At 38.5% G+C, this 280776-nt stretch overlaps 10 protein-coding genes across 16 annotated transcripts; 3 read left to right on the top strand and 7 right to left on the bottom strand.

Moving 5' to 3' along the window:
- The first annotated feature begins 2196 nt into the window (after positions 1-2196).
- rap1ab (RAP1A, member of RAS oncogene family b) lies at positions 2197-39743 on the top strand. Of its 3 annotated transcripts, XM_051675416.1 has the most exons (9): positions 3991-4014; positions 4142-4244; positions 21288-21376; positions 26876-26944; positions 27055-27111; positions 28916-29056; positions 36103-36246; positions 36356-36475; positions 38633-39743. In XM_051675416.1, exons 3-8 carry the CDS (start codon positions 21320-21322, stop codon positions 36443-36445), a joined length of 558 nt encoding a protein of 185 aa, XP_051531376.1. In that variant the 5' UTR covers positions 3991-4014; positions 4142-4244; positions 21288-21319; the 3' UTR covers positions 36446-36475; positions 38633-39743. The 3 variants fall into 3 exon arrangements, with proteins under 3 accessions (XP_051531375.1, XP_051531377.1, XP_051531376.1); XM_051675415.1 differs by lacking the exons at positions 3991-4014; positions 4142-4244 and adding an exon at positions 2197-2403; XM_051675417.1 differs by lacking the exon at positions 4142-4244 and having other exon boundaries at positions 3942-4014.
- Positions 39744-52812: 13069 nt separating this feature from the next.
- LOC127427681 (GTP-binding protein Di-Ras1-like) lies at positions 52813-60365 on the bottom strand. Its single transcript, XM_051675414.1, has 2 exons — positions 60018-60365; positions 52813-54580 (listed from the first exon to the last, which is right to left on the bottom strand). Exon 2 carries the CDS (start codon positions 54523-54525, stop codon positions 53938-53940), a length of 588 nt encoding a protein of 195 aa, XP_051531374.1. The 5' UTR covers positions 54526-54580; positions 60018-60365; the 3' UTR covers positions 52813-53937.
- A 6998-nt stretch (positions 60366-67363) lies between these two features.
- Positions 67364-121063, top strand: LOC127427630 (adenomatous polyposis coli protein 2-like). Of its 2 annotated transcripts, none has more exons than XM_051675304.1 (15): positions 67364-67456; positions 88806-88964; positions 96329-96419; positions 97253-97517; positions 103577-103685; positions 104647-104760; positions 105348-105443; positions 108519-108608; positions 109628-110009; positions 112640-112738; positions 112859-112998; positions 113110-113187; positions 113344-113460; positions 113589-113803; positions 113888-121063. In XM_051675304.1, exons 2-15 carry the CDS (start codon positions 88821-88823, stop codon positions 119427-119429), a joined length of 7482 nt encoding a protein of 2493 aa, XP_051531264.1. In that variant the 5' UTR covers positions 67364-67456; positions 88806-88820; the 3' UTR covers positions 119430-121063. The 2 variants fall into 2 exon arrangements, with proteins under 2 accessions (XP_051531264.1, XP_051531265.1); XM_051675305.1 differs by lacking the exon at positions 67364-67456 and adding an exon at positions 86102-86227.
- A 13955-nt stretch (positions 121064-135018) lies between these two features.
- On the bottom strand, positions 135019-141484 carry reep6 (receptor accessory protein 6). Of its 4 annotated transcripts, none has more exons than XM_051675395.1 (7): positions 141242-141484; positions 139820-139913; positions 139533-139671; positions 139109-139277; positions 135963-136039; positions 135741-135764; positions 135508-135644 (listed from the first exon to the last, which is right to left on the bottom strand). In XM_051675395.1, exons 1-6 carry the CDS (start codon positions 141366-141368, stop codon positions 135744-135746), a joined length of 627 nt encoding a protein of 208 aa, XP_051531355.1. In that variant the 5' UTR covers positions 141369-141484; the 3' UTR covers positions 135508-135644; positions 135741-135743. The 4 variants fall into 4 exon arrangements, with proteins under 4 accessions (XP_051531354.1, XP_051531355.1, XP_051531356.1 ...); XM_051675397.1 differs by having other exon boundaries at positions 135553-135644; positions 135959-136039; XM_051675394.1 differs by lacking the exon at positions 135741-135764 and having other exon boundaries at positions 135019-135644.
- Positions 141485-141759: 275 nt separating this feature from the next.
- Positions 141760-150873, top strand: zgc:113223 (uncharacterized protein LOC541424 homolog). Its single transcript, XM_051675392.1, has 8 exons — positions 141760-142019; positions 142729-142786; positions 143488-143612; positions 144091-144165; positions 144292-144387; positions 145974-146096; positions 146619-146777; positions 149956-150873. Exons 1-8 carry the CDS (start codon positions 141948-141950, stop codon positions 150064-150066), a joined length of 819 nt encoding a protein of 272 aa, XP_051531352.1. The 5' UTR covers positions 141760-141947; the 3' UTR covers positions 150067-150873.
- nwd1 (NACHT and WD repeat domain containing 1) lies at positions 150637-168485 on the bottom strand. Its single transcript, XM_051675306.1, has 20 exons — positions 168368-168485; positions 166358-166443; positions 166057-166173; positions 165572-165926; positions 163179-164451; positions 161930-162133; positions 160976-161135; positions 160365-160482; positions 160096-160260; positions 158668-158865; positions 158427-158549; positions 158114-158316; positions 157428-157682; positions 157246-157336; positions 156056-156204; positions 155681-155961; positions 155042-155043; positions 154451-155004; positions 151498-151603; positions 150637-151302 (listed from the first exon to the last, which is right to left on the bottom strand). The coding sequence occupies exons 1-20, from the start codon at positions 168483-168485 to the stop codon at positions 150998-151000; spliced, it is 4863 nt and encodes a 1620-aa protein (XP_051531266.1). The 3' UTR covers positions 150637-150997.
- Positions 168486-169523: 1038 nt separating this feature from the next.
- thop1 (thimet oligopeptidase 1) lies at positions 169524-190803 on the bottom strand. The gene is made up of 13 exons (XM_051675328.1): positions 190713-190803; positions 186830-187036; positions 184730-184878; positions 183684-183791; positions 183484-183586; positions 182490-182650; positions 182219-182354; positions 180255-180621; positions 179271-179472; positions 178969-179155; positions 178649-178777; positions 170058-170194; positions 169524-169869 (listed from the first exon to the last, which is right to left on the bottom strand). Exons 1-13 carry the CDS (start codon positions 190723-190725, stop codon positions 169708-169710), a joined length of 2061 nt encoding a protein of 686 aa, XP_051531288.1. The 5' UTR covers positions 190726-190803; the 3' UTR covers positions 169524-169707.
- A 2881-nt stretch (positions 190804-193684) lies between these two features.
- Positions 193685-200799, bottom strand: LOC127427652 (zinc finger protein 888-like). The gene is made up of 3 exons (XM_051675356.1): positions 200546-200799; positions 198052-198606; positions 193685-194813 (listed from the first exon to the last, which is right to left on the bottom strand). The coding sequence occupies exons 1-3, from the start codon at positions 200736-200738 to the stop codon at positions 194131-194133; spliced, it is 1431 nt and encodes a 476-aa protein (XP_051531316.1). The 5' UTR covers positions 200739-200799; the 3' UTR covers positions 193685-194130.
- Positions 200800-218680: 17881 nt separating this feature from the next.
- Positions 218681-236596, bottom strand: cdh27 (cadherin 27). The gene is made up of 17 exons (XM_051675569.1): positions 236573-236596; positions 234758-234889; positions 233569-233718; positions 233344-233488; positions 231825-231988; positions 231133-231264; positions 230224-230406; positions 228053-228348; positions 227254-227396; positions 226897-227121; positions 225925-226146; positions 224046-224167; positions 223775-223870; positions 221524-221601; positions 221348-221404; positions 221132-221218; positions 218681-218890 (listed from the first exon to the last, which is right to left on the bottom strand). The coding sequence occupies exons 1-17, from the start codon at positions 236594-236596 to the stop codon at positions 218681-218683; spliced, it is 2466 nt and encodes an 821-aa protein (XP_051531529.1).
- A 4229-nt stretch (positions 236597-240825) lies between these two features.
- Positions 240826-271064, bottom strand: LOC127427674 (dysbindin-like). Its single transcript, XM_051675398.1, has 4 exons — positions 270767-271064; positions 244469-244624; positions 244239-244382; positions 240826-241850 (listed from the first exon to the last, which is right to left on the bottom strand). The coding sequence occupies exons 1-4, from the start codon at positions 270984-270986 to the stop codon at positions 241615-241617; spliced, it is 756 nt and encodes a 251-aa protein (XP_051531358.1). The 5' UTR covers positions 270987-271064; the 3' UTR covers positions 240826-241614.
- Between the last annotated feature and the right edge of the window lie 9712 nt (positions 271065-280776).

Genomic DNA, 280776 nt, shown 5'->3' with positions numbered 1-280776 from the left:
ACTTTACACAGAAAAGGTTTGTAAATTATTTTATCACACCAAAATCATGTTTACACGCATATCCTTTATGTCTTGTGGCTATACTTTTGAAAAAGTGAGTATATAAACGTTCAGAAATTGGCCCCCATTCACTTCCATTGTAAGTGCCTCACTGTAACCTCGATTTTTGCTTTTTTTTTAAAGAAAAGGAATGAGTCGAAATAAATATTTGTGGTAAACAACATTATGCAACAAATGCTTTCAACTGAGCTTAACTTGTACTGAACCCGGAACATTCCTTTAAGCCATGTATTCAGGATTTTGCTTAATGAAGCCTATTCAAGGCTTCATATAGAGAAATTACATAATAAACTGTGCCATTTCTAATCATTCAGTTTGCACAGTTACACACCAGTTTCATACACTAACATGCAAACTCATCAATGACACTATGTTCTAAAAACTTTGTAATGTTTGTGTGTACCACATCGACGCATTTAATGTGTGATACCTTTGACTTGTCATACCAGCGACGCAGTGTGGCACTTTTCATCTGGTGTGCTTAAGAAGTTATTGGAGTAACAAGGATGTGTGTGAGTGTGAGACAGCAAAAGAGGTACCGGCAGTAATACCGCTACAAATGGCAAAGCTATATTTTTCAGATGTAGGATCGTACCCTTTCTGAGCTAACTGCTTTCGGAGTGAGAGACAATGTCAATGTTCTGGCTTTTATGTAACCAGCTCACTGACAGACATTTAATGCTGACAATGCAGATGTTCTCCCAAACAAAAAGTCACCCATAACACATATAAGACACTCATTTGTGTCCACCTACTGCCGTAAATATGTAATGTCACTGGGATGAATCAAAATCCCCAACTCCAGCTCTCTGCACTGCTCTAATATGTAATGCAATTTAATAGAAAGGAATAGAATAAAATATGCAAGAATGAAGACTCCTGTGTTTTCTTCTTCATCACCATTTTCTTTAACCTAAAATGTTTCACCTGAATTTTCTTTAAAACATTCCCACAAGCAATTTAGCATGATTGATGCCAGTCTCCAGAAATAAACTTCAATTGCTTATAGAGGTTACTTGCTGAAAGAACAAGCCACATACTTGAAATGAGAAGTTTTTTCTGTGACCATAAGATGGCAGCATTATACAGAATAAGGGCCTGAGTTGAATAAATGCACCTGAACCAAAGTGGTCTTTGCCAAGACCTACCTGGACATTATTACATACATAACTTGCTTTTATTATACATATACTTTGATAATATGATAGTTTCACTTATTTATTTACAATACCATAGTGGTTATGGTTTGTTGTGATGAAAAACAAACAAACAAAAAAAAACAGACTAAACATTCGTCACTGGCTATTTTAGCTATGCCATAAAGTTGAGATGTTAAAAGGAGACTTTTCACATGGAAAATACACCCCACATTTTTACTATTCATATTTATTAAAAGTGAATCCATTACACAGTGAATGAGGTGAATTATTGTTGTTTTAGTGTTTTATGTATTGCTTTCATTTATGTGTTGGGGTTAAAGGTCGCGGTGGGCAAAATGTGCCATTCGTTGTTCCTGCCAGGAACAAACCGTGGCCCCTATGTACAATGGGCATTAAAGGTGCACTCAGTAACTTTTTGTTCGTGTCTTCTTGGACATACAGTGACACATAATGGTGTGGATGCAGCATCATTCAAAATCAATAGCTGCCATTGAAGAAATTTACTATTCACAATCAGACATGATTAATTTAATTTAATTAATAAGTGAAAGTGTCCAATAACAAGACGGTTACTGGGATTAAGCGAGTAGTGTTCGACTGGTCATTCTAAAATGGCTGCCCCCATGAGAGCGCCCCTGCCCCATGTAGAATCAAACAGCTTTTTATGTTACTGATATAACTGGAGGCCTCATCTCATGAGAGTAATCATGATTTTATACATGTTTCAAAAATTACAGTTCATTTCTTCAGGAGTAAAACTTTTTTAAATGAGGAAAAAATTACAGAGTGCACCTTTAAGACAGATTTAAAATTAATTCCCGGCGTAGTTATTTAAGTGGGCTGTATTTAAAAGTTAAGGTCAAACATTTCTGGTTCAGATTAAGATTAGTGATAAAAATTAAGATCTTTGTCTTGGCGGGTGGCGCCCCATAATTCCGCCCGACACCGGAAGATGTCATGAGTAGCGGCGTTAGTCTCGCTGGAGTGCTGAGTGACAGGCGCGTGCGTGACGTCGCATTGAGGGCAGTACGGCCGTGTTTTTACGCTCCCAACGCCTCGTTTCGTGTCAGCCGTAGGTGCTGTTTTGTGGAATGACCCAGCCCGCTAAGAAGAAAAGGGATTGAGGTTGACTGCAGCTGAAGACGCTGAAGTTTATCGGTTTTATTCGGGCGGGTGTGTGAAGGTAGGCGGCTAAACGAGCGCGCGCTAACAGATGCTGATGTACACCTTTAATTCACCTTACAAATGTATAAGAATCGATTTATCTACATTTACAGTGTGATATGAAGGACTTTTATTTACTTAGAACCCCTTAAGAATGTCAGTAATTAATTTTGTCTCATACACAGCGGTATTAAGTCGTTTTGTTAGGCTCCCGCGGTCTTAGCATGTTAGCACTGATCTGACTGACCGAGTTTCAGCATCTCAAAATCGGGACCACAACAAACAAGCTTTAATTTTTCGTTATAACACACTCTACAAAACTCGGATACATAATCCTTTTTTTTTTTTTTTTTTAAATTATGCTTCTGTGGTAAGAGTTGTTCAACTTTAAATGTATGTGTCTGGTTGAAGTAAATAAATACTCTCTCAGTTAGTGTGGATTAACTAAATATGTAACACGTGTTATAACACATCGATTTCAATACAATTTATGTGATAAATTGAAGTATCCCCTGATTTGAAAAGATATTATCCAGACACCAAAGATTTTACAGATCCAGCATGTGTTAATCACGTTATTCAACATGTTAATGTTAAGATCATCTAAATCTAATTCAAGCTGATCTTTTATTTTCCACAACGATTAATGGCCTTTCTTTGCCTAAACTTGGATCTGGTCTCTAGATGACTAGGACAGTTCAAGTGGGTTTTGCTGATTAGACACAGTAGGCATTGGTGTTTTGTTCTTCCTGACACAGATGTTTAGCAAAGCAGTTTTCAGTTCCCATTGCTGATCATACTCTGAAATTATGTCTGATTAGAACTTCCTTTTTCTTTCAGAGACGTTGGTTTCCATACTTTAGGTATTGGCTGTACTTATGAAATTTGCACCGGTTTAGTTGTGTTTATAAGCTAAACCTTTTAAGAGTTGTTGGACCAATATCACTTGTTATTTTAATATGTTCTTCTTATTTTACTTGTGGCTATAACCAGGAAAAGTTGTTTATGAAAGCAAAATAAAAGTCAAGTGTGTTTTTCATCAATGTGGTTTGTGGCAGATAACACCTTGTCTGACTTTCTTGTCTTCTCCGAACCATTTCAAATTGCCAGCCACTGATCTGATATTCATTTCTTTTTTTTCTCTTGCATATTCTCAGTAAAGATTTGCTCACTGCTTTCCCAAGGACATTGTCATCTGGTTAGTCAGCAGATTCTTCCACTAATCTCTAATCATGAGCTCTTCTGCCTTCCTCCTGATCTTTCGACGGTTTCACTTCCCTTCAGTCTCTTGAATTCCCATATAATTTAATAAATGAGCTTATTGTTGTTTTCTTAAATCAGTATATAATAATCATAATCAATATCATAGGCAAACTGTTGAAGTAAAGTTTGGGATCTGGTAGTTTGTCACATCCACGTGGGGCCCAGCAGGTGGGTGATGCTATAGAAACGGAAGTCTGACCACATTTCCAGATATGATGCTTCTAGTTATGTTATGAGAAGAATAGGATGGGGAAATACAAGTTTAGCAGTTTCTCATAATGACTCATCAAGTCTCTGCTGGACCTACAGAGTTACTTGAAATGGCATTGTCAAAAGGAGTCACGCGTTGGTGGACTGTCTTATAAAAGTGAGTTCATAATCAGACGTGTTGTTGTACTTAATACAGAGGATGTGGTCTTACATTGACTGTTTCTGGTGATCTTTAATTACTAAACATTTTGGTGATATGTTGGTTGGAATTTGTATTACACCAGGGTGCTCTTGTGGTTTTCTTTTGATATTTTGTCATTTGGGTGGCCTCACTGAATCGTGAGAGGACTGAATCATTGCACCCCTAGTGGCAACACTTCTTAAAAGGTAAGCTTATTTAAATTGTGCAGGGTAGATTTTACAATAATAGCTACCTCTCTTAGTGGAAAGTATTTTACTTTGATTTCGTCTTTGGCAAAGGCAGTAAAAATATAACATATGTACCAGAACTGAGCTGAACAAAATGAATGTTTCCAAATGTCCATGGCGAAGTGATGGGTACAAGCCAAGCTAAACAGCTACTAGTTAATCCTGTTCAGCTATGTATTAACATAGTTGCGCAGCCTTTTTCTCCACCGTGTGTTAATAGGGGTCAGGCACTTTGGGCTCGTGGATGGGCGCACAACCGCACTGCTGCTGAAAAAAAATCCTAGGGGAAACATTGCATCGTAGGCAACGTTCGTAACAGTATTGGAATTGTAAACGTTCACCGTTTTAACAAGGCACGGTGGCCCCTCAGCACACTAGAACAGAAGAAAAAAAAAACATTTGCTTACCCTTATCAAGTGTCGAAACTTTGCTTGGTGCAGAACAATGTGAAACAATGTTACAGTCACCTTAATTTGTTAATGACATAGAATCTTTGTCATATCAGGGCTCAACATTAAAGACCCTGTGAAATCAAAATGAAAGTTTTGCTGCTTTTTGTCCATATCTTATCAGCTTTAAGGTCATCTGTATGCTGGTGTGCTTTTAAACGTTGACAATTTTTTTCTGAACAAATAAGCATTTAAAATCTGCAGTCGGAACTCAGGAATATCCATGATATTACATAGAGGTTGAGAAATCTTGTCCAATCAAATGCTTTCTAGAACAAGAATGCACTGCCCCCCTATGTACTGTATGTTCAGCGCACATGGCTGTGTTCTCATCTGCTCTGATGATACCTTCGTAAGGCACTTGGAAGAGAGCATAATCCAAGCTGGTCATTGCAAACGGAATTTCCAATAATAATCACTTAAAGTGAGTTGTGAATGACCGTTATCACCTTTCGGCCCTCTGAAGCTCTCAGAGTGGAGTGTAATTGTCTTTGAAGGGAATAGAGCAAAAAGACGATCACTTCTAATTTGAAACTTGCTCGCGGGAGTTTAGACGCAATGAAAGTGTCTTGTTATTTTTAATGCAGCCATTTTTCAGAGGTTTCTTGGGATTTACAGCACAAGAAACACAAGTGTTCTTTGTTCTTCATATTTTTAGTGTATTGTGTTTCAAAACATTGATATATTGTGATGTTTTACTTGTTTCTCATTAATCTGCATTGACTTGCACAACGGCTCCAGCCTTGTCGTAGGCAAAGATGTGCTGTTTTGTTTGTTGGCCGGTAATGCAGTTTCGTGGTCAGTATGATCATCGTTCGGCTGTCAAGTCAGTGGAAACTTAGTATTGAGATCGATTCTCAGTTTCTGTACCAGTTTCACATTCTAGCAGCAGCACTGGTGAGAATTGGTAAACCAATCTATTCAGATGAACAAATCTAATTAATAATCTTGTCTTTGTTTCAAATTGTAATTCCAGAATCTGTGCAAATGTAAGCAAGCAATGCGAGAAAACCATCACTCTTGTTTATAATCAATGAAGCTGTCTACATCTCAAAGTGATGTTGGAGCTATTTAGTTTTTCTGCGCATCGTTGTGGCACTCATAATACATCACATTTGACAAGAAAGGCATAAATGGCAAAAACGCTTTGAGTAAAAAGCTACCAGAACTACTCCGCTGCAGAGTGAAGAGATACTCTTAAAACAGACTTATTCATCATCCAGCTAAAAACCCGTCACATCTCTCATCTCCATCTTTCTAGAGCTCCATCTGATGTATCTAGGTATTTTCTCTGCCATGTGAATCAGTCAGTTTTAATTAGTATGTAATAATTAGGGATGGGACGATATATCGAATTGATAATATTTCTATATAATTCCTACTGCGCTTTTTCTACACTGTTTAAAAGGCTCACACATGGTCCCTGCTTGAATTTAGAAATGCAAGTACTGGAATATCTGGAAAATCGCATTGTTTTGATAAAGTGTTTGAGAAGTGGTCGACTGATATGGGTTTTTTAATGGCCAATGCCGATATCCAGACATCATGGTGGCCGATAGGCCAATACAATGCCGATATATCACACAATTTAATATAGTAAATAACAAACGTAAAATTGCTAAAAATAATCAATAAACTCTTATTTAGCACTATATTTACTAAATTTCACACTGTTGCGAGGTTCTTCATATGGACAAGGAGGTGACGGGAACCGGCTGAGAAGTCAATGTAAACTTTTAATAAATAAATGAACAAAACACAACATAAAACTGCTTTCCAGAAGAACACAAAACACACACAGCTTCGTGCATCTCTCTCTCTCTCTCCAACTGGCATCTCCGGCTCGTCCTTATCCCCCTCAGCACCGGGCGTGCGTCCGCACGGCTTGGCCACGCCCTCCTCCTCATCACACGGCTCCACCACCCGATTCAGGCCGGGGAAACCTCCGGCTTGATGTACTCCCCTCACTTCCTGGAGGGGAGGTGTTGCCCTTCCAGCTGTCCTTCTGCCCGCAGGTCTTCCCCGCCACTTTGTACCCTGGGAGAGACGAGGGGAGTGAGAGGGAAAGAGGGATAAGGGAGAGAAAAAGTGGCTCGCCAGTCCCCAGACATGCTGTCGCCTGGTCCTCAGCAACTCCTCTGTCCTCTGGTGGACACACATCCCTCCTCCTCCCCAGATTTCGGCACCAGTCTAATGAGGTTCTTCAGATGGGCAATAGGTGGCAGGAACCGGCAGAGCAGTCAACATAAACTTTTAATAAACAAATGAACAAAACACAACATAAAACTGCTTTCCAGCAGAACACAGCAGACACAGCTTCGTGCGTGTCTCTCTCTCCAACTGGTGTCTCTGGCTCGTCCTTATCCCCCACCCGGCTTATAAGGACGATTCAGCGCCGGGCGTGTGTCTTCATGGCCCGGCCACGCCCACTTCCTCATCACACACACAAAACTTCAACTTTGTAAAAAATTCTTAAATTATATTGTATTTTAAATGGTAAATAGAAGTTTCTTCTGATTTCTGTTTAGTCATCAAATTTTAGTAACTTATTTGCACATGAAGAAATTAATATATTAGGAAGAAGGAAATAACAGTGCACACAGTAGTCCAGCAACCACGGATGGCATGTCCACGTTAGCAATCGCATTTGCTCAGAAAATACCGAATCAAACCAATTGTACATACAGTGCATAGTGAATAAGACATTTACCTATAGCACTTGTGAAGCACTTTTACTTTGAAGTTGCACTCATGCGCTCATGCGAATCCAGCGCGAGCAGAAATCACGTGACAGTTTAAACGGCCTGGATCACTTGCTTTGATTGTCACGGAGTGACCGTCATGATTTGTGAATCAGTGGAAATTTTGATCCTGATCCTGAAGTTTTGATTCTGGCTGATAGAATACGCTCTTCAGAGAAAGATATTAGATGAGTGCTCGACAGGAAGAAAACGCTGGATTTTTAGTGAGGATCATGAATTACATCTGTTTAAACAAGATATTTGCAAATGGTATATAATAGAAGTTTTATTGATATTTGCCTTTTATCATTAGAAAAGAAGGTTAAAAATTGCAGGGAACTGCTGAGGAGAGGCTGATCGAGTACGTGCTTTAGAGGTAAATAAATGAGCGCTCCACAGGATCCTGGATCTGCTCAAGTTTTGTGAGGTTTGTTTATTACATATATTTAAACGAGACATGCGCATATTTGCAGACGGTATTTGATATTAGTTTTATTGATATTTGCCTTTTTATCATTAGACAACAGTTAAAAGTGACATGGAACTGTTGAGAGAGCAGGTGAATGAAACCGAGCACTTTAACATTATGAGCTCAAACGCTTCTGCGGTTTCCTGTAACTCTGATATGCGGACTGTTTAAATGAGACCGTGTTGCACACCGGTCTATTATTGTAGTAACACAATGGTACGTAACAACAAAATGAACTGTGACTGGCCATTTACATGTCTCAGTCGCTTCACATGCAAGCAGGCGATTCTCAGAGCCCTCAAGAAACAAATTGGCCAAACAGGAACATTTATCTGCCGATAATTAAAAAAGTCAGATTATCTGCCAGTTTAGCGGCCTCTGTGATAAGGTCCACCACTACTTGAGATTAAAGCGGATTGTTTCCTCTGTGTAATGTATGTCCATCAAAGATGAGGCACACCTCACTCTCATTGAATAATGTGTCTTAATATCCTTTCTGTTCTTTACAGTCAGATAAATAAGTAAAATATACATTTTAATCTCATGCAGCATGGATGCGCTAAAGAAACCAAGAGATTCTCGTTGATGTCGGCTGAACCGGAACAGTGTGAGGCGCTCAGTGCACCCTTAAAGTAACCTTTTTAGTGTTTCTTATACAAATGAATGTAAAACACACTTTTACATACATTTCTTTTCAGTTCTGTTGCTTGTTCTGCACCTGATCAGCCTGAATGAAGCCCACTATTTTTGAAAGCTTATTTGTTTGTGATTTATTTATTTTTTTCTTATAGAGAAAGGTGTATGAGCAACTCTTATTATTTAAACTTTGAGCATTTATATTGTGTATTAAAGAACTTTATTTTAATGAGAAATTATAATGAGCATTTTGCTCAAACATTTATTTTTTTCAGAAAATAAAAAATGTTATGTAATTTTTTGTCATTTAATTGTTGTTATATCGAATTGTGAACCTCATATCATACAGGTGCATCTCAATAAATTAGAATGTCATGGAAAAGTTCATTTATTTCAGTAATTCAACTCAAATTGTGAAACTCGTGTAATAAATAAATTCAGTGCACACAGACTGAAGTAGTTTAAGTCTTTGGTTCTTTTAATTGTGGTGATTTTGGCTCACATTTAACAAAAACCCACCAATTCACTATCTCAAAAAATTAGAATACATCATAAGACCAATAAAAAAAACATTTTTAGTGAATTGTTGGCCTTCTGGAAAGTATGTTAATTTACTGTATATGTACTCAATACTTGGTAGGGGCTCCTTTTGCTTTAATTACTGCCTCAATTCGGCGTGGCATGGAGGTGATCAGTTTGTGGCACTGCTGAGGTGGTATGGAAGCCCAGGTTTCTTTGACAGTGGCCTTCAGCTCATCTGCATTTTTTGGTCTCTTGTTTCTCATTTTCCTCTTGACAATACCCCATAGATTCTCTATGGGGTTCAGGTCTGGTGAGTTTGCTGGCCAGTCAAGCACACCAACACCATGGTCATTTAACCAACTTTTGGTGCTTTTGGCAGTGTGGGCAGGTGCCAAATCCTGCTGGAAAATGAAATCAGCATCTTTAAAAAGCTGGTCAGCAGAAGGAAGCATAAAGTGCTCCAAAATTTCTTGGTAAACAGGTGCAGTGACTTTGGTTTTCAAAAAACACAATGGACCAACACCAGCAGATGACATTGCACCCCAAATCATCACAGACTGTGGAAACTTAACACTGGACTTCAAGCAACTTGGGCTATGAGCTTCTCCACCCTTCCTCCAGACTCTAGGACCTTGGTTTCCAAATGAAATACAAAACTTGCTCTCACCTGAAAAAGAGGACTTTGGACCACTGGGCAACAGCCCAGTTCTTCTCCTTAGCCCAGGTAAGACGCCTCTGACGTTGTCTGTGGTTCAGGAGTGGCTTAACAAGAGGAATACGACAACTGTAGCCAAATTCCTTGACACGTCTGTGTGTGGTGGCTCTTGATACCTTGACCCCAGCCTCAGTCCATTCCTTGTGAAGTTCACCCAAATTCTTGAATCGATTTTGCTTGACAATCCTCATAAGGCTGTGGTTCTCTCGGTTGGTTGTGCATCTTTTTCTTCCACACTTTTTCCTTCCACTCAACTTTCTGTTAACATGCTTGGATACAGCACTCTGTGAACAGCCAGCTTCTTTGGCAACGAATGTTTGTGGCTTACCCTCCTTGTGAAGGGTGTCAATGATTGTCTTCTGGACAACTGTCAGATCAGCAGTCTTCCCCATGATTGTGTAGCCTAGTGAACCAAACTGAGAGACCATTTTGAAGGCTCAGGAAACCTTTGCAGGTGTTTTGAGTTGATTAGCTGATTGGCATGTCACCATATTCTAATTTTTTGAGATAGTGAATTGGTGGGTTTTTGTTAAATGTGAGCCAAAATCATCACAATTAAAAGAACCAAAGACTTAAACTACTTCAGTCTGTGTGCATTGAATTTATTTATTACACGAGTTTCACAATTTGAGTTGAATTACTGAAATAAATGAACTTTTCCATGACATTCTAATTTATTGAGATGCACCTGTATATATCGAACCGAATCGTAAGGACCCATATCGTCCCATCCCTAGTAATAATATACGTAATAATAAATTGTACCATTAATACTATAATATTGATAAAATACGTATGAAAATATATGATCTGTACAAGTGCGGGAAAAATTTATTGACATATCGCCATGGAAAGCGATACTTAAAGTTCAGCACTGTTGTACATCGAGTGAAAAGTTTTATTTATATTATAGATTTTAAAAACTATTGTCCGATTAATTGGCTATCGGCCTGTTTCCCTATCTTAGTTATTGTATCGGCAAAACCCACTATCAGTCGACCTCTAGTAAGTAATAAGAGAAATAAAATTTTTGGGTGAACTGACCATTAATTACCAGTTTAAGTATTTGTTAAATGATCTGCCTAGAACAACAATATAAATGTAAGTCAGCACATGTTTCATCACGTCTTGCTAGCTAGCTACATTGCCCGGTTACATGTTGCCTAGCTTGTGGCACAGTGGGCCTATATTCGTGGGTCTTCATTCATATTGTATTTGATGTGCTGAATTGAACTGTGATATACATTTCAATCCATATTTATAGAACAAGGAGAGAAGGTTGTCATGGCTGAACTCTCAAACATTTGGTATCTCTGAAAAGCCCAGGGAGTCCTCTGATAATACCCCTAGATTTACCACTGTAGCATGTATTGGCTAAGAAAAACTTGAATAACAATTGTCGTATACAAAAATGAATTGCTGGGACTCAATAGGAGGATAATGACATTTAAAGTGTAATGTATCAAATATGATATATAAAAAAAAGTTTACAATTTCTTTTAGGGCTGCGCAATTAATAAAAAAACTTATCGCAGTTACGATTACGGCTGTCACGGTTATGCAATCGTGAAAATGACAATTATTCAGTTTAAGTCTACTCCTGTTGCGTTAATTGTTTCTATTTAGAATGTGTTTTTGCAGCGGTTGAGTTTCTAACCAATCCCAGACGTGTGCATTGAGCAATGAAACGCCAATGGCCAATCAGGGACTCAGTGAGACTACAGTCAATCAGTCATGACAGCCAATCCTTTTGCACACGTTGCTTGCTTACAGTATGTTTCATCTCTGTTTGCGATGGCACATGGACATTAGTCATCTGTCACTCGAAAAGAAGCTTTAGAACAAAGTTGAGCAATTTTTTATTATTTTCAATTTGTTGCATGTCATGCCGTTTTATTTAACATAGGTAAACAAACTGCAAACGAGCAATGCAACAACATAAACAATCCCAACCATTATAATCAAGGTACAGACAGGGTCTAAATAACTGATTTATTGTGTTGTTTAAACGGCTATATTTATTGTTTGAGCATTTGCAGGGCTCAACGCTAAGGATTTTTTCTACTGGCCCGGTCGGGCCAGTGCCTCAGATTTTTACTGGCCCTACCAAAATTTTCACTGGCCCCAACACAAAAATGATAAATAGCTGTTTACCGTGATGGCTTTAAAAATGTGTCTGAAGATAAATATTTGTTACATAGATTATGTTTTTAAGGCAATGTCCCACAAAATTTTATCACATTTATAATTTGCAAGATATGATTTGTGCCTTATGTAATCCCATATAAGCACTTTACAGATATAAATTCATAAATACATCATATTAACCTCAGCCATACTGCCATTTACACATGAGTTTTTAAGTGAAGAGTTCTGTGGAGGAGATGATGTGTTTTCGGTCACCCGTTAAGTCATGCTGTCATGCAACTTTTGGCCATGTGTAGTGTATTCACACACAGGATCAAAGATTTAATCACTGAGTTAAAGATGTGATTATTGTGTGAATGTAATAAACATATGAATCCCTGAGAAGAGACTTGCTACCAAATCGGTTGTGATGTGTAATATACATTAGGGAGATATTAGGCCTAATGTGTGAATTAACAATGTGTACTGTATATAACATGAAATCAGACAACCTAAAGACCAACACAGACTGATGCACAAAGCACAAAAACAAAAATACCTGTATGGTCCAGAAATGAGACGTGTACACTACCGGTCAAAAGTTTTGAAACACTTGCCTGAAATGTTTCTCATGATCTTAAAAATCTTTTGATCTGAAGGCGTATGCTTAAATGTTTGAAATTAGTTTTGTAGACAAAAATGTAATTGTGCCAACATATTAATTTATTTCATTATAAAACTAAAATTTAATAAGAAAAAAGTTTTTGAGAATTTGATAACTTGGACCAATTAATAAAGAAAATCAGCCAATAAGTGCCCAACATAGATGGGAACTCCTTCCATGCTGTTTAAAAAGCATCCCAGGGTGATACCTCAAGCAGTTGGTTAAGAAAATGTCAAGAGTACATGTCTGCAAATTCTAGGCAAAGGGTCACTACTTTGAAGATGCTAAAATATAACACAGTTTTGATTTATTTTGGATTTTGTTTACAACATAATTCCCATAGTTCCATTTATGTTATTCCATAGTTTTGATGACTTAACTATTATTCTAAAATGTGGAAAAAAAAAATTATAATAAAGAATAAGTGTTTCAAAACTTTTGACCGGTAGTGTAACTGGTGTTTCATGAGGATGATATGAAGTAGACTGTTTTGAATATTCATCTTCACCCTGCAGCTGAACAGCTCTGATAATAATAGCCTAATAGCCATAGTGATTTTGCTTCTTTTCATATCAAACGCAATTATTACGTTGAATTAATTTTTACGTTTTGAAACAAACCTAATTAAATCTATACTACATTTTGGATATTGAGCAGCTTGTGATTTGCAGACACGTGTATAACTGGGGTTTAACAAAGTTTATTACGTCTCATTTGGCGCTTCATCTCTAAAGGTGAATTAATGATAGAATGTTTGTTTTTTACAATGGGAATAAAACTAGCGCTCTGTCCCTTTACGAGAGCACATGCAGTCTACGCTGCACGGAGAGAGATGATGATGATGAGACGTGCACGGAGAGACGTGGATTTTCAGTCCTATAGAAAAAAACTGTTGATTTTTTGTGTTGCAATGTGTGGACTACTATTTTTCACCAACATGTAAAAACGAAAAATGTGGGGATTTCATGCACTGTGAACACGGAATGTGCGGGTATACTTAAAAAGTTGCGCAAGACGTGCAATCCCGCTACGAAATTCATTAAGTGGGGTTTTTTTTACCTTCTATTTTCTACACATTGGTAATAGCTGCTGCTAAGACACTTGGAAAAGAGCGAGGACAGCGCTAGGAGAGTGCACTCGCTGTCTGCACACGACTGTGCTTTGGCGCGTCCAGTATATTATGCGCTTGTGCATTTTTGCAATTCAAATATAATCGCGCTCGCTCGTCGGTTAGAATACTTCGTTCGCTCAGTGTAATTTTTGTGCACTCTCACTTTTTATGTGCTTGCACTAATGTTATAAATGCAGCACTGGCCCAATCGGGCAAGTGACAGTTCTAGCAACTGGCCCGAATCTCTCTCTCACTGGCCCCGGGCCATCGGGCAGTCCTTATTGTTGAGCCCTGATTTGTGAGTGCAGAACTGTGTCATTGAGCTCATGCTGAACTGCAGGGCTCAAACAGTGAGTGACAGCTTCGGTCATTATAATGGGAGAGTTTGAATATTGTTGCTTTGCTTGATTTTTGTGTACAATTTATTAAAAAAAGAATAACAGTTGTATTTATGTATTAAACAGCTATAAAGTGGCTTGTTTTGAAGTCAGCTTGTTTTGGACATAGAAAAAGTCTTGAATGTCATATTTCACGGACCATATTCTTTGTTATCGCGTCTGCTCAAATAAATAACTATTGACCTCAACTGCTGTTGGTAGATTTAAATTTTAATGAATCACACAAACTGGCTGATCTTACCTTCCAAAGTGCAACCACTGTGACAGATTTGAGGCCAAAAATGATCTAACGATGATCTTATGTGAACAAGATCACAATACGGGATTTTAAATGCAGTGAGTAAATTCAATCTAAATCGGCTGTTCAGTTTGACTATTGAACATGTCAAATATTATTATTTACTGTATGTGGGCAAATAATTTAAGCAGTAAAGACACATATTGCATGTCTGATGGTAGTTTTTGATTTTTATGCCATGTGTTTCAGGCTTTGGAAGTGTTAAATGTGTGAGGATGTGAATACATCAGCATGATACATGAGACAGGCATATTGACTGAAATTAAAACGTGTTTAGTCAGTAGAGAACCTACATAACTCTCTTCACTTTAAACCATAGATATACCTTTATAATAACCTTTAGTAACATTAACAAACATTATTACAGTATGTAATGCTTAAAAGAAACTGCAGCTCAGCCCATAACCTGCTGTTCTGAAGAACCTGGAAGCACGATTGCCTGCTTGGTGATGTCACAGTAATTTCATCAAATAATCGTCATTAATAATCGCGATTACAATATCAAGGGCAATAATCGACAATTATGATTTTTGTCATAATCGTGCAGCCCTAATTTCTTTTTATATTTTGTCTAATGGTACTAAAAACAGTTTAATAAAAAATTTGAATTTTCTGACATTTCTTTCATATGTCAGGATTTACAGGGTTAAGTTATTTTTAACGAGACATGGTGCAACAGTCCAAGATATCAGTCCAGTATGTGTTTACATGGGGAAAACAATAGAAAAACAAAGCAGACACCCACAAAAACATGTTTGGTGTAAACCGCCCCTAGCTTGTCCATTTCCGCGTGTCTGTGAGTGAATGAGCGTGTGCGAAACGAGAAGGCCTGTTTATTTTATTATATTTTTTCTTTAATTACAAACCCAAAGTCATACTTGGACAAACTGTGGATGCCGTCGGGCCCAGGTCGGGTTACACACCTTTAATAGATTACCTTAAAAACAGTAGATATGGACTAAAAGCAGCAAAACTTTTATTTTGATTTCACATGGGTCTTTAAGGCTGCGGAACAGTTTGTTCTAATAATAACATGGTGATTTAGAAAAAGCCATTGTCACATTCCCTCTGGAGACTTGGACTTGTTGGTTCCATACTCTGAATTTAGTTTGGAGTGGTGTCTCTCAGGAGTCACCGTAAAAATTGTTCTGCTTCGATAATCAGATCATGGAAAATGCAGGTTTAGACAGTCCATTATATGACTGTAATGTCTTAAAGTTTTGGAACAACCAATGTTTTCAAAGGCTTGAAGCTTGACAATCTTGTTTTATGATATGCAGTCAACCTGTTCCTTTTATGGTTACAACAAACTTTAAATATCTCATTACAATTTGTGATGAGCCAACAATATTTAAAGCCACTATGTTAGTCAAGAACACATTTTGATGGTTCTTTAACTGTGAATAAACTGGCTGTGAACACCATTGTTTAGTTAAGGTCGGTCAGATGGCTGTGACACTTTCTTTGTGTTCCAGCTTCGGTGCTTTTTTTTAAAAAAAAAAATATTTTTGACCTGATGGTACAATTAGTTGAAAGCAACATGTTGAATAGACCATATTATAAAAGGGATATATGTCCCATCGGTAGGCCTGTCATGATAACTACTTTTGTTGGACGATATATTGTCCCAGAAATAATTGCGATAAATGATATTGTCATTTTAAGACCATTTTATACCACTGATATAATGATAATATAATAGCATAATAATGCAAGTACACCCTTTCAAAGAGCAATGAACTTTTAATACTTAAGAATATTCAGACATTGGAATCGGAATGTCAAAAAAAAATTAAGTCGGGAAGGCCCCTCTCCATCTCCAACTGCGGTTTTTGTTCCCAGCTCGGAAAACAGTGCAGAAAGACGGTAAATCGTTACTCACCCTCAAGCCTGTATGAATTTCTCTCGTCTGAGGAATACAAATTAGATTTTGGCAGAATGTTAGTCACAGTCACTATTCACTGACACTGCATCTTTTTTTCTTTTTTCTTTTTCTCCATAAAATAAAAGTGGATTGAGACTGAAACTAATATTCTCCCTAAAATCTCCTTTTGATTTCCACGGAAGATAGAAAGTCAGACCAGTTTGGAACAACATGAAGGTGAGTAATGATGACAGAATTTTTGGTAACACTTTACAATAAGGTTCAATAAGTCAGTTCTCACCAGTTGCATTAAAAACGGCTGTTTACTATTGACAAAACGCATGGAAAATGTTAACAGATAAAATCCTGAGAACCTTGCTGCTAAATCAGTTGTGTTGTATATTCAAAACAATTAAGCATATTAAAGATAGATAATGTTTTCGTTGTGTGTAATTTATTAATGTTATAGTATTAATATTATTATAATGAATACTGTTATGTACTTATTAAAACTGACTGATTCACATGGCAGATAAAATACTTCGGATACATGCATTAGATGTAATGTAGCTCTAGAAGGATGAGAGATGTAATGGGTGCATAAGTCTGTTTTAAGTGTTTCTCTTCACTCTACAGATGTTGTTATTACTCAAAGCATTTTTGCTATTTCTGCCTTTCTTGCTGTATTATGAGGGAGTGTCACAATGTGACGAGACAAAATTAGATCTCTCCAATGTTGCAGGCTTGCGGTGAAGATAGCTTTGTTGATTATAAACAGGAGCAATAGTTTTATCGCTTCGCTCACTTATAGAGACGTGGCACAACACCATTCGCGTGTCCAATTAGCAGGTTTATACCCGTTTATGTGTAAAATCTAAAGTTCAGTAGATACGCGCTTCCCTACTGCTCGCACTCACAAGCTGCTGAACGCTGCACCATGAGTGAAGGCGAGAGGGAGAGAGGGTGACGCAAAAGAGGGAATTCCCTGCATTTTAAAAAGTGAAACTTGCAGGAATGATTAAAATTATGGTCAATACCCACAATCCCGCACTATTTAGTTAGCATTCGTGATTGAGATTTTAATCATGCTGCTTGTCCGGTCGGGCAAGTTAAATTCTCCACTTGTCGCAGACAAGCGTTAATGTCGAGCCCTTGCACGTAATCTCCACCTGATGCTGTCCGCTGTGTGTGTGTGTGTGTGGAGGAGCTGCCTGAGTCCTGCCTCCGACAAAAAAGAGCAGACGAGAGGACAGAAGCAGTGTGACTGGCTATAATGTTGGTGACATTCATTCTTATATAACCAAACACGCATGTAAACACAATGGGCAATATTGAGGTCAGCAAAATTGATCGAGGTTATGTCCATATGTCATACGATAAGACGATAACGTAATTATCGTGACAGGCCTACCCATCATGTTTTTCTTTTTGAAAACATTATATATACACTGGCTGCCAAAATTTTGGAATAGTGTACAGATTTTGATCTTATGGAAAGAAATTGGTACTTTTATTCACCAAAGTGGCATTCAACTGATCACAATGTATATTCAGGACATTACTGATGTGAAAAATTACTATTACAATTTGAAAAATGTTTTCAGAACTTCTTAAACTACTTCAAAGAGTTCTCATCAAAAAATCCTCCACGTGCAGCAATGACAGCTTTGCAGATCCTTGGCATTCTAGCTGTCAGTTTGTCCAGATACTCAGGTGACATTTCACCCCACACTTCCTGTAGCACTTCCCATAGATGTGTCTTGTCAGGCACTTCACACACACCTTACAGTCTAGCTGATCCCACAAAAGCTCAATGGGATTAAGATCCATAACACTCTTTTCCAATTATCTGTTGTCCAATGTCTGTGTTTCTTTGTCCACTCTAACCTTTTCTTTTTGTTTTTCTGTTGCAAAAGTGACTTTCTTTGCAATTCTTCCCATAAGGCCTGCACCCCTGAGTCTTCTCTTTACTGTTGTACATGAAACTGGTGTTGAGCGGGTAGAATTCAATGAAGCTGTCAGCTGAGGACATGTGAGGCGTCTATTTCTCAAACTAGAGACTCTGATGTAATTATCCTCTTGTTTAGTTGTGCATCTGGCCTTCCACATCTCTTTCTGTCCTTGTTAGAGCCAGTTGTCCTTTGTCTCTGAAGACTGGAGTACACCTTTGTATGAAATCTTCAGTTTTTTTTTTTTTTTTTGGCAATTTCAAGCATTGAATAGCCTTCATTCCTCAAAACAATGACTGACTGATGAGTTTCTAGAGAAAGCTGTTTCTTTTTTGCCATTTTTGACCTAATATTGACCTTAAGACATGCCAGTCTATTGCATACTGTGACAACTCAAAAACAAACACAGACAATGTTAAGCTTCATTTAATGAACCAAATAGCTTTCAACTGTGTTTGATATAATGGCAAGTGATTTTTTTTTTTTTTTTTACTCAAGGATAAGTTGTTGGGGTGATGGCTGCTGGAAATGGGGCCTGTCTAGATTTGATCAAAAATCTTTCAATTTTTCAAATTGTGATGGTGCTGTTTTTTACATCAGTAATGTCCTGATTATACTTTGTGTTAGTTGAGTGCCACTTTGGTGAATTAAAGTACCAATTACCTTACGAAACAGCAAAATCTGTTCATTATTCCAAACTTTTGGCCACCAGTGTATGTGTGTATACATACATGCTATTCTTCTCACCACAATTGTACAGAGTGATTATATGAGTTACCGTGGACTTTGTCAGTTCAAACCAGCCATTCTTTGACCTCTCTCATCAACAAGGCGTTTCCGTCCGCAGAACTGCCCCTCAACGGATGTTTTTTTTTTTGGCACCATTCTGAGAGTAAATTCTAGAGACTGTTGTGTGTGAATCCCAGGAGATCAGCAGTTACAGAAATACGCAAACCAGCCCATCTGACACTAACAATCATCCATGCGATTATCTAATCAGCCATTTGTGTGGCTGCAGTGCATAAAATCGTGCAGATACGGGTCAGAAGCTTTAATGTTCACATCAACCATCAGAATGGGGAAAAAATGTGATCTGGAGTGTGGCATGATTGTTGGTGCCAGATGGGCTGGTTTGAGTATTTCTGTAACAGCTGATCTCCTGGGATTTTTACATACAACAGTCTCTAGAATTTACTCAAAATGTTGTTTTTTTCAGTGGCCAATGTTGATATCCTGAGTTCTGGGTGGCCGATTTAAAGCTGAAATATTGTTTCAGAATGGCCAAATATCAGCTTGTTTCAAGTAAGTGCTGTAGACCTATATTCTCCCAGACCCAGAGACACTTAACATTTATAGTTTGTGTTTGGTGTACATTGGAGATCATGATGGTATCTGTTAGTTCTTATAAAATGGAACCAATTTCACTTGTTTCTCTTGACTTGGTACAGATGTTAGATACTGAAAGTCAAGGCTATTTTAAGATGACAGTTAAACTGTCTTTCTATAAAATGTTTGATCTGGCCAAAGTTTTGCAGCATTAGGCCATCACACCCACCCACCATGGTCCTCTGCCTCTCTCTGGACCTTTACACTTGCATGTATTTGCAGCCAAATTATTAGTCTACCACTTCAAAAGACTTTAATCAGAGCAGCTGTTTTGCACCGCAGACTATTCTGCCTGCCTTTGATAAAGTTCAGGGAAGTTTCAACTGTGCTCATGCGGTGCAAAGGAAACTGCCTTTCCTCTCTATCCTTACACGGAAATATGATTCCTCAGAGTGAATTGGTAATGATGTCATGGTTTTAGAGGACAGGATAGGTATGTTTATTTTTTGTGCAGAAGTGTGTCCCAGAGAAATAAAGGATGGAAATGAGCTGAAGTGTTTCACTGGCTCTAGATGACTTCATATGCATGAATTTGCTTGTTTCCAAATTCATTTGAATTGATTATTTGGAGTTGCAGCTGTTGTCTTGTAAGAGCCAAGAGGTGCGGTGAAACAGTCAATCTCTCCATGTGTTTGTTTGTGTTAAGTGTGTTTCAGACGTTGTGAGGGACTTGTGGCTGGAAGTTGTTAGCTCCTGAAAATGCTCATCACATCTGAGTTACTGCGTTACCTCTGGTCATTTTTTATTTTTTTCCTCTCTGTGGCCTCGGCTTGGCATTCCATCAGCTTTTCTATGTTTCCATTAAAGGAAGAAAATTCTCCTCTGCACGCCGACCCCTCCTGCAAAACCAGAAACGGAGCAAAGCATTCGAACGACGACACCAACAAACCTCTCCAAACAACACCGGATGAGATTAGTGTTCCTTGATCGCAAACAAGGAATGTTATTTGGATCTGGCACTTCGTCTCCCAGACGTAACATCAAAAGACGTGTGTGTGTGTGTGTGTGTGTGTTTAGTATGTAAAGCCAGTGGGTTGGTTTCCCTGTGACAGCTTTTTACTCTAAAGAGATTAGCCAACATGTATTATTTATTCATAACAGATCCCACACAGCAGCAGCAATCGGAGAAGAGTTGAAGTTGTTCATGTGAAGAATGGCCTAAAAGTTTTCAGCTAAGTGTGGGTGAAGTAAATGGAGAACTCGGCCCATTTTTGCTGATCAGCGTGGGTTGCTTTCTGAACATAAAGCTCCTGTTTGTTTGCCTTGAAAGTCAGTGATGCTTAACTATTAACTCCGAGAACTGTTTCCATTTACTTATGTGAATGCCCGTACGACCATTCAGTGTAACAGCACCCCATGTTACATAATGAAAGTTGTTCTCTTTCCTCTCATAGCTATCGTGTCGCCTCACGCTGTGTCCAGATCAGTGTGGGGCTGCTGATATAGGTTAAGTCCATATAGGCCCGGAGGCTCAGCAGGCCTCAGTTCTGGCTTCAGATCGCACACTTCCATCCAGAACCCGCAGCTGCTTTGTGTTTAGGAGGTCACGCTCATGATCTCCCCCACCCCTGGGCCATGATCCAGGATGCTCCCTACCACACACAAAAAAAAATCACATATACATGTGTATCCACTCACTCTTATCTTTTTCTTTTTCTTTTTTTTTTTTAAGAGCACTGAGGAGTCTGGTGAAGAGACCCTGCCATGCGTGAATACAAGCTTGTGGTGCTCGGCTCTGGTGGTGTGGGCAAATCAGCCCTGGTAAGTACAGTTAACCATCTCTTCCTTGCCAAACCTCAGAGCAACCAGATTCCAGTGCTTGGCCAAATAATGATGTGATCCATAATAGAGGTCGACCGATAGTGGATTTTACCGATAACTAAGTTGGGAGTACCTGCCGATAACCGATTAATCAACCGATCATTTTAAAATTGATACTGAATGAAAAAATAACACTCAAAGTAGTGAATTGCTGAATTTTATTACAAAAATAAACAGTACTGACTGAACCATGAAAATGTACTTTTTTTAAATGAAATAAATATATAAATCTGAATATATATGAACTAATATTAGAATTTTAAAGTCATCTGATTTTTAAATTGACGTTATTTCCTTGGTCCACAAGAGGAATACCACATTGTTTTTTTTATTCAGTACAGTTATATGTAGAGTAGCAGTATTCACAGATAGCGTGGTATTCGGCTGAACTTGGTGGTGAAGCGACTCAGACTATGAGTCCTGGCCAGGGGCTGTTCAAACAGACGGAACACAACAGACTGGAACCAAACGTGAGGATCTTGAGACACATTTCCTGAAACATCTTTCCTGACAAAGCATTTAAACAACTCCTTGCTTAATCTGAGAAACACTTATAAGAGAGCAAGACGCAACGGCCAAAGACCTCCACTATCTGTAAGGGGCTGTTCACGTTGAATGCTTTTGCAACAAATCCATTTGTATTTCTATGTAAATGCGCTAGATGAACTTCCTTGTTTCCATTTGTTTTTGTTTATTCAGCGTCTCATGCAGGAGCGCTGTTTTTTTAGATGATGTGTCAAATTAAAAAGAACTTTCAAAGCATATTGAAACACCTTCTGTTAAACTGTATTTGTTGCGCTGTGTCTAGCCTTTTTTAGCACAAGAATGTGATCGATCAGAAGTCATCGTATTACAATGAGGATAATTTTTTAAAAATTGAAATCAGATGCGTTTCTGATTTTATATGTTTCTCTCGGCTGCATGAAGATATTAATTTGCTTTCTCACATCACTAGCTTTAAATATGCAACTTAGCTGGATAACAAATGCATAAACGTGACCAACTGGATATAAACGAATGCACATAGATGGTAACAGATGGTAACAATCGTGACATTTAAACATTTGGGTAGGACTTGCGTGTATTATTGTCACATTTTTCTAACCACTTGTGGTTAGCTCAAATGTTAGCGTCCTCTCAGCCTTGTCGGCAAACATACTGCTGTTCTCTACTAATGCAACATTTAGTCAACAAATTAATTACTTTATAATGAAATGACAACGTGTACTGTATACATACCTTTTTGTTGTTGATGTTTTAAATCCGCTTCTGAAGTGTTCTGCTCCATGCAGTGTGTAGTCTCATGTGTTAAAATAAACACCACAAGGCATCAGTGAAGTCATACTCTATAATGACAGCAGACCCTTCCCAGCCGCTCCAGCACCGGACACAATGGGGATAAACTATTGGTATGGATTTTTGATGACCTTTTAATCCATAAGAATTATTACTAGATGACTGCATCCCAAAACCCCCACTTTGGTGTTCTCTGTCAGTTTTTATTTTATTTTAAAATGTATTTTATTCTGTAATAGTTATAAAGGCCAATTTACAAATTCACACAAAATCTGAACTTTTAGTTTAAAAAACGTGAAGTAATATATTTTATCGATCAGTGCTTTCCCGCTACCTCAGCATGCTTTGTGTCAAGGTGTCTGCGGAGTTTAGCAGGTCGCATGCTGTCATTAGTTTAAATCTTCTGACAAACGACACGTGCCGACACATCGTGGTGCATCAACTGATCCTGTCCATGTAAATCCTAAACTTGAGTACTGCTCATCGTATCGTCGTCTTTTGGGTTTGACCCTTGAAACTGAAGGATTCTAATTTGGTGGTCTCAAAAACTGCTCCATTGTAATTACAGACTAATACGTCACGTCTGCTTTATTGGTGGGTTTGTCAAATATCAGAGAATCTTCACAAAATCTTTTGCCTATCATTTTCAGAACTGTTTAAATAATGTTTTAAATATAAACTTATATATATATATATATATATATATATATATATATATATATATATATATATATATATATACATACATACATTATTTTTTACCACTCTCCGCGCCTCCCTTGACATGCTCTAGTGAATTGTGAGATGAGTGAATTGTTACACCCCTAGTGAGTAACTATTTAAATTATAGTCTGCTCCTCACACAAAGCAATGACATGGCTTCAGAAGACTTTGAATATAGAGCATTATTATTAGTGTTATTTGATCTACTTTTACAGTGCTTTAGGTTGTAATTTTTTGTGTTTGAAAGCTCCTGTTCCCATCTTGTTTTCAAAAAGAAGGTAATCTTGTTTTACTTGGGGTGGAGCGCGGAGAGTGGTAAAAAAAAAAAATGAATATGTATATGTATACAGGTGCTGGTCATATAATTAGAATATCATCAAAAAGTTGATTTATTTCACTAATTCCATTCAAAAAGTGAAACTTGTATATTATATTCATTCATTACACACAGACTGATATATTTCAAATGTTTATTTCTTTTAATTTTGATGATTATAACTGACAACTAAGGAAAATCCCAAATTCAGTATCTCAGAAAATTAGAATATTGTGAAAAGGTTCAATATTGAAGACACCTGGTGCCACACTCTAATCAGCTAATTAACTCAAAACACCTGCAAAGGCCTTTAAATGGTCTCTCAGTCTAGTTCTGTACGCTACACAATCATGGGGAAGACTGCTGACTTGACAGTTGTCCAAAAGACGACCATTGACACGTTGCACAAGGAGGGCAAGACACAAAAGGTCATTGCAATAGAGGCTGGCTGTTCACAGAGCTCTGTGTCCAAGCACATTAATAGAGAGGCGAAGGGAAGGAAAAAATGTGGTAGAAAAAAGTGTACAAGCAATAGGGATAACCGCACCCTGGAGAGGATTGTGAAACAAAACCCATTCAAAAATGTGGGAGAGAACCACTACGCACAGACGTATGCAAGACATGGGTTTCAGCTGTCGTATTCCTTGTGTCAAGCCACTCTTGAACAACAGACAGCGTCAGAAGCGTCTCGCCTGGGCTAAAGACAAAAAGGACTGGACTGCTGCTGAGTGGTCTAAAGTTATGTTCTCTGATGAAAGTAAATTTTGCATTTCCTTTGGAAATCAGGGTCCCAGAGTCTGGAGGAAGAGAGGAGAGGCACACAATCCACGTTGCGTGAGGTCCAGTGTAAAGTTTCCACAGTCAGTGATGGTTTGGGGTGCCATGTCATCTGTTGGTGTTGATCCACTGTGTTTTCTGAGGTCCAAGGTCAACGCAGCCGTATACCAGGAAGTTTTAGAGCACTTCATGCTTCCTGCTGCTGACCAACTTTATGGAGATGCAGATTTCATTTTCCAACAGGACTTGGCACCTGCACACAGTGCCAAAGCAACCAGTATCTGGTTTAAGGACTATGGTATCCCTGTTCTTAATTGGCCAGCAAACTCGCCTGACCTTAACCCCATAGAAAATCTATGGGGTATTGTGAAGAGGAAGATGCGATATGCCAGACCCAACAATGCAGAAGAGCTGAAGGCCACTATCAGAGCAACCTGGGCTCTCATAACACCTGAGCAGTGCCACAGACTGATCGACTCCATGCCACGCCGCATTGCTGCAGTAATTCAGGCAAAAGGAGCCCCAACTAAGTATTGAGTGCTGTACATGCTCATACTTTTCATGTTCATACTTTTCAGTTGGCCAAGATTTCTAAAAATCCTTTCTTTGTATTGGTCTTAAGTAATATTCTAATTTTCTGAGATACTGAATTTGGGATTTTCCTTAGTTGTCAGTTATAATCATCAAAATTAGAAGAAATAAACATTTGAAATATATCAGTCTGTGTGTAATGAATGAATATAATATACAAGTTTCACTTTTTGAATGGAATTAGTGAAATAAATCAACTTTTTGATGATATTCTAATTATATGACCAGCACCTGTATGTATATGTATATGTGTGTGTGTGTGTGTGTGTGTGTGTGTGTGTGTGTGTATGTATGTATATATACATATGTATGTATGTATGTATTAGGGATGTGCTGAACGACTAATTTCACTGACGTTTAAATGGAAATTTAAGCCGACTAGTCTAAAAAGAAACCAACCTTCAGAAAACAATAAAAAAAAAAAAATTTATGCGATCCATTTAAAATACTTAATCTATTCCAAATCCGAAGCTAAATTCCACTGAAAAGGGGCATTTATCTGCGACATGCTCGCCTTGAATTATGATCATTGTACATTAAATATAGAACATGACACACATTCACTGAATCAACGTTAGCGAATATTTAATAGACATATTTATTGAAAACAATTGAATGAATAGTGCAGGATTAATGGAACAACCCTAAAAGCCTGCTCTAAACGGAATTCACCATGTAAAAGTTACTTAACATATTAAAACAGTCAGGACATTGTTGATAATAATTGACAGGTAAACTAAGCCAAATCTACAAGAGAGAAATAAATGCACTGAAAAGTTGCACGTATTTCACGACGTGCAGTCTTGCGTTAGCCCTTGATCTAATATGACAGCTGTTTGGTAAAGAACGTTAACCAATAACAGTTACAATGTAAAAAAAAAAAAAAAATAGCTATAGGATTGAAAAAATAGGCCTGTGATGTAGCCTGCAATAAACCTAATGTATTCTAAACATGATGTGCACACAGAATAAAAGATAGTTTAACCCATTCAGCAGTCGGCACCTTGTTGATAATAGCCTTCTTAATCAGCAGATTAAAAAAATGGCATACATAGTCTAAAACAGTAATTTTCTCGGCTACATACTCAAAAGCATAATTGTTTTGATGAGCAAAATTAACACATCGACATGGTCCGGTAAAAGACAGGACTTGACTCACCTGAGGATGCTATCCTGCACTTGAAAAAGTCTGCACAGTAGAAAAATAACGTAAAAGCATGCACAGATTTAAAGAAGACTCAAATGTGAAAACATCCATAGGGACTTTCATACGTTTGGAAAGCCAGTTGCCGCACCACCGAAGTGATTTCATTACTACTTTGCTGAGTTTGCTTGTCTAGCAAGAGGACATTTTCCTGTGCGTGCCGCGAGAGAGGGAAGAAGCTTGCGCAGCCTGAGGTGAAATTAAACTCTGTATCTCCTCCAGAAAGCCAAACGTAAATGTGTAAAAATGATGATCGGTTTAACGAGGGGAAATATTAACCGACTAGTAATTCCAGTGTCGACTAGCAGCATCAGAACCCTTTAGTCGACTAGTTTCGCGCATCCCTATTATGTATATATATTGAGTTTATTATATTTAAAAAAAAAAAAAAAAATGTGTGGACCTTTCAGGTTTACTCCATAGCATATAGCAGGTAAGATGCCAGTTGTTTTGTTTCATCTTGTGGATCTTCTTTTAAAATGTTTGTGAAACCTGCTCTCTAGCATTAATTCAATATTGAACTCTCTCACAGACGGTCCAGTTTGTCCAGGGAATTTTCGTTGAAAAATATGACCCCACAATAGAAGACTCATACAGAAAGGTAGCTGCTCTCTTCTCAGTAGCTTCTACTGTTTTTCATTTAATACCCAAGCATGTGGTGGAAGCTTGTTATTTCTGTGTCCTTTAATTTCCTTCCCTCTTCCCATGCAGCAAGTGGAGGTGGATGGCCAGCAGTGCATGTTAGAGATCCTGGACACAGCAGGAACAGTAAGTGCTGTCAGCCTCCCTGTCGTTTCCACACCTCCATGTCTCTGAGGGATCAGCCAACAACAGCTGGCAGCATACTGCAGGAAGATTAGAGGACAAATAACAAATGCACACCCTTCTTTTGATGTTTTCTGAGTCTAGAGTTAAATTAATGAACAAGACACACATTCTTAAACCCAAAGCAAAACAAGATTACTTGTTTTTTGAAAACAAGATGGGAACAGGAGCTTTCAAACTCAAAAAATTACAACTTAAAGCACTGTAAAAGTAGATCAAATAAATAATGCTCTATATTCAAAGTCTTCCGAAGCCATGTCACTGCTTTGTGTGAGGAGCAGGCTATAATTTAAATAGTTAAACAATTCACTCATCTCACAATTCGTTTCGGTTCACAATTCTTAAAACTAAGCCTGAATCAATAAAAGATTGATTTTTATTATTATTTTAAAGACATATGCAAAACAGTTCCTTTCTTTTAAAATTTAGCAAAATGTACTGTTTTTAAAAGTGCTAAATGATCCATCAGAGATGTACTGAGACTAAAAATCAGCCAGAAGTGGTCAAAGGTGACACCAAATGGAAGTTATAATTCTGCTTTGCTGAAAATACGGAATAATATTAGATACTGTACATATGCTGCTTACACACTGTCACTGATTACATACATTTAAAATATTTTAAATTAAAATTGTATTTTTCTGAAATAGTATTGTCTCTGATTGCATCTAAATATTCGTTTCAAAAATACATATTTAATGGAAGTGTATGCTTATCCATTTGAAGTCAAATTAGACATTACATTTGACATTAGAATTGTACTGTATTCCTTCATTGCATTTTTACACATATTATTTGCCTTACAGTAGATTAATATGCACTTTCATTAAACCTCTGTAAACATTCATTTTCTCTCACGGAGTCGGAGCAGATCACTCGAGTTCCAAACGGACATTCGATCCCTCACGCTGAAAAGACGCATCTCTCTCATGCTCCTGGTTTCAGTTTCCGATGAACTTACCATACAATGGCTGTGCAATCATATTTTAGAGCTCCTTGTGTGCAATGAATGAAGCGATTTCCATTTGTATGCCCGCGTCACGTAGGCTTTGGACGTTGCAGGTATTGAACAGAAAAGATGCTTAAAGTCCCATCTCCACAATGCACATCATTGCATTTGTGAACAGCAATGTATTGATCCACATTAAACTGTTACACCTCAATTATTCACAAAAAATATATATACCTTTGCTCCCTGACATAAGGCATCTGCTGCTTTGTTAGAGTTTTGTCACCACACTTTAAATCGCAAGTCATTTATTACATTTTACAAAAGAGCCACAGTGGCTTCAACTTCCATTTTTATTTCTGTTTTGCATCAATTTCTCCAGAAATTACAACTTTGTGGTTTAAAACACATGGGATAGAAACACTGCTTAAATTGCAAACCTGGCTATTGGTTCTCACATGTCTTCGTTCAAACTTGTATTTTTGAATTCATGTTTTCATTCACGAATGAAATATGAGAGCTACAGTGGAGGGGAACATTTTAAGCGAATAATGAAATAACGAAAATCATGTGGGTTTGGTAGGGCATGAGAGTGGGTAGATGACAGAATTTTCATTTCATTGGTGAACTATTACTTTAAGTGGTTTTTAGACAACACCCCTCTTAAAAATGGCACTTTCATGGTAAAAGCACTGCCATGCAAGGCCTCCAGTGTCTTATTGCTTTATCTCAGATATTTGGTGTTGGTGACAAAGACACTCATCATCGGCTTGTTTTTGTGTTTTTCTTCCCCTTCAGGAGCAGTTCACTGCCATGAGGGACCTGTACATGAAAAACGGTCAGGGCTTTGCTCTTGTGTACTCAATCACAGCACAGTCCACGTTTAATGACCTGCAGGATTTGCGAGAGCAGATCCTACGAGTAAAGGACACAGAGGATGTAAGTGTGGGGGAAAAGACATAGATGTATGGATGCATGTACAGATAGCACTTAATGTACTTGGTTCAACAAATCGCCATCTTACTGAAGCCATTATGTGTCTTTCATCACAAGCCAAATACACCTAATAGCTGCCTACACAGGGTTTTAAGTGCCATTATCAGTCTCTTCGCTCTCTCTGCCAATAACATTTAGAACATCAAATGTGTACACAACCTTTCTGTAATAGCTTGTTGGATCAGTGTTTTTTTTTTTCTTCAATCAGTGTTTTGAATCAAATCATTGAAATGGATAGATTGAGCTGATTTACGGAAATGAATCATAACTTACCAACTCTAATGGTATTTTTGATTTTGACATTTAAATCAAAGACACTGTATAAAACAAACAAACATAACATGCTTATACACAAGTTGACACACAATGAGTGATTGAAACACTTTAGGAAGCTTCATTAACCAAATAAAACACTTATTGGAATATTTTCTTTTCTAATGTAACCATTTTATATCGCCAGTAAAATAATTGCAAATATTCAATCTATCACCCAGCCCCAAACTATAGCAAAAGTCGTGTGCTGATAAAACAAGCCTGTCATCCCATGCGTCTAAACCCTTTTCATGCAGCGGCCCATCCTCAGCCCTCACCCAAAGTCCCTGCTTTGTGTCAGTGAAGGAATGCCCTTTTTTTGACGTGTGGAGAGAACACAATGTGTGTGTTAGAATGGAGTGTGAAGTGCAGGCCCAGAGGATCGCAGCCTTGAGCAGTTAACAACTGAAATTTGTTTTGATTGGCCTTACACCGCCTGCCTCTCTTCCTCTCCTATTATGCTGCATCTGCGATGTGGACGGGCGATAAATCCTGATCCCCAGCAAAGGTTCAAACCCATTGACACTGGCAAGCGTGAATGGAATGTGTGTGGAGGTTGTGTAGGTAGTTTGAGTTGATTTGAGGCCAACTGTTCACACAGGGAAAGTATGAGAGAACTCTTGAGTCTTTTTCCACCCTTGTTTTTAACAAACCTTATTTACTCTGATGTGGGTTATACGAGTAACTCTTCACCATTAAGTGTGCCTGTGTCGGTTTGATATTGCTGTATGTCGTCATTGTCCATTATTTCTGCATCCTTGGCCCTGGTCTTTGGTGCTTTTAGTTTTATGCTGACTTTAGACATTCCTAGTTCTGTTTCTTTACAGAGGCCTGTACTAAAATACCTGCCCCCACCACCACCTCTTCCTGGTTTGTTTAGATTTAAAACATTTTCCATGTGGCCAGTCCAAACATTGCAGGCTCATGGTGCTAGAAGAGTGGCCAGTGAGAGAGGGGCTCTGTGTGCTCTCCACTGCTGTGAGGCCACAGAAGGAAAAGGAAAACCTACAGCATCCTGCATCTTTCCATAAATTTTTACAGCACTCTTCTCTATTTAACAGACATGAAGCAGATGTCACTAGCTTTAGAGGAACACCTTGAAAATGCCACTCTGTTGGGTTAAAAGTGACCCTGAACTGACACCAAATTACTTATGTTTACATGCAGCCTCTGATTGAAAAGATATCTTGTCAACACCTCAAATGAATGTGCAGAAATTTACTTTCAAATACATGTGATGCAGATGTAAACAGATATTTTCGTCCGATTGCATAGTTTGAAGGACTGTCAAAATATTGATTTTCCGATGCATAGTGATCTTTATTTAAACTATCTCAATATCAATTCTTAAATCCTAAAATCGATCTTTTATTTTATGCGGCAACCCTCTACAGTGTGTATTTGACCTAATTGAACACCATGCTTCTTAAAATGTCTGATTAGCCACTGGCTGGTAAATGTTCAGATTTCACTCACCAGTGATTGAGTAGTATGGTGGCAAAAAAAAGTGCAGAGATCCTTTCACCACGCATGGAGAGTAAAAGTTTAGTTTGAGTCAATTTGGGTAATGTGTGTCCAATGATAAGCTCCACGCAACTCATTTGTCATTGAGTAATGTCTCACTTAACATCCTTTCTATTCTTTACAGTAGGGTTTTGATCAAAAACAACAAAAAAATAAACATTTAACTCTAATCACACATAGAATGGTTGAAGTAAAGACATTCGACGACTCTTTCGTTACTGTGCAATTAACCAAAACACCGAGACCCTCACTGAACTGCCAGTTCATAAAGGGAGAGTACCAGTTTTTAGCATGTATTCTAAAAATCACTGTAAATACAATAAACGTAGCAAGAATTATATATGCAATATAGTACATATTTATTGATGGAATACATTTTTTTTTATTATTATTATTTTTTTTAACCTTTTTAAAAGCTAAACACAATGATGAAAATGATAAAATATTATTCGTAAAATTAATGTTTTAATAATGTACCTAGTTAGAAGGTCATCTGCATAATTAACAGCATTAGCTGAGAGAATGTCTTTTATATGTAAGCAAAATGGACATATTAACTGAAATACAGTATACCAATATGAATGAAAAACGGAATTGAATCAAATCGAGAGCTTGTGTATCGTAATCATATCAAATAAGGAAATCTGTATGAATGCTCAGTCCAAATAGTTAAGGGTATGTATGCAGTTCATTCAGAATCTGCAGTTGGATTGCTTTAAATTCGGATTGACCTATCTAGTGCGTTAGTGTTGCTCATATGCTAGTGTGTTGTTCATTAACCCATTTAGAGTGCCCTATCTGACACCTTAGTTTCTATAAATGATTTATCCCACTTTTATTTATCCATACATGCCGTCAGGCCACTCCGCAGTGCAACCAGGGAATGAAAATCATTACAAACACTCAAATAGGAAGTTGATGTTATCCTCCATGGGTTGGGCTGGAGTATTTCCTTTTATTCTTCCTCTCTAGGTGCTGTTCACAAGTGTGCATATCAAATCAAGAACTAATCCATAAAACAGATCTTCATACTGAAGCTGTTGAACCTTTCCAGGCCCTGTCAGTATAGCCTCAATACCTGCAAATCAATGTCATTAGCTACATGTCAGTCATAGTTTTTTTTATATGGATAGGGAAAGACTTGCATGCATGGCTGCCTCCAAATATGCTGCCTCCAGGACTTTGTTTCCACAGGACCCTTGAGAGAACTGAATTGCATCCACTTGCCTGTTCCACTGTGATTCAGTTTGGCAAATGGCTGTTAATCCATCTTTTATGTTAAACATGCATTTGACGTTTAACGTGAAAGATATATCCATAAGCACTCCGTGTTCAGGCCATTGTCTACAATTCACATGCTAGTGGACAGATCTGTGGACTGCATTGTGTGAAGACCGTGTATACGATCAATTGTGTTTTCACTGGCCGGTGATTAGGAGAGCTTTAGCAATCAATACTTGGTTGACTATAGCCACTGGACTATTGACAATCCATGTCTGTGAAATCTCATTTCAAATTAATCTCTGTGATGCCACTTTCCAAGTCCGATAATCAAATCCAAATGTATTTAAATCCTTTCTGACATGCAGTTCCGGTACTCCCCAAGAAGAACTTTCTGGAAGGAGAACTTTATAGAGGAACTAAATCCCTGAAGAGACATTTCCCTCTTGCATTCACACCTACAACAGGAACTCCTGTGGTGACATAATCTAGTGTTGACTGTTTTTCTTCTCGGGGTTGCACAACTACAAATTTTTAGTAGCTACTGATTAATTACTATTGATTTTGAGCCCATTAGTCAAGTCGAATTCAACTAGTCATGATGTCATTCCACCCCTAAAATCCCATTCCTCCTACCGATACAATCACACAGTACACAAAAGGCAAATCTGTTTGCCACAATTTAATGAGTTTTTAGCTAGTTATATGAAATGAAAAATCAACGTAGTTTGATTTTAGACATTAGTATGTTGTCAGGCATTAGATGCGCATACTAGTTTGACTATTGAAAATGATTACCGACGGCCTGAGTTTTGTTTTGTATGTAAACAGAACATAATGGTTGTTTATTCAATGCCATATCTCATAGTAAGAATTTTTATTTCAGGGTTCCTGCGGATCCTTAAAGTCTTAAATTCAGTTTTCCTAAATTTAAGGTCATAAAAAGTCTTCAATGTCTTAAATGATACAACAAAAGTCTTAATTTGTATTTAAAGAGGTCTTAAATTTGGGGGTGGAAAGAGGAATCGTGATATGACCTAATGTGATTATCACTGTTGTATTTTCTCCAAGCACGCGTGGGCTTGAGTGTTTTCAGCTGTTACAGAGCAGTTCACAATCATTAAGCCATATCGGAAATTTATGAGCTATCACTAAACAGCAACTGTTGATGATGATGTAGTGTTGATGAAATATGACAATGTTTACTTTTAATTGTTTATATTGTAATAGGTTGTAGATTATTGTAGGAGTGCACATTTTATATCCCTTATTTGTTTGAATGAGCAGCTGGAAGCAATGAAGCGCAAACAATTCAAAATAAGAGTCCCAGTGTATATCAAAGTTAAAGTGCCTTTAAAGTTAAAAGTTGCACACTATGAATCAATGGTTTGTTTTGGTATGGGGATACGGTATTAATTTTATTTGTTCAGGTTTTGAAAAAGGCCTTAAAAAGTCTTACATTTTTCAAAACTCTGCAGCAACACTGTATTAGAAATGTTGGCATCACTTTACAATAAGGTTCCATTTGTTAGCTTTAGTTAACTACATTAGTTAGTTAACATAAACTAATAATTAACGTTACATTTACAGCATATTTATTAATCTTGTTTAATGTTAATTTCAACAAATACATTTTTAAAATCGAAAGTTGTATATGTTAGCTTTAGTTAATGCACTATGAACTAACAATGAACAATTGTATTTTTATAAGCTAACATTTAACAAAGATTAATAAATGCTGAAAAAAAAATATTGTTCATTGTTAGTTCATGAAAGCTAATACACTGCCTGTCCAAAAAAATAATTGCCGTTTGGATTTAAGGCAGTGTTATGATCTGGGGTTGCTTCAGTTGGTCAGGTCTAGGCTCAGCAACATTATGTGGCAATTAGGGACGCACCGATACCACATTTTCCTCTCCTGATTCCGATATCTGAAATCTCAGTATTGGACGATCCCGATCCGATACCAGTTATGTGTTTTTTGTATTACCGGTTTTGAATATCTTTACATTATTGTGTTGAACTAATTGGGAGTACCCTGTAATATGTGAAGAAACACAAACCTCTAACTACACTTTATTTTAATATAAATGTATAACTTATTAAGGGAAACTTTAACTCATCTACTGGATAGTGTAGCAGCAAAATTAACAGTAATTCTGAACTAAGTTTTCAGTAGAAATGAAGGCAGTTTTTTTTTGTGTGTGTGTGGGTGTGCTAAATTTTTATCTGGATTTTAAAGGATTCAGAAATTTTGTTCAATTTAGTTACAAGATACGAGTTCATATTTTTTGGAACCCATTCAACTTAAATATTGATATAATTTGTAAATTATTAATATTACTTTTAGAATTTTAAATACAACAGTAATATTTCTCCATTTAGTACCTTTAACTTTAAAACCCTCTGGCTTTTATTTTGACATTCTAAACTCTCCAGGAAGTCCAGTATGTGTCTGTTTGTAGGCAAGTTCACAGTAGTTTAATTCGCTTCTTATTCAAATTCTGGTAGAATGCACATCCGGTGCCGTTCTAAATGCATATTATAAGTGAACTGAACTATTGAGCATCTACATCTGAGATGTTGTTCATGAGTAGCGCTCAAATATTGCGCACTGCGTGAATGCTAAAAATATCCGTGAGTGTGTGTGTCAACAGAGCAGTGCCATTCACTGGCGCTGCACGTGCATTTTATATATTTACGTATTAAACACAGCCTTTTGTGATTCACAGAGCTATTGCACGTCTTCAAGTGGCTTTGATTAAAATGCTCGAGTCAAATGAACTTCTTTAATGGTGTTTTTATGGTTCTTTTATGTCATTTTTGGAGCTTGACAGTAACGAAAATGACTAACACACAGTATCGGATTTGGATCTAGCTCGTCGGACCGATATCCAATCTGTCTAAAAACGTCAGTATCACAGCTGATACCGATCCAGGTATCTGATCGGTGCCATCCCTAGCGGCAGTAAAATTAAGTCTGCTGACTACCTGAATGTACTGAATGACCAGGTTATCCCATCATTGGATTTTTTTTTTTCTTCCCTGACGGCACGGGCATATTCCAGGATGACGATGCCACGATTCATCGGGCTCAAATTGTGAAAGAGTCGTTCAGGGAGCATGAGGAATCATTTTTACACATGAATTAGCCACCACAGATTCCTGACCTTAAACACATTGAAAGACTTTGGGATGTGCTGGAGAAGACTTTACGGAGTGGTTCGACTCTCCTGTCGTCAGTACAAGATCTCTGCCAAAAATTAATGCAACTCTGGATGGAAATAAATGCTGTGACATTGCATAAGGTTGTCGAAACAATGCCACGACAAACACGCACCGTAATCGAAGCTAATCAGAGTATGCAACTTTTTTTTGGGCCTGGCAGTGTACATTAATTTTAACAAATGGAACCTTATTGTAAAGTGTTAATGATGTGTGTAACAACAGGTAGGCATACGTTGAGCTGTAGCATTGCTAAAAGTTACAGTAATTAAGTATCTTAAATATTTAGCTTAGCCTGGACTACCTGTAGTTGCAGGCGGTTTCCCCTCCTCTTGCAGCCGCTTGTTCAGATGAAAACGGGCGACCATGGGTACTAGCGAGCAGGCGACAATCGGGATGCTTTCCGGCATGTATTGATCTTGCTGGATAAAGTATATAACTGTGATATTCTAAGTATACTGTATACCGTTGGAAATGGGGACCTTTTTCTTTTTTACTGAATGAAGCAACTGCTGCGTGTCTCAATGTGCATTGTTTATTGTCCAATGTCATGCGCAGATCATTTATAATGGCCATATGTTGTACTATGTTTCATAACCCTTCATTTGACCTTTTTGTCCTTCATTGAACCTATGATCCACTTAATTGATAAATCACCTTATGGCCAGTGTATATTTAATTTTCTCTCTGTCCATTTCTGGCTTTAGGTACCAATGATTCTGGTGGGTAATAAGTGTGATCTGGAGGACGAGAGGGTGGTGGGGAAGGAACAGGGTCAGAATCTGGCCCGACAGTGGAACAACTGTGCCTTTCTAGAGTCCTCTGCAAAATCAAAGATCAATGTCCTCGATGTGAGCATGTTTGCTTTCTTTACTTAAACAAGTGAACTTATTCAACATTTCAGTACTTTACTGTTCATGTGAGTCTGTGTGATTGGTTTCATGTGGTTTCACATTGCAGATCTTCTATGACTTGGTCAGACAGATTAACAGGAAAACACCAGTGGAAAAGAAGAAAGCAAAAAAGAAATCCAACTGTGTCCTACTGTAGAGACCCATCCCAGAAGCAGCTCTGAGCCAGGTCTGACCTGCACAATCATTTGTTATTCATTTACAAGTGTGCATCTATTTTATGGTTCTTTGTTTTGTCAGTAAGACTTTCCAATTTGAAGTGAGTTTATATCAAGTTATTGTATCAGCGACCTTTTACACCTGGTATTAACATTCATCTGGGAGATCTGATCAGAAGTAAACAATGCTAAATACCAGTTGTAAATAAGGTCCAATTTTGATTCAGTCACTGAAACCACATTCTGAGGTAGTCAGAAACGCTAATGATGTGACACCCAGATTTGATGCGTGCTGACCTGTCTCCTGTCAACCATTGCGCCAAAACCAGTTATGTGGGTTAAAGTGGTAGTTCCCCCAATAATGTTCTCAAATCAGCAATCACAGATGTTCATCTAGCCTGTTTACATAGAAAGACTGGATGGTTGCAAAAGCGTTCGGTGTGAACAGCCCATTAGGTGGAGGTCTCTGGCCGTGACCTCTTGCTCTCTTATCAGCATTTCTCGGATTAAGCAGTGGGTTTTTAAAACATTTAATTCGAGTTCAATTTGGAAATGTGTGTCTCGAGATCGCTTTCTGTTCCATTCTGTTGTGTTCCATCTTTTTGTACAGCCCCTGGGCTCATAGTCTGAGCCGCTTCACCACAGAGTTCTGCCGAATACCACTACTATCTTGGAATACTACTATACATACAACTGTAATGAATGAAAAACACAGCGGTATTGCTGCTATTATAAATCCTGAGTCTTGGGTAGCATACTATATGGCACCAAAGCATCACCAATTTGAAAAAATTCAAATTTAGTTTCTCAGCCCAGTTGACATCCCTAGCGTTTAGCAGTCGCCGGTTTTTATGAACCACCGAAAAGAACGCAAAAGCGCCTTCGTTTTGGCCATATTTTGTTCAAAATGACAACACCAGTTCGTTCTTTGATTTTGTATCATTGTACGGAAAAAAAGATGCAATGAAATTGAATGGTGACTGAGGCTAACATTCTCTCCAAAATCTTGTTTTGTGTTCTACTGAAGAAAGTGACACGAATTTTGAACAATATGAGGGTGAGTAAATGAAGACAAGCATTTCATCTTTGGGTGAGCTACCCCTCTAAATAGGTTCATGTGTTGTCATGTAGCTGATGGATAAAGGATGCCCTCTACTGTTCAGCCTGAAGTATTGGTGTCTGCAGAACAATAATGGCCGTTTCTCAATCTGTGGGTGTTTTCAAATCGGGATGGGCATTTCTGAACTATCCAATGAATGTAGGCAATCTCAGTGTATTAGGCAAATCGTGTAAAGTCATTGAAAAACGGCCATCCCAGATTGAAAATGCCCACTGATTAGAAAACTCCTATTTTTGTTCTGCAGAGGCAAAAGTCTTGTCAGCCTGGTCAATTCACCTGTTTTCACTTGTTTTTGAACATCATCTTTTTCTTGTGGTCTCAAGACAAAACTTCTTAAAGGCGTTCCAGAATTTTAGCAGTGGCGAATTCTCAGAGCCAGCAAAGCCTTCTCTGCTGGCCTAACATGCCTAATAAATAAATATTTTTTCATCCTGCCATTCTCATTCACCTTTTGCATTTTTGTTTTTAATCGCTTTCCACAATTAATCTTCAAATGCATAGGGAAAAACGAAAAGTTTATCCAAACAGAATTTATTCCTCGACGCTTATAAGCGAAGCTTGACATCTGTTTCAAATCGCATACCAAAGCCGAGCTCGTTAGCCGAAGCAGTGCGTGAGTCTGAGCTCCACCCCGTTAGGCCTTCAGAATTTCAATTGAATCCCTCAACAGTGCAAATGAATGGGCATCTAATGTCATATTGTCAGATTCATCACTCAGTCAGATTGATTTATTTGTTATTGGTGGGTGTAGTCTTTTAGATAATCCCAGTCAAGGCCAAGTAATGTACGTAATTTGAAAGCGAAGAGCATGAGAAGTGAGATCAAGACGGAGACGGCTGTCATCACTCACTGCCGTTATCACCCTTTCCATTTTAGTGTCTGGTGATGTAAATAGATGCCGTATTTGCCTGCACATTTACTGTAAAAATCTCCAGTAAAGGGCATCAGTCTGTTGCAGTCAAGATTGTGTTGTACCATGTAGATATTACTCTGCAATATGAGGTTTTAGATCAGTGTGTGTGTATTTATGAATGTGTTTCCTCTGCAGAATGCTGTAATGAAGAACTGTTAGATTGTTTGGATCATGCCAGCATTCCCATCCTCAGTGAGTGAATCAGTGGAACAGCTGACTAACTCAAAGCAGCACTGGACATACCAAGCAAGAAGAGCAGTCAAAAATTTCTTTATTTGCCCTTCATGTTGGCAGAAAAATCTGAGGAAAAAAACTTCAGTAGAACTGAGGACAACTCAACATTTCCCCGACCCTCTATATGGCTAAGAAATTGAACCTCATTATTAACATAGTAGTGAAAATTAGCCTCCAAAAACAAACAAAAAACATTTTCAGTAGCTTAACCAAATGAAGCTTAGGACATAATAAATACCTTGGGATTCATCATCTGTCTTTCACTTCCTTTCAACACCAAAACTAACACATATGCTGAAAATCTCATGGCAATATTTGAAATCCTTCAACTTCTTCTAAAAACCATGGATACATCTGTTCAAAACCGTCATGAACGAGACGAAGACATGCTCCATCAAGGAGAAAATCACTGAAGTTGCACCACAAATGTCTGTTTTTAAATGATTAAAAAACTTTTTCCTATAAACTCTTGAACTCAATGATTTTTAATGGCCTCATCATCTAATGAGAAGGCAGAAAGAGAAATCAGAGTTGACCGTTCATTTTCGCAACACGTTCAAGGACATGGAGGACGACAACAAACAATATCCAGTTATTGCGAACAGAATGACCATCTTTACGTGTAGATGTTGTAAATGAAGTTCATTTGTTGCCTATCATAACTTGTACTTCCATTCTTGATACAATGTTTAAATGTCTATAAACAACATAAACTGTATATAAATATTGTTTTGCTGACAATTATGGACATGTTCAACAAAAAATACTGCCCCCTTCCCCAATGTGATGTTATTTTGGATGCAGTCACTTGGTTTTCCTAGCACATGTATCATATTCTAATGCCATTCTGTTTCATAAAGCAGGTCTTTTATAGTGTAAAAAGTGTGGGGAGAGCGACCGATTTCTGTCTCTTGACGCTGAAATATATTGTACTAAACCAACTATTTCCTCGAGTTTTTTCTGTCAAAAGATGTTCTGGCTTTTAAGATTATTAAATTTTAGTACATTTTCATTATTTCTGCCAGTTTGTTTTATTGATCTGTCATCTTTGAGATTTAGTTGTCTCTGAAGTTTATTTCTCAGAATAATGTAACCATGATCTTAAACCATAGTCAGTCTGAAAAAACTGCAATCATCCATTGAATGAATTTGACTGTTGGCATATTCTGATGTCTATACAACTAAACCCAAAGGAAAACTTTGAAAAACCCTTGACATGTTTCCAAGTAGATGCAACCCAAAAACCACATGACAGACAGTCAACAACTCACTGCAACAGGCAAGGGTGACTATGGAGTCTTATGTTAATGAATCAGCTGCAATAGACGAACATCAGAATCTTCAAATCCCTGGTTCAAGTTTTCTTTAGGTTTGCAGTCAAAATGATTTAGGGGAGAGTCCTGGTCAAAGGTCCATTGATTCAGCTCTTTCTTTGCAAAAAAATTGAGAAGCACAAATGTCCTTCTATATCATGACAAGCTGGGCAGCTGAACCACAGAACTCTCACTTCAGCTAACAAAAATACTGGCAACATGAAATAAAGACCACATGTATTGTTACAGTTTTCATGTATAACATCTGAGTAATGTAACAGCAATATCAGAACCCTATATATAGCCCCTTCATTCTCAGCAGCACTCTTGGGACAGCTGAAAAGCAGAGCAAAGAAACTGGAGCTATAGTCTTGCTATGAGAAGACCGTTGCATCCTAACGGTTGTAACAGATAAAATGACGTTGGACAGATTTGTTACTACTTGGGGGGAAAGCCTTCATTAATAAACACTCGATAATGTCTTCCTGAGACTTCACAGTGAAGAACGCCTTGTGAGAATTCAACAAATTTTAATTGCTGAGCTCCGTGGCTGACCTGCCCATTCAATTCAATCTCTCAACTTAAAGGAATAATTCACCCAAAAATGAAAATTCTCTCATCATTTACTCACCCTCATTGTGCCATCCAAAATGGGTGGGTGACTTCTGCAGAACTCAAATGAAGATTTTTAAAAGAACATCTTCGCTCTGATGGTCCATACAATGTAAGTGAATGGGTGTCAAATTTTTGAACCTCCAAAATCCACATAAGGGTAACATAAAAGTACTCCAGACAACTCTGGTGGTTAAATATAAAGTGGTTAATATCTGCTAAGCAATATGATAGGTGTGGGTGAGAAACAGATCAATATTTAAGTCCTTTTCCCTTCACTTTAACTTTTTTCTGTTTTTGGAGATTCACATTTTCATACATATCGCCCCCTACTGGGCAGGGAGGTGAATTTATGATTTAAAAAAAAATGACTTGGTTATTGATTTGTTTCTCACCCACACCTATCATATTGTTTTAGAAGTTATGGATTTAACCACTGGAGTCATATGGATTATTTTTATGCTCCCTTTATGTAGATTTTGGAGCTTAAAATGTTTGGCACCCATTCACTTGTATTGTGAGGACCTACAGAGAAGAAATATTCTTCTAAAAATCTTTGTGTTTGCAGAAGAAAGAAAGTCATACACATTTGGGATGCCAGGAGGTTGAGTGAATCATGAGAGATTTTAATCGTTTGGTGAACTCACTTTAAAATGTAAATTGAAACTCTTTTTCATGGCTGATGTTCAAGGTTGTAATAACATGACTTGTTAGCCATATTAAAAACCAGCAGAGGGCAGTGTCACAGGACTTCCCTCTGGAAAAAGATCATAAAATAATGCCTTCAAAATGCTTTGCTGAGCTCTTGCTTGGAAGGCATATTTTCAGTGTTGAGTCAATCTCGGTAACAGCACATTCGTGCATTTTTGTTTAAACATTTTGTGTGCTTTTTGTTTGCATTTGTGAATCAGGTTTTTCACAGCAACCTTTCCAGCACGGAAGGACATTGCCATGTACAGTGGAACAGATTTCTATATGAACACATGGTGGAAACTGCTTAATTTGTGCATAAGAGTTATTAAAAAAGGTTTAACAGATTTGCAGCTTGTTTGAAAAAGGAATGGTGTTTAAGGTTTTGAAAAATATTTTTAATTGGTTTAATGGTTTAATATTTTTGGCTGCTAGAATATATGTGAAAAACTGTAAGATCTAACACCCAGTAGCTTTCATGTTGGATTGTTTGAGACTCTACTTAACCTAAATATTATAAGTTTTTTTTATTATTTTTTTTTTTTTAAAGATAACACCATCAAAAATTCAGTTTGAAAGGAATTTATTAAATTGAAATGTGTAAATCTTAAAAATAATTTTTTTTAAAAAAAACTCAAGTCCTCATTGAGTTATGTTGAACAACATGCTAACAAAGTCTCTTTTGAAACTTCAGGCTTTTACAGATACGAGATATGAGTGGATGTTCTACCCCAAAAGAATACATTGATTGAGATGTGCAAGAAATAAATACACTGACACACAAGCCATAACATAACATCAAAATGTATTAAACTACACAATCAAACTATTCTATAAGTACTTACAAAAAATGGAAGAACTACAGTATATACAAAATGTTTACAATGACACTGTTGGAGTTTTAAGTAAAACTATTTATATCCTATTAGTTGTTGCAGCTGTTTGGAAGGCCTTTCTCTGAAATTCTCAATGTAAAATTAACAGCATAAACATTTTATCATGGCTACTCTCTGTTGAAATTATTTGTATGAGCCAGTGAGTTTAATATTGTAACACACAAAGACAACTCACATGGATGAGACTTGATTTAGTGCATAGTGAGTGTAGCAAAAATAGTGCATATTCACTTCCCTCTGATTGAAGAAATGATCGGCTAGTGTGGATGTATTATGTACTGAGCACTGTTGTCATTTGAAAGGCCGCTTGTTGCAGCTTAATGCTTGAATCTTATTTGCAAAAAAAAAAAAAAAAAAAGGTATTGTTGCCCTCTTATTAACTGTTAAATCCTTTGCTCAGCAAACAGGTGCTTTTTACATCAATGGAGTTTTGAAACAAAGGGCATACATTTTTTACTATGACATCACAAATTCGGAGTACCGACAGAGTTTGCTTCAGTTCTCCTAACCTCAGATAGCAGTTCTGAAGTTTTGAAGACTGACTTCGTATTTGGTACTGCCGTATTTCATAATTGGTAAGTCTGATTTTGTATTGGTACACAAAAAATGTATATCACAGGCTATTTAGCTGTTTTCCTATTGATCTAAGAAACACCACCTGCTCATTTGAATGGAATATTAAAGAAAGTTGTGATTGAAAATCATGTATAGTGTAAATATAAAGGAGATTTAGCACCTGTTTGTGGTGTAGATTAAAGGGCAGCTGTGATAGCTGATAGGATCAAATTTGTTGCCATGTGCAAATGCTTTTATCAGCAAGATATTGGGTGAATTCCAATAGAAAGTGATCATCCATCCCTAAAAAAAAATTACTTTGCAAACTTAATAATACTGGCCTGTATTTTTAATGGACATGTTAATAAATACTGACTATTGATAAATACTTGACCATAGAAGAATGACCATTGTCTCTATTTCTCTTGCCATTTTCTTTTAGTTTTAGCAATGGGACAAGTAAGCAGCCATTTCGGACGCCGTGGAGGTGCATTCCTCTGCAGGGCAGATCAGACTGCCCGTGCCCGGATAGAGGAAAGGGAGAAGGAGGAGGAAAAAAGACAGGCGCTTCATCCTCAAGAAGACTGCTCTACACAAGAACAATGTGGAGAAAATGACGGAGAGACAGAAGTGATAGATTTGAAGATCCTCGCGGACACTGAGATAATATTTGATGCGTGCCCATCACCTACATCTTTGATGGTCCAGGAATTATTGCTGATTGGCCAGGTAGTTCCTGAGGAAACAACTCCACCATCTGTTGACGTGCAGTCCATCACAATATATCTCTCAGCATCCCAGACAGCTGAGGAAGAAAAAAGAGACAACCAGGAGACCAGTACTAAGAGTGTACTGGAGAGGGTACTGTAAAGATTTCAAATGTACCGTGAGGAGAGAAGGGTCAGACAGAAAGAAAAAATGAAAAGAAAATATGAAAGGAGATGGGAGAAACACCAGAAAAGGATGGAAGAATTGAATGCCAAAGCAGACAGGAAAATGGAACTGTTTAATGCAAGGAGAGCAGCGTGCGTGCAATAAGGCCTGCTCATTCCCATCGCTCATCTCATGCACTTTTCTCATGATCATCACTTGTCTCTCCCCTCCCTCCCAACTAAACATCTTGCAATGGCATCTCAGAACAGTGCACAAACAAAACCACCTCAGATGTGCTCACACACAAAAAAATTCAGAACAGTGCACAAAAATCCGAGGACAGTGCACATCCAACCCCCTACCGCCCCAATGCTTACAAAATAAAATAAAGACACCATGAAATAAAAAAATACCCTGTTTATTTTCTTAATGCATGTTACTGGTCTTATTGTGAACAATTCATCTATATTTGCTTTTTTATATATAAAAAACGGTCCTCGTAATCTTTAATCAAAATTTAATAATTTGCTCTTCTGCTGATATTACGTCTCTTATTTGCTGACAAAAGGGAGATTGCACTGCAGTTAATCCAATAGTCAAATGTTTTTAGTTAATTTTAACCCCTTCCCTTCAACAGCCTGTCATGTACACAAACCTGCCACAGAGATGGTATTGACATAGATGTATATTTAGGGAGGGATGATAGGGACATGTCCATATCCGTGACAAATGATTCTGCTATCGCTGTTGCTAACTTTAAAACCAGTGGGTTGATGTCCTGTGTTGCAAATCCAGTGACGCTGGTAGTGACGATTCTCTCTGACCAATCAGTTATGTGCAGGGTTTTGATGTCACATTTAGTATCGGCTTGGCTCGCTTGGAACCTCGACCGAGGTGTTACTAAAAAAAGTACCAGGTACTATCCACAGTGGAAAACCCCCAAAAAGCAAGCAGAGTCGAGTCGAACCGTACCGTGCAGTGGAAAAGCCCCATAACATTATCAGGTGTCTGTTTCTTGTATCTGCAATGCACTGCCATCCAGGAGTGGACTGGCCATCTGGAGCACCAGGAGTTTTCCCAGTGGGCTACTGGCCTGCTGTCACTCAAGTATGTTAAGGATAATCAATGGCTAGGTGTGCGTTAAATTATTTTAATGCACAACGTGGAGGTGTAGAACCACCCGACGAAGAAGAAGTGCATTCAAATCGTTTAACGTACACCTAGGCATGGATTATCCAATTTATACCATGGTCACTTGCCAGCATTGATTAATTACAGCTGTCACTGATTTTTATAGTGAAAATTTTGACTGGAGGCAGCGCCGCTGGAGCAATGGGGGCGGGCTGGCATTTGACCCAGTACTTTTCAAACTACTGGGGCAATGCCCCACCACTTTTAGGCAATGAAAGATATGTCTGAATCACTGGCAAAACCAATCGAAACCTCTGGCAGGCAGGACATTTTCGCATAAGGGGATTCTCAAGATACCTGCAACATCTCATTAAGCTTTGTTTACAGGGGCATCACTACATCAAAACGAATGAATTTGGTCCAGCCCAGAATGTTTTTGTCCGGAATTGCAGGTGTTTGAGTGGAACTGAAGAGGGAGTTAAGTATGTTGGTTGTTGCAGCGTTTTTCTTTGTGTAAAATTTTATGATATTCATCTGGCATTCAGAGCATTTATATGCACTAAATATGCTTCCTCATCTCAACATGTGCAATTCAAGCCTGGTTTTCGCGCAAGTGTTTTGCGATTCATCACAAAACCAATCGCATGATGCTCTCTGTTCTTTCCTACTGTATCTCTGGAGCACACGTGTCGTCTGGGCTTCCTTTGTCTCTGTGGTGGATCTTACCACAAAACTATTGCGACCCATTTGAATTGTACTCAGAATGATCTAGTTTAAAACACTATGGAGGAAATGAAACATCTCAAATGTTCAGACAGCCCCTAACCACAGTAATAAGAAGCCACCCATGGTCTTACCTGTGCTTATGGCTTTGAACTGTAAATACAAGGGCAAATAAATAAAGGGCTTTAACGTCTGGACATCCAAGATGTATGGAAAATTAAGGATAAAGTTTTCTTTCTGTGTAATATATCTTCTGTATGAACGATGTTTAATAAAGTAACTGGCCTTGTTTGACTTAATATATATTCTATATACAGTATACACTAAAGATTATTTAAATCATTAAGAGCCCAATGAAAAAAAAAAAAGAAAAATCTGTTATGGAGTAGGGAAAACACCACACTAGAACAGTCCCAACTTAACTAGTTCACCCAAAAATGAAAATTCTCCCATCATTTACTCACCCTCATGCCATTCTAGATGATTTTTTAGAAGAATATCTCAGCTCTGTAGGTCCATACAATGCAAGTGAATGGTGATCAGATCTTTGTAGTGCCAAAAATCACATAAAGGAAACATTTAAGTAATCCAAATGACTCCAATAGTTAAATCTATATCTTCAAAAGCGATATAATAGGTGTGGGTGAGAAAAAGTTAAAAATGTAAGTCCTTTTTTTTACTCTAAATATCCACTTAATTTAAACATGGCTTAATTTTTGAAATTTCTTTGAAGGAGTTATAACTTGCTCTTTCGATTTATGCTTTACCACACCATCTCTCCGACTGCTATTATTAAAGGTGCCCTGTAATTTTATCCTCATCAAAGTTTCTTCTCTACAGAAATGAATAGTACTTAAAAAATATGTTAGGGATTGACAGCCTCAGTCATCATTCTTTAAAATCATTCTCTTAAAATGGTTGAACTGATGCTTTAAACTTCTAGACTGATTTAGGGCTGAACTGAGCTAGGAATTGGGGGCAGCTGTGGCTCAGGTGGTAAAGCAGGTTGTCTGCTAATCACAGGGTTAGCAGTTTGATTCCCAGCCCACATGACTCCACATGCCAAAGTGTCCTTGGGCAAGACACTGAACCCCAAGTTGCTCCCAATGGCAGGCTAGCACCTTGCCTGACAGCTCTGTCATTGGTGTGTGAGTGAATGGGTGTAGAACTGCTAAGGTTAAAAAAGGCACTATATAAATGTAGACCACTTACCATTTCATGGTGCACAAATATAATTTTTTCCCCTTATTAAAATGATTTAATAGGCGGTCCCAGTTTTACCAATCATACAACAATAAACTGTTCAGCAAACAGGGACAGTGTCAAGGTTGCAAAAAAAAAAAAAAAAAAAAAAAAACAAGAAGAAAAAGGATATTAATTAAAATAATACAGTAACTAGAACAATCTGATTATTGTATCTCATATGAAAATATATCACAATCACAAACCATCAGATTTCACTGTTGTATAACCTTAACATGATTTGCCTCATAAGGTTTTGTCATTTTACTTACCATAGTGTTTCATGCAACTGCTGTCCAAATGTGGTATGACACATCCCCTGAAATGATGTCAGAACCACAAAAACACTTTTGTGTCAGACCATTCTTTAGGATGAACTTAATGCTGATGTTCAGTAATGGAAGTATATGCACAATAATAAAGCTGATTAAGCTCATGAGTCCCAATTTATCAGATGCTCCAATTTACCTGTATTAACCCTAATACAAAATACGGTCATACTAAACTCTACAGCTAAACCTCAGTTCTGAACTTTCCATTTTTTATTACCTTTTTTTTCTCCATCTGGATTTCTTTATTTCTGTATTAGCCTTCTTTTATTCTGCCTATCCCCCCTGTTGTCTTTCAGGCATTCACTGAAAAATCAAGATGATGGTTCAAGAAGCACCATTCCTTCAGGTAGGTAAGGGTCATTCTTTTTGTAATATGTTCAATGCTTCTTACCTCTCTTTACCAACAGGGGGCAGTCCCACAGTAAAATGCTTACAATTTTCTTTTTATTGCTCTAATTTAAATAATGCAATTATTAGACATCGGTTTAGTTTTCTGTGTATGTAGGTTATTGAAAAATCAGTAATTCAAGTAAGAATGAAAGGCCTGCATTTACATTTTGTTTTTTATCGATTGTTTACACACTGAAACTGATTCTATTAGCCCAAAATCACAAATCATTACTTGAGATGTGTGCTAGAAAACAGAGAGTTGTTTAGCCTATAGAATTTCCAAAAGAGTCAAGAGTCAAAAGAGTTTGGCCAAGACTTTTAAGACTTTTAACAGAAATTCTCTTGATCTCTGTGAACTGGTTAAAGCATTCAGTAAATAATAATAATATAAAATGTAATAGAATATATAGTATTCTGTATTGAGTTGAGGTTTGCGGTGGCTCACCCCATTTTACCGTACTCTGTTATGACGACAGCTAGCTGTAGGGGCACTGGCTTGCAGTTCGGGACAGATGAATATGACAGGGAGGATAAAATGGATGACGATGCTTTCTCTATTGCTTCTATTAATTCCCCAACTTTTTTTTTACTCCAAAAAGTAAGTAGAGCCCGTCTCCCTCGCTCGATGATGCAGAGGTCACTGCAAGCTTGGACGAAGCGAGCGACACACAAACAAGTGTCTATTGTCCATTATTACATGGCTCTCTGAAATACTCGAATCTGATTGGTCAATAGTGCCATCCAGCGGTCAGATATTGCTCTGTAACAACCGCACATCCCTGGATTTAGACGTATCAGACCGTTCATCCTGGTTCTGCGAGCAGTCTCTCCTGCTTCTCTGATCACTGTGCAACCTCTACAATTAAGATAGTAAAATAATTTAAACTCAAATCAATGTTTCATGTGCATTTAATTATTTATTTGGCAAGTAGTCTTGTAATAGGCTAAATATTGAGGAGTCAGATGGTAATTTTCCCAGAATAAACACTAACAGAACTCTGACGCAAACCAGAGGTTGATTTCAGCTGTTCAGCGATTTCTTTCTTCTTAAATGACATAATTTCAATGCAAATCAATATTTTATGTCCATGTATTTATTTATTTGGTTATTAGCCATGTAATAAGCGGGATAATGTACAGCCAGCCGGCTGTTAGCACAAAATAAACCCCTTCAGGATGATAAAAGATCACCTTGTCAGGGTTTATTGTGTGATAACTATTGTTCCCTTATGTAACAGCCGTTTTTGGTTCAGCCCTGCCACAGTTAGGTTTGGACCCAGTGCACCCGAAGGCCAAGAACCGTGTTAATTGGCACAGAGTGATAGTTGGACTGTACTCGAAACTGGCAGCATGGGTGATGACCACCCAGCATCTCTACACTGACAGAGGGATATCGACTGCAGTTCAGACATGGCATACTGATTACTCTTACTATTTCTACCATAGATAGTAGTAGTATGTTGACTTAAATCTTTCGGTTCAGAATACCCTGAATAACGCTAGAGTGCCATCAAATACAGCCTTGTACAAGAATAGGTGGAAGCCATTTTCGACTTGGTGTGCCGAGCAAAGGATTGCTGCAATGCAATGTTCAGTGGTGCTGGTACTAGTTTCTGCAGCAACTATTCAACAGAGGAAGATCTCCTACGTTAAAGGTTTTTGTAGCCGCGATTTCTGCCCGACACGAACTGGCGCTCAGGTTGCACAGACTTGTGTCTTCTTTTCTTAAAGGCACACATCATCTCCGTCCATACAGAGCGCCATGCTGCCTGCTACTGGATTTATAGACAGTTTTAAATTATCTATGTGTAGCACTCTTTGAACCATTAACGCTTGCGTTACTAAAGTAGGTGTTGCTGAAAATGGCCTATCCCCAGATAGCACACTTAAATCTCTGAGATGTCTGCTTCAGAAAGTTTCATCTGGAAAGAATCATTTTCTAATTAACATCTGATAAACATCTTAAAAAGAGCAGATTTACATTCATTCCAAAACATAAACATCTCAAAGACATCTGCTGAATGTTCTTTTGACATATGAGAAGTAGCAACGTATTGCAGATGAGCAAACAATCTAAAAAATACACACATCTAATTGACATCTGGGTGATGTACATGTGCTATCAGGGTCTGTTAGTGGTAGTTTCAGCAAAACTAGTTTGAGCGTTCTGTGGCATTCAGTCAGAAGCATCATAGCTTTTTGGGCCGCCCTTAAAGGAGTCTTTTTAAATGTGAGGCTGTGTCGCATCTCTTTGTTAGTATTATGTCTTGATCCACACTACATGCAGCAGGAATATCTACAGACAGAACCGCCCTCTGGTAGTTATTTGGCAATCATAGATCCATAGTTTAATCTGTAATTTACATTTTTGTTAACAAAAGAGAATAAGCTTTTAAACTAATTATTTGGTTTTGTCATGGATATTTAAGGTTACAAAAACCACTTACAGCAATCAGGAATAATGATGCATGTCAACATGTAAATGTTTTGAACTAGCAGTAAATTATACTACAAAGAATATGCAAGGCAACTTTCAAAAGTGTATTTCCAGAGATTACAATACAGTACTGTAAAGTGATGCAGGGTGAAATGCACTGTTGAAAACAGTATTTTTCAATTGGAGACACACTATGACTGAGTACATCAATTGCTCATACTAATGTGCTGGAAAAACATACTGTTTCTCTAAAACAAGGTTTTTCAGCCAATATTTTTTCCCTGAGTGTGTTTGATTTGGAGAATGTGGTATCTGATAACGAGATTTGTGTGTATTATTTAGGGAAACTGGTGTAGTATTCTGTGAAATCTGTGAATCTAAAAATACATTTAAATGCAGTTCAGTAGCAAATAATTCCAAAGTACAGAGAACTATATAAAACAAGACTAGCAATACAATATGCTATAAAACTAAACTAAGATTTGGAACCAAAAAAATCCTACCCTGTATTGTCAGCTGCCTCTCAGTTATGCAAAAATACAGGACATGTACTGTAAGAGTAATTACATGTATCATTGGGTTATTCAAGGTAGGCATCCATTTAAATAACATGCACAAGTGTCAAGAATATGTGATAGTTAGTGTACACACTACCGTACATGTCCTCTTAACCACAGCTAACAAATATAGAAGCCATGTTGGTTACCTTATATTTCTACAGTTACACTGTTTCCTTGTCTGAAGGTTTCACTTTAATGATAGATGTAACTGACTTGAATTGAAGTACTTGATTTTTGAATTCTTATGAAGTAAACCAGATTACATGTAATCCATTACCACCAAATACTGCATTAAAGCAATCACTTATCTGTGATGTATGTTTACAGTTGTTTACATTTATTAATTAGTTCTGTGTAATGCAATTTTTTGTAGGGTTGATTAATTAATCTTTTTTGACAAGAAACTCTTTTAAATGTCACTAGATGTACACCCATTGTGTGGGTAAAGTTGCAAGTGTTTCCGATTGCAATAATCGGTAATTACAAAATTTTAGTAGTTTGACTAAATTGCTAGTGTAATGTTAGCCTTTGATTTATTCTGCATTCCATTTGAAGTTGGATGTGGGATAATCCTACCCACTTATCTTGATTTCCGATGCTCAGAAGATGGTGTATAAAAAACAAAATGCCAATGCTAGCATTTGCTTTGCAGGTGTTATCAACAGATAATGTCATTTACTGTGTTTTCAAACCTGTCTCGGCTAAACAGGTTTTATTGTCATGTAATGTAATATAATTTTGGCTCACTGAGGTATTTTATTCTCTTAAAAGTGAATGTTTATCATTATCCCCCTAGGTGCAGCCATATTCATGTGACATTATAAACCCACACCTCTGCAAAAATCTGTGTTCTAGACTTCTGTTGAACGCCTGACACCAAGTGGCGTTCTTTCATATGTAGAAACTAGGAAAATTCGACTTGCTGTGTTGAACGGAATGGAACATTGGTCTTAAATAATTTTTGCACTCTCTCTCACACACAACATGCTTTTATGTCATCTGTTAATTAATGCTTCTCTTCCCCTTGAATCTTCAGATACGTCGTGACTGACTGAGCAGATGTTCCACCAGATGTTCTGTTTGCATCTTCAGGTACTCTGCACCTATTCCACTCAATGACCATCATTATTGTCTTCTGTAATCCCCTAAAAGCGGCGGCCCAGAATATGTTTCACATCACTGATATAGAGTTTTTTCTATTATCAGGTGTCATTAAACATGTTCAACACATAAACCGGAGAGATGAAGAGACATTTCTACAGATGGAAAAGCAGTTATTTGTGGGTTGTCCAATCAGTATTATAAATCTTGTTAAGAAATGTACAGAGATCTCGAAACCTGACTATGGCAAATTCATTATTTACCGAAGATAAAGTATGAACAGTGTGAAACATGATAACAAAATAACCCTGGATTAAAAGGATAGTTCACCCAAAAATGTAAATTCTCACATCTTTTACTCACCCACATGCCATCCCAGATGTGTATGACTTTCTTTCTTCAGCAGAACACAAACAAATATTTTTTGAAGACTATCTCAGCTCTGTTGGTCCTCACAATGCAAGTAAATGGTTGTCAGACCATTGTAGCTCCAGAAATCACATAAAGGAAACATAAAAGCAATCCATATGACTCCAGTGGTTCAATCCATATCTTCAGAAGCAATATAATAGGTGTGAGTGACAAACAGAACAATATTTAAGTCCTTTATTTTTCTACTGTAAATCTCCATTTTAACTTTCACTTTCAGAGGTGAAAGTGAAACCAAACAGGCACCACATGTGACTTTCAGATGTAAAAGTGAAAGTGGAGATTTAAAGTGAAAAAAGGACTTACATTTTTAACTTTTTCTCACCCACACCTATCATATCGCTTCTGAAGATATGGATTTAACCAGTTACCACAGATTACTTCTATGTTTCCTTTATGTGATTTTTGGAGTTACAAAGGTCTGAACACAATTCACTTGGATTGTGAGAACCAAGCTGAAACCTTCTTCTAAAATCTTCATTTGTGCTCTGCTGAAGAAAGAAAGTCATACACATCTGGGATGGCATGATGAGGGTGAGTAAATTAAGAGAGAATTTTCATTTTTGGGTGAACTATTCCTTTAAAAGTGATGGTTAACAAATCTAAGTGCAAAAATCCCAGTAGTCTTAAACAGAAGTTTGTTGTCATAAGACAAGTTTTCTTTGTCATTGCAATGCCATTTTTAAAAAGAACCTCTTTCGTCAAGAATTATGGTATGTACAACCTCATTTAGATCTAATCATACCTTTGAATACTGATACCTTTGTTCAAAACAGCAAAAAGAAAACAAGCAGTCATTATTTCACTTATGTTTGTGCTTCTTTATTTTTCTGGTCCCTCACATTATATTTATTGAATGAACACTGTATCTGCAGTAGAGTTGTAAACGCAGAGTGTTTGACAAGAACATTTTCGTAAAGGTTCACACTCTGTGCTTTTAATGTGCTCAAGATTCTAAAAGTGCTTTTATATCATGTATTGCTAAAGCAAATGGCATTAAATTATCAGAGGAAATATAGACACTGACAGAAAAACAAGGGCTGTACAGAGGCTTTCATTAGTGCTGATAATATACATAGATTTCACATACAGGATATATGTTTTCAGTTAGATGATGAAATGCATATATTCAGGTTTTCATGTGCCATGAACACTTGAAAAACAAAAGAGAGTAAAACACCAATTGACAACGCCCAAACCTTACCCCATCACAAAAAAAAAAAAAAGAAAAAAAAAAGGCTCTTAGAAATGATCACATTTAGGACTTACTCACTGATGCTTCAATTAGGTATAGCTCTGTTCTTGATGAAAATATGTCAGTCACATTTAATATGAAGGTAGTTTTAAATAATCAGACATGCATTATGCACTTTACTCTGTTATACCTGGTTACATTACTGGCAAGCCGGTAACTAAGAATGTCCTTCGTCCCAAATTATTTTCTGATTTGTAATAGACTTTTGTGCTGCTATAGTATGTAATTTGGAAGAGCAGATAGTGTTGCCTCTTTAGCTGTGCTCAGGCCTTTTCCTTCTTGGGATGAGAATCCCATACGATGCAAAACCAGTTCAAGACATTTTTGTCTGCATTTTAACACAGTACCATTACAGACAGAGCCTTACATAAAAATTGCCACATTTATGATCCGGTCTTTCTTGAATTCAATAAAAATGTCGACAGAAAGCACTAGAGAGAGGGTGTACGATAATCGTTGGACATTCTCCCTGCTTCATGTGTCAGCTCTTATAGTCTTGTACACCGAGTCACTACAGGAGCCAGAACAGACCAGGGTAAAGGGAAAGGTTTGACGGTTCAAATGTGCACTAAAGATTACCTGATTAAGACGAGTTAAGGTAAGGGACTTATGTACATTTCCGAGGAGTCAATTAAATGTTGAGCGATGTGATCTTGGATCCTGCCTTCTACATCACACTGCACTTGGCCTTCAGCTTGTCTGCACGTCTCTGCTTGCTGGAGCGCATGTTGAGGCTCATGTCACGCTTCTTATCCAGATTGAGGAGCTCCTGAAAAAGCTCCTTAACATTGGTGTTGGTCTTGGCCGATGTTTCCATGAACGCGCATTTCCAGATGTTTGCCTGAGCTTCGCCCTCCTTGATCTCCACCTCTCGCTGGGTCTCGTCGCTCTTGTTACCGACGAGCATTATGGGAATGTTCTCCACGTTGCCTTTGATGGCCAGCACCTGCTGATAGATGGGCTTTAGCTCCTCAAGGGACTGCCTGCTGGTGATGGAGTAGACCAGGATGAAGGCGTGACCCTTGGAGATGGACAAACGCTGCATAGCAGGGAACTGGTGGCTGCCGGTGGTGTCGGTGATCTCCAGAGTGCATACGCTCTTATCGCAGCTGATCACCTGCCGGTAGGTGTCCTCCACCGTCGGGATGTAGGTGTCCCTGAAGGTGCCCTTAACAAAGCGCAGAACCAGTGAGCTCTTGCCCACGCCCCCTGCTCCAAACACCACCACCCGGTAATCGTTACTCTGCTCTGGCATGCTGCTCAGTTGGATTGGGGTATGTGGCAGTTAACACTCAATTATTCCCTGAGATCTGAAAAACAAAACAGTACACGGTGCTTTTGGTACATGCACACATAGAATAAGAATGTCTTATTTTTATATTTTTTTCTGATGTGGACATTCTAACACAGATGATGAGAAAAACTGCAAAAACATTCAGACTCAGAATTTTTGGTTTTTTGTCAGTGACCTTTTTTTATTTAAATAATATATAATTGTTCTGTTGCTCAACTGGTAACGTATGGCGATAGCAACACCAACATTATGTATTTTATTTCCAGGGAACACACAAAATATACACCTTGAATGTGCCGAAAGCTGCTTTGGATAAAAGCATTTTCCAAGTGAATAAATGTTATTTCTTTGCATTGCAGTAATGACAGTTTGGTTGGAAAAACTGTGCATAATGGTTTAGTTCACCCCAAAAATGAAAATTCTCTCATCATTTACTCACCCTCATGCCATCTCAGATGTGTATGACTTTCTTTTTTCTACAGAACACAAATGAAGATTTTTAGAAGAATAATTCAGCTCTGTAGACCCATACAATTCAAGCAGATGGTGGCCAGACCTTTAAAGCTCAAAAAGGCAGATAAAGGCAGCATTAAAGTAATCCATAAGACTCCAGAGGCTTATGTAATGTCATCTGAAGTAATCCAATTGGTTTTGGGTGAGAAAAGACCATAATGTAACTCCTTTTTAACTTTAAATCTTGACAGCAATCTCCTTAGCGATCATGATTTCAAGCTAGATCACACTTCCTATAGCGCCATCTAGTGCTCTGCGCATGCATCAAGCACTAGGTAGTGTACACAAGCTTGAAATCATGATCGTGCCTAGAGACTGCAATGGCAAGAAAAAAGGAGTTGTATTTTGGTCTGTTCTCACCCAAAACTGACTGCATCACTTCAGAAGACATAAATTAAACTACTGGAGTCTAATGGATTACTTAAATGTTGCCTTTATCTGTTTTTGAGTTTCAAAGTTTTGGACCCTGTTGACTTGTATTATATGGGCCTACAGAGCTGAGATATTCTTCAAAAAATCTTCATTTGTGTTCTACAGAAGAAAGAAAGTCATACACATCTGGGATGGCATGAGGGTGAGTAAATGATGAGAGAATTTTCATTTTTGAGTGAACTATCCCTTTAAAGGTCCTAAAAACTGGTCTCATTTTCTGTAAACAAAATGTAACTTCTTATTCCTTTCTGTTGATTTTGGGAATAAACTTTAGCCGCACACTTGTTCTTGACAGGTTTTGTGGGATTCACTCAGTCATCTTCACATTACACCACTGGTAACATGATGGATCTCCATGAGGGTCGTCAGCATTTTCTTTATGTCAATGTGTGTGTGTGTGTGTGTGTGTGTGTGTGTGTGTGTTTTGTATATAAAAGTGTATGAGACTGTAAGTCTATGCCGGTGTGTCTTTGTGAATTCAGTTGGACAGTCTCTGCTGACATCAGCATCAAGGTCAACTATTAATTACTCATTTATCTTGCTTTGAAGCAGCCGTTGGACTTGGTCCCCTGTGGAAAGCAAGATCACACTGGATATTTCTGGCACCTTTCTGAATTTGGAAACAGGGGACACTTCCTAAATACCTCAATAGAGATTCATATGGATGATAGATAGATAGATCATGCTACACATACCAATGCCCCAGTGGAGTGACACTTTTGAATTACCAGTAATGATTACTATCACACAATCAGCTAAACATGGAGCAGATGAGCCTCTTACTAAAGATTTTCTGTTTGATTTGTTGGCAGCATAAAATACAATCAGATTGGAGTTAAATTTTTGAAATTTAAAAGGATAGTTTATCTAATTATGAAAATTCTGTCATCATATATTCACCCTTATGTTGTTCCAAAAACATTACAATATTTCATTCATGGAACTCAAAAGGCATAGTGGTAGGAAGTACTGATTCAGCCTCAGTCACACTTTTTGAAACAACATGAGGATGAATAAATAATGATGGAATTTTCAATTGTGGGTGAATTATCCCTTTAAAGACAATTTTTGTTTTTCTATCTATTTAACTGATTGTGTAAAAGAGCAAGTACATGTTCTAAGCATATTCTCATATTCTACCATTTTTCTCTCATGGCAAAACTCAGATCACATACACAGGTCAGACATTTTATAAGGAGGATTAGCAAATCCTGTCCACTGCTTATTTAAGTCTTAAGGACTTAAATATTGATCTGTTTCTCACCCACATCTATCATATCACTTATGAAGATAAGGATTTAACCACTGGAGTCATATGGATTACTTTTACGCTCCCTTTATGTGCTTACTGGGGCTTAAAAATGTTGGTACCCATTCACTTGCATTGTGTGGACCTACAGAGCTGAAATATTCTTCAAAAAATCTTTGTTTGTGTTCTGCAGAAGAAAGTAAGTCTACATATCTGGGATGGCATGAGGGTGAGCAAATGATGAGAGAATTTTCATTTTTGGGTGAACTATCCCTTTAAATCATTGTAACACAAAGCCCATTTAGGTTTATTGTTTATAAATTAGCTGTATAACATTTAGGTCACCTGAAAAGCTGGCAATCTTTTTCAATTGGTAATGAAATCTTTTCTGTTGGTTTGTAACAGTTTGCATGTCAGAAGACACAGCAGGCCTTTGAACACATAATCGTGTATCAGAGATTCTTCCTGTGTCTCCCTGTGCATCTCAGGGATGCCTCTGTTGTGCATCTTTTTTGGAACTCTGGGAGTTCTATGGTTACTGTGGAAACAAACCTTGAGGGCATGTACATGGTGATGGAGAGAGAATGAACAAAACAGGAGAGAAAGTCATCAGTGATAGGGTAAGATTGGGGAAGACGCTCCCTGGGGTAAGATGACCCCACCCCCTTAACTTTTTTTCTTGACCACAGATGGTACTAAATCTCATCTCAACACCTTTATTGAATGTCTGTGCTCCTCTTAATATTGATATTTCATCTGAATATCAACATTTGTGAGATTTATTCCATCCAAACAGTTTTGAGGTTAAATGATCAAATTTTTTGTCATTGGAAAATAGTGATCTGTTACATTCTGTTATGTTGGATATCAAAAGTTTTTATGTCTATTTGTTAATGGGGGATCAGTGGACACAGTAAAGTATTTAGATTTTTGGGGGGGCCTGGGTAGCTCAGCAAGTAAAGACTGACTACCACCCCTGGAGTCACGAGTTCGAATCCAGGGCGTGCTGAGTGACTCCAGCCAGGTCTCCTAAGCAACCAAATTGGCCCAGTTGCTAGGGAGGGTAGAGTCACATGGGGTAACATCTTCGTCACATGGGGTAACCTCATCGTGGTCGCTATAATGTGGTTCTCGCTCTCGGTGGGGCGCGAGGTGAGTTGTGCATGGATCTTATCACGTGGCTTGTTGAGCGCATTACCGCGGAGATGTAGCGCATGTGGAGGCTTCATGCTATTCTCCGCGGTAACGCGCTCAACAAGCCACGTGATAAAATGTGCGGATTGACTGACGCAGATTCGTCCTCCGCCACCCGGATTGAGGCGAGTCACTACGCCACCACGAGGAGGGGAGAAAAGGTGAGAAATTAAAAAATATTGTTGACAATAATCTTTGGGGTAAGATGCCCCCCCCCCACACTACACTCAAGATTGGGGCAGAAGGTTGTTTTTGATGTCATTATTATTCAATTTAATCATTCTTTTTTCTCCCCTTTTTCTCCCCAATTTGGAAAGCCCAATTCCCAATGTGCTCTAAGTCCTCACGTTGGTGTAATGACTCCGCGTCTGACACCGTCAATCCGAGCATCTTATCATGTGGCTTGTTCAGCGTGTTACCGCAGAGATATAGCGCGTGTGAAGGCTTCACGCTATTCTCCACGGCATCCACGCACAACTCACCACGCGCCCCACCGAAAGCAAACCACATTACAGCAACCACCAGGAGGTTACCCCATGTGACTCTACCCTCCCTAGCAACCGGGCCATTTTGGTTGCTTAGGAGACCAGGCTGGAGTCACTCAGCACGCCCTGGATTCGAACTCGCGACTCCAGGGGTGGTAGTCAGCGTCTTTACTCGCTGAGCTACCCCAGTTTAATAATTCTTAACTTATGGGGTTATTGTTAAATACTTCCATGGATTAGATGTACATACCCTAATAGTGGGGTAAGATGGCCCCTTTTCATAATTTTTTATGTTGTGCTATGACAACAAATTTAGCACATTTTTCTATGTATTTCCCTTGATAATATGTTGGATGATCATCCTGTACATGCGAAAAGTTTATCTATATGTTACGATTTAAAAGTATATGAGCATTGTTCTTGGGGGGGGGGGGGGTCTTCTTGCCCCATCTTAACCTACTGATGAAAGAGAAGACAGACTGAGCCAAAAATCAGTGACTTCTAATGTTGGATGAGAAGAGAGAGGGATAGACATCATATTTCTATCAGTTCAGTTACCCTAGTAACCAACTGCCAAACAGTGGGTTTAATTTACGTCACTGCAGCCTATTCATACACTGAGGTGAAAGAAGCAAGACACTATTTATAGAGATAAATGATTACTACAGGATAATATAGCATCTCTTCGTGCAAATCTGCGGATCAGTTCAGATGTTGTCTTTTATTGCCCACACAACACAGTTTAATGAATTTTTTTCATTTTTTATTTTTTAAGATAAATATTTCCAATGGAAGCTTGGGAAATCCTAAAAGAACCTAGAATAGGAGACATGCAAACGTCTGTCTTATGTGATGTCTAAAAATACCACAGCGCACCAACTCGATTCTTATACAGTTTGATTAACGCTCTGATGGAATGCAGATCTAAGATTGCCTAACCCGCAGTCACTCAATCAACGGGGTTTGCCGTTACATTTGCACTCAAAGTTGCCCGTAAAGCTGCAAATAGGCAACGCTCAAAATAGACATTCTGTTATTTTCTTAATAAAGCACAGCAAAGGCCATGCAACTTGAATGAACAAACACTTGGCAGCCCGTCTTAAATTGCGTTAATTCAACGTAATTTCATATCACATACAAACAGTAGCCTATGTTTAAAATACATCATCCTTGGTTAATTCGCTTTCACGTGATCGCACTGAACAAAAAATATTCTCAGAAGCAATTAAGAGGACGTTTTATTTATTATAATAATATTTATTATTATTATTTACGTGTGAGGTCGATAATCGTCGGTCCGTTGTCCAAAGAGCATCGTTCACGCGCACAGACGACGAATAACCAAACGCAAAGTCTCCAAAGTCATTACGGTTGCTCTGGCTCTGCATGCCACTGCCTCGATTCCACCATTCTCTGTGCGCCTAAAGATGCTATTGCGGTCCATCACACAAAATTGTGCAAGGACGCGCGTCATAGACATTCTAGGGCGACTGTGAGCATCGATACACGACAAACACATTTGGCTAAACGGCGAATTGTATAAAGAACATAAATAGCCAGTGAAAACGATGGATTCTTACCTGGTGACTGTGTTGCAAAGTCCCAAATCTGGTTAATCATAAATGATAGGAAGCATTAGGAGATCAGATCCACGACAAATGTCTTACATTCTATGCCGTGCAAGTCTCGTTTCATTTTCCCGTGTTGTTTGCATGGCGCAAATCGAGCGATGTCGCTGAAAAAGCTGTTATTGCTCTTCTGGAGGGCTGGCGCGCGCGCTCTATCTATCCCACCACGTCTTCTCTGACGCACACAAGCACACGATATGCTGCTCACCCCCGCGTCCTGTGTCCCGTTACACGACATCGACAACGTGCATCGACGAGAACAAAAACCCCACCTGCTTTATACCGTTGAACAACTCTCTATCTACGCCATGTTTATCATGTAACATTGTTCCGTCACCGAACCGAAGGGGGCATTTAAAAAAAAAAAAAAAAAAAAAAAAATATTTTGTGCGCAACATTGCTTCTGTAGGCAAACACTGTAGAATGATCTCTTCCGATTTCAAATGCACTGTATTATAAAAATTGAATGGTATTTAGGTATAGGGACATAGCAATTTATCTAATAGTTTACGCAGCTCTACATGTATGCTTATGTAAAATGAACACTGAATTTCAGGTAGCCTTGCCATACGCGTTGTTAAAGGTTAATACTGAAGAACGTTGCAACTTTAAAGGCTGCTCTGAACGGTCTTTACTTTAAATCAAATCAGCGACAGAGTTAGGATGCCATGCAAAAGTGGCAGGTTGCCTGAGCTGCATAGAGAATTTACATTTAACTTCAAAATTAGATTCACTTTGTAATAATAATAATAATAATAATAATATATATATATATATGTATATATATATATATATATATATATATATATATATATATATATATATATATATATATATATATAGGTTAAGACATTGACCATTTAGATCTTGCAACAACACAGTCCCAAGATACACCTTAACCACAAGGTGTGAACTTGGCGTCAGCATGACCTCATTTGTTTTGTGATGAACTAGTCTTTGTCTCCCTCCAACGGTTTTCACGCGAATCGATAAAACACTCACTTCACAGTTACTGAGGTCTTCGCATTTACCACTACAGCTATAGGCCTAGCTCACCAGTCACAATAGTCACCAAGTTTGGGCACACCTACTTGTTCTTTATTATTACACTCTACAAAATTCTGGGTTAAAAACAACACCAGCCACTGTTTAAATATGGGACAGAACACACGTTGGTTTAAACTAACCCAGCAAGTTGGGTTGTTAATTTTAACCCAGCAAATTGGTTATTTATTCAACCCAAATAATGGTTCGTTTTTACAGGAATGCTGGGTTAATTTGATCTCATAAGTGGGTTCATATTTTCAGATTGTTTTATAAAATATCTTAAAAAATATTGTAAAATAAACCACACCAAAAACAAATGTGTAAACATAGTAGCACTTTTATTTTGGACAATTATAAATACATGTAATGAGTACATCTAAACTAATTATACAAACGGTTTAATAAACAGCATGTAGGACAATTAAGTAACATTTATAATTAATGTTAAAAACGCTAGGCATTGTAATGTTTAATGTGTGTGTTTGGTAACGTTGTCATGTTAGGTCAAGTCATTGTTTATATTCAAGTCAAGTCAAGTCAAGTTTATGTTTCACGTTTATAGTTATGGTTTTTGGATTTCACTTTTGTTAATAAAATTGCACTTGTGTTCTTCACTTCATCGTCATCGTCTACAGAATACCTGACCGCAATATGAACCCAGCAATCCAGCTCCTCCGCCTACATCAGGGGAATCGTCCCCTGGAGCATTATGTGGAGGACTTCTGCGATCTGGCCTGCCGGATGGACTTTAATGAGGTCGTCCTCAAAGACTGTTTCCGTTTTGGATTGAGTGAGCCAATCTCCTCGTTTATGCCTGGCGGTTGCAGTTCCCTCAAGCTGGTTCAGTATATCAACCTTGCCCTGCAGATTACAGAAGCCAGGGTTCCACGTCATGGCCGCCAAGCCAGTGATCCTCGTCATGGCTGCCAAGCCAGGTATCCTTGTCATGGCCGCCAAGCCAGGGTTCCACGTCATGGCCGCCAAGCCAGAGTTCCTCGTCATGGTCGCTGAGCTAGTGCCATCGTTTGCCCTGGATCCTGAGCCTGCTCCATGCCATGTCACAGCAACGCCTCAGCCTGCTCCATGCCATGTCACAGCAATGCCTTAGCCTGCTCCATGCCATGTCACAGCCACACCTGAGCCTGCTACATGCCATGTCACAGCCACGCCTGAGTCTGCTTCATGCCATGTCACAGCAACACCTCAGCCTGCTCCATGCCATGTCACAGCAACGCATCAGCCTGTTCCATGCCACGTCACAGCCACGCCTGAGTCTGCTCCACGCCATGTCATGGCCACATCTGTGCTGTTAGACCTGGAGATGGTTCCCGCCCTTGTACCGACCCTCTGGACGCTTCTTCATGATCATGCAAGGGGAACTTTTGACCCTCCGACCCCGCCTAGACCCTCCAAGTCCTAAACTCCTCTGCCCTTCAAGTCTCCCACAGCCCCACCTTTCACGACTCCGCCCCTTGAGCCTCTCAGGGCTCCACCTTCCATTGACTCTGCCCTGGTCCCATGCCCCACGCCCTGTCTCGCCAGGCCACGCCCCACGCCATGCCATTCCAAGCCACGCCTCATGATCTGTTTCTCACAGTCATTTAACCACTGGAATCATATGGATTACTTTTATGCTGCATTTATGTGTTGTTTGGAGCTTCAAAGTTTTTGTCACATTCACTTGCATTGAATGGACCAACAGAGCTGATATATACTTCTAAAAATCTTAATTTGTGTTCTGCAGAAGAAAGAAAGTTGAACACATCTGGAATGGCATGAGGGTGAGTAAATGATGAGAGTATTTGAATTTTGGGGTAAACCATCACTTTAAATATTACTAGTAATTATAGTGTCTATTACTAGAGCACTAGTTATGTAAGAAATGAATAAAATCCATAAAATGTATTACATTAAAATAAAATTCAAATATATCCATGTGCAGGCCTGTTATGCTGAGTGTAGGATGTAGGGGAATAAGGCCTTGACATCTCAGTCTGCTGGAGGTACTCCACCATATTTGTTCCAACCTAGAAAAAGACAAGAAGAAATAAAAACAAAAAGGTTAAAGAAAGATATCAACCCATAATGGTAGCAATCTAACAGTCATCAGAATACTGGAAGCATAGTTAATCAATGTAAATATTTCTGTGCAATAACAGGTCGAAGTTTGCACCAGTTTGTGATTCTTCACACAAGTGTTTGCCTCACTGGTGATTTTAAAGTACAAAGAAAAACTCGATATTCGATGGCTCATAATTTATTCATTAATAGTTACTTTATTTTTTCCCTGACTTTTTTCTACCCATGAGGAGCATAAATTCATAGCCACTATACAACTCTATAGTTAATTTAAATATTGTATATTAAAAGACAAATATACTATATATTAGCACAGAAGCTAAGTAGGGTTGAGCCTGGTCAGTATCTGGATGGGAGACCTACAGGGAAAACCTAAGGACATACACTATATTGCCAAAAGTATTCGCTCATCTGCCTTTAGACGCATATGAACTTAAGTGACATCCCATTCTTAATCCATAGGGTTTAATATGACGTCGGCCCACCCTTTGCAGCTATAACAGCTTCAACTCTTCTGGGAAGGCTTTCCACAAGGTTTAGGAGTGTGTTTATGGGAATTTTTGACCATTCTTCTAGAAGCGCATTTGTGAGGTCAGACACTGATGTTGGACGAGAAGGCCTGGCTCGCAGTCTTCGCTCTAATTCATCCCAAAGGTGCTCTATCGGGTTGAGGTCAGGACTCTGTGCAGGCCAGTCAAGTTCTTCCACACCAAACTCGCTCATCCATGTCTTTATGGACCTTGCTTTGTGCACTGGTGCGCAGTCATGTTGGAACAGGAAGGGGCCATGCCCAAACTGTTCCCACAAAGTTGGGAGCATGGAATTGTCCAAAATCTCTTGGTATGCTGAAGCATTCAGAGTTCCTTTCACTGGAACTAAGGGGCCAAGCCCAGCTCCTGAAAAACAACCCCACACCATAATCCCCCCTCCACCAAACTTCACAGTTGGCACAATGCAGTCAGACAAGTACTGTTCTCCTGGCAACCGCCTAACCCAGACTCGTCCATCAGATTGCCAGATGGAGAAGCGTGATTCGTCACTCCAGAGAACACGTCTCCACTGCTCTAGAGTCCAGTGGCGGTGTGCTTTACACCACTGCATCTGACGCTTTGCATTGCACTTGGTGATGTATGGCTTTGATGCAGCTGCTCGGCCATGGAAACCCATTCCATGAAGCTCTCTACGCACTGTTCTTGAGCTAATCTGAAGGCCACATGAACTTTGGAGGTCTGTAGCGATTGACTCTGCAGAAAGTTGGCGACCTCTGCGCACTATGCGCCTCAGCATCCGCTGACCCCGCTCTGTCATTTTACGTGGCCTACCACTTCGTGGCTGAGTTGCTGTCATTCCCAATTGCTTCCACTTTGTTATAATACCACTGACAGTTGACTGTGGAATATTTAGTAGCGAGGAAATTTCACAACTGGACTTGTTGCACAGGTGGCATCCTATCACAGTACCACGCTGGAATTCACTGAGCTCCTGAGAGCGGCCCATTCTTTCACAAATGTTTGTAGAAGCAGTCTGCATGCCTAGGTGCTTCATTTTATACACCTGTGGCCATGGAAGTGATTGGAACACCTGAATTCAATTATTTGGATGGGTGAGCGAATACTTTTGGCAATATAGTGTATGAGCAAGGGGTGCTCACCCTGTCCTATCGCCCCAGTACAGTGACGGGAACACTATACTGTAAAAAGGCACCATCTTTCGGATGAGATGTTAAACCGAGGTCCTAACTCTCTGTGGTCATTAAAAATCCCAGGGCACTTCTTGTAAAGAATAGGGGTGTAATCCTGGTGTCCTGGCCAGATTCCCCCCATTGGCCCTTCTCAATCATGGCCTCCTAATAATTCCCATCCATTAATTGGCTGTATCACTCTACTCTCTCCTCTCCACCAACAGTCGGTGTGTGGTGAGCAGTGTTGGGGGTAACGCGATTAAAGTAACGTGTTACATAATCAGATTACTTTTTTCGAGTAACGAGTAAAGTAACACAACATTTTTTTGTTTTAGACCATAATATCTGAGTTACTTTTCAAATAAAGTAATGCGTTGCTTTTGTACACATCTACTGTCCCTGTATTGTGAGAAATCAGGTGTAAAAAGTGAGGCCAGAGACTATTTAGCAGATACCAGTCACTTCTATTTAAATGACTGGGAGAAATTGGAACACCCAACCAAGAAGCTCTAGCACCCAACAGTCAAAGGATGTAGAAAGGAAGTCCCGCCTTGTAGGTAAAAGGGCCAATCACCTTTTAGATACAGACATCGCCTGTCAATCAACTCGCTAAAGCATATGCGCATTTCGTGTTTTAGAGTAATATGAGGTCAACATTCAGTTGAGTGAAATGCGGTTGATTCATGTGTTAATACACACTGCATTAAAAAATCAGCAAACGCGTTTAGGCAGAGGGATTATAAGACTAGTCTTCCACTGGCTATGACATGATACACAGGGTAAAATACTCACTAAGTTCACTGACTTATGCAGCTGAACTGCTCCGTGTTACAGCTCCCTGTATCTGGGAGAATGGGATGAGAAAAGCTGACTCTGGATCTGTGGCTCCGAGCAACCTTCTACATCGATTGTGTATGCAGAGAAAATGTCTTAGTTTGTATGGCGCCTTGGGCGAAACCTGCTTCAACACGCCCCCAAAGTTGCTGCCACCCCCCGCAAGATGCCGCCCTGGGCTACTGCCCATGTCGCCCATGCCTAAATCCACCACTGGGTAAGACAGTGGTTATTCTTCATTATTCATATTGGCTGCCATGTTGATGGAAAAACAAATCATGCATATTCATTTTATTGATTGTTTGTTTACTATGTTGTTTTGACATGAGTGTTGTGCAGTAACTAGTATGACCTGTAATGTCTCTTGTATGGAATGCATAGCATAGCAGAAGAGAAAGTGGCTATGAGACAAAAGTAATGCAAAAGTAAAGTAATGCTTTACTTTCCATAAAAAAATAACTTTTTAATTAATTAAGTTACTTTTTTAAGGAGTAACACAATAGTCTAACGAGTTACTTTTAAAAGTAACGTTACCCAACACTGGTGGTGAGCGTACTAGCGCACTATGGCTGCCGTCGCATCATCCAGGTGGACAGGGTTGGGGAGTAACGGAATACATGTAATGGGATTACGTATTTAAAATACAAAATATTAGTAACTGTATTCCACTACAGTTACAATTTAAATAATTGGTAATTAAAATACAGTTATATTCAAAAAGTATTTTGATTACTGAAGAGATTACTTTACATTTTTACATTTATACATATAATGATGCAATCCAAAGTGCATTTGAACGGTGGTGAAACAATTTCTTATGATGTGTTACATTCATACAAGCAGACAGAGAAGTAAGTTTGAAGTAAGTTTGGAGCAGAAGAAATAGAAATTAACCTTGTGTAAATTGTCAGCTTTACGCTAAGCTAAAATGCTATTTCTGCCATTTTACATGCACATGTTACCAGGCACAATCATATATTTTTTTATCAAGAAAATTCACACTGGATCAAAATTTCTTTTTTTCTAGTAAGACCTTTGATATTAGGGCAAAAATCGTATTCTTGATAATACTTTTTGTATTGTTTTCCTGTAAAAATATCTAAAAATCCTTAAAACAAGATCAGTTTGATTGATCTTGTTTTAGAAACAACACTGCATAATATATTTAGGGTTTTCAGAGAATGTATTTTTAACATGTGTATTTTGTCTTACTGTACTGACAGATTTTTTATAGTCAAAACAAGTGAAAAAATCTACCAGTGCTGAAGAAGTAATCCAAAGTATTTAGAGTACGTTACTGACCTTGAGTAATTTAATGAAATACATTACAAATTACATTTTACAGCATGTATTCTGTAATCTGTAGTGGAATACATTTCAAAAGTAACCCTCCCAACCCTGCAGGTGGATGCTGCACACTGGTGGTGGTTGAGGAGATAGATAGATAGATAGATAGATAGATAGATAGAAAACAGTCTTTAGGGTCAGGAATTTAATTGCCATCAGACCAGTTTTTCAGAAGCCTTTTTTTTTTTTTGAAAGAGAGAGAAAGAGAGAGAGAGCGAGAGAGAGAGAGAGAGAGAGAGAGAGAGAGAGAGAGAGAGAGAGAGAGAGAGAGAGAGAGAGAGAGAGAGAGCGTTGCATGACATCAGAGCGCACAGCATCACTGAATGCAGGGCATCGTCTTCACAGAGAAAGACAGCACGGACTCCACGCCCAGTGAATACCACCAACGCTGCTTGAAAATGAGGTAAGATTCAATCAAATTAAAGCTATTAGCCTTTATGTTCGAACATGCACGACCGATTAATCACAAAACATGCATATGTACTGATCTTTTTGCGGTGAATCTCTACAGCAGTGAGTCCGTGAGACGCGGTCCTGATATGAATATTCATGAGGGCAACAGAGATGGCTACTCACGCTCGCGCTTTCCCACGAATCTTATGCGTTAACGCGCTCAAATAAGATTAATTTAGCCTGCCTCTGAAAAATTACGTATTGCTTTAGGGTAGGAAAAAAGACCGATTTTCTGGTGGCGTAAAAGCCTAAATATAACGGCCAAGGTCACAAATAATACAGCAAAGGTAACTTATCATCTACCTGAAGATGGTGAACGTCGTGCTCTTTAATGTTTAGAAGCCAGAGATTCAGGGTCATTTCCTATTTGATGAAAGGTTCATAAGATTTTAATGAAATAACGTTTGGACATATACAGCCTTTGACGCCCAGAGAAGCAGGAGGGGAACAGAAGCTTTTCTGCGAGTGTTTCGGCCTCACAGCTGCATTTTTACATGAGCACAAAGAAAATGCGACGATTCCTAGAGTTGCATGTGAGATGTTATAGAATTGGTCTGTAAAAATTATTTGTTTTAGACTAAACTAGTCCCAACCTAAACCAGGCTCAGAATTACTCTAAAGTAGACTATAATAATAATACTAAAATTATCCCCTTAATTTCCCCTTTTGGTACATATATATTCATGGAGCAAGAATAGGCCTGGGTCATTGACAAATAAGGTTGTCCAAGATGATAAAAATGACAGATATTTTACAAATCTGGTTTATTACACGTTAAGTTCATAGACATGTAATCTTTGAGTGCATGTTGTTTTTATAAATTGTTGGAAAAACATTTATAGCATTTTGTACCAAAAAATGTATTTAATGACTTTAAATATGTCATGTGGTGCAACCATTAAGTAAAAGGTATTAAAATATTTTCCTTGCACCTTGAATACATGAGAGTGTACACGACTTCATCATTCATTTCAAAAAAGTTTTCAAACATATGTTTCAAGGTGAAAAATATATATATTTTTATATACAAATATCATGCATTTTTAAGTCAAGAATATCAAGAAGTTTTCTCACGGTTGAACCTAATGACCTGAACCAAATGTGCCTTTTCATTAAAATGTCAAAATATTGATAATTAATGGTGTGACAAATCATTTTGTGGGTCTAAAAAGATCTTCTCTGTTTTATGATTTTTGTCACGACAACAAAATTGTTCCCTTCATGTTGGTTGCACCACATGACCTTGATTTGGTGGACAAAAGGTTTTAAAATATTAATCATATTTTCAAATAAAATGTTTTCACTGCATTTTTTTTTATGAAATATTAATAATAATAAAAGATTATTCAACACAACTCATGCCAACATTTATTTTTTCAAGAATTTCAGCTTTTAATGAGACTTTGAATGTTTTTTACTGTCTCCGGACAGTTGTACCACATGATATTTTTTACTTTTAACCTTTTAAGCCCCAGAAAAAATATCAAAATGACTTTGAACTCAATAAATGAAAACATGTTCATAATACATACTGCCTAAAAATCCCCAGTTTACTCATATGCATATGCATAGTGAGGTAAATGGTAAATATAAATTTTATTAAACCCTACAAAGTCTGACATATGACATTTTTTTAAATGAGACTTGAACCAATAGACAAAATCTGTTTGTTTATTAATCATATTTGATACATCAGGCTTTAATGATCATTGTATGATAGTAAGGGGATGTCATGCTAGCTTGTAATGTAAATCAATTAGATTTTCATAATGATCAGGCTGTATATATAAAAATGCATATACTATACTGTAAATATCAGTTCCTGGTCTAAATATATCTTACTCAAATTGTATTTCAGTATTGTCTAAGTGCTGTTTTTTTTATTATTATTATTATGGTTGGCATAATATATAATGTAATGCAATGTAATGATGATTGAGACAAACAAATAAATATACATTAAAGGTCTGCTGTATCATATTTGATTCAACACAATTTTTCATAATGTATGAAATATTAAGAAAGCACAATTGCTTAAATCCCAAAAATATGCATTTTGAAATATTGGTAACAATATAAACGTTATTGTTACTGTTACTTTATCAATATCAGCAAAGTTTTCACAGCAAAAACATAAGATCATCACATTATGAAGATGACCATTTTGGAAATTTTACAAGGCTTTCTGAAGAACATGGATAATTCACCAGGAGGCAGGAAACATGTATATGTTACCGGTCCTGCTCGACCTGCTTCGAATGGGATTTGAACTGGCATCTCCAGCATGGGAAGCAGGCGCGCTAACGAGGAGGCTAAAACCTCTAGTGTCAGTTGCTAGTGCGCCTCTTAAGTCCAGGGGAGCGAGATTTACACACTGCACAGCTATCACGTACCAGCTGGCTCCCGTTACACTCACCCCCCTAAACCTCACTCCCATCCGGGTCACGGCACCAATGTTACCAATCCTGCTTGACCCGCTCTGAACGGGATTCAAACAGGTGTCTCCAGCATGGGAGATGGGCGCGCTAACGAGGAGGCTAAAGGCTACAGCCTCTAGCGTCAGTTGCTAGTGTGCCTCTTAAGGCCAGGGGAGGGAGGTTTACACACTGCACAGCTATCACGTACCAGCTGGCTCCCGTTACACTCACCCCCCTAAACCTCACTCCCATCCGGGTCACGGCACCACTGTTACCAATCCTGCTTGACCCGCTCTGAACGGGATTCAAACAGGTGTCTCCAGCATGGGAGATGGGCGCGCTAACGAGGAGGCTAAAGGCTACAGCCTCTAGCGTCAGTTGCTAGTGTGCCTCTTAAGGCCTGAGGAGCGAGGTTTACACACTGCACAGCTATCACGTACCAGCTGGCTCCCGTTACACTCACCCCCCTAAACCTCACTCCCATCTGGGTCACGGCACCACTGTTACCAATCTTGCTTGACCCGCTCTGAACGGGATTCAAACTGGTGTCTCCAGCATGGGAGGTGGGCGCGCTAACGAGGAGGCTAAAGGCTACAGCCTCTAGCGTCAGTTGCTAGTGTGCCTCTTAAGGCCTGAGGAGCGAGGTTTACACACTGCACAGCTATCACGTACCAGCTGGCTCCCGTTACACTCACCCCCCTAAACCTCACTCCCATCTGGGTCACGGCACCACTGTTACCAATCCTGCTTGACCCGCTCTGAACGGGATTCAAACTGGTGTCTCCAGCATGGGAGGTGGGCGCGCTAATGAGGAGGCTAAAGGCTACAGCCTCTAGCATCAGTCACTAGTGCGCCACTTAAGGCCAGGGGAGTAAGGTTTACACACTGCACATATATCATGTACCAGCTGGCTCCCATTGCATATACATGTATACACTGCATACATATTGCATATAACAGGTTTTTCTGCAAAGCATTAATCATTATGTAGATGCTTTAAAAAATCATGTATCAAAGATGATATGCTAGGCTTCATAAGAATTTGACAATTATTGTATACTTCATCTAAAATGAGCTTGGCTATTGCTTGCACATAAGCGATGGCTGCATGGAAACCCAAAGCATAAAGTTCAGATTACACCTTGTACCTGTAGTTAATAAGCACAAAAGCCTCTTTTGGGTGAGATATGAGTTACTCCAGCTTTCAAGCAGCATTCATTCTGGATGTTACTGTAAGCTATGTGAGTCATTGTCCACAAGACCCATGTCTGGACCTTGGTGACTCAGACTAGTCCTCCAGACACAGATGTGACGTTAACCCCCCCAAAAGTCTGAATGTTTTATTACAAAAAGTCTAAATGTTATGTAATGAATACTTTAGGAAGTGACAGCTGTTATGTTTGTGATCATCTTATTCCTGTGTTGTGAAACCTTACTGTCTATTCAGAAACAAGATGGTGGTGTTCTTATCAATTAATCAATTATAAGAGCTTCATCTTGCTGAGAATTGTTTTGGACAGGTTAGTCTGCATGAGGTATTTACTTCAAGAGACACTTTTCTAATCTTTAGATTTTCTATTAATTACATACAGGCCAATCAAATCTATTGATTTGTTGACATTTTAGTGTTACAGTGTTACAAATATAGGTCTAAATAATGAATAAATAGTTGGTTTGTTGATTGATTAATTGAAGATAAAACTGATGCTTGGTACACTTTTCCCTCCAAACACTTTTAAAACTCCAAAACTGGAGGTTTGTAGACTACTGGCTTCAATAAAGGTGCAGTCATGTTGTGGTCAGCCTAGGTTGATATGTCCCATGAGAGCTGATATATTTCTATTGGAAGACATTTGAGAACTGTTTGACACTTTGAAGCTGAAGCTTGTCTACTTTTGTGTCACTCAAGCCTGATCATAAACAAGATTGATCTATTTACTTGCACATTCTCTGCAGGTCTTTTAATGTAAATGGTCTTATCTTCCAATCTTCAGGGATATTGGAACTGTGAAGGTGATATGAGCTATCAAACAAGGATTGTTGTTGGCAAGCATATGCTGAAGGTTACTGCAGTGGTGTTTCTGTACATTTAGCAAATGTCCGAGGAATGCATGGTTGCATATTTCTTGTAGCAACTCTCCTGTACTGCAGAATTATGCTGACCATTAGATGAAATTTTGATGAGTCATTATTATGAGGCCCTTGGTCATCTGAATATTCTAGTGCCATTACCTTAGAAACACATGCTGGCTAGTTTCTTGATTGGTGGGTCCCTGGCATGGAGACTAGTGTTCACGTAGAGGGCACTAACATAGGGTCAGTTAAAATGCCTTCATATTGCACAATTTTAAATGGAGATTTCTTAGATTATTTTTTTTGTATCTCCCTAAAATGACCAGCACTGCATTGGGTTCATCAGTTGATCTACATCTCAATTAAATGTTCACAATTTCACATCTGGGTGAATTTCACAAAACCTGTCTGAGAACATTTTCTATTTCACCTCAAAATCAAAAGATAGAAATAAGGAATTAGGCTTTATTAAAAAAAAAATAATAATAATAAAAAAAAAAAAAAAAAAAAATATATATATATATATATATATATATATATATATATATATATATGTATATATAATTATTATTATTATTATTATTATTATTATACGATTTTTTTTTACACTGTTACATTATTTTCATTTATTCTCAGTACTGAAATGTAATATACTCTACAGTATATCTTATCAGTTCTCATTACTAATGTAAAAGCAAATGTGAAAAAGAAATGAGGTATAATGTTTAAATTTAATGTTTAAATTTAAGTTTTTAAATATCATGGTATAGTATATATATACTATCAATTGTTAAATCGATATCTGTATATACTGTATAAAAAACATTATAGTAATGTTTACAGTTAGCAAATTCTGTATTACAATGATGAAAATCTAATGAAAATCATCATCGTAAATAATGGGAATTACAAAAACCCAAAGTAAAATGTCTGGTTGCATTAAGGTCATGAGAATTTTTTGGGGAAATGTGCTTAATTGTCATGATAATAATGTCACAATGGCTCCTAAAATAGGCTTTTTCTTGTCAAATATAACATTGGGGTGAAATGTGGCCTGGACATGTTTTCATGAGATTCTTGACTATCCACTGCTTGGCTGATGATGGGTGAATTGCCTGAATTTGTGGCCACCATTTTATACAAACTGTCCACAGTACATTAGCTATTAATGTAGTCTCTTAACAAAAACATGACCTGCTGGCTCGGATTCAGAATTCTCAGGCATGGTGCCTTCCTTTGCAGGTACTGTTTCCTTGGTAACCAGACGGTCTGGGAGTGAATGGTTGTTGGGAGATAGATGTGGCCGGGGGGTGTGGGGAGGGTAAGCATCCTCCATCTTCTTTGTTCTCATTCCCGCTGCTTCTGGCCTACTTTACTGCACTGTATCAAAACTCCTCTTCTCAATGCATGTGTGGTTGAAATATTTATTTATTTCTAAAATGAAATAAATGAATCAGACCTCTACATCATGATGGGTTTTTGTAAATCATTTGTTAAATCACCATCTGTCTCATTTCCTTTTCTCTGGTCTATCTTACAATGCCAGGATGGTGTGAGTCTCTTGCATCTTTCCGTTTGCTTCTTATTTGCACAGGTGTTGGATCCACATAAATGCAATTTTAATTAATAATTTTTTTGTTTTTTGGTCTCTCTGAATAATGAATATAAGCATCTGAATCTCTAGTTTATGCACCAAGGTCACTTCAGAGGAGAGTATTTTAATAATTTTATATATATATATATTATTTTTATTTATTTTTTTTCTCCCCTTTGCTCCCTAATTTGGCATGGTCCTTGTGGTGGCGTAGTGACTCGCCTCAATCTGGGTGGTGGAGGACAAATCTCAGTTGCCTCTGTGTCTGAGACCATCAATCTGCGCATCTTATCATGTGGCTTGTTGAGCATGTTACTGCGGAGACCTAGTGCATGTGGTGGCTTCACGCTACTCTCTGCGGCATCCACGCACAACTCACCACGTGCCCCACTGAGAGCGAGAGCCACATTATAGCAACCACGAGGAGGTTAACCCAATGTGACTCTACCCTCCCTAGCAACTGGACCAATTGGTTGCTTAGGAAGCCTGACTGGAGTCACTCAGCATGCCCTGGATTTGAACTTGCGACTCCAGGTGTGGTAGTCAGTGTCTTTACTTGCTGAGCTACCCAGGCCCCCTATATTATATTGTATTACATTATATTATATTACTATCACAAAATAATAATTTTTGTCTTTTTTCTTTTTTTTCTTGATAGTGACTGGTCATACATTATCCTGTTTATTAATTGGCTACTTACTAATAAATAAATAAATAAATAGACATGAAATATTTAATGTTATTTAGTATTTAGTATTTGTATTTAAGTTATATTAAGTATATTATATTATATTATATTATATTACATTATTGATCAAAACTATTATATCCTATTATTTTATATGTTATAAATTGATTTCTAACCTTCTCAATGCTCGTTTTGTATTGTTACTGTGTGGTGATGTGCGTTTTATCTGCTGTTGTGTGTGCATGACTGAAGAGCCTCATGCTATGGTTATATCATTATTCAGGAGGACATTAGGACATTGCAGAGTCACAGGCATCTCACACAGCATCACTGATGCACTGTTTAATGCTCGGGTGCAGGGCAGGGCATCCAGTGAAACTTATATTGACCATAACCTTCAAATGTTCTGCCTGTACAGACTTTTTTATTAAAAATATTATTGTCAAAAAAGTAAATCATGTGACTGAACCACTTATCTGTTACACTAAAAGGTCTAGGCTGTGTGATTTAAGTAAATTTATGATTTCATTATTTAACTGCCGAAAATGAATCTTCATTAAATTTCCAGTACATTGTAAAATGAGTGCAAAAGCTCCCTTCTTCGTTACTAATGTCCACCATTTTTTCCAGTTGTTTTCAGATTTGACATCATTATGTTGAGATTGTGTACAATAATTGCATTATGAGACATATACTCTCAGTATATACTCAGGGGTCAAAGGTTATGTGAACTATTTGCATGTAATGTGGTAATGTTATTTAAACCTAGAGAGCTGCCATTCTGACTTCTGCCTACATAGACAACTACCTTCTAAGGTAGCATCCTTACTAAAATGGTACCTAATAAGTACCTGATTACAATGAATACAGTAGAAAGCAACTGTGTGCATCATACAAATAGTGCTTCTCATGTGAAGAGCACAGGGGACTCGACGACCATTGATTTCAAAAGAGTGTGACACTAAGATAATGACACAATACTCTTAATAAGCATAAAAATACATAGCACACAAATATTGTTAAATAGTAAAATTCTTATTAGACTGAGCTATCTCCATCAGTATTTGGTATTTCTATGATTTCAGTTTTGTTGATATGATCAGTAGATTTTACCGGAGTATGAGTCATTCAAGTAAGCCACAGACTGTATGTATCTGTTTTCTCTCTTTAATTAAATGACATCCATTTTCAGTCTAGCCCAGGGGAGGTGTGCTGATACAAACTGTACATTTGGGTAGCACTTTTCCCCCGTCACAATGCAAATTCAGATGCTGTGATTTTTAGCACTTTCCCTCCTGAAAGAAAGCAGGGATAGGGCAGTAGTTTATTAGTGTCTGAAGAGGTGGACATACTGTGAATTTATGAATGATCCACTGCAACTCATAAAATGCAGAAAAAAAAAAGCACAAAAGTCGAAAAAGAAAGGATCACTACTTCCTCTCCTGGCATCATTAATATAGTGGTTATTGAGACACCTCAGGAGCCAATTAAAATGCAAAAACATTTAAAGTCTGTGCATGGTTACCAACTGGTCATGCATTCAGCCTATTTGATCTGCAGTGAGACTTGCCAGATGAAAATGAAGAACCAGCTGTGTTTAAATCCCTGTGGACACATGCTTCATCATCAAACATACCTCTATCCTTCAGCCCTTATTATACCTTACACATACATTCTTTCCCACACCAGCTTTAATTTTAGTGCCTCCTGCGCTTTCTAGATTAATTAATGTTCTCCAAATCCTGCAATGATATTACAGACAGATATTACATGACATTTTGTTTAGCTCTGTTAGGGTGTGTTAAGCTTTTGTTTGTGATTCCATCAGCCACTGCTCTGGCCTTTGTGTTCCTGGCAAAGTGGTTTTCTGCATTGATCTGTGAGTGTGAATTTTAATGAATTGATTTTGGGGTCGTGCACATAATCCAGCATGTCCTCAGATGGACCTCAGCTGATCATAAAAGGCGTTTGGTCCTCCAGAGAAGTCTGCTTGTGTGTGCCCGGGTTTCTAGATTAATTAATGTTCTCCAAATCCTGCAATGATATTACAGACAGATATTACATGACATTTTGTTTAGCTCTGTTAGGGTGTGTTAAGCTTTTGTTTGTGATTCCATCAGCCACTGCTCTGGCCTTTGTGTTCCTGGCGAAGTGGTTTTCTGCATTGATCTGTGAGTGTGAATTTTAATGAATTGATTTTGGGGTCGTGCACATAATCCAGCATGTCCTCAGATGGACCTCAGCTGATCATAAAAGGCGTTTGGTCCTCCAGAGAAGTCTGCTTGTGTGTGCCCGGGTCTGGCTGGATGTGCTAATTTAGTTTAACACTGGCTGACAGGGATCTGTGCCGTCTGGAGAGCACAGCAGCTTGTTTGTGAGTAAATCTTTATTTGGCTAATGGGGGGCTATTAGAGCAGAATTACAGAGACTTCATTTAGAAAATTAGAACATATTCTATGTGATTGTAGTAAATGCCTTGGTAGTTTGTGTCTGTATTGGCATGTCCACTGAGAAAATGATAAAACAGAAATCCAGACTTCTTTTTTATAGATAGGCCTACATTGTTTTTTTAAATGGTCACTTAGAGAGACTTAGTCTCTCTAAGCACTGTCACTTAGTGTTCTAGTGTTGGACTACACAAAGGTGTCTTAGGCTGTGTTTACAATGCAAGTCTTAATGCACAGATCCAATCTTTTTACCGTATCTGATTTTTTGCCCCACCTGTACATTCACTGAAGACTCGACTCAGCCATGGTTCACCCTCAGGTTTTGAATGGCCTTGTGATATTTAATATTTTCAAAAGTAGGCAAAATTGCAAGCAATTAATTAGGCAAAAAAAAAAAAGGCAAAAGCAACTTTTCACTGCTGCCATGGTAAGCATGGCTTTAATGATTTTAACATCGGTTTGACGAGTGTGGCTAAAGACCTATTCGGACAGGATTAGTTTTCCTGACATACTGTATGTCCGTAAAGTAATTATTACTGCAGACATCTGTAATATTTACCATCAATATGCATGCACGGGATCACAGAAATCACATAGATGGGTGTGTCATTTACACACTGCTGTCACGCTTAACTTGACCTATTAGAAAATGTATAATTTGCTTATTTATTATGCAGGCACATAAACTGTATCTGTGATTATAAGAAGAAATTGATTGGACTATATGGCTAAATACAACAGAACTGGTGACATTAACAAGCCTGTAATCTTGTATTAAACTCTTGAATTAAAAAATGGACAATCCCTTCACATTATGTAATTTTATATGTATTTCATTACTGTACGTGAAGCGCATGTTCCGGACATTGTAAACACCGTAGCAGATTTACTGTACGGAGAATGGAGATTTCACCCGCAAGTGGTGATCCAGGTGTAGGAGAGATACAGGCAAGCTGCCAGGTACTTGTAACGGCAGCCGGAGAATATAAAAGTTTTGAGATTTTAAACTTGTTCCGAAACGCGGGGCTCAACACAATTTCCCGCACTCTGCTCAAATTATAATCAAAAACTGCTCATTTCTCTTTTACATGGGTAAATATTTAATATTTAAAGGGCTTAAGGGCTGGAAAGTGCAGATTTACCGGCTTTTTATTAATTCGCAATGGATTAATATTACCAGGGGTTCCCCTTCTGTCACTCACACGATGTTGTGTCGATGTAGTGACACTAGGGGTCGCTCTTGGGAGCCCCAAACACCTCTAATCTTTGAGAAAGGCCAATGAGATTTGGCGAGTGGAATTTGCATGCCACTCCCCCGGACATACGGGTATAAAAGGAGCTGCGGCTTTCCCCGGTCCCCTTCTTCCCGGAAGTACATGACGAGCTGACAAGGTCATGGAGGGCACCTTTTTCTACCCGAACCCGACTTCCCAGCTCATCCGCTCTCACTACCCTCAACGGTGGGGCGGCCCAAGGGTACGCAGAGATCCCTCAGGTGGATAAGGCGGTTGCAGTGCATCTCTGCCAGCAAAACGCAGCCACCTGGCAGGATCATCCGGCGCTCCCCTCCAGGGCCTGTAGGACTTCGTCGCCTCTGGTGACTAAAGCTTACAGTGCCGCTGGACAGGCCGCCTATGCCCTGCATGCCATGGCCCTCCTGCAAGTACACCAGGCCAAGGCACTGAAAGAGCTGCACGTGGGTAGTCCTGATCCCGATGTGATGCAGGAGCTGCGCTTGGCGACCAACCTCACCCTCCGGGCGACGAAGGTCACAGCTCGAGCATTTGGGCAGGCAATGTCCACCTTGGTGGTCCAGGAGCGCCACCTGTGGCTGAATCTGGTCGAGATGAGGGACGCCGACTTGGCTCGCTTTCTCAACGCTCCCAGATTAGCCTATTCGGTGACACCAAGGACTTTGCCAAGCAGTTCTCGGCGGTGAAGAAGCAGACTGAGGCGATACAGCACATTTTGCCATGGCACGGCTCAAGATCACATACCCCGTCTGCTCGCCGAGGGTGTCCCCCTGCGGCAGCAAAAGCCCAGGTGGCTCTGCCACAGCCTGAGCCCAGTTCTTGGCCCCAGTGTAGAGCCCCCCGCAGGAAGCTGATGCCCCCCACCTCATGACCAGGCGCAAGGACCCGTAAGGCTCCTAAGCGCCCCTGAGATGGACGACCCAGGGAGGGGGATGTCTGCTTCTACCATGGAGCTGGTATCCAGACCACTCCATCCCCCGGTGGAGGGCTGGGAGGTAAAGCATATGTTCCCTTTTGTTTTGTGTTCGCCGCACCCCGAACGTGCTACGGTACCCACATTTTCAAAAAAAGAGCGGTTTCCTCACTCCTTGGGTCACACAGTCGGTGTTTACGATTGCCGTTATCACAGCGACCGGACACTGAGCACCTGCGTCTTGGACATCGCGAACATCGGCCCCCCGCCTTCGTGTGCCCGACCGCACCACACTCACACTCACACCCACGGCCAGGCAGTTGTGACGAGCTATGAGGACAGTCAAAAAGTCCCTCCTCCCCCGTCGCCGACCCCCCCGATGCCAGGTACATGGAGCAAGGTAAGTGTTTCGAGGGCCCCCTCAGCGCAGCCACGAGTTCGAGAAGAAGCAAGGCTCCTCGATGTGGCATCCCCTGCTCCTCCCCGCCGCGAGGCCCCATCCACAGGTACGTTAGACACGATTGTTCCTTTAGTACCCCTCGCCCAGAGCTTGAATGCGTGGTTAGCGCTTTCCAACCCGTCGCGATGGCTGGCCAGGACCATCCGACTCGGCTACACGATTCAGTTCACCAGGCGCCCGCCCCGGTTCAGCGGCGTCCGCTTCACCTCGGTTAAGAGCGAGAACGCTGCCACCCTGCGTGTGGAGATCGCGACCCTTCTGTGCAAGGGCGCGATAGAGCCTGTCCCTCCAGCTGAGATGAGGAAAGGGTTCTACAGCCCTTACTTCATCGTGCCAAAGAAAGGCAGTGGGCTCTGCTCTGCACTCTGCCGCCACTTATTCAGCCCTTGGACAGACCTTGCGTTTCTGCGGGCAGGAGCCCCCCAACAGCAAGTGTCCAGACGTGTTGTGGTCACCACAGATGCCTCCAAGTTGGGCTGGGGCGCCGTGTGCAACGGGCACGCAGCTGCTGGCTCCTGGACAGGACCATGGCTGTGTTGGCACATCAACTACCTCGAGTTGCTGGCTGTACTGCTTGCTCTGCGGAGGCTATTGCCATTGATCCGGGGCAAGCATGTGTTGGTCCATTTGGACAACACAGCGACAGTAGCATTTATAAATTGCCAAGGTGGCCTACGTTCTTGTTGCATATCTCAACTCACTCACCACCTCCTCCTCTGGAGTCAGCAGCGGCTGAGGTCACTGCGGGCCACTGATATCCCAGGCAGCCTCAACGCCACAGTGGACACGCTGTCGCAGCAGGTGACGCTCAGCGGAGACTCCACCCCCAAGTGGTCCAGCTGATTTGGAGTAAATTCGGCAAAGCACAGGTAGACCTGTTTGCTTCCTGGGAATCCTCCCACTGCCCGCTCTGATATTCCCTGACGGGAGCCCCCCTCGCAACAGATGCGCTGGCACACAGCTGGCCCCAGGGGCTGTGCAAATACGCATTCCCCCCAGTGAGCCTACTTGCACAGACCCTGTGCAAGGTCAGGGAGGATGAGGAACAGGTCACCCTCGTGGCGCCATACTGGCCCACTCAGACTTGGTTCTCGGATCTCACGCTCCTCATGACAGCCCCTCCCTGGCGGATTCCCCTGAGGAAGGACCTCCTCTCTCAGGGACGGGGCACCATCTGGCACCCATGCCCAGACCTCTGGAACCTCCACGTCTGGCCCTTGGACGGGACGTGGAAGACCTGCCAGCAGCAGAGGTAGACACGATCACTCAGGCTAGGGCTCCCTCTACGAGGCAGCTTTATGCCCTGAAGTGGCGTTTGTTCATGATTTGGTGTTCTTCCCGAGCTGAAGACCCCCAGAGATGCGCAGTCAGGTCAGTGCTTTCCTTCCTGCAGGAGAGGCTGGAGGGGCAGCTGTCACCCTCCACCCTGAAGGTGTATGTGGCTTCCATAGCGTCACACCACGACGCAGTGGATGGTAAGTCCTTAGGGAAGCATGACCTGATCATCAGGTTCCTGAGAGGCGCCTGGAGGCTGAATCCTCCTAGGCCATGCCTCTTTCCCTCATGGGATCTCTCCGTGGTCCTCCTGGGCCTTCGGAGAGCCCCGTTTGAGCCGCTAGAGTCAGTCGAGCTGAAAGCCCTCTCTTTGAAGACGGCCCTCCTGATTGCGCTCACCTCCATCAAGAGGGTTAGGGACCTGCAGGCGTTCTCTGGCAGTGATACCTGCCTGGAGTTCAGTCCGGTAGACTCTCACATGGTCCTGAGACCCCGGCCGGGCTATGTGCCCAAGGTTCCCACAACCCCCTTCAGGGATCAGGTGGTGAGCCTGCAAGTGCTGTCCTGGGAGGAGGCAGACCCAGCCCTGTCATTGCTGTGTCCGGTGCGTGCTTTGCGCATCTACTTGGATCGCACGCAGAGCTTTAGACGCTCTGAGCAGCTCTTTGTCTGCTTCGGCGGACAGTGGAAAGGGAACGCTGTCTCCAAACAGAGGCTTGCCCACTGGATCATGGATGCCATCGCCTGCCCCTTTGGGAATACGAGCACATTCTACAAGGAGTCTGGCATCCTCGTGGGCACTGGCCAATGGCACCTTTCTAGCAGACATCTGCAGAGCAGCGGGCTGGGCAACACCCAATACCTTTGCGAGATTTTACAATCTCCGAGTTGAGCCGATTTCATCCCGTGTTTTGTCAGGTACGAACAGGTAAGTTTGGTAATACGGGACAGCTGGCCGGGTGTATCACTTTCGTATAGCGCATTTCCCCTCTGTGAGGCGAAGACGTGTGTTTCTTCTCCCAAACAAGTTCACAAACCGTGAACCCTGGATGTCCTTCCTCCCTAGCCCTGTGGCTCGCGATTTCGGTGGAGGAATTCGCAGCCGGACCCACTATGGGTACTAATATGCCCTGTACTGGGATAGGTGCTCCACAGGTGCCAGTTACTCCGGTAACCCCCTGTGATGTATTTTCCATGGTACGGTCTCCCTGTCAGCAGACCCGTGTCTCCCTTGGGCAGAGCCCTCTCTGCCCCCGGTCGCTGTGTTTGTAGAGCTCCTCCCCTTCCAGGCAGGACCTACCACTGCGCTTCTTCCATGTGCGGCTGGTGATCCCATGTGACGTATTGCCACATGTTACCTCCCCTTCGGGCAGGATGTGGTCTCCGTGGGGTCTTTTCCCCCTGAAAGAATAGGAAAGGAAAAGAACACCTTCCCCGGCGCGTGTAATAGCGTTAGATGGCCCCAGCCAAATCTAATACTCTGTGGAGAGAAAACATAGAGAGAAAAGGCTGGCGCAGCCTGCTCCTATGCTAGTTACGTCGCTTCTCCCCCTCTGGGATGTAGGGAACTACATGACGTCTAGTGGGGCGTTGGGGGAGGTTACGTGCAGACTGATGCACCTGCTATTACGCACGCAGCAGCTTGCTTGCACCTGCATTGGCAGTTCACGTAACACGGTCCAGCTGTTGTGGTGTTTTTCTATAGGTACCCCTAGTGTCACTACATCGACACAATGTCGAGTGAGTGACAGAAGCGGAACGTCTCGGTTACTGTTGTAACCTTTGTTCCCTGATGGAGCGAACGAGACGTTGTTTCCCTCTTGCCACAACGCTGTACTATCCGCTGAAATGGCCAGGACCTTGTCTCGGCTCCTCAGCACAAAACCTGAATGAGTGGTTGCGAGCCAGCTCCTTTTATACCCGTATGTCCGGGGGAGTGGCATGCAAATTCCATTGGCCTTTTCTCAAAGATTAGAGGTGTTTGGGGCTCCCAAGAGCGACCCCTAGTGTCACTACATCGATACAATGTCTCGTTCCCTCCATCAGGGAACGGAGGTTACAACAGTATCCGAGACGTTATTTTTACAGACCGTTTTATAGTAGGCAATCACGCTGTAATTTTTACCGGCGTGGGAACGCGCAATCTGGAAAAGTCTGGGAAAATTACTGACATGACCGATTCGCACGGGATTAAAATTATTGGGAAACTCTGGTAATTACAACATTACACCACGTCCCCATATAAAACTAATTCCATCCAAATAGGGCTAGAAGTCAGCAGTGGTGGGACCAAGTCCACACGTTTGATGACAGGGAGTGGGTACAAAACATACGCCTCAACAAGAGAAGCTGAGTTTTTGTGCGAATGCCTACAGGCACGTCCGCTTCTTAAGGACATGCATTTAAGAAAAGCCAAGGGGAATCGGATATTCGTGTTTAGGCATAGGTCAGATGTCCAGATATCGGATATGTATCTGATTTAAAAGCACATTTGGAAGTGGCTCAGATCGGATGTGAAAAAATCCGATCTTGTGCGGATTTTTGTGTTTACACGTGATTTTTTGTGACAGTGTAAACACAGCCTTAGGCTGTGTTAGGTTTTGTTAGAGTTTGTGTTGTGTTGTACTGTGATGGACTATATTAGGATATTTTAAGCTGTGCTGGGCTGTATTAGGTTGTGTTAAGCCATGTTGGACTGTGTTATGGCACCAATATACTTCTATCAAAATCAAAGAACAGGTGTGACGTCATTTCAAATGAAATAAAAAGAAGGTGTTTTCAAGTTCATAGTGGTGGCTCGAAACAGCTTGCCAGCACAAACTTTCAGGAAAACTTCGTAGGAGCTATTAGACTCCTTACTGCCATTGGCCAAGTCATCGGTGGTTGTGACCCAGTGCTCCACCTACTTTGACGGCAACATTTTTTTCCAGTTGATTTCTTCACACAGTTTAGGTCAGTCAACATGATCAAACTGGAATGCAGAGTTGTCGAGTTGGTGTGGACTTTTTTACAAATTTATGTCGAAATTTTTTTTGTATATTAAGTCTACAAAGTCTATGCAATACAATACCAGATGGTAACCAGTGCATATTATTGCCATGTATAGCATGTTAGCATTAGCATTAGCACCATGCAGAATGTAAACATGACAAATTACACATTATCTACTGAATATATTAGTATATTATATTATATTAAATATTATCATTAATATTTAGGGCTGGGGAATTTAATGCGTGGAGCAGTGCACACTTCATAACTGTACGCGAAACGCATGTTCCGGACATTGTAAACACCGGAGCAGATTTACCATATGGAGAATGGAGTCTTCACTCGCAAGTGGTGATCTAGGTGTAGGGGAGATAGAGGCAAGCTGCCGTATCTCTTCACATCGGCTGAAAACGCACACTGTCATCTGAACCTATGTCAAAAACTAAACCGCACAAGAGACCCCGCATGTGCACGATAGATAGAGACTGAGAAGAACCTGGCTGTTCAGCAAGCTACTGCCAGGCAGCTGGAGAAAATAATAGTTTTTAGATTTTAAACTTCATTAAATTAAACTTAAGCATTCAATTTGATTTATATCTGTATGTATAGAGTCTAATGATGCTTTGGCAATGTTGATAGGAATTAAATGTGCCCATTTGATCTTGAATAAACTCCAGAAGATTTTGACCAACTTTTAAAAAAAATTTTGGTAAGGGTTAATAACACACATTAAACATATCTCTTTTACATGACAGTGCAGAAATAATTATTTCAGCATTTAAATTGTGATAAATTATGTTTAATAGGAATTTTGAATTTTACATTTTAAAGGTGAATTGAGTAATTTCCATCCCACCAGTCTAGTATCAACAAGCAGCATTGGAATTACAGCATGTCCACTGATTTTATGGCATGTATATACTTGTATCAAATATTTATACCTATAAAAATGTGTCTAATAAACTCTGAACATTATAACATGTATATGTTAAAATAATTAAAATAAATGATGACTTACCAATATCTTGCAAGTTCTTTGAAAGTATAAAGTAAATATATTTATGATTATATGTTTTTAATGTTTGTTGTAATGTACCATGTACCATGATTAATCGTGATTAATTCACATCCCTATTAATATTATTATTATATTCAAACAGCTTCCATTCCTGATCTCATGTATTCTATTCATTGAATGAGGCACTGAAACACATTTTATTGTCACATTTATAAATGTTTTACATGTAGTCTGTTGATAGGACAGTATGCGTCACATATTTAAACGCTCCTCCAAATGCGGCATGGGCGGTGTCCGAATATTTGCAAACAGTATACCGTTGCTCAACTATTTCGACCTTTTTTCTAACGAAGAAGAACTTCGATGTGAGTGTATAAAGCCTTTAGGTTGTGTAATGCTGTGTTGAGCTGAGTTAGGGTGTGTTTCGTTGTGTTGGGCTATTTTAGGGTGTGTTAAAGGAAAAGTTCACCCAAAAATGAAAATTCTCTCATCATTTACTCACCCTTATGCCATCCCAAATGTGTGTATCTTTCTTTTGTCTGCTGAACTCAAATTAAGATTTTTAGAAGAATTTCTTAGCTCTTTTGGTCCATACAGTTTATGTTTCCATTGATCATGGTATAAATATTGGGGGGGGGGGGGGGGTTACCTCCCCCCATCTCCCCTGGAATCTACGTCCTTGGCTGCAGGCATGTGCAAACATCATATAATATAGCATTACCCAGGGGATGTGCATGCATGTTATTATTTGATAAAAAGTGGGACAAAAACAAGAAATTGCCAGAAGAGAAGGGTGGAAAATGAGTGAGCAAGTGAGAGAGAGAGAGAGAGAGAGAGAGAGAGAGGGTGGGGGGGATAAAACTGTTTGATTTGTTCTTGATTCAGACTAGTGTGGGGGATGGTCAGAAAGAGAGGAGCTGCTGGCAGCAGTCACACAGAGAATTAACACACCCGTGAATAATGTAAACCTCTCGCATCTTTCTGCAAGGAGGCTCTGCTCAAACAGACAGATGGCTTGATCCTGATTTTGGGACTGTCATCCATAAACTCGCATAACTCATCCAAAAATAAAATTAAAATTCTGCCATCTTTCAGTCACCTTCATATTCTTCCAATGTTCCCATATTCTTCATATACTTCTTTCTTTCTTTGAGAATAAAAAAAGGAATGGTGTGTGTTTCGCTGGGTCCAACATTACAAATGCTCACTTGCCCTGTCAGGCTTTATGTGAGTTTTCTCTTGTACAGTAACCAATCTGAATGGCCCCATAGGAAGTGCATTCAGGCTTGACCAAGTGTAATCATTCATGAAAAATGAAATAAACTAAATTTGACAGATGATTAATTTACCTTTGTACTATCTGCTGCCAACAGAATGAAATGTTCCTGAGAGGACATGAGTCTTAACAGCACTCACACCAGCTATCAGAGAGGAGTTTTGACTAGAAGAGGATGCATTTATGAAACATGGATCATGGATATATTGATGTCATTGTTGATCAGCTGGTCTGGAGATGTTGGAACTGTATTTGACCTGGTAGATCAACTTGGTTAAGCTGATAGACTAACGAATAAACGCCCCTTGCACACCTGGTAGGTTATGGGCAAGTGTGGATACAGTCAATATAATGGGAAAAAGCCCTGGACACTAGCTTGTAGCTTGCAAATCTTTATTTCATTGCAACCTTTCCTTCAAATATCTTTTTCAGACATCTTCAAAACAGCATATGATCAACCAGCATATTTGAAGTATGAAAAATGGGCAGTCAGATCATTTTTAGGTGTGTTGTACAGCCAATAGCATCAAAGGTTACAGCTAAACATGTTAAACCAGATGTGGAAACAGATAAAGTGCCTCCTGTTGGAATTGCAAGAAAAATAACAATTTGAAAAACCCAGATGCGAATACCCAGAAAAGAAAATGATTATTAGAATTTTTTTTTTACACAATAAAGGAAAATATGCCGATGTGATTTTCAAAGTGGACAGTAAATACTGTAGAAACAAAACAAAAAAAAAATACAGAAAAAAGATCAAATCGTAAAATGTCACAATGACAAAATTGCCTACATTCCATCCTACCACAACAGAAATGTAACCACTGTACTTCTTACAACATTAAAGGAAAAGTTGACCCAAAAATGAAAATTCTCTCATCATTTACCCACCTTCATTGCATGTCATATGTGTATGTCTTCTGGTCTTCTGCAGAACACAACACTTTAAAAATAAATAAATAAATAAATAAAATAAAAAGATGCAATGAAAGTGAATGATGACTGAGGCTTCTGCCTAACATCTCCTTTAGTGTTCCATGGTAGAAAGAAAGTAAAATGTATTTTGGAACAAAATGAGTGTAAATAATGACAGGATTGTCATTTTTGGGTGAACTAATCCTGTTAAAGTGAAAACGATCATGCCATCCCAGATGTGTATGACTTTCTTTCTTCCCCTGAACACAAAGATTTTTAGAATAGTATCTCAGCTCTGTAGGTCCATACAATGCAAGTGAATGGTGACCAGAACTTTGAATATTCAGAAAGCACATAAAGGCAGCATAAAAGTAATCCTTAAGACTCCAGTGGTTTAATCTATGTTTTATGAAGCTATCCAATCAGTTTCGGATGAAAACAGTCCAATCTCCTTTTTGACTGTACATCTTGCTAGAGGTCTGCACGGGACTTTTTTTCCATACCGCTCCCGCCTGCTCGTGCAAGTTTCTATCCCGCACCTGAATGCTCCCGCTGAATTTTACTCCACATTCACCCACTCCCTGCGCGCTGTGATTTTCTTCCCAACCGCTCCTGCATTTGTTTTCCACATCTGACTGGCCTGCAGTTGGTTTCTTAACACTTAAGTTGACCATTTTCCAGTCCCGGTTTCACATCCTTTGAGTGTGTCCACGCTTTGCTTTGCCATTCTTGTTAAGCGTCATTGACCATAGCCTGCTCTACATATTGGATCATTTGATGCAGGTGTTGTGTGCACATTTTACATTGGATTTTCTGTTTATTGTTGTCAAAAATAAATTAATTGTAAAATAAAATAATAATCATGAATTAATAATATAAAAATAGATTTCCACATGTGACTTTTTAGGCTCTTCTCTGACTGCCCGCTCCCGCACACAACTCATGGACGTACCGTCTGCTCCCGCCTTCAACTCGGAAATGTAATCCCGTGGCTCAAGAAATGTGATCGGGTCCCACAGTTCCTGTGGGAGTGCCATGGGAATGCAGACCTCTACATCTTGCCATTGCAGTCTCTAAGCACCATCATGATTTCAAGCTCGAGTACACTTCCTAGTGCTTGACGCATGCGCAGAGCGCTGGATGGCGCTAGGAAGTGTAATCATGCCTAAAATCATGATCACCAAGGAGACTGCAATAAACCACTGGAGTTTTGTGTGGATTATGGATTACTTTTATGCTGCCTTTATGTGCTTTTATGAGCTTCAAAGTGTTTGTCACCATTCACTTGCATTGTATGGACCTACAGAGCTGATATATTCTACAAAAAATCTTCATTTGTGTTCTGCAGAAGAAAGAAAGTCATTCACATCTGGGATGGCATGAGGGTCAGTAAATGATGAGAGAATTTTCATTTTCGGTGAACTATTCCTTTAACTTGAACATCCTTTGGAAATCACATTTGTATTTTAATTGCTCTTTTGTTGTATAAAAAATGTATTTAATTTTCTTTGCATTTCCACCAGAAGGCACTTGACCTGTTTCCACAAATAGTTTGATTGTCTTTTATATGCCATTGACTGCTCAAAACACTGATGACCAGTTTATTTTTTAAATATGCCAACTGATCATACATTGTCTTTAAAATGCTTGAAGAAGATCTTTGAATGAAAAGTTGCTATTTAATAAAGATTTGCAAGCTACAGAAGTGAACAGGACTTTTTCTATTCTTTCCATTATAGAGCTGTAGGACCAGCAAAAACATTAGTTACCATGTACTAAAATTCAGCTTGACCACCTTAAGCTGGTATTGCTTGGTTTTTCCAGTAGAATTCTCTTGTGTGCTCTAAAGGGCACTGCAGTGTACAGAGATCTGTGGACTCCAGTGTTTTGTGTACACACCACCCATCTCAATTTCATTCTTACAGATGTTGTGATTGTGATCGCACCGAACTCTGACCTTTATCCTCTGACCTTCTCAGGGAACCCATCGTGTGATGATGTCGTACTCAACAGCCTCCTATGACCAGCTGGTGCGTCAGGTGGAGGATCTCCGGAAGGAGAACTCTCATCTGCGACGTGAGCTTCAGGACAACTCACACCACCTGTCCAAACTGGAGAATGAGACCTCTGACATGAAGGTGAGTGAAGCTCAGATCATCACATCAAACACGAGATATTTGATTCTGCTGGTTATGCTGGATGCTCCCCTTGTCTTCCATTGTTCACACAAACTAGTGAACACGCTGAAATGTGCCACGCAAACAGTTAAGGTCAGACTGAAATGATCAGGGACCTTGCTAAAAATGACCTTAGCCACTCTTTCCTTACTTTTCGATCCTTTAAAAGGATGTGCAGGATGGCAGGTGCTACACACTGCCAGGAACTGCACAAGGTTTGATGTTAGACTTTCCCAAATATTATTGTTCTTCTGGTGTTTAGGAATAATACCATCTTTACTGCCTTCTCCCTTTTACTTCACGTGACTGGGTGGACCAAGTGTCTGAACACTAAATAGGCATCACTGACATGTACTGTAAATCTGTGCGATCTTATGTTAATGTCTCAGGTTGTCTGAATCCATGGATTTCAGTCCTAGCCGTTTCTGCAGCCTTGTTTTAATAAATGGTCTTTTTGGACTGGGGAGGAAGTTTTGAGTTCTAAAAGTTACAGTATGTTTTCATTGTATATAAAACACATTTATTTCAAAAGATCAAGGAACATTTTATTTCTTATGATATGATCCTTTTAAGACATTTGATGTATCTCTATAAAAGCATATTGAACAGAACAAAACAGAATTTAGACTCAGTTTCACTCATTTGGAATTTTATTGGTTCAGTGTTTTTATGAAGTATATAAATGTGATGTGTTATAATATTGCCAGACAGGTTGAACAATGAACTGTGTAGTCACTATTGCATAATTTTGCCTCAGTCATGACCCACTTTTTAAAAAATGTCTGGAGACTCTGATGGTAAATGTCCAGCATCCGTGCACTGAATGATGCCTGAGCACATTTTAAATCACTGCCAGGCTCCAGATTGTGGCCTATTGCATTGGTTGTCTACTGCATTTGTCTGCTCTTCGTTGAGTTAGAAAGGAAATCATTAGACCACAGAAGTAATTTATTATTATTGACCCTGAGTCTTGAATTGCAGAATGTTTTATGTGTCATATGAGCTTGATGTTAGTTCAGTTTCTGAGTTCCAGTAAAGAGGGTGTCTTCTTTCAGTCACTTTCTGCATTGTTTTAAAAACTGAATTATTCTGCTTTGAAGAAAACTTAAATAAAATTCAGATGAAGATTAGGTAGAAACCCATCAGATGAAGAAAAAGTACTCAAAGAGGTCTTGTTATCGGGTGAATACTTTGGATTCAAGACTGTTTTGTCAATTTATCTGTGCTTAGAGACATTAATCCTGTAGGGAGTTAAACCTCTGAAGAGCTCATTAGGAATCCACTGCTTCGTTCTATCAGTTTTAGTTTAGTCTAGAGGTGACTCCTCATCTCAAATGGCACAATATGTCAATAATGAAGTTTAAAACCATAATTGTTTACCATTTTAACATTATACAAAATATGTGTATGTGTGTGTGTGTGTGTATATATATATATATATATATATATATATATATATACACTCAAAATTGAGCTCAGGTTCATCCTGTTTCCACTGATCATCCTTGAGATGTTTCTACAACTTGATTGGAGTCCACCTGTGGTAAATTCAGTTGATTGGACATGATTTGGAAAGGCACACACCTGTCTATATAAGGTCCCACAGTTAACAGTGCATGTCAGAGCACAAACCAAGCCATGAAGTCCAAGGAATTGTCTGTAGACCTCCGAGACAGGATTGTATCGAGGCACAGATCTGGGAAAGGGTACAGAAAAATTTCTGCAACATTGAAGGTCCCAATGAGCACAGTGGCCTCCATCATCCGTAAATGGAAGAAGTTTGGAACCACCAGGACTCTTCCTAGAGCTGGCCGCCTGGCCAAACCGAGCGATCAGGGGAGAAGGGCCTTAGTCAGGGAGGTGACCAAGAACCCGATGGTCACTCTGACAGAGCTCCAGCATTTCTCTGTGGAGAGAGGAGAATCTTCCAGAAGAACAACCATCTCTGCAGCACTCCACCAATCAGGCCTGTATGGTAGAGTGGCCAGACGGAAGCCACTCCTCAGTAAAAGGCACATGACAGCCTGCCTGGAGTTTGCCAAAAGGCACCTGAAGGACTCTCAGACCATGAGAAACAAAGATTGAACTCTTTGGCCTGAATGGCAAGCGTCATGTCTGGAGGAAACCAGGCACTGCTCATCACCTGGCCAATACCAACCCTACAGTGAAGCATGGTGGTGGCAGCATCATGCTGTGGGGATGTTTTTCAGCAGCAGGAACTGGGAGACTAGTCAGGATCGAGGGAAAGATGAATGCAGCAATGTACAGAGACATCCTTGATGAAAACCTGCTCCAGAGCGCTCTGGACCTCAGACTGGGGTGAAGGTTCATCTTCCAACAGGACAACGACCCTAAGCACACAGCCAAGATAACAAAGGAGTGGCTCTGGGACAACTCTGTGAATGTCCTTGAGTGGCCCAGCCAGAGCCCAGACTTGAACCCAATTGAACATCTCTGGAGAGATCTGAAAATGGCTGTTCACCGATGCTCCCCATCCAACCTGATGGAGCTTGAGAGGTCCTGCAAAGGAAAATGGGAGAAACTGCCCAGAAATAGGTGTGCCAAGCTTGTAGCATCATACTCAAAAAGACTTAAGGCTGTAATTGGTGCCAAAGGTGCTTCAACAAAGTATTGAGCAAAGGCTGTGAATACTAATGTACATGTGATTTTTTTTTTTTTTTTTTTTTTTTTATACATTTGCAAAGATTTCAAACAATCTTCTTTCACGTTGTCATTATGGGGTGTTGTTTGTAGAATTCTGAGGAAAATAATGAATTTAATCCATTTTGGAATAAGGCTGTAACTTAACAAAATGTGGAAAAAGTGAAGCGCTGTGAATACTTTCCGGATGCACTGTGTATATATATATATATATATATATATATATATATGTATATACACACACGCCGATCAGCCACAACATTAAAACCACCTGCCTAATATTGTGTAGGTCCTCCTCGTGCCGCCAAAACAGTGTCAGCTCACATCTCAGAATAGCATTCTGATGATATTCTTCTCACCATAATTGTTCAGAGCGGTTATCTGAGTTACCATAGACTTTGTCAGTTCGAACCAGTCTGGTCATTCTCTGTTGACCTCTCTCATCAACAAGGCATTTCTGTCCACAGAACTGCCCCTCACTGAATGTTTTTTGTTTTTGGCACCACTCAGAGTAAATTCTAGAGACTGTTGTGTGTAAAAAATTTTGATCTCGGTGATTTCGACCATGGCATGATTGTTGGTGCCAGACAGGCAGGTTTGAGTATTTCTGTAACTGCTGATCTCCTAGTATTTTCACCCACAACAGTCTCTAGAATTTACTCAGAATGGTGCCAAAAATGAAAAACATCCAGTGAGGGGCAGTTCTGTGGACGGAAATGCCTTGTTGATGAGAGAGGTCAACAGAGAATGACCAGACTGGTTCAAACTGACAAAGTCTACGGTAACTCAGATAACTGCTCTGTACAATTGTGTGAGAAGAACAGCATTTCAGAATGCTATAAATCACCATAATGTGCATTGTATTTAAAAACAGTTTTAGTCGATCCATGTTGTTGACATATCCACTTCTCCGGCTGCTCAATCTCTATAGGAATAAGTTCACTCAAAAATGAAAATTATTTAATTATTTACTCACCCTCATGTCATTGCAAAGCCTTTTTACTGTTTTTCTTCCATGGAAACAAAAGGAGACATTTAGATGCTACTGGCCTTTTTTCCCCCATTTGTCAAATTTCTGGTTTTGTGAAGATCAACCAGATCAACTGATTCATTGAAAAGTCGGACCTCAAAAGAATGATTTGTTCCCAATTTGGACATCACAAACTTTTTTCATGAACGAAGGAGAGCTAGGGCAGATGTCAAGATTTTCAGTGAATAACAACTTTCATTTCAGTCTGTTCATCACACAAAGTCATTGTATGGCTCATTGGTGTACGTCTTTGGTCCACTTTGCACAGAAATCTAAAATCAACATTTGAGAGTGTGATATATTGTTTCCCGTGATTGTGATGCTGTGTAAATACATTTAAGCCACCTCTTTGTGTCACTAAAAAGTCTGTGTAATCACACGCTTTGATGCAGCTTCTATGCAGAGTAAAATCACTCTACACAGACTAATTTGACCATAATATAATTGGCTCATAATGCTGAGACCAGGTGAGAGTGCTGAGAGTGGTGTGGCTTCTGAAAACTTGTGATATAGTTCTTGAGTCATATGGACTACTTTATTATACTTTTAAGGTGCTTTTGCATCCTTTTTTATTTTTTTTATTTTGAAAGCTTCAGTCTCTATACTAATTGGAACTGCAAGGGGAAAAAATGGCAGGTACATTCTAAAAAAATTGTCCTTGTGTTCCACGGAAGAAAATATATATATACAGTTGTGCTCAAAAGTTTGCATACCCTTGGAGAATTGGTAATATATGTACCATTTTTAAAGAAAACATGAGTGAGCAGGCAAAACACATTTCTTTTATTTCTTATGGGATTCATATTCAACTGTAGGTTATAACAGAATGGCACAATCATAAAACAAAACATGGCAACAAAGAAAAAAATTAAATGACCCCTGTTCAAAAGTCTGCATACCCTTAGTTTTTAGTACTGTGTATTGCCCCCTTAAGCATAAATGACAGCGTGCAGTCTTTTGTAATAGTTGTCAGTGAGGCCCCAAATTCTTGCAGGTGGTATAGCTGCCCATTCGTCTTGGCAAAATGCCTCCAGGTCATGCAAAGTCTTTGGTCGTCTTGCTTGAACCGCACGTTTGAGATCTCCCCAGTGTGGCTCGATGATATTAAGGTCAGGAGACTGTGATGGCCACTCCAGAACCTACACCTTTTTCTGCTGTAACCCACTGGAGGGACAACTTGGCCTTGTGCTTAGGGTCATTGTCGTGCTGGAAAGTCCAAGAGCGTCCCATGCACAGCTTTCGTGCAGAAGAATGCAAATTGTCTGCCAGTATTTTCTGATAACATGCTGCATTCATATTGCCATCAATTTTCACAAGATTTACCGTGCCTTTAGAGCTCACACCCCCCAAAACATCAGTGAGCCACCACCATGCTTCACAGTGGGGATGGTATTCTTTTCACTATAGGCCTTGTTGACCCCTCTCCAAACATAGTGCTTATGGTTGTGACCATAAAGCTCTATTTTGGTCTCGTCACTCCAAATTACAGTGTGCCAGAAGCTTTGAGGCATGTCAAGGTGTTGTTGGGCATATTTTAACCGGCCTTTTTTGTGGCATTGATGCAGTAAAGGCTTCTTTCTGGCAACTCGACCATGCAGCTCATTTTTGTTCAAGTATCGTCGTATTGTGCTCCTTGAAACAACCACACCATCTTTTTCCAGAGCAGCCTGTATTTCTCCTGAGGTTACCTGTGGGTTTTTCTTTGTATCCCGAACAATTCTTCTGGCAGTTGTGGCTGAAATCTTTCTTGGCATACCTGACCTTGGCTTGGTATCAAGAGATCCCCGATCCAAGAGATTTCCACTTCTTAATAAGTGATTGAACAGTTCTGACTGGCATTTTCAAGGCTTTGGATATATTGTTATATCCTTTTCCATCTTTATAAAGTTCCATTACCTTGTTACGCAGGTCTTTTGACAGTTCTTTTCTGCTCCCCATGGCTCAGTATCTAGCACTAATTGCAATTTAAAAAGCCACAGGTGTGGGAAATTAACCTTTAATTGCCATTTAAACCTGTGTGTGTCACCTTGTGTGTCTGTAACAAGGCCAAACATTCAAGGGTATGTAAACTTTTGATCAGGGCCATTTGGGTGATTTCTGTTATCATTATGATTTAAAAAGGAGCCAAACAACTATGTGATAATAAATGGCTTCATATGATCACTATCCTTAAATAAAAGACAGTTTTTTTTGCATGATCAGTCATATTTTCAAAATCAATGCCAAAATCTTACAATTTCTGCCAGGGTATGCAAACTTTTGAGCACAACTGTGTATATATATTATATATATATATATATATATATATATATATACAGGGTTGGGAGGGTTACTTTTGTAATGTATTCCACTACAGATTACAGAATATATGCTATAAAATGTAATTTGTAACGTATTTTGTTAGATTACTCAAGGTCAGTAACGTACTCTAAATACTTTGGATTACTTCTTCAGCACTGGTAGATTTTTTCACTTGTTTTGACTATAAAAACTCTGCCAGTACAGTAAGACAAAATACACATTAAAAATACATTTTCTGAAAAACCTAAATATCTTATGTAGTGTTGTTTCTAAAACAAGATAATAAAATTGATCTTGTTTTAAGGATTTTTAGATATTTTACAGGAAAACAATACAAAAATTATTATCAAGAATACGATTTTTGCCCTAATATCAAAGGTCTTACTAGAAATTATAATCCAGTGTAAATTATCTTGATAAAAATATGTTCATGCCTGGTAACATGTGCATGTAAAATGGCTAGAAATAGCATTTTATCTTAGCGTAAAGCTGACAATTTAGGTTTATTTCTATTTCTGCTGCTCCAAACTTACTTCAAACTTAATCCTCTGTCTGCTCGTATGAATGTAACACATCATAAGAAAGTGTTTCACCGCTGTTCAGAAGCACTTTGGATCGAATCATTTATATGTATAAATGTTTTCCATCTGAAAGGACTAAATATTAAATTAAACAAATGACAATAAAATGCAAAGTAATCTCTTCAGTAATCAAAATACTTTTTGAATGTAACTGTATTCTAATTACCAATGATTTAAATTGTAACTATAGTGGAATACAGTTACTTATATTTTGTATTTTAAATATGTAAATCCAGTTACATGTATTCCGTTACTCCCCAACCCTGTATATATATATATATATAGAGAGAGAGAGAGAGAGAGAGAGAGAGAGAGAGTAAGAAATATAAATATGGGTTTGGAATTACATAAGAGTAAGTAAATGATAATAGAATTTTAATTTTTTGGTAAATGATGCCTTTAAACAAAATCAACAATTGAAACCAGACCAGCAATGAGTGATTTCATGAGCTTATTAGGTGATACATGGGGTCATGATTGCTATCCCATGATGCCACATGCCCAGATGCTGAGCATAATCCCTGCTAAAGCTTTCACTCTGACAGTAAATTCTCTCCTCAAACAGACTGGCAAAGAGCCGATGCAAGCATATGAAAGATGAGGTCATCCTGTTTCCTCGACATGAGAGGAATATCTATGAGAAAAGATGCTTTGAAATGTATGAGTTTGTTTTCACCAAACTGGACTCCACTGCAAACACTGACTGTTGCCCATTTTTGTTTTTTTTTTTTTGGTTTATTTTGCTGTTATAGGAGGTTCTGAGGCAGCTGCAAAGCAAACTGGAGCAGGAGGCTGGAACTCTTGCCTCTTCAGGCAGAACGGATGTGTTGGACCAGCTAAAAGGTACTTCAGGAATTCTATGGAATTCTCTACACAGTCATCACTGTTCTTTTAGCATTTATCAGTATCTTTTAACTGCACTTATTATTTAATTGTGCATTTGTTAAATGAACAATATATTTTACTTTTTTTTTTTTTTTTTTTAACTGCCATACAAATATCATGTATATCACAAATATCACAAAATGAAGGCCAAAAATGAAAATTCTCATAATCGACTCACCCTTATGTTGTTTTAAACCTGTATGCCTTCTTTCTTCTGTGGAACACAAATGATTTTAGGCAGAATGGGAGTTTAGGGATTTCTAGCCTCAGTCATCATTCACTTTAATTGTAAAAAAAAAAAAAAAAAAGAAAAAAAAAGTGAATGATGACTTAGGCTAACATTCTGCATAACTTCTCCTTTAGTGTTCCATGGAAGAAAGAAAATCAAATGGATTTGGAACAAAATGAGAGTAAGTAAATAATGACAGGATTTGTCATTTTGGGGTGAACTAACCCTGCTATATTCCTTCTGATTAACATATGCTAAAATAGTTGAAAATGTTGGAGATTTGGCTTGGCAGGTAGTACAAGTGCTCCCATGTTTTAGTGGCATCAGGGCCATAATTACCTTATACATTGGAGAGCGTTTCCCCAATCACTCAGTTTAATGGTCTATTAGTATTTTTCTATCATAATTTTTTCCATTTGTTTTCAAGTTATTCAATGAACAATGTTTTAAAATTTTACCTTTGATCCCCCCAATAACTTCTACACTATTCATTTGCTGCCCTGAAAGAACTGGTTTTCAAATCTAGTAAAAATCTTCAATCTGGATCAATTTGTTTCTCCAGAGCTGCATATGGACTTGACCAACTACTATGAGCTCAAGTACCAGCCTCACAACCTGCGTGCATTTCCAGAGACTATGGCAAGCCAGGAAGTGGAAGGCGATGAGAGACTCGGCATCGGAAGATCCAGGAGTCCTGTCTGCCCGCCGTCCCTTCAGACCTCGTCTGCATCTGGAGAGGGCACAGCTTTACACCCGGGGCACCCTCATCAGGGTATTGGAGAATTCCGCGTGACTGCCCAACACTTGGAAGATCTCTGTAAAGAAAGGTGACATCATCACAACACCTAAACACTCATTAGCTGTGTTTCATTGTGGTCTAGCAATACAGATTTTTCAACAACCGATACCAACGCCGATATCAAAAGAGCAGGGTGGCTGATGGCCAATTTAAAGGAATAGTTCACCCAAAAATGAAAATTCACTCATCATTTACTCACCGTCATGCCATCCCAGATGTGTGACTTTCTTTCATCTACATGCGCATGTTTTCATTTTTAGAATAATATCTCAGCTCTGTAGGTCCATTCAATGCAGGTGAATGGGTGCCAAAATTTTGAAGCTCCAAAATCCACATAAGGGTAAAATAAAAGTACTGCAGACTACTTCAGTGGTGAAATCAATGTCTTCTGAAGTGATATGATTGGTGTGGGTGAGAAACAGATCAATATTTAAGTTCTTTTTCTCCTCCCTGCCCAGTCAATCTCCAGTCAAACTTCAGTTTCACGTTCACATTCTTCTTCTTCTGTTTTAGGTGATTCACAATGCTTAATGCATATTGCCCCTACTGGGCAGAGAGGAGAATTTATGATAAAAATGACTTAAATATTGATCTGTTTCTCACCCACACCTATCATATTGTGTCCGAACACATGGATTTAACCACTGGAGTCATATGGGTTACTTTTATGCTCCCTTTATGTGGATTTTGGAGCTTCAAAATTGCAAACACTGAAGGAAAATTGTTGACTCTTGACTCTTGTCATGACCCCTTCAAAGTAGTGCCACAAATGCTAAGGGAAGTATGACATTATATTATTTGTTGCGTATTTATGTGAAAAATCTGAATATCGCAAAAAACAGTTCACAAATAAAGTAGTGTTTCATGTGTTCAAGAAAACAAAGCTGTCACTTCATAGGAAATCTTCAAAAATCCTAACCATAACCCTAACCCTTGTGGCTCTTTTATTAAAAGTAATAAGTTACTTCATAATTTAGTAATTTAGTACTTCATATTTGCTAGCGATCTGTGGCGACTGAAATGTCGGGGAGCGAGAGCATGTAAGCCAGTTCTGGTAGGTAATAGTAGCCAATTATTTTGAAGATAAACTTTGTCTACGATATTTCAGAATGACCCGAGCAACATTTGAGACACTATGCGATGATATTGGTCCACTGGTTATGCCAGTTATGAGCAAATTATGCAGTTATATGATTTTTTTGATGCACATCTAGAAATTTGTTCGGTAGATTTACGCTTGTCTTCTTACCAAATGAAAAAAGTATCCACCTCTAGTGAGTGTTTAAGTTTTAATGCGCATTTAAACATTTTATTTGCATCTTTGTTTTTCCATCCAGCATTTTTATGTGATAACCCAAAGTTATATACACTATATTGGCAATATAGTGTATTCGCTCATCTGCCTTTAGACACATATGAATTTAAGTGACATCCCATTCTTAATCCATAGGGTTTAATATGACGTCAGCCCACCCTTTGCAGCTATAACAGCTTCAACTCTTCTGGGAAGGCTTTCCACAAGGTTTAGGAGTGTGTTTATGGGAATTTTTGACCATTCTTCCAGAAGCGCATTTGTGAGGTCAGACACTGATGTTGGACGAGAAGGCCTGGCTCGCAGTCTTCGCTCTAATTCATCCCAAAGGTGCTCTATCGGGTTGAGGTCAGGACTCTGTGCGGGCCAGTCAAGTTCTTCCACACCAAACTCGCTCATCCATGTCTTTATGGACCTTGCTTTGTGCACTGGTGCACAGTCATGTTGGAACAGGAAGGGGCCATCCCCAAACTGTTCCCACAAAGTTGGGAGCATGGAATTGTCCAAAATCTCTTGGTATGCTGAAGCATTCAGAGTTCCTTTCACTGGAACTAAGGGGCCAAGCCCAGCTCCTGAAAAACAACCCCACACCATAATCCCCCCTCCACCAAACTTCACAGTTGGCACAATGCAGTCAGAAAAGTACCGTTCTCCTGGCAACCGCCAAACCCAGACTCGTCCATCAGATTGCCAGATGGAGAAGCGTGATTCATCACTCCAGAGAACGCGTCTCCACTGCTCTAGAGTCCAGTGGCGGCGTGCTTTACACCACTGCATCCGACGCTTTGCATTGCACTTGGTGATGTATGGCTTGGATGCAGCTGCTCGGCCATGGAAACCCATTCCATGAAGTTCTCTATGCACTGTTCTTGAGCTAATCTGAAGGCCACATGAACTTTGGAGGTCTGTAGTGATTGACTCTGCAGAAAGTTGGCGACCTCTGCGCACTATGCGCCTCAGCATCCGCTGACCCCACTCTGTCATTTTACGTGGCCTACCGCTTCGTGGCTGAGTTGCTGTCATTCCCAATCGCTTCCACTTTGTTATAATACCACTGAATCCATATATATACACTATATTGCCAAAAGTATTCGCTCATCTGCCTTTAGACGCATATGAACTTAAGTGACATCCCATTCTTAATCCATAGGGTTTAATATGACGTCAGCCCACCCTTTGCAGCTATAACAGCTTCAACTCTTTGGGAAGGCTTTCCACAAGGTTTAGGAGTGTGTTTATGGGAATTTTTGACCATTCTTCCAGAAGCGCATTTGTGAGGTCAGACACTGATGTTGGACGAGAAGGCCTGGCTTGCAGTCTTCGCTCTAATTCATCCCAAAGGTGCTCTATCGGGTTGAGGTCAGGACTCTGTGCGGGCCAGTCAAGTTCTTCCACACCAAACTCGCTCATCCATGTCTTTATGGACCTTGCTTTGTGCACTGGTGCACAGTCATGTTGGAACAGGAAGGGGCCATCCCCAAACTGTTCCCACAAAGTTGGGAGCATGAAATTGTCCAAAATCTCTTGGTATGCTGAAGCATTCAGAGTTCCTTTCACTGGAACTAAGGGGCCAAGCCCAGCTCCTGAAAAACAACCCCACACCATAATCCCCCCTCCACCAAACTTCACAGTTGGCACAATGCAGTCAGAAAAGTACCGTTCTCCTGGCAACCGCCAAACCCAGACTCGTCCATCAGATTGCCAGATGGAGAAGCGTGATTCATCACTCCAGAGAACGCGTCTCCACTGCTCTAGAGTCCAGTGGCGGCGTGCTTTACACCACTGCATCCGACGCTTTGCATTGCACTTGGTGATGTATGGCTTGGATGCAGCTGCTCGGCTATGCAAACCCATTCCATGAAGCTCTCTACGCACTGTTCTTGAGCTAATCTGAAGGCCACATGAACTTTGGAGGTCTGTAGCGATTGACTCTGCAGAAAGTTGCCGACCTCTGCGCACTATGCGCCTCAGCATCCGCTGACCCCGCTCTGTCATTTTACGTGGCCTACAACTTCGTGGCTGAGTTGCTGTCATTCCCAATCGCTTCCACTTTGTTATAATACCACTGACAGTTGACTGTGGAATATTTAGTAGCGAGGAAATTTCACGACTGGACTTGTTGCACAGGTGGCATCCTATCACAGTACCACGCTGGAATTCACTGAGCTCCTGAGAGCGGCCCATTCTTTCACAAATGTTTGTAGAAGCAGTCTGCATGCCTAGGTGCTTCATTTTATACACCTGTGGCCATGGAAGTGATTGGAACACCTGAATTCAATTATTTGGATGGGTGAGCGAATACTTTTGGCAATATAGTGTATATACAGGTGCATCTCGATAAATTAGAATGTCGTGGAAAAGTTCATTTATTTCAGTAATTCAACTCAAATTGTGAAACTCGTGTATTAAATAAATTCAATGCACACAGACTGAAGTAGTTTAAGTCTTTGGTTCTTTTAATTGTGATGATTTTGGCTCACATTTAACAAAAACCCACCAATTCACTATCTCAAAAAATTAGAATATGGTGACATGCCAATCAGCTAATCAACTCAAAACACCTGCAAAGGTTTCCTGAGCCTTCAAAATGGTCTCTCAGTTTGGTTCACTAGGCTACACAATCATGGGGAAGACTGCTGATCTGACAGTTGTCCAGAAGACAATCACTGACACCCTTCACAAGGAGGGTAAGCCACAAACATTCATTGCCAAAGAAGCTGGCTGTTCACAGAGTGCTGTATCCAAGCATGTTAACAGAAAGTTGAGTGGAAGGAAAAAGTGTGGAAGAAAAAGATGCACAACCAACCGAGAGAACCGCAGCCTTATGATTGTCAAGCAAAATCGATTCAAGAATTTGGGTGAACTTCACAAGGAATGGACTGAGGCTGGGGTCAAGGCATCAAGAGCCACCACACACAGACGTGTCAAGGAATTTGGCTACAGTTGTCATATTCCTCTTGTTAAGCCACTCCTGAACCACAGACAACGTCAGAGGCGTCTTACCTGGGCTAAGGAGAAGAAGAACTGGACTGTTGCCCAGTGGTCCAAAGTCCTCTTTTCAGATGAGAGCAAGTTTTGTATTTCATTTGGAAACCAAGGTCCAAGAGTCTGGAGGAAGGGTGGAGAAGCTCATAGCCCAAGTTGCTTGAAGTCCAGTGTTAAGTTTCCACAGTCTGTGATGATTTGGGGTGCAATGTCATCTGCTGGTGTTGGTCCATTGTGTTTTTTGAAAACCAAAGTCACTGCACCCGTTTACCAAGAAATTTTGGAGCACTTCATGCTTCCTTCTGCTGACCAGCTTTTTAAAGATGCTGATTTCATTTTCCAGCAGGATTTGGCACCTGCCCACACTGCCAAAAGCACCAAAAGTTGGTTAAATGACCATGGTGTTGGTGTGCTTGACTGGCCAGCAAACTCACCAGACCTGAACCCCATAGAGAATCTATGGGGTATTGTCAAGAGGACAATGAGAAACAAGAGACCAAAAAATGCAGATGAGCTGAAGGCCACTGTCAAAGAAACCTGGGCTTCCATACCACCTCAGCAGTGCCACAAACTGATCACCTCCATGCCACGCCAAATTGAGGCAGTAATTAAAGCAAAAGGAGCCCCTACCAAGTATTGAGTACATATACAGTAAATGAACATACTTTCCAGAAGGCCAACAATTCACTAAAAATGTTTTTTTTTTATTGGTCTTATGATGTATTCTAATTTTTTGAGATAGTGAATTGGTGGGTTTTTGTTAAATGTGAGCCAAAATCATCACAATTAAAAGAACCAGAGACTTAAACTACTTCAGTCTGTGTGCATTGAATTTATTTAATACACGAGTTTCACAATTTGAGTTGAATTACTGAAATAAATGAACTTTTCCATGACATTCTAATTTATTGAGATGCACCTGTATATATAAAAAACATGGATGGTGTCATGGAAATTCTACATACTGACCCAAGTAAATTACCTGACTAACCTGCTGGTCTCCTAGTTTCCCAGCCCGCTGGTACCTTTTTTTCAGCCCATTACAACTGAGAGTCTGCTGAGAGGTTTTCAGCATCCTGCCCACAGACAATACTCACTCAATCTGAGAATCTTGTATTCTGTCACTGCATGCTAGCGATTTTACCATAATACCTATCTCATATCTAGACTTATGCTGCAGCTTAATAACTCAACTGAACTCCAGTTTCTCTTTGTCTCGTTTATTAGTATACGGCCAGGGGTTCCGTCAGACGCAGCTGTGGAACTCACCTAAGAAACGTTAAACACAAGCTTTTATAGATGTTTATGATCTCTCCTGATACTTGTTTACTTTATTTTGATTGGATATAGATTAGTTAGAATTAGCTAATCATCTTGGCAAGAGATCAACATTATGAAATACAGTTATTAAAAGAGAGTATAATGAAAATTCCAGTCATCGTTAGCTGCATATTCCAGTACATAGAGTTCAACAATGTCAGGTTTGCATTTTCATTTCCCCTTAAAATATTCCACTTGCACTGACTGTTCTTTTGCTCCCCTTCTCAGCTACCTTTCATATTTAGCCCAAAATTTGCTATCACAATGGAAACCTAGAAAGTGAGAGTTGCTGACTTTTGAATGGGACAAGAAAGACAAGCTTTTAATACTATTTAGAGACCATCCGTTTATGTTTAGGTTTCAATACTTGTGTGCACAGCAATTTAAGGGTCCTGAGTGCATATAGATAGAGTACCGTAATTTCAGGTTTCAGGAGTGTGACTATGTGTTCTGTACTATGTGTGTTTCAGGACCATGTTGCTGAGAGAAATAGAGAAAGAAGAGAGTGAGCAGCGATGGTATTACTCACAACTACAGGGTTTGTCTCAGAGACTGGCAGAACTGCCGCGGCTTGATATGGTAAGAAGCCTCAACATCCTCCACTGACTGGACTGTGTGCATCTGTAGCCAACAATTAGGTCACCTGGTTTGTATCTAATGACCACAGATTCTTTTAAAACTAGATCAGATTTTTTTTCCATCGGGTGAAATATCAGCTATTAAGCAGAAATAAATAGTTCATCCCCAAAAAAAATTATGTATCCTTTACTCAACCTCATATCATTTCAAACCCTATGACTTTCTTTCTTCCATGGAACACAAAATGAGTTGTTTTGAAGAATGTTCATGCTGCTTTTGTCCTTATAGTGACAGTATATAGTGACCAGGGGCTGACAAGCTCCAAAAAGGACAAAAAAGCACCATATAAGTATCATAAATGTAGTCCATATGACTTGTATGCTACAGTATATTCCAAGTCTTCTGAAGTAATGTGCTTTGTGCGAGGAAAATAAATTTAAGGTGTTAATCACTGAGCTCTCAATTCTTTCTCAAGTACGTTCTCAAAAACAAACTCCTCCTTTTGTGTTCCACAGATAAAAAGAAAGCCACTTGGGCTTGGAATGGCATGAGGATGAGTGTCAATTAGCCATTGTACAAAGGTGCCTGGATTTATTCCTGACAGGCAGCAGATGCCCTAACCCCACCCCCATCCCTAATCCTAACAACGTGGAGCCTGTAAGGTGGAGAAACCTGCCAGGAACAACCTCAGGCACCTTTTTTTTTTTTTTTTGGATAAACTTTACCTACCAGACTAACAATATGTTGTTTTGGGTTTTTGATTGACACTTAAATACAATGAATCTGTGTCAGCAAATAATAAAAATAATAATTTAAAACAATTATTTTGTTGGTAAAAAATGTCTCTCACATTTTTCACATCTCTCTCATATGGGTTTGACTTTACATAGCTTTGAATGGTTAAAAAAAATGGTATGCACGCAGTAAAAATTATATTTTGACATTTTTCTGTGCATCACAGTTCTCTATGCAGGTGGATTTTATTCGTCAGCAGCTAGAGTTTGAAGGCCAACAACTACGTTCCGTGATGGAGGAACGTTTCGGCACAAGCGATGAGATGGTTCAGAGAACGCAAGTAAGAGCAGATTAGAGATGTAATGCAACGTGTTTCATCAACAAATATTCAGCTGTAAATCCAGCTTAAGTGTCACGTCAGTCACAAACAAGTCTGTGCTCAAAGATCCAGCACAGGTGATTCCCTTTTGAAAAGACTATATTTTGGATGCTGATGTCCCCAACTAGACATCTTGCTGGTTAAGCTAGTTAAGACTTCCTTGGCTAACCAACTTCATCAGAATGACCATGCTGGTCAACCAGCTTCAACAGCTGATAAACTTCAAGACTTTGCTGGTCCTCCAGCTAGACCGACTCCAAACCGGAAATTCATGCTGGTCTTTTCAGCATTAACATTTATGCATTTGTCATAAAGTGCATTTAAGCCTTTTTATTTTTTTTTATCTGTATGTGTGTGTTGCCTGGGAATTGAACCCATGATCTTACCATTGTTAGCACCAAGCTCTACCAGTGGAGCTAAAGGAATTGAAAGGATTTATAGTGGCATATACAGTAAACTTGTAACTTGCTCTCAAAGTGTCAATATCAAAGCATGAGACAGTTGTTTTCAATCTGATCAATAACCAGCATATCTGTTTCTGTGTGCAGATCCGTGTTGCTCGGTTGGAGCAGCTGGAGAAAGAGTTACAGGAGGCCCAGAGCTCTCGTGGTCCTCAGGACAAAAACGCTCTACCAGAGACTCAGGTGATACACACACCCCTGCCCTCTATTTGAGTTGGCATAATTTTTATTAAATGAGATGTTACTGCAAGAAAACGAACTCTCAAAAACAGATGGCAGATGCTGTTTGCGCCCTGGTGCAAATAATGGTATATGCTGTTTACACCCCAGTGCAAATAGTGGCAGATATTACTTGCAACCCGACCCTGGTACAAATAATGGTAGATACTAATTGCACCCATATTTAAATAATAACATACAGTATGGCCATCACTGCAGAGTGTTTATTGTTTTTATTTAGAGTCCCACAGACACACTACATTAACCTCTACCACTAAACCTAACCTTAACCTTACCTTAGAAAAAAATAACCTTGGTTTTACTACAGTAACCATGGTTTCATGCAGGAACTATCAAACCCTTCTTTGCACTCCCCGACATTCACCGTGACCAAATCACTGCGATTAAATCAACATTTATATTCATTTTTATCTATTATTTTAAGTAGTATTAAAGGAAAAATTAAGAGTGGAAACAGGAAATCGGATGGGAAAAAGAGTGGGACAAAAACACAGATACGAATCACGGTAGCTAGGACAACACTACACATTCACACACCGCCTTTACACCCCATGCCACTGCAGTGACATCTACTGTTTAGTTTGTTGTACTGTATATTTCTGTGGTTCCACCAGACTATTGGGTGCAAATAGCTGCACTGTGTGGCAGATGCTATTTACACCGGGGTGCAAATAGTCACTCCGAAAACCCGGAAAATATCAAAAACTTTTGGCTCTGATATGGCTTAAACCCGTTTGATGTTTAAAAGTAAAGCAGTTATCCAAACAAACATCAACGCATCAATTCCTCAAATTTTTATGTCACTTTCTGTGAAATACTTGGCCACAAAATGCAACAAATAAGATTTTGTAGCAAGTTACTCTGCAGTTATTTGCCCATAAATAGTGGCACATAATGCAGAACAATTTATAGAAGCTGTAAACTACTGAGGGTTTGGTATTGCCAGGGGCAACACGACAGCTCAGAAAACATTGTTGATGGAACCAATGTGACATTTATGACTCTTATTGATAGTGGTTGACAAATTGATGTATAACACAACTATACATACCAATTTGTGTTTTTATCAGAGCTTAAAGCTTAATCAGCTTTAGAATTTTTTTAATGGAACTGGTGTCTATAATTCTATAAATTATAATATAATTTAAATATCTATATATAAATATAGATTTTGTATAAATAATACATCTATAATTACCATTAAATATACAGTATCTAAATAATGTTTAGGAAGTATATGTGGGGCTAACACCACAATATTGCATGATCTATTTACATAAAATATTATAAAATATTTATGCTAACTCAATAAAATTGTGCAACCATTTCCTGTATTTCACTATGTTACTGCTGGAATATAATGCAGTGAATGGGGGTATTTGTATGACCACTCAGCTAATGAAAATTGGAGACGTTAGTGTTCTAGGCTTTTCCTCTTCACTGTACAGCTGCCAGTCCACCCAGTCTCACCTGGCACTGTCTCATAGCACAGGCTGGCATTGAATGTTGCTATGCAGAAAACAGGGCAAGCAGTATTCTGTTGGCTGCAAAGTAGCTGGGATGCTTGGCAAGTGTGAGGCTCTCTGAGACTAAGGGATTCCCACCACAGCACAGTCATCTGTCTTCACCAACACTCACTGTTTAAAAAAGCTGAGAACTTGTAAATGATCAAGTCAAGATAAAATTAAAGCTGTAGCACAAGTTTGGCATTTAATTTATGAGCAATTAGTAGATCTCATTTTGTTATAATTTTGACACCTACATTTCGGCTTGCATTTAGTGGAACCACTTTTTTAGTGCAAATAAACCAAGTTTTAGGATTTTGACAAATTTAAAACAAAGAAAAGTTGAAATGACAAGATGATCTTTAGAACATTCTCAAATCATGCTTGAATAACATGGATCATCAGGTTTTGCACAGATTTTTGGAGCCCCTGCCAGCTCTGTGTGAGTGCCTCGTGCCACCCCCCGCAAGATGCCGCCCTGGGTAACTGCCCATGTCGCCCATGCCTAAATCCGCCACTGGCCATATCAGTAGTTTACCTTATAATCTAGTCCTCTAGAGATAGCATGTGCACCACTAGCATGAAAGAATGAAGTGCTTTGGCACCAGTGGTAATTCAGATGGTGTGCACATGCTCAGTCAAGATTCTGAACAGAAAAAAATATGGCAATTGTCTACAAATTATCTATATTCACACTCACAATAGAAATGGATCATTCTTTTTTGTGATTAACATTTTTTTATTGATTCATACAGTAAACAAAGAAAAGCAAAACATATACACAGAATCAATATTTAACCCCCACTATTACCCCTCCCAATCCCCAACCCCACCCCAACCCTCAACAAACATCCCTGTGGTCACTCATGAGCATATACACACACACAAAAAAAACACATTTATAACTACACCTCTCTCTCCACTGCCCCTCCCCGAGAGCCCACCAAGAACGCCAAATAGTTGCCCCATTTCCCAACAAATGAATCCAAGTTCTCCAGTCTTCTAGATGATACTTCCTCGAAAGCCGCCACCCTCCCCATCTCCGTGCACCACTACTGAAATGGGGGCACTCCAGCCTACTTCCATCCCCTTAAAACAATTTATCTGGCGATCATAACACTGGTCAGGACCCAACTTTCCATGTGTTTATTCCCTATATTGATGACCGCCCCATCACCCAAAATACAGAGTCTGGGGCAAAATGAAATTTGAGTGCCCGATACGTCACACACAAAACTCTGAACCTTCAACCAAAATTCTTGGATCTTAACACACCACCAATAAACATGGGTTGTCTCCATCTTCTGATTGGCATCGCCAACAGGTGGGTGTGTCTTTAAGACCAACCCTATACAATCTAGAGGTGGTCCAATAGAATCGATGTAAAATCTTGAACTGCATAAGACATACCCTTGCAGAAATGGATCATTCTTAAATATGTTAAAACATACAAACCAAGTTGCATGAGTACCAGGAAGGAACAAATATGAAATAATTCCCTCTCTGTCCACAGAGTGCTGAGTGCCTCTCAAAAGCATCTGTTCCTGACATGGAATCAGGAAATGCTGGTAGTTTGGAGGCCCCTGGAGAGGCAGGGAGCAAAGTAAGACCATCATCCTGTTTTTTTCCCAATATATATTAGCTTGTTGTTATTCCTCAGTGCATGTCACCAATACATAAAAATGAAGAAAACACAGCAGATTCATCAGCAACTAAAAAGTTGTGTCAGAAATTAACTTTTTTTTTTTTTATTAAGAGTCATAATAATTCTACTATACCCTTATACTTCTTAATCTAAACTATTATGGCTGGTAACTATAAAATAAAATCAACATCAAATAATAAAAATAAAAAAAAATACAAATACAACAAGAATACATTTGAAATAATTGGCCTAGGCACTATGTTTTTAATATTATTATTATTTTTTTGCCCCACATTTTAAATATCTGGAGCAGTGGTTCCCAAGCCTGTTCTTGGAGGCCCCCCAGCACTGCACATTTTGTGTATCTCCCTTTTCTGACACACCCAATTCAGGTCTTGGAGTCTCCACTAATGAGCTGATGAGTTCAATAAGGTGTGTTTGATTAGGTAGATATCCAAAATGTGTAGTTTTGGGGAGCCTCCAGGAACAGCGTTGGGGGGCCTCCAGGAACAGCGTTGGGAACCGCTGATCTGGAGCATTTTTGCACCAAGTCTTGGTTAATTTCTGGCCCTGTGATGCAGTATTCAAATAGTTTTAGACTGAACTTTTTGTAACAGGGCTCCCATAGTAAAGAAAACCTGGAAATTGTTAATTTAAATTTTGATTTTCAAGCTTGGAAAAGTCATTTAAAGACTTTTTAAGATGTCATGGACATTTATATAGTGAAACTGCTCTGTAGTGAATTTACATAGTCAATATGCTCTCTGCTCTTAAATATTTCATTGGCTAGAAACTGCTCTTTTTGAGTGGATTCTCAATTTTAAAAAATCCTTATCACAATTCATTGTTCAAAAGATGTAATCAAAAACAAAAATGGCTTAAAGAAAATGCACCCCCTGCTTTGTAATAGTGAGCTGTAAATAATGCATTAATTTGTGCACATACTGTACTATAGTTCTTCTGTCTTTATGATGTAGGTAGAGATGGTGTTTTGGCTGCTCTCTATGCTAGCCTCTAGAGATCGGGAGGAAATGTCTAGGACACTGCTGGCGATGTCAAGCTCACAGGAGAGCTCTATCGCTATGCGCAAGTCTGGTTGCGTCCCGTTGCTTGTACAAATACTGCATGAGGGTGGAAGAGGGGAGGCAGCTGGGACAGGAGGCTACAGTCGAGAAGCCCGTTCCAGAGCCAGTGCTGCCCTGCACAACATTGTGTACTCGCAGCCAGATGAGGGCCAGGCCCGACGTGAGATGAGGATTCTGCACGTGCTGGAGCAGATCCGCTCCCACTGCGAGAATGGCTGGGACTGGATCGAGAACCATTTAGGAACCCCCTCACCTGATGGGGCCAAGACCACAGGTGAGACCTGACTAAGTTCATAATATCTCTGGAATCTCACCAATTAAATTTCTGTGCAATTTATTATTGCCAGGGTTTCTCCTAAACACTAACCTACAGTAGAAGAAATGTGGTCTTGCATTAACATAATCAAATGAGAGGTACCTTTCATGTGTTTAGTAGGGTACAACAGGGCTAAAAGCACACCTTAAGAAAAGTTAGCTTTTTTTCTGGTCCCAAAGTGTTTCAAGATTACAAGATACATTTATTTCTATAGAATATTGATGGAGCAACATCATTTGTGTGAAAATAAATAAATAAATAAATAACAATAGAAAGTTGTTTTGAATAAAATTAATAATAATAAAAAAAAAGGTTGCAAGGTTCCACACCTGGGGTAAAAGGCTTCCTCACTTCGAGTAAAAGGCCCCCAAGGAGGTTACAGTATGCCGATATAGTGTAAATACCAGGGCAATAGTTATAGGGCACAATTTTTCAACTTGAATATACTTGCAAATACTGCAAATACTTTTAAGACAGCAATATGCTTTTTTTTTTAACTAACAAATTAAGATAATGCTTATTCAATATAACCACTTCAGAAAAGGCGCAAGTTTTCTATAAAAAAATAAATAATCTCCGTTGTGTTTGGATCAGTCATTCTTCATAACAAATCTATTCCCCTTCTTTTAAAAAAATCATTGTGTTTAATAGGGGCCTTTAGCCCCTGCACATGGGGGGCTTTTTACCCCAAATACTATCCTACCACTTACTGGATGGTTATTTAATTTTTTTAATATATATAATCACCTTGAACAAAATTGAAAATGACAAATAAGTATTTTGTCTCATAAAATGTGATCATTTCCAGGATATTAATTAGCTATATACATTTACATTTAAAAAAATATTAAATATTGGACCAAATTGCCTCAAAATCAACCTTTAGATATTCCACACAACAGTGTCATGGAACAGGAAAATGTTGCAGTGAGTGGGGACAAACAGGTGTTAAGGACAGTCCTGTGATATTTGTTGATACTATTTAGTGTTTTGGGAGAAAATAAATCAATGGAGCCTTTAGCCCCATTGTACCCTATTTAATTAATTGGATTAGCAAATTATAGTCATTACCACATGGTTATTTAATACATTTAATAATACAAATGGTAAGTGTCTGCACACTGATTTATTGCTCCAAAAATACTTTATTGGCTTACAACAGCCATGTTTTGACCATTAGGTCTTTGTCATGCAATTAGGTCTTTGCTTAGGTCTAAATCAGTGTGTGGACACTTACCATTTTTTTCTTTGTTGATTGCATTGTGTCTTGCATTTGTGCCCAACTCAGGTTGGATGTGCATTTTATTTTATATAAACCTTTTTTTTTTCAATGATTTTCTAGCAAACATCATACAGTATATGGTGATATACTGTGTATACTGTATACCAGGGGTCCCCAAACTGCGGCCCGCCCCCACATTTGGATCGGCCCTCTGAACAATGCCAGAGACATATTTTGTCATTTTAAAATGCAATTTTAAATATATGTTTTACTTATATCATGTCTGTATTTGATAATAAAGGTTGGCTTTCAAACTAAAATTTCCCTTAGTTATTAACATAGCCTAATTATTTGTAAAATTCACCTGCCAACAGAATGGTACGTTCAACATAACGTGCCATCGCGATTGAACAGGTGACGCGCGAGCCAGCGAGAAAATTCAAAGAGACGAAAAATGGTGAAACGGTTGGGAAAGAGAAAGGTTGATTCAGAATGCAGGGTATTTAACCAAAAGTGGACAAGTGATTCTTTTTTTGTTCAGTGCAAAGAAGTGGCTGTTTGTCTTATCTGTCAAGAAACAGTGTCTGTTCAAAGAATACAATCAAAAAGAAGACATGCGGTTCCGTGACATTGACGAAGCTTTGCCTTCTTATCAGTTTGAGTTGGCTGAGTTACAGAACTGTGATGTTCTGAAAGACGCATTTAAGCCCAACGGTCTCATTGAATTCTATGCTGCCCTCCCAAACAAGACATACCCAAACATCAAAAGGCATGCAATGAAGATGTCCACACTTTTTGGCAGCACGTATATCTGTGAGCAAACCTTTTCATGCATGAAACTGATGAAAACTCCGATGAGATAAAGACTCACTGATGAACATTTGCATCAGTCTTTGAGACTGGCTGTGACAGGAATGTAACCTGACATTGGACTTCTCACCAGCCAGAAGCAAGCCCACAGTTCACACTAATTAATATGTATAAGTAAGTAAATGTTTTGATTTTGAATCAGCCTCTGTGCCTCTGATAAGCACGTCATTTTAAGATGGTGCACCGCTAGTGTAACTTTGTTTTCATTTTGCGCAAGCTGCAGCAGTTCCGTTCTGTGTAACAGAAACACTCGGTTTAGCAGAACCTTTACGATTAATTAACCGTGACCTTTTAAAGCGCGGTTAATCGCGAAACCGGTTAATCGCTGCATCCCTAGCCCCCCATTAAAGAAAGGAAAAATGATGTGGCCCTCGCAGAAAAAAGTTTGGGGACCCCTGCTGTATACCATTACTGCGATATAAAATTACTCATACAGTGATATTAGATTTCGGACATACCGTCCACCCCTCCTTAACATTTACTTTGATATCCACAGAAATCCCAGAGCCAGTGGATCCCCAGATTTGCCAGGCCTTGTGTGCAATAATGAAGTTATCTTTCGAGGAAGAGTACCGTAGGGCAATGAATGAACTCGGTACGTGAATGAAGTGCAGTTTCTCTAAATATGCTGGAGAGTAATACAATGTATGCTGTAGTTGTAAATAAACACATTTACAGTGATGTGTAACTCAAAGTTTATATGTGCATCTTTCAGGGGGTCTGCAAGCCATTGCAGAGCTAATTCTGCTGGACCAAGAACTGTATGGTATGCAGAATGAGCCAATCAATATGGCCCTGAGGCGGTATGCTGGAATGGCGCTCACTAATCTTACATATGGGGATGTTGTAAATAAGGTAAAATTATAAATACAGCATATAAGTATATTTTTAGGTTACGGTAAATATTAATGACAAATTTTGACCAGCGGGTATTAATGTGTTAATTCTCTTTATTTACTTTTTCAGGCGACTTTTTGCTCAAAGAAAAGCTGCCTTCATGCCATTGTTGCACAGCTTGCATCTGATAGTGAGGAGTTACAGCAGGTATATAAGCTACTTTTTCAAAGATTAAAGCATCACATCATTGCTTTAAGAAGTTTTAAAGACAAATAAATATCATGTAGCAAATAATTGTAATTTATTGCTTCGCTCAATTGTAATAATTTGTCCAAAATATCTCTGATTTGTCTTTGCCTTTAGGTGATGTCAAGTATACTGAGAAATTTGTCATGGCGTGCTGATATCAACAGCAAGAGGGCTTTAAGAGATGTTGGTAGTGTGTCAGCACTTATGAGCTGTGGTCTGCAGGCTACAAAGGTACAATCAAGATTTCTATATTATGCAGTGTTTACATATAAGTTATTTACCCAATAAATTGGTAACATTTATGCTCTAATACCATTCAGTAAGTCATTGGAATTAATTTGCCATGGTCTTCCCTACAGGAATCCACCTTAAAAAGTGTGTTAAGTGCACTATGGAATTTGTCAGCACACAGCACTGAGAATAAGGTGGCAATTTGCTCTGTCGATGGTGCTCTTGGCTTTTTGGTTAGCACTTTGACTTACCGATGTCAAACCAACTCACTGGCCATTATTGAGAGTGGTGGAGGCATCCTGCGTAATGTGTCCAGCCTCATTGCTACCCGAGATGATTACAGGTATCAAGAGTATTCAGATTCACAAATCAAATGCCTTTTTTTATAGTACTGAGGACATCACTCATATTCTTCTTGTTTCCTTAGGAAAATCCTCAGGGATCATAACTGCCTACAGACTCTGCTGCAGCACTTGCGATCTCACAGTCTGACCATTGTGAGTAATGCATGTGGAACCCTCTGGAACCTGTCTGCTCGAAATCCAAAAGACCAGGAATTACTGTGGGATCTGGGAGCTGTGAGCATGCTGCGCAATCTGATCCACTCAAAGCACAAAATGATAGCCATGGGAAGTGCTGCAGCTCTGCGAAACCTCCTCACAAATCGTCCCCTCAAATATAAGGATACTGCTGTTATATCCCCAGGATCCTGTATGCCATCACTTTACATGAGGAAGCAGAAAGCGTTAGAGGCTGAGTTAGATGCAAAGCACCTGGCCGAAACATTTGATTCAATCGAGAAGCAAAGTTTCAAACATCAGAGTATAAATAAACCACTGAGGCACATTGAGAGCCTAGCAAAGGACTATGCTTCAGATTCTGGTTGTTTTGATGATGATGAGGCCCCTAATGTGTCAAGCAGCTTGGACACAGGGACCTTCTCCATGCTTTCTATATTCTTGAACAATTCTAACTTCCTTAATACTCAGCCTCGAAAACGAGAGGTGGAGCCTGAACAAGACATTGAACCCCTGCAAACCAACAATAAAAGGACACAACCCCCTGATGATGAAGTGACTGTAGCAGCTGAGAAATTAGCCAAGAAGATCACCAACACAGTGGCTAAAATTGACAAACTGGTGGAAGACATTACCATGAATACATCCTCCGAGGACAGTTTCAGCCTCAGCTCAGATCATTTTGTAGATTGGAATTATGGACCAGATGAGCTTCATGAGGCAAGAGCCATTTCATGCTCCCCTTGCCATCTTTTTGATAACAGCTCTTTTTCACCTAAAGAGCATCTCAGCAGAGCACATGCTTTCTTGCATCTTAAAACAACCAAATCAAGTTTATCCAATGATAGCCTTAACAGTGGCAGCACAAGTGATGGCTATTGTGGCAGTCAGGAGCAGATTCATACTTCTGCAAGGCCAACAGGACAAATACGTCCAAATAAACTTGACCTTAAGGTAGCTCATAAGGAACCGTTGAACAGTGTTGTGCATATTTCAAGAGTCATGTGTGAAAATGAGATCCCTGAGAGAGATTTTGAGACAAACAAAGATGCTACTTTGCCTGATTCAGGTTCCACAGATACAGAGAAGAGCCAAGAACCTCTTATAGCAACACCAGCAACTGTATCAACCAATGCTAGTATACCAACTATCAAGCTCTCTCCCTCGTATCAGCATGTCCCACTGATCCAGAGTGTTGCCAAATTTGGTGTTGCAAAGACTACAGTTAATATTCAGGCAGCACAAGCAATGCACAGACAGGCTTGGGTTCCAACTGTGATGACTGGTGGAAGTATTAGCAAATTTTCCCCAGTATTCTCTACAAGAAGCCCCACAATAGGACAGCTGGAGACACCACAGAAGTATTCTGTAGAGAACACTCCAATCTGCTTTTCTCGCTGCAGTTCTCTCTCCTCTTTGTCCTCTGGGGATGGAGTCCTTGATGGGCAGAGTCAAACTGAAAATGAGCTAGAGAGTGACTCCTCAGAGATCATAGAGGTGGAAGATGTGAATGTTGAGAGAAAAGAGGAAGAGGATGAGACACTTGATGACTTGAGTGACAGCCAGTTATTAGTAACTGATAAGAAAATCTGTCCAACCAATAGCAGCAACTCTGATCCAACTGAGATCCCTGGTACACTTAAAAATGAGAAGAGGTTATTTAGAGGAGTATCTCCAGTAATTCTTGAGGATAGGACACCATCCAGCTCTTCGGAAAATTACATTCATGAAACGCCACTTGTAATGAGCCGGTGTAGTTCGGTGAGCTCACTCGGAAGCTTTGAATCCCCTTCAATTGCCAGTTCTATTCAGAGTGATCCATGCAGTGAAATGATAAGTGGAACTGTTAGCCCCAGTGACCTACCAGACAGCCCAGGACAAACCATGCCTCCAAGTCGCAGCAAAACTCCATGCTGTGCAGAATCAAGCGGGCCTGAAACACAGACTCTAAGCGGAAGCCAGTGGGAAAACAGCTTGCGCAAGTTTATGGAAATTGCAGACTTCAAAGAAAGGTTTAACCTACCTCCAGATTTGGACACAATGATCTATTTCACTGTGGAAAAACCAACTGAGAATTTCTCATGTGCCTCTAGTCTGAGTGCTCTTCCTCTGCATGAGCACTATGTCCAGAAAGATGTGGAGCTCAAACTTACTTCTTTGCTAAACAAACAAGACAATGATCCAGAGGATTCTGGAAAGGAAGAAGATATGGATGACCAAGACCAATACAGTGAAGGCAACTCTGACGATGACATTGAAATTCTCAAAGAGTGCATTAATTCTGCCATGCCTTCCAGGTTTAAAAAGGTAAGGCCCACTGTGTTGCCCGCCCTATCAAACCAAGTTCTCAACATGCAGGCTCAAAAATCTGTGCAATTACCAGTGTATATGGTGCTTCAGAATAAAAACAATCCAAGACAAAAACTTGGAATGCCTGCTAAAGAGATCTATCATGATGATTCCTCCTTCACTGACTCTGCTGAAGGTACCCCTATTAATTTCTCAAGCACCACTTCCTTAAGTGATGAAACTCTACAATATCCAGTGAGGGCTAAAGGAGTAAAAGATTGGAGGTTAAGAAACAAAGAAACACAGGAGCTTGTTAATATCGAGGCAAAGAGAATTGAAGACCTACGCATGTTCTCTCGCTTCCACAAACCAACTAAATTGACGTGTCAGTCTCACATAGTCACAAACCAATTGAACAAAACAATCAGAAATATGGTGCCCACTCAAAGATTACTCATACAGAATAAGGAGATGGCAGCAAAAATGACCCAGCAAAGGATTCAAAGCCAGTCTCCAGTTCGACAAATTCAAAAGCAAGGACAGAATCTGTCAAAAAGCATGCCACAGTTAGATATTCCCATAATAAAACAAAGCACAGATGTGTACCAAAATCAGAAATCATCCTCTCTGAGTTATGCACAGGAAAACCCTGTAACCTTTCAGTCTAGGCATCACCTAACACCTACAGAATTGTCCATTTTCCATAATAAAACGGACAGACAAAATGGACTGATGAATAGGACTGGACAGAAACAAATACGTAATGCTAATATACAAGATCAACTCAATAATTACCAGTCCCACCAAAAAGGCTTTCACAGAATTAAGCAAAATCTCATTCTAGAAGAAGCACCTCCATGTTACTCTTTGAGTTCGTCCCTTAGCTCTTTGAGTGATGAAGATTTTGAGGAGCATTATGAAAAAACTCAGCATACGTGGATGAGGAACAGACATAATTTAACATCCAACCATGGTCAGGGCCCTCCAAAATCACAGCAAGACCAAAACCAGTTTGAAGTGAACAGTTCGCCAAGCTCAGTCAGCATGGATTCAGAAGATGATCTTTTGCTAAAATGCATAACATCTGCTATGCCCCAACATAAGAAAAAGCAGGCTGCCAGAAAAAAGAAGGCTGAGAAAAAGCACAAACAGAAAGCTTCTCTTCAGAAAGCAACTGAGGAATGGAGTCCTAAGAATGACCTAGACAGTGATGAATTGGTATCAGACAAAGACTCTGACCTCAATAGTGTTGAATGGAGAGCAATACAAGAAGGAGCAAATACAATCATTACAAAGTTACAAGCTTCAAAGTCCCAGGATCCATCATCAGAGTCCGAGTCGGTTCTGTCTTTTATGTCTGGATCAAGCTTTACTCCAAAAGAGAAGAAGGTATTCAAAGATGACAAAAAGGCTAATAAGCCACTTGATTTTGCACCTCGTAAGCCAGTTCCAAACTTGCCTGTGGTCTTCAGGGGTAGAACAGTTATATACACGCCCAAGAAGGAGACAACTCTCTCTCAAAGACCACCACCCCAAAAAGTTATACCGAAAGCAGATGCCCCCAAAAATCCAAATCTAGCTCAACACAGGTCAAGAAGCCTTCACAGACTGAGCCATCCCATTGCTCAGTTGTCATTGCCCAAAAGAAGCTCAACTCCTCCTGCCCGGATCCCAAAGTGTTCATCATCAGGATCATCTCAAAGCTCAACTCCTTCCAGGCATCCTCAGAAAAAAGTAACATCCCCAACACAAACTATTAAACAAGGTCAGGAGAAAGTGGCATCAGCACCAAGCTGTCCACCATACAAAAGGGGAAGCACTCCAAACCCCAATCAAAACACAAAATCTCCGATAGACAAGAAAACTCAGAAATCCCCTGTCAGAATACCTTTCATACAGAATCCATCGAGGCAAACAAGAGTCATGTCACCTTTGGTAACCAGCCAGCCCTCTAGCATCAGCAGACATAATACCCAGATGTCAGGGAGAAGAATCCTACCTGCAAACCGATTTGATTTGGTTCGCATGTCATCTACTCATTCAAGTAGTGGTGAATCAGACCAGAATGGCTTTCTTAGACAACTTACATTCATCAAAGAATCGTCAAAAGTCCCAAGACGTAATGCTCCTTGTTCACGTTCTGTTACATCACAGCACGCCTCACCCCGAAGAACAGGCCCAGGGGCCCAAGCAGTTTTCTTATGTTCCTCTCGATGCCAAGAGCTGAAGGAAGCAGTTCAAGGTCCAAGAAGAATGCCTGTCACTCAAGAACAAAGACAAGTGCAAGAACAGGGGGTTCTCAGACAGGGCATGGCTCTATCAAGAGCTACCTCCATTGACAGGGATGTCACAGGGATGAAGCGTCCGGCTAGACGAACAAGCTCAGAAAGTCCTTGCAGGGCATCACAGAGGAATACACCTGGGCCAAAGCAAAAAGAAAAGAAGGATGATACCTTCAAAAGATACTCTTCCTCACCAAGTATAAATATCTTAAGTCGAGTCACCAGCCACTCCTCTCTACGTTCTTCATCCTCTGACTCAAGTGGACGAGCGAAAAGTGAAAGGAACACAAATCAGAGGCAGCAGAGAGCTGAACTGCGAAACGCTGATAAAGTGACCTGGAAAAGAATTCGCGATGAGGACGTTCCCCAGATATTAAAGAGCACTCTACCACCCACTGCACTGCCTCTGCTGCCTTCACCCGAGGGCGCCAAACAGATGCCACCACCACTACCAGGAAAACTGCCAACTATTACTCTTGCATCACGGAAAACAAGTGATGCAACTGTTCAAACTGAGGACTTCTCAGTCAACAAAACAAACTCAAGCACCTCCCCCACAACTGAAAATGGTCTTGGCATTACAGAGGAGGTCCCAAAGATGGCCCTTCCTAGAAAAATAAACATGGCCTTTGGGAATAACCTACAAGATGGGTATTCAGATGGATCCCTCAAAAACTATAGCACAGCATCGACCTCCACCATTCATTCAGTGGAAAGTACCCATAGCGGAGGTATTGGCCATTTCCGCCAGAGCTCTCCTAGTAAAGCTGTCAGAGTTACTCCCTTCAACTACATCCCCAGCCCCATGGTCTGCTGTTCTCTACAGACCCAGGGTCAAGCACCAACAATGTCTAAGTCAGTTGAAAAACACGAAGCATAAAAACCTGTGTTCTGTCCACATGTCCAGGCTTGATTATGTACTATGCTTCTGATGCTGTAAAAACTCAGGTGGTAATGGACATGATTCTCTTTACCTCAATATTTAATCAGTTTTGTGCTTGCCTATTCATCAGAAGTTTAACTTAACTGGAAGAAGAAAAAAATAATAATTTGGATGTAGAAAATTACCCATGTACATGTTGTGAAACTGGAGTCACAACATGGACCTACCCACACCACACATTTTTTAAATGTTTTGTACAGTTGTATACACAGGAGAAAGAATGTCTCGGAGTGTATCATCCATTGTTAAGAATAATCCCCCACATTTAACACAATATGCAAACCATTTTCTGAAAAACAATTGTGATTCATTCTTTAAAAGACCATGTGCCACCTTCAAACCGGAAAAGACTGTTGTACTCTCACAAGAGAACCATGTATGCACATGCCTTTATGCCACCCTGACAGGTTAGAACAGCCTATTGCCTTCACTTATTGTATTACTGCAGGTATATAATTACAGTTGGTAAAATCTGCACAAAATGTCTATGTAATCATCATGGATATTTAGTGATACTGTTGAAAATACTTATTGATTTAAAACTGTTGTCTAATGCTTCCCAGAAGGCAAAATGTAATCCTGCTATTGCTACAAAAAGCATGCTACACACTCACTTACCCACTGTAAACACGTGATGTTGACTTTGCTGTTTTTTCCATTGAAAATGACAGACTATGAGGACAACCATGCATCTCTACCCAACATATTTGCAGTTATGAATATAAGATTGTTGTAATTGTCGAGTATTCAGCAAATGTATGTAATACAATAACAATAAGTGGCTGTGTATATTTCTGCTTTCTAAATGCTTTCATAATGTAATTTTGTGTAGAGTCGCATTATGCTTTAAGTATTTAAAAGCGAGCTATTCAGTAGCAACTCAATGGATTGAGACAAATGCAACTACTTGTCATTTAAGCTGGGCTGAACAGACTGCTGTAGAAAGTTAAAATGGCTTCCATTCCAACCAAAGCACATTGGCAAAACTGCAGCTACACAAATATTGTAGACATGTTATGATGATCAATGTAGTTTCAATTATGGCTTAACAATTAGCCTGCACAAAAAGTGTTTTTGTTATTTGGTGTATTTGAGTTTAGTTTTAACTGTAATATAGCTGCTTAACTGAATTTGTCTCTTTTAATCAGAAAACATGCATTCTCTAATATTTGTCCTTGGAAATTCTGATACAGTGAACTACATTTCAGATGTGTTTTCTAATACCAACTGTTGTTCAAAAATAAAAAAACTTAATGTCTGATAAGAAATATTGAAAATGACCAGTAACAGTGGTAAGTGTATTGCTGTTCCTAAACAGTGTTGGTGTGGAAAAAGCAATATGATGCTAGGACTTGCTTTAAACAATTATATTACAATTCTTATAAACCTCTACAAAACATTTTGATTTAATTGCTGAGCCCAATTTGATCTTTTAGGGGAAAAATCAAATCTGCTTTTGTGCAAATTTGAAACGTCTTGTCAAAGCATGAATTGGATTCAAAATGCGGTGTAGACTAACAGTTAAACAGCTGTGGCCATGGGTTAGAGGTCCTCAAATAAACATTCTCAAAACCTGTTTCCAGATTTCATTTTATTGAGTGGAATGATTTAAAGGATGTGAGATCTTCAGATTAAATTACACTTCCTTATAAAATAAATTTTTGCATAAACCATAGAACTTTTTTTAGGGTACAAGCCATATGGAGAAACAAATATATATGTGAGAGATAGTATAGTTTGTTCAGTGGGTTGTACTCAAACATATATATATATACACACACACACACACACACACACACTTGAAGTCAGAAGTTTACATACACTTTAGCCAAATACATTTAAACTCAGTTTTTCACAATTCCTGACATTTAATCGTATAAAACATTCCCTGTCTTAGGCCAGTTAGGATCACTACTTATTTTAAGAATGTGAAATACTATAATAATAGTAGAGAGAATGATTTCAGCTTTTATTTCTTTCATCACATTCCCAGTGGCTCAGATGTTTACATACACTTTGTTAGTATTTGGTAGCATTAAATGTTTTAAATAGCCTTCCACAAGCTTCTCCCAATAATTTGCTGGAATTTTGGCCCATTCCTCCAGACAGAACTGGTGTAACTGTGTCAGGTTTGTAGACCTCCTTGCTCGCACATGCTTTTTCAGTTCTGCCCACAAATTTCCTATTGGATTGATGTCGGGGCTTTGTGATGGCCTCTCCAATACCTGGACTTTGTTGTCCTTAAGCAATTTTGCCACATCTTTGGAGGTATGCTTGGCGTCATTGAGCTTTAACTTCCTGGCTGATGTCTTGAGATGCTGCTTCAATATATCCACATAATTTTCCTTCCTCATGATGCCATCTATTTTGTGAAGTGCACCAGTCCCTCCTGCAGCAAAGCACCCCCACAACATGATGCCGCAACCCCCATGCTTCACAGTTGGGATGGTGTTCATTGGCTTGCAAGCCTCACCGTTTTTCCTCCAAATATAACGATGGTCATTATGGCCAAACAGTTCAAATTTTGTTTCAACAGACCAGAGGACATTTCTCCAAAAAGTAAGATCTTTGTCCCCATGTGCACTTGCAAACTGTAGTCTGGCTTTTTTATGGCAGTTTTGGAGCAGTGGCTTCTTCCTTGATGAGCAGCCTTTCAGGTTATGTTGATATAGGACTCGTTTTACTGTGGATATAGATACTTGTCTACCTGTTTCCTCTAGCATCTTCACAAGGTCCTTTGCTGTTGTTCTGAGATTGATTTGAAATTCATCTCTAGGAGACTTCCTGAGCGATATGATGGCTGCATGGTCCCATGGTGTTTATACTTGCGTACTATTGTTTGTACAGATGAACATAGCATCTTCAGGTGTTTGGAAATAGTTCCCAAGGATGAACCAGACTTGTGGAGGTCCACAATTTTTTTCTGAGGTCTTGGCTGAATTCTTTTGATTTTCCCATGATGTCAAGCAAAGCGGCACTGAGTTTGAAGGTAGGCCTTAAAATACATCCACAGGTACACCTCCAATTGACTCCAATTCAGAAGCTAATTTGCTAATTGCCTAAAGACTTGATATCACTTTCTGGAATTTTCCAAGCTGCTTAAAGGCACAGTTAACTTGACCTACTGGAATTGTGATATAGTCAATTAAAAGTTAAATAATCTGTCTTTAAACAATTGTTGAAAAAATTACTAGTGTCATGCACAAAGTTCCTAAACGATTTGCCAAAACTATAGTTTGCTAATATGAAATCTGTGGAGTGGTTAATAAATTTGTTTTAATCAACTGTATGTATATATACAGGTGCATCTCAATAAATTAGAATGTCGTGGAAAAGTTCATTTATTTCAGTAATTCAACTCAAATTGTGAAACTCGTGTATTAAATAAATTCAATGCACACAGACTGGAGTAGTCTAAGTCTTTGGTTCTTTTAATTGTGATGATTTTGGCTCACATTTAACAAAAACCCACCAATTCACTATCTCAAAAAATTAGAATACATCATAAGACCAATAAAAAAAACATTTTTAGTGAATTGTTGGCCTTCTGGATAGTATGTTCATTTACTGTATATGTACTCAATACTTGGTAGGGGCTCCTTTTTGCTTTAATTACTGCCTCAATTCGGCGTGGCATGGAGGTGATCAATTTGTGGCACTGCTGAGGTGGTATGGAAGCCCAGGTTTCTTTGACAGTGGCCTTCAGCTCATCTGCATTTTTTGGTCTCTTGTTTCTCATTTTCCTCTTGACAATACCCCATAGATTCTCTATGGGGTTCAGGTCTGGTGAGTTTGCTGGCCAGTCAAGCACACCAACACCATGGTCATTTAACCAACTTTTGGTGCTTTTGGCAGTGTGGGCAGGTGCCAAATCCTGCTGGAAAATGAAATCAGCATCTTTAAAAAGCTGGTCAGCAGAAGGAAGCATGAAGTGCTCCAAATTGTCTTGGTAAACGGGTGCAGTGACTTTGGTTTTCAAAAAACACAATGGACCAACACCAGCAGAAGACATTGCACCCCAAATCATCACAGACTGTGGAAACTTAACACTGGACTTCAAGCAACTTGGGCTATGAGCTTCTCCACCCTTCCTCCAGACTCTAGGACCTTGGTTTCCAAATGAAATACAAAACTTGCTCTTATCTGAAAAGAGGACTTTGGACCACTGGGCAGCAGTCCAGTTCTTCTTCTCCTTAGCCCAGGTAAGATGCCTCTGACGTTGTCTGTGGTTCAGGAGTGGCTTAACAAGAGGAATACGACAACTGTAGCCAAATTTCTTGACACGTCTGTGTGTGGTGGCTCTTGATGCCTTGACCCCAGCCTCAGTCCATTCCTTGTGAAGTTCACCCAAATTCTTGAATCGATTTTGCTTGACAATCCTCATAACGCTGCGGTTCTCTCGGTTGGTTGTGCATCTTTTTCTTCCACACTTTTTCCTTCCACTCAACTTTCTGTTAACATGCTTGGATACAGCACTATTTGAACAGCCAGCTTCTTTGGCAATGAATGTTTGAGGCTTACCCTCCTTGTGAAGGGTGTCAGTGTTTGTCTTCTGGACAACTGTCAGATCAGCAGTCTTCCCCATGATTGTGTAGCCTAGTGAACCAAACTGAGAGACCATTTTGAAGGCTCAGGAAATCTTTGCAGGTGTTTTGAGCTGATTAGCTGATTGGCATGTCACCATATTCTAATTTTTTGAGATAGTGAATTGGTGGGTTTTTCATCATCACAATTAAAAGAACCAAAGACTTAAACTACTTCAGTCTGTGTGCACCGAATTTATTTAATACACGAGTTTCACAATTTAAGTTGAATTACTGAAATAAATTAACTTTTCCACGACATTCTAATTTATTGAGATGCACCTGTATATATATATATATATATATATATATATATATATATATATACACACATATACATACATACACACACACAGGTGCTGGTCATATAATTAGAATATCATCAAAAAGTTGATTTATTTCACTAATTCCATTCAAAAAGTGAAACTTGTATATTATATTCATTCATTACACACAGACTGATATATTTCAAATGTTTATTTCTTCTAATTTTGATGATTATAACTGACAACTAAGGAAAATCCCAAATTCAGTATCTCAGAAAATTAGAATATTACTTAAGACCAATACAAAGAAAGGATTTTTAGAAATCTTGGCCAACTGAAAAGTATGAACATGAAAAGTATGAGCATGTACAGCACTCAATACTTAGTTGGGGCTCCTTTTGCCTGAATTACTGCAGCAATGCGGCGTGGCATGGAGTCGATCAGTCTGTGGCACTGCTCAGGTGTTATGAGAGCCCAGGTTGCTCTGATAGTGGCCTTCAGCTCTTCTGCATTGTTGGGTCTGGCATATCGCATCTTCCTCTTCACAATACCCCATAGATTTTCTATGGGGTTAAGGTCAGGCGAGTTTGCTGGCCAATTAAGAACAGGGATACCACAGTCCTTAAACCAGATACTGGTTGCTTTGGCACTGTGTGCAGGTGCCAAGTACTGTTGGTAAATGAAATCTGCATCTCCATAAAGTTGGTCAGCAGCAGGAAGCATGAAGTGCTCTAAAACTTCCTGGTATATGGCTGCGTTGACCTTGGACCTCAGAAAACACAGTGGACCAACAACAGCAGATGACATGGCACCCCAAACCATCACTGACTGTGGAAACTTTACACTGGACCTCACGCAACGTGGATTGTGTGCCTCTCCTCTCTTCCTCCAGACTCTGGGACCCTGATTTCCAAAGGAAATGCAAAATTTACTTAACATAACTTTAGACCACTCAGCAGCAGTCCAGTCCTTTTTGTCTTTAGCCCAGGCGAGACGCTTCAGACACTGTCTGTTGTTCAAGAGTGGCTTGACACAAGGAATGCGACAGCTGAAACCCATGTCTTGCATACGTCTGTGCGTAGTGGTTCTCCCCCACATTTTTGAATGGGTTTTGTTTCACAATCCTCTCCAGGGTGCGGTTATACCTATTGCTTGTACACTTTTTTCTACCACATTTTTTCCTTCCCTTCGCCTCTCTATTAATGTGCTTGGACACAGAGCTCTGTGAACAGCCAGCCTCTTTTGCAATGACCTTTTGTGTCTTGCCCTCCTTGTGCAACGTGTCAATGGTCGTCTTTTGGACAACTGTCAAGTCAGCAGTCTTCCCCCATGATTGTGTAGCGTACAGAACTAGACTGAGAGACCATTTAAAGGCCTTTGCAGGTGTTTTGAGTTAATTAGCTGATTAGAGTGTGGCACCAGGTGTCTTCAATATTGAACCTTTTCACAATATTCTAATTTTCTGAGATACTGAATTTGGGATTTTCCTTAGTTGTCAGTTATAATCATCAAAATTAAAAGAAATAAACATTTGAAATACATCAGTCTGTGTGTAATGAATGAATATAATATACAAGTTTCACTTTTTGAATGGAATTAGTGAAATCAACTTTTTGATGATATTCTAATTATATGACCAGCACCTGTATACACACACACACACACACACACTACCGTTCAAAAGTTCAGGGTCACTTTTTTCACATTTTAGAATAATAGTAAAGTCATCACAACTATGGAATAATAGAAATGGAAATATGGGAATTATGATATATTTTCTGAAACTATGTTATATTTTAGCATCTTCAAAGTGGCCACACTTTACCTAGATTTTGCAGAAATGTACTCTTGGCATTTTCTCAACCAACTTCTTGAGGTATCACCTTGGGATGCTTTTTAAACCGTATTGAAGGAGTTCCCATCTATATGCTGGGCACTTAGTGGCTGCTTTTCTTAATTATTCGGTCCAAGTCATCCATTTCAAAAACTTTTTTTTTTAAATAAAATTTTAGTTTTGTAATTAAATAAATTTATATGTTGGCACAATTATATTTTTGTCTACAAAACTAATTTCAAACATTTAAGCATACGCCTTCCGATCAAAAGGTTTTTAAGATCATGAAAAACATTTCAGGCAAATGACCCCAAACTTTTGAACGGTAGTGTATATATAAACTCCAGAAAACATGGGTTGTGAAAATTAGATGTGAACTAAGACTGCACAACCTATTAAATGGATTGTTGTTCTATCCCTCACAGGGATAAATATGGCATCTAACCTGACTAAGATCCATTATTTTTTTCACTTATACTGAACATACAACACACGATCATTAACCATGCAGATTTATCACAAACCATTCAACCAAACATATTACAAACAAAAAGAAGGATTTCAGGACAGAAATGTGTCAAAAGCATCTAAGTGACACATTCGAAGATCAATTATAATGTTGAACTGCAGATTATGGATGATAATAGTAGTTAAGATCTGGGAAGTGGAAAGGCTCTTCACTGGAGATCATGTTAACATACAGTGCATCCGGAAAGTATTCACAGCGCTTCACTTTTTCCACATTTTGTTATGTTACAGCCTTATTCCAAAATGGATTAAATTCATTATTTTCCTCAAAATTCTACAAACAATACCCCATAATGACAACGTGAAAGAAGTTTGTTTGAAATCTTTGCAAATTTATTAAAAATGAAAAACGAAACAAATCACATGTACATAAGTATTCACAGCCTTTGACATGACACTGAAAATTGAGCTCAGGTGCATCCTGTTTCCACTGATCATCCTTGAGATGTTTCTACAACTTGGTTGGAGTCCACCCGTGGTAAATTCAGTTGAATGGACATGATTTGGAAAGGCACACACCTGTCTATATAAGGTCCCACAGTGAACAGTGCATGTCAGAGCACAAACCAAGCCATGAAGTCCAAGGAATTGTCTGTAGACCTCCGAGACAGGATTGTATCGAGGCACAGATCTGGGGAAGGGTACAGAAAAATTTCTGCAATATTGAAGGTCCCAATGAGCACAGTGGCCTCCATCATCCGTAAATGGAAGAAGTTTGGAACCACCAGGACTCTTCCTAGAGCTGGCTGCCTGGCCAAACTGAGCGATCGGGGGAGAAGGGCCTTAGTCAGGGAGGTGACCAAGAACCCGATGGTCACTCTGACAGAGCTCCAGCATTCCTCTGTGGAGAGAGAAGAACCTTCCAGAAGAACAACCATCTCTACAGCACTCCACCGATCAGACCTGTATGGTAGAGTGGCCAGACAGAAGCCACTCCTCAGTAAAAGGCACATGACAGCCCACCTGGAGTTTGCCAAAAGGCACCTGAAGGACTCTCGGACCATGAGAAACAAATATTGAACTCTTTGGCCTGAATGGCAAGCATCATGTCTGGAGGAAACCAGGCACCGCTCATCACCTGGCCAATACCATCCCTACAGTGAAGCATGGTGGTGGCAGCATCATGCTGTGGGGATGTTTTTCAGCGGCAGGAACTGGGAGACTAGTCAGGATCGTGGGAAAAATGAATGCAGCAATGTACAAAGACATCCTTGATGAAAACCTGCTCCAGAGCGCTCTGGACCTCAGACTGGGGCGAAGGTTCATCTTCCAACAGGACAACGACCCTAAGTACACAGCCAAGATAACAAAGGAGTAGCTACGGGACAACTCTGTGAATGTCCTTGAGTGGCCCAGCCAGATCCCAGACCTGAACCCGATTGAACATCTCTGGAGAGATCTGAAAACAGCTGTGCACCGACGCTCCCCATCCAACCTGATGGAGCTTGAGAGGTCCTGCAAAGAAGAATGGGAGAAACTGCCCAAAAATAGGTGTGCCAAGCTTTGAGCATCATACTCAAAAAGACTTGAGGCTGTAATTGGTACCAAAGGTGCTTCAACAAAGTATTGAGCAAAGGCTGTGAATACTTATGTACATGTGATATTTTTTTCGTTTTTTATTTTTAATAAATTTGCAAAGATTTCGAACGAACTTCTTTCACGTTGTGATTATGGGGTATTGTTTGTAGAATTTTGAGGAAAATAATGAATTTAATCCATTTTGGAACAAGGCTGTAACATAACAAAATGTGGAAAAAGTGAAGCGCTGTGAATACTTTCCGGATGCACTGTACGAAATAGCACTGAACCTTCTGCATTTCATTTCTATTTAATGCACTGAAACCAGTTCGTCATGGATCATTGTGTTTATCACTGATGATAACCTCCATAAATTAACATGTCTATGCACCACACATCCAATATGAAGAACAAATACGATTCTTCTGTTGATATTAATCTCCGTTTTGTTTTCACTAGTGCCATGGCCAGTCATCAACCAGTGAATAAACAAATCTCAGGTTCACAAGTTCAGACTTGAGCTTGCTCTGGGCCCCTGTGTGATGTCAGAGTGCGCTCCTCTTCACCTCTGTCACATTTCTTTCCAAAGACTCCCCGGTTGCACGCAGCTCATCCGTCCACCGTGCGAGATCACTGCGTGCCTCCTGCAATCGCTTGTGAAGCTCTATGTATCTCTGCAGGTATCTCACCTCCACTTCTCTGCTGCTGGAACTGCCCTTCAAATCTGAGAGATGACACCTCAGTGGTCAAAGACAAGGCCCATCATTTCCATTATGTAAAAGTGCCTGAAACTTGACCAGCAAACCACCTTAGGCTGGGTTAAACAGTTAAAGTAATACATAATGTAATACATCTGGGTGTATTATTTTATGAAATTGTGCTGTTATATCCAAAGTCTATCCAAAAGGACAAACAAACAAACAAAAAGGTGTACTATATCTTCAAGTATTACAGAATATGCATTTATCACAAATAGTTTAGATGTACAGTACTGTGCAAAAGTTTTAGGCACTTGTGAAAAATGTTGCATAGTGAGGATGTCTTCAAAAATAATGACATAAATATTTTTCATTTATCACTTAATGTCATACAAAGTCCAGTAAACATAAAAAAGCTAAATGGATATTCAGTGTGACCAACTTTGCCTTTAAAACAGCACCAATTCTCCTAGGTACAACTTCTTGGTTGTTGGCAGATAGGATGTTCTAAGCTTATTGGAGAATTTGCCACAGTTCTTCTATTTAGGCTGTCTCAATTGCTTCTGTCTCTTTATGTAATCTCAGACTGACTCAATATTCAATGGGGGGCTCTGTGGGGGCTATGACACCTGTTGCAGGGCTCCCTGTTCTTCTATTCTAATCTTTTCTATTTGCAAAAGTAATGTTTGGGAGTCTAACATTTATATTTCCTATTGACACACTAAAGCTGAAGATATAAATAACCATCTTAAGACAAATGCTTTTGTGAAACATCTTATGTGCCTTTTGCACAGTACTGTAATGTTGGTGTCTAGGAGTGGAAGAGAGGAGATGCAGGAGTGGAATCTTTAAATCCTTTAATTATAAAATCACAAACAATAAAGCTCAACGTGCTAACATCACAACGTAACACTTCATAACGTAACACTTCACAAAACACTTCAAGGACTGACATATGAATTAACAAAACTAGAGGGTATATACAGTTGTGCTCAAACGTTTGCATACCCTAGCAGAAATTGTGAAATTTTGGCATTGATTTTGAAAATATGACTGATCATGCAAAAAAACTGTCTTTTATTTAAGGATAGTGATTATACGAAGCCATTTATTACCTCATAGTTGTCTGGCTCCTTTTTAAATCATAAATGATAACAGAAATCACCCAAATGGCCCTGATCAAAAGTTTACATACCCTTGAATGTTGGGCCTTGTTACAGACACACAAGGTGACACATGCAGATTTAAATGGCAATTAAAGGTTAATTTCCCACACCTGTGGCTTTTTAAATTGCAATTAGTGTGTGTATAAATAGTCAATGAGTTTGTTAGCTCTCACGTGGATGCACTGAGCAGGCTAGATACTGAGCCATGGGGAGCAGAAAAGAACTGTCAAAAGACCTGCGTAACAAGGTAATGGAACTTTATAAAGATGGAAAAGGATATAAAAAGATATCCAAAGCCTTGAAAATGCCAGTCAGTACTGTTCAATCACTTATTAAGAAGTGGGACATTTGGGGATCTCTTGATACCAAGCCAAGGTCAGGTAGACCAAGAAAGATTTCAGCCACAACTGTCAGAAGAATTACTTGGGATACAAAGAAAAACCCACAGGTAACCTCAGGAGAAATACAGGCTGCTCTGGAAAAAGACGGTGTGATTGTTTCAAGGAGCACAATACGACGATACTTGAACAAAAATGAGCTGCATGTTCGAGTTGCCAAAAAGAAGCCTTTACTGTGCCAATGCCACAAAAAAGCCCTGTTACAATATGCCCGACAACACCCTGACACACCTCACAGCTTCTGGCATACTGTAATTTGGAGTGACGAAACCAAAATAGAGCTTTATGGTCACAACCATAAGCGCTATGTTTGGAGAGGGGTCAACAAGACCTATAATGAAAAGAATACCATCCCCACTGTGAAGCATGGTGGTGGCACACTGATGTTTTGAGGGTGTGTGAGATGGCAAGATGAATGCAGCATGTTATCAGAAAATACTGGCAGACAATTTACATTCTTCTGCACGAAAGCTGCGCATGGGACGCTCTTGGACTATCCAGCACGACAATGACCCTAAGCACAAGGCCAAGTTGACCCTCCAGTGGTTACAGCAGAAAAAGGTGAAGGTTCTGGAGTGGCCATCACAGTCTCCTGACCTTAATATCATTGACCCACTCTGGGGAGATCTCAAACGTGCAGTTCATGCAAGACGACTGAAGACTTTGCATGACCTGGAGGCATTTTGCCAAGACGAATGGGCAGCTATACCACCTGCAAGAATTTGGGGCCTTACTGACAACTATTACAAAAGACTGCACGCTGTCATTGGTGCTAAAGGGGGCAATACACAGTATTAAGAACTAAACTGCAGACTTTTGAACAGGGGTCATTTAATTTTTTTCTTTGTTGCCATGTTTTGTTTTATGATTGTGCCATTCTTTTCATATTATTGAAAAGGTCATATTATTTTTATTATTATTGCAAGACATAAATAGTATTCCATTTAAAATGTGTTTAAATTATGTATCTTTAATGGTGTAATGCTTAGTGAAAAACTGAGGTGACAAAATAATGCATGATATAATTTCTTTTTTTTTTTTTTTTTTAAACAAAGATAAGAAAGTGTCTCTCTAAAACAATACATACAAGATGTGCCACAAAGCAGCTTACATTTTCACTTTAAAATGATGAATAAATGGTTTAACAAAGCTAATGTTTGGCATTAGTTTAACAAACAGGTTTATTTGATTAAAACAATAATATATTTCATTTTAGCTATAGCTCTAACAAAAAATGTCTTACATTTTTACTTTTAACAAAGCGGTGAAACCATGTTTCTAAAACAATGGATATTGGCTTTGAAGCAAACTCATTCAGATTTTCACTTTTAAAGATAATGAATAAATGGTTTAACCTAGATAAAGTTTAGCAATAGTTTAATAAACATGGTTATGTTAATAAAACACAGTAATGTCTTCTTTTAATTTTAGTTTTACCTTTAACACAAAAGTGTCTTACATTTTTACATTTATCAAAAGATAAGAATGTATCTTTCTAAACGATGAGTAAAGGAAGTGCTGCAAACTAATCCACATATTCACATAGCATTACAGTATTTTACCAAACTGGTTTGTGTTACTGCAACACAATATTCCATTTTTATATATTTCTAGCTGTATCTTTAATACAAATGCTTTTTTATTTTTTTATTTTATTTATTTTTTTACTTTTAACAGTGAGATAATACGTGTTTCTAAAACAAAGACTACTGTTTACAGCAAAACTCACATCCGCTTTAAATATGAATAGTTTAACAAAAATACAGTTTTGTGTTTTCGTTATGTCACTTAAACACAAAGCATTTTGTTTCATTTTAGATGTAGCTTTAACACAAATTGTCTTGCATTTTTACTTTTAAAAGAGGAGAACATTTTATTTTTTAAACAAAATGTATTAAGCTGTCAAGCACATCACTAACAATCACTTTAAAGATGAGAAACAAAAAGGTTTAACATAAAATGTGTTTAACATTTTTGTTTCATCAAACACTATTTTAAATTAAATATCATGCATTAAATTTAAAAGGTATCTTTAACACAAAGAATCTTACATTTTTCTGATCCAAGTCCTTTCACAAGAGCTTCCAAGTGATAATGAGTACTTACGGGCACTCAGAGGCCTGGGGTGGGAGGGGTTTCAAGTTAGGCACATACTCCTGTTCACACCTTGATCAGACCAGACGGGGGTCTTGTGTGATCCTGTTCAGGAAAACAAGATGGTGCGATGAGTTTCCTGGACTTTAATGATTCCCTTTCACTAAAAAAACATTGTGACAAACAAATGTGTAAAAAAATAAAAAAATAAGTTTTTAGAAAAGTTTTTATTGTCTTTATCCCCCCTCTTTTTTCTTCAAATAAAAATTGTATTAAACTGTTTTAAAACATTATTCATTGGTTTTCTCTGGTATATGTTTCTGTTAACATGTATTTTATCACTCATCATGGCTCTGTATTTGATACATGCATGTCTTTAATAAGCTGGTGTGTAAAATTTACATCAGCAAGAGAAGTACAATAACAGATTTGCAACATTAACAAATAAACTAAAATAGGTCTCTAAAGTAGAAAGTCTTTTCACGTTTAATTTGTAAAAACTGAGAGTTGAATAATCAAGTATCTCCAAAGAAAACTTTATGTGAAATGGCCGCTGCATCTAGAGGACCCCATTTATTTGCAGAATAAAATCTCTTAAGTCTGCTATGGCTCACATGGTGGTACAATTAAACTTGTGAATAAAAGGAAGCTAACAGTGTTTTGAAAAGTTGTTATTTTTATTTCAAAGGGGTACTGTGTTACGCACACCTAAGGCATCCTAACTCTAATTATTACCCTGAAACTATACATTCATGAGACTGAGTCAAGTCAGAGGGGTGTCACACCCAAATGCACAGGCTGAGTTTATTAACTTACTCATTCCTGGATCAAACCCCACACTCAGAAACTTGTACAAGTAAAACTAAATGTGTACTGTTGTGATGCCAACTTATCTTAACTACAGGATCTTAGCTTTACTGGTTTTTATTTCAAGAAATCAACTAAACTTCCACCAGTAAATGATTAAATAACATGTCAAACACAATGGTGGTCTTTAGATCAGTAATGTAATTAAATCAGTACACATTTAGTTTTACTTGTACAAGTTTCTGAGTGTGGGGTTTGATCCAAAGTTAATGTTAATACCAAAAACATGAGTGTCAAAGTAAACTCAGCCTGTGCATTTGTGTGACACCCCTCTGACTTAACAGTCTCATGAATGTATAGTTGTGTTTTAGTAAATTAAACCTGTTTGTTAAACTAATGTTAAACGTTGTCTTTCTTAACCCCTCTGTTCATCTTCTGTATAGTGGCTATGAAAGTAAATGTAGTTGCACATCATCACATTTTGTTTTAGCATTGACATTGTATGATTGAGACAGTAAATAATGTATACTTTCCTTGCAGAACTGTTGACAGCACCGCTCTGATCCGTTTATGTCCATTATTAATTAACGGACCAGACACTACAATTAAAATAAAATAAGTCACATCTACACACTTCTAATAACAAATATATAAATACAAGAAAATGATCTTTACGTAAACTTACACAGTTGATCAATGCAGTCCATGTTTTCGCGGTCATCGACATGTCCTGAATTGCGTACACACAATTTTTTTTTTTTTTTTTTTTTTTGCAGATAACCCCTTAAAGCTGGGTCGTAAACACCTTATCCTGACCACACCAAAAGCAATAAACAGGTTTTAAAAACATTTCCTAAAAGAGATGTCACTTTAAAAGTTGTGAATTATTAACCTGTAGGTGTGAACAGGGGGTATGTGCTTAAATTGAAACCCCTCCCACCCGAGGGCTCTGAGAAACTCATTATCGCCTGGATGCGTTTGTTAAAAAAAAAAAAAAGATTCTTTGTTCTAAAGATACATCTGAAATTTAATGCATAATATTTTATTTAAAATGTTGTTTGTTGAAATAAAAATGTTAAACATTTTATGTTAAAGTGATGTGCTTGACAGCTTAATACATTTAGTTTAAAAACACATTTTCTCCTCTGTTAAAATGCAAGACAATTTGTGTTCAAGCTACATCTAAAATTAAACAAGATACTTCATTGTGTTTGTAACATTACGAAACACACAAACTTTATTTTTGTTAAACTGTTCATACTTAAAGCGGATGTGAGATTTGCTGCATAACAGTAGTCTTTGTTTTAGAAAATAACAACATTTTCTTATCTTTGTTGAAAAAAAAATATTTAAGCCTACTCACATATTACCGATTCTCCAAGCGTATGCAAACTTTTGAGCACAACTGTATACACAAAGCACTAAATGAAGGAATGGAATACAGGTGAGGATAATAAGGAACAGGTGGAAGTGATGAGGGCAGTGGATTCTGGGAAACGTAGTGCAGTGGAAAATTTCAAAATAAGAGTCCTTGAAGAACAGGATGGAGACAGACTGTGACAAGTACTGTATCTATTTGAAAACAGTCAATGAGATTGATGGTCCATGAGAAAATAAACAATTCTACAAGGAAGCATTTTTCAAATATTGAATACAATATACATTTATTTAAAGTTCGAAAACATTACATTTTAATTTAAATAATATTCAGATTACAAAACAAATAGGCCTAGACCTGACATGTGGAATAAATGATTACTACACATAATATAATAAATAAAACATGAATTTCCTATTGCAATTTGATAAAAAAAAAAAAAAGTGTAAATGCATTTTAGCTATGTTTAAATGTCAGACATTTAAGCATTCTGGACAAATACATATAATATTGAGAGCTGTAAATAAATGTACTCTGAAAATTTATTTAGCACATTTTAGCAGGAGGAACACATATTCTAGATTATTGGGCAATGAAGTCCAAAACTCCTGACACTGACTGTCTGATAACTATGATCATGAAGACTATAAGATAAATTATAATTCGCACTCATTGAGGTCCTTACAGTAAGATGATACTGCTGTCATGTCAGATTTCAACTCTTCAATGTCTAGTACATTTATGCCTTGAAATTGCTTTGTGCTTAAAACACATTGTATCGTGTCCCATCTGAAGTCTTTCTTGAGGAGCTCCTTTTACTTCTTGTGTCATGTGATTCTTCTCCTCACATAACTGAGACTTTGCATGAGTGCAGTCAGCAACCTGTATGTAATTATGTTAAAAATAAAAATTAAAGACCAAATTAAAAAACAGTCACTAAGAGGACCCCCCGCCCCATCTACTTGTGCGAAAATGTACCGTTTAGTCAACAGTAGGTTCAGTCTATAGTCACAGACATGCAAAAAGAGACAGCACAGAGAGATTGATTAATGAGGAAAACATAAACAAATGGAAAAATGTATGACTTTATTAGATATTAATAGATATTAAGAGATGGATGAAATTTTAGTTACAAAAGATATTTCCTGTGTGTGTGTGTGTGCTTCAGATGTGGGTGTAATTAGTAATATACTGACATACAGGAGTTGAACTGGTCAGTTGTTTGGCTTCAGGCTCGGCTGGGCCAATAGTTCTGTTTCTCACCAGAGTCTGAAGAACTGCAATAGAGACAGATGGTGGACAGAACAAGTGTAAAATAGGAATAAATCAAGAAAACCAGGCAAACTCGACATATGACAATAGATAAATGACAAAAAATTAGGCACTGGCATTTATATGAAGTTCCAAACGTAAGTTCGGGAGGAGCTTTTTCATGTAGGCCTGTCAATCACATGCCAATGAGTGGTTGATTTCCTTGCACAGCTTTGTCCAGTCCTGTGCTCCAGCTGCTCCGTAATGGACAGCACACCAAATTCGTTTACCTCAATGCGCCCTAGGACTGTATGAACCAGTGCACGTGTGAAAGAGACAAATATGAAGGCTGACATCATCAGGCCTGTCATGAAAAGTGACTGGCACATTTCTCCATTTTCACAATAATAAGCCTTAACAGTTTGCCAAAAAAAAAAAAAAAAAAAAATCATAATAAATACAACCCCAATTCCGAAAAAGTTGGGACAGTATGGAAAATGCTAATAAAAACAAAAAGTAGTAATTTATAAATTCCGTTCACCCTGTGCTATATTGAAAGCATCACAACAACACTTTATTTTATGTTTAATCTTGTGAATTTTTTTTTTTTTTTCTTGTTTTTGAAAATATACACTCATTTTTAAATCAGATAAATGCAAAAAGCTACAAAAACATTGGGACAGTTGAGTGATTACCACTTTGTAACATCACTATTTCTTTTAATAACACTTATTAAGCATTTGGGCACTGAAGACAAAATTTGGTTTAGTCTAGCAAGCAGAATTTCCCCTCATTCATCCATTATACAGGTCTTCAGCTGCGCAATTGTACAGGGCCTTTGTTGTGCGCTTCATAATGCGCCACACATTCTCAACTGGAGACAGGTCAGGACTGCAGGCAGGCCAATCTAGCACCCGCACTCTCTGCTTACGCAGCCTTGCACTTGTTTTCTGGGCAGTATGTCGTTTGGCGTTGACCTGCTGGAAAATGCAAGGACATCCCTGGAAAAGACAGCATCTGGATGGCAGAATATGTTGCTCAAATCTGTACATATCAATGTGTAAGTTACCCAATACCCATGCCATCGGCACTGACACACCTCCATACCATGACAGAACACTGGCGTCTGGACCTGACACTGATAACTATTTGAAATGTGGACTCGTCTGACCCCAAAACACAATTCCACTGTTCTACTTTCCATATCAGATTAGCCAGAGCCCAGAGAACTCGGAGGCGGTTCTTGACAGTGTTGATGTATGGCTTCTAATTTGCATAGTAAAGCCTTAACTTGCATGTGTGGATGCAGTAGTGAATTGTGTTGACTGACAAAGTTTTACCGAAGTATTCACGAGCCCATATCATTTCAGAAGAATGAAGGTTTTTAAGACAGTGACGTCTGACGGATCGGAGATCACGTGCACTCAGAAGTGGTTTTCCAGCAGGACAACCCCAAACCACATACTGCCCTGATTACATGTGCATGGCTGTGTAAGCAGAGAGTGTGGTTGCTGGACTGGCCTGCCTACAGTCCTGACCTGTCTTCAATTTAGAATGTGTGGCACATTATAAAGCGCAAAATACTGCAACAAAGGTATTTTCTTTTTGCGAACTGTGCAGCTGAAGACCTGCGTAACGTATGAATGGGGGAAAATTCTGCTTTCTAAACTTAACAAACTTGTGCTTCAGTGCCCAAAAGCTTAATAAGTGTTATTAGAAGAAATGGTGGTTACACGGTGGTAGACACTTGACTGTCACAACTTTTTGGAGTGTGTTGCTATCATCTAATTTTGAAATGAATGTATATTAAAATAATAATAATAATAATTCACAAGGTAAAACATAAAAAAATGTGTTGTTTTAGTTGCTTGGTGAATTTACAAATCACTCTTTTTGTTTTTATAAGCATTTTCCATACTGTCTCAACTTTTTCGGAATTGGAGTTGTAATACAGTAGCATTGTATGGATCTGGGTAATGGTTTAACCTGTTAAAATTTGCAACTCAGTCCCTATATTTAGGGCTGTTACTTCCTACTTGCTACTTGTCTACTTGCTGTAAGCTCCATGACCTCAGTATACCGACTTAATCCATGTGTTCGCTTATTAAATACAACACTGGTCGAGTTTAAATTAATTGAACAAATAAACTGCTGTTTAATCAAGACTGTGAAGTTTTCTTTGGGTGTGATCTAAAAAAATGGCAATTATTGCACTTTTAATTAATGATGGACCAATACATCTGCCAGGCCAATTTATCAGATGATAGTTTGCCATTTTTACATGATCAGCGTTGCCGGATAAACCTGTTCGCTTGGCAAGTTAACAGAATTGTTAACTCCCCCTTATGTCTGTTCCAATATATATTGATGGCTTTGTCAAGTGATAATTTTGTGGTGAATTTTGAGTAAATATTGTGTAAAAAAAAAGGTGTTAATTTCATTTTAGCACTTTGCTGAAAGATGGACACAATTTATTTACATTATATGCAGAGGGGAAGGGGGAACTAGAGAAAATCTTGGGGGCGATGTTGATTGACTCCCCTTAGACCAAGCCATGGGCATCGGCCTTTGAAAAACCCATATCGGTTAACCACTACTTTTAATTTCTCTAATAAGTTTTTCTCAATATTTTCATGTATTGTAGGCTAACTAGATAAAACATGCAGGAAACACTTTACAGTAAGGTTCCATTTGTTAACATTACTTAACAACATTAGTTAATAGGAAATAACAATGAACAATACCTTAACAGCATTTATGAATCTTAGTTCATGTTAATTTCAACATATACTACTGCATTTTTAAAATCAAAAGTTGTATTTGTTAACATTAGTTAATGCACTATGAATAACATGAACTAACAATGAACAATTTAATTGTTAATTGTTTGTGCATGATACCTAATGCATTAACTAATGTTAAAGAATGGAACCTTATTGTAAAGTGTTACCAGCATGCATTTAAACATCCTCAGAAAATAGTGTTTTGCCATGTCAGGTGGACTACCATGAGGCATCATTACATTTTTATTTTTTGCTTGGTGAAAATTCTGGAAATTAATGGTGTTTCATGTTTGTTGCTCTTGTGCTGCGTACCTTCTCTAGTGACATTCTCAGCTGCTGACATGGCCTTCCCGCTCAGATCATTGACCACCCCGTCTACTGCAGCTTCATGCTTCAGGAACAACGGGCGCACCACACGCCTGTACAGAATCTGAGAACCATTCCAGGAGACTGGAGCCATGCACCACAGAAGAAACAGGCACTAAACACCAGCAAAGAAACAAAGAAGAGAGGAGAGGGAGAAAGGTTATCAGGTGCCAGCATTCATCACTATTATGGACAAACTGACAGATGTCCAAACAGAACTTGTAAACAACTAGTTAACCTGTCCTCTTAGATAGTATATGATAAAGGGAGGCAGAAGTCTTTGTGTCAATCAGCAGAAAGGATCTGGTAATAACTGATCCTCTTTAACTGGATATTAGCAGGAGAAACGATATGGCATTGTTCTACCCACCTTACATACGTAGTAGAATGGAAACCAGTGGAGAAAGATGTCAGAGAAGAATTCACCAACGCTGAAGAAGCCGTAGATTACCCAATACGTCAACCATTGTGTGTCATCCTCTTTACCTGGACTTTCTATAGCTTTGATTCTAAAATATTAAAATAACCCATTTTAGAAGAATAAGAAAGATACACACAAAAAGTGACTAACAAACTCTAACATTGCACACAATAAACAATCAGAGTAAACAGACAAATAGTGATTTGTGAAACTTTTTAAAAGCAATTAAGACTCACGAGAAATATGCTGGATAAACAAAACCAATCAGATTACAGAGCAGAGAGGCACCGTAGCCAAATAATAAATATGCTCCCGTTACAGAGACAGCACCTGTAGGGGGGAGAAATCATAAATACTGGCTCTCTTACACAACCCAACAGTGTCTTCAAAATGTTGCTTCATCAGGACAATGGCAATGGTAATTCAGTTAATGAATTTAAACTGTCTTTGAATGAGGCTTAAAATGTAATCTGTACAAATGAGTATGATACTTTCATTACCTCTCATTTTCAACCGTTATAACCTGTTCAACTGCTCAAAAAAAGCTTAATAAGTTTACGCATTTCAATTTCATAACAAAATTGTGTAATGTTTAACTAAATTAAATTGATTAAAAAAAAAATATTACGTTTTTTTATTTTATTAAACATTACTCAATTTAATTTGATGGAACGTTGTTATGAAATTAAAATGCGTAAATCTTAAAATTATTCTAAGATTTATCGCATCCTAGAACTGGCCTTGTGCAAAACTCATACTCATTACCCTTCATAATAACAATTCAATCCAATCCAATAAAGGAGAGCCTTTTTCTCCTAAACTGTGTTGACACCTGCACTAAAAGAAATTCCTTGCATATCAGTGTTGTTTATAAAAACTTATGCTTTTAATTGTTCTAATTGTTTCTCTCTAGTGATATATTTTCAGATGCCACTGACCAAGGGCGTAGCCAGGAAATTACTTTTGGCTGGGCCTCAACAAAAATGGATGGGCCAAGTTTTTGCCCAACTTTTTTTTTTTTTTTTTACCAAATTTTCCTTTAGAACAGAGAAGCGGCGCATTCAAACAGTTCTTTCACACTTTCAGAAATCAGAATTTATGCTTATTTTAAAGTATTTTATAAACATATATTTGAAGTCAAAGAATGATCACTGATTTTCTGTGTGGGCCGGGGTGGACCTGGACCCACTCAAATTAGACTCAGGCCCACCCAGAATATCAGTGATTATTCTTTGATTCCTGGGTCTAATTTGAGTGGGTCCAGGTCCACCCCAGCCCACCCATGGCTATGCCACTGCCACTGACATAAGACAGCAATACCAACACAGCAAACAGTAGTCTAAGCTATAACCTGATTACTTCAACTGATAAATAAATTAATGTTAACCTAAAAATTTACTCCCTGCGGTAACATCAAAATTGAAGTCCATAATATTATTTAACATCACTGAATCAACCTGAATACATCAGGTTTAGATCAGGTAGAAATAGCTCCCCGGGTAGCACTTTTTTTTAGTGCACTTGTTCTCCAGGATCGTGGGTAACTGTTTTTCTGTTGCATCCTATAACTCTGTATTTTACACAAAACTCTTCATTTGCACAAAAAAAATAAAATAAATAAATAAAAAATAAAAAAAATCCCACTTCAACAGACTTACCGGCCGCCAGGTAGCGTTTCTTAATACCAGTTTTTTCTTCGATCTTACTGAGACAGTCAGTGACAAAATTCTTCTCGTTCAAAAAAGCCTCGACGCGTTCCTTTATCTTTGTAAATATTGGAAACATGATGGCTTAAATGCGGAGGGAATGTGCTACGTAATGCCAGCCGCATCGATGCAAACATTAATGATAAGGTGTCCTCAGGTGCGTCTGATAGTTTGGCTGACTGTACGCACACAATCCGCTTACAGTCAGACTGACGCGTCTGTGGGGGGAAGGATCAAGACTCCTAACTGACAGAAGAGAGACCGATTACCTGTTATACTGCACTTAATTACAAGACATCATCAAACCAGTTCAAAAGACTGATGAAAGGACATTTGACGTTTCGTTACTCTGCATTTGTAAAATGCTAATTAAAACGCAAGGCTGTTGTGTTATGCAAATTTCAATGCACTTCTATTTTACAGTAGGCTATTGAACAGTTAATCACCACAGGGCACTGCTCACTTGGGCACATAAATCTGGGAACAGCAGCGCAGTGGAACTGTGGTTTGAATGCAAAGTCAGACAGGTATGTGTGTACCTTGAGCAGGCAAGCAGTAACACGTCTTTGAGGTAAAACCAGGGGGAGTACATGGGAAACTGCTTCCATGCCTTGGAAGAATAAAGACTGCATTCGTTTTTTCATGACACGGAGATAAAATGAAAACCAGTGGAAAGAGATCATACAGAGCCGTAAAGTACACGTTATTTGTCTGTTGCTACATCTTCTGGGTAAGAGCATGTCTCGTGTTTAATATATTGACTGGAATGGAGCACAGATTTGTTCGTTAACATGTTGACAGTATGCCTGTAGTGTTTTAGTAATTAATGAAATTTTCCTATCCATTAAATAGGCCTACATGTACACTCAAAATATAATTTTTTTAGATTTTAAATTCATAACAACATTTTTTAATGGTAATCTTTAATAAAATAAAAATATATTAAAAAACTAAATATTTTAAGCTTTTTTTATTTTTTTATTTTATTTTTTATTACACTATTCAATTTGATGGAATGTTGATTGTAATTTTATTTATTTATTTTTTGTATTTATTTATTTATTTTTTATTTTTTATTTTTTTTGAGTGTACTATTAAAAACAGATTTTAAAATAATTTTTGATTTAATGTGCTTATATTCAGGATAGTTAATGGGGTGAAAGGTGAAAATGATTCTAGGGGCCCACAGGTCAAGGGAGGCCCACAACAAATTTTAAACTGTATAAACTTTTTAATATGAAAGGGGCCCAGACCAATATGCAGTCAGGGGGCCCAGAATTCCTTGATACAGCCCTGCTTATATTATTGGGTTGTTTTTTCCTAATCCTGGATTTTTAAAAAAAAAAATGTTTTACTTTTTTTTTTTTTTTTTTTACTTAGTTATTTATGGCATAAAGTCATTCCAAATATTTTAGACAAATGACTGTGGTTTTGTTTAGGTATTTAGTGCTGTCCTGATTGCTGTTGGGATCTACGCGAAAGTTGCCAAAGAATCAGGTATTAAACAACATTAAATATAGCCTACGTATTATTCTTTTCATATTCAATTAAAGCTATTAACATTTTTGAAAACAACCTTAATATTAATTATTATTAATATTTACAAGCATTATTGTTACATTCTATAATAACTGCCAGATCATTATAGCTATAATGTCAGGGAAACCAAGATTAATTGGCATAGTGGAGGGTTAGATCCCCTCTTACATTTGTCTTATTTTTTAGCCATAAATTAGGAAAATGTAGGGAATATTTAATAAGTAATTGACTTATTATTAATGAATAATTGACAGTGACTCATCCTCATCCTTTATCTTCTGTGGAAATAAAAAAAAAAAAGTCAGTTGATCGGCAGAATAGCTGCTTCAGCCACCATTCACTTTTATTGCATAATAAAATGAAAGTAAATGGTAACTGAGGCAGTCATTCTACTGATGATTCTTTTGTTTTCAGCAGAAGAAAAAAGTGAGTAAATGATAGCAGAATTGTAATTTTTGTGTGAACTATTTCTTTAAGATTTCACTGACTATCCCTAGTTGGATTATCTTACATTAGTTCCACGAGATATTCAGCTAAGATTTTCACATGCCAACCCACCCCCCTTCATTTAAATAGAAATGTCAAGAAGCTTTGATTCAGATTTATTTACATTTTGTTACATTCTTTTGTGTTATATTTTATTTACTAATGTTTCACAGATGTAGTGGACACGCTGATCACAGATCCAGCGCTGTTGTTGATCATCGTGGGTTCTCTCATGTTCACCATCACATTCTTCGGGTGTTTTGGAGCACTGCGCAACATCTCTGTGCTGTTGAACACGGTCAGATGGAGTTGTCACACCTAATTCAAAACTGTCTTTGTGAATTCTGTCCTCTAGAATTCTAATAATATTTCTTTCTTAATAACCATTGGGTAAGCAAGTAAACACACACATAAAAAAAAAATAATAAAAACTGCCACATTCATTAATTATAATTTCTGTAGGCTAGTTTGATTATTTCTGTACCATTACAATCTGTGCTGTTTGTAGGGTATTCTTGGTGGTTGTTAAGCAAACAAAGAAATATTTTTTTATATATTATTATTATTATTTTATTATTATTATTTTATTATTAACAGCAGGCTGTGACACCTTAAGTTATAGTATATATATATATATATATATATATATATATATATATATATATATATATATATATATATATAAACCTGTTGTGTACTGCAGAGTTGAGTTTTAGTGAAATTCCAGCATTTTGTTTTTCATCAGTTTACAAAGAAATACTGAAGTATCTGTTCAGTTTGTAGGAATATTGTTGGCCATTCTGCTGCTGCAAGTAACTGCTGCTGTGCTGGGCCTTCTTTTCTCTGAAAAGGTGCATACACAGACACTCACAAACAAACTTTATGTCTGCACCTAAACAGAGGGTTATCCCATTTTGGAGATTTAATATTTTGGGCATACATTTTTTTTAATTATTACTCTCAATATTTGTTGATAGGTTCAAGAGAGGACAGAGCTGCTGATGTTGAATGCAATTGTGCGCTATCGGGACGATCAGGACTTGGAAAATGTTATTGATTTTGTACAGAAAAAGGTAAAGGAACCTTATCTGCCATTTTAATATAATTTCATATCTGTGAAACAGACCATTATTTCGGTCAGACGGATATAATATTTGGCCATATTAAGATTGTCATAACTGTAACTGTGCCTGATTTGACAATTAACAAAGTTTGTTCCAAACCCGTATTACTTTCTTTCTTATGCAGAACACAAATGTTTTAAAGAATATCTCGGTCTGTCTTTTCAATACAATGATAGTTGGTAGTGTCTCACTTTAAAGGGATAGTTCACCCAAAAATGAAAATTCTCTCATCATTTACTCACCCTTATGCCATCTCAGATGTGTGTGACTTTCTTTCATCTGCTGAACACAAATGAAGATTTCTCAGCTGTTTTGCTTCATACAATGCAAGTGAATGGGTGCCAAAATTTTTAAGCTCCAAAAATCACATAAATCAGCATAAAAAATAATCCAAACAACTCCAGTGGTTTAATCGGTGTCTTCTGAATCTATATGATAGGTGCGGATGAGAAACATATCAACATTTAAGTCCTTTTTTTTTTACTATAAATTGTTCAGTCGGTCTCCACTTTAACTTTCACTTTCACATTCTTCTTCTTGTGTTTTTGGTGATTCACATTCTTCATGCATATCACCCCCTACAGGGCAGGGAGAAGAATTTCTAGGAAAAAAGGACTTAAATATTGATCTGTTTCTCACCCACACCTATCATATCACTTCTGAAGATATGAATTAAAACACTGGAGTCGTATGGATTACTTTTTTGATACCTGTATGTGCATTCTGGAGTGTCAAAATGTTGGCACCCATTCACTTGCATTGCATGGACCAAAAGAGCTGAGAAATTCTTCTAAAAACCTTTATTTGAGTTCAGCAGATGAAAGAAAGTCATACATATCTGGGATGGCATGAGGGTGAGTAAATGATGAGAGAATTTTCATTTTTGGGTGAAATATCACTTTAAAGCTTAAAAAAAGGACCCAAGCATATGACAAAATCTTGATCAGTACTGCCGCTCCCTATACACATATTACGCAGTCTACGTAGGGCTCCAACTCCCCAAGGGGCGCCTTCTTACCCTAGGGGGGCACCAGAAACTCCACCGGCTGCCCTTACTTGCATGTTATACATTATTCAAGGACCTGGTAGCAGTTGCGGCACACAGTCAATTGCCTCGCACTTTCTCACCGTGCCCCGCGCTCGCACTTTCAATTATTTTTTCCCCGTCTGACAATCTCTGAGCTCTGCATAGGGCATCAATTTGGCCAGCGGTGGCCCTGATCTTGATGTCCATTGTGCATAGATGAGTACATGTGAGAAGCTCGTTTACAGTGGCTCGCGAGTTCATGTGAGAATCTGCGTTCTTTTTAGCGCTGAAAAACACAAATTGAACTTCTGTGAATGAGCTTTTCTCATGGCACTCATGGATGCGCAACAGACGTCAAGACTCCTTTTGTGTTTTGCATGTGAAAGGAAGTCTTATTGGTTTGTAACGACAAGAGTGTGACTGAGAAAATTATGACAGCATAAAAAAATTTGGGTTTACTATTCCTTTAAGTGCCAGAGATTAATCAATCTGTCTCTGTGTCTTGCAGTTTCAGTGTTGTGGGGTGGATTCCTATAAAGACTGGTCTAAAAATATGTATTTCAACTGTTCTGCCCCCAGCCTGGAGGCCTGTGGAGTGCCCTTCTCCTGCTGTATACAGCACAAGAATGAGGTCAAATATTAGGAATGAGCTACTCTTGTCATACTCATATAATTAATAGTTCTGTTTATAACAAGTCTGCATATCAAGTATGATACTATCAATTAGTGAGATTCAGCAACTGAATCTGTGTTGCTATGCAGTTGTTTGGGTTTTCTGGGTGGTTGCATACTGGCCCAAGTCAAAAGAACCCACACCCATGTCTCTATGTTTTTCTGGTTTCCACAAAATTAATAGCACACCTCTCAGCAAGCTGCATGATTTGAGGTATTATTCATGTCCATAACTCAAACTGTGCAGGGCAAGTTACACCACTAAGTTTAATACCTAGGATTAGGGGTTTGCAAAATACTTTAAAAGTTCAAGCAATAATTTATAATGATGCTTGCTTTAGGAAGCAAAGCTTATAATTTTCCTAAGTGTATTCATGATTTAATTTTCATTCATCTTTAGAAATGTCTGCAATTAATTATTATGAAGAGCTGTCCACCTTCTACTACACCATATTTGACCATTGCTGTGTTTTATTTGTAGACTGTGTTTAACTCCATGTGTGGCTATGAGACACAAAAGACAAAAAATGTGGCCAGTCATTTCATCTACACCATCGGCTGTCTGGATAAAATCGTCTGGTGGGGAAAACAGAACCTTCTGCTGGTGGGAGGGATGACCCTTGTCCTACTTTGTCTTGAGGTCAGGTTCACCTAAATTCATTTCTTTCTAAAAAAATTATGTACATGTAGACTGAGTAATTATTTCTATGCTTCAACATATATCTGAAGGTACATTATATTGTGTCTGAAGGTATTGTGAAATTAGGTCTTGCTGTGTCTTGTTTACCTTCATGTTTTCGATAGCAATGTATGTACTGACTTTGGACTGACTGAAGACACTGTAGACAAGAACACATACAAGGAGGATTAATAGGGATTTATTAAATCTCTTTCTTTTTAACTTAATGATACTAGTATGAAATTTCAAAACTACAAAGGGTAAAGTGGGATCCAAAGGTCTGACACTGTATTGAAAATTCATGTTAACGCTGTAATTGTATTAAACTTTTCACTCACATTGTTATGCTGCGTGAAAATAATAATTTATAACATACAGTACTGTGCAAAATTTTTAGGCACTTAAGATATTTCACAAAAACATTTGTCTTAAGATGGTTATTTATATCTTCAGCTTTAGTGTGTCAATAGGAAAAATACATTTTAGACTCCCAAACATTACTTTTGAAAATAGAAAAGATTAGAATAGAAGAACAGGGAGCCCTGCAACAGATGTCATGGCCCAAACAGACCCCCCTACTGAATATCAAGTCAGTCTGAGATTACATAAAGAGACAGAAGCAATTGAGACAGCCTAAATAGATAGAAGAACTGTGGTGAATTCTCCAAGAAGCTTGGAACATCCTATCTGCCAACAACTAAGAAAAACTGTGTCCAGGTGTACCTAGGAGAATTGGGGCTGTTTTAAGGCAAAGGTGGTCACACCGAATATTGATTTAGCTTTTTTATGTTTACTGGACTTTGTATGATGTTAACTGATAAATGAAAACTATTTATGACATTATTTTTGAAGACATCCTCACTATGCAACATTTTTCACAAGTGCCTAAAACTTTTGCACAGTACTATACTTTGTAATAAACAATTCTGATTATATTAAGAAGCATTTTCACTAGTGTTTTCCTGAGAAATAGATCATTGCATTCAGCTGTTTGCTAACCGCCTCTATTATCCACGCAAGATCTGAACTCAGTTCCTGCATTTGCAGTTTGAGGATTCCACCAGCAGATGTTATCAAAGACCTATCAATCACTTTTATTACTAGCCATGGTGTGTGTGTCAGTATACCAATATGATTATTAATAATAATAATAATAATAATAATAATAATAATAACAACAATAAAGTTTATTTTGTATAGTGTCTTTCCAAAGCTCAAGGAAGCGTACAGAAATTAAACATAAAACATTAAACAGAGAAAATATGACAAATATACATTACTATAGGATAGAAGCAAATACAGTATTTCAAGCAAATGAGACACAGGCGAGTAGGACGAGAACCAACAGTTCCAGAAAGGCTGATAGAGAACATACAACACATACATCGTGGTCCAGAGCAGCGCAGGCGACAATACAGTCACAGAGCAGGGGAAGCATTGCATAAAACATATTTGCATGACTTAATTCTTATGAATGGGCTGTCTTCATTTACGCTGATGAGCCAAAACATAATGACCACCTGCCTAATGTGCTGTTGGTCCTCCGCGTGTCTGCAAAACAATGCCGACCCGCCGAGGCATGGACTCTGCAAGACCCCTGAAGGTGTTCTGTGGTATCTAGCACCAAGCCATTAGCAGCAGATCCTTCAAGTCCTGTAAGTTACGAGGTGGGGCCTCCATGGATTGGACTTGTTGGTCCAGCACATCCCATAGATGCTCAATCGGACTGAAATCTGGGGAATTTGGAGGCCAGGGCAACACCTTGAAGTTTTCATCATTTTCCTCAAACCATTCCCGAACAATTTATGCAGTGTGGCAGGGCGCATTATGGTGAAAGAGGCCACTGCCATGAGGGAATACCGGTGCCATGAAGGGGTCTACCTGGTCTGCAACGATGTTTAGGTAGGTGGCACGTGTCAAATTGACATCCACATGAATGGCCGGACCCAGGGTTTCCCAGCAGGACATTGCCCAGAGCATCACACTCCCTCCACTGGCTTGTCGTCTTCCCACAGTGCATCCTGGTGCCATCTCTTCCTCAGGTAAACAGCACACACATACACGACCGTCCACATGATGTAAAAGAAAATGGGACTCATCGGACCAGGCGACCTTCTTCCACTGCTCCAAGGTCCAGCTCCGGAGCTCGCGTGCCCATTGTAGGCGATTTCGATGGTGGACAGGGGTCATCATAGGAACTCATACGCCCCATAAGCAGCAGGGTGCGATGCACTGTGTATTGTGACAAATTCCTCCCGTAACCATGATTAAAATTTTCTGTGATTTGTGCCACAGTAGACCTTCTGTCGGTTCGGACCAGACGGAATAGTCTTAATTGCCCTCTCGCATCGATGAGCCTTGGGCGCCCAACACCCTGTTGCCGGTTTGTGGTTTGTCCTTCCTCAGACCACTGTTGGTAGGTACTCACCACTGCTGATTGGGAGCATCCCACAAGCCTTGCTGTTTCATAGATGCTCTGACCCAGTCATTTGGCCATAACAATGTGCCCCTTGTCAAAGTCGCTCAGGTCTTTACTCTTGCCCATTTCTCCTGCATCCAACATTGACTATGAGAACTGATTGTTCACTTACCATCAAATCTACCCAGACCTTGACATGTGACCTTGTTAGGAGATGATCACCGTTATTCGCACCGTTATAACTTGTGAGTGGTCATAATGCTTTGGCTCATCAGTGTATATCGATGTTGTTTGACAGGAAATGGAATTTACAGTATGATAAGACACAGACGGTCCAATAAGCAGAAAAGAACCTTAGAATCAAATTGCACTTGACCCAGCCCATTAGCGCTTTGCATAACCTATATTCGCCTAGACTTAGCACATGCTTGCACGAAAATATGAAAACTTCATTGCCATGCCCACTGACTTTGCGTGTATGACGTTTCGCATCTTAAAATACGGCCCTAAATTATTAATGAATCTCATTTGCTTTTACATTAAAAATAAATCTATTTATATAGAACTCATTCTGTTACATTTATTCCACATTATATTTAATTAGACATCACAACAAAACCCAAACTGAGCTGCCACAGCACAACCACAGAAACATTATCCCTGATATACAGTGTCTTTTATGTACAATGCATCGAACTGATTAATTCCTCTGTTCTTTAGATATGTATGATGTCACTGGCTGCAGTACAGCTCTGTCAAGTCAGAAACGTTCAAAGGAAGAAGGGGAAAGCTAACACGGGCCGAAACATCTGTTGCAACAGAAAGTCTTGACAGTTTTTAGACACCCATTTTTCACCATGTGTTTGCATTGCGATTCAGTTATGCGCTGCATTAGATATAACCAGTATATAACATGTTTCAAATTAGATGCTAAAATGTGAATGGGTCATTCCTGCTATGTAGTATATTTTCACATCCCCATTATGTATAAATATATTAGATAAAAAGAATATATAAATATATTTTTTAAAGATGATCAAAACTTTTCCTTGGGGATATTGTTTTAATTGGTAATCAATTTACAGGGTTTTTCCTATCTCCTCAATATCATTTTCAATAAACACATCATTCTCCATGAGGATGAGAAAATCACAAATTAGCAATGGATTTTAAGAATTGTTTTGTTTTGTGGGGTTGGTTTGTCACACTCTGAAATACTCATTCAGTTTGATAAAGTGACAGAAATCCCTATGACAATATCAACATTTAAAAAAAATGGTTAAAAAATTTGTTGACACCCTCATGTATGTAAACTCTCAATCCTTCACTGAGTAATGGCTAACTTTAGCTCTTTATTTTCATCTTTTTAGGCTTCCAGTTAATTTTTTAACCATTTTGTAAAAAAAAAAAAAAAAAAAAGAAGTTATAATTAAATAATTAATTAGGTTCTTTGTGCTGTAGCTTGACCAGAAAATATTTCTGAAATCTGGTATTAACTTTTTATAGAAATACTTTCTTAAATTACAACACAAGTATATTTATTTTCTAAAATTACAGAGTTCAAAAGGTACTGCTTCTACATAACAGGAATGGCCCAAATATACTCTTTTATCTTACTGTGAGTTACTAAGTTGAAAGCTGTGATTAAACTCAGTATAATATCATGTTAATAAAATATATTTTACAACATGTGGCCCTTCTTTACACACTGTATTTTATTTTATTGACAGAATTACTATAATATAAAGACTATTTTTTCAACTCAGAGGAGAACACACGTGTTGGATGGTTTGGTTTTCATCATGCCGATGAAACTGAACTGAGCAGGATTGTATTCTGGAAGCTCATTGACTACTGTGTGTGGAGCATTCAGACTTTTCTCTCTGGAGGTGACACGGTAATGTGCTCTGAAGTTCTGGAGGGGGTTGTATCCAGGCTTGAGGCTGTCTGGACAGCGGAAGCCTTCTTTGATGAAAGAGCCATGTTGGGATACAGCTACAAATCCATCCTTGTGTGGCATCATTTTTATGACTGGAGAGTACACATATTGGATGTACAGCAAACACCCTGTAATGCAATAATAGAAAAGTTAGAAAATTCCTTTTTTCCTAATGCAACTGACTTGGACATCTGACCAAGGGATTATTGGCATGCATGCTAAAAGTGAATGTTCCAAGAACTTTTTAACTAATAATTTAATTTAACTTTTTAACTATAAATATTTTTTATTAAGGTTTTATGCAAACAGTGAACAGTGCTCACCATTAGAGACATCCCAGACTTTGATGGTTTTGTCCAGAGATCCAGTGAAGACATATTTATCATTTTTTGAGAAGACAGCACATAAAACTCCTTCAAAATAAAAACCCTGTGGGATGAAATAACACATGACATTTTATTGTCACACAATAGCTCTGTTGCAAAACGTAGTGAGCATTTTAAGGCATCATAGGCATGCTTCCAACATGAAGGCTGTTCCAAACAGTGGATAACATGAGGCCTCTAAGATATCTTCTTTTGGCCAGTTTCTAAAGCCACGTCCACACTAATGCGTTTTTGTTAGAAAATGCATTGATTTTGCAAATGCTTACACATCTCATCCACACTGGAACTGCATTTTTGTCCACCACATTACCACATACTTAAGGTCTCCATGGTTTGGCCTTCTGTCCACACTGAGATGGCATTTTTGTCAGCAAAATCTGAGCTTTTTGAAAATGCTCTCCAAAGTGGATACATTTGAAAATGCCGTCTTCACATTGTAGTGTGGACTGAGAAAACGGATATATCTGAAAATGATGATGTATTTGTTGTCATGCGATGGAGTCATGTGATCCATTCAAACAAAACAATGAAGATGGCGGCCCATGTTATAGTGGCACTGTTGTGCCTGATATTCACTTGATAGCATTGTTAAAGATAAATGTTACTTTGTACAGCATTCACATTGCATTCCTTCAAAGGCTATGGGAAGTTTATTTAGAACAGGTGTCTAGCGACGGAACACGAGGACAATTGCGTTTAAGACTGTACATGCAACGGCAAATTTTTGCATGCACAGTAATGGGATTTACGCGTTTTCATACATTTCAGTGTGGACGAGCAACAACTGGAAAAAGCCTGAAAATGGTAGTGTGGATGGAGAGCATTTCGAAAACGTTTTCAAATATATCCAGATTTATGTAGACGTAGCCTAAGATAATGATGACGTTAGGAAACTGAAAGCAGAGTAAAACAGATAAGCATGGCATTTATCCTTCATTGCATGTATCCTTCACAGAGGGCTATCCCATAATGCACAAGCACAGTGAAAAAAATTATTACAAGATGCTATTCAATGTGAGAGAAATGTTAATTATAATTCATTCAATACTGAAAAGTATTTATAAAAATAGTTCAATCTAATAAAAAATAAAAAGATTATTTAAAAAAAATGTTCCTGCCCCTGCCTTGGTAGCCTTGGGGTGCCTTCATCAAACTGATCTCACTGTGAATTCAGCAACAGTAGGATAACAGTTCCTTAGCTAAAATAAAGGCACCGATATACTTCATACGAATGAGTTCCTTCTGGGTTCGCAACAGCTCACTTGGGCGAACCTTGAGGAACATTTTGTACTGGCTGCTAAACACCTTCTCACTACCATTGGTCCAAGATGATGATGTGATATGTGGGTGTGACCGGGGACTCCACCTACTTTGACGCAAACATCTTTTCCGGTTCATTTCATTGCTCCAGTCCATCGAGGTCAGACACGGGTAACAGGCAATAGATAACAACATCAACATGAACACATTGGAGTGCTGAGTTGATGAGCTGATGCAAACATACCCATATCTTTACAATGGTATGGTATTGCATAATACCATACTACTGATCCTATTTCTACCACAGACACAAATGGCAGAAGTAGTAAGAGTAGTATGGGTTGTATGCCATTACGAATGCCATAGAGATTTAAAAGATTCAAGAGATGGCCTGGAACTCCTGGAAGAAAAATTACAATGAAACTTGGTGTCGATGACCCAGAATTATGCAAAGCAAAATGGAGAAACATCCCAAACAAATTTGGATAAACAATTGGAGAGAGGAGATGAGGTGCCGAGCACCAAAGTACCCAGGCTGTTCTTGTTCTTCTCAAACTTTTTGTTTGGCATGCCATGCGACAAACTGTGTCCAACATGCCATTTTTTGAAAAGGTAAGCTAACATTATCCAATCTGTAACTAGTCAGCTGTAGGAAGTTAGAGTTAGCTTCCATCATGTTTTCAACATACAGTGTTTGTGTAAACAGAAAGCTATCTAATTGTTTACAAAGTAATGTAGATCTTGCTTATTGTTGTGTGTTGTTGTTGTCAAGCGCATATCACATATTTAAATTCCCCTCCAAAATACCGCTCCCAGAAGCGGGTGAAATGTCCACAGAGGGGCACGAAAAGTGAGTTGTAATGCGAGTTGTTTTTTGTTGAACATGATGAAATACAGTGAAGAGGAATGCATATTTTATTAACTCTACCCCCAAACCCCAACCCTAAACCTAACCATCAGTTGAGTAAAAATGCAATCTTATAATGAAATTTTAACCTCCAAATCATGCTCGTCATTATAATATGAATAAGTTTACTTCCTGGTTTCAACTCAGGATGCAAACCAGGGTCTTTGACACTCTTGGGCATGCTGACGCAGTGCACAACCAATCGGTAATACTTGCAACAACATGATGCAACAATGCCCCAGTCTGCAGAATGGGGCTGATGTCAACATTTTGACTTTCCTTGTGATCATGTTGCCTTCATACTAGAGAAAGCAGTACTACAGTAAATTAAATTTCCAAAAGCACAAATGGACCTGCCTGTCTGAAATTCTCATTGGTCAATGAATGCCTACACCAGAGTGTTTCAATAAAATTTAAAACATTTCTCAACTTTTGGTCGCAATTATGGAACATCACATTTGCAAACAGGATTTTTTTTTCGATGTCCTTTGGGATGCACCATCCCCATTGAAATCAACTGATTTGCAGCATTCTCTGATGTAGGGAAAACGTCAGTGTTTAGTTGCCCTAAGAAGGCAGCTGCCAATGTCCATAGCAAAGCAGCTCACTAGTTTTCAGAATAGAGCCAATATGGACCCCTCAACAGGCAAAAGAAATACCTTGGTTTATAAAATAAAAAAATAAAAAAGCACAATAATGATAGCAACTTCTATTACCCCTCACCTTGTACTCCATGGTGTGATCAAGCAAGACAGGCCTCAAATTCCACAACTTCTGCACACAGTCCTGAGAGCCAATCAGAGCATGTGAATCCCAGTTGCTCATGGTGATGCAGGTGATGGCAGCACCATGGTGATCCATCTCGGTTGTTGTGGCAGTCTTAAAGTCATAGATCACTACTTCGCCACCAAAGGTCCCGTAGAGCAGCCTGCAGTCTGATAGCAGAGCCATGGCAGAGATTGGAGAGTGCAGCAAGCACAGTGAGTACCTCTCAAACGGGCCGTCCACACAGGGGAAACTATCCCTTGACGTGATCTCAAACAGACAAACCACATCTTCGTATACCACTGCCATTCTGTCCTCCTGAGGGCTGACAGCCATGCTGCGTACTGTCGGCAGGCTTTCTGGAGGGGGCAGGCATAAGGTTTCTGGGGCAAAATCCAGGGGGTAGATGAGGATAGTGCCAGTCCGCAGTCCACAGAAGAGTAAACGTTTCTGCTGGGCTAATTCCAAACAGCACACTTCTGAAGACGCGTCCATACTGTCTGACAGAAGACCTATGAAAGACATAAACAGCTTAGGTTCGATAACCACAGCTAGATATTGGCTCTGTTCTAAAACCTAGAGAGCTGCCTTGCTGCCTACATAGGCAGACATGTTCTGAGGCATCCTAACCATCATGGAATCTCCTAAGACACTGATTTAGAAAGGTTCTACATAGGCAGCAACTCTGCACACCACACAAATAGCGCTCCACACAGAAGACTCCACTTACAATTAATTCCAATAAAGTTTCACATTAGCATGTTGCTAAGCTAATGGCACAATCCTCTAAAATACATATAAATACATAGTACACACAAATATTGGGTAAAATCATTAATTTGTAATTACACAGAATACTTTTAAATGAAAAATATTTAGAACCAACATTCTCTCGCCTTGTTCGCCATATTGGATTTCATTGCAATGTATTCTGGGAATGCCTTCCCTGAAAAGGATACATGCTACTGTTCCTTAGAATTTGGCCAACACAAGGTATCTTTGGAGGCAGCATAATTAATCTGCCTTCCTTAAGGAACAGACTTCAAGTGGAAGCATGCCACTAATACTTTAAAATACAGCCTCCATAGGCAGCTCACTAGGTTTTGGAACAGAGCAAATTTGTGTATTGTTATGTTCAAAAAATCTGTTTTTTATATACAACAATGAAAAGCAGTATCCTCTTATTACGTTTCACCTTCCGAACAGCTCCATGTGAAAACTTCGGTTTTATTTCCTTCTTTGACATAGAATACACTATCACCCTCTTTAGACAGAACCACTAGGGAGCAGTGTGCTGGGATGCAGGTCTTGCTTTTGTGACAGGTGTTGTAGTCCAGGTGCCATAGCTTGAGCGAGTTGGAAATCACAGAGGCGGAGATAATAGTATGCTGATGTACAGCCAAAGAGGACACAACAGAATCCATTCCACTGATCCAGTCCAGTAGGGCTCCTGTGGTTACACTCCATACCTTTAAAAGTAGATCAAGATCAACTTCTAAAGATCATCCAAGAAAGTGGCAGTGAGGTAAAAATTGCTGGTTGGAAAAAAGCGATTAGACAAACCCGTATAATTCGATCCTGGGCGCTTGTGATGATTTCACTTCCTTCACTCTTTGAAACAGCACATAAGACAGAGGCATCATGCCGAAGATCCAGAACCTTGTGCATTGAAGTCAGCGACACGAGGAACACACACAATGTTCTGTCACATCCTTCAAAAGAAAAATAAGACAAATGAGTGAAGTGAATTAAACCAGAGACGGGTCACTGTCACTTAAAATGAATGGGAGAAATTGGAACGCCCAACGTATATAGAAAGGAAAGTGCCAATCACCTTTTAGATACAGACATAACCTGTCAATCAACTCGAGAACGTGCATGCATATTAACTAAACAAGCCGGTAAAACTGCGTTTTTTTGGCGTAATCTGAGGTAAAGAAGCACAATTTATGATACCAGTGTTGATTCACAGTGTTGTTACCTTTCTCGTAATCTTGACCAACCGTTTTGGAGATTTTAGTCTTTCCCCCTTCGAACATATAGGAGCTGCACTTGTATGCTGCTTGTTTACATAGAAAAATAGCTGTCCGGGAGTGTTCCAAAGATGGCTGCCGAGTGACACACTTATGCGCACACTGGATAAGCAGGTAAGCACACCAGCCATTTATGTCCTTACACCGTTAAAAGGGAACACTTTTTAATGCGTTTACATGAACACACGCGATGTCTGCTTATTAAGCATAATCGGTGTGAGAATGCGCATGTAAACACACTCAGAAAACTATTGCATTTGAATGATGCTGCATCCACACAGCTAGATGTCAGTGTAAGTCTAAGACGACAAAAACACAAAATTTACTGAGTGCACCTTTAAGAGTTTCAAGCCCTATTTTGTACCCTTTTCATTGAAAGTGCCTTCTATATTACAGTTATTAAAGGTGATTTTTGTAATTTTGTTAAAATACTTTGTCCTATCCTACTACAAGTAGGGCTTTCATAGGATGATTTCACCAAAAAGTGTAAACACTGCGACCCTGTGGAGCTATCAAAACATTGTTTGTTTTGTCTGGCAATATCTGGCTCAACCAATAGCGTACGTTTAGGCCGTGACTACCTGTTTGTCCGACCAATGGAGAAGTGTTTGGGAAACCTGTGTGAGAACCATCATAATTTTTGCAAATCCATCTCCGCTAGTGGCATAGAAATTACACTTCACCTTTAATCAACCAGATAATGACTTAATGTAAAGACACCTGCAAACAGTAGTTTTTCATCGTCAGATGAACTGAGGAACAAAGCTGGAGAGGGAAGATCAACCGTAGACTGAATGCCACTGCTCCATACCTGCATGCACACCCAAAAACCTTTCAATAAATCTGAAATATTGCAATTAAAATATTATTTTGCTCAGTCTCAACAAACAATACATGCATACCACATGCAGATGGCCTTCCTCGGCAATGAGGATCTTGGAGTGTTTAGTGAGTGTCAGAGAGCAGATACTGTGGTCCTCAGCCGCGCAGGGTAGGGGGGTCTGGGTATTTTGTGTGCCAGTGGATACGTCATAAAAACAGAGCATCCCCTCGCTGCACATGCATGCTATTGCATCCCCCATAACACCAAGAACAGAACACACCGACGCTGTCACCTCGTACAGGGGCTCTGCAGTGTCCAAGTGCCAAGCTTTTACCTAAAAGAGAGAAACTATATGCTAACAACAGCATCCATCTCTGGACGAATAGTTCACCCAAAAATGAAGATTCTGTCATTATTTACTCACCCTCATGTCATTCCAAACCAAAATTCTGTTGTTAGTTTTTTCTGTGGAACACAAAAGGAAAAATTCTGAAGGATTTTCATGAAGCTCTTTTCCATACAAGGACAGTTCATAGTGACCACATCTGTAAAGCTCTAAGAAATTATCTTTTCGTGTTCCAAGGAAAATAAACATCATACAAGTTTGGAAGAGCATGACTGTGAGTAAATAATAGGAGAATTTACATTTTTGAGTGAACTATTCCTTTAAGAAGAAAAATGAATGAATGAATGAATGAATGAATGAATAAATAAATAAATGTAATCTAAAAAATATGGAAAAAATATTAAAGTTATCTCTCATACTAGGCCCCTTGGGTTGCTTATGATAATCTTCCTTTCCTCATTCATATGGACATGTGCAGGGGTGTGTGTTTGGACAGACACTGCATCAGGGATGCAGAAAAGCTGTTGTCCACTTATCAGACACCATTTTCTCAGTGTGCCATCGAGTCCAGTTGACAAACAGTTTGTGGTTTTGTCCATCAGCTTCAGGGACAGCACCCCCACTACACAGAGAAAGAGAGAGATTAATCACCAAGTCAAGCCAAGCAGTGCCAGAAAAAGTGCTGGGAAACTTAATCACCTACCCTTGTCTTTTACATTGCTATAAACCTACCCATGTGTCCTGAAAGTGTGTGTAGGGTCTGTAGATGTTTTAGGCTCCAAGCTATTATCAGGCCGTCCTCTGAACCTGCAACCAGCAGCTCTCTCTTTGAGCACAGAACAACAGTCCTCACACCTTCAAATAAAGTACAATGATATTAAGACATTTAGCCAGATTGGCAGCAACAGCTGCAGAGGGCTTTATCTTAAAATCTTGAACAAATCCAAGACTGAGCTTTTATATATGGCCTCACCTTTAGTGAATCCAGTAAGGGTGCTCTTCAGTGGGCCCCCAGGGGCCTGAAAGAAGCTGCATTTGGGCACAAGCACTGGGTCAGTGCAGGAACCAAACCAGTCTACGCACTGAGAACACAGCCGACCAATCATGGAAGGGTAGAGATCAGCGAGACCATGTAGCCTGGTGAAGATCTCTGTGACTAAAAGTGAGGGATCTTATAGAAGAGTGAGATAACAAGAATGAGTAAAGTCACAAAAACAAGAGAAAGATGAGCAACATCATGATTTAGATTTCAAACGTTGTGTTAGATTTTTTTGAACTGCCAAAACAGTTTCATGTCCTTTCATATTAATAAATAAAAATGTCTCTCAAAGTCATCTGTAAATTTTCATACTAAATTAGTTCAACAGACTGGAAGTAGAAATCCCATTAATTTTTCTCCAAAGGGAAATTGAATTTAAATGATAACTTATGAACCTTTTGTTAAATGTCGTTAATCAATAGTATACTCTATGCTTCTACTGAAGCCATCAGTCCGCATAATTGTTTAAAAAAAAAAAAAAAAAAAAAATTTAAAGTAAAATTTCTGAAAGATCCATCAATCAGAAAATTGCGGCAAACAAAGTGTGCCAAATGAGTTCTGCAGCAACTGGCCACTTCAATGACGCACTGCAAAGGACGCAATTGAGAAGTTTGAACACATAAACTATTTACATATTTCTGAAAATACTGTAATCAATTGTTTTTTTTAAAATTGTATACTTGTAATGAACAACTTAATTAAGTACACAGTCTTGTGTTTTTGCCTTTTGTCCTATTTTCAAATACATTTTTGCTTCAAATCAAAGTTTGTAATGTTGTGATTCACCTCGGAGCTGGTTGGTTTGGTTCACGATTCTCTTTTATGAAATCCCCATGGAAAAAAATCAATACGGCAGAAAAAGTGGACCGGCACTGTTGTGCTCTATAATAACCTTTATATAATAATAATGACTTAAATATGGAGTAAATCATTTTCAAATGCATTCACTAACTTCTTTTCTTTATCCAATTATCCTTTATTAAGCCATTTGCCAACCAGAAAATGCAATTGGACAGTTGATTGTGTTGAAGCAAGCAATGGAATTTCGATTGAATTTTAAGACACATCATGCTGAAACACAAAACCCAGGAATGTGGTTTTCTGTGGTACGTTTTCTAGCTCAGTAAAATGCACAGTTAAGTAAACATGTACATAGGCTAACATGGACACAACAACTCAGTCATACTTGAGATCTATGGTGGACTTTAATGTTTTTTTGTAAAAAAAAATGTATATTCCCCTGCTCTCCTCATACAGTTTAAGAGACGTGATTCTTATTTCCATTTTTTCTACTTAATAAATCTGATTGGTACAATACATACATTAGAACCCATGCAATTAATGCAAATTGCCAATACCTACCAGCATGGCCATCTCTAAAATCCAATGCGGGCTTAAGCAGCAGAAAAGTCTCTTTCAGCATCTGTATCTCAGGACAGTCTGTGAGGCTGGTGCAGATGGACAAATCCTGTATTACACAGCTCACCCCACAGCACAGAGTTTTACAACACAGCCAATCCAGACTGCCTGTAAGACGAAAGGGACATTTGTGTGTTTGGTTTTATTATAAACAAAGACAAATAAATAAATAAATAAAAACTGAACACTGAACATTGCTATCAAAATCTTACCAAGCACTGATTGGTTTAGCTCCTCCCATTTGCCAGCATGAGCGAGGTGATAGGGCAATTCATGGAGCTTACGCATATTGGCAGCTTCTCCAGTGAACCACAAAGGCTGTGGTGACACCTTGAAACCAAACATATTGTAAATTTGTTGCATAACATGTACATATGTAAACCCTGACATCTTGAATATACCAAAAGAACTTTTAAGAAATTAATTGCCTCAAATTAAGTAATTTCTCAAGTTCACCTAACGTGGTCTTTACAATGAGTAGACTGAACCACTTAAAACGTTGACTAGCTGCAAATAAATGTAACTCAGATTTGTAATTTAAATAGAGTTGTTTTTACTAAATAATTTTAAAATGATTAAATGAGTCAGTAAGAAGTGTGGGAAACAGAACTCTTCTAAAACTTACCTAGGTGAGTTTGTTTGACACACAAAAATAAGTGCATTTGTATTTTCAAACCATCTAGTGTAAACTGCTTGTCTGGAATAAGTGTTGAGAACTAATTGTGAAAGAATTGCAAACACAATACAAATATAGCACATCAGGGTTTACAGTGCACAGCATATTTATTTAAGACAAAACACATTTTGTGAACTATAACAATACCTTTCTGTCAGCATTTAGCAGTGTGGTCAGTGAGGGCAGTAGGATCGGTCTGAGCTGACTCTTACTCCACTGGCCTGAGAAATACTCTGCAAGGATGGTGTGCATGTCAGTTTTCATATCACTCGACAGGTATCTCTCCCTCACCAGCTCTGTAAACTGCCTGAGAAAAGTAATGACAGAGACAGAGCTTTTATGAAGGGACTGCAGGTCAAAGATATTGAATGTGGATCCTGAGGTCAAATGTGAAGTCCATGCTGGACTTTCAATGTGTGCAAGAAAATGTTATATTTAGCTGACAAAGAAAAATGTTTAATCTAGTGCTTCTCCAACTGTAACACGTACATGGAAATGTACAATAGCCTACTAAAAAATAAAGCGTATGGTAGAGTCAAAAGGTTTGTCTGTGAGCAGACAAAGTGAGATGTTCGATTTCGTGTGTTTCTGGAGAGATGGAAGAGATTTACAGATCAAATTCTAAAATATATGTAATATTAATGTGTTTGAATTGGATTGCAAAACTTCTAAATGTTACTGTTCATTATGTTATGTTTTGTACATGCCGCTCTGATAGAAGGGTTCAAAAGGGTGAGTCAAAAGGCTGATGAGGGTCTTGCAGCAGCATGAATTACAGGAACATTGATTGTAATCAAAATGTGACATTATTTCACTCACACAATTATTCTAAAAGACACAAAGAATCAGTTTGCTCAATACTGAAAATATAGAGGGAACATTATAGGGACTAGGTGGTACTTTGATGTTGCTATTTGTTTAAAGGTAGAACTTGGCCTGAAAAATTGCACAAACCTGAAAGGTGTCGGAAGTTGTTCCTGGCGGACTGCTCATTAGGGATAGAGAGGGTTAGGGCCTCTGCAGCCTCTCAGGAACAATTCCAGGCACCTTTCTACAAAGGGGCAAAAAGTTTGAGAACTATTGGTCTAAGCAAACCTTTACCTGTGGGAGAAGCCCAGGAGAATAATGCCGCCCTCCCATCTCTCTGTTAGGTGATCTCTCAGGTCATGCCGGAGACGTGACCAATGAATGCGTGGGAAGCGCAGTAGTGTGTGATTTGGAGGAAGCCAGAACTTATAGATCTCAGCAAGAACATCATTATCTAAAGACAAGACATCTTGTAACTCTGCCTCTGATAGTCCATGTCTGTTAATATGCAAAAGATTCAGATACAGAAAGACTTAAGTAAGTGTGATAATACGGCAATTAAAAAAAAGACTTATTTGAATGGCAACTAGCATATAGACCACGAAAAGCTGCATTTACACATACTTTTTAAAGTGGCACTTAAAGGTGCACTCAGTTATGTTTTGTTCACATAGTGCTGGCAGTCATCTTGGACTTATACTGACACTTAGTGATTTGGATGCAGCACCATGCAAAAGCAAGTTTTTGTTTGCCGATGCCATTGAAGAAATGCATTATTAGCAGTGAGCCATAATCAGTTTATTTCGTGAGTGAAAATGTCCGACAAAGTGGGGTTACTGAGATAAACTGAGTAGTTTACAGCTGTTAATGTGATTGATTGTTGACATTGATTGTTGATTATCATGCACAGCCACAGAAAACAAAATGCATTGTCAGACAATTGTCATGACCATAGTAAAGTTTAAGGAAGCTGAGATAACGCATCAGGCCTGGCTTACAAGACAGCAGATACTCAAAATGGACCCTACAGTATATCCTACACAATATTGGTCTTATTGGCTCCATTCTGATAGCACCCACTTTTTACAGTCCAATTAATTCCCATTGGGTAAGTCCCAAGTTACATTTTTCCTTGTTGAATATCCTGCTTTACTCAGTTTTACATTAGATTATCAAAGTAAAATGGGTTGCAAACAGCTTTTAATGTTGAATTTAAGGCGGCTCTGATGTTGCTTTATGTAAACAAAATGCCGCATCAGAGCATTAAACTTTAACATCGTCATGACAGTCAGTATGTGTCTTGTTGTCAGTGGCTGTGGTCGAACAATCAACTTTTCAGTGCAATGTGTTCAGTATGTCATTTATGAAGTATTGCATCTTTTCACAGAATTTGGAGGTGGGTGAGATATCACTGAGCACTTTAACTCTGCAGTGTAAAGATGCCACTACTACAGTAAATTGGCAAAGCACCCTCATAATATCAATCATTCAAAAGTCAAATTGTTCTGTCTTGCAAGAGCCAAGATGACCAAATAAGACTAACCTTGATAACAAGATGAAACTTAGAGCATGACTAACAAGCTTCTTCCCATGATTCTCCTCAAGGGACTGCACAAACTGTGCCAACACTTCCTGCACAGAGATGCCCAGGTGAACATTAGACATGGAGGTGTGTGAGGGCCACTGTTTTGCAGTGTTCAGCATGAGTTTCAGATGCAAAGGGTTTCCACTCTGCTGAAAGCTAAGTAAGATGCTGTCTAACTGTTCTGAGGTCAGCTTGCGTCCAGCTGCATTCATGTAGGCATCAATGACACCATTCCCCTGATCAGCTGTGAGAAGTTCCACTTCAAAAATATTTTTTTCTTCTGAAACCAAAGACTTATGTATCTCAATGCAGTCATCTGAAGTAGAGAGCACAATATGTACATTTGGTGGGATCTCTTTAGGTATCCAGTGTAGAATATGGGGCTTGTTTGCCTCTAACAGCTTCTCCATTGAGTCTAGAATAAGTAGAAGAGTGTCTCCTTGTTCTGACACATCATTGAGCATGGAATGAAAGAACCTGATCAGCTCTTCATGCGTGTTGGCAATATGCGGGCATGGGAGTTGCAACCCTAAAGCTCCACACACCTGAAGACAAACACCTCTGAGAACTGAGTCAACATTTGAGCTGAGTGGAGATGTTCCCAGCAACCTCAGCACCACAACCGCACGCTGGTCCAGGACAGCTCGCATTTCCTGTGCCAGTTTACAAAGTAGAGCTGTTTTACCAACCCCTGAAGGTCCATGAACCAACAATGGTGCATGGCATGTGTGAGTGGACTCCCACATGGTGATGCTGATCTTTCCCAGAATACTATCCCTCCCTCTGAACACAGAACACTTCTCCTTGCTCAACACAGCATGATGGAAGATCTCCTGTTTCAGCCAGGTCCATCCTGGATCTACTGAACTGAAACATCCAGTGGCTGGAAGAGCATGTCTACTGATCAGTTCCTTCATTTGAGATATGACCTTCTCACACATATTTGCAAGGTATTCCTTGTGTTCTTTACGGCTCGGGTCCATGGCTCCTTTACTCAGCTCCATGCAGAGAGGTTGGAGATGACCTGTTTTGCTAATACGTTGCTTCAGGTTGGCCAGGAGCTCTCGGGCTTCTGTGTCCAGCAAGCCATCTGCTGTGATGTCTAATAGAAACTTTGCAAAGTTTTTCTTGCAGTCTTTTTTACTAAGTCGAGGCATTTCACGGAAAAACACCACAGCTGATGCATTCCTCTGAGTCTTGAGAAAGCCATGCTCCATCTCGTACTCCATGACTATGAAACAAATTAAAAATATATATACTAATCATATAAGATCAAAGGAAAATAAGGACAGAACTGTTTAAAATTTCATTTTAATTCAGTGGTTCTCAACTGGTGTAAAATGGCCCAAACATTTGTTGCAGATCTTTTAAAAAAAAAAAAAACATTGCTAAAAGCAAATAATAAAATGCAATGAACCATATCATTGTGCATAGTTAGAATAGCTAAATGAATAGGCTTATCAACTTGTAGAAGGGAGGAGAAAATGCTTCCCATACAGTATATTGTTGATGCCAAAACTACTCAAGGTTAAATTAGATTCCTTTATTGTCATTGTAGCATGTACAACAAAAATTTGTGTGGCTCGGTAGAAATATAACTTAGACTACAATAGATACGAGCTCATGGAATATTCCAGGTTCATTACAAGATAAGCTCAAACTCTTACTCCTTTTCTTAAAAAAAAAAAAAGCAAAACTCGTGACACTATGGAAGTGAATGGGGCCAATGTTTAGAAGGTTTAAAAGGCAAAAATGTGAAGCTTTTGATTTGATAAAAGCACTTTAATTATTTTGTTAAAACTTGTGAATTATTTGAGCTGTAAAGTTGTTTAAATTGTCATTTTTGCAGTCATTTTAGGGTTTTACGGTTTACAGCTTTATGTCGCCATGGCAACGAAGTTGTAAAATCGGATACACAGAAAAGGTTAGCAAGCAATTTTAATGCTTAATACATGATAAAATCATGTTAACACACATATTTTTGACGTCTCATGGCTATACTTTTGAAACTGCCAGTATTTTAATGTTTACGGATTGGTGCCATTCACTTTGATTGTACTCTAAATGCCTCACAAATGCTGTCGACTGTATTAATTTGTATTGAACTTGTAATATTTCTTTCAGAATTTTTCAGAATGTGTTTTGTGCAAAACTGTCGGTTTTCCATTGTCATGTTAATAATTTTTTATATTGTTGGTCCTGTGCATTTCATGGTAATATTAATACATTGCAATGTTTGATCATTTCATCTTTGTACCATAAACAATTCTGGTAACAATATGTCTGAAGTAAAATCTGTGTTCTGAAGCAAAACCAGTTGAGAACCACTATTTTAATTCATAATCTCTGACCAGACTTGAAAAACTTGTGCTTATGCTCTACACTCATGTCCCCATCTCTCTCAGCCTGTAGGGCAGCTGTGCGGAGAGCCTGCAGAATCCGTGACTCTGTCACATTCCAGGATATGACATCATCATCACGCAACTGTCCATTATCAGAACCCCTGTCATTGTAATGAGTATAGTGAGTTGTGATTGGCTGGAGGATATATGTGGGTGGGACCGAGTTGCTGTCTTTGGAGAACCATTGGTTAAGGAGCTTTAAACTCTCTTGATCTTTGGAAAGCTTTGACAGCAGCAACTCAAACTCGGTTTCTGGTATGAGGCGAGGGATTGGCCGATGGCCATACTGATTACCAAGCAGAGCCTGAGAAGAACAAAGAGTTAGTTAGAGATACAGCATTACAATAATGTTGGGGGAAACAAAGCAAGCCTGCTGACCAACAGGTGTGAAATGGCAATAGACTATATTAAATTAGATTGCTGGTGACACTTACAATAAAGGTCGGTCCATCTGATATGCTCTGACAGGACTCGATTTCGTTAACGCAGAGCTCAGTTATCATGTGATCAGCTGAGATGATTTCATGCACTCCCCATCTGAAATCCACTACCTGTGAGAAAAACCATATAAAATCTGCAGCTTTTCAAAATCAAAATGAACAAATAAATAGAAATGTAATATAAAGAAATATAATAATCTATGAACAGGTGGTATGTTCAAAAGATGTAATAAAATGATTGTGGATCAATACTCTTCTCCCACACACTGACTAAAAATAAATTTTCAGCACAAACCTCAAAGACAAGAGCCAGACTTTGACAGTGGGCCTGTAACTGAGAATAAGCCCTCTCCCAGAATGCATTTCTCTCGCTTTTCATGTCTGTCAAATGAATTTAAAGTTCATCATGTCAGTTTTAAAAGCCCTCTGCACACAAGAGAAATTCACTACAGGTATGTATGAATTGAATACAGTATGTGAATGTATAATCAGCCAGTCTTGTTTCACTATGTGCCATGTAGGGGTTTATCGTGCAATAATGATTCCCACTTATTAATGGCTACTTCCACAATAAATAACCAAATGGATATTAAATATTGATTTGAGTTGAAATTATTTAAAGGAATATTCTGGGTTCAGAATAAGTTAAGCTCAATCGACAGCATTTAAAAAAAATTCCCACTACTTAGTAGGTCCTCGTGCCTCCGCTTCTGAGACCGTCAGTCCACGCATCTTATCACGTGGCTCGCTGTGCATGACACCTCAGAGACACCGCATGTGGAGGCTCATGCTACTCTCCGCGATGCATGCACAACTTACCACGCGCCCCAGTGAGAGCGAGAACCACTAATCACGACCATGAGGAGGTTACCCCATGTGACTCTACCCTCCCTAGCAACCAGGCCAATTTGGTTGCTTAGGAGATCTAGCTGGAGTCACTCAGCACAAATCGACAGCATTTGTGGCATAATGTTGATTATTACAAAAATTTATTTTGACTTGCCCCTGCTTTTCTTTAAAAAAAAAAAAAAAAAAAAAAAGGCACTTACAATGGAAGTGAATGGGGGCCAATTTTTTAACGTTTAAAAAATACTAACTTTTCCAAAAGTATAGCCCAATCAAGGATGTAGATTTGGCTTGACCATTGGGGGGGGGGGTTGCAGCATGAAGCAATTATATGTTTCCATTGATAATGGTATAAATATTGGAGGGGTTGTAATGGCTTGTTTTGATTAAATCTATGCCCATGTAAACATAATTTTAGTGTGAAAATCCCTTACTAACCTTTTCTGTGTAAAGTTATGGCCAATTTTACAACTTCGTTGCCATGACGATGTAATGTCAACAAACCCTAAAACCCTAAAATGACTGTAAAAATTACAATTTAAACATCTTTACATCTAAAATAATTCATGAGTTTTAACAGAATTAATGTAAGTGCTTTTATAATATTATAAGCTACAAATTTTTGCCTTTAAACCCTCCAAAAAATTGGCCCCATTCACTTCCATTGTAAGTGCATCACTGTAACCACTATGTTTGCTTTTTTCTAAGAAAAGGAGGGACAAGTCGAAATAAATTGTTGTGATAATCAACATTATGCCACAAATGCTGTCGATTAAGCTTAACTTTATTGAACACAGAATATTCCTTTAATTATGTGAGAAGAAAGAAAACATACAAAAACAATTACAAGAGCTAAGAAAATATCACAGCAGAGAAACTGATTACCTGGGACAACGGTCAATTAAAAATACAGTTTGGCGGTCATTATACAAAACTATTTGACAGCAGAATGCCACGATTGACCAATGAGAATCAAGGATTCCAGAAAGCCAATTAATAAATTATGTTATTGATATGCAATAACAATAAGATTTTAGGTCTGTATCTGTTTTAAAAGAGCCTTCCTCAGAAATATATGTCTTGACCCTTAAAATAGTACAAGCATTGATGTAAATAATTACCATAAGGATTTTATGTATAAAAAAAAAAAAAAAAAAAATTTTTTATTGGAATTGTTTTCCAATAAGACGCAAGATTTATTCATAATTACATCTCATTGCATTAGTTATAAACAGAGTTCCCACATAATAATCACCAGTAAATTCTCAAGGTTTTTCATGTTCATGACTTTTTAGTATCTTATTTTTTTACTTCTTGACTCTTCTGGAAGTCGGTTTTAAAATTCCCTGATATTTTTCGGTTCCCAAGACCTTGGAAACCTTGTACTTACAGCAAAAGATGTTTCAGAAAAATAAATAAAATAAACTAAAAGGGAATAAACAAACAGTACAAGTCTTACCCGAGTGTGTAGAGCTGATATATACTCGCACCATTCCGGAAACAGGCTGCAGGGCATCAGCACACTGTCCTCGTAAAGCCTCCAGTCCAAGAGCGTCCCTCATCTCAACCACAGCCATCCTGATCAACACACCTCAACGCTTCCAGAGTAAGATTCCCTGTGCTCCTGTCCTCTTAACCCACCCGGCCACCAGTGATCCGAAGCAGCCCTATAGCACAGGACTAAGCTCTCAAATCAAACTATTGAGCATCGCTGCTTAGTTTGTGAAAAGTGAAAGAATAAATCTGGACATCAAATATTCTGTGACCGCCCCCCACAGACAAAAATCCAGTTTCCACTATAAGGAAAGACAAGCAACTTTCTTATGCGGTGTGCCTTAACTCATTTGTTTGTTCTCTTCTGCAGCCGTCATTTTATCCACTGAGATCAGTAACCCGAGAGAGACCCGTGTTTACGACCCGCTACCTCCCTCAGAGATCAGACCCTGGAGACCTTTAGCAGCTGCTCCATGTTTAATTAACCTGAAGTGTATATGTGCAAAAAACTGTTGCTTTTCATATCTGATTTTATGTGCCAAAGATCACAGAAATCATTTGTCGCAATGAATTTGCTAAATTATTATAAATGACAAGTAGGTGTTTAAACATGTTGGCTTTGCTGCCGATCTCACTCCCAGTGGTGCAGGTGATTTTATTGCACTCTTAACTAAACCTCTGCATCAATTAATTGTTACACTGTGTTGTTTGTTTCAGTCATGCCCCCCTAACATGCACAGATCCCAAAAGTCCTGAGAGAGATTAACCAAAGTATATGCTCACTAAGGTATCGGGTGTCAGGTTTATGCTTTGAGTTGTGATTTAAACTGAATTTGCCGCAGGCAAGATTGTTTCAGGACTCTTGCAACATTCTAATTAAACTGACGGATTTCTAATAGAAAGAATCACCAAAGTGATTCATCAAATAAAACCTGATGAATAAAATATGAATGGTTTCCTAGTGACCTTTTGAGAACCAAATAAGTGGTATCACATATGTGACATAAGCCTAATGATGTTATGAGTGTATTGAAGCAGTTGCTCCCTTTTTCCTGTAGGGAATTCATTATTTTCTACAAAAAACACTTTGGAAAAACAAAGGAGTCAACATAGCCTTTTGTTGTCTTTTTTTTTTTTTTATATACAATTTTCAATTTTAAAACAATGCTTCAAACATCCAAAACGAAAGCTCTGTGCACAGGTGCAGGGTCGAGAGAGGGTATAATGTGCATGAGCTTTCAGGATTTTTATAAGGAGGTATCAATCTGTCTGAGGCTTTAACGGCTCGTCTTAATGTTCAGGCAATCAGCAGGCACAGGGTGTGCCAGACTCCAGCTCCACTGTCAGTCCTTTGCTCAGGAGGAACGCTTCCTGCTTAGGTTCTCTTCCCAGGAACTTCTTCAGCATGTCATCAGCATCCTCAGAGCCACCAGGCTTCAGAACACACTTCCTGTAGTCCAAACCCACCTGTTCAAAAACAGAAATGTGAGTATATATACAAAAGGTGTATTTACAAAGTATTAACAACAACATTCAGTATCTAGTAGAAATGTATCTAAAATATCAGCACCAAATTAATTCAGGTCACAAGAGCCAATATCAGCACCTTATTTTAAAAAAATGTACCATAGTGAAACACTGTATGTTAAGCCAACCTTGGGGTTCATGATGCCTTCCTGTTTGAAACGGCCAAAGAACATGTCCATGGAAAAGACTTCGCTCCACAGGTAACCGTAGTACTGAGCATCGTATCCTCCTGCAAGGTGACCGAAGGTGGCCGGCATGTTTGTCCCTATAAGCAATCAAAAGAATTGAGATTGAGCAGCTGTCAGTGAGGGATAATTTCCAGTTAGTAGGGCTGGGCAAAATAAAAAATTAAGCAACACTGTGAACAATTTATTGAGCTTTTTTTTTCATTTTGCCAATAGGACAGATGTTTTAACAGCATCTCTGATATAGCAAAAATTACATAAGAGTTGGTAAATTCAATTAATTTCCATGAATCGGCTCAGATTCTGTGAATCAAAACTGTCCATTACAAAAAACTGGGGCCTGCCTTTGCTCTGAAAAATTCCTTTGAGATTCTGGTCCATGTTGACATGATTACATCACACAATTTCTGCAAATTTATCAGCTGCAAATTCATGGTGCGAATCTCCCGTTCTACCACATCCCAAAGCTATTCTAATGGATTGAGATCTGGTGACTGGGAAGGTCACCGAAGATTAGTGAACTCATTGTCATGTCAACTTTTGGTTTGTGAAATCGAGCAATATCATGCTTGAAGATGGGTAAATTGTTGCCTTGAAGGGATGCACATGGTCAGCAAAAATACTCAAATAGGCATTCAAGCTAAGTTTGATTGGTACTGACAGGCCCAAAGCGTGCCAAGAAAACATTCCCCACACCATTTCACCACCCACACCACTGTTGGACTGTTGACACAAGGCAGGTTAGGTCCATAGATTCATGATGTTGCCACCAAATTCTGACCCTACCATCTATGTGCCTCAGCAGAAATCAAGATTCATCAGACCAGGCTACGTTTTTCCATTCTTCAACTGTCCAATTTTGGTGAGCCTGTGCCCATTGTAGCCTCAGATTTCTGTTCTTGGTTGACAGAAGGGAAACCTGACATGGTATTCTGCTGTTGTAGCCCATCCGCCTCAAAGTGTGACATGTTGAGCATTCTGAGATTCTGATCAATACAACTGTACAGAGAGGTTATCCGAGTTACCGTAGCCTTTCTGTCAGGTTGAACCAGACTGGTCATTCACTGTTGACCTATCTCATCAACAAGGCATTTCCGTCTGCAGAACTGCCTCTCACTGGATGGTTTTGGACCATTCTGAGTGAACTCTAAAGACTGTTGTGTATGAAAATCCCAGGAGATCAGCGGTTACAGAAATAATCAAACCAGCCCATCTGGTACCAACAAAATCAAAAGTAACAGTCAGTATCTGGTGTGGTCACCAGCTGCATTAAGTACTGCAGTGCATCTCCTCCTCATGGACTGCACCAGATTTGCCAGTTCTTGCTGTGAGATGTTACCCCACTCTTCCACCAAGGCACTTGAAAGTTCCCAGATATTTCTGGGGGGAATGGCCCTCCGATCCAACAGGTCCCAGACGCGCTCAATGGGATTGAGATCCGGGCTCTTCGCTGGCCATGGCAGAACACAGACATTCCTGTCTTGCAGGAAATCACGTGCAGAACGAGCAGTATGGCTGGTGGCATTGTCATGCTGGAGGGCCATGTCAGGATGAGCCTGCAGGAAGGGTACCACATGAGGGAGGAGGATGTCTTCCCTGAAATGCACAGTGTTGAGATTGCCTGCAATGACAATAAGCTCAGTCCGATGATGCTGTGACAGACCGCCCCAGACCATGACGGACCTCCACCTCCAAATCAATCCTGCTCCAGAGTACAGGCCTCGGTGTAACGTTCATTCCTTCGACGATAAACGCGAGTCCGACCATCACCCCTGGTGAGACAAAACTGGGACTCGTCAGTAGCCTAGTTTCCATCCACTTTTCGTGCTATTTTGTTAATGACAAAATGAAAATGCATAAAAAAACGTCATGCCTAAACACTTTGTCTTCTGCCTGTTTCCATTCAAATGGCCTTTTATCTATAAAAATGGTGTGCGTGATGACGTCATGCCTAAAAAAACACTGTCGCATAAGTTTTAGTTTATCGCAAAAGAAATCTGCCCTTAAGCCTTTTCCATTCAGAAATGTGTGTTTATCGCTAATTCGCCTCCCAGATGTCCCTAATTTTTTTCCTCTGAAGTTTAGGGTAAAATGGGGAGAGTATAGAGAAAATTCATTGAAACTAGCCAGCTTACTGTCATTTTGATTTCACAAATAAAAGCAATCAGAAGAGGAGGAATTGCAATCAAAAGGGAGCAGTTGCCCTTCTGATAGGACTGCAATATTGGTCCTGATGTTGCGCCTATTGCAGGTTGCCACAAGTTTCGACCCGAAAGCGAATCGTCATGGCCCTGTTCAAGCTGGCAACCTCACCAAGTAGTGGGGGAAACTTTCAGTCTTAGTATAAGGACCATCCATTGATGTGTATATTCTGTGTGCACAGCTATTAAAGAAAAATTGATGCGGTGTAATACCAGGGTTTACATATGATACATTCCTGATATTCAATAGGATATTTTGAACAATCATCTAAAGGATTGCCATCACAACTGCATTATGTCCCGCATATTTGTCCAGCAACTTTTAATGATCAACTGAACTTGATTGTCATCTAAAATTAATTTTAGTATCATAATGCAATTTACATTTTCTGAAGAAGCTCAGCAAATGCGATCCGGGATAAAGTTTTCAAAAGCTAATTTTCTGAAAGTGAGCTCCGCATTGGACAAATAGTTCTGATAGTTTATAGTCTTGAAAAAAGTGCAGAATATTCTGAGCATGTCATTCAGCCGACTTTTTTCGTCTGCAGAACAGGGTAAGGCTAATTTAAGTTTGGCATATATAGGTCTAAAAATATATATTTTTTTCATTTGGTAATTTATTTAATTTAATACAGGGAATTTTGCCAGCATTTTTTCAAAAGTAAGCTAAACAATAATTTGATAGAATTGGGCTATATGTTAGTGTTCAAAAAAGCACACTGATGTTTTTCTCCTAGTATTGTGTATTTATTTTTAATTTAAAACATCTTTGTGCACAGAAATTATATGTTTTTTGTATTGTGGGCTAATTTTGTGACTGCTGTCTATTATTTTGAATGGTGTGTAAAAGCAAATTTAATAAATAAACCATGATTAAATTAATCGCAAACAGTGGCCATTCATTTGTTCTCCGTGCACTTGTCGATGTGCATGATACAAGATATTTGCGTTGGCACTCCTGGAAGTGTCATGTTTGCAGATCGGATCTATATGCCGTTAAGATCAATTCATAATAACGAACAATAAATTGGCTTTCAAAGATGTTTACCTTGTTGTCATGATTAACACAAGCTAACGATTGGGGTAAACTCTGTCATGTGACAATACATTTTTTTTGTTAATGCCAATTTTCTCGACAAAAAGTGTTTTCAAAGTTTTTTGCGACATTTAAAGTATCGACACTTGTGAAATTTTAGCGATAATTTGCATTTCCATCAGCTTTATGTCACCTAACAATAATTGATTTTGAGATCCAGTGTTTTAAAATAAAATATCAAACAGAATAAAATTTCATTGCACCATTAGTAATTCGGTAATATGAGAGAATTGGTCAGGGGTCCGAATACTTTTGCAAGGCACTGTGTGTGTGTGTGATATATATATATATATATATATATATATATATATATATATATATATATATACACACACATATACATACACACACACACATATGCACACATATATATACAAACACACACATATCACACACACACACACACACATCTAAAAAAAAAAAATATATATATATATATATATATATATATATATATATATATATATACACACACACACTCTATGGCCAAAAGTTTGTGGACACCTTCTAATTAACAAATTTGGTTACTCCAATAAATCCAGTAAAGAAAAAATCTTAATGTTTCGTTATGTAATGGCTTGGGCTTTGTGTGCTTCCAAATTTTTGGCAACTGTTTGGGGATAGCCCTTTTCTGTTCCAGCACGACAATGCCCCTGTGAACAAAGTGAGGTCCATAAAGAAATGGTTTACTGTATCTGGCATGGAAGAAACTGACTGGCCTGCACAAAGCCCAGACCTGAATCCCACCGATCACTTTTGGGGTGAACTGGAACAGCAACTGTAAGTCAGGCCCCATTGACCAACATCAGTTCCTGACCTCACTGATAGCTTTGTGTCTGAATGAGAGCAAATCCCTGCAGCCATGTTACTACATACAGTATAGTGGAAAGCCTTCCCAAAAGAGTGGAAGCTGTTATTACAGCAAAGGGGGAAATTGATGCCAACTGTTTTGAAATTAAATGTTCATCAAGCACATATGGTGTCCACAAACTTTTGGCCATATAGTGTGTATATATTTCATTTAGTGAAAACTGTGTTAAAAAAAAACAAGCTTTGATTACTTTTAACTACATTTTACTTCTTGCATTAAACATTTTGAATCAACTAGCTACAATGGCTGGTTGGTTTTCAGAGCAAACACAAAAATATAGAGATACAGTGCATCTGGAAAGTATTCACAGCGCTTCACTTTTTCCACATTTTGTTATGTTACAGCCTTATTCCAAAATGGATTAAATTCATTATTTTCCTCAAAATTCTACAAACAATACCCCATAATGACAACGTGAAAGAAGTTTGTTTGAAATCTTTGCAAATGTATTAAAAATAAAAAACGACAAAAATCACATGTACATAAGTATTCACAGCCTTTGCCATGACACTCAAAATTGAGCTCAGGTGCATCCTGTTTCCACTGATCATCCTTGAGATGTTTCTACAACTTGATTGGAGTCCACCTGTGATAAATTCAGTTGATTGAACATGATTTGGAAAGGCACACACCTGTCTATATAAGGTCCCACAGTTAACAGTGCATGTCAGAGCACAAACCAAGCCATGAAGTCCAAGGAATTGTCTGTAGACTTCCGAGACAGGATTGTATCGAGGCACAGATCTGGGGAAGGGTACAGAAAAATTTCTGCAGCATTGAAGGTCCCAATGAGCACAGTGGCCTCCATCATCCGTAAATGGAAGAAGTTTGGAACCACCAGGACTCTTCCTAGAGCTGGCCACCCGGCCAAACTGAGCGATCGGGGGAGAAGGGCCTTAGTCAGGGAGGTGACCAAGAACCCGATGGTCACTCTGACAGAGCTCCAGTTTTTCTCTGCGGAGAGAGGAGAACCTTCCAGAAGAACAACCATCTCACACCAATCAGGCCTGTATGGTAGATTGGCCAGACGGAAGCCACTCCTCAGTAAAAGGCACACGACAGCCCGCCTGGAGGACTCTCATACCATGAGAAACAAAATTCTCTGGTCTGATGAAACAAAGATTGAACTCTTTGGCCTGAATGGCAAGCGTCATGTCTGGAGGAAACCAGGCACCGCTCATCACCTGGCCAATACCATCCCTACAGTGAAGCATGGTGGTGGCAGCATCATGCTGTGGGGATGTTTTTCAGCAGCAGGAACTGGGAGACTAGTCAGGATCAAGGGAAAGATGAATGCAGCAATGTACAGAGACATCCTTAATGAAAACCTGCTTCAGTGCACTCTGGACCTCAGACTGGGGTGAAGGTTCATCTTCCAACAGGACAACGACCCTAAGCACACAGCCAAGATAACAAAGGAGTGGCTTAGGGACAACTCTGTGAATGTCCTTGAGTGGCCCAGCCAGAGCCCAGACCTGAACCCAATTGAACATCTCTGGAGAGATCTGAAAATGGCTGTGCACCGACGCTCCCCATCCAACCTGATGGAGCTTGAGAGGTCCTGCAAAGAAGAATGGGAGAAACTGCCCAAAAAGAGGTGTGCCAAGCTTGTAGCATCATACTCAAAAAGACTTGAGGCTGTAATTGGTGCCAAAGGTGCTTCAACAAAGTATTGAGCAAAGGCTGTGAATACTTACACTATATTGCCAAAAGTATTCGCTCATCTGCCTTTAGACGCATATGAACTTAAGTGACATCCCATTCTTAATCCATAGGGTTTAATATGATGTTGGCCCACCCTTTGCAGGGAAGGCTTTCCACAAGGTTTAGGAGTGTGTTTATGGGAATTTTTGACCATTCTTCCAGAAGCGCATTTGTGAGGTCAGACACTGATGTTGGACGAGAAGGCCTGGCTCGCAGTCTTCGCTCTAATTCATCCCAAATGTGCTCTATCGGGTTGAGGTCAGGACTCTGTGCAGGCCAGTCAAGTTCTTCCACACCAAACTGGCTCATCCATGTCTTTATGGACCTTGCTTTGTGCACTGGTGCACAGTCATGTTGGAACAGGAAGGGGCCATCCCCAAACTACTCCCACAAAGTTGGGAGCATGGAATTGTCCAAAATCTCTTGGTATGCTGAAGCATTCAGAGTTCCTTTCACTGGAACTCAGGGGCCAAGCCCAGCTCCTGAAAAACAACCCCACACCATAATCCCCCCTCCACCAAACTTCACAGCTGGCACAATGCAGTCAGACAAGTACCGTTCTCCTGGCAACTGCCAAACCCAGACTCGTCCATCAGATTGCCAGATGGAGAAGCGTGATTCGTCACTCCAGAGAACGCGTCTCCACTGCTCTAGAGTCCAGTGGCGGCGTGCTTTACACCACTGCATCCAACGTTTTGCATAGCACTTGGTGATGTATGGCTTGGATGCAGCTGCTCAGCCATGATAACCCATTCCATGAAGCTCTCTACGCACTGTTCTTGAGCTAATCTGAAGGCCACATGAACTTTGGAGGTCTGTAGCGATTGACTCTGCAGAAAGTTGGCGACCTCTGCGCACTATGCGCCTCGGCATCCGCTGACCCCGCTCTGTCATTTTACGTGACCTACCACTTCATGGCTGAGTTACTGTCATTCCCAGTCACTTCCACTTTGTTATGATACCACTGACAGTTGACTGCGGAATATTTAGTAGCGAGAAAATTTCACGACTGGCCTTGTTGCACAGGTGGCATCCTATCACAGTACCACGCTGGAATTCACTGAGCTCCTGAGAGCGGCCCATTCTTTCACAAATGTTTGTAGAAGCAGTCTGCATGCCTAGGTGCTTCATTTTATACACCTGTGGCCATGGAAGTGATTGGAACACCTGATTTCAATTATTTGGATGGGTGAGCGAATACTTTTGGCAATATAGTGCATGTACATGTGATATTTTTCGTTTTTTATTTTTAATAAACTTGCAAAGATTTCAAACAAACTTCTTTCACATTGTCATTATGGGGTATTGTTTGTAGAATTTTGAGGAAAATAATGAATTTAATCCATTTTGGAATAAGGCTGTAACATAACAAAATGTGGAAAAAGTGAAGCGCTGTGAATACTTTCCGGATGCACTGTACATATCGTTGCTGTCTGATGAAAAACTTGTATCTCCACTTTTGGCAATTCTGACCTCTTCTTACTGTTTGAATTGTGCATCGAAATGACCAATGAAAAGATGTTTAATCAGGCTATCTATTTAACAAGTATATTCATTGGCCTTGAGAAGTGTCCATCAAAACCGTGAAGGTCCCGCCCTTATGTTTTGAAGAGCATCAACTAATTTACTTCAGCTGTCCAACTGAAGTGTAGTGAAGAGATTGCCTACATTGCACTGGCTCTGTGATTTCCCTGACAACCAAAGCCATTCAAGCATGCACAATGTCAGATGGCTTTAAAAACCAGACAATAGACCTTATTCACGCTAGCGCCATCTTTGATTTTTAATGGGAATGGCAACAAGGCTTTGAGGGATAGACTTACAGTCTCTTCAATGGCACGAACGGTATAAAGCTGTATTAAGCTCCTAGATCACATCTGATTTTCTACAACTCATGTTGTCTTTAGTTCTTTGTATACAGAATGTTCTTGGACAGATATTTTATCAATGTTTTGTCCGTGGAATGATCCAAAAACACTTTAAACTGCATTACAGCCCATTGTAGAGACTGTAAGTCTATCCCTCACAGCCTCATTGCAATTCCCATTAAAAATAAAATATGGCGCTAGCGTGATTAAGGCCTATACCAGCCATGTACGGTTGTCAGATTTCCATCTTTGCGAAACTGCGAGTGAAAGCCAATTCTGATTCGTTAGAATTCGTTAGACCCAGAAAACACGAAACAGAACTGTCCACTCAACAACCGGACTAGAAACCCCAGTCATAAAACTGATTTTGATCTAAAATAGTAAGTGAAAGCTCAGATTATATCTAACAATAAATTCTCTAGCAATCAATAACCTACCAACTGAGTTCTGGGAACACGAACAGTAAGACTCGTGTCTGTAACTGAACATGTGCCATTGGAACCCATAAGAAAACCGTACTTCGTATTTCGACGATCACTAACAAAAATCCATGCAAGTCCAATTAAAATATTGAACAGTTCACTAACAGATGTGTAGTGTCATAGAATTCTATTTATTGTGCTAAAGGTGACTAATTATGTTATATTCTATTAATTTTGTAAGACTGTTTATGAGAAAGAGTTTTTCCATGCTCTTGAAAAAAACATTTTTCCATCAGACAGCGACGATATGTAATATCTAAAAAATAAAACATTGAGATCGCACATCCAATCTCGATCAAAATCTAATTTTACCTGATGAAGCAGGGATTCCCAGGATGTCCAGGCAGAGTTTAGCATACTCCTCAGCTGGGTCAACCCCATCCTTAGTGTGCAAAGCCTGGTCCACCTTAGCCAGAACAATCTGCCTCAAGTTAAACAACCCTGATGAACAGGAAGGAAATAAATATATCCATAAGTAAGATTTTAAATGTATCTAGAGTTTTACTTGAAATCTATGAAAACTGGAGCAAATGTCTAATTCAATTCAAGTGTAATTCAAGTTCTTCTAACTAGAATGCAATCAGTACAAGGTGTGTCAAAATGACCACTGTCTGTTCTGTTTTTCTGGTTACCCGTGTTAGCGAGTCTGGACTTGATGAGCTTGTCCAGAAGCTCCTCTGGAATGGCGTTTCCCGTTTTGTAGTGTTTGGACATGCGCTGCAGTGGCTCCCTCTCCCAGACCCAGTTCTCCAACATCTGAGACGGAGCCTCCACGAAATCCCGCTCCACATGAGTACCGCTGAACATAGCAAAGTCAGTCTGAACAAACAAAAGTACATCCATATTTTTGTACAAACTGTAAATTGTTGCAATACAGTGTAAATAATACCCAATATATGTTTGGATAATTAACTTTGAAGGACTTCATTCAGACCTGGGCACAGAGCTGGTGCATCACATGTCCAAACTCATGGAAGTATGTTTCCACCTCATCGTGCTGCAGCAGAGAAGGAGCATCAGCAGTGGGCTTGCTGAAATTAGCCACCATGGCAGCCACAGCCATTTGCCTGGTTCCATCCGGAAGCAAACAGCCAGGTTGCAGGCCAAAGCATGCGGCATGGCCGTACTTTCCCTCCCTAAAGGAATAATGGAGAATTAACCTTTAATTTAGCTCAGTGGTCCACAGCTGCTGGGTTGCAGGTCTCTTCGAGAAGGTTGCGGAGAGCAGGGGACAAACAATGCTAAATGCAAATAATAAAATGCAACTAACCATATAATAATGCACTGCTAATGAAATAGAGTTAGGAGAAAACACTTCCCATATCTTTTATTGTTTTCATCAAAGGCCATGCATCCAATCAAACTCCATGGTATTTTGGAATAATTCATCAGTCACTTGGTAGAAGCAAGCCAAATTAGGCAGATGCCAACACAGACAAGTTGTTTGACAGCCCCTCATCCTCAAAAATCAAGAACAAAACTACAGAAGGAGAAATAAAAAAGACCCAGAACCCAGACTACATGAAATGTGGATTCACTTGTGAGTACCAAGGCAATAATTCACAACCTTATGGGTGCCACAAACTATGACTATCCATGGTTTGTGCAAACCACAATGCTGTGAATTATTGGCTTTCGAGATTTCAAGAAACATTCAGAAACCAAAATATCAGTATGTGTCACGTAAAAATTTAATTTAGCATATTGCTGGGCTTATGCAGTTCATGGTTATATTAATATATTTGTACAATGAACAATTATGAATGGTGTTGGGTTGCCACTTATATCCAATGTAAAATCTGGAACCTGAAGCAAAACCAGTTGAGAACCACTGATTTAGCTGAAGTGCCACTAAAGCCCTTCACTTAGGAAATAATTGGGTTCTAAGCCTCAGAAATCACAGACACTGATTGCTCACCTGGGGAAAAGATCCAGATAAAACTGGCCCACCACATGGCCTGAGGTGCGGTCTTTAACGCTGTACAGCGTCACATCATCGTGCCAGACAGGAGCACCTTCTACCAGCTCAAAGGTGAGATTGAGCAACTCCTGATAGATGTCCAGCAGGCCCTGGGTCACAACCTCCATGGGAAAATACTCCTTCAGCTGGTTCTGATCCACCGAATACTGGGTCTCTTCCACCTGGGTCATGTAGTAGCGCGTGTCCCAGGCATGCAGATCTCCACTGAATGGCAGGTTCCTCTTTTGGCACTCCTGTTCTTTTAGCTTCAGGATCACGGCTCTCTCCTCCTCCCCTAGGGGCTTCAGCTTATGGGCCAGATCCTCTACGAGGTGCAGGGGTGAAATGGAAACAAAGGGTTAAAGATTTTAGGACAGAGATTGAGACTGCAAATAGGACTGGGTGATATAACTAAAATGACTACAAAAATCTCAATATTTATGTATTAGCTTTTAACTGGCATACTTTTTTCTTTTTTTTATCAAAAGAAACATTTGGACCAAACAGCCACTGTAATTAGATTTAAAATGCTTAATGCAAACAGTAAAATGGAGTAAAAATCTAGTAAACAATAACCAGGCCATGTTTTCCCAACTGTGTTTTATTAAATGAACACAAGGAAGAATAACATTTAATAATTGTTATTTATATGCACCAATATAACAGTGCATTATAACAGCAATATTAACCTGTATACATTTTTATGAAACAAATATAAATCTCCACCTTTGACCAGCCCGGACCAGTAGGTGGCGATATAAATGAAGAATGCAAATCGACATAAACAAAGGAAGAAAAACAATGAGTGAAAGTGGAGATTTGTAGTAAAAAAGGACTTAAATATTGATCTGTAAATAATGACCCACACCTATTATATCGCTTCTGAAGATATGGATTTAACCACTGGAGTCCTATGGATTACTTGTATGCTGCTTTTTTATGTTTTTTTTGAGCTTCTTAAATGGTCACCATTCACCTGCATTGTGTGGACCTGCAGAGCTGAGATATTATTCTAAAAATCTTCACTTGTGTTCAGCAGAATAAAGAAAGTCGCATCTGGGACGGCATGAGGGTGAGTAAATGATGAGAATTTTCCTTTGAGTGAACAATTTCTTTAATATATACAAAAATGCCACACGATTCACTGAAACAGACAGCTTCAACTAATTTGGATGTAAATTAACTGAACTCAACTTACCAAATCTAATGTTTTCTTTGCTACTTAATTTTTTAATCAAAAGACACTATTAAAACATCTGTTTTAAAGGTGCAGTCAGTCATTTTTTGTTAGTCCTAAAGAAATAAATACTAAATTTGAAACCATGACCACTCAAGTAAGATGAAGACTCCAGTTTTATCAGTAACCTTATAAAAGATGTTTTATTCTACATGCAGAGGGTTTTCTCATGGGGACTGTCATGTTAGGGTCACATGACCATCTGAATACTGCTTGTTTAATCTCAGCCACCGCCATTTTATTGGATACTTTCACTCATGGATTAGACTGTGATGAGCACATTTCTACATTGACAATGGTAACTGAAAACTGTTGTGTTTGCATGATGCTGCATCTCCTCCACTAGATGTCAGTGTAAGTCCAAGATGACATAAAAACTAAAATTACTGAGTGAACCTTTAACACTCTCAGAGGCGAGACAAGGAAGGATTGCAAAACAAATCTAACAAAGAAGTCTTTACAAAAAGTAATGGCCAAATATAAAATGCATTAAAGTTAGTGCAATACAATGTTGCTTAACTTCATTTTAATAATCATTGAGCATATTCAATATATTTTCCAGCCCTAGTTGCAACAAGTAAATGAACACTCATTAATTTGTAGGAAGGCCCACACTGAATTTTCAACTATCTCTTTAAGTCTCCATTCTTGTGCATTTTCACGTGAAGATCAAAGAAGTCATTACCAAGGAAAGTTGAGACCTTCTTGGAGGTCTTGGCCATGTTCATCTCCAGCACAAAGTCAGCATGCGTGCTGAAGCCCAGTAGACTGCTCTTCTGAGAGCGCAGCTCTACCAGCTCCTTCAGGATAGCGGAGTTCTCCTGCCACACGATAACATCAAGATAAAGGATTCATTTTTGATATTCTATGCAAAGGCAACTAAAGCATCCACACAGTGTTATGGTATAATGTCCTTGTGCTGTTTACAGACAGAGGTGATTTCTGGGATGTCTGACCTCTTTACAGCGCGAGTTGAAAGCCTCCTCTAATTTCTTTCGTGTCTCGGGGATGAAACATTTCTTCATGGTTGGGAAATAATGGGGGTACTTGAGAGTGAGCTTCAGTTTTCCAGACTCGTCCTTCTCAAGAGAGTTAAGAAAATCCTCAGGCAGTCCTCCTAAAAACAAAATGTACACCTGTCACATCTAATCAAAACTACAGGTACTTGATAAAAATGTCAACAAAATCATTGTGGCATTTTACAGTTTTTTTGGTAGCGAAATATTTAGCTTTCAACTCAGTTATATAAAACTAATTGAATTTAAAAAGTTTAAACTAATGGGGAAAAATGCCAATAAATACAACAATGGGGGGCCTGGGTAGCTCAGGGTCAATGAGTAAAGACGCTGATTACCACCCCTGGAGTCACAAGTTCGAATCCAGGGCGTTCTGAGGGCGTCTCCTAAGCAACCAAATTGGCCCGGTTGCTAGGGAGGGTAGTCACATGGGGTAACCTCCTCATGGTCCCTATAATGTGGTTCTCGCTCTTGGTGGATGCCGTGGAGAATAGCCTGAAGCCTCCACACGCGCTATGTCTCCGCAGTACCGCACCCAACAAGCCACGTGATAAGATGTACGGATTGACGGTCTCAGACGCGGAGGCAACTGAGATTTGTCCTCCGCCGCCTGGATTGAGGTGAGTCACTACTCCACCACGAGGACTTAAGAGCGCATTGGGAATTCCAAATTGGGGAGAAAAAAAAAGATTTATTTTTTATTTATTTTTTTATAAATACAACAATAAACAGCTACAGTTAACTATATTTCTTTGTGGAATAAATGTTTATTCCGATTATTATTAACAGATTTTATTATTTAACAAACAGTGGTGTATTTTTTCATGTTGCTGCAGTTTAACTACTTATTTATAATGACCATAACTGTTCTAAAGGAGGCAGTGAATAAAATCATCTGTCTCTCTGAAAGGAAAGCAAAACTCATCCAACCTACCGAGCTCCTCTCGAGAGAAAGACAGGCAGGTTGTATCTTCATTCAGGTGCTTGTTGAAATCGATACAAAGAGTGCTCAGTTTTTTCTTGATCTTTTTAATCTCCTGTTACAGGGGAAGATAAAACTCTGTTACAGGCTAAGAGAGAGAGAGTATGTGCTACTGTTACACAGCCACAGCAAATAAGATCTTAGCATCTGACCTCCTGCGTGTCTTTAGGAAGATGGAGGCCGTTTCTCTTGCCGAGTTTTATAAGTCTCTCCAAGTAACGCTTGGCCTCAGGGGTCAAACTTTCATCTGACAGTTTCTCCTGTAAAAAATAAAACAACAAATAACAAGATACAAAAATAAAGTACAAATCAAATGATCTGAATGCCTGATCTAACAGCTGGTTCGATAAATAAGATGTTTAGGAGAGATGCTTTCCTAACTTATATTGACTTTAACTGATTTTGCATCATTTGTTGCAAAAAATTAAGGTTAACATTTGTTTAAAATTGAATTAACTGATGCATAGATTCATCAAATTAATCGCAAATAATCACATATCAATATTTGCTGAGAAAAGCCAATGTACACAATTCAAAGATGTGAAAGCACTGAATTAGCATTTATTACAAAAAGTGCTTTCAAAGTCAATATGTAATTATGTAAATAATAATGTTTCCTTATTATTTAACATAAACCTATTCATTAACAGCCTAGAGTCCACAGCAATACATTTTGCAGTTGAGTTTGTCAGTCTGTCTTAGGGGCATCTGCGCCATTTTTTAATTGTTGGTTCATGTGTTAGACATACATCTTTGACCATTGCATCACTGTTTTCTCAGCAGCTCGCGTCATGAGAGCAAACCTTTTTTGCATACTGTGTTAAGTAACAGTAAAATTAGTTTAAACTGAGATTCCTGTGTGCCATTCTATTTTGTTGTGCTCCATCTAGCTGGTTTTAATGCAAAAATGTGTCCTGTGTGAATAGCTTAGGAAAGAAAATTCCTTATTACGGAATTTATGTACAGGTCAGGGGGTGTGATTAAATGCACTTCATTTTGTATCACTTTTTTTTATAATTATTATACTAAATTAACATGTTAAATTGAAAGCTATACTAAAAATGATCCACACGCTGTTATTTAGTTAACTCAGTTCACAGGTTTGCTCAGCTGTCACAGTGCTCAGTTCAGTCCCTAAGTAAGATTTTTGTATTTAGTTCATCTGAGAGAGATACTTTAGCGCTGTGTCCCTGCTCACCTCCAGAGCCACAATTCTCTGATAAACATCCTCTCTCATGCTCATCTCCACATCAAACTCTGATAGCTTCTTATCAGCTTCAGTGCTGGCAGTGCGGACATCCTTACAAGAGGACACATGCTGGGGGAAGTCCAGCATGTTCCTCTGGACTGCAAAAGAAAAGACCCAGAAACTGTAAGTTGCTGTTATTGAACATCGCTGATTCTGAAGACAGGGGACTAAAAATGTCCCACAATTTTATCTGCCATTTCATTTTCTTTTTAACAAAACTGACATTTCATTTTCACTCACTAACCCTAAACCACCAGCCCTCAGACCATAACTCAATACTTCATATATAGATACAGCATTAGCCTTAAAGAAAGCAGAAGTTTAAATACGTATCTCTAAAAGACACATTACAACAACGTTCTGTCATTGTGGAAGAGGTCATTTAAAAAAAAAAAAAAACCTCTTTATAAAGTTTAGTTGCATCTTTTTTTTTTTTCTTCAACTGACTGATATTTATGAAAACATTAAAAAGGGATAGTTCATCCAAAAATAAAATTAATCAAATCATTTACTCACCCTCATGCCATCCCAGATGTGTTTGACTAACTTTCTTCAGCAGAACACAAAATAATATTTCAGCTCTGTAGGTCCATACAATGCAAGTGATGGCCAGAACTTTGAATCTCCAGAAATCACATAAACTCAACATAAAAGTAATCCATATGACTCCAGTGGTTAAATCCATGTCTTCAGAATTGATTTGATAGGAGTGGGTGAGAAACAGATCAATATTAAGTCCTTTTTACTGTAAATCTCCACTTTCACATGATTCTTTGTTTTGTTTTGGTAATTTGCACTCTTTGTGCTTATCACCACCTATGGTTGGGGCTGGTCAAAGGTGGCGATTTATAGTAAATTGATCTGTTTCTCACCCACACTTATCATATCGCCTCAGAAAACATGGATTTGGAAGATCTGGAACCAGAAAAGTCTTTTGGATTGCTTTTATGCTTGCTCAATGTGATTTCAGGAGAGTCAAAGTACTGGCCACAATTTGCACCACTTGCATTGTGGACCTAAAGGGTGTTCTACAATTCTTCGTTTGTGTTCAGCAGAAGAAAGTAAGTCATGCACATCTGGGATGGCGTGAGGGTGAGTAAATGAGAGAATTTTCATTTTTGGGTGAACTAACCCTTTAATAAGATCATCAGGCAATGACAAAGTCAGCCTTCTCCCACAAATTAACTTTTTTACTTATATTTTCTGAGCCACAATAATGGTATGCCAATTTTTAGAGGATTTCCCTAATTTTAAGTAGGTCTTTTTATTAGCTAGCAACACTAGAAAAACGAAACACTGGGATTCTGCATTTACCACTTTATTTTTTATGTAATATGCTAAATATAATTATTTTGTCAATACTGCCATTATTAATATTACATATTTAAAAAAGACAGTACATATTGTTTTTGTATCTGATGGTAATAGGCAAGGGGGGAAAAACTAAATTTGTGAGAAAAAAGAAACAGGATCATTTAACAATTAAAAAACAAAATCCCATCTCAAGAATCATTTGAACAATCAATTTGGCACGACTGGTCAGTTTCGATAGTTATCAGTTCAAACAGTAGGCCCCCAAACATTGTTAATTTAACATAATATCTGAACAAGTACCATAATGATATTTTTTTGTTTAGCTGGAATGATACCAGAAAAAGAGTCAGCTAATTCAACACCTGAACAAAGGCAAACCGCAGTAGAGCGCGCAGGCTGCTCAGCGTATCATTATGTGAAAGTGCTGAGTGGTGTATAGCATTACGTACAGCTTTACTGCACACTCAGACTTTTTTATTGTAGTGCTTACAAAAGTGATCATGAAGCATGGTATGTTAACCCCTGGATTGAACTGTTTAGGTAAAACTGTTAGGGAGTGAATTATGGCAAAAATCTTTCTTGAAGTTTAGACATACAATATCCATTACTCTCTATATCAGACACTGAACTTGCTGGTTCTGGGTACTGTCCACAACAATGCTGCAGACAGCACAGATATTGTTTGCATACACTTTTCAAATACTGCATCGTTGATGTGACAGCACTAATATGTACCCGTGTACTCCACTTCCACATCAGCGAGGGTCTTGAGGGTGTTCTCATAGCTGACACTGGCCAAGTCTAGAGCGCCCACTGAGTCGTACACCTTTTTGGTCTTGGCAATGAGTTCATCAGTAAGCTGGTGGATCCGTTCTGGAGTGAGGTCCCAGCGCAGACGGTTGTCAGCACAGAACCGCTCCCCAGAGCCAAACACAACCTCACCTGAACATTCAAAAGAAAACATCATTGACTTAAGACTGAATAATTCACCCTTATAAGATAAATATTCCCTTAGGGCTTAATATGATTTAACAGTACATGTTCCTAGACCAACATGACAACATTCCTTTCATTAAACTGCTGCCATCTGATTTTACGGTAAGGGATATGGTTGGTTGACTGGTTGATAGAAAATTCATTTAAAGTCTTTAACTTCTCACATTCACAATGTTTTTTTTTTTCTCTCTCTCTCTCTATAGGTCAACTTCAGCTTAACTGTGCATTTTAAAAATGTAGCCTACAAACACAGAGGCAAAATAAGTTGGCAATAAGAATCTAATTTAAAAATAATAAGAATATATATGGACCATTAAAAAAAAAAAATGATTTCCAGGCCATGAATTTTTAAAGTTTGGAAATGACAATTAAAAAACTGCCGGATATTTCCAGGTTTTCCATGTCCGTGCATTATTCAGACAGCGGAAGAGTTTTTAATGATTCTGAAACACATAGCAAAAGATTTTCCTCTTTTTTTTTTTTTTATTTTGATTTATGAATGGAAGATGCAGGAAATTATTGAAATGTATGCTGCCGTTTAATATATTGCCTAAATGAAGTCTTTTGCAAAACTGCTCCAGGAAGTTTCAGTGTGTGTATTAAGTGTTTGCTAATAATACCTCAAAAAAAATCTCAGCACTTGAAGGCTAACTAACCCTGCTCTACTTTAACGCAAACTTTCTAATTTTGCTGATCCAATATACCCTTTTCTCACTTCAGGTTTTGGAATGCGGAAGTAAATGTTTGCAAGGTAAACTTCAACAGTGGTGAATGGGAGACCACAGCAAATATTATTTTCACTTACCCATTTGCTCCAAGAGCAAAATTCCACTATTACATTTGAATGACTTTCCAGAAGAGGAAATAAATAGAGAGCTGTGGATTAAGACAATAAAGTGGGAGGAGATGCCAAATTTACTGTCACTCTCTCAGTAGCTGTAATGAAACCCTCTGGCAGCTGTGGTAATTAGTTTTTTAAACTAATTCCAGGGTAATAAAACAAAGCATAGGAGGCTGAATCCAGCTTCTTGTACGCCAATATAACTGTTCCATCTTAAAAAAATGGTGGGTGGCATATAGGGCCTCCCACTTATTTTCATTGGCTGTATTTTTTTAAAGGTACAGTTGCACTGAAAATCTGAGGCTGCGGTCGGCATTTAAATAGACTGTTGACACACAAATCTTCTAACGTGGCATGCGTGATAACAGTATGTAATTCTGAACTTCCGTGCTATTCAATTAAAGAACATTTTATTCTTTTAAAATTAAAGACTATAGTAAATATGACGCCATGCTGTGACATAGGGAAGTAGATAAATGTAGATAATAGTAACATTAAACTTGCTTGTAGTTTTCATTAGTTATGAACCCAAGAACATCATAGACATATTGGTGTAGTATGTCTAATGTACCTCTATGTGAAGCGCATATAGTTAATGTATCTTGTATTGTATAACTCTCTTGAATCGTAAAATATCAGCTGCCTGCAGAGCAATACAATATAAAAATTACAGTATATGCCTAGTGCTAAAGTGCACACATTAAGAATAATAATATTCTTGACAATCTGAAAGTGTGGTGGGATTGAAAAATAATAGACTAACATAATTGAAGATTAAATAATCTTTTGCTGCATCATTTTAAATATTAATCAAGACATAATATAACAAAGGTAAAGTAGCGCACCTATCCAAAGCCCATAACAGTAAAATATATTCTCAAAAATAAAGAGTGTGGCGGGATAGAGAAAATAATAGACTAACGAAATTCTAAATATTTCAAATATTTTCCAAAATCTGAGATTGTGGTGGTATAGAGGGACTCATACACTAACTAAATTAGCAATTTCATCATATTCTGATGTGTTATGAAATATGATCCTCGAACCACAAGTACAATATATGCCACCTATCTGCATAGCCCATAACTACATTATTCCAAATATTCTAAAAAATCTGAGATCGTGGTGGCATAGAACGACTCCAACACTAACGAAATTATGATAAGAGAACGCCTACAATATTAGTTTTACATATAGCTTCTGGGAACGTGACGTCAGCAATGCAATGCATGTTGGGACTTTAGGACACGGAAGCTGTGGTGGATACTGTGTTGTATTGGAAATAGACGGTATAGTTTGTATTATACAGATAAAAATACGTAACAATGGTGAATGCTTGTTGTGTAATTAACTGCCATAATCGCACTCACGACCGGCGTGGAAACCGTATTTCAAATGGAGTGCGATTGGTCTTCGTTCGGTCCATTATTGTTTTTTTTCTGTTTATTATCACTGTGTACTAATATCTGATAACTGATGAGCGTGTCCTAAAACATAGCGGCAACTACCCAGAATGCAATGCGTAGGGGCGTAGTTTCCCAAGCTCTATAGGCGCTGTAGACATATACTGCACCAATATGTCAATGATGCTCTTGGGTTCATAACAAAAGACATCTACAACAAAGTGTAATGTTACTATTATCTACTTTTATCAACTTTTCTACGTCACAGCAAGCCTTTAAAAATAGCGTGGAAAAGTCTGAGTTAGTTACTGTATGTGAGTACTGTTACACATGACATATTAGACGATTGATAATAAAAATGATAAAGAAAATCAAATCTCAATAGCAAACTTTGTCTAATGTCATCTTTACACAAACTTTCACATAAACATGGATATGGGATGGATGGGTCTTATATAAGGTGCAGGCTTCCTTAGCTTAAACACAATTAAAAATGATGCTGTGAAAATAATTTTACACATGTATCTCAACAGTCTATTTAAATACCTGCCCCGCAGCCTCAGATTTTCAGTGCAACTGTACCTTTAAAAAAATACAGCCATTGAAAATAAGTGGGAGGTCCTATATGACACCCACCATTTTTTTTTTTTTTTTTTTTTTAAGGTGGAACGGTTATTTCGGCATATAAGGAGCTGGTTTCAGCCTCGTACAAAGCATAATGTTCTAAATTTACACTCAATATTTAAAACATGTATAATATAAAAACACTGGCAAGATTTACGCTGATAAATAAGGCGGAAACGCGTCATCACAGTGAAAAAGAGGGTCTAAACCTACATTATAAATAAAAAACTTACAAATACAGTTCTACATCCTCCAAAATATACTGCGCAACCTCTTATGCTAAACACAGAAACTAATGATGAATTAATCACCAGCTGTGCCGGTGTTGTGTTTCCCCCCAGCAGATCTGTATAGGGGGAACAGTGTCTAACGGTAACATTCTCCGCTGTCAAAATGCGTTCCCCCATGCACAAACCTAAACCTAAACCTAAACCTAACCCTTCCCTACCCACCCTAATCCCTAACCTACACTACCCTACCACTAATTATAACCCCATACCCTATCGGGGCTAGGGGGAAACAGATTCCGACGGGGAACTCAACTCAAACACCTGTACCGGAGGGCGTATGCGGAGCTGTGCGGCACCCGAAACAACAGCTGACCCACCGAATAATAGCCCATTGCGCTAACCAGCTACAAACACAACACCGGCATTATTTATGCTTCATTGAAATGGCAAACAGTTGTGTTTGGACTGTTGTTCTCTAGCCTTATAAAGGATCATTGTGTAGGTTCTGGTAGCGCGTCTCTTACCTGTAGGTGCCATTAATTCATTCAGCACAAACACCGCGTGTATCAGAGCAAAGAACCGCGTACTTCACTTACTCTTCCTGCTCCGGTCACATGACCTTCAGAGCGGATTCAGCGATTGGTTGCTTGCTTCTGCAGTCATCTAATCCGTTTTAATCCACTCTTAAAAGCGTTCTTAGCTTTTACTTCTTGTGTTCTTTTTCTTTGCTTTTTAATTGTTATGTTCTTAAATGTTCTTGCTGATGTTTAACACACTGGAAAAACCTCACACGTAGTATTCCCTATATGCGTGGACAGCAGCATTACAGAAATGAGAATATTTTGCTTTATTTGCAAAACACAAAGACTTGCTAAAAGTCTCACTGTAAACGATTATGTGACCTGATTGAACATTTTATTACAGTAGGCAGCATGCTTGTCTATTCTTTATGGCGTAATGAAAACAATTACAAAAATGGCCTTAGTTTTCATTTTAACTTTCGTAATATCCCTTATACCATTAATGTTAAATCTGTAAAGGACTGGATATATGAGAGCTAACTAATTATCACAGTCTGGGACATGTCAATGATTAGCAACAACATTGATTTTGATGCATTATAATTTTTTGTGCAGTGTCAGATAAAAAAAAAAAAAAAAAACACTCAGTGCCTTAGAGAACAAAAATGTCTGCTTCAGAAAACAAAAATATTATATATTAATATTATTTTCCACTTTCACTGATTTCCAAATCATAACTACCAAATATTCATTCATTTTCAGGATTTTAACCCTTTAAATGCCAGTTTGTTTACATAATGCCACTGTTGTTTTTTTTTACACACACACACACACACACACACACACAAATTTCTCAATACACATACCAACACACCCACACAATTTTAGCTGCATCATTTATTCAATTGGCCTGCAGTGCTCTATACTACAGCAAACAGAAAATAGGAAAAAAGCATGTATTTGCTCCATAGGCTAAACATGAGAAAAATGGCGCCATCTGGTGGGAAATATTAAAAATGTACATTTTAAAGCCAGGGCTCTGGAATGAAAACATATTATCATAGAATTCATGATTTTATGCTTTAATGGCACTTGGATCAAATATTGCAGTTTTAATGGGTTTCAATGGGGAGATTTTCGTCCTGAAGGTCCTGAGTGAAACTATTTGTGTACACAGTGTATTATAGGAACTGAGGTTGAAATATTAAAATTCCCCCAAAAATACACACCTTTGGAAAAATGTATGCCATTGGTATTAACACAGCCAAAATGATCGAAAAAAACTGAAAAAGAAAGAAATGTCCCCAAGGTCGCACAAGGGTTTAAAAAAAGCTAGCCAATACTACTGCGATGGGGTTTCAAATAAAGCTGCTAAGGGAGTGAAAGTTAATTTGGCATCTCTCTTTTTTTTTTTTTTTCATGTTTGGAAAGTCATGGAAACTATTTTTCTGTGGAGAAAATGGGAAAGCAAAGCAAATAGTTGTACTGGTCTCCCATGCAGCTACAGGTGCATCTCAATAAATTAGAATGTCGTGGAAAAGTTCATTTATTTCAGTAATTCAACTCAAATTGTGAAACTCGTGTATTAAATAAATTCAGTGCACACAGACTGAAGTAGTTTAAGTCTTTGGTTCTTTTAATTGTGATGATTTTGGCTCACATTTAACAAAAACCCACCAATTCACTATCTCAAAAAATTAGAATACATCATAAGACCAATAAAAAACATTTTTAGTGAATTGTTGGCCTTCTGGAAAGTATGTTAATTTACTGTATATGTACTCAATACTTGGTAGGGGCTCCTTTTGCTTTAATTACTGCCTCAATTCGGCGTGGCATGGAGGTGATCAGTTTGTGGCACTGCTGAGGTGGTATGGAAGCCCATGTTTCTTTGACAGTGGCCTTCAGCTCATCTGCATTTTTTGGTCTCTTGTTTCTCATTTTCCTCTTGACAATACCCCATAGATTCTCTATGGGGTTCAGGTCTGGTGAGTTTGCTGGCCAGTCAAGCACACCAACACCATGGTCATTTAACCAACTTTTGGTGCTTTTGGCAGTGTGGGCAGGTGCCAAATCCTGCTGGAAAATGAAATCAGCATCTTTAAAAAGCTGGTCAGCAGAAGGAAGCATGAAGCGCTCCAAAATTTCTTGGTAAACGGGTGCAGTGACTTTGGTTTTCAAAAAAACACAATGGACCAACACCAGCAGATGACATTGCACCCAAAATCATCAGACTGTGGAAACTTAACACTGGACTTCAAGCAACTTGGGCTATGAGCTTCTCCACCCTTCCTCCAGACTCTTGGACCTTGGTTTCCAAATGAAATACAAAACTTGCTCTCATCTGAAAAGAGGACTTTGGACCACTGGGCAACAGTCCAGTTCTTCTTCTCCTTAGCCCAGGTAAGACACCTCTGACATTGTCTGTGGTTCAGGAGTGGCTTAACAAGAGGAATACGACAACTGTAGCCAAATTCCTTGACATGTCTGTGTGTGGTGGCTCTTGATGCCTTGACCCCAGCCTCAGTCCATTCCTTGTGAAGTTCACCCAAATTCTTGAATCGATTTTGCTTGACAATCCTCTTAAGGCTGCGGTTCTCTCGGTTGGTTGTGCATCTTTTTCTTCCACACTTTTTCCTTCCACTCAACTTTCTGTTAACATGCTTGGATACAGCACTCTGTGAACAGCCAGCTTCTTTGGCAATGAATGTTTGTGGCTTACCCTCCTTGTGAAGGGTGTCAATGATTGTCTTCTGGACAACTGTCAGATCAGCAGTCTTCCCCATGATTGTGTAGCCTAGTGAACCAAACTGAGAGACCATTTTGAAGGCTCAGGAAACATTTGCAGGTGTTTTGAGTTGATTAGCTGATTGGCATGTCACCATATTCTAATTTTTTGAGATAGTGAATTGGTGGGTTTTTGTTAAATGTGAGCCAAAATCATCACAATTAAAAGAACCAAAGACTTAAACTACTTCAGTCTGTGTGCACTGAATTTATTTAATACACGAGTTTCACAATTTGAGTTGAATTACTGAAATAAATGAACTTTTCCACGACATTCTAATTTATTGAGATGCACCTGTATATAGAGATTCACTCCATTATTGTTTATTTCCATGTTCCAAACCTGGAACTGTGTAAAGGGTCGATTAAAGCACCGAACATCTTAACTGTTACCACTTTGGCCCATGCAATCAACATAACTGGCAGACATGAGATGTAAAAAGCAGTGAACAGCAAGTGCATTCCCAGCAAAAACATCCCACAGAACCTGTTTTAGAAAAGTCTCAGTTTCAGAATGATTTCTTTGAACATGTCAAATATGGATAATTTGGTATGCAAATTTGAAATTCAAAACCAGCATTACTATTCTAATTACTCAGCCAAAGAAGTGATAATGACAGCAAACTTAACAGCTTTAGGCCTTTTTCTTTGATAACTGTGACATATCTCCTCCATGATTTTTAATTATGTGTGCCCTTGCCTGATTCCATTGAACAAAGCATTTCCCACATTTTTTGCATCCGTATGGTTTTTCACCAGTGTGAATTCTCAAATGCTCTCTGAGATGACAGCCCTTATAGAATCCCCTACCACACACCCTACAGTGGTAGTTTCTAATTCGTTGGTGCACACACATATGGACCTTTAGGCTCTGGTAACGTTTAAATGGCCTGTCACATATTTCACATCGGAAAGGAAATTTCTCAGTGTCTTGACTTTGTAGGTCCAAATTCAGGTGCGATATCCCCTCAATTGTTTGTTCACGATCAGAAATGGGATGGGGGCTTGGTTCATCGTGTACAATTATCACCTGGTCACTAACACTTTTATTTGGAGCTGAGATATTAGAACAGATAATCTTTGTCTTAAAATAATCTGTTATAACTTGTTCCATCAAGTTCATGCTTAGATCTGCCACCTTTTCTCTCTTAACTGAGGTTCTGTTTAAACTTAGTTCATAAGAAGTAGGTGAAACACTCAATGAGTGCTGTGGGTTTCTGTCCATGTTTATGCTGTCTGGCATCAGCATTATTTGCATTTGGGAGAGCTGTGAGTCCGGTGGTTCTTCAATGGAGTTCTGATCCTCTGCTTGTCTTTCTGTTGGAAAAGAAATGTTCTTAAAATGAAGTCTATAAATAACATACTCAGTTAAAAACACAATGTTCGTTACATCATAAAACTAATTATTTCTGTAAAGGCATTCTCTTAATGAGACACTAAGATGATGTCCATGGCTTTACATCAGTATAGAGAATCTCACCTATAGCCTAAATGATTTTCTCCTACTAATGTCTCCTTTTACATTTGAGAACTTTCTGCTGAATCTGTCCTGATAGTCTCTCCCCAAAAGAATTGTTTCAGTCAGTGCTTTAAAGATGTTTAACCCCAGCAATTCCTAAAATTATTTATTTTCATCTGATCAAGGTGGAGAGACCAACGTTAACACATTACTGCCAACTAGTGGGAAAAACTAATTACTTTCCCCTGCAACCTCACTGTTTCAAAGTGATGCAAACAATTTAAATGACATACAGGCATAGCACACAGAAAATGTCCCTACTACTTGACAGATATTACTGAAATAAGTGTCCTTAGAAATCAGTCCCTGTGACAGCAGGCCCTGTGAACAGCAATTAGCAGCTAATGAGTTGAATCATATGTAAAGGTGCACTCAGTCACGTTTTCCTCATTAAAAAATGTAACTCCTAAAGACACGTTGTAATTTTGCAATATATGTAGGAGATCATGGCAACTCACATTAAAATGAAGACTCCAGTCATATCAGTATCTTTATAAAAGCTGTTTTATTCTACATGGAGAGAGTCTGCACATGGGGGCTGCCATGTTAGAATCACATGACCAGCCGAATACTACTCGCTTAATCTCAGTAACCGTTCTGTTATTTGACACTTTCACTCATTAATTAAACTAATCATGGCTGACTGAGCCATGATTACATTTCTACAATGATGCTGCATACACACCACTCGGTGTCAGTGTAAGTCCAAGATGACACAAAGACAAAAGTTACTGAGTGCACCTTTAAATAAGTGAGATATCCAAAGTGCTAAGGGTCCCCAGGACTGGAATTAAAAAACACTGTCCCAGAGCACTTTTTGTCAGTGGTATTCAAGGTGTGCTTCTGTAGGTCTTTTCTGCCTATACTGCCATTAGACAATACAAAGACTCTGTTCCAAAAACTTGGAGGGGAGCGGTGTCCAAGGGTACTTCAGGGTTCAGTGCTTGGACCCCTCCTCTTCTGCATATGCACATAATCATTAGGATCTACCATTCAGGTACGTTACTTTTCCTACCACTGATACACTGATGACAATGCATCTCTCATTCCAGCCTGACGATCCTAGGTAGCTGCATGGATCTCCTGCCTGCTTGTAGACATTTCATGTTGTATGAAAGATCCTCATCTTCAGCTCAATCTAGCAAAAGAAGGAGCTTCCCGTTGTCCCGTGACTTCACCATTCAGCTAGACTCATCACATGTTTACACCATCCAAGACCGCCAGCAACTTTGGGGTTGTGTTCGGTGACAAGTTGAACTTCATAGACCACAACTCAAATGCAACCCGTTCATGCAGATTTGCATTGTACAACATTAGGGAGAGTAGACCTTTCAAATCTGAGCATTCTACACAACTCCTTGCACAGGCTCTTGCTATATCTAGGCCGGACTACTGAAATGCTCTTCTGGCAGAACTTCTTGCATTTGCATGTATAATCAAACCATTGCAACCAATTCAAAATGTGGCAATGCGTTTGGTCTTCAATAAGCCCAACAGAGTGCTCTTCATTGAACTGCTCTGGCTGCTAATGGTTGCTTGCATCAATATCAAGGCACTAATGCTTTCATATAGAACAGCCACTGGCTCTGCATCCCCCATCTACTACGTCATGCACATTATCTTGAGGTGGGCTGTCTTGTCATGATGGAGCAGTTGACTGACCTTCTTGCTTTGGGGAGAGTTGTATTTGTGGTATTGGTGCAACTGTACACCATTTTATTAAATGCTGACAGGTGACGCTGCAGAATGGGTGTAATATCTCATATAATGAGGGCTAAAATGGCTGCTATGCCCATACTCCACCAGCCTCTATATACCTGGGAGCACGTTCAGCTATTCTTGTGGGTTGTAAAGACCCACTTTAACGACCAGCTGTTGGTTAAATACTTCCGCCTGTCAAGGGCTATGTTCTTGTTCTATGTAAGAATTTTGAGCCAAGGTCAGACCTTTCATTGGGCCAGTCACATCAAGCTATCGCACACTAAAAAATGATTTAGTGAATAAACTGTTTCCATTACCTTAATGTATATTTTGACTTATGTGCAACTCCAGAAAACCCACCTCTGCCTAGCGAATTTTGAGAGTTTATGCACATATCAAGCATTTCCATTCAGGTTTTCTTAAGCGCAAATATAAAGTTTGCATAAAAATTGCTGGAAGGAAACCCAGCAACTGTCCTCTCTACTTGCATTTGTAAGTCACTTAGGATAAAAGCATCTGCTAAAAGTAAATGTAAAAACCTAGTGAGCTGTCAACATAAGAAGCACTTTAAGGCATCATCGGTGTGGGGTGGAAAAAATCTGTCAAGATGAAAAAATAAAAATAAGTAATAATAAACTCTCCCATATGTTTAACATGACGAGTGGTATTTGTGAGACGTGCAGAGGTGCTGCCTTTGTTGACCGTTCCAGTTAGGTCACAAATAGGTTTCAGTTAAGATGCAGTCTTAACAGGGAGTAGAGAGCAAGGCAGCTCACTAGGTTTTGGAATAAATACAGTACCACATTCACAGAATCTAATGGTCCATAAACCTGACAGAGAAGTGTTTAATATAGTCTGCCATTTGTATAAGTGTATTTTATATACACATCATTCATATATTTATAGTATCCTTTGCACACCACCTGACACCCTTCGTATGTTTCCCCTCATATTCTAATTTTCACATTTTCTGCTGAATTGAATTTCAGAGTGAATGTAACTGTGTCTCTTATAAATGTTGCTGCTATTACTGGGTGGAAATTCCACTTTAGAAAACAAAGTATAATCATCCCATCTGACAATCAATCCATAAAGCGATAAAATAATATATAACAATATTCACAACATGATTTGGAAGAAAAGCAATGTTGTCTCACAGTTACATGTTTTAATATTTGATTCACAAATATGTAATGAAACTTAAGTGCTAAACTATTAAATTATTTCTTTTTGAGTTTTAAGACTGATCACAATGAACAGTCTTAAGGTGCCATCTGACAAGATTTGACCGAGAAAAGCCCTTTCCACACTCTGGGCAGCTGTAGCGATAATCACCTGTATGGAGTCTCTCGTGTTCTTTCAAGTGTGTTTTCGATTTAAAGCGCCTTCCACAGGAATCACAGCAGAAAGGTCTCTCGCTCTGGTGAACTACCATATGTTTTCGCAAGCGTCCATTGTTGCAAAAAGACTTGCTGCAAATCTTGCAAATGAATGTGTCCTCGTGACTTTGCAGTGCTTTTTGCGACACCTCATCGCGAGAGTGCAGGTCTTGTTCAGCTGTTGGAAGGTCAAGGTGACCATCACTGATATAGCCACGTTGTTCTAAAGATGAGTTTGAATTACTGGCTTGAACCCACAGATCTGATTTAACTGCGACTGATGATTGCATATCGAAACCACCACCATCTTCAGTCTTCACCAGTACTTCTGGCTGGTGTAAGAGGAACTGGGTGGGTTCCTGACCTTCTGAGTGGACAGAGGTGATGGTTGAAGCTTGACTCATAGGCTCATGAGACACCACTTTGGCAACCTCCATCTTCACTCGTATTTCTGAGAGTTCTGAATCCAATGGACCTTGCAGAACTCCATCTGCATTGGTGCTCTGAGCATCTGTGTGACATATGACAGAAAATCAGATTCTTATTACAAAAGTAAAACAGGGATACATTAAAAAAATCAATGTTAAAGGAATAGTTCACCCAAAAATTAAAATTATCTCATTACTTACATACCCTCATGTCATTCCAGATGTGTATGACTTTCTTTCTTCTGCTGATCAAAGTTTTAAAGAATTTCTCAGTTCTGTAGGTTCATACAATGCAAGTGAATGGTGGCCAGAACTCTGAAGCTCCAAAAGCACATAAAGGCAGAATAAAAGCAATCCATACGACTCCAGTGTTTAAATACATTGCATTCAGAAAATATTCAGACCCCCTTAATTTTTTTTTCACATTTTGTTTTGCAGCCTTACGCTAAAATGCTTTAAATTATTTTTTTCCCCACATCAATCTACACTCCATACCCCATAATGACAAAGCAAAAACCATATTTTTCAGAACTTTGCAAATTAAAAAGAAAAAACGTAAATATCACATTGACATAAGTATTCAGACCCTTAACCCAGTACTTAGTTGAAGCGCCTTTGGCAGCGATTACAGCCTCAAGTCTTTTTGGGTATGATGCGACAAGCTTTGCACACCTGGATTTTCTGCCATTCTTCTCTGCAGATCCTCTCAAGCTCTGTCAGGTTGACGGGGACCGCCAGTGGACAGCCATTTTCAGGTCTCTCCAGAGATGTTCGACTGGGTTCAAGTCCGGGCTCTGGCTGGGCCACTCAAGTACATTCACAGAGATGTCCCTAAGCCACTCTTGCACTGTCTTGGCTGTGTGCTTAGGGTCACTGTCCCATTGGAAGGTGAACCTTTGGCCCAGTCTGAGGTCCTGATCGCTCTGGACCAGGTTTTCATTAAGGATATCTCTGAATTTTGCTGCGTTCAGCTTTCCTTCAACCCTGACCAGTCCCTGCCACTGAAAAACACCCCCACAGCATGATACTACCACCACCATGATTTTAGCATAAGGCTGCAACATAACAAAATGTGAAAAAAATTAGGGGGTCTGAATACTTTCTGAATGCACTGTGCATATCTTTAGAAGCGATGTAATAGGTGTGGATGAGAAACAGATCAATATTTAAATCCTTTTTTACTATAAATCTCCATCTTTGACCAACCCCGACCAGTAGGTGGAGATATGCACAAAGAATGCAAACTGCCAAAAAACAAGAAGAATGTGGAAGTGCAAGTGGAGATTTCTAGTAAAAAAGGACTTAAATATTTATCTGTTTCTCACCCACCCTTATCATATCGCTATGGATTTAACCACTGTAGTCTTATGGATTACTTTTTGCTGCATTTATGTGCTTTCTGGAGCTTCAAAATTCTGGCAACCATTCACTTGCATTGTATGGACCTACAGAGCTGAAATATTCTTACAAAATATGTGTTTTTTGTGTTTTGCAGAAGAAAGAAAGTCATACAACACGTGGGATGGCATGAGGGTGAGTAAATGACGAGAGAACTTTCATTTTGGGGCGAACTATTCCTAAAGGTATGTACTGTAAGCAATGCTGAAAATCTCAGCACATATTATATCATTCATCAAAACTCTTAACCTAAAAATCTTATAAGCTACTCTACTATAAACTACTTTGGTGGTGAAATTGAAGGTGTCATTAGACTTCACTGAAAGAGTACCACTACCATGATATTTACATTGTACCATGTTCACAAAACACGGTCTAACTATGGTAATATTTTGTAAGTGTACATTTGTAAAAAATAATAAATAAAAAAAAAATAATAAAAATTGTTCACAAACAAAATTGTACGAAATGAATACGAATTTAATTGAATCGAATGAATAGGCCTGACTTCAACACGCTTATTATCTCTCTTTAAAGCATAAGAGAACGCAAAAATCTCTTTTTAGAAATGAGATAAAGTTCGTATTTGTTTATTATTAGTTTATAAGTGAATGTGTTACTGACCATTGTGTGTTTCTGCACGGCTCCAGTTCCTGGTGTGAGCCAGTGTGTTCCTCAGACAACAGTTCTCCTGCTTTAGGCGCTCTATCTCCTGCTGATACTCAATAACATTGTCTTTGACAGCGTCGAATATTTCTTCGGCGGCTGCCATCATGCGCTTGATCAGAAATGAATGAATAGACACTAATCCGATCATGATGAAAATCTTGCGTTCAATCTTTCTTCTTCGTCTTCCTGTTCCTGCGCGTGAAAAACAACAACAGTGAATACAATTACAAGTTGCGGATGTCGAAGCGCCTCCTTCAGGGAGGAGCAATGCAGTGCAGTGTTTCGTGCTGTGTGAGGGAAAATAAACATGATATTATTAAGACTTGTTATATGCTAAATTAAGTTATTGGCTTTTATATGTTAATTTTACTGAATCAAATTTTTTTATTGAATTCATTCTATTGAGTTCACATTCATTTAGGTAGGGTTTTAACAATAAATACATGGTTTCAATCCTTATTTCCAATATTTTTTTCATAATAGGCTATATGAAATTATATGCCGATTTTTTTTTTCAACTTTTTTATTTATTATGGCTGTCAATAGAGTAAAATAATCCCAATTAATCTCATGATTTCACAATGAAACGGTCATGTCAAATAATGTCAACATTGTTAACACTTTTTTTCCTCAGAAATTTTTCACAGACCCACTAGCACCACCTTGTGGCCCCCAGCTTGAAAAGCCCTGACTCAGAGAACAACAAATTCCGATTCGAATTCAGAGAGTTGTCTTCATTTACTCATCCTCATGTTGTCCAAAACCTGTATAACTTTCACTGCATGAACTGTATATGGACCAGTAGACTCCTGTAGAAACCGCTGAATTTCTGCTGAAATAAATAAATAAATACGTTTATTTATTCTGGAACACACAAAAGGAGTTGTTTACCAAAATGTACATTACTGTGCAAAAGTCTAAGGCACATAAGAAGTTTTACAAAAGCATTTGTTTTAAGATGGTTATTTATATTTTCAGCTTTAGTGTGTCAATAGGAAATATAAATATAAATATAAATATGTTAGACTCCAAACATTACTTTTGCAAATAGAAAAGATTAGAATAGAAGAACAGGGAGACCTGCAACAGATGTCATGGCCCCTACAAAGCCCCCCACTGAACATTGTGTCAGTCTGAGATTACACAAAGAGACAGAAGCAACTGAGACAGCCTAAATAGATAGAAGAACTGTGGTGAATTCTCCAAGAAACTTGGAACATCCTATCAGTCAACAACCAAGAACAACTGTGTCCAGGTGTACCTAGGAGAATTAGTGCTGTTTTAAAGGCAAAGGTGGTCACACTGAATATTGATTTAGCTTTTTTATGTTTACTGGACTTTGTATGACATTAAGTGATAAATGAAAACTATTTATGATATTATTTTTGAAGACATCCTCACTATGCAACATTTTTCACAAGTGCCTAAAACTTTTGCACAGTACAGTATATGTGTATAAATGCAAACGGAGACTGGGGCTGTCAAAGTTCAAAACTAAAGCACAAAAAAAAAAAAAAAAAAAAAAAAGCACAATAAAAGTATTCCAACATACAGTCCTCCTTTGTTAAAGCCTACCATTTGAGGGGTGGGTGACCAACACTAAGTGTTGGACTATGTTCAGTTATATCCAGTAGTGTAGTCTAGCCTAGCGCATAAGTATGCTCAAATATTTTCCGACAAATCATATTTCAGGCAGTGGTGTAAAAAGTACTCAGAAATTATACTAAAGTGAAAGTACGGATACTGGGTGAAAATATTACTCAATTAGAAGTCTAGCCAAAAACATAATTGAGTGAAAGTAAAAAAAAGTATTCACATTAAACTGTACTTAAGTATTAAAAAAGTAACTTTTTTCCTAGCTAAAATGAAATCAAGAGAGGAGAATGTGTGAGAGAGGATGTTGTTAAATTCAATTGGTTTGTTAATTTGCCTTTTTACTGTCTCCGATGACTGTAATATTTCTCCCCCAGTGGCATTCGCAACTTTCATAAAAACTAGATTTTTGCAAAATTATTTTTTTTTGTGGCCTGTTGTACATAACATGGACAATTCCTGGTAGAATGAACACTAGAGGTCCTGAAACAACAATGACTTTTATACCCTTTCACTCAAATCACAAGTAAAATGGCAGATTATCAGTTCATAAACACTTACTTTTCGCTCGGTTCCTCACACAATGCTATCTTATGACATCTAAACAGTTTTACTATAGTGCATGACTAATTTTAATGTTTGCATTACATAACCAACTACATTTACAAGCTTGTTTAAGTGTGATCAAATTGCACAGTAGCTCAACTGACAGAGTGTTGCATATGTGATACAAAGGATCAGGGGAAGAGTCCTGAAGAGCATGCGAGTCGATACGTGAGCCAAAAGTGTCATAGAAGTGCCACAAAATGACGTGGTTGCTTCAGAAATTGTGTTTTTCATGTCACATTTGCTTTTTCTGACACTATCGGTTAGGTTTAGGGAGGTCGGTTTTGTTGATTTAAATCTCGATAGAACATTAACCTTAAAAATCTCATCTGTTCGGGAGAACATTTCATTCATTTTTAGCGCCACACAGTGGACATTTCACTTCGGAACTGCCCTGAGACGTGTAATGAACCACATAATTTTATTTTGCAAAAACGTTGCCACAGTCACGCAATGTTCATTGTATAGGAGAAGGCACTCACGAATTGCAACGTCAGAGTGCCCAGTCCCTTGAGACATAAAGAAAGATAACAAAATAAGCTTTGAAGTTAGTAATGTTTTTGGTTTTGTGGATTGTTTTCTGAGGTTTGCTACCAAACCTTGCTGTTGAGCAGATGGATGAATAATAATAAAAAAAATCATAATTATTATTTACCATATTCCATCATTTTTATTACAATTATTATCATTATCATTGCTGGTTTTATAGTTATTATTATAATTAATAGTTGTCTAACAAAAACAACAACAATAATAATTCAACAAATAGTGAGAAGAAATTCATAAATATAATTAAATATTAGGCAAATTTTGAAATAAATGAGATGTACACATTTAATTACAAAAGCCTTTTGTTTTTAAATATATTTCTGCAACGTGAATGATCATTTCATAACTGTCCAATCTGTCGAAGTAGCAGGCGTTTAGAATAAAGTTTAGGACAAAAACTGTCAGTGTTTCTCACTTCATGCTCTTAGTTTTGAACGAATACATCACATTTAGTCAGGTGGTCACATACGGTCTAAACGCTGAACCCCTGTGATCATAAATTTTTAATTAATTTATATATTTATTTACTTATTGCAAAAACAGCATCAAACCATTTAATTCTGGTGACTTTGAGAGCAGCATATTTACATTTACACAAATTATGTAGCAAATATGTGATGTTTCTCAAAATTACCTTACAAAAAAGTAGCCTGTTGAGGCAGTAGTCCAACATGGTACTTTGATGTATTCATGATTACTCTATTCATGTACCATGGTAAAGTTTTTGGTACTGCTTGCACACACTGTTAGTGTTTTGATACTTTTTGATTGGAAAATGTTTTCAAGTTGTGAACTACGTCCTTATGACGCAGCATCAAGAAAAATGTTGACACCTGATTGCAGGATTTTATCCATTGAGCTTTTAATTTTCCATCCAAGATGGAGATTCTGGACAAAGCATCAGGGCCAGTATTTAGCTTTCTTTTATGGTACTCCACAACAAAGTCAAACTTCTGCAACCACAAGGCCCACCTAATCAGTCCCCTCATTGTCTTTGTGGAATACAAAACCCAATGTAAAGTGTAATGATCTTAACAAAAACAAAGAGTTTGTGCTCCAAGTAATGTTGCCATTTCTCTAGTGCTCAGACAATTGAAAGGCACTCTTTTTCAGTTATGGAATAATTTTGCCTCAGCCAGATTCAAAATTCTGCTGGCATAGACCAGAACTTCCTCTGTGCCTGCATCTGTTCTTTGAACTTGTACAACTCCAAGTTCAGTGTTACTTCCATCTGTGTAAACAACAATTAAAAGGTTAGGATTGGGATGTCCCAGAACAGGCGTTGACATAAGATACTTCTTCAGCTGTTCAAAACTATGCTGTCACTCAAATGTCCAACTGAAGGTACAGTACATCTTTTTCTTTTCAGAGCATTTAAGAGCTCTGCTACCCTAGAAAAAAAAAAAAAAGCACAAAGCAGTGGTACCACTCAGCCAGTCCAAGGAAACACTAAAATTTGACATTCTGTGGTACTGGGTAAGTCTGGATTGTTTCAGCTTCTTCTGGATCAGCTGAAATGCCCTTTTCCTTTATTACATGGCCCAGAAACTTGATTTCTCTCTGACAGAAGTAAGTCTTTAAGTTAACTGTCAAACCAGCTAGACTTAACTTCTCAAGAACTGTTATATCATGAGGATGTTGAGGAACAGAAGCTTAAAAGATGACATTGTCATGTAAGTACGCCAAACAATCCTGTCCATGCGGCTCACCTAAGACTCTTTCTATGAGTCTCTGGAAAGTTACGGGCACACTCTTCAAACCAAAAGGCGTACAATGAAAGTAGCATAACCCTGATTCAGTGATAAAAGCAGTATTGGTCTTGCTCGCAAAGTACATAGGCAAATAGCCACTGTTCAAATCAACAGAAGAAAAACAGTAGATCCAGACAGAGATTCAAGAATGTCTAAGATGTGTGGAAGCGAGGGTGCATCACTTTCTGTGATGGCATTCACCTTTCAGTACTTGACACCAAATCTATGACCACCATCCTTTTTGGGCCTTCTGGAAAGGCCCAGGCAGATTACTATGGCTTTGCAATTTCAGGTTTCAGCATCTGTTCCAGTTGTCCCTTAACAATGGATTGTTTATCCAATATGGTCTTTATTTCATGGGCAGATCCTGAGTTGTGTAGATGCTATGATACAGCAAATCAGTTTTACCAGGTCACTGCATTTTAACACATGGAATGACAGACGGTAAATAATTAATGTATATACTAAACAACGAGGGACCTAAAATGGATCGTTGAGGAACCCATATGGAACAGTCAAGAAGAAAAGACACTTTTCCATTTTTCTAGTACAGTGTTGTCTATAATCCAGATATAGTAGACCTCCATTGTATTGTATTTGGAGATATGTGTTGATAATTTAGACAGCAATATATCATGATTAACTGTATCAAATGTTTTCTTCAAATAAATAAATATAGCTCCAACCACTCCCCCTTGTCAAGTATGTTTTTAATTTCTTCTACAAAATAACAATTTGCTATTTCTGTAGAATGGTTCTCTCTAAAACCAAATTGCATAGGGTGAAGAAGATGTTGAACAGTGTTTAGATGAGTTATTAATTGATTTGCAACCACCTAGATTAGTTCTTGCAGAACGTGTCTTGGAAGCCATAGCAGTCATAGAGCCATGAGGAGTTGTCCTGGGTTTGGGGACTGAGAAGCATGCTTTCATGTTTTTTATTTGATTAAAGTTGTTCTGTTGTCTTGAAGCTCTTGTTGAACCTCTGCTTGAAGTTGTTTCACCATAATTCAAAGCATAGAGGTAAGTGTGACTCCTGTCACCCTCCAAATAATTTCTCATTTCTACAGTAAGGTGTTTACTTTTCAGTAATTTGCTCCTTTATAGAGCTGAGAGCAGAATGCAAATTACGGAAGTCATTTTGAACATGACATCATAGTAAGTTTGATCCTTTGACCTGACTTTACATGTTTAACCATGAATTCATTATTATTATTTTTTTTCAGTTATCCTGGGCTTTAAAAGTAAGATGTGGGCTAGGAAGAGCTGCAAGCAATTCACACTGGGACACTGAATCATTGGCAGGATACAAAAAGTCCCATGCTTCTGTTCAGAGCCAGAGTGTTGAGTGGAATTCCCAAGTGGAGAAAATTGGGATTGCAGTTGTTTTGAATGCACTGATCCTAGTCTCATTCCAATCACTGTCCTGAACTGGTAGCAACACCCTCTAATGGCAACACATGGCTTTATTGTTCTGGAGTGGTATGATTTGTAGTGCAACAATCAAATGGCAGGAGTCTAAATATCAGGGGATCCTAACCCAACTAACGTCAATGAAGAACTTTGCCTTGGGTTCTTGGGAAACTTGGCTTGCAGTTCCCCTCTGGCTAAACATCATGAATCTAATGGCAATATTAGTTATCTATGTGTAATACAAGTCATGGTTTAAATTAGTAAATTGAGTGAATGTTGGTGGTTAATGTCTTAACTAAAGGATTTTGAAGGAACTGTAAGATTTGGGACAAAGTCTTTGAAATCCATCCTGAATTGACTGTGGAAGTGCACGTAGATGAAGAGTCCTTTGTTATTTGGCTGATGAAGGCTTTAGTTGACAATTAATTTATTGTCTACAGTATGCAAGTTAGTTAGTAAATCTTTACTGTCCTTCCAAAGGCAATTTCTGTTGCAGCATTTGATGACAAACACCAACATACATACAATATACAAAATAAAACAAATAGAGCATATACAGATCACAACTATAAAAAATGGAAATAACAAAGTAGTACAGCACCATATTTCAAACTTTATATAAACAACTTTCTTTATCATCTCCTACCTCAGGTAAACAGTGACAACTGTCACAGCATTTATTAAAAAAGATCTTGAAGCTCTTACAATTCTAAACTTAGGAGCTCTGTATCACTGACCTGAAGGGAGGATTTCAAATTCTCAGTGAAGGATATGAGAATCATTTAATATGGTCAAATGGTATTTAATGGTTTTATGGTATTTATACATTATTTAGCTCTAAATAACACCATTCATTTTCACATAAATTAAGCACATTTTTGGTTGTTTTCACTTCAATAAAAACCTTTATTTCAGTAAACTGAAAGAGTGTCAGTCATTCTAATTTGTAATGCAAATTTCTAACTGCAGCCCTGGTCAGCACTCTAGCTGCTAAAGCAATTGAAGTTTATTTATTGAATCTGCAGGACATCCTCCTAGTAATGCATTACAATAATCTAGTCTTGAGGTCATAAACTCATGAATTTGTTTTGCAGCATTGGAAAGAGAGAGCATGTATCATAACTTAGCAATATTTCTGAGGTGGAAGAATTCTGGTCTACAAACATCGGAAATTAGATTTTTAAAAGATAATTACTATCAAATATAACTCCCAAGTTCTTCAATCTAGAAGATGATGTAACAGTACATCCATCGAGAGTCAAATTATATTTTAGCAGCTTATTTTTAGAGTTTTTTTTTTTTTTCTGGTCCAATAATTAGTACCTCTGTTTTGTCAGAATTGAGTAGAATGAAATTTCTAGCCTTCACTGTAGAAGAAGATGTAACAGTACATCCATCGAGAGTGGGGGGGAATAATCAAACCCAATAATCAAAACAAGCAAGTACAACCACCCAATATTTATACCATGATCAATGGAAACATGTAGATGCTTCACGCTGCTAAAACCGATCCTTGTGACACAATACTTGAATAGTAAAGGAATTTTCTCATCAATTACTCACCATCATGCCATTCCAGATGAGTATGACTGTCTTTTTTCAGAAGAACAAAATCAAATATTTTTGGATAAACATTTCAGCTCTGTAGGTCCATAAAATGCAAGTGAATTGGTGCCAAAAATTTTAAGTGAACTAATCCTTTAACTTTAGCTTGATACAACATTTCCTCATTTAAACAAACAAAGTGGTGGCGGTCAGATAAATAGGACCTAAACCAAGCTAATGCCTCTCCACAAATGCCATCAAGCCTATCTAAGAGAATGTCTTAATCTATGGTGTCAAAGGCAGCACTAAGATCAAAAAGCACTAAAAGAGAAATGCAGTCACGATCAGATGATTAGAGCAAAGTAATTTGTATCTCTGATAATTGCAGTCTCTGTACTATGATGGGGCCTAAATCCTGACTAAAATTCTTCACAGATACCAAGGGCCGATCAACCCATATGGCGACATAGGCGAGCGCCTAGGGCGGCATCGCTTCAGGGGCACCGATCTACTGAGCCAGTAAGTATGTGTTCAGTCTGTGTCAAACAAAATGTGCCCTGTGTGTTCCGATGACGTGTTGTGGCGCCCCCTATGGAACAAATGGACCGTGTACTAAATGCTTTACTTACCATACTACTCTTATTGTTTTTGTTATACCTGTGTTTGGCAAACAAAAAAACAAAAACAAAAAACAGTGAGAGTAGTATGGATATTATGCCATTGTGAACACAGTGGGGTTTGTGAATCGAAGTGATGCCTGATGTGTGAATTAATCAGTTTTTTGAGTCGGTTCTTCTCAATGAATTTGTCTAACGTGTGGGCGGAATCGTTTGAAGCTCTTTGTCATGCAGTAAAACAGTAACAGGATGCTTTAGAAGACAAACAAAACAACGCTGAATAAAGTGAATATTTACTTACAATTAATTGAAGCAAAATCTGCAGCTGCATTCAATCGTTTGCCAGTGATGAAGATCATGTGCGAGTGCAGCCTGTGAATGATTGTCTACTGCGGGTAAAGATTCTTTCTAAATATAAGTGTATCAAAACACTTACATTACATGAAAGTGCTTAAAAGTACCAAAACCAAACCAATACCATGTTTTTTGGATATGTTCTTTGGAGTAGCCTTCCATATAAATACCATGATATAGACCTACTGTATATAATAAAAATACCAAGGTTTTACCATATTGTACCATCACTGTACCGTGATACTGCCACAGTAGGCTTTTGAGAAAGCTAACTTTGATAAACTCAGCTTGTGCTGTGTAATGTGAAAAGGTGACAAAATGCTTTTAGTCCATTCAATAATGCTACACAAAATATATAGGCTACTAAAGAAAAGGTTGAAATGATGCTCCTAAAATCATCAGAAATGAATGCTTTGTTGCTGTTTTTGCTAAATGAATAAATCAAATAAATAATTTTAAACCCCCCTACAACATTATAGTACAATAGATTGTGTACTTGATGGGCCCCAGACTCACCAGTAATGATGAAAGCCTATAAATGTGCCTGCTGTGAAATATACTGTACAATGTGCATAGATATATAGTGCACTGTGCCTTTTTTTTAACACCTTAGACCACTTGACTTGGTTTAAAAACACTTTACATTAAAGTTATTCCAACATAGAGTGATACCCATTTATGATGCCATAACATGCACTTGCATATTTCATTTCAACACTGTTATAATTAAAGTTTTGCTAGTTTTGGTTTATGGTAGTATTATGTGTTAATTTTTACTTTTTTGTGTAAAAAGAAATGCATAGCTCTCTAATAAATTTGTGGGGGGGGGAGGTGGGGGGGGGGTACTGGAGGGTCTCGCCTAGGGTGCCAAATGGGGTAGGGCTGGCACTGCAGATACCATTTCTCTGTAAAAAAAAAAAAAAAAAAAAAGTACATAGTTGGGAGGAAACTACATCTTCTAGTATTTTCGAAATAAGGATAGCGAGGAGAAAATAATATTAAGAAGAGGTTCTGATATTACAGGAAACACCTCTTTTAGGAGCTTAGTAGGTATGGGGTCTAACATACAGTACATGTTGTAGCTTTTGATGCCTTAATATGTTTTGTTATCTCTTCCTGTTTGTTTCCTAGTTGCTCCTTCTGAGGTGCAGTGGAAGAAGTTTGCATAATTGTAATTTTGTTTCTGATGGTTTCTAGTGTATGTGGCCAGATTATTTATTTTTATAATTTTCTTATATGATATTATGCTTTCAATCAATTATAATCAGCTATGAAGTCAATATTCATTTATGCATACTCATGTACTAATTTCTATATTCATTCATGTTATCATTGTACCTCATTTTATCATTGTACTCATAAATCCACATTCATACTGTATACTCATTTATACTCAAAATGTATGCTGGAATATTAAGTCATTCTCTTTGTATGATCTTGCATGACAGTTTGTGTGAACTCTATGACATTCAGAGTCAGAGTAAGATAGACCTTAGTTTCTGGTTTGTATGCATTATTGTGTAAACTTTGTGCACTCAAGACAGATACAGAATGTCTCAGTTGCTTTGCTTATCTTGCTGAGCTCAGTAATTTACTATACCTAGCTAGAACAAACATACAAGGGGGTCTGTTTTGGACCCTTAGACCTCACCACAGTTTTCTTAGTTCATTAGATGAGACAATACTCTGTACTATTAATTTTGTTCCAAGACTTAGTCTTTGGGTAGATCTTTAGATTTTATTTACTCAACATTTATAATCAAACATTTATTTCTGTATTATCTAATTTATCCAATATTCATCTTTATATTAATTTTATTTCATTCATTAATTTTTACAAATTAAAGTTGTTATTGTTTCTACAAATCATCTGATTCATTGAAGTTATTTCTATCTGCTGGATCACTCTGCACCAGTTTCAATTTTATCAGTGAAGAAATTCATAAGTCATTACTACTGTGCTGCAGTAGATTATCTGGTTCAGTCAAAGCTTTGTTTCTTGTCAATTTAGTCACGGTAACGAATAAAAACCTTGGATTGTTGTGGTTATTTTCTATGAGTTTGCTCAAATATGCAGCCCTGGTAGCTTTAAGTGCCTGTCAGTAGCTAGAGACACTGTTCTTCCATGCACCACAAAAATACCTCTAATTATGTACTCAGACGAGGCTCATGTTGATAACAATAACCTGGGGGAGTAGACTCATTTAAACTAATATATTCATCCGGTTTAAGCCAGGTTTCAGTCAAACAGAGCGACTCTAAACTATGATCTGTAATAATTTCATTTACAATAAGTGCTTTGAATGACAGCAATTTTATGTTTAGTAGCCCTGCCTTTATATGATGTTGTGGCATTGGGGGCGTGGTCGAGCGTCCATCCGGGGAGAGAGAACGTGGTAAGGGCGCTGACTCTAATTCCAGTGAGCATGGGGAGAGCGGCATATAAGCGGCCACGCCACCAGCAGACGGAGAGAGAGAGTCTGGCACAAGGCAGCCCACGGTGCTCGAGAAGCTGTTGTGTTTAACCTGTTGTGTTTGTGAAGCTGAGGTATTTAAGTGACTACGTGCCTGTGAAGCTGATGAGTTTGTAAAGCATTGAAGTGGCGATTAAGAAGTCTTACCTGAGCCTGGAACCCGCTTCCCTGTGTCCTCCATCCCTTCTGCTGTGAAGTCGTGTTACAGATGTTTATCTTCATTCTATTTGATTTTTTTTCAAGTTTGACATAAATTCATTTTTTGTGTTTGGTAGTTCGGGGAACAGACACAGTCTCTATATGATATCAAGGTGATACAGTCTCTATGTCTTAGGCCTTGTCCACACTAATACGATTTTGTTTGAAAACGCATCTTTTTCTCTCTGTTTTGGCCTTCTGTCCACACTGAGACGGCGTTTTTGTCCATGAAAAAAATGCTTTTTGAAAACGCACTCCAAAGTGAATACATTTGAAAATGCCGTTTTCGAGTTGTAGTGTGAACTTTGAAAACGGATGCTTTCGAAAACGATGACGCATTTTTAATCATGTGACGCAGTCATGTGACCCATTCAGTCCAAAACAAGATGGTGGACAACGTTGTATCGCAGTTGTTTTGGCTAATCTCCAGTTTGATTGCATTGTTAAAGATTAATGTCAGTTTGTACATACTTCAGCTTACATTTCTTCAAAGGAGACGGGATGTATACTCGCAGTTGTTGGTCAGCGGCGGAACGTGAGGACAGTTGCGTTTCAGACCGTACATTGCCGCAACGTTTCAAAGAGGCGGAAAGTAAATAAACGCCTGACGGAAATGACGCGTGTCAAAGCATCTTACGTTTTACTCATGCGCAGTACAGGGACGTAAGCGTTTTCAGACGTTTCAGTGTGGATGAGCAACTTTTGGAAAACGCTTGAAAATGCTAATGTTGACAGAGAGCGTTTTGAAACAAAAACACAGTTTTCAAATGTATCCGGATTAATGTAGACGTAGCCTTAGTGACCTGTGTGATGTCCCAGCTTGCAGACGAATGGTTAAGCTTCCTGCTTTCTGACCTGGGCCCCAGTTAGTCAAATACTATCAATAATAAGACTATGAGCCAAATTATTAGAGAGGAGAGTGGCACTTTTACCTGGAGGGATGGAGTCCGTCTCTCAGGTCTACCCCAAAAATGTGTCCATTTGTCTATAAAATCCTATGCTATTCTTCGGACACCACTAAGACATCCAGCCATTCAGTGACAATAATCTACTAAACCTCGTCACCACGATGAGCAGGGACGGGGCCAGAACATATTAGTGTCTGACATCAATTTTGCAAGTTCACACATCTCTTTAACGTTATTTATAGTGATCTCTGATTGGCAAAACCGGACATCGTTAGTGCTGACATGAATAAAAATCTTAGAAAATCTACAATTAGCATTAGCCAATACTTTTAAATTTGATCTGATATGAGACACCCTCGTCCCCGGCAAGTATTTTACAATGGTGGATGGAGTCTCTATTTCCACATTCCTTACAATGGAATCTCCTATAACCAGGACGCTTTCAACAGTGGGTGCGTCTCTGAGTGGGGAGAACATGTTGGAAACTCTAAAAGGAACAGGAGAGTGGTGTCGCTTTGCTGAGCGAGTATGCCGCCAAAACGTCACCCTATTGCCCTGCTGTGGGGGCTCTACAGCCGGAACCAAAGTGTGTGTTGCTCGCTGTACTTCCTGCATTCGAAACAATATCTACCGGCTTCTCTTTCTCACTTAACTTCACTAGCGTTTGGATGCATGTCCCTAACTCATTTATTTTCTCTGTCAGCCTTATTAATTCCTTAAATTTATTACATGTAAATCCCTCACTGCTGATGGATGAAGCTATAGTAAACATATGGCATGCAGTGCAAGAAGCATTATCATGTGTTGGTGCCATGACTTACCGCAGTTGTTTGTTGTATAGGTGCTGTTGTTCCTGAGCAGCAGGGGGTTTGAGATCGATACGATCATCCAAGTACAACGCAGAGGGGAAAACGGATGCATACAGTTGAATTGCGATAAAGGAGAAAAGCAGAAAATTGTGATAAAACAGCAGAGATTAAAGATTAAAATGCTGAAAATAGAAAAACAAACAATGCTAAGCAGGCTAGCAGGCTACAAACACAAACTCGAGGTACATGCCAGCAGCAACAGGAACAGAAATTGACGATCGCAACCTACCAATGAACTCCTATGCAGCAGATTGGCCAATTACACTTCTACAAGATATTTTCAACTAAGAAAACGTCGGCAAATCTTACGAAAACATGTCCAGGACACTATTCTCCCCAAAATCAATTGAAAAAGAATACAAATTGTATTTTGCATCAAGAATATAAAGCCTTCTGGGTCCAATAAGGTATTTTAAATGTCTAATTTCTGTTTTACTATTATAGCAAATGCGTTATGGGTAGACCAAGTAGAGTCTACCTTTCTCAGGCTATCTATGTAAGATCTTTTAATGTCTACAAATAAAATTACTGGACACTCAAATGCGTTTGAATTTTCTTAAATAACAAGCCCTTTAATCACAGACAGGCCAATTACTCTTCAGTTTTTATTTAATAAGTCAAAGGCAACAAAACATTCAATACATACAGTATGTTCCAAAACATTTAACGTATTTAAACAATATGAAATTTGAAAGAATGCAAAAAAATAAAATAATTTGGATACCAATTGTCTTTGAAAGGTCAAATGATACAACCATTTCCAGAAGTGGAAAGTAACGAATTATAACTAATCTTGTTACAGTACTTGAGTAAACTTTTTTAAAGTATAAATAAATAATAGTACATTTACTTTTACTTGAGTTGATTAAAAATTAAATGTTCAACTTCGCTACAATTATTTTTCACCACAGTTACAAAGTACAAAAACAAAATGCATAATATTTTTGAATTTCTGGGAAGAAAAAAGTTATAAGTGCTAAATCTGTTTAAACTAGAACGCGCTGTGCGTGACAGCCCGCAGGGCACAGCAGCTAGCGTAAACTGCTCCGGAATCCTCTCTTCTCTAGCTTCTTCAAGACCTTCTGCCCTGTCACTATACAAGAACTGTAATACAGTGATTTACTGCATATTTCCTTTTATTCTGGAAAGGAGCTGTTCTTTCAGGTATGAGGGAACCGCCTGAACACGTTTAACCACTAATCAAACTTCACTTGTTTTTAAGACAGGCAATGTTTTAACTGTGTCAAACATTAACACAATGTATTTTGACATATATGTGCGGATATCATGTTTACTTGCTACTATACAGTATGTCTAAAACAAACTTTTTAAATACCTTAGAAAGATACAATGCCAATAGTGTCGGAAATTAATGGGGACTCGGGGCAAAAATGCCACCGAAATTGACAAAAATATCCCTGAAATTCAAAATATGGGGGCAAAAAATGCCCACACAATGAGTACCCCTGTTTTATTAATAATATCTGATATAAACTCAGCAAAAAAAGAAACGTCCTCTCACTTTCAACTGCTTTTATTTTCAGCAAACTTAACGTGTAAATATTTGTATGAACATAAAAAGATTCAACAACTAAGACATAAACTGAACAAGTTTCACAGACATGTGACTAACAGAAATGGAATAATGTGTCCCTGAACAAAGGGGGCTGTCAAAATCAAAAGTAACGGTCAGTATCTGGTGTGGCCACCAGCTGCATTAAGTACTGCAGTGCATCTATATTTGCCAGTTCTTGCTGTGAGATGTTACCCCACTCTTCCAACAAGGCACTTGCAAGTTCCCGGACATTTCTGGGGGGAATGGCCCTAGCCCTCACCCTCCGATCCAACAGATCCCAGACGTGCTCAATGGGATTGAGAGCCGGGCTCTTCGCTGGCCGTGGCAGAACACTGACATTCCTGTCTTGCAGGAAATCATGCACAGAACGAGCAGTATGGCTGGTGGCATCGTCATGCTGGAGGGTTATGTCAGAATGAGCCTGCAGGAAGGGGAACACATGAGGGAGGAGGATGTCTTCCCTGTAACGCACAGTGTTGCGATTGCCTGCAATGACAACAAGCTCAGTCCGATGATGCTGTGTCACACCGCCCCAGACCATGACGGACCCTCCACCTCCAAATCGATCCCGCTCCAGAGTACAGGCCTCGGTGTAATGCTCATTCCTTCGACGATAAACGCGAGTCCAACCATCACCCTGGTGAGACAAAACTGCAACTCATCAGTGAAGAGCACTTTTTGCCAGTCCTGTCTGGTCCAGCGAAGGTGGGTTTGTGCCCATAGGCAACGTTGTTGCCGGTGATGTCTGATAAGGACCTGCCTTACAACAGGCCTACAAGCCCTCAGTCCAGCCTCTCTCAGCCTATTGCGTACAGTCTGAACACTGATGGAGGGATTGTGCGTTCCTGGTGTAATTCGGGCAGTTGTTGTTGTCACCCTGTACCTGTCCCACAGGTGTGATATTCGAATGTACCGATCCTGTGCAGTTGTCCTTCCTGTCTCCCTGTAGTGCTGTCTTAGGCGTCTCACAGTACGGACATTGCAATTTATTGCCCTAGCCACATCTGCAGTCCTCATGCCTCCATGCAGCATGCCTAAGGCACGTTCAAGCAGATGAGCAGGGACACTGGGCATCTTTCTTTTGGTGTTTTTCAGAGTCAGTATAAAGGTCTCTTTAGTGTCCTAAGTTTTTAGAACTGTGACCTTAATTGCCTACTGTCTGTAAGCTGTTAGTGTCTTAACAACCTTTCCACAGGTGCATGTTCATTAATTGTTTATGGTTCATTGAACAAGCATGGAAAACATTGTTTAAACCCTTTACAATAAAGATCTGTAAAGTTATTTGGATTTTTACAAAATTATCTTTCAAATACAGTGTCCTGAAAAAGGGATGTTTCTTTTTTTGCTGAGTTTAGTTACAATTACATACATTGCCATCTCCTTTTGACTTTTCACTGAACATAATTTTTTCCCCACCATCCAGTTCCTTGCACAGATGGGCTCTCCGCTTCTATCAATCTGCATCAGTTCGGTATTGTACTCCTGCATTAAAATCCGTAACCGTTCACCCCTCTTGTTAAAAATAAACTGTCCTAGTGGGTAACACTCTTGCTTACTGTGCTGTTCTACCCTGCCCTGTGCTGCTGTTTATCTGTCTGAAAAGCCTCACCTGCTAGAGGCCAAATGTGCGCAAGAGATGGATGTTATATAAAGAAGGTATGAGAAATCACAAAGCATAATGTAACCAAATGCTACAATTTACTTAATAATAATATCTCAATATGTTAAATAACCATAATGTTAATTAAGACTTTATTATTACAACTGTAATACAATAATACATATACAGAACATCCACATTTAGTGTTTGAATCAATCATATCTCACTAAACACTGTGTGAAATGTTTATTTTTGCCTTATTCTATTGGCATGTAGGAGTTGATAACAGTTATCTCAATCCATATCTGGATAATTTCTGCGATATCATAGAGGATACATTTCCTCTATGATATTGCATTATATTAGTTTTGTACAGAATGTTAAATTAATAGCCAAAATACTTGGACATACATGAATGAGAATAAACCTGAAATAGGAATGTGTTTCAGTCACAATGCACATTATGTAGTTTAGAGACAATTTAGTGACATTTAGAATGTTACAAATGGCTATTTCTATTTAAATAAATGTTGTATTCTTAAAAGTTTCTGTTTGTCCAAGAATCCTCCTGCAGCAATGCAGGTCTTTGGCATTTAGAAGCTGCTTGTTTAGGACCTGTGAGGAGTCTGTTTCTCAAACTAGAGACTGTGATTTACTTGTGTTTTTGTTGTGTATCTGGGCCATCCACTTCCCTCTCTATCCTGGTTAGAGATTCTTTTTTCAAAACAGTAATGCATGGAATAGCCTTTATCTCTATAAAACAATAGACTTTAGGAGAAAATAGAATTTCAGGAGAAATGTTTCTTTTGGCCTATTTTTAAAACCAAAATTTGACTTGCAAGTGTAAAGCAGCTTGTAAGAACTCAATACCTCAGCAAATGGTGAAAATTCCCCACTGAATTGAGATTTATGCATGGTAGCGCAACCATTTTCAATTATTTCAATAATAAGGACATTTTCTTGAGTACCAAATTAGCACTTCAGTATGCTTTTGTAAGGAATAGGTGACACAGTATATGTTTGGCATCACGGATAAAGAAAAATTTTTATAAATACCACTTAAAACAATTATTTCAAACCGTAATAATATTGGCAATTAATGATTTTTACAGTATTTTTGATACATTTAAAGCATTCTTGGTGAAAGGGAGCATAAGTTTCTTTCAAGAACAAAAATGTCTTTGTGTTCTAAAAATGGAAGCGTATATATTATATATAATATAATTTTCATAAAGTAACTTGTATTGTAATTACTTGAGTAGCTTTTCGGCAAACTACTTATTTACTCTTACTTGAGTCATAATATTTCTTAGTACTTCTACTTGTACTCAAGTGAATTATTTCTTCAGTAGCAGTACTTAAGTAAAAAAAAAAATAGTACTCTTTCCATCACTGACCATTTCACAGAGCAGGCCATACAGCTGAGAAAAGAGTAATAAGGATATGATGCTACTATATGTATCCCTGAGTACATTTTGCCTACATCATTAATTATGTATTTGCTTTGTAAACATTCACTCTAAGAATGAAACACAAATTATTGCTTTTTCTCTAGTCAGCTGACACTGTTCTTTAAATATATCTTTGCATGTGTCTTTGTAGATGGCATCTCTTGTAGTGGAAAAAGACACTTTGTATTCAATCTGTCTGTGTGAATCAAACTTTCTTTGATTGCAAGTGCTGAGATTTAAGACTTGTAAGCCACTTGCAAGAGTGGTATGAATGAAAACCACAGGCAAACATCTGAATGTTTGCCATTTCAAGACTTTTTTATAGAAATTCCACACAAAAATTTCCTCTGCAAAGGAAAACAATCCAATGATTTTAATACAGTAAAACAATCAATTCCAAGCAAATGATAATTCCAATCCCAAATCAAATTTACCAATTTGACAGTCAAGTACTTTCTTTTTAATCTCCCCATTCTTTTTTTTTTTTTCAACAGTTAATCCTTCTATTCAGAATGATCACACTTTTCTGTGAGAATGAGTCAACATGAGACACAATCTCTAGACTATCTGGTCCCATTCTTCATCACTTATGTTGTTGAGCATTTGTCTGGGTTACAGATTGAAGCCAGATGCTTAAAAACTGGTCCAAGGTCTGAAAGCAGCTCAGGATCAAACTCATAGTTGGGCATGTCTATGGGGTCCAGGTGGTCAAAGTTCTCAGAGTCATCCTCAACAGCATAAAGGTAAGGCTCATGATCAGGCAGCTCATTTTCTATCAGCTGTATTGAATGCAGCCTCTGAAAGTTGAAGAAGAAATATTTTCTTTGCCAAAGCTAATTAAAAATGCAATTTGTTTTTTCCTCATTAAAAAAGTTTTGCTCCAAAAGAAAGAAATTGTCATTTTAAAACAAATGTAAAAAATCAGGACCACTCACATGTGATGAGGACTTGTCATATTAGTAACCTTATAAAAGCTGTTTTCATTCTACATGTAGAGGGTCTCCTCATGGGGGCTGCCATATTGAGATAACATGACCAGCTAAATACTACTGGCTTAATCTCAGTAACCACCCTATTATTAGAAATTTTCCCTGGATTAAATTAATCATGGCTGACTATGAATATATACAATGGCATCTGTAACTAAAAACCATTGATTTTTAATGATGCTGCATCCATACCGCTAGGTGTCAAATGCAGTGGCGAATTCTCAGGGCCAACAAAGCCTACTCTGCTGGCCTAACATGCCTAATAAAAAAATATGTTTTCACCCTTTCATTCTCATTCACCTTTTTGCCTATTTATTTTCAATCGCAAATGATTAGGGGGAAACAAAAAGTTTATCCAATCAGAATTTATTCCCTGATGCTTACAAGCAAAACGTGACACCTGTTTCAAATCGCATACTGAAGCCAAGTTTCTTGGCCGAAGCAGCGTGTGAGTCTGAGCTCCACCCTTTAAGCCTTCAGAATTTCCACTGAATCCCTCAAAAGTGCAGTGAATAGGCATCTAATATCAGATTGTCAGATTCATCAGCCAGTCAGAATTATTTATTTGTTCTTGGTGGATGTGGTCTTTTAGATATGTCCCAGTCGAAGCCTTCTAGCTGGCCTTGAGTGACGCAATCACACATTGAGTTATGGACGTAATTCGGAAGCAAAGAGTGCGAGCACTAGCTGACAAAGTCGACTGTCATTATTGCCACTATCGCCATTGAGAATGAGATCCTTATGGATTTTAAAACCCGAGATGTTCTGCATGATCGATTGATAAATTTATTAAACAAGAAAGGAGGGCTGATTTTCACTTCAAGTAAGTTGGTAAGTGCTTTTTGCATTATTTTAGCTACATCAGGAATTTTAAGTGTAAATTAGGCTGCTTGAGCATTCAATGTCTTTTCAAGTTTTGAAAAGTAATCGAGTACCCTGACCAAACAAAATTAATTTTAAGCGACATTCAAATCGCAAATTATTAAATAGCTTTTTCCAGGTATTGTAGAACTCCTAGGTAGATTCATATGAAAATAATTTTTTTTTTGAATGTCGGTTTGGGAGATGTATCCAACTCCTATTTAATAATGTATTTCACAAAACAATCATGCTGCAGTTAAAATTAGGCTGGCTTGAGCATTCAACATCTTTTGGCTTTTGTGCATGGACGTGTTGTCAACCTGTGATGTTATTTGGCTGCGACATAATGTATGATGTCCATAGGGTGTCTTATTATTTGTGAAAGAGTGCATGAATCGCACTGAAGGCCTAGACTTGAAATACACGGGTCACCACTGGTCAAATGACACAAACAAAAAAGTTACTCAGTGCACCTTTAAAGGGGTCATGACATGCCTTTTTTATATTTTAATAAGGTTCACTTATAATATTAGCAAAGTTTTTTTTGGCACAAACAGATATATTTGTTAAACATGATCATTTTTCACCCTCATTCAGACCGTCTGTCAGAAACTCATGGTTTTATATCTTATATGTCAAAAGATCAAGGAACATTTGATTCCTCTTGCCATGACCCCTTTAGTATTTTCCAATTAAAATATCCTAAAAGTGAGCTTCAGCTAAGAAAATATTGAAGAATCTCTAAAAAACATGTCCAGGTCACAATTCACCTCAATATATATACTGTATACAGCATATTGTATATATTGCATAAAAAAAGCCTAGTCTGGTCCAGATAGTTTACATTTCTCATTTTTGTAATACAGTAATTCTTACTGTATTACTGTAAAAATACTTAAAATAAATGGTCGATAAATTGATCAAAATAACACTGTTTCCATCAGTGCCACTATTTCAATCCCCGCAACAAAAATGTATATATTATATCACTGGTTGTGGTGTACCACAGATTTGCAGTACGCCACTGGTTTTCTTTTCTTTTAGACTGTGACAAAATCCACATAAAGCTGCAATTATTTGCTTAGCCCCACAAGTAGAATGAATGATTAATGAATGATCTACTAAATAATTATCTGTTCCTTCATTGGTTGAAAGGATTTCAGGTGAACTGGGTACATTGGAACTTACCAAATAGAGCAAACTTTGTATGGCAGATTGGCCGATGAAATGGCTGTTCTGTCTTGTTTGTGAGCTCTTCCTGTTTAGTGTTGTACCCTAAGGGCACAAAACATAATCTATATACATTATTATTGATCTGAAGATATTTCACAAGAGCGCACTGTTTCACACAGTGCCAACAGATTCAGACATGTCACTCAAAACACTAAAATAATCAAAAGTGACCTGATAGCGGCTGTCACCACGATACAGGGATTGTTTCCACACCAATGTCTGTTGGTTCTGTTGGATCAAAATGTGTTTGCAGTTACATCATTACATTACTCATTTTGTGGTCTTTTTTTATATTATTGTGAAAACGTTGTAAATGAACTGCAGGAATTTAATGTATGTTGTTTTACCTCAGTAGAGTAGTACTGTGATCTGTCTCTGGATGAGTATTCATCCGTTTGAACCGAGAACCTTTGAGGACTTGGTATCTGTGGACCAAAAAATAAAATAAAATAAAAATACAAGTAAAAATGCAAAGGGTTTATTTTTAGTCTTGTAACAACTCTAATATTTAAACATTTGCACTTTTGTTCACATTATGAAAGGAAGATAACTATAAACAACATATTTTTATGAAGACGATAAGGGTTTGCATCATAAATTTACTCTCGCATTTGTCTTCTAACAACTTGAGAGACTGGTTTTTATGGTGCATTCTGGGAATATTAAAGGAGCGAACATTTCAGGTTATTGGAACTATTTTGAGAATGGGACAACCCTAGACTCCTTGGCCGATGCCTGACTGTTGAATTGAACCACACTGAACAACTAGTTGTTAATGCAGTGTCCACTCTCTTTTAGACCTTTACAGCTCATCTTAGGTGAAGTGCTAGAAAATCACAGAAACAGAGAGGTACTTTAGTCCAATAGTGATTGTAGATCCTTTTTTGGGGGACTTCAGCCCCCCTGTTTTCATTTTTGTTCCCCCCAAAAAATCGGTGCTTTTGTGAGCTCGCCTACTACTACACTGAAAACAATGGCTTTGGTAAGCTTTGGTTGTTTCACTCTGAATCCTTTCCTTACAAACTTCTACAAAACCTCAATACAGTATATTACACCTTATCCTGTCATAAGTGACATTGACATTTGCATTGAGTGGCAATGTTATCTAGGCCAGATTCAAATGCAACCAAATGCGTTATTAATTACATTTGTAGTTTTTATAGGTTTAAAAATTGTTAGTTGAGAATGTTTGAATCTGCGACTTTTCATACTGAAAGTAAGAAACATCCAGAAGAACATTTCTCACATTTCTCCCCTAAAGCTAAAATCCTTGAACCATCCTAGTCTAACTCATTCGCACATTTTGATACTGTCACTCTCCACCATAGCTGCATTCACCAGCCCTGCTGTCTAGGGGGAACCGACACATTACGCTCAAGAGCAACAACTTAAAAAGCATAAACAAAACATGGTGCCTCTGTCAATGGTGGTTTACTAAAAATTTTGTAAACCATGTTAAAATGCCTCCTGTCTATGGCTCTTATCATATTACTATGACCAGGGGCGGGTTTACGATTTCTGAGGCCCCAAGCAACCGACCAACCCGGGGCCCCATTTAGAAAATGTTGCTTAAAAATCATAATTTTAAATTCATCCTAACAGCCGTTGTAGCCAATTACATTCAAAATATTTAAATAAATACAATTCTATTTCAAGATAATTAATGCATGTTTTCCTTTTTTTTTTTTTTTTTTTTTGACAATACAGTGATAAAAAACAAAAAAACAAAAAAAAATATTTAGCTACATGTATTTTTACAAAACACTTTTTAATGAACAGGGTGTGCAAAACCTACGACTTCACTCACTAACATTTTGGAATTCAGTTGTTATTTATTATTATTATTATTATTATTATTATTATTATTATTATTATTATCCAACAATTATTAATTGTTGTCCAGTTTTTCATTATAATACAGTATGATACAGTATTATTATTATTACTTTGAGGATTTGTTGTATACAATAAAAAAATATATTTCTGTCTCATTTACTTTCACCTAGAGCTTATTCTAATGCTGCAGTGTATTGTTCATCATGTTGCAAAAGGCTATATTTTATGTAAGCATCGTAGGCAACATTTGTAACAGTAACAGTAAACATACAATGCATGGCGGCCAATCAGCACAATAGAGCAGAAGGAAAAAAGAACATTGCCTTTTATCAAGTGCTGAAACTTTGCTCGGTGTAGAATAATCTGGAATAATGTTAAACATTGTAACAGTCACCTCTTTGCAACCTGAACTTGTTCAGAACGTTAAATATGTGTGACACCTGCGCTAAAAACAATGTAGGCACAGCGCAACGAATGAAACAGAATGCAGGTGTCTTGACATGTGTTTTTGAGACATTAAGTTATTTTTAACTTGACACAGTGTCTAGAAATGTGCCGGTCACTGCGTGAGACACTGAAGAAACAGTGAGACAGTGCAGCAGCAAGGACGTTCGTCCAGCGCGTGTTTACATAGGAAAACAATGAAAAAACATAGCAGACACACACAGAACGATAATTTAAAGGATTTAGTTTTTAAATGCGTTTGTCACTCCCAAAACTTTGGAGTATGTATATAGTAACAAACAGAAATGTTTGCCATACCTGCTGAATGCCAGATATCTTTTGAACACCATTATTGACAGGAGGTGCCTCCTTTGATTGAATATCAGAAGTTTTCTTTAGTAGAACATACGGGACCTTCAAGCAAAGAGAAATGTATGTAATATAACAACATTATCATTGGTTATCCTTGTGTAAGACTTTTTTTCAGGCATATCTGTTGCAATTAATTCAATTAAATGCCTATGAATGCTTCATTTCGGATTTTGTCAGACTCCAGTTTAATGTCAGTATTTTTAAGGCAAGAACCTACCACACAATCTGTGCCAGGTTTCTCAATGTTAGAAGGCAGCAGGACATCTTCAAAGTTGTGATCCACTTGCAGCAGAGACTTTACGGTCCCACAAGAGTAAGTAAGGAACAGCAGCAGACATGCTAGGAGGAAAAACATTAGAATTTTATTAAACAATTACATAATTTCATTTAGAGTCAAGACTTTCTTTCTTTATATATATATATATATATATATATATATATATATATATATATATATATATATATATATATATATGTGTGTGTGTGTGTGTGTGTGTGTGTGTGTGTGTGTGTGTGTGTGTGTGTGGGCAGGTTTAAGTGGTTAACGAGGACTTTTTTTTAGGTTAAAAACTGGTAATTACAAGGGTATTATGCTATAAATGTGGTTTATGAGGACATGTCTTGTGTCCCCATAATTCAAATCGCTTAAGAAACATACTAAATGATGTTTTATTGAAAATGTAAAAATGCAGAAAGTTTTTTGTGAGGGTTAGGTTTAGGGGTAGGGTTAGGGGACAGAATCTATAGTTCATACAGTATAAAAATCATTATGTCTATGGAGAGTCCTCATAATGATAGCTGCACCAACATGTGTGTGTGTGTGTGTGTGTGTGTGTGTGTGTGTGTGTGTGTGTCTTTACTCTTTGTAGCTGTTCTGGTAGGGTCGCAGACACAAAAAATAAAAATGCAAATAAAATAAAATGCAAATAATAGTGCAATGGACAGTGCATAGACAGCTAAATAAATTAACTTATCAATTTAAAAGGAAGGTGAAAACCCTTTGCATATCTTTTGTTGTTGGCATCTAAGGCCGTCAAATAAAATTCTATTTGGTACACTGAAAAAAGTGGTAACCTGCAATTGCTAAAATAATTTATTTAAATAAAAAGAATGTTATGATAACATATTTTAAGTGTAATATGGCTAATACTAATGTAGTATTTGACACAGTTTTTTATTTACCCAGTATATCACATTAATGTTTATGCATTTACAAAATGGCTAATACAAACTTTGTATTTTTTGCACAATAAACACATTTCCATATTTACACTACTAAAGTTAACAAAACAATCTTTAAGCGGATACATTCATTTAAAATTGCATTTAAAACAAAAGTCTATCTATGCTTGTTAAACGGATCAAAACTATTGATGGTTCTTTTATTTTCATTTAAAATTTTCCCAAATGTATCTGTGACACTATAGAAATTCTTGTTTGTTTAGAGCGATCCATCCAGCCCGACACAAAAACATTGGCTCAACATATGGTGTGATTTGGGGGCGGGACGATCTGTTCGTTCAATAAACAGCAGACAGGGGACGTATTCAGAAGGCTGTTTGAAAACCATGTTTATTTGTGCAATTCCGTTCGGTAGCGCTAGTGGCACAGAAATTAGGCTACACACTTCAGCTTTAATCTGCCTAAATTTACCTGAAAAATTAGGTTACAACAATGGAAGTAAGTTTTATGGTTTAGATAAAGTAATAATAGATTCTTGAGGTAACAATGGCTACCACTTTTTTAAGTGTACTTCCTGCCCACGACTAGCATCAGCAGGTAGCAAATCATGGTTTACAGCCGCAAACTTGCCGCTTGTTATTTTGACATGAAAATGAGCTTGTGATTCGTCGCAAATGTTTGCCAGAAGTTTTCAGCTCTTCACTGGTAGTGGTGAACCTCTGGCAAACCTTTGGCAACAATGGACAATTTGCAGCAAGTTTGCCACAAATTTGTAGTGAACTCAATTTTTGTAAGGGATGTCCTGGCCCAACTTCCTGTTAGAGTAGTAAATAAATATGTAAAGACAGGAAAGGAAATTGCCTTTTTCAAATCATTATGTGTGCTTTTTTTAATCTCCGGTATTCAATGCTCACCCAGAATTAGTAGCAAGGCAAAGATGACAGGTCCAAACACACCACTTCCCGCTTTCTGCTGTGAGTTGCGCTGCAGAAGACAGTTTGGTGAGACTGTACAATCGCACGCAGAAACAGTGAGTTTCTGGAGGACATGCCTTCCCTGCTTATCAGATATTTTCACAACCAATGTGTACAGACCGACATGAACGCTTTTGTGTTTCACCAAATGCACTGTGTTACCTAAAGAAAAAAGCAAGAGAGAGGACAGAGGGTAACCAGGAGTTTGCACCAGCTCTAAAGTTTAATCAAATGTTGAGAACACTGTGATAACAACCATCAGCCAATGTGTTGACTTTTACGTCTATGGGGCAAATGTACAATGATTATCCCATACATTTTATAATTGCATGTCTATCAACATGCTTTTTGTCATTGTTTGTGAGTAATGAGTCCAAATGATTTTCTGTGGTAATCTTCAACATGCTTCAGATGCACTATGCTGCTCTATATCAGTATTTTTGTCTTCCATAAAACAAGATAAATGTATCAAAATACGATTGTCATTCTTACCCATTCACAATTTTTTTTAAACATAAACCTCTCTAAATGTTGTTAGATTTATGCACAAAACCAGAAGAAGAAAAAAAAATCCAATGGGGTAAGAAAACTACATTTAATTCAAAATATATTTTCTTAAAAAAGTATTATTATCCTACATTATGTAATTTTGCTTCCCAAGAAAAATTTTCTTGTTTTCAGGATGTATTGACATTTTAACTGGAAAACAAGACAAAAATACTGATTAAAAATACATATTGTTTGCAGTGTGCTGTCGATAAAGCTCAACCGGAATATTTCTCATGACTCATGATAGGTCATTTTTCATCTTGGCAATAAAAACTATTTGGCTCTGGGTTTCTTCTGAATACTTTGAATAACATACATGTCTTCAGAGTTTGTATATACACTAAATAATGTTTTTCTCTTTACCATGGCTAGGGTCAAAGTTCCATTCTTTCTTAAGATCCCCTATTACTTCAAAACTGAATGGACCACTGTATGGATCTCCATCGAGATCATTAGCTGTGATCTCTGTACTCGACACCCCATCAGATTGGCACACAGAGACCATGTTCTCCTGTAGCATGGGGACATTATCATTCTTGTCTTCAATGTAGATTTGAATCGTAGCAGTGCTTGTCACTGTAGGGTCATCTGGCATGGAAAGTTAGAAATTAGAAAAGGAAGAATAAACGTTATACTTAGTTTCGATGAACTCTGCAGGGGTTGGCTTAACATTGCCAGTTTTATTTTGTGTGCTCAATGGAAATTGACTGTTTGCTTTACCTTTCTCTGTCACAATGACAGTGATTGTATAAGTGCTGTTGGTTACATCACTTGATTCTCTGTCCAAGCTCTCTTTTAAAAATATCTCGCCTGTTGTTTCATTTACTCTCACCCAGCCTGCAGGGTCTTGTTCAATGGAATACCTGATGGAAAAAAAAGAAGCTTTCATTGATGCTGGTAAACCTTGCGTCCCCACATTTAAAAATGTTGGAATTTCATTGCAATGGATAGAAAAATATCAAAGCAAACGGCATCTGTAAACGAATGATGCTACAGCTTTTTTCAGAACTAACATTATTTTTTTGGGCAATTATTTTTTTTTTTTTACTTTCAACCAACTGGTACCAAGGATATCAGTTCCTCTCAGGTTCACACAGGTGTCCAAGCAGAGTAACCACAGGTGTTTTTGTTACATGAACTACAGACATTTTCAACTCACGTTTAACAATCACAAAGTGCCCATATACTTTTTGTCATCATTTTGAACAATATGTATTAATTTAAAATTAGAAACTGAATAGCTTTTTATGAGATGCTTTGCTTGAAGTATTTGTACTATATTTATTTCAAATAGATGCCACTGGGTTTTAATTTCTTGTTATTTAATGCAAAGACTTCAAGTTTGACTTATAATCCAAATAATATTGCATAATTTTATACTGACTTTTATTTAGCCAAGACAGCTTTCTCTGTTTGACCGGTTAAGATCATAGTTTTGAACATAATTTTTTAACAGAACTATGAAAAATAACCTGGGTTTACTGGAGATATTGAGCACATGAAGAACAGAAGAACATACTGTAGTTTGTGGGGATGCATGGTATCAGGATCTATTGCTTTCGCCCTGTCCACAAAAATTCCAGTGACTCCATTCTCTTCCATGATGATTTTCCTCCCTGGCTCTGGGAAATATGGGGGATCATTGGCATCTTCCACTGCAATGGTAATATCCCGAGAGGACGGTGTTGATGGATTTGTGATGACAGTCCAAAGGCCATTTGCAGATCGCTCCTTAACCTCACACGAAAAATAAGGTTCTTCGTTCTCCACAGAAATGGTAATTTTTTGTTCAGCTTGCTCTTCATAGTCTAGAGGCTGCATGCAGAGAATTGCAAATGATATCATACTGTATTCATGAGTATTCCACTCTTTATTTGGGAGAAAAATACTCGAACTTAAAGGGTTAGTTCACCCAAAAATTAAATGAGTTCACCCTCTCATCATTTACTCATGCCATTCCAGATGTGTATGCTTTTCTTTCATCTATTGAACTCAAATAAAGTTTTTTAGAATATCTCAGTTCTGTAGGTCCATACAATGTAAGTGAATGGGTGCCAAAATCTTTAAGCTCCAAAATCCACATAAGGGCAACATAAAAGTACTGCAGATGACTCTGGTGGTTAAATCCATGTCTTCTGAAGTGATATGATAGGTGTGGATGAGAAACAGATCAATATTGAAGCCCTTTTCCCTTCACTTTCACTTTCTCCTTCTTCTGTTTTTGGTGATTTACAGGGAGGAGAAATTATGATAAAAAATGACTTAAATATTGATCTGTTTCTCACCCACACCTATCATATCATGTCTGAAGACATGGATTTAACCACTGGAGTCATATGGATTACTTTTATGCTCCCTTTATGTGAATTTTGGAGCTTCAAAATTTTGGCACCCCTTCACTTGCCTTTTATGGACCTACAGAGCTGAGATATTCTTCTAAAAATCTTCATTTGTGCTCTGCAGAAGAAAGAAAGTCATACACATCTGGGATGCCTGGAGGTTGAGTAAATCATGAGAGAATTTTCATCTTAATATTGCTGTACTTATATGGTTAGGCGTAGGGGCGGGGTTAGGGCCTCATCAGCCTTCTAGAAACAATTCGGGTCACCTTACTGCAATGGGCGTCTGCACTCCCATTGGTAGTCGCTGCATTGGTGTGCATTTGCTTAAGTTTAACTTTTTTGCATCACCCACTAGTCTTTTGAATCTATTCTAAAAAAAGATTAGTTCAGATTCATTCAGTGACCAATTTGTGAATTATATATTTGTTACCAGTAGGTGGCAACAAATGAGCAAATTTCATGTGAATGATTAATTTTTTTATAATTAATTTTCTTTATTTATCACACATTATACATTTTGCACATATACAGTGAAATTCTTCTTTTTCACATATCCCAGCTAGGCTGGGGTCAGAGTGCAGGGTCAGCCATGATACGGCACCCCTGGAGCAGATAGGGTCAAACGCCTTGCTCAAGGGCCCAACAGTGGCATCTTGGCAGTGATGGGGCTTGAACCCCCAACCTTCTGATCAGTAACCCAGAGCCTTAACCACTGAGCTACCACTGCCCCTATAATGTTTACAACCAAAATAATGGAAGTGAATGAGAACAATTTGTTCACTTAATTCTTTTTTAAAACACAGATTGATTCATGAATGAAACACCACTATAACCAAAGTCTCTCGCTCAAACCGGCAATCATAATTGAAAACAAATGACTTCCAGTCGCTTAGTTACTGAAAATCACTACCAGTGTGAACAGTTCTTTATATGGAAGTGATCATTTGAATCGATTGTCGCTTATCATTTTTTGTACTGTTAGGACATGGTATTACCCTAAATCTCCAAAACAAAAAACATTCTGAAGAGGGAAAACATCTGTTTTGTTTTTCAGTGTGTTTCCCTGTCACATTCAAAAAAATCTTGATTTATATAACTTAATGATTGCAAATGATCTCTAAATTACTCTATTGCCTAAATAATTATATATTCCCTCATATACTGTATACAGTATATTAATAAAGAAAAGAAAATACCCACATAATGTACCATCTGTGCACTAAACAAAATGTACAAAAAAAACATAGTTGAATCTGAATTTAAAAGAAAATGTTTTGTTCTTTTCATCTCCAGACATTGTAAATTTTATCATAACATTAACATAAAATACTGCAGCGTGTAAACATACCTTAGCAACTGTAAGGATTCCATCACTGGTGTCTGGATCAGTGTGGATGGAGAAGTGGCCACCCTTATCTCCCTGTATGGAATATCTGACTCTCCAAGCTGCAGTGGGACGTGTGTCAGCATCAGTTGTGTGTATGCTAATGGGGGAGGTACCAGTTGTCCCCTCCACAACTTTAACTGAACCCTAAATGAGCGGAACATTTAAAGGGATATTTTAACCGAAAATGAAAAGTATGTCATCATGGACTCATCATCATGTCATTCCAAACCTGTATGCTGTTATTTTGTTCTGTGGAACAAAGGAGAAATTTTGAAAAACTTCTTTACAAGGACCATTAGTAGTGACCATGGGTATCAAAAAGGACAAATAAATAAAACACCATACAAAAACATGATAATTTAAGGTGAGGAATAGAAAGAAATTTACATATTTTTTTCAGTCATACTCTTTCCCTCCACCTTGTTGAAATGCCATTGGTTTTTGGATCTGGTAACCAAATATGACACTAATTTAATATGCAAAATAGAGAATAAGATTTAAAAGCAGCAGCGTAGGTTTAGATTTTCAGTGCATAATAACTTACATTTTGTTCTGTTCCTCACATAAGCTTTCCTATGTCTTCAGAAGACTTGGCATATAGCAGAAAAGTAGTCTATAAGTCATATGGACTACTTTTACGGTTTTTGTCCTTTTTTTTTTTTTTAAATCTGTCATTATTGGAAAAAAGCACAGTGAAGATTCTACAAAAATTCTCCTTTACTCATACACTTACAAATAACAGCATACATTTTGAAACAAAAAGGGTGTGAGTAAAAATTGTCATTTTTGTGTGAATAATGTTTTCCTATTAACTAATTTACTGCAATTATTTTTTTTTTTTTTTACCGTACTGGACAATTTAACACTAACCATTTGTCCTGTGATAACTGGTGGATGATTGTTGCCATCCAGCATGTTGACAATTATAGTAGCTGTGCTTGACATCTTTACAACCTCTCCACGGTCCTTTGCTTCAACCAGTATAGTGTATTTATTAGCCAACTGAAAAGAAAACCAGTAAGACACTAATGTTTAGGATATAAACAAACCAAAACAAGCATTTTGCATGATTATTTTTTATTATTATTTTTTATTTTTTATTTTTTTTTTATAAATATTGAGAACTACATTGCTGTTCAAAGGCAAAATGCAGTCACATTAGTCTAAAAGAGACCAAAGATGATGCTTAGATTCATGTACAAATCTAATCAGTTCCTGTACAACACATTTGGCTGGAAAATCAAAAATTAGTTTTAGTGTTGGCGTATACTGTTCTCTAAAGACTGCGTGGGTTCATGTGTACCTTTCAACCCCCTCGTAAGTGTCAACATATTTTACATGCTAGAATGCAAGTTTGTACATATTATTCTTGCACAAGGGACTGAACTTTAATACAGATGCCTGTTGGTTTACCATGCCATGCACTAACATGACAACTCATGTCTAATGTCTGCAATGTTCCCATTCAATTTAGAAACAACAAAGAAATAGTGTGTACATTGAGATTACTGTGCTCTATGCAAATTATGCCTCCAGTGTGTATAAAGGTTTTTTTTTTTTACCTCATAATCCAGGCATCCTTTAAAAGATATTGTGCCACTATCTTGGATGTAGAATTCTGCATTTTTAGTGCTCGGGGTTACAGAGAGGAGTTTGTAATCAATAGTGGAATTAAGAGTTCCTGGTTCGTCTTGATCAATTGCTAATACACCTACAACAAACGTGCCTGCAAACAGATAATGTGCAGAAAATTATTTTATTTTTATTTTTGTTGTTGTTAAAGATATCAATAAAGTAAAAAGACATAATATTTCCTATACAATTTTTACTTTATTTATTAATATTTTAAAATCATGTGCTCACAAAGTAGCCCATAAAAGTATTTGCAGTATTTGCACTTGGATGTTTTGTTCTACAACATAAATTACACACAGTCTTTGTTTTATATATATATATATATATTATAATTTTTTTATTCCCTTTTCTCCCCAATTTGGAATGCCCAGTTCCCACTACTTAGTAGGTCCTCGTGGTGGTGCGGTTACTCACCTCAATCCGGGTGGCGGGGGACAAGTCTCAGTTGCCTCCGCTTCTGAGACATTCAATCCGCACATCTTATCTCGTGGCTCATTGTGCATGACACCGCGGAGACTCCCAGCAATGTGGAGGCTCATGCTACACTCCGCGATCCACGCACAACTTACCACACGTCCCATTGAGAGCGAGAACCAATTAATTGTGACCACGAGGAGGTTACCCCATGTGACTCTACCCTCCCTAGCAACTGGGCCAATTTGGTTGCTTAGGAGACCTGGCTGGAGTCACTCAGCACATCCTGGATTTGAACTCGCGACTCCAGGGGTGATAGTCAGCATCAATACTCGCTGAGCTACCCAGGTCCCCAATTACACACAGTCTTATCCCAAAATTGATTTTGTGTTCATTTATGTTGTAGAACAAAATGTCAAAGTATCTTCAAGTATTACCACAGGCCTTATTTTACTTATGAATTTAAAAACCTATTACAAATATCCATGGGAAATTCCAGAGGGAACCCATGGTGAATTAGGCTTCCGCCATCGCCTACAGATTTCCGTCACAACTGAACGGCTCTATTGTTACCATACAGATCTATTTCTACTTGATCTAGCCGTTACCTAATGTCAGGTTGATTTAGTTAGGTTAAATCATAATTAATACTTCAGTAAATCCAGTTCATTTAGATTGCATGAAGCACATTTTTAAGGTTACCTGACAAAACATTTTTTACAGTGTATGCAGTAAAATGGTCATAATTGCTGACTTACTACCAAATGTTCTGTGGAGAAGACAGTGCCTTACAAAATGTGAGTGCAATGCATTACCATCACCCACACTGTGTGAAAATGTATGTAATTTGAGAAGTACGTGTTGGACTGAGGTTTGCTAACATGCTAATTCTAGCGGCAACACATCCTTTCTTAGCGGCAAGATGTCATTTTTAAGTGACTTAGGTGTCCAAATAATTTTTGGGGCCATTGTATAATTAACACATTTAAATGCAGTATGCCTTTATTATACCTGAAGTCACATGATACTGACCCTGTTTAGTTGCTTCATGTAGAGTGACCTCATAAATCTTTCTCTGGAAGACTGGCGGGTTGTCGTTGATGTCTCGTATGTTGACCTCCATGCCTAGTCGTGTGTCTATAGCCAGGTTGGACTTATTTCTTGCTTGGAAGATCAGCTTTGAAGTAATGCTAAAATTGGTTTTAAATGGCCTTCATATTATCAATGTAGAAAATTTAAAAAAATGATTTCTCTTACCACCAAAACTTTGTGCTGCTCAAAGTCAACTTTGCGGTGGACTTTAATTACTCCTGTTTTTGAATCAATGGAAAGGACACCCTTTGGCTCTTCATCCACACCTTTGCCTTTTAGCATGTAGTCCACTAAATAGCTACGTTCCAGTTTAATCTAGAGTTTGGGTAAAGAAATGTTCTCAGGAATGCACTCAAAGCTTTTATAAAGTTATGGTACCTTGTTTGTGGTAAAATAAAGATGGCTATTTAATAATTTGTTATTAAACTGATGATTTATATTCAAAGCAATTTAGGATGCACTTATCACAAGCTACACTTATTCCTAAAAATAATTTGGGGCTTAATCTCCTGCTCAAGGTTCAGGGTTGTACTCAGGGTTTAATTTAATTGTGAATGCTTTTTAATTGCAATTTAGTTCATGAATTTAAATGAAACTGAGCTAGCAAACAGGATGCAGAATTGTAATTTGAATTTAAGGAAATAAAACATGTTTCCGTTTCCTAAAAAAAATTAAACATTTAATTTGTGTTCAGTATAACATATGGTCTATACGGTTATACATAGCATATGGGGTAAACTCTTAATACAGTGTTACTTGTTTAGACAGTATTGAAATATGTCTAATAAGTAGTATTTTATATATCATGGAAAAATAGGCAAAGTTAATCAAAATTAATGATGTAATTATTTATGTTATTGTGTGACTGTTGAATTATTTAAATTACAAACTGGCAAATTCCTTTTCTGTCTTTTAAATTCAAATTACAATTCAAAATCCTTCAGGGCATGGCCAGTTCAATTCATAACTCATGATTTGGAAAACAGCCAATTAACAAATTCTGCACTCAAAAAAAAATTAAATAAATAAATAAAAAAAAAAAAAAAAAAAAAAAAAAATATATATATATATATATATATATATATATATATATATATATATATATATATATATATATATATATAAAATAATAATAATTATATTTTATATATCTTAACAAAATTCTATCAAATTGAATTTGATGGAACTTTGTTATGAAATTAAAATGCATAAATCTTAAAAATAGGCTAAAATAATTTTTGGGAGTGTGAATTTTTACCAGATCTTTAACCAAAAGGTTACACAACCTCATCAGTCTCACATTGTATTGTAACATTTAATGTTTTATGAGCACATTGTAGACCCAGTGTTGAACTCTTTCAGTACTTTCCTGTCCCAAATCATATGGAAAAGGTCCTGGGTATTCCTCCACAATCTCAAAGTAATCTATAATCCAGGATCTTTTAGGACGTCTGAGAAGCTCTGTGCTGCACAAATATAGCGATCCCTTTTAACAGATACAGAACATGTGTTATTTTTTCTTTAAACATATGCAGTAGTAGCTTTAAGGAGATGCTAGGCAGAATATGAGCCTCAGTCACCTTTGACTTTCATTGCATCTTTTTGAAAGTAATTGAACCAATGAAATCAATGAAAGTGAATGGAGACTGAGGTGGTCAGTCAAACACCTCCCCCTTATGTTACACAAAATAAAGAAAGTCATTTAAGTTTAGAACTACATGAAGGTGAGTACATGATGACATAATTTTCATTTTTGGGTGAAATATCCATTTAAAAGACAATGAAGTCAAAAAAGACTTTCAACAGACCACCTTGAAGAGTAGACCATTGTAAATCACAGGACTGCTCTGTCTTTTATTTAAATGGTCTGAAACACAATATGGCATTATTTGTCAGAGAAGCAGTGTATGGGGTGCTGGTAGCCTCAAAATTATGAATGTGCACTTTTCATATTTGGAATGTGGACATAAACTATTGCGGGGTAAATTACTGTAGTGCGCAGACCTTGGCAAAAATAACTTTTGTGTTTCCATTTACTCCAGTAGCAAAAGAAACCCACTATTACAGTTCCGAGACTTTCCAAAAGAGGGGTGTGGCAGGGCGGAGGGCAGGGCTGGTTGTGCAGTATCACGGCCCGGCCCCGCCCTCCGCCCTGCCACAAGAGGGAAAAAACAGAAAGAGATGGATTACAGCAGTCAGAAGCGAGCAAGATGCCAAATTTACTGCCACTTGCTCAACAGTATTTAAAACCCCATCGCAAAATTAATTATTTTTTTAAATAATTAATGCTAGGGCAATGTAACACCAAGAATAATATCAATTTACCAAAAAAAAAAAAAAACATTCTATCAGTGGCTAAACCTAAAGGCAAGAGAAAATCAGAGAAGATGGGGTGATTAAGCAAAAGCTTTGGCTTTCATAGTCTGCAGATGGTAAAGTAACATGATCACCATTCAGAATGACATTCAATTAAAATTCATCATTAACATTGTTTCATAGAGGCTGGGTCAGAGGACACATTTTTGCAGACTCTTTTGAGACACCTTGAAAACATAATTAACTTTAAGTCTATATGTTTACCTGACTGAAAGAATTCAATGTTGTAAAACAGATTTTGGAAAGGCTATATTTGACTCTCTTTTGTGGCTGTTTTTTTTTTTTTTTTTCTGAACTGACCAACAGAAAGATAAATCTCCTAACTATGGGCTAATGTTACAGAAATAAACGTGTAAAAGCTCACTTTGAAGACAGTTGGGTCATACAATGAGTGTAGCAGAGAAGGTGTAGAAATTCTCATTATTCTCTGTTACACAGTAAAGCAAGCAATACAAGCTTAATTTAAAAGAACTGCACAGTCTATAGATCAATACAATGACCAATGACTGTGTAGAATCAGAAAGACATTTTTCTCCAACATAATATAACATGATTCTTGCTCCAAAAACAAAAATCACAGCGCTGTTTTCAAGTCAAAAATATTTAGTATGTATGAATAAATTGTTACATTTATTGTACACCTTTAAAGTGTACTTTCCTTTGCAAAACAATTTTTAAAAAATAGCAAACCAAGCAATAAAATGGACTGAAAATACATTTTGATTTACACTAAAGATATAATTTAACCTTGAAGGGCACCAATTACTGTGATGACAACACAAACTGTACTTACCAGAAGCACCAAATAGTAAAACATTTTTGTGTCCTTGCAGTTCAGAAGATGAAGAGTGAATTAACACCAGCTTCTCACAAACTCTCGTGCTCAGTCCTGCTACTCACTCACACCTGTGAACAGAAGTACAGTTAAATCTACCCTAGGGCAGTGTGAGCGAGAGTACCATTATGTACATTACAGAGAGAGGCATTATACATGTTTCATGCCATCATTTCAATAATCCAAAATGTCCAGCAGTTAATTAAAGAAAAGAATCTTGATTCTTTAATTGTTCCTAAATATTTTTGTTTCACAATTATGAAATATGGAGGGGAAAAAATATTTTATAATGCAATTAAAAAAGTGTATTTAAAAATATTTTTAATTTATTATTTTATTGGTAGGGTACAAAGGGGCAAAAGGCATCCAAATGTGATATTTATCTGGCCACAAATTACTGTATATCCAGGCTGACAAAAGACATTTCTCTTTATACAATATTGATGGAGCAAAATCATTTTTGTATAATTTGGTTATATAGTGTAGATATATGGGCAATAGTTATAGGATAGTTATAAAAGGAATAGTTATAAAAGTTGTCAACTACTTTTTGACAAAATACGAATTTTTGAGACAGCAAGATGCTATTTTGTGAAACAAATTAAGATTATGCTAATTCCCAATACAGAAAAGGGTTCAGCATTCCCTGTTAATTTCAATCACATTTGGCTTTTCGTAACATCTCAAGTATTCTATAAACAAATGACCTCCATTGTAATTGGATCAGTCAATGTGAGCCCACTTTGAACATTCTGCATAACAAATCTATTCCCCCAACTTAAGAGTGGGCCATTAGCCCCTGAATCAAGGGGGCTTTTTACCACAAGCCTTTCACTTATTGAACAATTACTGAAAAATGTTTAATTTAATCTGAACAAAACAATTTTATAAATATGTTATGCTAGCACTGACATTTTCTTTTTTCTTTTGTCTTTCAAGATCCATCCATCCTTCCATTTTCGCTTGTCCTGTGTAGGGTTGCAGGTTTTCAAGATAATGTCTCTCACTAACACAAAATGTTTGAATGATGCCCCGCTCCATTCCTTTTATGAGGGGTTTTGTCCTGAGAGCAAAAAGCAGTCACATTAACAGACAGTTTATAATCTCAGGAACATAGTCACTGAATTTTTACAAGGATACCTGCATATCCGTCATTCTTACAGCCCTAAATGAGCAGTCTGAGATGAGCTAATATTGAAGCATAAAAGTTTGGAATGCTTACTTTTGTAAACTGAATTCCACAGATTCAGGCTAACTTCCAAGTACATACCATAGAATGTTGCAAAATATCATTAATTCAATTCACTTCATACATAAGACTCTCAGTCCTCGAAATGGAAAATCCTTCAAGACCCCGTGAAATCAAAATTGGAGTTTTGTGGCTTTTAGTCTGTCAGTTAGCTTTGAGGTCATCTTTATGCTACTGTTCTCCCAGAAGTTGACAACATTAACTTTTAGCAGATGTATGTTAAAATGTCTTTCTCTTCCAGGAAAACAGACCAAAAATGTTGACGATTTGTGTTTACTTGAATTTGCACATTTTTGTCCAATAAAATTTTGTTCCCTCCCCCTAAGTGCTCCAATATACTTCTAGAGAAGCAGAAGAAAAATGGGTGTGACATCATTTTGAACAAAAACTGGCCAAAAGAAGGTGTTTTTGAATTCATTGCAGTGGTTAAACACCTTTTCATGCCATTGGCATGTCATAGGTGGGTGTGTCCCAGTGCTCCACCTACTTATCTTTTTCCGACTGACTTCTTCACTTCTTCGAGAATTATCTCAAAATGAATACAATGAAGTGCCTAGTTGTCAAGCTGGTGCAGACTTAACTGTATGATCTGTATGATTATTTGTGTAGAGACATTTTCCAAGACCATGTCATGTGATTTTTAATTTTTTTTTAGATTAAGTCTACAAAAGTCTATAATATACAAATACAATGAATGACAGATGGTAAGTGGTGAATATTAAGGATACATAGGCCTACAGCATGTTAGTGTTAGCATTAGCATTAGCACAATGAATGCAGAATGTACACATTGGAAAATTAAGGTCTATTCACATATAATTAATGACTAGTTTGCAAGACGAACTGCTGACAAAAGGTATTTTCACACCGAGAACGAAATGAATAAAATGAAAAACAATTTTATCCCTATAAACTAGGCAGCGCTGTTGCTGTTCTACAAACACATTTCGTTGACCTTATTCAGCTGTCATTGCATAAGATTAATATTTTTAATGCTGTTAAGGCATTTGATGTAACTATTTCATTATGTTCTTTCCATGTTTTAATGCATTTAAAGGAATATAGAATCTGTGTTTGTTATACAAGTGAAATGAGTAAAAAGCGCTGTTGCATAAATATAAGTCTTCTTTATATTTGCACATGTAGTTTGCTACGAGAACCGAACTTCCCTTATTTAGGACTGGATAATAGGCTATAAAAAGGTGCAGTGATATAAATATGCTGGAATAAACATGGAATAATATACATTAAGGAAAAATATGCATAGAAAATAAGATGCATAACATAAAAATTATATAAAAGAAAACACAGGCTCACTGTCTTTATTTTATTATTGCATATTTGTTTTGAATTCAGGGTTTATTGTGTATGGTGAGAAAAAGAGCACAGTTACATGAATACTTTATATTATCCTTGCAATAAAAATAGCAGTGAGGTTCAGCAATTCATTTGTCTTCACTTGTAGTAAAATATTGCATGTAAAGTGTTTTTTATGCAATATTTTACTACGAGCTTAGTCCAAAGGAATGGCCTAATCTCACTGCTATTTTAAATGCTTGTATGATATAAGAGGCACAATAATGTACAAAAAGACACACCAGGTATATTATCAAATGTGAGGTAGGCCTGTCAGTACATTACAGAAATATTCTAAACAGAAAGAATGTGTTAACAGCTTCTATATTATTTATTTATTGCATGTTTGCATTTTGAGTTTTTGTGCATGAGACGAGTAAAAGAGCAGCACCTGTTTTTGCCAGTTGATTAGCGCCATCAACAACTTGGATTGTGCTGCAGCAGCTGCCCTGTCCCAATAACCCCAGTTGTGGTTTTGGACTTGCCTACCACTTGTCATATGTATTTCCAGTAGTTGGAGAAGCTGGCTGTTCACAGAGTGCTGTATCCAAGCATGTTAACAGAAAGTTGAGTGGAAGGAAAAAGTGTGGAAGAAAAAGATGCGCAACCAACCGAGAGAACCGCAGCCTTATGATTGTCAAGCAAAATCGATTCAAGAATTTGGGTGAACTTCACAAGGAATGGACTGAGGCTGGGGTCAAGGCATCAAGAGCCACCACACACAGACATGTCAAGGAATTTGGCTACAGTTGTCGTATTCCTCTTGTTAAGCCACTCCTGAACCACAGACAACGTCAGAGGTGTCTTACCTGGGCTAAGGAGAAGAAGAACTGGACTGTTGCCCAGTGTTCCAAAGTCCTCTTTTCAGATGAGAGCAAGTTTTGTATTTAATTTGGAAACCAAGGTCCTAGAGTCTGGAGGAAGGGTGGAGAAGCTCATAGCCCAAGTTGCTTGAAGTCCAGTGTTAAGTTTCCACAGTCTGTGATGATTTGGGGTGCAATGTCATCTGCTGGTGTTGGTCCATTGTGTTTTTTGAAAAGCAAAGTCACTGCACCCGTTTACCAAGAAATTTTGGAGCACTTCATGCTTCCTTCTGCTGACCAGCTTTTTAAAGATGCTGTTTTCATTTTCCAGCAGGATTTGGCACCTGCCCACATTGCCAAAAACACCAAAAGTTGGTTAAATGACCACGGTGTTAGTGTGCTTGACTGGCCAGCAAACTCACCAGACCTGAACCCCATAGAGAATCTATGGGGTATTGTCAAAAGGAAAATGAGAAACAAGAGACCAAAAAATGCAGATGAGCTGAAGGCCACTGTCAAAGAAACCTGGGCTTCCATACCACCTCAGCAGTGCCACAAACTGATCACCTCCATGCCACGCCGAATTGAGGCAGTAATTAAAGCAAAAGGAGCCCCTACCAAGTATTGAGTACATATACAGTAAATGAACATACTTTCCAGAAGGCCAACAATTCACTAAAAATGTTTTTTTTATTGGTCTTATGATATATTATAATTTTTTGAGATAGTGAATTGGTGGGTTTTTGTTAAATGTGAGCCAAAATCATCACAATTAAAAGAACCAGAGACTTAAACTACTTCAGTCTGTGTGCATTGAATTTATTTAATACACGAGTTTCACAATTTGAGTTGAATTACTGAAATAAATGAACTTTTCCACGACATTCTAATTTATTGAGATGCACCTGTAAATTAAATGGCCTAATGGCTATTTGTTAAAAAGGACGAGGTCTTGGAAATGTCTTCCTCAAACTTCCTGTTTGAATAGGAAATATGTCAGGAAAGAATACTGCAAAGAGATCACAGAAAGATCCACGTCAAACCTGCACATTGTTTCAGTCATTCTCTCATTCAAACTCAGTTCAAATGGATAAAACTTCGCCAACATTCTGCAGCTGGGATTTGGCTTTATTTTGATAGCAAAGCATGTGATGTTGTGGACAGCAGAAAGACATATGATAAAAAAAAAATTAAATAAAGAAAGACAAGACCACAACAAGAAAGAATTTCTGACATTTGTAGAGTATACACGCAACAGTTACAGCATTTTTAACTCAAAGCGGTAGTTTCACACATTTAGACTCTCTACTGAGCACCATCAGTTTTTGTGAGAGTATATTTGTGAGAGATGTGTGGCTATTACTAAATCTGTGATAAAATACAGTAAAAAGACGCAAGTGACCAGTACAAAAATTCAGGTCTGTCAAAGTGTAAAGAATAAGGACTTTAAATGAGGAGCATTTTACAAGCATTCATGAAGGTCTTTGGTAGATTGACATATGTCTAAAACCAGTCAATCCATGCCTGAAACAGTCTCAAGCTAGACAAATAACATTTCCCAAACCGTCAGTAGTAAACGAGAAGGCAGTTTATTATAAGAGGGCAGACTGATCATTGGCTGTTGGCATCTCCGTTTGCAACAGGTTGTCTTCATCATCTGATTCAACGATGGGAGTTTTTGATCCGTCATCATTGGATGCCTGGCTGTCACAGGTGGAGTTGGAGGAAGTGGACAGCATACGTGATTTGACCTCACAAGGGTCAGGAATTCTTGAGGACACGTCGTCTCTCTGCAGTCCACCCTCTTCAACATTATTGTGCCCAAGATCTGTAGAGGAAATGCCATATTACAGGTACTGTAAGCAAAAAATGGTCCTATTGCATGACAGATATCACTGAAATAGGTGTCCTGAGAAATCAAACAGACAATGAGTGTCTGTTTTTTTTTATTTATTTTTTTATGACCCTGTACATTTTTTACTGGAGAGCAATCATTTACAAAGCTGTTCAACCCCACAGCAGTAAGTTTATCATGTCATTGAATGGTTTGTTACACCATACCCAAACCAGCCATGATACACGACAAGACATTTTGTGGATTACATGGGCTGTTTGGAATAGCATTCTACTCTTACTACTTCTGCAATATAGAGTGCAACATTGCCCACCCACTTTTCCAGTCATCTTAGTTCAGTAAATATTTTTCCTAATAATATTATTCTATAGGTATTTAAAAAAAACAAATTCATTAAAGAGTTCTAAGACATGAACCAAACCAATCAGGACCAAGGTGAATCCCATTACAAACTTTGATTTGAAGCAAAAAAGTATTAGAAAATCAAACAAAGAGGGTAAAAGATATTGTACTTTCATGACGGAATGAACTACATTCCGATGGAGCACTGTGACGTACATAATCTAATTAAAAATGATGGAAAAATATAAAACCATTGATTTAAAGTTGTTCATTATAAGTATAGAAACAGTTAATTTTAGGCTTATTGCCAAATATTTATATTTGGATTTCGGAGACCACAATGCTTCAATCGCAATGCGTCATGCAGAGCTCTTTTGCTGTGAATACAGTACAGCAGTCGGGTTCTGGAAGTAAAAATCCCATTTATTTTTTCCATAGGTGAATATTTTTTTAACAATAACTTGTAACCCTTTAAAGACAGACCTACTCCATGGTGTATGCTTCTGCTGAAGCCATCAGTCCACGTTGTTTCAAATATTATTATTTGTTTTTTTAGAAAAATTGTGTTTAAAAGTCAAATACCTTGTGAAGAATAACACTACCCATGATCCTGAAGAGAAGTTCTCCACCAGAGAATCACGGCCAACAAACAAGCACTGTAGCAACCGCCCACTCGCATGAAAGATAGAAACAAGTCGGTCTTCCTACACTTAAAAACTACTTATATATTCGTATATATCTGAATATTTTGCAATAGAATTACATTTTATACATATAAGTAACATAAAATTAAAATTTTTAGATTTTTCCAATGTTTTTAATTCTATTACACCATTTGTAGTGCTTCATGAAATTGTAGTTCATACCAAAATGAAAGACGTTGTGTATGAAAATCCCAGGAGATCAGCAGTTACAGAAATACTCAAACCAGCCCGTCTGGCACCAACAAACATCCATGCGATTATCTAATCATCCAATCGTGTGGCAGCAGTGTAGTGCATAAAATCAATGCAGATACGGGTCAGGAGCTTCAGTTAATGTTCACATCAACCATCAAAATGGGGAAAAACTATGATCTCAGTGATTTGGAGTGTGGCATGGTTTTTGGTGCCAGATGGGCTGGTTTGAGTATTTCTGTAACTGCTGATCTCCCGGGATTTTCACGCATAACAGACTCTAGAGTATATTCCAAATGGTGCCAAAAACAATAAAACATCCAGTGAGGGGCAGTTCTGCGAATGGAAATGCCTTGTTGATGAGAGAGGTCAACAGAGAATGACCAGACTGGTTTGAACTGACAAAGTCTACGGTAACTCAGATAACCGCTCTGTACAATTGTGGTGAGAAGAATATCACATAACCCGTTCCTTTTTGGAGCTCTGTCTGCAGCTATACCCTTCTCATTCTATTGCTTGCCATGATTCTCTGATTGAGGGAACTTTTCTTTTCATTATCAAAAGTGTAGTATAGTTATTCACTACAAATTACGCTAATGAGCACAATTTTTCAAAAATGAAGCTAAAAAAAAAACATATACTCACGGCTTTAACAGAAGCATATACAGTCAATTAACAACTTTGGAGCACACAGTAGGTCTGTCTTTATAACTTTATAAGTCAGCGTTAAAAGAAAATTACCCGATGGAGAATATGAATTAATTTTTACTTCTGGAACCAGACTGTTTCACTCTAGTATGAAAACCGTGCACAGCATGCAAATTTTATTTCCAAGATGATAACTGGATGGCACTAATTGCTAAATTAAACATGCAATTGTCAACATGACGAGGTCAATACAGCATACTGTATAAAACGTTGCATTATAGTAGGTAGTATACACTGCGCAATAGTAAATCTTTCAGGCAGTAAAGCTCACGTGATCCCCCCTAAAAAGGTCAGTTGGATAGAGCAGTTAAGCCAGGACATCTACTAGCGACAAACAATTAAGCAACTTGTTGATCTGCACTAATTGCTGTCTGTGCAAATGACCCTTAAGAATGGTGTGCAGCATATACAGTACCTGGAATAGGGGTTGTTAGCGCTCCTTCCTCCCCGCTGGCACTGAAGAACACATCCAAAACATCGTGATCAGAGATGTCCAATAGGTCCATCTGCTCTAGCATATCCACGTTCACCTCCATTGAAGAGATGCTTCCTAACGGAGCTGGAATGGGAGGAAGACACAATATTTGAGATGAAAAGAAAGTGATTGAAATTTGGTATGGTGTTAATGAGTGTGTTCACACTCACGTCTCATATAGTCTATCTGCAGGTGTGCAGATGAGAGGTAGACATCCACATCATGTTGAAACACCTCCTCAAAAAAGCGCTGTCTCTCTCTCAGCCTCATATGCTGGGTCGACTCTCTGGGACTCTCTGGGACTCTCTGTGCATGCTCTGTCTCTGCTACCAACAACAACAGGAGCAGTCTTCTCAGTCACACTTTATATGAAGACTCATTATCATTAATCCTTAAAGGAATAGTTCACCCCCCAAAAATTTTTCTTTTTTATTTTCTCACCTTCAAGTCATCTCAAACCCATATGCTGTTATTTTTTCAGTGGAACAAAAAAGGTTCATAGTGACCTGTGAAGCTCTTAAAAGGACCATAAAAGTAGTGCATGTAACTCATGCACTATATATCAAGTCCTCTGAAGCCATACAATCAGTGACAGTTCTAGCTTGTATGGCGCCCTGGGAGAACCCCCCTTTCACCACAATTATCTACATACATCATTCCACCAGCAGGTGGCAGAATGTACCACTTACACACCCTCCATTCACTATGTCTAACACTGAATGTTCCATTTCTGTATTTTAGTTTTATTTAAGGTAAATAAAAACTACCTCATTGGTCCATAGCATTGCACTGAATATTTATTTTTAAACTGCTACATAATGCAAGCAGCAAACACGACCTGTAGTGTCCATAAAATCCTCTCTTAACTTATAGGTAGGAAGGAAAGGAAAGGAACACACTGTACTAAATGCTGTGCTAAGACGAAACAAACAAACATTTGTCCATGCAAAACAAGAGACACATGAGGATGTGTTAGAGGTATGTAAACATCTTGTGTCTGTATGTTCCAGTATGTCTGATGAGTCAGTTGTTAAATCTTCTTTACTTAAGCCTTATTTAAGAAGCTAGAATGAATGTATCTAGGCATTGTCTGCAGTAAAGCTCTTAAGTAGACTATTAAATATAGTACAGCATGTAAACATGTGTTTTTATGCATGTCAGATAGATCGATAGATCGATAGATAGATAGAAAATAATTTTAATGCTATATTATTTAAGTTGTAGTACATAGCATTTGTTGTACTGCCTTTATTTTATGCTGAAATACAGTAAATAAATAAAAATTGATTATTTGATTAAACTTTGTTTAAGAACAATACACTACAAAAAGGTAATATGGTATAACCATGGGTATTTTGGACAAGTATCTTGGTAATACCATGGTACTTTTTGAAGTACCTTGGGGTACTATGTAAATGACTATGGCAATCAGTCAGTAACATGAAATTACCATCTGATACCAACACTGTGTCATAGATGTGTCACATAAAAGTCCATGGGATGTCTCATTTTGATTATTACACATTGATTATTAAACACTGTTAACATTTTACCAAAAATAAAAAAAGTAAAGGTTTGTATATGTGTGTGTGTTTGACAGCAGTTTGCAGAAGTACTTTTTTCCACGTGAAAGATAATCTCTGTTATCCATGTGCCTTTTACTGACCAAGACACCTGACCTTTGGCATGGAAGCTGTAGTCACTGGTTAGTCATTGGTCTATATTTGGAGACCTCTCCATGTGTGACGGCACACACACCACAGTCTTCACATAGACAATCTGATTCATCTACCACCATGATCCCAGAAACATCCCCATTAAAAAATACAGACAAAACCAGCTCTGATTAAAGCAATGCCAGAGGACTTCATTTCAGCTCATGATTTCATTGGATGCAGTAATACTTCAATTTAATAGAGGAAGTATATCATTAGACTGCATTGTGTATTTCTTCATTACATTAGATAAGCTCTTTACATGAATAAAAAGCAAACAAACTAACTAATGATAGGTTTCAGTATGCTCTGTTGAGTTTTACATTTGTGCTTCACTGTCCTTGAAAAGTGACACAGGAGCTCAGCTAAAATAACAGGCCTTCCGCTCGCAGCAGGGCTCTAGAGTGTTAGAGAATGCCATTCTTTTGCTTTCACAAGCCATTAATACATTCAGCCTCACAGAGACTGTGTCCCGCAAGTGAACCATAATTAGAAAGCACCGGCTGAGCCTGAAATAATTGGATCTGCCTTTTAAACTGGGTCTAAATTAGGAATAATGTAAAGATTATCTTGTCTGTGCTGGTAGTGCTGATCGCATTCAGCTGCCGTCACCGGACAAGCTCTAGACATGCCAACTTAAAGTGTCCGAAACTTAAAATGCTGCTTTTGCAGGCAGCATGGAGGTAGGAAGGCATCTAGACATCATTATACAAATACCCAATATGGCAGATGTAGTGTACTGCCTTTCAGGTAAAAGAGCAAATAACCTTTCAGATACAGATATCACCTGTCAGTCAACTGGAAAACGTGCATGCGCATTAGCTGGACCAGCCTGAAAAATAGTGGGGGGGTTTTGCGCGATCTGAGCTAAAGACGAACAATTATGATACCATAATTGTCAGATTTAACTGCTGATTTAAAATATATTCATTGATTGCAGTCTTGATCAACCCTTTTGGAGACTGGATTGACATGCCTTAAAAGGGACTTCAGCAGTTGTGTAAAGTAACTAAGTACAAATACTTTGTTACTGTACATAAGTAGCTTTTTTTAATTTTTTTATTTAATTTCTTGAGTAGCCTTTTTACATTTGTTGCAACTTTTACTGGTAACATTTTACAATAAGGTTCCATTTGTTAACAATTAGTTAACAACATTAGTTAATATGAACAATAAACAATACTTATTAAGCATTTTTTGATCTTAGTTAATGTTAATTTCAACAGATTATAATACATTTTTAAAATCAAAAGTTGTATTTGTTAACCTTAGTTAATGCACTATGAACTAACATGAACTAACAATGATCAATTGTATTTTTATTAACTAACATTAACAAAGATGAATAAATTCTGTAAAAAAAAATATTGTATTAATTGTTTGTCCATAATACCTAAAGCATTAACTAAAGTTAATGAATGGAACCTTATTGTAAAGTGTTACCCTTTTACTTCGCGACCTTTGTTAGCCAAATAAATACTTTTTACTCTGATACAGGCCCTCTTGTTACATGTTACCCTGATTACATAAGTTTGCTTCATTATTTGTGAAAAGAGACACTCAGTGCATGTGCTTATGGAGTCAACTTAAATAAGCCTAAAAGTGCTTGCAAATGTACAGATAAGATCCAATTTTCCTTAGCTGTGTACAAACCTGACATCTACACTACCGTTCAAAAGTTTGGGGTCACTTGCCTGAAATGTTTCTCATGATCTTAAAAACCTTTTGATCTGAAGGCATATGCTTAAATGTTTGAAATTAGTTTTGTAGACAAAAATATAATTGTGCCAACATATTAATTTATTTAATTACAAAACTAAAATTGTATATATAAAAAAAAAAAAAAAAAAAAAAAAAAACGTTTTTGAAATGGATGACTTGGAACAAATAATAAAGAAAAGCAGCCAATAAGTGCCCAACATAGTTGGGTACTCCTTCAATACTGTTTAAAAAGCATCCCAGGGCAATACCTCAAGAAGTTGGTTGAGAAAAGAGTATCAAGAGTACATTTCTGCAAAATCTAGGGAAAGTGTGGCCACTTTGAAGATGCTAAAATATAACACAGCACAACATAATTCCCATCTTTCCATTTCTATTATTCCATAATTGTGATGACTTTACTATTATTCTAAAATGTGAAAAAAATGAACGGTATTGTACATGTATTCATTTAGTGAATATAGTCAAGTCAAGTCATTTTTATTTGTATAGCGCTTTTCACAACACACATTGTTTCAAAGCAGCTTTACAGAAAATCATGCATTCACAGAAAATTAAACCGTAATATCTATAAAGTCTTAGAGTCATCAGTGTGTAGTTTCATTAAATATGATTGTAAACTGTGTATAAAATAAATAATTAAATCATTAAATCATAACTGTATTTAGAACCCCAGTGAGCAAGCCAAAGGCGACTGTGGCAAGGAACACAAAACTCCATAATATGTTGGTTAATGGAGAAAAATAACCTTGGGATAAATCAGGCTCACTGTGGGGGCCAGTTCCCCTCTAGCTAACCAGCATGAATATAATGCCAATATTAGTTATTTATGTGCAGTGCAGGTCATGGTTTAAGATTAGTAAACTAAGTAAGTGTTAAGGGCCAGTGTTTATACAAATATTTTGTATAAACTATAAGATTAATGACTAATGTCTTTGAAGTTCAGCCTGGATTAACTGCAGAAGTTCACATTGATGTATTGTCCTTTGTTAGTTGGCTGATGAAGGCTTTTGTTGGCAAATAATAGAAAGTCTATGTATTCCATTTTAAGAGTGTAGTCCATCATTAGACCAAGGTGATTCAGGCAGAGATCAGTGAGGTGCATCGCAGTTCAACCAGCAGGTCATTTCGGTGAAGTCTATCCTAAGTCCAAGGTTCAGGCAGTGGCATATGAGTATCCCATGTCTTATGGTTTGAGTTGGCATCAGTTCATCCCCTGAAGTCCATCATAGTAGACTGAAGTGATGTCTGGCTGGCACCGGCTGCATTTAGTCGTCATCACTCAGAGACACATAGCAGTGGAGTCTGACACCAAGAAGGAACAGAGGTGGATCTGGGCGGCTCTGGTAACCTCGGGATATGAATCCGGAGGTTGAGATAGGGAAACAGTTAGAATAATATTAGCGTAGATGCCATTACATTTTTTGCAGAGTTATAGAGCATGATAAATGTTTCTGGTTCCGGCAAACCCAACTAAAGCAGCCTAATTGTGAGTTGATGGATAAATTAGGTGTATGCCTGGCTAAATAGATGAGTCTTTAGTCTAGACTTAAACTGAGTGAGTGTGTCTGTGTCCCGAACCGTGTTAGGGAGACTATTCCAAAGTTTAGGAGCCAAATAGGAAAATGATCTACCTCCTTTTGCGGATTTAGATATTCTAAGAACTTTTAACAGGCCAGAATTTTGCAATTGTAATAAAGGTGATGGAATATAGCGTGGTAGAAGGTCACTTAAGTACTGCGGATCTAGATCATTCAAAGCTTTGTACATAGTTAGCAACATTTTTAAATTAATACGAAATTTAACAGGTAGCCAATGTAATGATGATAAAATGGGGCTAATATGATCATATTTCTAGGTTCTGATCAGCACTCTAGCTGCTGCATTTTGAACCAAGTTTATTTATTAAATTTGCAGGACATCCTCCCAGTAATGCATTACAATAATCTAGTCTTGAGGTCATGAACGCATTAATTAGTTTTTCGGCATCAGCAACAGAGAGCATGTGTCACAATAGCAATATTTCTGAGGTGGAAAAATGCTGTTGTACAGACATTAGAAATTTTATTTTCAAAGAACAGATTGGTATCAAATATAACACCTAAGTTCTTTGCTGTAGAAGACGATGTAACAGTACATCCATTGAGAGTCAAATTATATTTTAGAGGCTTATTTTTAGAGGATTTTGGTCCAATAATTAGTACCTCTGTTTTGTCGGAATTGAGTAGAAGGGAATCCAATCTTTGATTTCATTGATACAGTCTGCTAATTTGGAGAATTGTGAAATTTCGTCAGGTTAAAGTTTGGTATCGTCATTTATTCTACAATTCCTGATAATATCTCCCAGGGGAAGCATATATAAGGAGAAAAGCAGAGGCCCTAAATCTGATCCCTGTGGCACTCCATACTTAACTTTTGTTTGATTTGACAATTGGTCATTTACATAGACAAAGTGGTAGCGGTCAGCTAAATATGACCTAAACCATGCTAATGCAAGTCCACAAATGACAACATAATTCTCAAGCCTATTCAAGAGAATGTTGTGATCTATCGTGTCGAATGCAAGACTAAGATCTAAAAGCACTAGAAGAGAAATGCAGTCAAGATCAGATGATAAGAGCAAGTCATTTGTAACTCTGATGAGTGCAGTCTCAGTACTGTGATGGGGCCTAAATCCTTTCTGAAATTGTTCATATATATACTATTTCTCTGTAGAAATGAACATTGTTGGGAGGACACTTTTCTAGTATTTTCAACATAAACAAGAGATTTGAAATTGGTCTATAATTAGCCAATTCTCTAGGATCAAGCTGTGGCGTCTTAATAAGCGGTTTGATAACTGCCATTTTAAAGTTTCTTGGGACATGTCCTAAGGATAGCGAGGAGTTAATAATGTTAAGAAGAGGTTCTGAGATTTCAGGGAATATCTTTTAAGAGCTTATTTGGTATTGGATCTAACATACGTACATGTTGTGGCTTTTGATATTTCGATAAGTTTTGTTAGCTCTTCATGTCCTATGAAAGCGAAGGATTGAAGTTGCTCGTGAGGAAAATTATGAGATACTGTTTTCTGTGGTACTGTGACTGACGATTGTATAATTCCAATTTTATTTCTGATTATTTCAATTTTATCAGTAAAGAAATTCATGAAGTCATTACTAGTGTATTCATTCATTACTAGTATATTCCGTTGTGCTGCAATGGAATATCTGGTTCAGTCGAGGTAATGAATAAACACCTAGGATTGTTGTGGTTATTTTTTATGAGTTTGCCAAAATATGCTGACACTATCGCTACAGACACTATCCTTTCATGCACTGGGAAATACCTCTAATTTTGTATTCTTCCACTTGCGCTACATTTTCCGAGCTGCTGTCTTGAGAGCATGAGTGTGATCATTGTACCATGGTGCGGGGCTTTTTTCTTTAATTTTCTTTAATTTCATTAATGAAGGGGGCACGATACTATCAAGAGTGCTAGAGAAGACTGTATTTATATTTTCTGATATTACTTCAAGTTAATAGAACTTCAAGAATAGTTCTACCTGAATGATAGCGTGGTGTAGATTGAGTAACATTACATACTAACTGATCGCAGCATACAAGAGATGAGGTAATGATCTGAGATGTCATCGCTCTGCGGGAGAATTTCAATAGTATCAATATCAACTCCATATGACAGAATTAAATCTAGCGTATGATTATGGCGATGAGTTGGTCCTGTCACATTTTGTCTGACTCCAAGAGAGTTTAGAATATCGATAAATGCTTATACCAATGTGTCATTTTCATTATCTATGAATGTTGAAGTCACCAACAATTAAAGCTCTTTCCACAGTAACTACTAGATTTGTTAGAAAATTTGAAAATTCACCAAGGAAATCAGAATATGGCCCAGGTGATCTATATACTGTAGCAAGCGCAAAAGATAGCAGAGATTTTTTAATTGTATCTGATGGTATCACATAAAGCATTATTAGTCCAAAAGACTTAAACTTATATCCTGTCCTCTGGTAACACCAAAAACTTCACTGTAAATTGCAGCACCACCTCCTCCTCGACCCTTTATGTGAGGCTCATGTTTATAACAATAACCTGGGGGAGTAGAAACTAATATATTCATCCAGTTTGACCAGGTTTCGGTCAAACAGAGCACATCCAAACTGTAATAATTTAATTTACAAATAGTGCTTTGGTTGAAAGAGATCTAATGTTTAGTAGCCCTACCTTTACATGATGTTTATCTTACATTTTTTTGTTACTTTCAAGTTTTACCTCAATCAAATTTTTTCTAAATGATTTAGGGAGGGGTTTGTGTTTGGTAGTTCGGGGAACAGACAGTCTCTATGTGATATCTAGGTGATACAGTCTCTATGTGTTGTTGTTTATATGACCTTTGTGATGTCACAAGGCAGCTAGCAGACATTTGGATTAGTCACTTTGTCTGCTTCCTGACCTGGGCCCCAGTTAGTCAAATACTATCACTATTAAGACTATGAGCCAAATTACTAGAGAGGAGAGCAGCACCTTCCCTGGAGGGATGGAGTCCATCTCTCTTTAGCAGGTCAGGTCTACCCCAAAAACTCTTCCAATTGTCTATAAATACTATGCTATTCTCTGGACACCACTCAGACATTCAGCCATTTAGTGACACTAATCTAATATAAACCTCGTCATCACGACGAGCAGGGAGGGGGCCAGAGCATATTACAGTGTCTGATATCGTTTTTGCAAGTTCACACACCTCTTTAACATTATCTTTAGTGATTTCCAACTGGAGAAGCCAGACATCGTTAGTGCCAACATGATTAACCATTTTTGCAAATCTACGTTTAGCATTAGCCAGCACTTGTAAATTTGATCTGATGTCAGACATTCTGTCACCGGAAATGCATTTAACAATAGTGGCTGGAGTCTCTATGTCTTTATTATAGCCCAGCATCCATATCACCCTGTAGCTTAAGACCGGTTGCCCACTGAAGCTAAGCAGGGTTGAGCCTGGCTAGTAGCTGGATGGGAGACCTCCTGGGGAAAACTAAGGTTGCTGCTGGAGGAGGTAATGGGGAAGCTAGCGGGGGGTGCTCGCCCTGCAGTCTGTGTGGATTGTGATGCCCCAGTATAGTGACGGGGCCACTATACTGTAAAAAGGTACTGTCCTTTGGATGAGATGTTAAACAGAGGTCCTGACTCTCTTTGGTCATTAAAAATCCCAGGGCACTTCTTGTAAAGAGTAGGGGAGTAACCTTGGTTTCCTGGCCAAATTACCCCCATTGAAAAAATGCTATATAAATGTAACATTCATTCCATTTCCCTTACAATAGAATCTCCTAAAACCAGGGCTCTTTCAACATGATTCTCAGTGGGAGCATCACTGAGTGGGGAGAATTGACTGGAAGCCTGCAACGGGAGAGTGGTGTTGCTTTGCTGAGCGAGTATGCTGCTGAGACGTGACCCAAACACCCTGCTGTGGGGGCTCTACAGCCAGAACCAAAGTGTGTGTGTGTTGTTCATTGTTCTATCCACATCCAAAACAGTATCTACTGGCTTCTCTTTCTCACTGACCTCCACTAGCATTCGGATGTGTGTCTCTAACTCATTAACCTTCTCCGTCAGCCTGACTAATTCCTTAAATTTATCACATGTAAACCCCTCACTGCTGATGGAAGAAACTATAGTAAACATGTTGCATGCCATGCAGGAAGCAATAATATGAGCGGATACCATGACTTACCGCAATTGTTTGTTGTTGTTGTTGTTATGGTTGTTCTTGATCGGTGAGGGTTTGAGATTGATGTGAATCCCTCACACAATTGTTTGCTGTTGTTGTGTTAGTTCCTGATCAGCAGATGTTTGAGACTGATGCAATAATCCATGTAAAATACAGAGGAGAAAACGAATGCACACAGTCGAAATGCAAGATGTAGACAAGTGGGGGAAAAAAGAAAAAGAAAGAAAATGGGTGCGCTCGGTAATATATATGCAGTTGAAACAGTAGAAAAGCAGGCGGGGGGAACACGCTGTAAAATGGTAAAGGATAAACGATGAGCGTAGAGGAATAAGCAATGCTAAGCAGGCTAGCAAGCTACAAACAAACAGACTTGTGCAGCGTGCTGGCAGCGTGCTGGCAGCAACCGAAACAGAAATCAGGAAGAGGGTGCCAATCAGTATATAAGCCACTGATTACGGGAATACTGAAACCATGGAGGATTCTTCTAAGATGATGTGGAATATACAGTATAAACAATACCTCTTTAAGGTTAGGCCCTATTGGTATTCACTTTTAGTGTAGCTCACTATTTTGTTTAATGGGTAATTCAGCTCATAACTGCTAAGGGATAGAATAAGTAAATATGTTGAACTTTTACATAATAAAATGATTGATATTATTGTTTGAATTAATTATATGCTGTTCATGTTAATTTCCATGAACTATAGCTTATTTTCTGAATAAAATGTCCTGTCCTTATTACTTTAGTATTGCACTATCACTTCTTTATTACTTACAGGCCCCGATGGAATATGCGCAGGCAGAACTCTGCAGAAACCTCAGCAGATTACCACAGAATTGTGACATCTGTCACTCATAAAAGTTATTTGCATTCCCCATCCCTTGCATGTTTGTTTATGAAATATTTTGGCTCATGTCATGGTGCTTTTAACTACTAGTAAAAGTGTAATACTCTCAGGACCATTTAATAAATTTTGCTAATATTCTGTATTCTGCAGAATTCCGCTGATCTTCCTTGAAAATGCGATAAAAGTCAGCAGATTCTGTCTGGGCCTGCGAGACTCAATTATATGGCTTTAAAAATAATAACATGAAAGGGTCTTATTTTATAAGATGAAAGGTTTCGAATTTGCAGTATTTTTACTTTTTTTATTACTCAATTTCTTCTCAGTCAAAAAAATGTAAGATCTGAACAGAGTCTCTCATTGGAAAGAGAGAAGAAAAATTGTTTTTCAGCGACAGCAACGAAATACTTTATGAAATGCTGTACATCTCCTGAGCTATGAAAGAGCAACTTTTGAGCGATACTGTTTTCCTCATGGCTATATTTCACTTGTGAATCTGCATTCTTCATGTGTGAAATTCTTTTACCCATTGAAAGCCAGTGTGAGATTGTGGTGACTGCATTTATTTTTATTTCTGTTTACAAGAATCCATGAGTCATCATTTGACAGACAGACCTCCATAGTAGGCAGTTGTGTAAGGTTTAGATTGCAGTCATTCTCTCAACACTAGTGCCAGCAGTAAGGACGTTGGGAGGCATCCAGGGGCCACAGCACTCTGAATAACTAATTAGATCTGAACTGGCGGACTGCCACAGCCAGAGAGGACAGGGGAGAAGCTGGAAGTCACAGTCGTGTGTCCATCTGACAGTAGTGTGAGGATCAGCAGAATTTGTGTAAGCTTGTGTGTCTGTGTTTACAGTGGCCCCACAAAGTATTTGGACACATTAGCCAGTAGTCACACTTAAAAATATATGAATGGCATTGCATTATATAACAAAATATAAAACTAAATTGCATTAGAAAGATTGTACAAGCACACTTTTCAAGCAAAACTTAAAAAAATAAGTTAGGTTTCAAATAATAAAACAATAGATATATTGTTTAAAATGAAGGCAACAGTATTTAATGACTACAGACCCATCGCTCTGACGTCTGTGGTCATTAAGTCATTTGAGAGACTGGTGTTGGCCTACCTAAAGGACATTACTGGACCATTTCTGGATCCCCTTCAATTTGCTTATCAAGTAAACAGGTCAGTGGATGATGCAGTCAACATGGGATGCAACATCTGGACAGACCAGGGACATATGCATATGTTTGGCTTTCAACACCATCATCTCAGCTAGACGACACTACTGTCATCAGCCTCATCCAGGAATACAATAAGTCTGCATACAGAAGGGAGGTTGAACAGCGGGCTGTCTGATGCAGTCAAAACAACCTGGAGCTGGACACGGTCAAAACAGTGGAGATGATAGTGGACTTTAGGAGAAATACTCCAACATTGAAAAGCACTGTGGCAGCAGTGGAGTCATTGAGGTTCCTGGGCACTACCATCTCACAGGACCTGAAGTCGGAGACCCACATTGACTCCATTTTGAAAAAGGCCCAGCAGAGGTTGTACTTCATTCGCCAGTTGAGGAAGTTCAACCTGCCACAGGCGCTGCTGATACAGTTCTACTCAGCAGTCAATGAGTGTGTCCTCTGCACTTCAGTAACTGTCTGGTTTGGTTCAGCTACGAAATCGGACATCAGAAGACTACAAAGGACAGTTCGAACTGCTGAGCGGATTATTGATTGCCCCCTGCCCTCCCTGCAAGGACTGTACATTTCCAGAGTGAGGAATGCTGAAAAAATCACTCTGGACCCCACTCACCCAGCCCACTACCTTTTTGAACTGTTGCCTTATGGCCGGCGCTACAGAGTACTGAGAGCCAGAACCATCAGGCACAAGAACAGTCTTTTCCCTCAGGCATTTCCATCTGCAGAACTGTTGCTCACTTGATGTTTTTTGTTTTTGGCACCATTCGGAGTAAATTCTAGAGACTGTTGTATGTGAAAATCCCAGGAGGTCAGCAACTACAGAAATACTCAAACCAGCCCATCTGGCACTAACAATCATGTCACGGTCCAAATCACTGAGATCAAATTTTTTTCCCCATTCTGGTGGTTGATTTGAACATTAACTGAAGCTCCCGACCCATATCTGCATGATTTTATGCACTGCACTGCTGCCATACGATTGGCTGATTAGATAATCGCATGGCTGATTGTTGGTGCCAGAGGGGCTGGTTTGAGTATTTCTGTAACTGCTGATCTCCTGAGATTTTCACACACAACAGTCTCTAGAATTTACTCAGAATGGTGCCAAAAACAAAAAGCATCCAGTTAGCGGCAGTTCTGCGGATGGAAATGTCTTGTTGACGAGTGAGGTCAACAGAGAATGGCCAGACTGGTTCGAACTGACAAAATCTCAGATAACCGCTCTGTACAATTGTGGGTAGAAGAATAGCATCTCAGAATGCTCTTCTGAGATGTGGGTTGGCGCTGTTTTGGTGGCACGATGGAATCAACACTATATTAGGCAGGTTTAATGTTGTGGCTGATCGGTGTATATATATTTTTTCTTATTGTGTATTTCTATATATACTTATATTTTCTATTAGCTTTTTATTTTTATTCCATTTTTTTTTATTATCTCTGTCTTGTTGTTGTATTGTTTGTGCACTGGAAGCTTCTGTCACCAAGACAAATTCCTTGTATGTTTAAGCATATTTGGCAATAAAGCTCACTCTGATTCTGTGATTCTCTGATTCTGATTTGGACAGCTGTCCTTAATGTAATGAACTACACCTGTGGATAGTCTTCTAGGACACCAGTGTGAACTTGAGGGGATATGACTTCATGCATCCACTATTACCTTTAGACTAGTTATTTAAAAGTAATGGCTCAGAAAAGTGAAGTCAGTTCCAATGCTGTGTTCCAGACAACTCGGAATTTTCCCACCTTCTACTAGAAAATAATGGCTGGAGCGCTGCTTGATGTCAGACATCCGACTTGTGAACTTGGGGTAGATCGGTCTTCCTCGACCTCAGCGTCATTTTACGTAATTTATAAGATGATGGCGACCAACGAGCATAATGCGGAGCTGGGTTTCATGAAACATAAAAACACATTTTTAAGTATTTTCACTGCATGAAATGTATGAACATGCAATATACAAGAGTGCAAGCATTTTGTGTTCATGACGTCAATGTTTTTGCTGTACTTGCACCATCTTGAATCTGGAATGCATTTAAGTGAGAAGGATATAGCTGCAGACCGAGCTCCAAAAAGGGGTGAGAGCTCCAAATGGGCAGCAAAGATATGCAAAGGCCCTAAACCTAACCTTACCCTAACCCTAACAGCGGGTGGAAGTGCCACCCCCTTTTGGAAGTTGACCCAAACCCCTTCTACCCCACCAAACTCCAAGTAGGTATAGCTGCAGATCGGAGACCTCCAAATGGGGGCGGAATCTCAAAAATAGGGCAGGCTTACTCCAGAAGGGAGCGTGGTTACTCCAAAAGGGGGTTGCACCAACTCCAAAAGGGGTGTCACTTCCACTCACGGTTAAGTTTAGGGAAAGGGTTAAGTTAGGGCCTCCCTATATCTTTAATGGCGGTTTGGAGCTTTAGGAAGAAGCACTTAACCCTCAGCAGATATGTCATGAAATTATGGATATTTCATAAGTGGGGTGGTGTGATTGGATCCTTCATATATGTATGCATGTTACCAGGTGTGCTTGTGTATGAAAATAAAACGATGACTTGGTGCTTCTGAAATAACACAGGGTTATGTGCTACTCAGGGGTGCAGCTACAATGTTTTGGTTTAATTCCTTTCCAGTCAAATTGCATTTTCTCTGATGCAATTGAGAAAGGACCAAGTCAGGGAAAAAAATTATTTTACTGAGCTATTGTCCTGAGAAAACAACATTTTGCTGACCACTGTTGCTCTTAGTGTTGCTCTAGTGCCAGTGCAGTGGTAAAGTGTTTATGCAGGTCAGCTGGCAGGAATAGCAGAGCTCATAAATATTCCTGACCTTTGGCTCACAAATCAACTTGTAGACAGAAATAACTATCATGTTCCTTTTTGTATTGCTTTATTTCATTAGTGGTACTTGGTAAGGCAAACATCACTATTACTATTGCTCATACTTAGGGTTAATGATTAGAATATTCCCCTAACCCTTAATATTACACTTCGGCATGAAACTGGTCCCACACAATATGTTTTTCCCTGACACATGATAAAACAGGTGAAAAAAATGGGTCTTTCGCAATGGAAGTTAAGTCTGAAACAGAGCACTGTTCCCATGAAAAATTGGTAATATGAAAGCTGTTTTGCAGACTAGGGAGAGGATTGTGGTACCGAACCCGAGACAACCTGTAGGCGGTGGTATGAGCTTGGTTGCATTGGAACTGTGGCACTTGTTCAGGAAAAAAAATAAGTTGATCACATTCGGATTTGAAGCGCAGCAAACGTGTTCATTTTGAAAACCACCTTACAGTGAGGGAGGGAACCCAGCCTAGGGACCAGAATATCACAGAGACCTGGGTATGGGCTCTTTTGACTTGGGCCAGTAAACAACCACCTGGCAACCACCCAGCACACCATAAAAACAACATAGAAAGTTGCTAGAAACCATTCAGAACACCTCAAGGCCAATTTATACTTCTGCGTCAAACCTAAGCCATAGGCAACATGTATTTACGTAGCCTGGCGTGCACCCCTCCAAAACTGTAACTGCGCGTCGCGTTAACGCAGTCACTTTGTAACCAGAGACCATGCACCAGAACACACCTGAGCTAGCGTCACAATTTTTCCAAGATTATTTAAAGACGTATGCAATGTATCCACTGATCAGTGATTGTATCACATTGTATTTGGACTTGTTTTATTTTTTCAGGATCTGCTGTTTTTGTATTCTGAAGTTAAATGTGAAACTGTGACAAAAAGACATCTATTTACAACTTATAAACTCTAAAAACTGTTTTCTCAGGGCTTGTACTCTATATATAGGCCAATTTGGTTTGTCAGGGAAACCTTTCTGATCTCTTTGATGTTTTTACAGTATGTTTGCCAGTATGGTGTGAAAAGAATCATATTTGATAAGTTATGAAAATGGAACACTTCTAATTAGTCAATTTTGTGTTTGTCATGCGAATATATTAATTCATTTGATGATTTCTTTTTCAGCACTGAACATAAAAAGTATGCCAAAATATTTATTTATTATTATTTAAGCGACATAAGAGCAAGCATACAGTATTTGCCTATCAGTATCAGCTAAATCCGTAGATTTATCGCTGCAATGCAGGTAACATATAATAAATAATATGTACCTAAATGTCAACATGTTCACATACTTTGAACTTGTTTTAATGATACAATAATTTAATAAATACTTTTGAAATTACATTGCTTACATTGCTTTTGTGTATTTATGAAATGTATAATTAGCATTTTGGCTGTGTACTCGCAGAACGATGCAGATATACCAAACAGAACTAAAAATGCAAACCAACACTTTGGCCACTACGTGGAGCCTATGCCATAGGTTCGATGCAGAGGCATAAATCAGTCTTTAGTAACTGCAAAGCAATCCCCTGGCAACAACTTACAACACTCTACTATTGTGGTGGTGGGTTTTGCAAGGGAAATAAAAAATGTAGTTGCCATTATTTTCATTATAGTGGTATACACACTCTACAAGAAAAAAAACACTGAGCTGGTTTGGCTTTGATTGACAGGCGGGTGGAGATTACAGAAACAGTGCAGTAGGTGATGACAGAGTCAGATTTATCATAAAGTAGTTTGTTACGCTATTGATCAGTCAGTGCTTTCTAATACATCTGATTCAAGGATTGATTAAAAGTGAATGACTCCACCATGAGTTTACTGATTATTGACACGGAGAGTAAACAGCCATCATGAGGATGAGATAACTTGTGTATTTTTCTGTTCCTCACTCAGTCTCATGTCTTATTCTCATCCATCCCCTTTTGAGAAAGACTTGTCAGATCAAAGAAGAAGAAAAGTGGATTGTCCTTGGTGGACTCATGTGTCATCCAACAGCCTAAGCTGGTGTGTCCATAAATGCACAATACTCGCACTGGGCAGAGTGTGTGCAATAAACTTTCTTCCTCTGACTGAAAAGGGAGGGGGAGAGAAAGCCTTGTAGGTTGTCACCTGAAGGAGGTGGATAAAACCTTAGGAATGTAGCATATTTTAGGCTTCAGAATCGCTTTTGAAAAGCCTTGACCAAACTCTAAAAAGGAATCTTCCACTGACAGAGCTTGGATATCTTCCATGCGCTTCATCAGTAGTAATGCAGCCTTTAAAGAGAGAGCGCGCACTTGTACTGTTTCCAGTGGCTCGATTGGAGATCCGTATAGTGCTTTTTGCACCAAGGACATGTCCCACACTGGGACTGTAATGGGGCAAGAAGGTCTGAGATGTCTCACAGCATGTAAAAATGTATTGCTTATCGAAATGCTGTCGACAGGGGCATGGTATGTGGATGCCAGATCTTGCCCTTTGCCTGAGACAGTAAATCTTTCCTCAGCAGAATTTCCCATGGTGGAGCTTCCAGCAATTCCACCAGCTCCGGAAACCAGGGTGCAACCAATAGCACTGTTTTCTGATTCAGTCTGATTTTGCACAGCACTTGTTGTATCAGGCGGATAGGGGGAAATGCATATTTGCGTTTTTCCACTGGCCATTTGTGAGCTAAAGCATCCAAACGGAGCCTGGCTCAGTGAGTGCCACAACTGACAGTGTGTGGTCTCCTGGGAGGCAAACAGATCCACTTGTGCTCTCCCAAATAGCTCCCAGATTCTCAGGACCACCTGAGGATTGAGTTTCCATTCTCCGTGGCAAATGCTCTGATGCAAGAGCAGATCAGCCCCGTAATTCATTAGCCCGGGAATGTGAGTCACCTGACCGAGTTGATGTGTCTCTGACACCAAAGAAGAAGACGGTGCATCAGTTTCAACATTGGATTCGACCAAACTCTTCCTTGTTGGTTTATGTAAGACACCGCTGATATGTTATCCGTCCAGACCAACACGTGATGGTACTGGAGTTCTGGATGAAATACTTTCAGAGATAGAATTACTGGCAATTATTCCAGGCAATTTATATACCATTTCTGCTTTGCACCTGTCCAGGTGCTGAAGGTTGAATGACCATTGCACAGGGCTCCCCAGCCCATGATGGATGCATCCATGGTGAATATTTTGAGTCTGGTCACTTAAACAGTGGTGCATCACCATTAGGTGTAATTTGCTGTGGCGCATGCGTTCCACGGTACTCTCACATTGAAGGGGTCACATGTGCAGTAAGCCCAACAATGTGGCAGCTGCTGAGGTGGCTATCAACCCGATTGCTCTCTGAAATGTTTTCAGAGGAACCATTCTCCCCAGCATGAAGCCTTGCAAGTGGCAGAGAATGGATTGAATGCACGCATCTGTCAGACGTGCTCACTTTGTGACTGAGTCTATCTCCATTCCCAGGAAGGAGATATTCTGAATAGGTGTGAAGAAACTCTTTACTCTGTTAACTCTCAGCCCCAGATGGTAATTCTAGGTAATTCTAGATGCATATGCCCTGCATTTTGATGGGGGCAAGCACTGCATTTGCACATTTCGTGAATGTACGTGGAGCCAAGGACAACCCGAACTGAAGGACCTTGAACTAATATAAGATCCCCTTGAAGGCAAATTTCAAGAACAGCCTGTGTTGAGGGGAAATGTGAACATGAAAGTACACGTCTTTCAGGTCCAGGGACATAAATCAATCATTCTCGTGGATGTGCACAAGAATCTACCTCTGTGTAATCATTCTGAACCAAAAACTTCCTAGAGTCTGATTCAGTTGACGCAAGTCTAAGATTGGCTGCAGGCTGCCGTCTTTCCTCAGAACGAGAATGTATCGGCTATAAAAGCCCCTCTGGACTTCAGTCGGTGGAACGATCTCCACTGCCTGTTTGGCAAGGAGGATCTTCATCTATGAGCGAAGTATCAGCATGTCCCGCACTGCAACAGTGGAGGACTCAATGGTGTTGAAGCGAGGCGGCAGCCACACTGATTGTATAACAGTTCTGTACAGTTTTTAGAACCCATTTGGAAATGCCTGGTAGCACACACAGCCACGAAGATGCCTGGAGCGTGAGAGGGCATAAAATCTTGGTTTCTAACTGAGAACATGTGGGAGCTGTGTCTACAACATGGTTAGTAAAAAGCCCTTTTTTGTGTATAAAATTGCATATGTCGCAACAGCTTCGAGATGCATACATTTAATTTTTTTGTTTGCACATAAATTTGAATCTTTCCCGGCAGTGGTTTTGGGGCCAAGGCAAACAGGAACTGGAGCTCTGGCTTCCTCTTTGCTGGAAGTGCTTATGCTGGCCTGGGAGGTTCTTCCTGCCATGGTGAGGGCCTGGTTGCGACATCTTGCATCTTGGCCATGGGCGCTGTGATCTCACTACTGGTTCAGCGCCACTTGACGGGGCCGAAGGAGTACTGGTTTTGGCAGAACGCGCCCTGATGAAGATCGTGCATGAAACGGCTTTCCAGTGGCTGCAGCACGAGTTGGCAGGAAATGCTTCATTACCTGCGAGTGCTTCTTTGCAGTCTGGAGTTTTTGGGAAAAAACGTGTACCGTGTCTCCAAATAAGCCCATCTGCGACACCGGAGCATCAAGAAGTCTCACCCTGTCTGCCTCGCGCATCTCTGAAAGGTTTAACCAGAGGTGCCACTCGAGTGCCACCATACTGCCCATCGATCTTCTGATGGCCTGGGCATTAATCTTGGTGGTGCGCAGCTTCAGATCATCAGCCAAATGGTACCATGCTTCGCCTTCCGACACTGTACTAGACACCACATCATCGTCCGGAGATGTGCCAAACGAAATTGAACCGGCCATCATAACTGAGGGACAGAGATTTTCATTGGCATACTCCCTGGGCAAAAATGATGCAGATGGAGAGCAGGAAGCCCGCAAAGCTTGCGCCAGTGGGAGACCTTTCTCTATTCTCCTTGCTCAATGTCTAAGCTTCGCGTAATGCCTGCCTGTGTTCCATCCGAAGCCACATCTCCGGATGCTGCAGGAGGCTGTAGATGTGGTGCCATAGAATGTAGCATCTTGATGATCATGCACTCACAGTGAATACATTGGGCATCCACAAACAGATTCTGCTCCAGCGTGGGCACTGCCCAGGCATAACAGACAGTGATCGAGCCCATCTTGTGGTGGAATGTGTCTATCGGATGGGATACACTTGCAATATTCAATCCTTAAAAGGACGTATGTATCACAAGCATTTAATCTTTTAGTTTTGTTGTTGTTCAAAAGAACACGCACACAAAACAGTAATAACTGCAAGATACACTTTGCCGGGCACCCAGGGAACAGAACGTATTCTGCTGAAACCTGTAGGTGAAAAACTCACACTGCAAGACAGGAGGGAAGATGTCTCTGTCCGCTGAACTCTGTGCACAACTCTGAACAAAGGGCGTGATCCACAGAGAGAGATCATTCTCGACTCTAAAGGAGAAGTCCTGTAGAGGCTGTCATCCGATCCACCTTATATATGCTCACTGAGCATGGAAGGCGGGACTTTGAAAGACATCTGCCAATGAAATTGGCATGATGGAAAACCCTTCAGAGAGGTCGGGGCTCTCAGGAGCGACCCCTAGCGTCAACTCTGATGTAACATTGAGCGACTGACTTGAAAGTGCCATCCCAGATGTGTATGACTTTCTTTCTTCAGCAGAACACAAATTATGATTTTTAGAAGAATATTTCAGCTTTGTAGGTCCATACAATGCAAGAAAATGGGTGCCAACATTTTAACGCTCCATAAAGCACATAAAAGGCATCAAAGTAATCCATACAACTCCAGTGTTTTAATCCATATCTTCAGAAATTATATGATAGGTGTGGGCAGTGTTGTAGTACTCGAGACCAGACTCTGTCTCGAGTCTGAGTCCAAGACCATATTTCATGGTCTTGGTCTTCTCATGGACTTGTGAGCATTTATACTGAATGACACAACAATACAGTCTTCAACATATTTGAATATATTAACCTAAAATTTGAATATATTAACTACACAAAACAAATGTTTTATTTTTTTACAATAAATTAACATAAAAAACAAAACAATAAATAACTACTGTATACGAATAAAAAAATAAATGACTATAAATAACAATAAAAAAAAAAAACTATATACAACGGGACACGATTGCATAACGTTAGCTAACTAATTGTTGCATTTTAATGCATGACAACGAACAAACATCATCTAGCCAGGTAGCTGATCTGGCTGCGTTTCTCCTTCTCTTCCTTTTTCTTTTTCCGCTCCTGATTTGTAGGTGAGCTTCATGATGAATCTTATGTCCAGCTTTTAGTATATTTTAAACTAAAATAAAAAAAGACCTTGCTCAAGATACCTAAGCAGCTGCTCACAACACTTATAGCTAGAAATGACACTGCATATAGGCACTTTGCACCTTTAATTAAATTTTTTTTCACTAACATGTTGTTAACACTGACATTTTGTTAAAACTGATGTGTCGTAATGAGGCACGTGCAGAGGAAGTAGCCCAAGGGGCTCGAGACCCTGCCCTTTGGCTAAGGTGCCCCTCAAATGCCACACAAAATGAAAACTTGCACACCCAAATTAAATTAGCTTAATAATAGTATTTAGTAAAAAAATAGGCAATATTTGAAATGACTGCCCCTCAAAAATGTTTAGAGCCCCTGCCCCTCAAAATGCCTGAGCACGTCCATGATCATAATTGTAATTCAGTTGTGTCTACTTAACCTAGGATGTGGCATTTATTTAATTTTTATTCTCGACTGGTAAAATTGTTTAACCCAACATAAGCGCAAATAAATGAGGTATATTTGATGTACTCTATTAGCCTAGAGTCAATAGTTGTTTAAACTATACATTTAATACATTCATAAATAATCTTGTCTCAGACTCTGCCTTTTCTGGTCTCGGTCTCGACTCAGACTCAGCCCTCTCTAGTCTTGATCTTGACTCGAAGACGACCTACTCTGGTCTCGGACTGGAATTGGACTCGGATGAGTTGGACTCAACAACTCTGGGTGTGGGTAAGAAACAGATCAATATTTAAGTGCTTTTTTGCTAGAAATTCTTCTCCCTACCCAGTAGGGGCGATATGCACGAAGAATGTGAATCACCAAAAACACAAGAAGAAGAATGTGAAAGTTAAAGTGGAGATTGACTGAGCATGTAGGAGAAATTATAGTAAAAATTAAAAAAACCCACACCTATCATATCGCTTCTGAAGACATTGATTTAACCACTGATGTATTATGGATTATGTATAAGCTGACTTTTGTGATTTTTGGTGCTTAAAACTTTTGGCACCCATTCACTTGCATTGTATGGACCTACAGAGTTGAGAAATTCTTCTAAAAATCTTAATTTGAGTTCAGCAGATGAAAGAAAGTCATATACATCTGGGATGGCATAAGGGGTAAACAATTTCTTTAAGTGTTAAACTTTTTATTTAACAAAACGTACTGAATGCACCTTTAATTCAAATTCCTATTCATGAATTAAAAGGAAGCTAATTCTAAAATTCAAAATTTTGCCTATCCCTGAAATTCAAAAAATTTGTACTGCCTAAAACCAGCCCTACCATGTCCCTCTAAGGACAGTTTGAAAACAGGACACAGGAAATTGACTTTCCAGATGAGTAACTTAAAAGTTTGTTTGCAAACTATCTGAGACTGAAAAAGCAGATGATGCATTCTGTCATTGAAGAATTACAAAAAAATTGGTTCTCATGAACCAATTTATTTTCCCCAACTTTGACAAGAAGTGTAGTGAGTCTGCACCAGCAATGACCATACTGGCGGTTTTGAAGAGAATGTGGATTTTCAAACCCATAAACCAAAAATAATGAAGACTCTGGATGAGGGATGTGGTATTCAGCTGTAATCACAAGCTTTTGAGACACTTGCCTCACTCTTCGACCTCAGAATCAAAGAGGGGACTTTTTTCTAGAAAGAGAAAGATTGTACATTGTATACATTGTCCTGGATATACTGTATGTGTATAATATTAATATATAAATAATTTTATTGAATAAATTTGACACCGTATTAACACTGATGAAATGCACAGCAATGTATTATACCTGTGTCATTCTAGTAAATCAGCCGAGCTTAGGCATGCATGACAACAGTCTGTTATCATATCTGCCAACTCCTTGGGTCATCAGAGTTATGTAACACTCAGTCTCAAGCACAATGTGATGATGTCACAGGTCAGTTATAAAAGATGTCATGTCATAGCAATGTTATGATTTGTCAGGTCAGTTGTAACTGCTGCTGTTAATCAGTGCCAGCCTGATTTTCTGATCTCTGACCTGCTGTGCTTTCACACACCCAGCAAGATACACACAGAATGACGCACAGTGCTGTCTGTTTGCAGTATGATCACATTGTTTTAGTCTCATGGCATCATCTGGGTAATCAAGTGAAAAGTAAAAAAGGGAATTGCTTAAAACTGACTTACAAAACAATCATTCTCTTCCTCCTTTAAAAAGTAAAAAATAATTTCTCATCCTCTGTCCCCTTTCTATTTATAAAATGGCAAAAAGCCCATATGAGCTTCAGTGATTTAAGCTAGCCCTGTTGGAACTATGAGGTGAGGATGTTTTAGGGATCACAGTGACTCTTTATTCACAGTTTTCCTTAGCAACCACTGGGCACCGCCATGATGATTCTAATTGCCTGTTTTGTATTTCTGGTCTCGAGACGCCAAGTAAAAACTGCCAAAATGAGCGATCCAGAGGAGAACAACAACGATTTAAGTGTTGCTTAATGTAAAAATTAATTTCAGGCTCAGTTGTTGGCTGTCATAACAATATATGCCGATTCGAGTGAAAACACTGGAGACCGGAAACTGAAAACAGTCGAATCGTGGAACGCTTCCGCGTTCAGGAAAAAGGTGGATATTCTATTTTCATGGTGTCATGGTAACAGTAAAACACAACAGAAGAATCAGTGATGTGTTTATAGTTTGTTATTTTATGTGTTTTGTTGCACTGAAAAGGTGTACATAAAAAATGTGCTTCATGTAATAACATTAACTTAATTAACTGGTTTTATTCAAGTCATAAATATTATTTACCATCACTGAATCAGCTACATTAGGTTACACCAACAAAACAAATTTTGATGGTTAGAAATAACTCCTTAAATGGATAGTTCACCCAAAAATGAAAATTCTCTCATCATTTACTCACCCTCATGCCATCCCAGATGTGTATTACTTTCTTTCTTCAGCAGAACACAAATAAAGATTTTTAGAACAATTTCTCAGCTCTGTAGGTCCATACAGTACAAGTAAATGGGCGGCAAAATTTTGAAGCTCCAAAATCCACATAAGGGCAATGTAATAGTACTCTAGATGACTCTGGTGGTTAAATCCATATATTCAGAAATAGGTGTGGGTGACAAAAAGATCAATATTAAAAAACATTTTTTACTATAAATTCTCATCCCTGCTCAGTCAATCTCCACTTCACTTTCCCATTTTTCTTCTTGTGTTTTTGGTGATTCACATTCTTCGTGCATCTCGCCCCCTTCTCGGCAGGGTGAGGAATTTCAAAATTTTGGCACCCATTCACTTGCATTGTGAGGACCTACAGAGCTGAAATATTTTTTTCAAAGAAATCTTAATTTCTGTCCTGTAGAAGAAAGAAAGTCATACACACCTGGGATGCCAGGAGGGAAAGTAAATCATGAGAGAATTTTTCTTTTTGGGTGAACTATCCCTTTAAGGTAATAATTGCAGGTTACCATTTCTTTCAAATGTGGGCTGTAGCTACTGTTTGGATAATGCTTACTGAATATATCTTTATTGCCGTTCCGCACTGCACAAGCACATTTGTCTGGTGTAGAACAATTAAATTCAACATAATGTACATAATGTGTTGTATTATTGAGTCAAACAGGACATTCAGCGAGAAAAAATTAGATCATGAAAAGTGTCTATATGACATGTGGTTGGAGGGTAGGTCTCGGAAAATAAGCGGGCTTGGTGATGTCAGCCAAAAAGAAAATTATTTTATTCAGAACAACATGCACAGTAAGGAACATGTATTAAGAAAGGAAATAGGGTTCAATTGGATTTCATGTTGACATGTGTTTATAGATGATTTCATCTATACATGTCTGTCCTTTCCTCAGCAGGCTGAATTATTAATAGTGGGAGTGTTTAAATATGCGCCTGTGTCTGTGTGTGCGAGCCAGAGCGTGTGGGTATGCATGTCTTGGAAATAAAGACAGAGCAAAACTCAGCTGCAGCCCAAGCTCCCCTCCTAGAGCCCTTTAATTCAGCATCATTTATAAGGCGACCCCTAATTCAGCTGTTTTATTTTCAGAGACACTAAATATCCCAGGAATGTACTGTATGTGCCACAGAGAACAATATGAGTGGAACAAACAGAGGGCCATTTCTAACAGATTCAACAGAATGAATGACATAATATTCAGTCATAAGGAAAGTATGAGACAGGAAGTAGGGAAGTAGATAGTGAGTCTGTGCTACCCACCAAAGGGAGGGATCATATTTGGAATGTTATCTTTGTCTCAGATATCATTCATTACTTCTCTGCTATCCACACAACAATGACTAGCTCTTAAAGTTCCCCTTAGCTTCAAACTAATTTCTCCCCCCTTTCTGTGCCGTCTTCTAAAGCATGCTGTCTTGAGTAGATGTGTATATATATATATATATATATATATATATATATATATATATATATATATATATATATATATATATCAATCCAGAATTCAATCTCTATCAGAGAATTTTAGCTTTTCAGTTTAAAAAGAAACCCCGCTTCACAATATATACATTTAAAGGTTTGGTAACACCGTACAATAAGGTTCCATATTTTAACATTATTTACATTAGTTAATATAAACTAACAATGAACAATACGTTTACAGCATTTATTAATATTGGTAAAAGTTCATTTCAACATATATACATTTTTTAAATCAAAAGTTGTATTTGTTAATATTAGTTAATGCACTATGAACTAACATGAACTAAAAATGAACAATTGTATTTTTGTAAATTAACATTAACAAAGATTAATAAATGCTGTAAAAATACATTGTTCATTGTTAGTTCAGGATACCTTATGCATTAACTAATGCTAACAAATGGAACCTTTTTGTAAAGTGTTACCAAATGTTATCTTTATTAGTTAATTACCATTAACGTACCATACTTGCACACTCAAAGCTATGTAGGTGAATTTCACAAAAAAATGTCCAGGTCAGATTTCATCCCAAAATCGATTGAGATTGTGTTAAATAGACATCATTTTGTCCAGTCGCAAACCATTATTTCATTTTACCATGTGGCCTCTTGACCAAATTCCCATTTCCATAATTGTGAGTCATGCAGGCCAAGACACTTAGCAACATTTTCGGAACAATTACCATTCCTGTGGATAAGGGTCATTCCACAGGACCTGAATGACAACACCATAAACATCTTCAGTGCAAATCCCATGGGACAGACACAGTCTTCTTTACATTTTGCTCATAATGTGTATAGTGGGACAAATATTCTCTCTAATTTACAGTCTCACCCTCCAAAGGGGATTCAGTGAGGGAAAGGGGATTGTACCCAAAGTCCATCTGCTAAAAATTGCAGAAAAATCTCATTTAGAGGGATTTCAGTCAGGTTACACACAATCTAGAATCTAGTACATCTTTAAACTCTAAGCTTTGGGACACTGGTATGTGCTTTTTTCAAGACAATCTTCAAATGTCTTGTCAAAACAATGAATGAATGCCCCCCAGATCTAGAAATTCTATATGACAGTGTTTCAAAATATAATTTTATCATATATATATATATATATATATGATCATAGTTCTATAAGTTCAGCTTATTTTCTTGTATATATATATATACACAAGAAAATAAGCTGAACTTATAGAACTATGATCATAAATTAGAGACCTGCTGTCTACACAGTGTAAACTATGATAGTCTAAAACAAAACAGAGCCTCAGATGGTTTTAGGTAATCTTTCCATGTTCAGCCAAAGATTTGTCCAAATAAGGAAGGCATTTTTAATGGTGGAAGTAGTTTGGGAAGTCCAAAATACAAATAACTGTATCTTCTTTCCTAGACAATAACAGTAGAAATGTTAAATAGCTTTTTGTAATCATGACATTTAGGACATTTACAGAAACTGACTTTCAAAAATAAACCTACCCCTAGAAATATTGACTGGAGTAATAAGTGTGAAACCTTGCCCCCGGTCTCCTTTAAACTTGCACACACGTTGATTAGTGACAACTAGTAACCTGTCATGCTTGTTGTCAGGCAGAGTTGAAGAAGAATCAGTGCTATATGAACAGTACAATTTGCTTGTGACAGAATGAGGTGAAATACTCACATGGCAGGCGTTTGTTGTGGAAGTTTGTTCCTTTTGAACTCATTACTCCAGAGTGAGTTGCACAGCTGGACATGAAGCAGTAAGAACTCAGTTCTGTAACAGTACCCTCAGTCAGACTCCCGTCCCAGAGAAAGACTGGACTCTGACATATCTCTCTGTAGCTCTCTCTCACTCCTGCTCTCTCTCCCTCTGTGACCTTTGACTGTAGAGTCTCAGTCATGCACTTCTTCTGCAGCAGTGCCAGTGGTCGTGTCTCCCTGACAGTGTGTGTGCTGCTAAGACTCAGGATTCAGGACTAGGGCAAATGGATCATACCAAGTCAACCCTCGTGGGGGGAGGGGTTACAGGAGGGAGGGGTTATGTAACGAGTGAGGATGTGCTAAGAAAACCAAAGCCTACTCTGTCTCACGCTCAATTTGACTTACAGTATATGTTCATTTAGAAAGACAGTATATACCCTTTGCTAAGCCCTGCCTTAAAGGGGTCATGACATGAGGAATCAAATTTTCCTTGATCTTTTGACATATAAGAGGTCATTGTGCTATAAATACATACTGTAAGTTTTAGAACTGAAAACTTCCTCCTTAATAGAAAAATAGCATTTATTAAACCAGGCAGTAGAAATGGGCAGTTTGGAATTTGTGGAACTTGTGACATCACAAGGACCAAATACATCTGCATATGACTGTCTCTACAGCAAGACATCAATGCCTATTTTTCATCTTTGCACCCTTGGCCCCACCCACTGGTTTTTACAGTCAGTAACAGATGAAGAGGAGAGAAGGCCTTTCATGGGAGATTTATCTACAGCAAAGGGGACTTACACAGGACATCTTCATGTGCTTATCTGGAATTAAATGTTTTTCTACACTAGATAAACGGCTTTGACCGTTATCATGCATCTTGCACCGCCTTTTAAAGATGCAATATCAAGTTCGAAATCTATATAGGAGACACCGTTTCATTCAGCTGCGCTGTTTCCTGTAGTTTTGAAGGCCCCCTGGAACATTTTTGCACCCATCTGTGCTATTTTTATTGTTAGTCTTTTGTCAGCATGCACTATATGGACATCTTTGATTGTTTTGGTGTGTTTCCGGTGAAGTGCGCCACGTTTTAAGAGCAGTACAATTGCAACTTTTTAAAATGCATCTCAGTCATCTGCCACTGAAGAAACATAAGTCGCTCTGTGTATAAACAAACACAGAAGATGTGAGATGTGAAGACCAGAATCTCTGCTTTGGCCTGTTGAAGCTGGTTGAAGCATCCAACATCACCATGGACTGTATTACATTTGCGTATTCAGAAAATTTCAGCGTGGATTGTATGTTTTTGGCTCGTATCAGAGAGGATTGCTTGTGAACCAGTCACGATATGATTCAAGCTTTGCAAAGGAACTGAAAGACGTGGGAGTTAAACAATACCAGACCCGTGAGTAAACAGTTTCATTCACGAATGTTTCAAATATCATGACTGTTTGATATTTGCTGTGCTTGAGTGAACATTTTGATACATTCATATGTTGGCAGTATGTTATGTGTTAACCCTAAAATGTAGTTTTATAAATTATAATGTAATGTTTCTTCATTTTCTTTCAACTGAGTTTAAAATATGGCTGTATTTGAGGGACTGCACGAAGTTAACCAATCAGAACAGTGGGCGTTTACATTGAAGTCTTAAAGGACCAGATAGCTTTAAACCAAGCTTTCAGACAGAGGGCCAGAGACAGGGTGGAAAAATATAATATATTATTAAATTATGACTGTTTTGGTGCAAAAAAAAAAAAAAAAATGATATTATAAGTGGACCTCAGGGAAGATAATAAAATTATTTAAAAAAAAGAGTATGTCATGACCCCTTTAAAAGCACTTCTGATCAATCCTGTCTCAGCAGTTGTTGCCCGGCTGCCATTACTCTGACATGTGTTTGCTATTTTCCAATGAGATCCTATTGAAGTAATATGTGTTTGAGTACTTTTAAGCAGGATTTTATCAAAACAATGTAAAATACGTTGTTGCCGGATCATTTGTGATAGTGACTCGAGTTACCCAGAGAGGATACACACAGTGTATTTCTTTCATTTTCATAAAACAGTCTTTAAATAAATCTGGAGAAGAGCATGCTATGGATTAAACTGTCAGCCCTCATTCCCAAATGAACATAAAAAATCTGCAAGGATTGCTCCAAGGTAAAGACATGTGTTTATAGATAAAGTCAATGTGAAATAAAAAAAGCGAATAACTGATCGTTAAGTCATTTATGTATTGATTCAAGTCATAGTAAAAACCATAGTAACAGTTCACAGCATCAAAATGAGTGTGTTATGAGACGTTATAAACAGCTCTGTTCACTTACGCCAATGTTATTAGATGTGTAATCGGATCATCATGATGGCGCCGTGGATGGCTGCCTCGGTGTGGAGCTCCTCAGTTCTTTTGTTGTTTTTGTTTGTTTGTCCTGTGTTTAGTAATCTTTTTCTAGTCAGTTTTAACAGAGATGAACTGCTGAACATTCGACAGCATGTACCAGACAATCTTTTCCCGGTTTTTCGAATATTCAGACGTTTTGCTAGACATTTTAGTTGGAGGCGCAGCTCTGCTGTTCAAGAGATGCAGGCGAGGGAGACGAGCTGGTGCGCTGGTCAAACTCCGTTGGCACGGATTTCGAACAGCGCTGCCAAGTATTCACTTAGCGAATCTCTGCTCTCTTCCTATCAAAGCGGACGAACTACATCTTCTCACCTGCACAAACAAGGACTTTTCAACCTCTGCTGCCTTGTGCTTCACAGAAACCTGGCTGAGTGAAGCCATTCCGGACTGCGCATTACATCTGCCGGGCTTCCAGCTGTTCAGAGCAGATCGCATCACGGAGTTAATGGGGAAAATGAGAGGTGGTGGAACATGCTTTTATATCAATGAAAGTTGGTGTACAGATGTAACAACGTTAAAGAGAATGTGCTGTCCTAATTTGGAAGCGCTCTTTATTAACTGTAAGCCTTTCTACTCACCGCGGCAGTTTTCCTCGTTTATTCTGGTGAGTGTGTATATCGCGCCAAACGCGTGTTTGAATGCGGGGCTGCAACAGCTGGCTGATCAAATCACAGACACGGAACAACAATACCCAGACTCAGTTATTATTATTCTTGGGGATTTTAACAAAGCAAATCTCACATGTGAACTGCCCAAATACAAGCAGCACATCACATGCCCCACCAGAGACAGGAACATACTGGATCACTGTTACACAACAATAAAGGATGCATATCGCTCTGTCCCTAGAGCAGCTTTGGGACTCTCTTATCACTCTCTGGTTCATCTTCTTCCAACATACAGGCAGAAATTAAAATCAACCAAGCCAGTAGTAAGGACTGTAAAGAGATGGACCAATGAATCAGAGCAGGAACTACAAGCCTGCTTCGATTGCATGGATTGGAGTGTTTTTGAGGTTGCAGCCACAGACCTGGACGAGCTCACAAATACTGTTACATCATATATCAGTTTCTGTGAGGATATGTGCATTCCTACTAGAACTTATTTAAAGTTCAACAATGACAAACCGTGGTTTACAGCAGAGCTCAGGCAGCTTCATCAGGCCAAAGAGGATGCTTACAGGGGTGGGGATAAAATCTTGTACAATCAGGCCAGGAACACACTAAACAGGGAAATCAGAGTGGCTAAAAGAAGATACTCTGAGAAGCTGAAAAACAAGTTTTCAGCTAACGACCCTGCATCAATGTGGTGTGGCATGAAACAACTCACAAATTACGGGACTCCTACCCCCAACCTTGTAGGGAACCAACAACTGGCTGACGACCTGAATGTGTTCTACTGCAGATTTGAAAGGCCCAATCTCACACTCCACACCCACACTGACCTTCACTTCACACAAACACCAACACCTCCTGCAACCCCCCTCCTCCCCCCTCCTGCTACTCAACCTGCACTTAAGACCTGTGAAGATGATGTGAGCCGCGTCTTTCAGAAACAAAAGACAAGGAAGACTTCAGGCCCAGATGGCGTCTCACTAGTGTGTCTTCGATCCTGTGCTAACCAGCTGGCCCCCATCTTCACACAGATCTTCAATAGATCACTGGAGCAGTGTGAAGTCCCATGCTGCTTCAAACGCACAATCATTATTCCTGTCCCAAAGAAACCAAAAATCACAGGACTTAATGACTACAGACCTGTCACCCTGACGTCTGTGGTCATGAAATCATTTGAGAGACTGGTGTTGGCCCACCTGAAGAACATCACTGGACCCTTTCTAGATCCCCTTCAATTTGCTTATCGAGCAAACAGGTCTGTGGATGATGCAGTCAACATAGGATTGCATCATATCCTGCAACATCTGGACAGACCAGGGACATGTGCAAGGATCCTTTTATAAATTACACCAACTCTCTGTTCCCATGAATATCTGTCAGAGGATTATCAGCTTTCTGATGGACAGGTAGCAGCTTGTGAGACAGGGGAAACTCACTTCTAGCACCTGTACAGTCAGCACTGGTGCCCCCCAGGGATGTGTGCTCTCCCCACTACTCTTCTCCCTCTACACCAATGACTGCATTTCCAAGGACCCCTCTGTCAAGCTCCTGAAGTTTGCAGACGACACCACTGTCATCGGCCTCATCCGAGATGACGATGAGTCTGCATACAGAAGGGAGGTTGAACAGCTGGCTGTCTGGTGCAGTCAAAACAACCTTGAGCTGAACACGCTCAAAACGGTGGAGATCATTGTGGACTTTATGAGGAACACCCCAACACTGACCCCCCTCACCATTCTAAACAGCACTGTGGCAGCAGTGGAGTCATTCAGGTTCCTGGGCACTACCATCTCACCGGACCTGAAGTGGGAGACCCACATTGACTCCATTGTGAAAAAGGCCCAGCAGAGGTTGTACTTCCTTCGCCAGTTGAGGAAATTCAACCTGCCACAGGCACTGCTGATACAGTTCTACTCAGCAGTCATTGAGTCTGTCCTCTGCACTTCAATAACTGTCTGGTTTGGTTCAGCTACGAAATCAGACATCAGAAGACTACAAAGGACAGTTCAGACTTATTGGTTGCCCCCTGTCCCCCCTTCAAGAATTATACACTTCCAGAGTGAGGAAAAATGCTGTAAAAATCACTCTGGACCCCACTCACCCTGCCCACTACCTTCTTGAACTGTTGCCTTCTGGCCGACGCTTTAGAGCTCTGAGCACCAGAACCGTCAGGCACAGGAACAGTTTTTTCCCTCAGGCTATCCATCTCATGAACAGTTAATTGCCCCATTGAACAAAAACTATGTGCAATACACAGTTTAGTCTTTCTTATATTAATCCAACATATCTAACCTCTTCTGCCATTTCATTCCTCTAAAAAACAAAAAAAAACATTTGCACTGTACTTAACAGATTTGTATTTGCACTGTACATAACAGATAACAGATTGTATTAGATTTGCACTACCCATGTGTATGTGTGTGTATGTATGAATGTATGTGTGTGTCTGTACGTATGTGTATAATTCATTTATTTTTTATTTTTTATTATTATCTATGTCTTGCTGCTGTTTTTGTATTGTTTTGTCACCAACACAAATTCCTTGTATGTGTAAGCATACTTAGCAATAAAGCTGATTCTGATTCTGATTCTGATTCTATTAAATGAAGTTTTTCTCTTTTCAAGTGACTGTAATAATCACAGTCTTCACAGTTTTTAATCAAATTACTGTGTAATTTAACAATTTATTTTACAAAAAACTTCACATAAATATGCATTACAATGTCACTCTTCATACCAGCCCACGTAAAAATATTATCCATTCCGTTTATGAGAATATTTTGCCAAAAACTGTGTCTTCACGGCAATCTCCCATTCATTCCAATGGGGAGTTCTGCAGAGCTTATCAGAGCGAGCAACGGTAACCAAGCGGGGCAGAGCTTAGCAAAGGGTCAATTGAGAATAATAGTAAAGTTAACGAAACTATGAAATAACACAAGCTTATGAGGACTGTGTAGTGACAAATATAATAAAGCAAAATCACACGAGCAAGAGTGCTGTATGGCCCTGTATCAGCACAGCTGTGATTCGGCTGCAGGTACTCACAGCCATGCTAATTTAGGGCCATGCAGCATGATTGCGAGTTTGATATCGCTTTTATACACCAGTTCAACAAACAAGCAGGGCTGGATTGGTAATCTGGCATACCGGACATTTTTCCGGTGGGCCAACGCACTTTGGGACTGATCAGGGGCAGACTGGCCATCGGAAGAACCGGGACTAAGCTGAAATGAGCCGCCACGTTATGCAGAACAGGCCACAAAACGGCGCCGCAATATGCCAAAGGGGGCAGCGATATGCAGAAAAGGACAAAAACGACTTTTAGGCCAGTTTCTATGTAAAATCCCGGGCCGATTTCTCTTCCCAGTCCACCACTGCGAACAAGTAAAGAAAAAGAGAGAGCAATTGAGCGTGTGCGATTACCTGACTCTGTCACGAATCCCAAGCTGTAATGAACAGTAAAGCTGAAGCTGTTTAACTCTATTCCTCAGCTGTAGTGTTAGTAAGCTTGCTGAAGATAATGCAATTTTGGTTAAATACTTTACGTGGTCTGTTGTGTCTCTCAGCTGTGATAAGCCTTAAGTGATAATACTGAAGCTGTTAGTGTAACTCTATTTCTCAGCTGTAGTGTAGTAGTAATCTGAGCAATCATGGAGTGAGAGACAATGCCAGTAACTTCAAAGAAACCCGCTGGCTGACTGACAGCGCTGACTCATACCCAACTGGCTCATACACATTAAAATGGTCTTTTGTCGCCACCTGCTGGCTAAAATCTTTAATGTCACAGGGATAAATGAAAAGACACAGATCTAGCTGCTATTATATATCTGCTCTGCTCTAACACTTTAGAATGCCACGAACACAAGCGGAGTTATACAAACAGTAAAGCGTCCGAGTGCTACTGTTCTAAGACATCAGCACTCTTAGAATGTCTCTTGTCCAATCAGATTTGAGGACCGGAACTGCCTGTTATAGAAATATATATATATATATATATATATATATATATATATATATATATATATATATATATATATATAGCTTGGAGTTTCATAACAAAGTTCAGGAGGAGCATGTTCATTTAATCCAACCAATCACATTGGCAGAGTAAGCATAAGTGAATGTTTAAGTAAGCATATATAAACGGATGCTTACATCCATACTGCAACGATTCCTGCAGCATTTGGCTCCGCCCATTTACCCATGATAGATCCATGCAACAGTTTTTGATGAGACACTACTCTGCAAAGCATTTGCCCTCATCAGATAAGCTCTTCCATTGCAGTCGTTAAGTTATTCACCATCAACGCTTTTCCCCTTAGTCTTTCTTTTATTCTTATCTTTCCTCACTGAAGCAGACCTGACGTCGAGGATGCCTCTGCACAGGCCACTGTTTTCCCCCTATGGCTGTACACAGGTTCTCTCATCCTATTTTTCCACCCGGAGCGGTCCCTATTGCATGAGGCTGTCTCCACGAATGGGCACTGCTCCGGCTTCATGCCACTTGAGCTCTATTACAGCTTTAATTTAATGTGAGGGAATCAAAAGATTAACAATTTAATTCAAACATTATTCCAACGTATTCCAGTGTTTCAATCTGGTTCTTCCACACAGTGATTCCTGTCAGCCTGATAACCTTGCCGTGCAGCTCATTTAGGGCGTGTTCTATTCAGTGATCGTTCCCATGTCCAGCCACGGGCACTGCAGAGTCCTCAAGCACAACAGCAGCTTTCGTGAGAGCTAATTTCTATGTGGCAGCAACCGCCTCTGTTTCTTCAGTGTTTCCAGCTATTTTCACTCTACTCATTCTCTACCTATCCTGTAGCTCTCAGTTTCCTATCCCCCAAGCAGACCCTAGCGTGAGGCTAACGCTGCAAGCGGCAATTGCTTGTTCTGTCATCTGTGGCACTTCTGCCCCTCTCACACAGGCTCAATAGACCCCACCTCCATCGAAAGCCTGAAACAGAGTTTCATAATAAAGTTAGAAAGTTAGTCCTACTCATAACTGTGTTCTTTCTTCCTCTTAAAAATTTTTTTTCAAACAATTGTTTCACCACTGTCTCTCACCTTCCACTCCACTAGTGCTTCTCTGAGCAATTAGCAACTTTGTAATACAGCACTTCTCTTATAACTGCATTGCAACAACTGCCCATCCATATTTGTCACTCAGATGAACACTTCATTTCCTGTTAAAGAGTAGCTATATTTTTGGCAAATTCATAATTTTGCAAGTTCTGCTTGAGGGCAACTGACTCACATCAGATTTTTTTTCTTCCTCACATGTTACAGATCTGTTTTTTATGAGAATCAAATTTCATCTACATTTTGAATTCTGATGCTGCTTTTGTGTATGAAAATAAATCAGATATGTAGGATGAGGTGCATAATGTAGGCCTATAATATTTTTTGCAATGTGACTTAAGTGTGAATAGTCAGATCAGAGTGCATGTGATTTTCACATCTGTCTAAATCAGCATTTGTCATAATAATAATAATAATAATAATAATAATAATAATAATAATAATAATAACCCTGCTGGGGGGAAAACACACACACACACACACACACACACACACACACACTAAGCCACAGTCTAAGCTAGCTGGTCGTAGCTGGTTTAATCTGGTCTCTCAGCCTGGCCAGCTAAAAGGAGGTTAAAACCCTTCCAAAATCAGCCTGACCTGGTTGTCATCCTAGGCTTTTTTTTTTTTTTTTTTTTGCAGGGTAGACTACTTGTAAGAGCTGGGTTATGCAAGACGTTTTAACCACACTCTAGTAAAATGCTAACCTCACACAAAAAAAAAACGAATTTTAGCACATTTGGTCAGTATGTGGCCAAGAGTTTGATGATGGTTTGAGTGGAAAGTCTGGAAATATATATATGATATACAATATGAAATACAGTATTCTGTACAGTATATGATACTTGGGTGGATGCGCTTAGGAACAAGCGCCATCTAGTGGCGAATAGGATTAAACGAAACCAGATCAGATCGGGTTATTTCATTTTTATCAGTCTGTTCTTTATGTATATTCACTAGGTGTGTAACATGCAACTCTAAAAACATACAGAGGCATTTCCACTACAACATGTTGACAGATACACACAAATGGGGGAGAAAATATTATTTATTTAATTGTTTTGTCTGTGCACTTAGTCAACCCTGGGGACAGAAGTGTGCATGCGGCTGAGAAAATCAGAACGTTGCTGTTTGGTTTAGGACTGAAACTGCCTGTCAGAAGATACACAGCCTCAAAAGTGCAGCTGAGCTTCTGTTGCGACTGAATGTAGATAGTTTACCACAGCTGTAAGAGTGTGTGGGATGTGTGGAAAACATGATTGTATCAGCATTAACTATCTAAATGTCACAAACACACACAATTCTCTACATTCCTGACATGCGTGCAGTGTGTGTGTGTGTGTGTGTGTGTGTGTGTGTGTGTGAGTGTGTGTGTGTGTGTGTGTGTGTGTGTGTGTGTGTGTTTGTTAATGAGCTCTTATATGAGTCAGACAGAGAATCCTTGCGAATGTGTGTGGGCTTCACTTTGTGGCCGCAGCATGTAACTAACGTTTTAAGTGCACACGGAATAAAAAGCATAAGTGCAGACGGGTCGGTCTGATAATATTGACATTTCTGGTTATATTTTGATCCAGTGGTGGTGTGAACATACAGTAGAACTGAAAATGTAAGCAAGTTAAGAAAAACATAACATAGGATGACCCATCAGTCAAAAGAGAACCCACCTTAATGGGATCTACTGTGTGCCAACTACAGTCGAATTTATGTTTAAATTATATAATCATTGTAATTGATTTACAGCATATAATCATCATATAATTCCATAATCATTATTGTAACTGCCCACTTATGTTATTAAGGGTGAATTATTATTATTATTATTAATAATAATAGTAGTAGTGGTAGTTTGAAACTTTATGGCTTCAAACTTGCTAATCAAGCATCACTA

The sequence above is a fragment of the Myxocyprinus asiaticus genome, chromosome 37 (genome assembly GCF_019703515.2).
Source record: "Myxocyprinus asiaticus isolate MX2 ecotype Aquarium Trade chromosome 37, UBuf_Myxa_2, whole genome shotgun sequence".
NCBI classification, from domain to species: domain Eukaryota; kingdom Metazoa; phylum Chordata; class Actinopteri; order Cypriniformes; family Catostomidae; genus Myxocyprinus; species Myxocyprinus asiaticus.
The sequence above is the reverse complement of the archived record's forward strand: the minus strand, read 5'-3'. Positions and strand labels throughout refer to the sequence as shown.

Bases quoted from the DNA above. Each gene is read 5' to 3' on its own strand.
- nwd1 (XM_051675306.1), bottom strand. From the start codon at position 168,485: ATGGCTGTGGTTGAGATGAGGGACGCTCTTGGACTGGAGGCTTTACGA. The intron at 158,317-158,426 runs GTAGGTTTATAG...TTCTCTGTGTAG, and splicing joins CACACTTTCAGGACACATGG to TGGGGGTGCTGTCCCTGAAG. The intron at 155,962-156,055 runs GTTTGTCTAATC...CTACTTTTAAAG, and splicing joins CCCAGGATCGAATTATACGG to GTATGGAGTGTAACCACAGG.
- LOC127427652 (XM_051675356.1), bottom strand. From the start codon at position 200,738: ATGATCGGATTAGTGTCTATTCATTCATTTCTGATCAAGCGCATGATG. The intron at 198,607-200,545 runs GTCAGTAACACA...TATGTCACACAG, and splicing joins CCGTGCAGAAACACACAATG to ATGCTCAGAGCACCAATGCA. The intron at 194,814-198,051 runs GTGATTATCGCT...CTTTTCCAACAG, and splicing joins ACACGAGAGACTCCATACAG to AAAGACAAGCAGAGGATCAG.
- zgc:113223 (XM_051675392.1), top strand. From the start codon at position 141,948: ATGAAAACCAGTGGAAAGAGATCATACAGAGCCGTAAAGTACACGTTA. The intron at 142,787-143,487 runs GTATTAAACAAC...AATGTTTCACAG, and splicing joins GAAAGTTGCCAAAGAATCAG to ATGTAGTGGACACGCTGATC. The intron at 146,778-149,955 runs GTCAGGTTCACC...TCTGTTCTTTAG, and splicing joins TTGTCCTACTTTGTCTTGAG to ATATGTATGATGTCACTGGC.
- LOC127427630 (XM_051675304.1), top strand. From the start codon at position 88,821: ATGATGTCGTACTCAACAGCCTCCTATGACCAGCTGGTGCGTCAGGTG. The intron at 104,761-105,347 runs GTAAGAGCAGAT...TTCTGTGTGCAG, and splicing joins AGATGGTTCAGAGAACGCAA to ATCCGTGTTGCTCGGTTGGA. The intron at 105,444-108,518 runs GTGATACACACA...CTCTGTCCACAG, and splicing joins ACGCTCTACCAGAGACTCAG to AGTGCTGAGTGCCTCTCAAA.
- rap1ab (XM_051675415.1), top strand. From the start codon at position 21,320: ATGCGTGAATACAAGCTTGTGGTGCTCGGCTCTGGTGGTGTGGGCAAA. The intron at 21,377-26,875 runs GTAAGTACAGTT...ACTCTCTCACAG, and splicing joins GTGTGGGCAAATCAGCCCTG to ACGGTCCAGTTTGTCCAGGG. The intron at 26,945-27,054 runs GTAGCTGCTCTC...CTTCCCATGCAG, and splicing joins TAGAAGACTCATACAGAAAG to CAAGTGGAGGTGGATGGCCA.
- cdh27 (XM_051675569.1), bottom strand. From the start codon at position 236,596: ATGTTTTACTATTTGGTGCTTCTG. The intron at 231,265-231,824 runs GTAAAAAAAAAA...TTTTCTTTTCAG, and splicing joins AAGGATGCCTGGATTATGAG to TTGGCTAATAAATACACTAT. The intron at 221,602-223,774 runs GTATGGCAAACA...TTTGGTCCACAG, and splicing joins AGATATCTGGCATTCAGCAG to ATACCAAGTCCTCAAAGGTT.
- reep6 (XM_051675394.1), bottom strand. From the start codon at position 141,368: ATGTTTCCAATATTTACAAAGATAAAGGAACGCGTCGAGGCTTTTTTG. The intron at 139,672-139,819 runs GTGAGTCTTAAT...TTAATATTTTAG, and splicing joins GTTTATCCAGCATATTTCTC to AATCAAAGCTATAGAAAGTC. The intron at 135,645-135,962 runs GTATGTCAGTAT...AATTACATACAG, and splicing joins AACTGACCAGTTCAACTCCT to GTTGCTGACTGCACTCATGC.
- LOC127427674 (XM_051675398.1), bottom strand. From the start codon at position 270,986: ATGACTGAGACTCTACAGTCAAAGGTCACAGAGGGAGAGAGAGCAGGA. The intron at 244,625-270,766 runs GTGAGTATTTCA...TGTTGTTGGTAG, and splicing joins CCACAACAAACGCCTGCCAT to CAGAGACAGAGCATGCACAG. The intron at 241,851-244,238 runs GTACTGTATATG...TTTCCTCTACAG, and splicing joins GCTAACAACCCCTATTCCAG to ATCTTGGGCACAATAATGTT.
- LOC127427681 (XM_051675414.1), bottom strand. From the start codon at position 54,525: ATGCCAGAGCAGAGTAACGATTACCGGGTGGTGGTGTTTGGAGCAGGG.
- thop1 (XM_051675328.1), bottom strand. The intron at 183,587-183,683 runs GTCAGATGCTAA...CCCCTGTAACAG, and splicing joins TTCCTAAAGACACGCAGGAG to GAGATTAAAAAGATCAAGAA. The intron at 179,156-179,270 runs GTCTGAATGAAG...TTGTTTGTTCAG, and splicing joins TGCACCAGCTCTGTGCCCAG to ACTGACTTTGCTATGTTCAG.